The sequence below is a fragment of the Geotrypetes seraphini genome, chromosome 10 (genome assembly GCF_902459505.1).
Source record: "Geotrypetes seraphini chromosome 10, aGeoSer1.1, whole genome shotgun sequence".
Lineage (NCBI taxonomy): Eukaryota > Metazoa > Chordata > Amphibia > Gymnophiona > Dermophiidae > Geotrypetes > Geotrypetes seraphini.
In genome coordinates, this window is record NC_047093.1 from 143,612,600 (window position 1) to 143,879,338 (window position 266,739).

At 45.2% G+C, this 266,739-nt stretch overlaps 4 protein-coding genes across 6 annotated transcripts; 1 reads left to right on the forward strand and 3 right to left on the reverse strand.

Moving 5' to 3' along the window:
- Positions 1-5,142: 5,142 nt before the first annotated feature.
- Positions 5,143-99,233, reverse strand: PPFIA3 (PTPRF interacting protein alpha 3). 3 transcript variants are annotated; one of them, XM_033961621.1, is made up of 29 exons: positions 99,114-99,233; positions 58,111-59,533; positions 52,844-52,945; positions 52,309-52,473; positions 52,026-52,100; positions 51,684-51,770; positions 50,243-50,467; positions 38,307-38,453; positions 37,498-37,632; positions 36,796-36,879; positions 36,182-36,313; positions 35,777-35,839; positions 34,813-34,892; positions 31,540-31,687; positions 20,617-20,837; positions 20,039-20,261; positions 18,976-19,133; positions 18,683-18,843; positions 18,493-18,586; positions 18,134-18,215; positions 13,500-13,700; positions 13,002-13,064; positions 11,403-11,578; positions 10,997-11,094; positions 8,029-8,204; positions 7,827-7,895; positions 7,321-7,495; positions 6,973-7,050; positions 5,143-6,331 (listed from the first exon to the last, which is right to left on the reverse strand). In XM_033961621.1, the coding sequence occupies exons 2-28, from the start codon at positions 58,342-58,344 to the stop codon at positions 6,992-6,994; spliced, it is 3,633 nt and encodes a 1,210-aa protein (XP_033817512.1). In that variant the 5' UTR covers positions 58,345-59,533; positions 99,114-99,233; the 3' UTR covers positions 5,143-6,331; positions 6,973-6,991. The 3 variants fall into 3 exon arrangements, 2 of the variants coding, with proteins under 2 accessions (XP_033817512.1, XP_033817511.1); XM_033961620.1 differs by lacking the exon at positions 99,114-99,233 and adding an exon at positions 66,312-66,409; XR_004540924.1 differs by lacking the exons at positions 5,143-6,331; positions 6,973-7,050; positions 10,997-11,094; positions 99,114-99,233 and having other exon boundaries at positions 7,348-7,495; positions 58,111-58,344.
- A 1,941-nt stretch (positions 99,234-101,174) lies between these two features.
- Positions 101,175-127,820, reverse strand: LOC117368013 (protein lin-7 homolog B). Its single transcript, XM_033961227.1, has 6 exons — positions 126,568-127,820; positions 125,509-125,627; positions 124,949-125,020; positions 111,303-111,512; positions 102,224-102,387; positions 101,175-101,804 (listed from the first exon to the last, which is right to left on the reverse strand). The coding sequence occupies exons 1-6, from the start codon at positions 126,743-126,745 to the stop codon at positions 101,783-101,785; spliced, it is 765 nt and encodes a 254-aa protein (XP_033817118.1). The 5' UTR covers positions 126,746-127,820; the 3' UTR covers positions 101,175-101,782.
- A 46,941-nt stretch (positions 127,821-174,761) lies between these two features.
- On the reverse strand, positions 174,762-213,066 carry SNRNP70 (small nuclear ribonucleoprotein U1 subunit 70). The gene is made up of 10 exons (XM_033961940.1): positions 212,913-213,066; positions 196,658-196,813; positions 196,409-196,471; positions 195,875-195,929; positions 194,699-194,763; positions 194,385-194,447; positions 194,228-194,309; positions 176,672-176,773; positions 176,230-176,317; positions 174,762-175,840 (listed from the first exon to the last, which is right to left on the reverse strand). Exons 2-10 carry the CDS (start codon positions 196,802-196,804, stop codon positions 175,138-175,140), a joined length of 1,368 nt encoding a protein of 455 aa, XP_033817831.1. The 5' UTR covers positions 196,805-196,813; positions 212,913-213,066; the 3' UTR covers positions 174,762-175,137.
- Positions 213,067-247,689: 34,623 nt separating this feature from the next.
- KCNA7 (potassium voltage-gated channel subfamily A member 7) lies at positions 247,690-260,477 on the forward strand. The gene is made up of 2 exons (XM_033960669.1): positions 247,690-248,702; positions 257,636-260,477. Exons 1-2 carry the CDS (start codon positions 248,121-248,123, stop codon positions 258,518-258,520), a joined length of 1,467 nt encoding a protein of 488 aa, XP_033816560.1. The 5' UTR covers positions 247,690-248,120; the 3' UTR covers positions 258,521-260,477.
- The last annotated feature ends 6,262 nt before the right edge of the window (positions 260,478-266,739 follow it).

Genomic DNA, 266,739 nt, shown 5'->3' on the forward strand with positions numbered 1-266,739 from the left:
TTCAAGATGCTGAAGGGAATAGACTTAGTAGATAAAGACAGGTTGTTCACCCTCTCCAAGGTAGAGAGAACGAGAGGGCACTCTCTAAAGTTAAAAGGGGATAGATTCCATACAAACGTAAGGAAGTTCTTCTTCACATAGAGAGTGGTAGAAAACTGGAACACCCTCCATGGATTCAAGACAAAGTTAGACAAGTTCCTGCTGAACCAGAATTTATGCAGGTAAGGCTTGTCTCAGGGCACTGGTCTTTGACCTAAGGGCCGCTTCATGAGCAGATTACTGGGCACGATGGACCACTGGTCTGACCCAGCAGCGGCAATTCTTATGTTCTAGAAGTATCAATGTTCTCATTACAAAACTCCATTCCATTACTGGCCACCACAAAGACAGGTTCCTGATACTTATTATAGAAATAGCTCATTGCCTTCTCCAGGTCTGCCACAACTCTTTTCCATGTGTTGGGCATTACATTGACGTAGTCCCCCCTTTGCACATGAACCCCAATGAAGGTGGCATTCTTCCTGGTTCCTTTTACCACCGAGAGGTTAGGAAAGCAAAAAGAGAGCATGAGGAAAGATTGGCAGGGGAAGCAAAAAACTTCAAACCATTCTTCAGGTATGTGAAGGGGAAGCAACCAGCCAGGGAGGAAGTGGGACCATTGGACGACGGAGACAGGAAAGGAGTGGTAACGGAGGAAAAAGAGATAGCTGACAGATTAAACAAGTTCTTCTCGTCAGTCTTCACGAGAGAGGACATATCCAATATCCCAGAACCCGAGGAGATCATAAACGGAGACCACGATGAAAAGCTGGTCCAATTAGAGGCAAGCCGAGAGGATGTCCTCCGACAGATAGACAGACTGAAGAGCGACAAATCACCGGGCCCGGACGGCATCCACTGAGAAACTGAGAAACGAAATAGCGGAAACACTTTGTCAAATATGTAATCTATCCTTGAAAACTGGGGAGATCTCAGAGGACTGGAAAATAGCAAATGTCACGCCCATCTTTAAGAAGGGATCAAGGGGAGATCCAGGAAACTACAGGCCGGTGAGCTTGACCTCGGTCCCGGGAAAGATGATGGAAGCACTGGTCAAGGACACAATCTGCGAGCACATAGAAAAAAATGGACAACTGAAGGCGAGCCAACACGGCTTCTGCAAGGGTAGGTCGTGCCTCACGAACTTACGGTACTTCTTTGAGGGAATAAACAGCCAGATGGACAAGGGGGAAGCCATAGACATCATTTACCTTGACTTCCAAAAAGCCTTCGACAAGGTACCTCACGAAAGGCTGCTTAAGAAGCTGTGGAATCACGGGGTACAAGGGGATGTACATCGATGGATCAGACACTGGCTGGCGGGCAGAAAACAGAGGGTTGGAGTAAAAGGGCATTACTCAGACTGGCAATGAGTCACGAGCGGAGTTCCTCAGGGATCGGTGTTGGGGCCACTCCTGTTCAATATATTTATTATCAACGACCTGGAGACGGGGACGAAATGTGAGGTCATTAAATTTGCTGATGACACCAAACTCTGTAGCAGGGTCAAAACCAAGGAGGATTGTGAAGATCTGCAGAGGGACCTGACGAGACTAGAGGAGTGGGCAAAAAAATGGCAAATGAGTTTCAATGTGGACAAATGCAAGGTCATGCATGTAGGGAAAAAGAACCCGATGTTCAGCTATAAAATGGGGGGGAATATTGCTAGGGGTGAGCGACCTTGAAAAAGACCTGGGGGTGATGGTGGACGCAACATTGAAGCCATCGGCGCAGTGTGCGACAGCCTCAAAGAAAGCAAACAGAATGCTGGGCATCATCAAAAAGGGTATCACATGCTGCTGTATCGTGCAATGGTGCGCCCACACCTGGAGTACTGTGTCCAGTACTGGTTGCCGTACCTCAAGAAAGAGGGAGTCCAGAGAAGAGCGACTAAACTGATAAGAGGTATGGAAAATTTTTCATACGCTGACAGGTTAAAAATGCTGGGGTTGTTCTCCCTGGAGAAGAGGAGACTTAGAGGGGACATGATAGAAACCTTCAAAATCCTGAAGGGCATAGAGAAAGTGGATAAGGACAGATTCTTCAAACGGTGGGGAACCACAAGCACTAGGGGTCACTCGGAGAAATTGAAAGGGGACAGGTTTAGAACAAATGCTAGGAAGTTCTTTTTTACCCAGAGGGTGGTAGACGCATGGAACGCTCTTCCAGAGGTTGTGATAGGCCAGACCATAGTACAGGGGTTCAAGAAAGGTTTGGATAGGTTCCTAAAAGATAAAGGGATTGAGGGGTACCGACAGAAGCAGAGGTAGGATATAAAAATGGTCAAATCACTTCACAGGTCAAAGGACCTGGTGGGCCACCACGGGAGCGGACCGCTGTGTGGGATGGACCTCTGGTCTGACCCAGTGGAGGCAACTTCTTATGTTCTTACCTTTTCTAAATACTTGTTGGTCTCATCTCTGATGAAGTCATGGAAGGAGAACTCCCGGAAGATCTCCTCTCGGATGTGGTGGTAGAAGGTCAACGAGCAAGGGTAGCCTGTGAGTTTCACATATTCTCCTTCAATGTGCTTGTATTCCTCCGACATCCAGCAAACACAGAAATCTTCATTGTCCTGAGTGCACATGGTAAGCAGGTGCCGTGGGTTCTAGGATTGTGGTTACGGGGATTGCAGGTAGGAGATACTAGATGAATCCAGGCAATGGGCCACTCTGCTAACTGCCCCTTCTCCCTCTTTTTTTTCCTTTTCAACAGACTGCAGCTTCCTAGTGCTCCCCCCCTCTGTAATTGCTGGTGCCAGTGTATGTGCTGCCGTGACAGGGCTGCGCCTGGGGATCCCCTCTGCTGGTACTGATAGGACAATCACAGCTCTCCTGGCCAACACCATCCACCAACTTCTGGCTTTTCTGTCACATACCTGGGACTGAGTGCTGTTATGTATGAGAATACATTCTGCCCTGAGCTGAGTTCCTCGAAACCCCCGGCAGGCAGTGTTATTATTGTTTAGGAAAACTGTGACATGAACACATCCACTTTTCACACATATAATTGGAACGTGCATAGTCAAAATCTCACAACAGTTTAAAAAGAGATAAGTGTGTACTCGTGTGAACCAGCCCTAGTTCAGTAAACAGAGGCCCAGGAAGATAAAGTGACTCCCCCCCAAGACTACACACGCAGTCGGTCAGTGATGGAGCTGGGGCGTAGAGCCAAGGCACAGGAGATAAAGTGACTTTCCTCAGGGTAATACAAAAAGAGCCAGTGACAAAGCTGGAGATTGGAGCTAAGCTGAGTCTGTGGCAGTGTTGCCCTTACAGGATGATTTTTCTTTTATTGTCTTAAGTTATTATTATTTATGCTGGAATCATGTTGGTTGAATTTGACATGTATTCTTTTAAGATTGCCCCTGTGCTCACTATGTCCGTGATTCCGGGGGTGCGGGGGGAGGGTTTAAAAACTCCCCAGGCACCACAAGTGCATGAGTGAATGATTGGAAGGAAGAATGTGCAGGGGGCTGAGCCCATCCCTGCAGGAATCACCTGCTAGCCTTGTCCCTAGCTCCCCTTGAAAAGGGTACCTGTTACTTCTATGGAATTCTGTGCACTGTAGGCCTGATATTCAGTTTAGGAGCTTAGAAGTTAGGCCTACCATATTTTTCCTTCCTTTATGAGCCTAACCTCTTTTCCTATCCTAAATCTGCCTGTTACCACCTGCTTTTTATGCTCTTTAAGTTTAAGAATTTAGTGAAAGTTTCAACCTGAACTTATGCACTCAGCCCTTCCTAATTTTCAGAGGCCTATTTAGGAGCATAAATGCTTTGAATATCAGGGCCCTAAGGCTCCTACGCTAAGCTGAAAATAGGGCACAGGATTAGGAGCTCAGCTTTTCTTGAATATTGGCCCAGTACTTTCTTGGGGAGGGGTCCAACCAGCCAGCCCACCCATTTCAGAGTCAGTGACTATCGGATGAATTTTAGGGCACTTTGAAGCCTTTAACCTATTTATGGAATTTGGAGTTGCTTCTCTGATATAAAATGCACTTTATTTGTTAGGTCTGGGCAGGAGGGAGTGCATGGTGCCAATGTTTTATAATTAAATAAAAGCAAAATAATATATGAAAGAACCAACCTGTCTGTTTAACTGTGTGACATGAGTCTAAGGAGAAAGATTAAAAAAAGAAAAGAAAAGAAATAGAAGTCCAGAGAGAGTGGCACAATGGAAAGCAAGCAGGGTCAAAATAGGAGAGACATAATGCAGAGGAGCTGAAAATACCATAGAGGCAGCTGTAGCATAGGAAAGCCAAACTACCACAGATACAGTTGCACCAAAGAGGGCTTCATAATGCAGAGAGTACAAAAACTTAACTTACTGTACCAGAAACACAGCTGCATGATGAAGAGAAATGACTGATACTAAAGAATGGAGCACAATGCAGGGAGTATAGCAGACTAAATATATCAAACTGTAGTAAATCACAGAGTGTGCAGGAGACTGAAAACACTAAATACTGCAGAGAACTGAACATATCAGACTCTAGTACATTTGCAGAGAACACAGGAGATTGAAAATACCAAAGGCTAATGTGCAAGGCAGGAGACTGCACTCTCCTTCCAGGCCAGAATCTCGGTGATTTGGACTCCAGACAGATGACAGACACAGAAATGACACACCCCAGCACCAGTGAGGCCTGCTTTGTGATTTTCAGTCATCTTTTTTTTTCCCAGAAAACAATTTTCATGACATCATACACACAGCGTCTGACAAATGCCATGACATCACAGCAGGAAGAGAAAAATATATCTATACACAGGGAACCTCCCCACTCCACCAGCAACCCGGTGAGCTGCAGAGGTTTGGGGAGCAGGATACCCTCTTTCTTTGTACATGAGGGAGAGAGGTTTCGTATTTTCATCAGAGAGGAACTGGTTCCTCCTCCCCCAGATTTTCATAATGTCATGCCAAAAAATTAAAAAGTTTAACATTCAGAAATCATTTACACGTTTCCAACACAATATAACATTATACATATAAATTACAATTTATATTATACAAATGGCAACCTGTGCCCCCACCCCCTGCTCCCTCCTAAAAGAGGCAGCATTCCAGTAATGTAAACTGAGAACCCACCCACCCACCCCTTCCCCTTCCCTCTTCAGTCTTCTGCAGAGCTTTCCTGCAGCTGGTTTTACCCCATATCGGGGTGAGGTCAGCTCTACGATTCAGGTCTGCCACAGCTGGATGGAAGGCGATAGCTGGCAAAACAACTGTATTCAAGCCCCCAGGGCTCCCGTTCAGGGAGGGGCTGGACATGGAGGGGGAAAGTTTGGAGACATAGGGGCAGTGTCACCATCAGCACCAGCCACGAACAGCCTGGCTAGGGCCTCACATTTGCAGGAGGGTATACAATAGGAAGAACTGAAGCACCCAGTCAAGCTGCCCAGGACACTGGCCATGAAAAAAAAAACAACAGCATGTTTAGATGCAGAGGCTAAGGAACATCTGAGGTTTCAAGTCAAAGGATTTACCAGCAGTAAATGTTCCAGGATGGCAGACAGGGAACAAGGCCTGGGACCTATCCCAAGCCACTGGCCTTCCCAAAGTCACTGTATGATGTCCAGGGAACAACAGGGTCTACCCATAATCAATGTACCAATGTGACATACAGGACCTGGGGCCTTCCTACAATGAACATATACACACTCCTCACCGAGTCATTCTACTCCCCCATCCCAGTGTGTGTCTCTTAGGGCTTCCACCTCCCCCCACCCGGCGATTCATCTCTGGTGTTGCCTAGTCCCTTTTTTTAATAGGAAGATTAGAAGAACAAATGCATGCATGTAACGAAAGCAATGCCAGGACTGAATCAGACCCTATGATCCTTAGCAGCTTCAAGTACTCCAGACCAAGACCAGCACAGCCGGGGCAACAATACCCCTTGCCCAGCCTCATGGAGAAATTACCTTCACCAAAGAGCTGAGAAGGAGGCTGTTAAAACAGAGTGTTTTAGTCTTCAAACAATCTTTCTGCACTGCTTGTAATGTAAATATCCATCTCCCAGTTTCAAAACGGCACTTTTACCCCCCTCCCAGGGGCTTCCACAAATAAAAAATGTAAGACATTAACCAGGGACCACTTTGTATTACTACCAATACCCCTCATGAGGCTAGAATGGGTACAGAGAAGGAAGGAGACTGGGAAGGGAGGGGGGTTCTCACTGCTCCCTCTCCTTCCAGAGTGATGGTAAGCAGGTGCCCCCTCCAGCGAGGGCGGTGTCAGTCCTCCCATGGCATGAAAAAGTGCCTCCAGTGGTCTTATTGCCACAATAATTTCACCTGGAAGAGAGGGAGATGGGGAAAGCCATCACAACTTATCCTGTACTAGCAGTACTTCCTCTCCCCCTGCCTTGCCCATGGGTCTCACAACCTTAACTTCCTCTCCTCAAGGGCCCCAGAGTCCTTATGCCCTACATTCTACCTTCCCTTCCACCAACCAGGCTTCAAATTTCTCTCTTCATCCCTCCTTCCCCTTTCACCCTTTGAAACTCCCTAATCTCTGCCTTATTTTTTTTTCTCCATCCACTTGTCCTCCCCTTCCTCACTGGAATCCACCCCAAGCCCTCTCAGGCTTCCTTCATTGCCAGAGAATGTGGTAAAAGCAGTTAGCTTAACAGGATTTAAAAAAGGTTTGTCTAATTTCCTGAAACAAATGTCCATAGGCCATTATTGAGATGGCTTGAGGAAATCCACTGCTTATTCCTAGAATAAGCAGCATTGAATCTGTTTTACTACTTGGGATCTAACTGGGTACTTGAGACCTGAATTGGCCACTGTTGAAAGCAGAATAATGGGCTTGATGGACCTTCAGTCTGTCCAAGTATGGCAACTCTTATGTTCTTATGATCCCTCACTGGAAAACACCCTGAGCCCTCTCATGCTCCCTCCCTCCTTTTCTCTCTCTTTTCCAGGACACTCACCATGCCGGGCCCCCTATGATTAACATGAGTAGGTTCTCACTGACATGTTGTCTGTGCGCTGGTTTGCTGAAGAACTTCCTGCAAGAGACATGCAGAGTGTGAAGACCATAAAATCACCTGCTTCCTCCCTATATGCCCCTTACACACCTCCCAAACCCCATCCTACCCAAGCACATACTTCTACTTCACAGTATATCTGGCTGAGTGGGGTCTCAGGGCATGGGGGGGGGGGGGGCCGCAGGAGAACCACAGTCTGTCCCTACTGGGATTCCAATGGTATGAGCTTCCTCTCAGCAGTGTTTTGCCAGTACTGAGGGAGGGGCTTCTCAGCATTCACACCTCTGATACCTTCAGACTGGAACTTGCGCAGTTGTAGTCCCGGTGAGGTGATGGAGCAAACAGTAGCAGTGCGGAAGTTGACGGGCAGTGTCTCAGCAGAGTCGGGGCTTACTCCCCTCAAGTCTTTCTCTCGGAACATCTTCCTCCAGGATGGGGAGCGGCTGAAGGGCTTCGTGCTGTCGGGCTGCAAGGTGGGGGGGGAGGTTAGATTTATAAAGAACATGGACGGAGCAGTTCTTCACCACCCACTTCTCTCAACCCATATCCCTTCTTTCACTCCTTCCCTGCCCTCCCTTCCTGCCCCCCCCCAGTTCCTCTCCCTCTTTTCTCTCTCCTTTCCCCTTCCTGCCTTTCCCCTCCCTATTCCCTCCTTGCTCCTCCCTCCTTCTTTCATCTCTCTCCTCCTCCCTTTCCACTCCTCTCTCTCCCATCATCTCTGCTCCCTCCGTCCCTATCTCACCATTCAAAGTCCTCCTTCTTTCCTCCCCCCTCCCCCCCAATGCCCTGACACTTACCTCATCCAGCCTGCGGTCTGTGCCCACACTGATCAGGTTAGCAAATTCCTTTTCCAGGATTTGCCGTGCCTGTAAAAGCCAGAAAGAAAACTAAATGGTGGGTAGCTGAGGAGACAGAGAGAGCTCTGCATGAACCCTGCTCCCCACCCATCCCAGGCAAGAGTGAGATAAAAGCATCCCTGCCGACCCACCCCTCCCCCACCTGCGTGTTCTGTGTCGGGATCTGTAGCAGCAACGCCAAGTCGGTGAAGTCAAAGGTGTCGTCCAGTGCAATGAGTGCCCCATGGACCCCACTCTCCTGCAGGTTCCCAGCAAATTCCTTCAGCCCCAGAGACTGCAGCCAACACATCACCCGTTCGTTGGACCAAACCATCACATCTGGGGAACAGAAAGACAGATGGGTTATTAATTTCTGCACAATACTTCCACTGGCTCACCAAAGCACATGTGTCACCCAACTGCTGAACCAGGTCATCAAGTCTGTGGCAGAGAAAGACGGACAGAAACCCAGACAAAAGTATTGCAGAGCCAGAGAGAAACAAGAGATGTATTCCACAAAACTGACAGGCAGAACATTTCAAACCAATTGGAGAAAGTATATTTTCACCCATTGTGCAATTGAGCTGTGGAATTTGTTGCATGACAAAGTGTGGAAGAAGCAGCTAGCACGGCTGGCTTAAAAAGAGCTTGGACAAGTTAATATCTGGAATTCATTGCTGAAACACATGGTAAAAGTAGTTAGTGTAGCTGAGTTTAAAAAGGTTTGAACAAATTCCAGGAGGAAAAGTCTGAAAACCATTATTCTTGTATAATCCCACTTTATTCTAGGACCAGTGGGTTATTTCCATCTACCTGCCAGGACTTTGTAGGAAACCTCAAATTTCAGAGACTTAAACCCCTCCCCCTCATACCTCATCACTGTCACTGGTTCTGTAAACATCAGTCTTTATTCCTACAAGCCAGACTGTAGGAGCTTGTCTTTTTCTGCTCATGTTTTATTTTGTGTAATTTCAGTATTTGCATTCACAGTTTTTGCCCTTGTGCGGCGGAAGTTCCCTGCGGAGACAGCTCTGACTGCGGGAGATCTTTGGGAAAAGTCTGTTTCTGGAGGGTTCCCTACTTGTCAGTAAGCCCTGTGGACAGCGTGCACATCAGATCATGACTCAGTGAATATTTCCTTGGGAGCTAGCTCACCCCAGGTTCTTCTGTTAGTGGGTTGAACGCAGGCTGCGTGGTTCTGTGGAGGCATGCCCGGGATCGGAGCCAGATTATATTCCTCCGCCAGGCATGCTGCACAGCATGTTCAAGGGTGGCAGAGGTGACCGGCCATGGAAGTCAGGCCAGTGGGGATGTCAGAAGATTCAAAGTTCAGCTTTCCAGCAAGTTGAGGCAAGGGATCTCCCTGTGAGCTGTTTTAGCTTCATTTGCAGTATTTCCCTGTCAGTACATGTTTCTGTGACTACAAGCTAACAGCTTGAATCAGAGATTTTTTTGGGGGGGGGGATTCTTTCAAAAGGGTTTTTTAAGTGGTTTCCCTGCATGCCCTACTCCCACCCCTAAAATCTGTTTTTTGAGGGTTCTCTGTAGTTTTCCTGGGCTATTTTTAATCAAAATAGGCCTTCAGTGGCCATCTTGGATTTTTCCAGATTTGATTTTAAAGTTTTTTTTTATACTTGTCAGCTTCATTTTTGAAATAAAACCACAGATGTGCAGGTTTTTGTTGCGGTATTTGGAAGTCACCGAGTTTCTCCTTTCTGACCACCTATCTGTTCTAGCAAATCCTGCCTGCAAGGGTAGGCCTGCTTCTAAGGCCACCATTTCCAGGTGGATCCGTATGGCTGTTTCTGCGGCTTATGTGGTGGCAGGAAAGTAGCCCCTCCCCCTTGTGGTGCAGGCTCATTCTACCAGAGGTGTTTCGTATTTTTGGGTAGAGTCATTGTCGGTTCCTCTGAATGAGATTTGCAGGGCCACTATCTGGCTTCTTTGCATCTGTTCACCAAGTTTTACAGGATTGATTTGGTGACGAAGCAGGATGCTGCATTTGGTGCCTTTGTTTTGGCAGCAGGCTCATCAGTCCCACCCTGATTCTCTGGGACTGCTCTGTTACGTCCCACTGGTCCCGGAATAAAGTGGGACTGTAAAAGAATGAAAGATTAGGTTCTTACTTACCTTTGCAAATCTTTTTTCTCGTAAATCCACACTTTATTCTGGGCACCCGCTCTGTATTTTCCTGATTCGCCGATTGTCTGCCTTTCAAGCATTTCTATTTTCTGACCAGCCTTTATAGAGTGGCATCTAATTGGGTTTAGCACTCAGTTTGGGGGGGTCTCTAGTTAGGGTGCCCCCTTCTGTCAGTACATGCTGTTTCTACTTATAGCACTGTTATTATCGTTCAGGTTACTAATGTTTGATATTCTGATTCAATTATGTTTACTTGTTGCTGTTTTGCATTTCTAAATATTTCTAATTGTGAGCAGAATACACTTACTTGTCGAGGAGTGTCCCCGTTCTCCTCTCTCTCATTATTATCCTCTACAGATGTTTCTGGCTGCTTTACTACTGACTGATGTTTACAGAAACAGTGACAGTGACGAGGTATGAGGGGGAGGGGTTTAAGTCTCTGAAGTTTGAGGCTTCCTACAAAATCCTGGCGGGTAGATGGAAATAGCCCACTAGTCCTGGAATAAAGTGTGGATTTACAAGAAAGAAGGTTAGCAAAGGTAAGAACCTAATCTTTCGTTAAGGTTGACCTGGGGAAAGCCACTACTTGGCTCTGGGGTCATTAGTGTGGAATGTTGCTACTTTTTGGGATTCTGCCAGGTACTTGTGACCTGGATTGGCCACTGTTAGAAGCAGGAGACTGGGTCAGACCCAGTATGGAAATTCTTATATTCTAAGAGTCCACAATTCAGGTAGATTTTGGATCTCTGGCTGCTTTTGGTGACAGGATAGCTGATTTGAGGGACAACTGCTTTGAGCCAACCCGTTACATCCTGTGTTCTTATACAGAGGCAAAGGCAGACATACTCCATAAACCTGCTTCTCTGGTAAATGGATTTCTATGAGTCCAGGTGCTAAGAAGGGAACTTGGGCACTCAGAATACACTTTGATAAGATTCCTGCCATCCAGACAGACAGCAGCTGCTGCTGCATCAGGGAAGGGTCGGTACCTTTGAGCTGGTTCTGACTCTCCTCCCGTCTCCTCTCCAAATCCTTCCGGTCATAGTTCAGCCGTTTCAGACACATAATCCCATAGTGCAGGCTGACCCTGGGGGCAAAATCACAGGAGGGGGGCAGGAGTAAGAGGTAGGCTGCAATGGCCTTTTGCCTACCACTCCCCTCTTGTCCTCTTCCCACAGCTTCATTCCTCCCTAACCCCTCACCCACAGCCCCCTTTAACCCCCCTTCCTCCTCCTCTCTTATTTCCATATCTTCCTCTCTCCTCCCCACACTCCCACATCCATCCTTCCCTCCTGCCCACATTCCTATACCACTCACATCCTCTAATCCTCCTCCTGCTCTCTTCATCTCTCTACCCCTTTCACCACAACTCCCCATGTCTTCCATCCCCCTCACCTGTGGAAGCTGTCCACCATCTTCAGCTGCCCTCGGAGCTCCTTCTTGTTGAGGTGGTCCAACATCCGAGCGTCCACTAGGGACTCCATGAAATAACTTCGGTACTGGGGCAGACCCAAGCTAGGGAGCCACTCATTCCCCACCCACTCATGGTTCATGTCGCCATACGCTAAGATCTGAGAGAGGCACAGAAGTGGGGTACTGAGTAAATAAGTGACTGGGGAGGGAGCAACTGAAAGAGAGGCTCATGGAAAGAAGGGGTGCTAGATGGGGAGGTGGGAGGGAGGGGTCAGTTAATGAGAAGAAAGCTAAGGGAGAGGGACACTATAGAAGAGAGGAATTGGGGGAATGGAAACACCAGTTGAGAGGAGAACTAAAGGAGGGATGATACCAGGTAAGAGGAGAGCTGAAGGAAGGGGCACCAGCTGAGAGAAGAACTGGAGGATGGGAGACACTGGGATAGGTGAGATAAAGCATGAGCAAATCTCAGAACAGGGGATGTCAAGGGAGCCTGTGTCTGGGATTTATGGATTTATTTTAATCGGATGAGAGCTCTTAAGCGCAGGACTGGCTAGGAGGAAAAGTGAGAGGCTGCTGTGCTGGGGGGGCATAGTAACAACTCACTAATATCCTGGATGTAAGCCAAGGTTACAGAGAAAGATGCCCATACCTGTTCCCAGCTGATCTCCTTCGACTCCTGCCAGAGATTGGGGGGTTAGCCAGCAGGAGGAAAGAGAAGTAAGTGAGAGGACAGCGGTTAGCAGTGTTATGTGAACTTGTGCAGGCAAAGAGAGCGCACGGAAAAGCGAGAAGCCATAGGAACCAGGCAGAGCGCAAGAATCACTACAGGCTCACAAGGCATGCAAAGCGCAGGAACATGCAAAGAGCAGGAAAACGGACTCCCCTGCGGCACCAAGAGCCATGCAAAGATCAGGGACACCGAGACCTCGTGTGGTACCAGGACCTACTACTCCTTATCATTTCTATAATATTACTAAGATGTACACAGCGCTGTACACATTATGTGCGGGTACCTTCTCTGTCCCTAATGGGCTCAGAATCTAAATATTGTACCGGAGTCCCAAGGAGCCATAGTGGGACTTGAACCCAGTTCACCAGGATCTCGGCTCACTCCACATGCAGAAGAGAGCGGGAAAATTGAGATCTCACCCATAAACTATCATTAAGGCAGATCTGGGGAAAGCCATTGCTTATCTTTGGGATCAGCAGCTTGGACTCTGCCACTGCTTGTTCCTAGGAGAAGCAGCATAAAATCTGCTTTGCTCTTTGGGATCTTGCCAGGTACCTGTAACCTGGGTTGAACACTGTTAGAAACAAGATACTGTGCTACATGGACCCATTATGGCAATTCTTATGTTATTATTTTCTGTAGTAGCAAGATTCACATAGAGCACAAAACCACAAATCATACAGAGTGCGGTAACACTGAAACGCCTATGCTGCCGAGAGCCATACAAACTACAGGGACGTCGAGACATCTGTGGAACTGAAAGCCATACAAACTAGAGAGCTGCATGGGAATGGGGATTGCGGAAGCCTCTGCACGAAGAAGGAAGAAAGCTGAGCACCAAGACTCACTGGTTTGGTTGTGGCTGTCAAGGACTCCATCTCCTCATGAGTCATCCATACGTTGCCAGTAGACTGCTCACACGATCCAAATGAAAGGAGTCGCATCCATCAACCCCAGGAATTCAAGGAAAAGGAGAAAGAAATCGGGAATTCATATGTTAACAGACATCCTGGAACATACAAAACTAGATATGCCCTAAAGAACCATATGTACAAAGGAGGTTAAGTAGGGTCATGCCATAAGTGGAACAGGAATTATGAAAGGTTGGTCAATGTTGAGACCCATCTAAATAGACTTTCTTGACTAAATAATTTACATCAATTGATTATACAATAAGTGGAACAGGGACATATCATTCATGAGAACATAGCAGGTGGGGTAGGGTCATGCTAGGAAAAGGATGGTACAAGCTGGACAGACCCAGGACACAAACAATACAAGACAGGGTTGGGCAGAGTTACCCCAAGCACAGGAGGCTACAAGGCTGGGTAGTGGCATCCTCTTACCGTGCGGGATGTGGCTGGCGCAGATGGGCTAGTGAGAGACACCATTTCCTGGATGGCCAGACGCAGCTTCAGCCGATGCAGCGGGTTACTAATTCCAATCTCTCGCTGGATCTCTGGGTCTGATAGGTTGGCCATAATCGCACCACTCTTCACATTGGCTCGGCAAGCAGCCACGTACCAGGCTGGCATCCCTACCCAAAGCTGTGGAGTGAGACAGCGTGTCAGGCAACCAGGAGATAGGAACCTGAGACAGTGCACGGTCTTCATGGACCGGCAAATTCATCAGCCCTGTGGCGAACTGTGTCTTCAAAGACTTCAACAGATCCAGAATTCTGCAGCTAGGCTGATCTTTGCAAAAAGCAAATATGATCATGTTTCCCCGCTTTTGTTAAAACTTCACTGGCATCCAGTAATCTCTAGGGTTTACTTTAAATGTGCCTGCCTAACATTTAAGATCCTGTATGGCACTCTATCCTGGAACTCTATCCTGGAACTCTATCCTGGAACTCTGTCCTGGAACTCTATCCTGGAACTCTGTCCTCTATCCTGGAACTCTATCCTGGAACTCTGTCCTCTATCCTGGAACTCTGTCCTCTATCCTGGATCTCTATCCTGGAACTCTATCCTGGAACTCTGTCCTCTATCCTGGAACTCTGTCCTCTATCCTGGAACTCTGTCCTCTATCCTGGAACTCTATCCTCTATCCTGGAACTCTATCCTGGAACTCTGTCCTCTATCCTGGAACTCTATCCTGGAACTCTGTCCTCTATCCTGGAACTCTGTCCTCTATCCTGGAACTCTATCCTGGAACTCTATTCTGGAACTCTGTCCTCTATCCTGGAACTCTGTCCTCTATCCTGGAACTCTGTCCTCTATCCTGGAACTCTATCCTGAAACTCTGTCCTCTATCCTGAAACTCTGTCCTCTATCCTGGAACTCTATCCTGTAACTCTGTCCTCTATCCTGGAACTCTATCCTGGAACTCTGTCCTCTATCCTGGAACTCTGTCCTCTATCCTGGAACTCTATCCTGGAACTCTGTCCTCTATCCTGGAACTCTGTCCTCTATCCTGGAACTCTATCCTGAAACTCTGTCCTCTATCCTGAAACTCTGTCCTCTATCCTGGAACTCTATCCTGTAACTCTGTCCTCTATCCTGGAACTCTATCCTGGAACTCTGTCCTCTATCCTGGAACTCTGTCCTCTATCCTGGAACTCTATCCTGGAACTCTATCCTGTAACTCTGTCCTCTATCCTGGAACTCTATCCTGGAACTCTGTCCTCTATCCTGGAACTCTGTCCTCTATCCTGGAACTCTGTGAGACCTGATATTACCAGATCTATCCAAAAGCTTAAATTATCTTTCCCCTCGTTAAAAGGCGTTATCTATATCAGAAAATTAGGGAAATCTCTCTATTTTAAAATGACTGAGCTTTGGAATAACTTTCCTGTTCAGCTGCGTTATTTGGGCACTTTCCAATTATTTCAAAGACATCTGAAATCGTGGCTATTTTCAAAAATGTAATTTCCGCTGCTCTCTATATAATTATTAATTCTTATATTTTCCTTTCTTAAACTCTTATAAACCGTGTCGAGCTCTATCCTTATAGAGAAGATGCGGTATATAAGCTTAAGTTTTAGTTTAGTTTAGTGTTCAATTCCCTCTGCAGCAAGACTCTGGGCAAGTCACTAAACCATCTATTGCCCCGGGCACAAAATAAGGACCTGTTATATAATACGTAAACCGCTTCGATTGTAGCCACAGAAAGGCAGTATATCAAGTCTCATTTCCCTTCCCCTACTGCATTCAGGATCTTTGACCCTAACAGATAAGAACATAAGAACATAAGAAGTTGCCTCCACTGAGTCAGACCAGAGGTCCATCTCGCCCAGCGGTCCACTCCCGCGGTGGCCCACCAGGTCCGTGACCTGTGAAGTGGTTTTTGTACAAACAGATGTTTTGGGGCAGCCAATAATCAAATGCCAGCCCCAAAAGCTGTAACCTTGGTGGAGAGAATAAGAGAGGAGAACATGCGATATTCAGAAGCAGATACTTCTCATATGCTAATATGATCAGTACCCTCATCCTTCCCCCCACCCCATACCCCTCTCACATTCACATATATCTCTTCACACACATATTCCATATTAACCTTTTATCCCCACATTATATAACAGGGGTCTCAAAGTCCCTCCTTGAGGGCCGCAATCCAGTCAGGTTTTCAGGATTTCCCCAATGAATATGCTTGAGATCTATGTGCATGCACTGCTTTCAATGCGGAAGAACAAATGGCTTTTCAGGCGGAAGAACAAATGGCTAAAAATGTAAAAAAGGGAGATAAAAATTTTTTCAGATATATTAGTGAAAGGAGGAAGATAAAAAATGGAATTGCTAGGCTAAAAGATGCTGGGAACAAATATGTGGAGAGTGATGAGGAGAAAGCAAATGTGCTAAACAAATACTTCTGTTCTGTGTTCACAGAAGAAAATCCTGGAGAAGGACCGAGATTGTCTGGCAAAGTTACACGAGAAAATGGAGTAGATTCTGCGCCGTTCACGGAGGAGGGTGTTTATGAGCAACTTGAAAAACTGAAGGTGGACAAAGCGATGGGACCAGACGGGATCCATCCCAGGATACTAAGGGAGCTCAGAGAGGTTCTGGCGAGTCCTATTAAAGACTTGTTCAACAAATCTCTGGAGACGGGAGTGATTCCTGGGGATTGGAGGAGAGCGGATGTGGTCCCTATTCATAAAAGTGGTCACAGGGATGAAGCAGGAAACTACAGGCCGGTGAGCCTCACTTCAGTTGTTGGAAAAATAATGGAAGTGTTGCTGAAAGAAAGGATAGTGTACTTCCTTGAATCTAATGGGTTACAGGATCCGAGGCAAAAGGTAAATCGTGCCAAACGAACCTGATTGAATTTTTTGATTGGGTGACCAGAGAGCTGGATCGAGGACATATGCTAGATGTAATTTACTTGGATTTCAGCAAAGCCTTTGATACAGTTCCTCATAGGAGGCTGTTGAACAAACTTGAAGGGCTGAAGTTAGGACCCAAAGTGGTGAACTGGGTCAGAAACTGGCTGTCGGACAGACGCCAGAGGGTGGTGGTTAATGGAAGTCGCTCGAAGGAAGGAAAGGTGACTAGTGGAGTCCCTCAGGGTTCGGTGCTGGGGCCAATCCTGTTCAATATGTTTGTGAGTGACATTGCTGAAGGGTTAGAAGGAAAAGTGTGCCTTTTTGCAGATGATACCAAGATTTGTAACAGAGTAGACACCGAAGAGGGAGTGGAAAATTTGATAAAGGATCTGCAAAAGTTAGAGGAATGGTCTAATGCCTGGCAACTAAAATTCAATGCAAAGAAATGCAGAGTAATGCATTTGGGGATTAATAATAGGAAGGAACCATATATGCTGGGAGGAGAGAAGCTGATATGCATGAACGGGGAGAGGGACCTTGGGGTTATAGTGTCCGAAGATCTAAAGGCGAAAAAACAGTGTGACAAGGCAGTGGCTGCTGCCAGAAGGATGTTGGGCTGTATAAAGAGAGGCGTAGTCAGTAGAAGGAAGAAGGTGTTGATGCCCCTGTACAGGTCATTGGTGAGGCCCCACTTGGAGTATTGTGTTCAGTTTTGGAGACCGTATCTGGCAAAAGACGTAAGAAGACTTGAGGCGGTCCAGAGGAGGGCGACGAAAATGATAGGAGGCTTGCGCCAGAAGACGTATGAGGAGAGACTGGAAGCCCTGAATATGTATACCCTAGAAGAAAGGAGAGACAGGGGAGATATGATTCAGACGTTCAAATACTTGAAGGGTATTAACGTAGAACAAAATCTTTTCCAGAGAAAGGAAAACGGTAAAACCAGAGGACATAATTTGAGGTTGAGGGGTGGTAGATTCAGGGGCAATGTTAGGAAATTCTACTTTACGGAGAGGGTGGTGGATGCCTGGACTGCGCTCCCGAGAGAGGTGGTGGAGAGTAAAACTGTGACTGAGTTCAAAGAAGCGTGGGATGAACACAGAAGATTTAGAATCAGAAAATAATATTAAATATTGAACTAAGGCCAGTACTGGGCAGACTTGCACGGTCTGTGTCTGTGTATGGCCGTTTGGTGGAGGATGGGCAGGGGAGGGCTTCAATGGCTGGGAGGGTGTAGATGGGCTGGAGTAAGTCTTAACAGAGATTTCGGCAGTTGGAACCCAAGCACAGTACTGGGTAAAGCTTTGGATTCTTGCCCAGAAATAGCTAAGAAGAAAAAATAAAAAAATTAAAATTGAATCAGGTTGGGCAGACTGGATGGACCATTCGGGTCTTTATCTGCCGTCATCTACTATGTTACTATGTTACTATATATTTGAGATCCCTGTTATATAACATACATACACATGCATAATCATTCTGTCACACACACACACATATATATTCCACAGCACCCCTTATCCTCACATTCTGTCAATACTCACACACACATAATCATCCTGCTCCACCTTTTCACCTATGCAACCCAGTTCTACGCACTCACCCCACCCTCCTCTGGTATACCCCTTATGCACATGTACGTCAGCTCCCACATTTAGCAGCACATCCCCACTAACCCCCTTACTCTGCACACAGGCACAGAATCCTATAAATTACCTCCAGCCAGGACACGACGGTAGGCCCATCCCAGGCAGCGAAAGGCAACCCCTGCCTACAGGCATCTTCCAGCAGCTCATGCCTGCAAGATACAGAACAGGCCATACAAGCTGTGCCACAGCCATTCAACACCCCCCTCCCCCCACCCACCCATGTCCCATTTCTGACTCTGGGTTCTATGCCCCGTCTGCTAGACTAAATGCTTCAAACCCCACCTTGTACAAGCACCCCACTCTATGTAAGAACCCACCTCCAAGTTCTAAGCCCAACCCTATCCAGATATCCAACTCTGGGTTCTAAGCTCTGCCCTACACAGACACCTAGCTCTGAATTCTAATTGGCCTCAAGAACCCACTCACTTCTTCTTGTTTCGTCTATCTTTTTCCACAGACCCTGCAAGCTTGGCAAGACCCATGGGATCTGCAGGAGACATCTCCTCTGAGGGGGTCCCAGCTGTAGAAAGATGGAAAGAGAAATAAAACACCACAGCCCCCTCATGCAAGCTCCCGAGTCTTTTCTTCACCGAGGAACACAGCATATGGTCCTTACCCAGGGAAGGGGAATCCCGGCCACCCAGCTGCCCCATCCGGCCTTTCTCCTTCTTGCCAAAAAGGCGGCCGATGGAGGATTTGATGCTTTTTTTCTTGGTGACCTTGTGAAGTGAGTCCTGGCTGGTGCTGTTGACGCTGCTCAGACCCTCCTGACCAAGGCTGGAAGGACAAAGGGAAGGGAGGAAGATAACAGTTACCAATCCATGCCTCTGGGAACCCCATCCCCCTTCATAGTACTCAGTGGTCTTAGCCCTCCAGACCCAAACCTCATGCTGTCTCAGTATGGCCTACCTTCCCCGGAGCTCCCGGCCTTCCTCCAACGAGCTATTCTGCAGCGCTAGAGCTTGCGTCATCCTCTCCAGGCACACTGCCCGCGGTGTCATTGGTGGTGTGATCTCACTAGGGGCCTGCGACTTCTCCTCACGTACATCTTCCTTTGGCACATGGTTCTGGCCAGACCATGAAAGAAAAGGTCTGTGAGAGTTACAGCACATTGCGTATATCCAAAAGTAATACTGCAGAGGATAATCTCCAATAACCCAAAAAAACATCTCGAGCACATCTCCAGCACCCCTTAAAAGTAACATGGAAGAAACCCTCAGTACACACAGATAATAACCTCACCCCAGCCCCAAAAGAGTAACAGAAAGGAAACTCCTCAGCATCCAAAGATACACTCACAATAACCCCCAACACCCCAAAAAAGTGATATGGAAGAAACCACAGCACCCAAAGACAATACCCCCAACACCCCAAAAAGGTAACACTGAATAAACCCCCAAGATCCCAAAAAAGTAATACAAAAGAAACCCCCCAGCACCCACAAAAAGTAATGCAGAAGAAAGCCCCAATAACCACAGATAATAACACCCTGCACCCCAAAAAGATTGTGTGGAGGAAATTCCCAGCACCCACAGATAAAAACCCCCAGCACCTCAAAAAAGTAACACAGAAGAAAATCCGGCATCCCAAATTAGAAACACAGAAGATAACAGCTCCCCAAAACAACAAATTCAGAAGTGCATCCCAAAACAGTAACAGAAAAAAAAACCCTGGCTCCCCAAAACAGCAAAGAAAGAGGAAACCATCAGAACTCACAGACAATAACCCCCCCCCAGCATCTTCAAAAAGTAACACATAAGAAACACCCAGCACCCCAAAATAGCAAACATAGAGGATAATGTCCAGCAAGAATTACCTTTTCCCTTGAAAAGGAAGGCTGCCTCATAGCCCCGTAAGTACAGCTGTATTGCCGTGAAAGATACAAATGCCCTCTCATTTTGGGACCCTGCATGGATAGCTGGCATATCATGCTGCCTAAAGGGGCTTCAGGGTCAGCAGTGGGGATACTTACAAACTTTTCTCCCTCCCGAGCAGGGCTATGGGGAGTAACCCTGGGTGTGGAGTGCCCGCTGCTGGGTGGAGAGGGGCTGGCCAGGGTGGAGGTGGTGACAGAAGTGGGGATGGAAGCGGCGGAGCGATAACGGCCCAGAGAGCCATCCAGCGTGCTGCTGGTCACCCGGCTCTCAATCTCCTCTGCTCGAAGCTCTGTAGTCTCTTTTTCTTCCTGTATCAGCCTAAAAGGAGAGAGAATCAAAGGGAAGGACAGAAAGAGCTTATCAGCCCACTTTTACAGTGTTACATCCCCTAGGCAACAGAAACCTCTCCTTTGAGCTCCTTATAGATAAAATGTGGCAGAGCAAAGGCCCCATGGCACAGATAGACTTTATGATGCAGATAGAACTTATGGCTCAAATAGGACCTATGGTATGAATAAGTCCCACAGTGCAGACAGACCCTAAGGTACAACAGGACCTACTGCATGAATAGGCTCTATGGTGCAGACAGGACTAAGGCATGGAAAGAGAGGGCCCACAGTGCAGATAGGACTAATACCCCCTATTGCCCCTTCAGGCCGCAGTGACCCCTCACTTTATCTCCTTGTTGATGGCTTCCAGTTGTTCCTGAAGCATGATTGCCAATGTCTGAACATCTGTCTGGCCGCTGGGTGAGAGCAGGTCAGCTGAGTTGAACAGTGTGTCTCGATCATCTTCATCTGAGCCCTCCAGCTCCCCCTCAAAGGCCTGTGCCACGTTCGCTAGCACACTGGCCTGTTGTACGCGCTCCCATTCCTCCTCATCCAGGGTCAAGATCTGCTCATGACACAGGGAGGGACAGAAAGAGGGATGAGCAGAGAAAGAAAAAGGAATAAAGAAAACAAGGTGGAAGGAAAAAGAAAGAGATGAGAAAGTCATTAGGAGGAGGAAAGTGCCCGGGAGAGAAGGAAGAAAGAAGAGGGAGGGAAAGAGAAACAGGTGGTGGAGACAGGCAACCAACAGTGATGAATGATGAAGAGACAATGCAGAAAGGATGAAGAAACAGATTTAAACCTTTCCTTCCTAAAGGAATACTCAATCCAGTCCTCCCTCCCAGAAACCTTAGGTGACAGAAAAGCACTAAAGATACTTACATAAGCAGCATCCGGGGAAGGCAAGGGAAGACAGAAGGAACCACTTTATCAAGCAGTACAAGAGAGGGGAGGACAGCATTAACTTTAATATTATCACACGGGAAGAGATGGGAACTGACAACTTCATCAGGGTATTCAAGACATAGGAAAGTATTACATGTGACACAGTCCCACAGTGCAGAGATAGAAAGTGACAACTTTATCAAAGAATCCAGGACAAGGAAAAGTATTAGGTGTGACACAATCATAGCGGACAGATAACAGAAAAAAATCTCACTATCAGGACATACCAAGGTAGGGGGACAGTAAAGCACAGTTACTTACCGTAACAGGTGTTATCCAGGGACAGCAGGCAGGTATTCTCAACATATGGTGGACGTCAACCACGGACAGCTTCACGAGCAGACTTGCTTGAAAAACTTTTGGAGAGTTCGCGACTGCCGCATTGCGCATGCGCGAGTACCTTCCTGCCTGCCTCAGCGTCTCCTCAGTTCAGATAGCTAGCAAAGAAGCCAACCAGGCTAGGTGGGTGGCCTGCTGTCCCTGGATAACACCTGTTACGGTAAGTAACTGTTCTTTATCCCAGGTCAAGCAGGCAGCCTATTCTCACATATGGGTGACCTCCAAGCTAACCAGAATGGGATGGTGGGAGTGTTGGCAATTCAGGAGAATAAATTTTGTAATACTGCCTGGCCAAAGTGGCCCTCCCATCTGGAAAAAGAATCCAGACAATAATGTGAGGTGAATGTATGAACCGAGGACCAAGTGGCAGCTTTACAGATTTCCTCAATAGGAGTAGATCTAAGGTAAGCCACTGATACTGGCATGGCTCTGACTTTTTGGGCTGTGACTCGACCCTCTAGATGCAGTCCAGCCTGAGCATAACAGAATGAGATCAAAGCAGCCAACCAGTTGGAGATGGTTCGCTTTGACACTGGATGTCCCAACTTGTTTGGATCGAAAGAGATAAAAAGTTGAGGAGAAGATCTATGTGGCTTAGTCCTTTGTACGTAGAAAGCTAAAGCACACTTGCACTCGAAAATATGAAGAACTGTTTCTCCAGGGTGAGACTGAGGCTTTGGAAAACACTCTGGAAGTACAATGGATTGATTTAGATGAAATTCTGAAACAACTTTTGGTAAGAATTTAGGATGAGTACGGAGGACCACCTTGTCATGATGGAATACTGTGAAAGGAGGGTCCGCTACTAAAGCTTGTCGCTCACTGACTCTATGAGCAGATGTGAAAGCAATGAGAAAAACCACTTTCCAGGTGAGATATTTCAGATGAGCCATAGACATTGGTTCAAATGGAGGCTTCATCAATTTGGTAAGAACCACATTGAGGTCCCAAACCACTGGAGGCGGTTTGAGAGGTGGTTTGACATTGAAAAGTCCTTTCATAAATCTGGAAGCCACAAGATGAGCAGAAAGGGGTTTCCCTTCGAATGGCTGATGGAAAGCAGCAATTGCACTGAGATGTACTCGAATGTATGTTGATTTGAGGCCTGATTGAGATAAGTGAAACAGATAATCCAGAACTGAAGGCAAAGAGGTAGAATGAGATGAAGAGCGCACCAAGCAGAAAACCGAGTCCATTTCTAGTTGTAACATTGCCTGGTGGAAGGTTTTCTGGAAGCTTCTAAAATGTCTGTTACAGATTGAGAGAACTATAGGTGAGCAGTTACCTTGAAAGGTACCAAGCTGTCAGGTGCAGAGACTGCAGGTTAGGATGAAGCAGAGACCCCTGACTCTGTGTAAGCAGAGACGGAGAAACTGGTAGAAGTAGTAGCTCCCTGCTGCTGAGCTGAAGTAGAAGGGAGTACCAAGGTTGCCTGGGCCACCGAGGAGCTATCAGAATCATGGTGGCTTGTTCCTGTTTGAGTTTGACGAGTGTTAGAGAATTAGAGGGAATGGAGGAAATGCATACAGAAACTTGTTCATTCATTCCAGAAGAAAGGCATCTGCCTCCAGGCGGTGAGGAGAGTATATCCTAGAGCAAAACTGAGGCAGTTTGTTGTTGTGGGGAGAAGCAAAGAGATATACTTGAGGAGTCCCCCACTGAGAAAAAATGTGATGGAGAGGCGACAAATTGAGTGTCCATTCGTGAGGCTGTAGAAGACGACTCAATTTGTCCGCAAGAAGTTTTTCTCTCCTTTCAGAAAGATGTTGTGAAAAATTACCCAATGCCAAACCTTCTTCGCTTCTTCGCACAGAGGAAGATATCCTTTTCCTCCCTGCTTGTTGACATAGTATAGGGCTACTTGATTGTCTGTACGAATGAGGACTACTTGATCGTGAAGAAGATGTTGAAAAGCATTGAAAATCGCTCTGAGTTCCAACAGATTTATGTGACACCGACAATCTGTGATGGACCTTGAGTACGGAGACCATTAAGATGAGCCCCCCCAGAGCGTAAGTCGAGGAATCTGTCATGAGAACCTTCTGATGAGGAGGCATTTGAAAAAGTAAACCTCTGGAGAGATTGGAAGAAAGCATCCACCAGTGAAGAGACTGTTTGAACGAAGGAGTCAGTGCAATGTGTTGAGAGAGAGGATTGGAAGCCTGCGCCCATTGAGAAGCAAGGGTCCATTGAGGAATTCTGAGGTGAAGTCTGGCAAATGGAGTCACGTGAACTGTAGAGGCCATATGACCCAAAAGAACCATCATGTGTTTTGCTAATAGTGAGGTGAGAAGCAATACTTTGTGACAAAGATGTATGAGAGTATCCTGACGTTACATAGAAACATAGAAACATAGAAGATGATGGCAGAAATGGGCCACGGCCCAACAAGTCTGCCCACTCCACTAACTCACCCCCTAATTTCTTCCTTGAAGCGATCCCACATGCCTTTCTCATTTTCTCTTAAAATCCAGCACGCTGCTGGCCTCAATAACCTGAACTGGAAGACTATTCCAATTGTCGACCACCCTTTCGGTGAAGAAATACTTCCTGGTGTCACTATGAAATCTCCCACCCCTGAGTTTCAACGGATGACCTCTTGACGTTGTTGAGGAAGGAATACTCTGAATTGTACGATGTCCAATACAGCTCCAATGAACTGTAGATTTTGAGAGGGCTGTAGCTGAGATTTTGGAAAGTTTATTTCGAACCCCAAACTTTGGAGGAACCAAATAGTCCATTGGGTAGCTACAATAACCCCCTGAGATGTTGAGGCTTTGATGAGCCAGTCATCCAGGTACGGGAAAACCTGAAGACCATGGTTGCGCAGAGACACTGCTACTACTACTAGGCATTTGGTGAAAACTCTGGGAGATGATGCCAGGCTGAAAGGTAGCACTCTGTATTGAAAATGATGATTTCACACCCGAAATCTGAGGAACTTGCGGAAGGCTGGATGAATGGGAATGTGAGTGTAAGCCTCTTTGAGATCCAGGGCATAACCAATCGTTGTGATCCAGAAGGGGATATAAGGATGCTAAGAACATAAGAATTGCCACTGCTGGGTCAGACCAGTGGTCCATCAGTCCACTCACGTGGCAGCCCCCAGGTCAAAGACCAGTGCTCTAAATGAGTCCAGTCTCACCTGCGTACGTTCTAGTTTAGCAAGAACTTCTCCAATTTTGTCTTGAATCCCTGGAGTGTGTTTTCCCCTATAACAGACTCCGGAAGAGCGTTCCAGTTTTCTACCACTCTCTGGGTGAAGAAGAACTTCCTTACATTTGTACGTAATCTATCCCCTTTCAACTTTAAAGAGTGCCCTCTCGTTCTCCCTACCTTGGTGCTAAGTCTATTCCCTTCAGTATTTTGAATGTTTTGATCATGTCCCCTCTGCCTCCTCTTTTCAAGGGAGAAGAGGTCCAGTTTCTCCAATCTCTCACTCTACGGCAACTCCTCCAGCCCCTTAACCATTTTAGTCGCTTTTCTCTGGACCCTTTCGAGTAGTACCATGTTCTTCTTCATGTATGGCGACCAGTGCTGGACACAGTACTCCAAGTGAGGGCGCACCATGGCCCGGTATAGCGGCATGATAATCTTCTCTGATCTGTTCATGATCCCCTTCTTAATCATTCCTAGCATTCTGTTCGCCTTTTTCGCCGCCGCCACACATTGCGTGGACGGCTTCATCGACTTGTCGATCATAACTCCCAAGTCTCTTTCCAAGTACCGCCCCAGACATCCTGTATTCATGCATGAGATTTTTGTTACCAACATGCATCACTTTACACTTATCCACGTTGAACTTCATTTGCCATGTCGATGCCCATTTCTCGAGCTTGATTATGTCACATTGCAGATCTTCACAATCCCCCTGTGTCTTCACTACTCTGAATAACTTCGTATCATCTACAAATTTAATCACCTCACTCGTCGTACCAATGTCCAGATCGTTTATAAAGATGTTGAAGAGCACAGGTCCAAACACCGAGCCCTGTGGCACCCCACTGGTGATGCTCTTCCAGTCCGAGTATTGTCCATTTACCCCCACTCTCTGTTTCCTATGCTCCAGCCAGTTTTTAATCCACGTGAGTATTTCACCCTTGATTCCATGGCTCGCAATTTTCCGAAGTAGTCGTTCATGTGGAACCTTGTCGAATGCCTTCTGAAAATCCAGATATACAATGCCGACCGGGTCGCCCTTGTCTATCTGCCTGTTTACTCCCTCGAAGAAGTGCAGCAAGTTTGTCAAACAAGATCTGCATTTGCTGAAACCATGCTGGCTGGTCCTCATCAGACTGTGTCTGTCAAGGTGATCAATGATGTAGTCCTTTATCAGCGCCTCTACCATCTTTCCCGGTACCGAGGTCAGACTCACCGGTCTGTAGTTTCCCAGATAATAATAATAATAATAACAGTTTATATTCCCAATACCGTGAAGTTCTATGCAGTTTTCAAAAGATTAACGAAGGAACAAATTGATTGAACATAAGAGAGGTGGAAGAGAGTGGTTAATAGTACAAGATAACCATTATTGAGGAAAAAGTGATTAATAGGACAAGAAAACCATTATTGAGGAGAAAGAGATGAATGGGTCAGTTGTCTAGATACTTTAGGAACAGGTATGTTTTTAGACGCTTCCTGAATTCTTCATAAGTAGCGGGCAAAAGCAATTGTTCTAGATCTTTACCCCATAATGCTGCTTGAAGTGAGAGAAGATGTTCATGGTGTTTTTTCAGTTTACAACCTCTAACTGTGGGGGAAACGAAGTTGGAATGTGAGCTTCTCTTGTGTCTGTTGGCTGAGAAGGAGAAAAGGTCAGTTATGTATTTAGGGGCAAGTCCGTATAGTACTTTAAAGCAGAAGCAGGCGAACTTAAGCTTTACGCGTGCTTCTATCAGTAGCCAATGCAACTGCAGGTAGTAGGATGTCACGTGATCGAATTTCTTTAGCCCGAAGATTAGTCTGACTGCTGCATTTTGCATTAATTGTAAACGTCGCATATTCTTTTGGGAAATTGATAAATAGTCGATGTTACAGTAGTCAAGTTGGCTTAGTACGAGGGATTGAACCTGGGTTCTGAATGCCGATGTATCAAAATATGATTTAATGGATCTAAGTTTCCAGAGAGTGGAGAAACCCTTTCTGATTAAGGAGTCCACCTGGTTTTTCATGGTTAGGCATTGATCCAGAGTTACACCCAGTATCTTCATGGTGGGCTGAATAGGGTAACTAAGTTCATTGATAAATAGTGGTATTTTGGTGTCAAGCAGATGTGGTGAAGCAACGAAGAATTTAGTTTTTTCTGAATTAAGTTTGAACTTGAAGTCTGTCATCCATTGCTCCATCACTTTTATAGCTTCTGAAGTTTTGGGAATAATTTCCGAAATAGCGTCAGTAAATGGGATGATAATCGTAAAGTCATCTGCGTAACTGAATAGTTTTATCCCCAGCTGGGTTAATTGCACGCCCAGTGAGGACATGTTGACGTTGAAAAGCAATGGGGATAGTGGTGACCCTTGCGGCACACTGGATGGATTGCTCCAGGTATCGGAGAGCTCATAATTGAAACGTACCTGATAGGTGCGGGATATAAGGAAGCCACGAAACCAGTTCAACACCTCATCCTTGATACCAATAGCTTCTAGGCATTGTAGCATTTTCCTGTGGTCTACTAGATCAAAGGCAGAACTCATATCGAATTGCATAACCAGGGCATTGAGGCCCTTGCTAAACATTAGGCGCAGATTGTCTAAAATAGCCGCAATTACTGTCTCCGTACTGAATAACGGTCTAAAACCGGATTGAGTTTCATGTAGGAGAGAGAACTGATTAAGATAGTCCATCAGTTGGGTGTGTACCAATCCCTCCATGATTTTTACAATAAATGGAATGGATGCTACCGGTCTGTAGTTGGTTATTAGGGCTGAAGATTCTTTACTATTTTTTAGGATTGGGGTTATTATTATGTGACCATTATTAGTGAGGAACTTCCCATTTTTTAGGTTGTGGGCTAAGTATTGCAGCAACGATAGTTTAAATTCTGATGGCGCCACTTTCATAATTTCTGGGGGGCATGAGTCTAGAACGCAATAAGATTTAGAGTATTTGTTATATAGTTTGGTGTAATTATTCCATTCTAAGTCTTGAAAGGAACTCCAGATCATGTCTGCTGGTATATCATTTCCTTGTGTGTTAGCTATTTGATGATCACTAGGGTCGTTTGTTGAACAATTGTTTCTTAGGTTTTTAATTTTTGAATCGAAGTGCAGTGCTAAGTCATTCGCAGAGGGTAACTTGGTGTTGTGTACGGGTATGGTGTAACGAGTGGTGTCAAATAAATTCGTGATCAGGTTAAACAGCTCTTTAGTATTGATTCCTTGTGAACCATTGCAAGATAGGTTGATATTAGTAGAGTAGAATGCTTTACGTTTGTCTTTTATCAGTTGTTTGTAGATTTTTATGTTAGCTCTCCATTTGTTCCGGTCTGCTAATTCTCCTGTTTTTTTCCAAATTGTTTCCAGTCGTCTAGTTAGTTGTTTCGTTTTTAGAAGTTCGGTGTCGAACCATTTGTTATATTTATTTGCACTGCTTTTGCTATTACGTTTAGGGGCAATTTTATCTAAAATGGATGTGCTGGCTGTCATCCAGTGATCCCAGAAATCGATTCCTTCTTCTATCTCCATTTGCAGTTCATATTGTGACCAGTATTCTTCTGGATTAATATAACCTCTTGTAAGATGTTCTCTTTTTATCATTGGACATGTTTTAGATTTTCGGTGAGACCAGATTAACTTGAAATAATAAGTTAAATGGTCAGACCAGATATCGTGACACCAGATGCCTTTAGGTAAGGAGATGACAGGGTCTAAGACTTCCTTTGTGGACATGGCTACCACATCTAAATGATGGCCTTTTTCATGTGTTTGTGTGGGTAAAGGGAGTTTGCAGTTAAGTAGGGATAGAAATTTTTAAACTCTTTCGTGTTTGTGTTGTCCTCTTCATCTAGATGTATGTTTATGTCTCCTGCGATGATACTGTAAGAAGGACCACTTGAATTATGTAGGACAAATTCACAGAAGTCCTCTTTGGCTTTTGGCCAGCTTTTTGGTGGGACATAGAATAATATGCAGGATAGGGGTTCTTCTAGTTGACAGTTACTAATTTTACAGGCTAAAATTTCTAGTTGGTTGGTCACTTTGGAATCCAGTTATTCGAACTCAAATCCTTCTTTAAGAATAATTGCTAATCCTCCTATTTTTTTTCCTGCGCGTTTTAGCGTAAGGATTTTGAAATTGTCTGGTAGGAGATCAATTATTATTGGGTCATCTTCAGACAATAGCCATGTTTTGGTTAGAAAAAGGCAGGCTATTTGCTTGCTGATGATCCAATCATTAATTAGGAAGGCCTTATTCCTGACAGATCTAGTATTAAGATATGCACAGGGAATAGATGCGAATGTGAAAGGTTTGGTAGAGGTAGTGGTTCTGATGGGTTTTACTTGCCTTATTCTTTTTTTAAGGGTTCGTTGATGTTTTCTTTTATTTGAGATAACATTAATGTGATTTATTATGTCTTCTTGTGGGTTAATGATATGCATGATTGATAGATCTCCCCTCGAACCTTTTTTGAAGATCGATATAACATTTGCCACCTTCCAGTATTCCAGAATCTTTCCCGGTTTGATTGACAGTTTGGCTATTAGATGAAGCAGTTCAGCTAAAGTCCCTTTCAGTTCCCTGATGACCCTCGGATGGATGCCATCCGGTCCCGGGATCATTCTTAAGCCTATCGATCTGCCTGCATACCTCTTCTAGACTGACCGTCAACCCTGTCAGTTTCCTGTCTTCGTTTCCAGCATATAGCCTGATGGGTTCCGGCATACTGTGTATATTCTCTTTGGTAAATACAGACGCAAAAAATGTGTTCAGTTTGTCGGCGATTGCTTTGTCCTCCTTTAGCACTCCCTTTATTCCATGATCATCCAACGGTCCCACCGCTTCCTTTGCGAGTCGTTTCCCCTTAATATATTGAAAGACAGCTAGAGACAGCAACCGAAAACTTTCTTTGACAAGAAATTTGTTGAGAGTTCTGAGGTCTAATATAGGTCGTAGATTTCCCGTCTTCTTCAGGACAAGGAAGTAACGGGAGTAAAACCCTGTGCTCAGCTGTTCCAGAGGAACTTTCTCGATGGCATGGAGACGAAGCAGAGCTTGAGCTTCCTGAAGAAGGGTGAGCTGTGACGAATTGGAAGGACACTCTCTTGGAAGGAGATCTGGTGGAACCTGCAGAAATTGAAGAGAGTAACCTTCCCTGATGATGGTGAGGACCCAGAGGTCGGATGTAATCAGTTCCCATCGTTGATAAAAATGATGAAGATGACCTCCGATGGGAAGAGGGGAAGACAGAGGCAGAAAGATTGATGTTATGCTCTGTGTTAGATGGTCAAAAAGGCTGAGTGGACTTGGGTGCAGCAGGAGCCTGAGGTTTACGCTACCATTGTTGTTGCTGCTGTTTCTTGGGAGGCAGCCTTGAATAAGGTGCTGACTTCTGATGATAACGCCTCTGATAAGTTGGAGGACATCTATAACTCTTAGCGGTGGAAGGCTTTGGCTACAGCCGAACTATAGAGGCAAACGATTTCTCATGCTCAGATTAGCATTTTGTGGCTGCCTCAATGGAGTCATCAAACAACTCATTTCCCTGACATGGAATGTTGGCAAGTCGATCTTGTAAGTTTGGATCCATGTCCACAGTTCGTAACCAGGCTAGACAACGCGTGGCTACCGAGAATGCAGTGATCCTGGAGGACATTTCAAAAGCATCATATGCAGCTTGAACCATATGCGTGGGAAGCAGTCCGTATCGGGGCTATGTGGTTGACGTCACCCATATGTTGAGAATATGCTGCCTGCTTGTCCTGGGATAATAAGTGTGACACAATCACAGCACAGAGATAGAAAGCAATAACTTATCGGGGCATACAGAACATGGGAAAGTATTGAGTATGACACAATCACAGAGTATAGACAAGCGATGTAACTACGTTACCAAGACTTACTAGGGAGGGGGACAAAAATAACTGTGACACAATCACACAGCACAGATATGGGAAGTGATAACTTTATCAGGGCATATGGGACAAGGGAAAGTATTGAGTGTGACACAATCACAGTAGGCAGATAAGGGAAAGACCCTCACTATTAGGACATATGAGAGGGGAACAACAAACAGTATGATGCAGTTATAGAGACAGATAGGGAACTACGAGAGGGGAACAACAATAAGTGTGACACATTCACAGAGCTCAGAGAAGGAATCACATTAGAGAATGACACGGGGACAAATTTTTCCCTGCCCCGCAGGAACTCATTTTCCCATCCCATCCCGGTGAGTTCTTTTCCTGTCCCTGCCCCATTCCTGCAAGCTCCGTCCTTATCTGCACAAGCCTCAAACACTTTAAAATCACAAGTGTTTGAGGCTCGTGCAGTTAAGGCAGAGCTTACGGGACTGCGACAAAACTTATGGGGATGGGACGGGGAAAAATTTGTCCCCGTGTCATTCTCTAAATCACATTATCAGGGCATACAGGAAGCTACAATGATAAGAGTGTGCAGAAAAGAGAAAGAACCACGTTATAAGGGCATAGTGGAGAGGGAGACAGCAATAAGTGTAACTCTATCACACGGCATAGGTAAGGAGAGATGCTCCAGAGATAGCTAAGAGATATTTAGTGCACTAGACAACTACTCTAAGGGCTCCTTTTATCAAGGCACACTACGGGGGTTAGCGCGTCAGACATTTCATCATGCGCTAACCCCCACGGCAGCCTAAAAATCCTAACACCTCGTCAATGGAGGCGTTAGGTACTAGCGCGGTAGGCGGTTTAGCGCGCGGTATTCCGCGCCTTTGTAAAAGGACCCCTAAGTGAGCGTCTAGCCACTGAAGTCATGCAGAGAGACTTTAGACAGGCGCTTGCATCGTACCTTGGAAGGGTCATCTTTAAGTACAGCCCAGCGACCCCTCTTTGTCCTGCGCACAGCTGCATTGCTGCTGTAGTGTTCCCCGTGACTTCCCATGGGAAGCGTCGGGGCCTGAGAGTAACGGAGCTCCAATGCACTGCCTGGGAGGGACCTGGAGGAGGGCACAGCAGAGAGAGGGAGTGGTGGAGGGAAAAATGAAAAAAAAAAAAAAAAAAAAAGAGGACAAATTTGTTGGTATAGATGCTCTTCATAATCAGTAGCAACACAGGAAAGTGCAAAACGTGTCTGAGAACAGGGACATGGCAAGGGCATGTTTGTCTGTCTTGATTGATTAGACTGTGAACTCATTCAAGCAGGGACAACCACCTTCGTGACTCTGTACAGCGCTGCGTACGTCTGGTAGCGCTCTAGAAATAATGAATAGCAGTAGTAGAAAACAGAATTGAACAGGTTAAAGGGAAACATGAGCAACATGTATTGGGATAGCATACCAAGAGCAGATAGGGAAAGGCTACAAACTAGGGGAATGGGCGACGAGATGGCAGATGAAGTTCAACGTTGAGAAATGTAAAGTGTTACATGTGGGAATCAGAAACTTGAGGTACAACTATACGATGGGAGGGATGTTATTGAATGAGAGTACCCAAGAAAGGGACTTGGGGGTAATGGTGGACATGACAATGAAGCCGACAGCACAGTGCGCAGCGGCCACTAAGAGAGCAAATAGAATGCTAGGTATAATCAAGAAGGGTATTACAACCAGAATGAAAGAAGTTATCCCGCCGTTGTATCAGGCGATGGTGCATCCGCATCTGGAGTACTGCGTCCGATATTGGTCGCCGTACCTTAAGAAGGACATGGCGTTACTCGAGAGGGTTCAGAGGAGAGCGACACGTCTGATAAAAGGGATGGAAAACCTTTCATACGCTGAGAGATTGGAGAAACTGGGTCTCTTTTCCCTGGAGAAGAGGAGACTTAGAGGGGATATGATAGAGACTTATAAGATCATGAAGGGCAAAGAGAGAGTAGAGAGGGACAGATTCTTCAAACTTTCAAAAAATAAAAGAACAAGAGGGCATTCGGAAAAGTTGAAAGGGGACAGATTCAAAACGAATGCTAAGAAGTTCTTCTTTACCCAGGGTGTGGTGGACACCTGGAATGCGCTTCCAGAGGGAGTAATAGGGCAGAGTACAGTACAGGGGTTTAAGAAAGGATTGGACAATTTCCTGCTGGAAAAGGGGATAGAGGGGTATAGATAGAGGATTACTGCACAGGTCCTGGACCTATTGTGCCGCCACGTGAGCGGACTGCTGGGCACGATGGACCTCAGGTCTGACTCAGCGGAGGCATTGCTTATGTTCTTATGTTTTTATGTACATGAGCTGTAGTACACCTGGAGTAGATGGAAGAGGGATACTGAGAGTAATGATGTCTGAGAGTGTGGTGCAGGGGTTGGAACTGCAGCCGCGGCACCCTAGGGGATGTGTGTTCTGACACATGCTGCTCCTTGTGACCCTGGGCAGGTCACTCTGTCCCCCAATGCCCCAGGTATATTAGATAGATTGTGAGCCCACCAGGACAGACGGGGAAAACTGCTTGAGTGCCTGAATAAACTCATGCCAATTGTTCTGAGCTCCCCTGGGAGAATGGTATAGAAAACTAAATAAAGAAATAAAATACAATACACAAGCTGTAGTACACCTGGAAGAGGTGGAGGAGGGATACAAAGGTTGCAGTACACTTGGAGTAGGGATACACAGTTTGTGGTACACCTTGAGTTAAGTGGGGGAGGGATACACAGGCTGTAGTACACCTGGAGGAGGTGGAGGAGGGATACAAAGGCTGCAGTACACTTTGAGTAGGGATACACAGTTTGTAGTACACCTTGAGTTAAGAGGGGGAGGGATACACAGGCTGTAATACATCTGGAGGAGGTGGAGGAGGGATACAAAGGCTGCAGTACACTTGGAGTAGGGATACACAGTTTGTGGTACACCTTGAGTTAAGTGGGGGAGGGATACACAGGCTGTAGTACACCTGGAAGAGGTGGAGGAGGGATACAAAGGCTGCAGTACACTTTGAGTAGGGATACACAGTTTGTAGTACACCTTGAGTTAAGAGGGGGAGGGATACACAGGCTGTAATACATCTGGAGGAGGTGGAGGAGGGATACAAAGGCTGCAGTACACTTGGAGTAGGGATACACAGTTTGTGGTACACCTTGAGTTAAGTGGGGGAGGGATACACAGGCTGTAATACATCTGGAGGAGGTGGAGGAGGGATACAAAGGCTGCAGTACACTTGGAGTAGGGATACACAGTTTGTGGTACACCTTGAGTTAAGTGGGGGAGGGATACACAGGCTGTAGTACACCTGGAAGAGGTGGAGGAGGGATACAAAGGCTGCAGTACACTTTGAGTAGGGATACACAGTTTGTAGTACACCTTGAGTTAAGAGGGGGAGGGATACACAGGCTGTAATACATCTGGAGGAGGTGGAGGAGGGATACAAAGGCTGCAGTACACTTGGAGTAGGGATACACAGTTTGTGGTACACCTTGAGTTAAGTGGGGGAGGGATACACAGGCTGTAGTACACCTGGAGGAGGTGGAGGAGGGATACAAAGGCTGCAGTACACTTGGAATAGGGATACACAGTTTGTAGTACACCTTGAGTTAAGAGGGGGAGGGATATGCAGGTTGTAGTACACCTGGAGGGATACAAAGGCTGCAGTACACTTGGAATAGGGATACACAGTTTGTAGTACACCTTGAGTTAAGTGGGGGAGGGATACACAGGCTGTAGTACATCTGTAGGAGGGATACAAAGGCTGCAGTACACTTGGAGTAGGGATACACAGTTTGTGGTACACCTTGAGTTAAGTGGGGGAGGGATACACAGGCTGCAGTACACTTAGAGTAGGGATACACAGTTTGTAGTACACCTTGAGTTAAGTGGGGGCGGGATACACAGGCTGCAGTACACTTAGAGTAGGGATACACAGTTTGTGGTACACCTTGAGTTAAGTGGGGGAGGGATACACAGGCTGCAGTACACTTAGAGTAGTGATACACAGTTTGTAGTACACCTTGAGTTGAGTGGGGGAGGGATACACAGGCTGCAGTACACTTAGAGTAGTGATACACAGTTTGTAGTACACCTTGAGTTAAGTGGGGGAGGGATACACAGGCTGTAGTAGACCTGGAGAAAGGGAGGGATACAAAGGCTGTAGTATACATTAAGCTAGTGAAGGACGGATATACAGGTTGTAGTATACCTGGAATAGGTTGAGGTGGGGCGTCCTCTTAGCTGATCAATCTCAACTTGCATCCTTTCAATCTCAGTTAACAGCTGCTCCTAGAGAGGAAAAAAAGAAAGAAAGGGGGGATTATCACTTTGCATCATCAGTATTACCCCCTCGTGACAACTTGCTGGTGTTAGTGGGGATTAACTTTCTCTACAACAACTTAAAGATCCACAGGCTGCCACACAGAGTTGATAGTAACACTTAGGTTTCAGACCAGAAAATCAAGCTGTGCTAGATAGCATTTCCCAGGTAACTTCCTACTCTTCATCTCTAAGCTACCCCTACCCCTGCCCAAACCTGCTATCCACCATAACATCAGTGAAAAGTTTGCAATAAATCATGGTACAGTCTACAAGTATTATCTAATGCATCCTAACAGCTTCTTCAGTAATTTGGGACTGTTACAGCTCTGAGTAACTGTTCTAACAGTCACAGCTAGAGGGAGCATTAGGCTTGTAAACCAGATCTACTGAAGATGGTGGGAGCAGTGGGATTGGGTGTCACAGCTCCAACTGATTCTATGCTAAAGAGCAAACCATGAGATTATAAACCAGGCGTCATAGCCCTGATTCTGTAATGAAAGTCACATTGTGAGAATTTATGGAAGTTGTGGAATTGTAAACCAGATCCACAGGCATCACAGTTCTAAGAGATTTTTTTGCTGAAGGTCACAGAGTGAGAGATGGTGGGAAGAGTGGGATTGTAAACCAAGTCCACAAATGTCTGGTTCTGAGCTCTCATCCTGCGACTATAGTGGCCTAAACCTGGACCCACCAGGCATGCAGACTCACTCCCAAAAACAGGGGATGAATGAGCCCCCTTCCCCTTAACCCCCCCAAAAAAAATAAAATAAAATAAACCAGGGATCAGAGCTCCATATGACCCCATAAATGGCAGGCAGCCACATATAGCACACATGGAGCCCTTTACAAACCTTGTTGAGGAGAATATCGTGCTGTAGCTTTTTCAGATTGGCTATCTCCTCAGAGAGCGCGTTCTGACAGAAAGAGGGGAGAGAGAGAGTGAGATGAGACTTTTGTAGATAGACAGACCCTTTAGCAGGGGCTTAGAGAGGACAGTCGCAGAGAGAAAAGGTTGCAGACAATGATGGAGATTATGAATTACTGATGGGAGGACTGTGATGTAGCAGCAGGTGACTGAGAGATATGGGTAGCTTGAAGGGGAGGGGGCACCAGATATGAAACTCCTAATTATCAATTGGTTAGGAACATCAGGGTTGTAGGGTGGGAACATTTGGAAGATGGTGGGTGGTATGCCTTCTTGTTCAGTGCTCCCATTCTCTTGGTGTGGTTGTGGGGTGAGGGAATGGGTGGGGTACCTTTTCCTCCAAGGCTCCCATCCTCTCCTTCAGGTGCAGCTGCAGCCGTTCATTGGACTCTGAGAGGAGCTTGTCTACAGTCTCAGACAGACGCTTGTTGTGTTCATCATTCATCTTCTCTCTCTGACGAGCCTGTGAAGGATGAAAATATTCCATGCACTTATACCATCCTGCGGTCCTGAAGTTCTCAGACCACATCTCCCCCAACCAGGTCTTCTGTTCCAGGAGCCCTCCACCCCCTGGTTCTAGATCTCTCACCCCTGTGGTTCTGGACCCTGAATATCTTATCCCTCACCCTTTTTCCCTGTTCTTGGCTCCAGATCTCTCGCCCACTGTGATCCTTGGATCTCTTACCCCTCATCTCCTCCCTCAGCTCATGGTTCCAGATCTCTCACCCCCTGCCATGGATCTCTTACCCCTCACCCTTTTTCCCAGTTCTTGGTTCCAGATCTCTCACTCACTATGACCCCTGAATCTCTTACCCCTCACCTCCTCCCTCAGCTCATGGTTCCAGATCTATCACCCCCTGCCCTGGATCTTACTCCTAATCCCTTCCCTCAGCTTCTGGTTCCAGACCTCTCACCCCCTGTGTTTCTAGACTCTGGATCTCTCACCCTCTGCAATTCCTGATTTTTCTCCTCTAGCTGACCTTCTAGTTGTCGGAGCCTCTCCTCAAAGTTTCCATGTCTCTCTTCAGCCTGAGGATAGGAAGGCAGGGGACAAACAGAGAAAGACCTCCAATTAAAAGACCAAGAGACAGACAGAGATTTCTTAGTACCAAATACCTGTTTTACCAGAGATAAAATCTTCAGAACATGTTACCCAGAGCAAATGCCCCTCACATTGGAACATATGGTGGAGAAGAGGGGGAGGGGAACAGGGCTGGTTCTGAAGTGCCCGAGGAACTGGCACCATCAGGTTGTTCTCTTTTGCTAAAGGAGATTTAGGGCAGATTGGCAGAGGAAGCCATTTTTATTTTTGGAAAGAACACACACAATCTTTCTTCAGCTGATCAGCGCAAAAGACATGGGGGTGGAAAGTCGAGCACAGAAGGGACCTCCCCTTCCCCACACTCCATTTCTCTGACAGTGATCAAATGCCCCTGCACCCCAGTGCCACTGCCAGGCAATAGGATATGCGTATGATAGCACTGATACAGCAACAACTAAAACTCAGCCTGAGCTTTCTTGCCCGCAGTTACACTGCATTAATTCATAAAAATTAAAATTAAGGCATTGGAAAAGGCTCCGTCCCCACCTCAAACCATGACCCTCCCCGCTCGTAAATTGATCTGGCCCGTCCATGAAGGATGTTACCTTGTTGAGAGCGGCTACACGCTGGGCCAGCTGGGCCTCGATCTCTGGGAGTGTCTCAGCCTTTTGTAGTGTCTGTTGAAGTTTCTGTTTTGCATCCTCCAACCACTCTTGCAGCTGACGATTCTTCTCCTCACTCTGCAGAGAGATCCAGAGGTGAACAGAAGCCCAGTGGGCCTTTTGTCACTGGTCCATAGTAGAACCCAAAGCTGCTGGTCAGTGAACCACAGGGGTACCCTGGCAACAGTTCAACAATGTAAAGAGGAACCCAAGCCCATTGGTCATTTATCCAGAGAGGGTCTCGGGGCCACTGGCCTGTCAACCACAGTAAAACCCACAGCAGCATATTACAGAACAGAGGGGTGGCCTATTGGTTAGGGAATCGGGGAAGCCAAGGATCCAATCCCACCTCATGCAAGTCACTTAACCCTCCGTTGCCTCAAGTACAAAAATTAGATTTGAAGCCCACATGTAACTCTTTGTAAGCTAGACTGTGGAAAGCTGGGATGATAAACCCAAAACTTAAATCCACATTGTAATCCAGGGGCACAGATCAGAGACCCTCAGACCCTGGACCTGACTGAAGAGAACTGTGCCTTTGGAGGACCCTGAATTCATCTCAGTAGAAATACCCCTCTGTACCTATCTGAGAAGCTCCTCTGATACCTGTCTTAGGAGAATCACTCTCCTCCCCACACCAATCTAAGGAGAACTCCCTCCCTGGTATCTGTCTGAGGAAAGCCCCCTCCCTTGGTACTTGTCTGAGGAGAAACCCCCGTACCTGTCTAAGAAACCTCCCCCATGCCCCGCACCTGTCGGAGGAGTGAATCTTTGCTGGCCAGCTCATTCTCCAGCTTGTCATTGGCATCGTGGAGAGATGTGGCTTCTCTCTGGGCACTCAAATAGCGTTTCTCTAGCGTAGTGATCCGTTCCTCCATGTCCTCCCTCTGGGCTAGCGCCTGACAAGGCCAGACAGACACACAGACAGACAATATTTTTATTTTATATTCAAATTATTATTTTTTTTAAATATTTAAATATTTATTAAAGATTTTGTAAGATAAGAAATACATGCAATTCAACATTCAACAGAAACATCAAATGCAGATGAAACAGCAAATACAGAAAAAAAGGGCACACCAACCATACAATTTTCTCCCACATAACCCCCCTTCCCCCCTATCCCCCCACCCCCACGAACTCAATATCCCCTGCCCAATGCTCTCCAACGTACCCCCCACCTCCCCCCATTACCTAGCAGACCAACAAAGTAACAAGGCCTGAGGGACCCTTTATAGAGTAGCCACCAGGATGATCTCGGGGCTCAAGGGTCTCTCGTACGAAGAGAGACTGAACAAATTTCAGCTCTACACTCTTGAGGAACGTAGGAAGAGGGGAGACATGATCGAAACATTTAAGTACCTCACGGGACGTGTCGAAGTGGAAGATGATATTTTCTTTCTCAAGGGACCCTCGGCCACAAGAGGGCACCCGCTCAAACTCAGGGGCGGAAAATTTCATGGCGACACCAGAAAGTATTTCTTCACAGAGAGAGTGGTTGATCATTGGAACAAGCTTCCAGTGCAGGTGATCGAGGCAGACAGCGTGCCAGACTTTAAGAATAACTGGGATACCCATGTGGGTTCCCTACGAGGGTCAAGATAAGGAAATTGGGTCATTAGGGCATAGACAGGGGGTGGGTAAGCAGAGTGGGCAGACTTGATGGGCTGTAGCCCTTTTCTGCCATCATCTTCTATGTTTCTATGTTTCCAATTTGCTCCATGTTGAGGTCTGGAGTATATATACATAGCGACGTTTAGCCACCGCCAGCTCCATCCTCCCCAGAGATAACAATCGATTGATCCAGTCAAGATGTGTTGGGGCTACCCTATTTTTCCAATGATTGGCTATTAAACATTTCGCTGCCGCAAAACCCCATCAAAGTAGTTTGGTTTGCCAGAGATGCTCCCTATTATTATGTAAGCCTAGCAAGCAGCTCTTAGGGGTCGCTTCAACGCAGTCCCCCAGAAAAACAGACATAGTATGAACCACTGTTGTCCAAAAGGGGCCAATGATCACACAATCCCACCAAATATGTAGAAAAGACCCCACATGCATACCACATCTCCAACATTGATCAGACACTCCTGGGAATATTCTATGCAGTCGTTCCGGGGTATAATACCACCTAGTTAAGACCTTATAAGCATTCTCCTGAACCAATGCACACGAGGACGCTTTATACATCTCCCTACAAATAACCCCCCATTCTTTAGTGGTTAACTGCGACTCCAAATCCCCCTCCCAGTGCTTTTGAAAGGAGAAATGAGTGGGCGAATGACCTCTCCAATACTGGTACACCACTGAGAGAGGCCTAGGAACCTTCTGCAGAAGCAACCACAAATTCTCCAAGTGTTCCCATTCGAGTGGAGACTGGGAACCCCAGCCCTGAGTCTGCATAAAATGTCTAATCTGGAAATAGGCCAAATAGTCCCCATCAGGCAAATCAAATTTCCTCTGGAGCATGGCAAAAGAAAGAAACATAGAAACATAGAAATAGACAGCAGATAAGGGCCACGGCCCATCTAGTCTGCCCACCCTAATGACCCTCCCCTACCTTTGCCTAGTGAAAAGAGCCCACGTGTCGATCCCATTTGGCCTTAAAATCAGGCACGCTGCTGGCCTCAATCACCTGCAGTGGAAGACTATTCCAACGATCAACCACCCTTTCAGTGAAAAAGAATTTCCTGGTGTCACCTCGTAGTTTCCCGCCTCTGATTTTCCACGGAAGCCCTCTTGTTGCCGTGGGTCCCTTGAAAAAGAAGATATCTTCTTCCGCTTCGATGCGGCCCGTGAGATACTTGAACGTCTCGATCATGTCCTCCCTCTCTCTGCGCTCCTCGAGCGAGTATAGCTGCAGTTTGTCTAACCGTTCTTCGTACGGGAGATCTTTGAGTCCCGAGACCATCCGGGTGGCCATTCTCTGAATCGACTCCAATCTCAGAACATCTTTGCGATAATGTGGCCTCCAGAATTGCACACAGTATTCCAGGTGGGGCCTCACCATGGATCTATACAATGGCATAATGACTTCCGGCTTATGGCTGACGAAACCCCTGCGTATGCAACCTAGGATCTGTCTTGCCTTGGATGAGGCCTGCTCTACCTGACTGGCAGCCTTCATGTCCTCACTGATGATCACCCCCAAGTCCCGTTCTGCTACCGTTCTTGTTAGGATCTCACCATTAAGGGTATAAGTCTTGTATGGATTATGGTTGCCTAGGTGCATGACTTTGCATTTTTTGGCATTGAAGCTAAGTTGCCAGGTCCTAGACCAGCGCTCCAGTAGGAGTAGGTCGTGCATCATGTTGTCGGGCATTGAATCTTCGTCCATTGTGCATTTGCCCACTACATTACTTAGTTTGGCGTCATCGGCGAATAATGCTATTTTACCTCGAAGCCCTTCTGCCAAGTCTCTTATAAAGATGTTGAATAGGGTCAGTCCCAAGACCGAGCCCTGTGGCACTCCACTGATCACCTCCGTCATTTCTGAGGGGGTGCCGTTCACCACTACCCTTTGAAGCCTACCACCAAGCCAGTTCCTAACCCATTTCGTCAATGTGTCACCTAATCCTATAGAACTCATCTTGCTCAGCAACCTGCGGTGTGGTACGCTATCGAATGCTTTGCTAAAGTCCAGGTACACGATGTCCAGGGACTCCCCAATATCCAGCTTCCCCGTCACCCAGTCAAAGAAGCTGATCAGGTTGGATTGGCATGATCTCCCCTTAGTAAATCCATGTTGACGGGGGTCCCGTAGATTTTCCTCATCCAGGATCTTATCCAATTGGCGTTTGATCAGAGTTTCCATTAGTTTGCTCACTATTGATGTTAGACTCACTGGTCTGTAGTTTGCTGTCTTCATCTTTGAGCCTTTCTTGTGGAGTGGAATGACGTTAGCCGTCCTCCAGTCCAACGGGATGCTTCCTGTACTAAGGGAGAGGTTGAAGAGCGCCGACAGTGGCTCTGCCAAGACATCACTCAACTCCCTAAGCACCCTGGGTTGTAGGTTGTCAGGCCCCATTGCCTTATTAAAGGATCCCAGAAGTCCCCAACAAGTCTCTAAAAACATGCAACCCTTTCTGAGACCACCGATTAAAAACCCGATTGTCCCTGCCCACCGGGAATTGGGGCTCCACTTGTATATTAGCCAGGGATGACACTAAGGCTCCATTACCCAATTTAGTACATACTTGGGTCCATACCCTAGTCAGATGTCGTACAAAGGGGTTATTAATGGCGCTGTGAACCTGATACCCAAAGCCTCTTCTTCAACAACTCTTGGCCCCCATACTCCTGTTCCAGCTGTACCTGATCAAGGAGAAGAAAAAAGCATTCATCTCTTACAAACAATCGGGGAAGCAGGACTCTAGAGCAGACTACCTGGCCAAATCAAAAGCCGTCAAAACAGCAGTCAGGGAGGCTAAATTCCTCATGGAGGAGTCTCTAGCAAAGAACTTCCAGAAGGGAGATAAATCCTTCTTCAGGTATATCGGTGATAGAAGAAAAAACTCAGGCGGGATTGTACGTCTTAGGAAACCAGACGGAGACTATGTGGAAAAGGATTCGGAAAAAGCCCAACTATTAAATGAATACTTCTGCTCAGTCTTCACCCGAGAAGCGCCAGGGCTCGGCCCTCAGCTACAAACAAGGGTTGGCTCAGTTGACCCGTTTAGTAACTTTGAGTTTACGCCCAGCAGTGTCTACGGTGAGCTGTCAAAGCTCAAGGTTAACAAAGCAATGGGTGCTTAGGGAGCTGAGTGATGTCTTGGCGGAGCCACTGTCCGCGCTCTTCAACCTCTCTCTTAGTACAGGCAGCGTCCCGTTGGACTGGAGGACGGCTAACGTCATTCCACTCCACAAGAAAGGCTCCAAGATGGAGACAGCAAACTACAGACCAGTGAGTCTAACATCGATAGTGAGCAAACTAATGGAAACTCTAGTCAAACACCAATTAGATAAGATCCTGGATGAGGAGAATCTACGGGATCCCCGACAACATGGATTTACTAAGGGGAGATCCTGCCAATCCAACCTGATCAGCTTCTTTGACTGGGTGACGGGGAAGCTGGATATTGGGGAGTCCCTGGACATCATGTACCTGGACTTTAGCAAAGCATTCGATAGCGTACCGCACCGCAGGTTACTGAGCAAGATGAGTTCTATAGGATTAGGTAACACATTGACGAAATGGGTTGGGAGCTGGCTTGGAGGTAGGCTCCAAAGGGTGGTGGTGAATGGCACCCCCTCCGAAATGACGGAGGTGATTAGTGGAGTATCACAGGGCTCAGTCTTGGGCCCAATCCTATTCAACATCTTTATTGGCAGAAGGGCTTCGAGGTAAAATAACATTATTCGCCGATGACGCCAAACTGAGTAATGTAGTGGGCAAATGCACAACAGACGAAGATTCAGTGCCCGACAACATGATGCACGACCTACTCCTACTGGAGCGATGGTCTAGGACATGGCAACTCAACTTCAATGCCAAAAAATGCAAAGTTATGCACCTGGGCAGCCAGAATCCATGCAAGTCTTATACCCTTAATGGCGAGATCCTAGCAAAAACGGTAGCAGAACAAGACTTGGGGGTAATCGTCAGTGAGGATATGAAGTCTGCCAATCAAGTGGAGCAGGCTTCGTCCAAGGCAAGACAAATCATGGGCTGCATACGAAGGGGTTTCGTCAGTCGTAAGGCGGAAGTCATTATGCCATTGTATAGATCCATGGTGAGGCCCCACCTGGAATACTGTGTGCAATTCTGGAGGCCGCATTATCGCAAGGATGTGCTAAGACTGGAGTCGGTGCAAAGAATGGCCACCCGGATGGTCTCGGGACTCAAGGATCTACCATACGAAAAACGGCTTGACAAATTACAGCTATACTCGCTCGAGGAGCGCAGAGAGAGGGGGGACATGATCGAGACGTTCAAGTATCTTACGGGCCGCATCGAGGCGGAGGAAGATATCTTCTTTTTCAAGGGTCCCATGACAACAAGAGGGCATCCGTTGAAAATCAGGGGCGGGAAACTACGAGGTGACACCAGGAAATTCTTTTTCACTGAAAGAGTGGTTGATCGCTGGAATAGTCTTCCACTACAGGTGATTGAGGCCAGCAGCGTGCCTGATTTTAAGGCAAAATGGGATCGGCACATGGGATTTATTCACAGGGCAAAGGTAGGGGAGGGACATTAAGGTGGGCAGACTAGATGGGCCGTGGGCCCTTATCTGCCGTCTATTTCTATGTTTCTATGTTTCTACCCCACTTTTGAGTTCCCCTAATTCCCAATCAAGCACCAGTTTAATCTGTGCTGAGTGATAATACCACTCAAGATTAGGAAGCCCCCTACCCCCTACTTCTCTAGCTGCCCATAGTAAAGATTGAGACAATCTGGGAGGCTTTCGCTGCCAGATAAAACTGTGTATTTCCTTTCCCAGCCCCCGCAGCTCCCCTGGAGGCACTGGCACAGGCAGCATTTGAAAGAGGAATAGCAACCGGGGAAGCACATTCATCTTTACAATGGCAATCCTACCCCACCAGGACAGCCATAAACCGTCAGATCTTATGCGGCGAGAAATGGGCAGGTAATTCATCTCATATAGCCGAGTAAGATCCTTGGAGATATAAATGCCCAGGTACTTGATCCCATGGGCTGCCCATCGAAAAGGAAAACGCCCCCTAAGCCCATCCACCTCCATTTGCATCAGGGTCAAATTCAAAATTTCCGTCTTATCCAAATTTATTTTAAACCCCGAGACTCTCCCATAAGTTTCGAAAAGCTGTAAGAGATGTGGTATTGTAACCTCAGGTTGTCCCACATATAATAGAATATCATCTTCAAAGAGCGCTACACGATGTTCCTCCCCATTCCGCAAGAACCCAACCAGGTCAGGGTGATTTCGAATACCCAAAGCCAGAGGTTCTATAGACATAGCAAATAATAGAGGCAAGAGCAGGCAATCCTGTCTAGTCCCACGATAAATGGAAAAGAAATCCGTATATGATTGATTAATCCGCAGGCAAGCCAATAGTGTCATACAGGGCTCGAACCCATGCACTGAAGGTGCCCCCCAAACCCATACGACCCATCACGTCCCAGAGAAACCCCCACAAAACCCGATCAAAGGCCTTTTCAGCGTCTACAGAGATCAGGACCGTTTTGTCCAGATGGGAACCAACCTCCCATAGCAAATTTAGGGTTCGCCTAATGTTATCACTCACTTGTCTACGCTGTATAAACCCAGCTTGATCTTGATGGATCAAGTTTCAAGTTTTCAAGTTTATTAAAAGATTTTTTAGACCGCCTATTCAAATTTCTAAGCGGTTTACAGTATAAAATTACGTAAAAACAGATTATAAAATTACATAAAAACACGTAAAATGGGGGGGGTACTAAATAACAACCAAACGTAACAAACAATTTTGATCTGAACATGGTAACTTAAACAAGGATAGTGGGGAAGAACTACAATAATTATAGAAAAGATAAAACATAAAAGGGTAAAACAATAGGTTAGGATTAAAACGGCAGTAGTTTAAGTTATAAGATTTAGATTTAGCCCTTAGAAGGACAATTGTTAACAAAAGGCGTCTTGAAATAAAAATGTCTTTAGTTTTGCTTTAAATTGTTTTATATCGGATTCATAGCGCAAGTAATTAGGCAACGAGTTCCATAGAGTGGGGGCAGTAACGGCAAAGTTATTAGAACGTAATGTATTAATCGATTTTAAAGAGGGTACAACTAAGAGATTCTGAGAAGTTGAACGAAGAGTTTTTGATGTGTTGTACGGAATTAGGAGTCTGTTGATAAAATCTGGTTAGTTATTTAGTTTCGTTGTGAGTGTTAGAAGTAAAATTTTGTAGCTAATTCTGTGTTCTACTGGTAACCAAAAGGGGAGAAACGGGATCATATTTTTTTGCACCGCAAATGATCTTAATAGCTGTGTTTTGCACGATCTAAAGCCGTTTATTTCTTTTTTGGTGATGCCCTTGTAGAGGGCGTTACAGTAATCTATGCAGGAAATTACCAAGGAATGAATGAATGTATTAAGGGAGGCGGGTTCGAGTAGCTTGGCGAGAGAACGTATCATTCTTAGTCGATAGAAGCATTTCTGAACAACTGTACTAATATGAGGATGATAAGAAAATTTATTGTCACGAGTGACTCCTAATAGTTTTAAAGTTGGAACAATTTTGATAGGAAGTGATTCAAGCGTCAAAGGAGGTTGAAGTGTTGTTCCTTCTTTAAACGGGAAGACCAAGAGTTTTGATTTATTAATATTGAGAGACAATTTGTTCAAGTCTAGCCAAGATTTGATTTCCCTTAATTTGTGGTTAATAGAGACTACTTCCTCCTTATTGTTAAGATTGATAGAATGGAGAAGTTGAACATCGTCCGCACAAGCAAATGCGGTAAAACCAATGGACGGCAATACCTTTCCCAGTCGCATGGCAAGAACCTTAGCTAGAATCTTAGCATCCAAATTTAACAATGAAATGGGACGATAGGACCCACAAAATATGGGGTCCCTCCCCGGTTTCAAAAGTATGGCCACTCCAGCTTCTCCCATCGTTTGCGGTAGACGGCCCCCTTGTGGAATTCCATTTGCCACCCGGACCAGGAGGGGCCCCAATTGTGCCGAAAATTGTTTATAATATAGACTAGTGTACCCATCCAACCCCAGGGATTTGCCATTTTTCAATGCCCTGATCACCCCCAGAACCTCAGACAACTGAATGGGTTCCTGTAAGTACTCCTGATCCGAGACCGACAGCTACGGTATCTGTATCGAGTCAAGGAATCTAGTTTGAGCCTCCTCATCCAGGGGCCCAGGAGGACCATAGAGCTGAGAATAGAAGTTCAAAAACTCCTGCTGAATTGCCGAGTCTGTGATCTTCGATTCTCCTCCCGCAGCACCCTTTATACGAACTATAGTGGCCCGATTCTGTTTGATCTGAATGTATCTAGCAAATTGTGCACTAGACTTATTACTATGTTCATAGATGTTAAGTTGGAACGTTCGCGTATCCGGTCTGTTTCTGCTACTTGAAGTTGATAAAGTTCATCTCTCACCCGCTGCAATTGGGCCAGTGTCTGAGCATCTCGCTGAGCCTGGTGAGCCGTTTCCAGCTGGAACAAATGTTTGCATAACTGGAGGAAATTTTGGGTTTGCTGGCGCTTATATCTAGCCCCCCATTTAATAAGCTCTCCTCGAACTACCACTTTGAGTGCATCCCACAAAGTAGCATCAGAAACCTCCTCAGTGTCATTCATATCCAAATAATCCCTCATAGTTCTTTCTACAGCTGCAACTACCTGTGGGGAACTCAAGAGAGACTCATTAAGTCTCCAATACCTGCGACATACCGGTACAGGCCACCCAAACAGGAGCATGGTCCGAAATATGCATCGTCTCAATTTCTGCCCGTTGGAGCCCTCCCACCTGGTTCCTATGAATCCACAACCCATCCAATCTAGTATATGTATTCTGAGCATGGGAGTATAAGGTGAATGTCTTCTGGGAGCCATGAAACAAGCGCCAACTATCCACTAAGCCAAGCAAGAGCATCACTTTGCGAAGCGCTTTAGCAGAGCTCTGTAATGATCTACGCCCTCCTCCCGAATGATCTACAGCAGGATCTGGAGGGACATTGAAATCCCCTCCTAGGTATACTGCTCCATGTACAAAAGTACCCAATTCCGACTGTAGACCCCTAAAGAAAGCAGTCTGGGCAGAATTAGGGCCATAAATATTGATAATGGTCAATGGACGACCTTGCAATATACCCTTCAAGGCCAGACATCTGCCCGCTCTGTCCCTGTAAATCTGTTCCACCTGCAGCCCCAGACCTTTGCGCACCAAAATGGCCAACCCATCAGCTCTTTTTGTGGCCCCCCCTCCCCCTGATGTGTCCATATCAAATCAAATTGTGGTCTTTGAAGAAGAGACACATCTCTGGGCCTCAAATGGGTCTCTTGTAACAGACAAATATCCCAGTTCATGCGTTTGAGGTCTCTAAAAACCATGCTCCGCTTGCCAGGACTATTTAGCCCATTTACGTTCCAAGACCCAATGATAACCTCTGGATCCTCCACAAGTGGCCTCCCTCAGCCCAAATCCTGTCGTCTGCTAGTACCCATCCCAACAGTACCCCACCTCCAAGTAGCTGATCCTCCAAGCCTCAAATCAGCCATGGTGAGAAAAATGAGTCATTTTGAAGAGGCTCATACACATCTTACTGCCTTTCCCTGCATTTATTCATTCCTCCCAATCCCCTCTGCAATCCAAACCACACACTCTCTATACTACAATCGCAAAAACAACCAATCACTCATTCACCTCTCAATCTACAACTGCTCAGGCAACTAGGTTGCCCAACCCTTAAACTGCTTCCAATATGAGACAATTGACAAACCACAACAGAAAATACACCAGTTCAAAAACTGGAAAACATTGCAATGTGAATGGGATCATAACTTTCACTAAAAAAGTCAGGGAACAGAAAACCATACAAAAAAGAGATTTAGAACAGTTCAAGTAGTCGATGTTGAAGACCGGCTAACTTCAGCAGAGACCCGAGGTTCCCGATCACCAATCTCCACATTCGTGCCAGGCAAGCTTCGCTCTTGCTGATCCGCTGGCATACGAAATCCCATGTCTTTCAGGGCCATCCAGGCATCAGCCACATTATCCACCTTCCGATGTTTCCCATTAATAGTAAAATGCAATCCAAAGGGAAAAAGCCATCTATAGCGGTAGCCCTCAGAGCGCAACAATTGAGTGACTTCCCGAAAGGATCTCCGTTTTTGGAGGGTAGCAATTGCCGAGTCTTGATAGACTCCCACCGTTATCCCCTGCCAGGTAAAAGTGGGACGACGGCATGCTGCCTGGAGGATCTTTTCTTTCACTAAGAAATCCCCAAAACAGGCGACTATATCACGATAACCAGGCCCCCGCGTCTGGCCCAAACTTCTATGGGCCCGTTGCAAGTCGATGGTAAACTTTGCCGCCCGATCCTCCTCTGCAAGCAAGTTTTTACAGAATTCCAACACCACTTCTCTGGCATCTCTATAATGTTCAGTTTTGGGGATACCTTTAAACCGCAAATTTATGCGTCTCGATCTATTTTCCAAGTCCTCAACTTGCCGTTTCAGATCATCCAACTATGTAACAGCCGTGTCCATCGTGGCAGAGGTCTCCTGCAAAAATATCTCCACATGGCCTAGCCTATCCTCAGAGGCTGAAACTTGGCCACCCAAATCTCCCACCTCCGCCCGGATCTCCGCCAGCGCTGCCTTAACATCAGAGCGCAGACCCACCATTTCGGCTTTAAGATCTCGAAACCACAGCTCAATTTTCCCTTCCGCTAGCCACTCACTCGGCAAAGAGTTAACCTTAGATGATTCAGTCTGCATGGCTGCGATCGGCTGCGCCATCTTGAGCGGATTCGTCAGGGAGCTGTTACCATGCAATCTTGTTTTTACGCTCGTAGCGCCAGGATAGTGGAATTTTTCCAACTTTTTCTTACTCGCCATACATTCAGCAAGCGTACTCTCCAAAGTAAAGCACGCGCTCCGCAGTAGAAAGTGAATATAAAACTAAAAATCTCGAGCCCCAACGGAACTCTAGAATTAAGCTGCCATACTTTTCGATGACATCACTTCCTCCATATTCAAAATTTTTTTTTTGTCTGACAACAATATATAATCTTCATACAAGAAGGGATCATTACCTGCGAATATCAAGCTTTCCTAGCTACAAAACAGGCCCCCTTTCCCAGAAACAGCCCAGTGCCCAGCAGATATATGGAGTCTGCATTTCCTCAGAGATATAGTATACTGACTGCCCTCAGGTTGGAGAGGAAATGTGCATCCCAGGCTCTCCTCAGACAGCCTCAGCTATTCCTGATCAAGCTACAAGAATACACTGCACAAATAACCCTTTCACTGCCCCTCACAACTCCTGGGCAATGAAGAAGAAACACCCTCAATTCAAGTGGGACGCCCACCCGTGCAACCTCTGACCCACACCAAATGTGAAAAAAGTCCCTTCCCAATTTCACGGTCTCCAGCTCATCTTACAAGCCAAATCTGATGCACTCTGTGCAACCAGATACCACCTGTATATTTTAATTCCATTTCCAAAAGCATTGTAGGTACTACAAACCTGCTTCCCACTCTTCCATCTCTCCAAGTTCCCCTCCCAGATCCTGTACCAAACCCTCTATATATCCTGTTTTTTCTTTCTTAGATACATTTGACAAGCCAAAGACCTTAGAGATCGTTCTGTTCAGGGAAGACAATTTAGCAAAATCCAAAAAGAGAAGAGACACATTTCCCAAAGAGAAGAAAGAATAACATATGAGAATAAGAGACCACAAACTAGACATAGAAATGTGCAGAGACAAACTGAGCTGGAAACCCCAAGATGTCAGAGTCTGTCTGCAGTGCAAGAGCAGAGAAAAAGAAGTAGAAATACATTTCCTCCTGAACCGAGAAAAATCTTAAAAAGAGAGATACATTTCCCAAAGAGAACAGAGAAAACCAACATAAGAAATCACAAATTAGAAATAAAAATGTACAGATATAAATTGAAAAGCAAAAATTACAGGATACTGGGCTTGTTCCAGTATGGCAACTCTTAGGTAATCTTAGAAGATTCAGGGGTTCTCCCCCCCACCACCTTACCTCCTTCAAGTCTCTTTGGAGTTTGGCATTCACCTCTTCCGATTTGATAAGGTCCTTTTGTGCCGTATTGAGTTCCTCCTCCAGTTCGGCCATCTGGCGACACATCATGGTAAGCCGTTCCTTAAGCTGGGACAGCTCCATCCTCTGCTTTTCCAGGACATCCTCCATCTCTGACTCCCGGCCCCCCCTTGGCTCCAAGTGTGAAGAGGCACCATTCAACAAGGCCTGAACAAGAGGGGGCAGAGGTGGGCAAGAGAATTATAGGTGACCTTTCACATCTGGTAAGGTCTGTCTTTATGCACACTGCCTCCTATTTCCAATGGGAAGAGAGGACACAGCCTCATCAAACTGCAAAGTCTTCCCATCACTCCCACCACCAGTAAGGACCAGACCCTCCAGTGACAGAGGGATTACTGTTATGCAGACACAAGCCGCTTCCATACAGATAAAGGTCTTTAGCTGGATTTTCAATGCCACCATTTGGATAGTGCTGGGTGATCCAGGGACAGGTGCCTGTCGGTTCACTAGCCGGGTTACCCGGATAAAGCTAGGATAGCAGAAAGATACTAGTCTGACTGCCGACACCTGGATAACTGAACGTCCAGGTATAAAAAAACTGCGGTAGTCGCATTTATTTATTTTGAAATAATTTTTATTGAGAACAGAATATTACAAGTAGTTGTATGACCACTGTTAGTTCTAATGCGTAGTCTCAAAATTGCGTCTTTAAATGTGGATGGCATTCATTCTCCTGTGAAGAGAACGAAAATCCTAGCTTATTGTAAGAGATTAAAAATCCTAGCTTATTGTAAGAGATGTGTTGTTCATGTAATCTCATTTAATTCAAGTCGGGGGATGGTGCAAACTTCAGGCCCTTTCAGGCTGCCCACACTGCCCCCAGCTATCAACCAGCACTCTTTATGGGGTCCAACCCTCCCTTCTCTTCCAGTTACTAAATCTAATGTGGCTCTTTCCTGAACTTCTGAGCAACCAGTTTCTTGAGAGTTGGAGCCTACTGGTACCAGCCCAACTCTATTATCTCCCCCCCACCCCCCCACCCTTGTCTCTGCACTTCAGAGATCACTAAATGGGGATAGGGGGAAGAAGAGGTATCTTGGTAATAAAGAGGCCTCCCAAAGCAGTTCCTACCACTGTCACAGAACATGAGACAAGGCGGGGAGCTTCAGGCCCACCCAGTACAACCAACACATCCCTATCCACCTCATATCCCCCCACCCCAATATATCTTCTCCAATCAGCGATTCTAGGTTTCACTCTCACACCTAAGAAAAAGACCCCTCCCCCCTGTCTACAAAGTTCCCTCCCAGCAGGTGACCCTTCCCTTCTCCTCTCATACAGCTCCCTCCCAGTAGAAGACCCTGCCCCTCCGCACTGATACAGTTCTCTCCCAGTAGGAGGACCCCCTCGCTCCTCCTCTTACACTGCTTTGGCTATTTCCATCTTTATCTTTACAGGTGTCCTCGATTCCGGAACGTCTCCGGGCCAGCTGCTCCCGCAGAGTGAGAGACTAAAGGGAGAAAGAGATTCACAGGTCACAGGCCTGATCTGAGCCCCCAGGACCCCCTCCTATTCTCCAACCTCTTCCCAGTAGCTACAACACTCTCTAAAGCCTCCAGGACACTGCTCACACCAGAAGTGCATGGCTGGGGCCCTCCACACCTCCAAACCCCCTGGGCAGGCTGTGAGGTGACCTGAGGGACAGCAGAGGCATCAGTAGCATGAAGTGGGGTGAATTCTCTAAGCAGGGTTCAGGTCACGATACCTCCTGGCTGGAGATTTCCAGCTCTTCCTCCAAGACAGCTACTCTCTCCAATGCCACCCGTAGACGCTCACGGACCTATGGACAGAGAATGACAAGTTATGAGGGTTTGGTGGAGGGGACTCTATGAACTGCTCATTCCCTAAACTTCCCACACATCCCACTAGTTCTGCACCCAGAAGAGAAGGGGACAAGACTGAGGTGCTGTATCCAAAATCTACCCTTCCCCCAACCTTAGCCAGAAAGGGAGAGAGCAGCCACACTAGCTGCAGGGGTATGCATTCACCTTCTCATCAAGAGCCTTGTGGTGTTCAAATAAAGATTTCAGAGCCTTCAACACTTCCACCTCGCTGGAGACGCCAGCTGGGGACTGGGCCTGCCGTTTCACCACCGTCATCCTGAGGGAGCGCTCATGCCGGGACACCAAGCATTCCAAATGCTCCAGGAGGAGCTGGAAAGGGAGGGAGAGAGGGAGACATAAGGAAGGAGACAAGAGAAAGAGGAGAGAGGGAAGAAATATTAGAGGCTGATCTATTTTATTTGGCTTCTACCCTGATAAGCAATTCATACACCAGCACCCCTCCCTCAAACACAGCATTACTCCAACTACCCCCTCCCCCGCCTAAATTTCACGCACCAGCATCTTCCCAGACATCGCTTTAACTTAAACACTTACAACTTTACCACCGTCACCCAGACATTGGTCTCTCCTTACTTCATTCTTGAGGAGTATAAACTCTCTCCTCAGTCCTTTCACATTCTTTGGGATCCCTTGAATCTCCCCCAAGTTCCCTCCCGATTTTCACCAGGGCCAGACTTACCCTGGTGTTATTCCTTTCTGCTTTTAACTCTGAAATCTCCTCCTCCCGTTCCAGGAGCTGCTCCCGACACATATTCAGTTCCTTGGTCAGGGCTGCAAACTCCTGCAGAGAAAGACATTCTTAGAGACCACAAAAGCAAAGGACCTTCTACAGACAAGGTAAAATACAAAAGAGAAATTTAAGTCCTAGAAACAAAGAGAAATGAAGGCAGATAAGAACCATATGGCCTATCTAGTCTGCCCAACCATGTCATCCACTATCCCCTCCTCTCCCTTTGAGATTCAACGTACTTGTCCCAAGTTGTCTTGAATTCAGATATACTCTTCGTCTCTACCTCCACTGGGAGGCCAATCCAAGCGTTCACCACCTTTTCCATGAAAAAGTTTTTTCTGAGGCTACTTCTGAAACAATGCCCTTACATCTTCATCCTATGCCCCCTCATTCCAAAGTTTCTTTTCAATTGAAAGAGACTCACCTCATGTGCAGGTATGCCACATAGGTAATGAAGTATCTCCATCATATGTCTCCTCTCCCCCCTTTCTCCCAAAGTATACATATTGAGATCTTTAAGTCTATCCCCATACGCCTTTTTTTTATATCTTTTATTAAGTTTCAAAAAAAATGTAACAGTGCAATGTATAAGTTAATAACAGACAATAAAAGCGTAAAAGCACATACAACTTACAAGTATTTATACACAATCATTTTACCCCACCCTCCCTTCCAATAAATAATCATTATAAATAACAAACATTTTCACCCTACCCACCCTCCCACCCTGGATGTGCATAGCAATAACCAAATTAAAACTATCCTGATAAAATATAAGATGCACCATGCACCATTTTAGTAGCCTTCCCTGGACCGACTCCATCCTGTTTATATCTCCAGAATTGTACACAATATTCTAAATGAGGGCTCACCAGAGTCTTATACCTCTTTTTTCCTACTCTCCCTGTGCACCCTACCATCCTCCTAGCTTTCACTATCGTCTTTTCAACCCGTTTAGCCATCTTTAGATAATCACTTCTTAAAAACATCAAGATTATCCTGCTGTCGTATATACATAGGCACACGATTCCATTCCTGTGGGCCGATGCACGAAAGCGTGCTTGTTCATGTAATGTTCAATCTCAGACACCTAACGGAGAGAACAAACAAGTATGTGCGATGGACAGAGCGCAGCTTTTGTAATGGAACATAAAACTGAATAGTGCTCATCAGGGTTGCAGGTGCTTGGCCATGCATAAGTACACAAATAACCCAACACAAGCAATCTGTAACGTATACGGTCCTCCAGTTTTAACCAGTATAACTTCATGTAATATTCTGTCACATGCTCGTTCGCAAAGAAGCAAATATTACCAGTCAGCCCTTCAGCAATATTGCTTACAAAAATGTTAAAAAGAACAGGCCCAAAAACTGAACCTTGAGGCATACCATTCCTCTACCCTCTGTCACCTTCCACTCAACCTTTCAGTTTTACCCACTGCTTTCCTACTTCTTCCAGATGTTCCCATCCAGACAATTCCTCGACGTAATCTCCCATCTGAACAAAGTTAGTTTTTGTAGCTTTTTATTTGGCATTGTTGCTCAGAAGCAACATGTGTCTTCTATAGCTCTTATGGGAGATCCGCAACTCCAAATGCCTATTACTTGGCACTGTTGCTCTTGTTTAACATCAAGTTATGTAAAGCAGCTGTTTCACCATCTGCCAATTAAATAGTTAAAATCTAGAACCTTTACCTTTGAATGAGCCCTCTCTACACCTGTCTTAATAGTAAACCACATCATGCCAGATGATCACACACCATAACATCAGAAACACGTACTAAGTCCAGTATGACCTCATCCCGCATGGGTTCCATTACCAACTGCTGGAACAATTCTCCTTGTAGAAAATCCAGGATCTCCCTACTTCTAGAAGACCCCGCTATAGGGATACCCCAATCAACATCTGGCATGTTAAAATCACCTATTAGTAATACTTCCCCTTTTACAGCTCTATTCTGAATGTCTACTATTAAATCTCCGTCCATGTTTTCTATCTGTGAAGGTAGTCCGAATATCACACCAATGTAAATTCATTTTCCATTCTCTCTTTCCAGATTGACTCATAATGCCTCTTCCTTACCTTGCAGATCCTGCAATTGTGTGGCTTTAATATGATCTTTAACATATAATGCCACTCTCCCTCTTTTTCTTCCTACCCTGTCTTTCCTGAACAGATTACAGCCCAGTATAATTATATCCCAGTCATGGTTCTCCATGAACCACGTCTCTGTAAACTCCACTAACTCCAACTCAGCCTCAAGATCCAGAACCTTGTTTCCTATACTTTGAGCATAAATATATACTGCTTTCCAGACATTGCCCCTTTTTCTCATTTCTATAAAGGTATTTAGTGATTCACTTACCTGAGGACTTATACTTACCTGGGGGCTTTGATCACCCTGCTCCAATGATTCTAGTTTAAAGACTTCTTCAGTGAGTTAGCAATCTGCTGCTGAAGACACTTCTTCCCTTCTTTGGTAGATGCACATCATCCCTGCTCAGCAGCCCTTGGAAAATCATCCCATAGTCCAGGAAGCCAAAATGCTCACGATGACACCATGCATTCATCTCCAGATTGGGAGCTTCTCTGCCTTGGCCTTTACCCTTGACAGGAAAGATCAACGAGAACACCACCGGCATACCTAACTGCTTCATCTTTTCTCTCAGAGCCACAAAGTCAATTTTGAATAGTTTCTGAGGGGTACCTTGAAGTTTCATTAGTGTCAACATGGATGAGCAGCATGAGCTTATAGTCATCACTGAGTCTTGGCAAGCTCTCCATAACATCTTGAATTTTGGAACCAGACAGACAGCACACCTCCTGGGATATCATGTCTGGTCTGCAGATGGATGCCTCTGTACCCCTCAGAAGGGAATCATCAACTATCACTACCTTTTGTCTCCTATTGATCAAGGTCCAGCAACTTTGGGGAATTCAAGCTTTGGTCCTTCCTTTCCCAGGGATGCTCTCATCTCCTTCACTCCCAGGGTTGCATATTGGTTCTTCAGTTCAAGGGTACGTGGAATCATAGTATTGATCCTGCAGGGTCTCATAACCTGAGTCCAGCTGTCCTCCATGGCCTTTTCCTCCCCAGTGCTGGAAATCTTTGATGCCCCATGAAGCATTTCATCGATGCATCTCTCATTCTCATAGATGCTTTTCAGCCTTGCCACCTCCTCTCTCAGTTCCTTCATGAGGGATTCAAGCTGAAGACAGCTTGCACATGGAACCACCCCCTCTGCTTGGGTAACATTTTCTGTCTGCACAGAGACAGAATCTATAACTTGGGTAACAGGTTTAGTGACATGATGCTTCCCGGCCATACTGTGGTTGCAGAAGTACTTGAACCTGATGAAAGAAGAAAAAAAAAAAAGCAGAAAAAAATCCTACAACAGCAATGTCCTCTTCCTGATTGGCTGAAAAGCCTATAAATCAAAAGATCAGCCTTGGTTGAGTGGGAGGGAGGGAGGGAATTAAACACTAGACAAAGACTTTCCTCAACTGCAACCTAAAATACTAACCTAGACTAAAACACTTTTTATTTAAAGCTACATTATTGTCTAAACTGACTTTTCTAAAAACCCAGAGTACTGACCTAAAAAGTTAAAATGAAAGACTGGCCATTCCTCTCCCTATGCACCCTAGCATCCTTCTAGCTTTTGCCATTGACTTTTCAACCTGTTTAGCCACTTTAAGATCATCACATATGATCACACTCCTCTTTCGTGCCCTAAACTGTAATGTTACCTCAGATTTCTGCAGCCCGAATGCATGACTTTGCATTTCTTAGCATTAAATCTTAGCTGCTAAATTCCGGACCATTCCTCAAGCTTCACTAGATCTTTCTTCATGTTTTCCACACCATCAGGGGTGTCTACTTTACTGCTGATTTTGGTATCATCCACAAAGAAACAAATCTTACCAGAGTGTTCTTCAGCAATATCACTTACTAAAATGTTAAAAAGAACAGGCCCAAGAACCGAACATTGAGGCACACCACTGGTAACATTTCTTTCCTCACAGCATTCTCCATTGACTACTACCCTCTGTCACCTTCCACTCAACCAGTTCCTCTGTGGTATAAATGTGCAGGAGGCGGGAGAGGGGAGATATGTGAGAGATATTTAAATACTGTACCTGGAAAGAAAGGAGAGAGACTAATCTAAGGTGTGGATAAGTAGCTGAATAGTTATAGGATCCAGATACAGACTAGGGAAAGTGGGAGTATAACTTTTTCAAGGTTGGATCATGAATTCACGTGTGGTTTAGCTTTTCTTTCCCTCTCTGTATGCAGGGGATTAATATAATTAGTTAGGGGTATCTACTATGCTGTGTGCTAAAAAGTAATTAAAAAATGAAGTAACAATAAATCTCATTAACCATCTAGTGACCTGGTCATTTCCTCAGGTACAAATTTAATCCTGTAAAGTTCCAGGGGCAGGAGGTACCTACAGGCCTTAATTCATCTGTCACATCACTGGTCCCATGTTTAGAAAATACTCTTTCAGTATCTCTTTGGCTGGAAACAAATTTGTAGACATTTCAAGGAGGAATTATTATTTTATTAATTGACAGTTGAATTGGTAATGTTTAGTTTGATCTTTCATCAATGTTGTGTAATACCTTGTCTCTAATGAATAACCGGTTCTCTGCATAGACTGTTGTGATAAGTAGGTCATGAATAATTTTAAATAAACCAATAAATAAACAAAAAGCTCTGAGCTTAATCCAAACAAAATATTTTTCTTTCTGGAACAAGTGGTGGATAATGAAACAGCCGCCCTGTGGAGGAGGTGGAAACAAGGACTGTAGAATGGAAGAAACAAACGAGATCTCTTAGGGAGAGGAAGAGATCATAAAGAGTAGTAGTTGGTGTGGATGTACAGACTGGAGAGGCCGTTTGGTCTTTATCTGGGTCATTTTCTCTGTTTCTATGGACAGAGGATCTCTGAGGGAGAGGAAGGGATTTTAGAGATTGGTAGTTGGTGTGGATGGACAGACTGGAGAGGCCGTTTGGTCTTTATCTGATGTCATTTTTCTACAATTCTATATTATATACAGGAGAAAGAACACACTGGAAAGAATATGGGGTGTGCAATGTGCGGGGGTGACAACGTAGGATACAAAGAAGGAAAGGGAATAAGGGGAAGACTTGTAGTATTTGTTGGGGAAGAGAGAGAGACACGTAGGTCTCTAGGCATTGTCTCTTTACCTGAGGAAGTGCAATGCTGAGCTGCCGCTGCAGAGATTCCTTCTCGTGGCTGAGCTCACGGAGACGTAGCTGTGCTGTGGCCAGTCCCTCTTGTGTTTCCCGCAGTGTCTCTAACAAGCGCTCTCGCTCATTCAACATGTTCACCATCAATTGCTCAAAGTTGGCATCGTCGGCACTGTACGTGGAGCCCCGCCGGTTGTCTTCACTGATGGTTGGCATCACTTCACACATCATCCTGACGGCTCGCCGCAAGAGCGGGGGGTCAACTTAGAACAGGAAGCCAAGGGGAGGGAGGGTCACCTCAGGACAGGAAGGCAAGGAGGAAGCAAAGTCGCCTCAGGAAAGGAAACCAAGGGGAGGAGTGGGGGGTACCTTCAGAACAGGAGATCAAAGGGGGGTAGTGAAGGGGTTCAATTCAGGACAAGGAAGAAAGGGGGGCTCATCCACTTCAAAACAAGGATCCAAGAGGGAAAGGATCAGTATAGGACAAGAATCTATTGGGTGGGGTGGGGTGGGGAGGGAGAACTGCTTCACCTCTAGACACCAAACTGGGAAAAGAGTGGGGTCACCTCTCCTATGGACAGATAACCAGGAAGAGGAGGTCACCTCAAAATTGTAAACTGGGCAGAAGGGATCATCTCAAAATAGTAAACTGGAGGAGACTTAGGTCATGTTGCCCACGATAGGGAAGGAGGAGAAGAGGGTTACCTCAGGACAGGAAGCTTGGGATGGAGGCTTAATAAATAAGATTGGGGGGGAGTGCTGAGGTCTCCTCACCTCAGCACAGGAAACTTGGGGGGAGGTAGAGGTCTTTCCCATCAACACACAGGGTGAGTCTGATCAATCTAGGACAAAAGACCCTGTGGTGGGAGGGATCACATTAGGACAGAAGACCCTCTGGGGGGTCACTCCAGGACATGCAACTAAAGAAAAGGTGCCACTGGAACACAGAAGAGTCAATGTCAACCCACCTCAGAACAGGACACTATGGGGAGGTCTGAGGGGTCCCCTTAAGGAAAAGGAAACTGGGGATGCAGCTCATCTCTAGCCATGAGGCGTACAGATCACCTCAGGAAAGGAAAGCAGGAAGAGGGGGCACAGAGAGGGAGTTAGAGGGGAAATGAGGCTCAAATAAGCAGGTACAGGATTTGTTGTGAGGGGGAAGAAAAAGGGAAACCAGGGTTCACAGGGAAAGGCGCAGAATTGGAGATCAGAGGGTGAATGCAGAGGAATGAAAGGGCTCAGAGAGGGGGAGCCAGAATTAGGGAAGAATCGGGGAGGGCCTGGGTTTCAAAGAAAATGAAGGGTCAGAGTATAAAGGGGTGTGTCTGGCAGGTGAGGTAGATAACGCACCGATGACCAGAGGTGCCTTGGAGGGGGGGCATTCCCTGAGCCACAAGCCCCACGGACATCAGCTGGGAATCTGTGGGGAGACAGGAAAGAGAAGGATATTGGAATCCCACATAGACCCAACAAAGCACACATTTTCTCCACCCACCCCCACCCCCCAAAAAAAGACATCACAGTAGTCATTTAGCCCAATTGGCCACTAGATAAAACATCATGGGAGTTTCTAAGATGTTCTACCCTTCAAGAAGGCAGCCTCTCTCAAGCATTAGTAGCATCCCAAGTGTGATCTCTTCTGGGAGTCGTAAATCCCCTAAAACAAAGCAGCCCCTCCTGACTCTTTATTTATTTAAAAATTATTTGTAACCTGCCTATCTACAAATCTAGGCGAGGAACAATAAAACATACAACATCAATGAAAGACAAACAAAAATCCAAACAACCAAACAAAAAATATAACAAACACGATACAACACTTGGGCACAGTCTTTCTTCAGTGTAAATACAACCAGTAGGCTAAAGCAAAGTTGTAGGAACTCATACTGACACACAGATGCAGTTTCCTAAATTGACAAAGCATTGTCATTGGCGCAGTGACAACGACAAGGCATTCCACCATGCCGGGCCCTGAACAGAAAGCATTGATTTACGATCGCTGGTGAGTTTCACAGTGACCAAAGATGGAATTTCCAATCTCAAGCTGCCAGCGGACCATAACGCCCGTGAAGGGGAATGCCACCAGAAGGAACGAACCACGGAAGGACAGTAACTATCGAGAACTTTAAGCATCAAACAAAAAATCTTGAATTCTGCCTGCATCGCAACAGGCAACCAGAGTGATATGATCGAATTTCGAAGCATGAACAATAAGGCGTGCAGTGGCATTCTGCACGCAAAACACATTTAGGCAAACCTAAATATATGGAATTGCAATAATCAAGCAGTGGTGTTATCATTAACGTGACAACTGTAAGAAAATTATCTTCCGATAGATAATCACGTAATCTTCTCAATAACCGCAATTTGAAAAACACGCTGGAAATGGGCCTTAAATGAGTCAAGCGCAACTCCCAGGTACCTATATTGATTTCACACTGAGACAACCTCACCAGCTAGGGGGATCTCAGAAGGACACAAAACCAGGTTCTTTTCATGAGCCAAAAATAAGACTTTAGTTTTTGCAACATTCAGTTTTAGATAGTTCTGTGTCATCGAAGCCTAATCTCCCTGTGAAGCTTCAGCACCACAGGGTGCTGAAGTCCTGTCACATGTAAAGGTCCCTCCTCAACTTTCCTCAGCACCAAAACCCCAGGGCCTGTAAGATTTCCCCACGCAACAAGAGAGCCTGGTCAGTCTTCACAATGAAGACCTGAAATTCTCATGCGCTACTGCTGTAGACAAGGAAAATATGAAAACTTTTCTCCACCACAATTACCTCCTCCAAACACAGCCTCCTTCATTACTCTAATTGGTAATTAAAGCCATTTCAAGTGCTGTCACCGAGACTAACTCTACGCCCAGATGTGAAGTGAGGCTGCCACAAAAAGCCTGTGTATTACTGTTTGTCCCTAGCTCATGACTCAAGCATTGGCAAATTCTTAAATCAGTTCTTCTAGTCAGCTTAGCTGGAACAAGCTTCTGTCATGGATGAGGGTGAGGGAATGACCTTGCCTCATGAACATGAGATGTTCTACACTAGTCCTGGGTAGATGTGGGGATGACCCTCTGTCACATGTGTGAAATATTCTAGACTAGTCCTGGGTTAAAATGTGGGATAAACGTGTGTCAGGGACATGAGGGGGTTGAAATTCAGCCTGTCCGTGCTTTGGCATTGGCTAGCTAGTTAAGTCTGATAGACAGCAGATAGCTGGCCAAGCAATACTACATACAGTTAGGACAGACGGTCCATTTATGCGGTTAACCAGTCAAGTGCCGACTCCACCCTGGAACACCCCTAAAATAGCGCTAACCAGTCAAGTACCAATGAAAATAACCTGCTGATCCTTTGTGGCTGCATTCGTAATCTTGTATCATGGACGTGAAATGTTCTAGCTGATTCTGCATGGCTGTGGAAATTACCCTATACCGTGGACATGAAATAGTCTAGCCTGGTCCAAGCTGGGTTTGAGAATAACCCCATGTTATGAACACGAACTGTTCTAGGTTAGTCCAAGATTGGTGTGAGAATGATTTCGAGTCATGGATGTGAAGTTTTAGGCTAGTCCTAGGCCAGTGAGTGTGGGATGACCCTGTATTATAGACATGAAATATTCCAGCTTGGTGCTCAGTGGATGTGGGAAGACCTTGTGTCACAGACATGAAATGTTCTAGGCCGGTACTGGGGGTGGGTGGGAATGACCCTGTATTAGGGGCATATTCTAGGTAGGCACTGGGTGTGTGTGTGAATGACCTTATATTAGGGGCATGTTCTAGGCCGGTACTGGGTGTGTGAGGGAATGACCCTGTATTAGGGGCATGAGGTGTTCTAGGCTGATCCTGTGTGGTTGTGTAACTGGCCCTACATCACAGAGTATATCAGACATATTCTTCACGGTCTTCCTTTATAAACACCACTCAGATGTAATTGCCTCTCATTCCATCATCTTCCGTCACCTGCTTACCTGAATGCTCCAGATACTTCCCTTTCTCCTCTTGACAGAACCCACCAGATGCTTGCTTACAAACATCCCAAAGCTCCACTTCAAGTAATTTTTCTCCATAAGACACCCCCCCAACTTCATGCACTCTGAATCTCTTAAAATTTTTCTGGGGCCGCACAAACATGCAAATGCTGCAGCAAGACAGAGGAGGGAGCTGGCAAGACGATAAACACCCGGGGGCAGCAGAGGAAAACACTGCATCGCCCTCGACCGGGGCCGCACAAAATACTTCATGGGGCTGCATGCGGCCCTCGGGCCACAGGTTGGACACCCCTGTCTTAAATCAAACCCTATCTCTAGCAAAACACCCCCAAACAAACCTAAGGCCTCACTTTACTGGCAACCTTCCCTCGAAGCCTGTCACCCTCTATCTGTAGCTCAAAGACACCCCCCCCCCCACCCCCACTGCTCAGAATAGGTCACACACAGTCACAGACACCGCTGCCTACTCTTTCTCCCTTCATTTGTGTACTTGCCCCTAGGAATCCAAGAGGAAATCAGGGAGAAGTCTTTAATAGCTCCCCAACCCCCCCCCCCCTCTGGGCACCATGTTAACAAACCAGTGTCTCTATAGGCATTACTAAAAATCCAACAATGGATCCACCATCATGAGGGAAAGAGGAAGAGAAAACGCCTCAGAGCATAGGAAGTGAGGAGAGACACACTGCAAAAATCAGCTAGGGCCCAAATCTGAGGACATCCCAGTACAGGGATTCACGTGTCCTCATGCTGCAGATGCCCAAAGATGCAGGAAACACCCAGAGTAATCCAATGGAAAGGTGAGAAAACTAATCTCGATAACACAGTACAAATCCCTTCAGAAATATTACACCAACACACACAAGACAGCACACCGAAGGCTTTCCCACCATGCTAATCGTCTGCAGAGGGGAAGCCACAAACAGCAGGCACTCAAACTCAGGAAAGCTCCCTTCTCTTCCCCTTCCCTTCCTTGGTAATGATCAGTGCAGGACTCTAACAGAGAAGAAGTGATGGAAGGGTATGCAAATACCAGGAGATTCTCAAATCTACCAATATAGAGACATGGTAGGGCGGGGGGATTGACCTGGCATGATGGTGGGACAGAGGAGAAGCAACTCGAGTCAGATTTGGAAGGGACAGACGTTGACAGGCAGAAGAGGGCCACATCCAGGTCATAAAGAGGAGGGAGCTGGCATGGACACATGAGGGGGAACCTTCACCTTCTACGAGACACCAGAGCAGGCCTGGCCTAGGGTCAGAGAGAAAGGGGAAGATGGAAATAAATCAGAGGCCAGACCTCAGAATGGAAGAAAAGTGAGACTTAGACCGGCCGGGAGACCCTATTACGTCTCTAATTCAGTTTCCTTTCCAAAGAGTGAGGGGCCCTGCAGCAGCATGGACTTGTGGATGGTCCACATCATCTTTCAGCTGACATGTACAATGAGACCTTTACAAGCAGGAAGGAGGCTGAGGGTATAGAGGAAGGATGGAGTGAGAAATACATAGAGGCATCGTGGCTCAGGGTGATCATGCTGGGGTATTTTCAGAAGAGAGCAGAAGACTGATGTTGGGGGACACATGACAAGAATGGTAGTGAAACTTTATATGCTGATGTTGGGAGGATATGGATACTGTGATTGGTAGTGTAGGAAATGCTGATGTTGGGGATGCTGGTGCTTTGGAAGCTGCTGTTGGGGTAGGGGTAGGAGATGCTGGTACTTTAAGTGCCGATGTTGGGGTTGGGGATACTGGGGCTGGGGATGCTGATATTGGGATTAGGAGATGCTGGTGCTTTGGATGCCGTGGTCGGAGTTAGGAGTGGGGGATTCTAGTGCTTTTTGGATGCAGATGTTGGGATTAGGGGATGCTGGTGGTTTGGATGCTGAGATTAGGAGTAGGAGATGCTGGTGCTTTGGATGCTGAGGATGGGGGTAGGAAATGCTGGTGCTTTGGATGCTGAGGATGAGGGTAGGAAATGCTGGTGCTTTGGATGCTGAGGTTGGGGGTAGGAGATGCTGGTGCTTTGGATGCTGAGGTTGGGGGTAGGAAATGCTGGTGCTTTGGATGCTGAGATTAGGAGTAGGAGATGCTGGTGCTTTGGATGCTGAGGATGGGGGTAGGAAATGCTGGTGTTTTGGATGCTGAGGTTGGGAGTAGGAGATGCTGGTGCTTTGGATGCTGAGGATGAGGGTAGGAAATGCTGGTGCTTTGGATGCTGAGGTTGGGGGTAGGAGATGCTGGTGCTTTGGATGCTGAGGTTGGGGGTAGGGGATGCTGGTGTTTTGGATGCTGAAGTTGGGGGTAGGAGATGCTGGTGTTTTGGATGCTGAGGTTGGGAGTAGGAGATGCTGGTGCTTTGGATGCTGAGGATGGGGGTAGGAAATGCTGGTGCTTTGGATGCTGAGGTTGGGGGTAGGGGATGCTGGTGTTTTGGATGCTGAGGTTGGGGGTAGGAGATGCTGGTGTTTTGGATGCTGAGGTTGGGGGTAGGAGATGCTGGTGTTTTGGATGCTGAGGTTGAGGGTAGGAGAAGCTGGTGCTTTGGATGCTGAGGTTGGGGGTAGGAGATGCTGGTGCTTTGGATGTTGAGGTTGGGGGTAGGAGAAGCTGGTGCTTTGGATGCTGAGGTTGGGGGTAGGAGATGCTGGTGCTTTGGATGCTGAGGTTGGGGGTAGGAGATGCTGGTGCTTTGGATGCTGAGGTTGGGGGTAGGAAATGCTGGTGCTTTGGATGCTGAGATTAGGAGTAGGAGATGCTGGTGCTTTGGATGCTGAGGATGGGGGTAGGAAATGCTGGTGTTTTGGATGCTGAGGTTGGGAGTAGGAGATGCTGGTGCTTTGGATGCTGAGGATGAGGGTAGGAAATGCTGGTGCTTTGGATGCTGAGGTTGGGGGTAGGAGATGCTGGTGCTTTGGATGCTGAGGTTGGGGGTAGGGGATGCTGGTGTTTTGGATGCTGAGGTTGGGGGTAGGAGATGCTGGTGTTTTGGATGCTGAGGTTAGGAGTAGGAGATGCTGGTGCTTTGGATGCTGAGGATGGGGGTAGGAAATGCTGGTGCTTTGGATGCTGAGGTTGGGGGTAGGGGATGCTGGTGTTTTGGATGCTGAGGTTGGGGGTAGGAGATGCTGGTGTTTTGGATGCTGAGGTTGGGGGTAGGAGATGCTGGTGTTTTGGATGCTGAGGTTGAGGGTAGGAGAAGCTGGTGCTTTGGATGCTGAGGTTGGGGGTAGGAGATGCTGGTGCTTTGGATGTTGAGGTTGGGGGTAGGAGAAGCTGGTGCTTTGGATGCTGAGGTTGGGGGTAGGAGATGCTGATGCTTTGAATGCTGAGGTTGGGGGTAGGAGATGCTGGTGCTTTGGATGCTGAGGTTGGGGGTAGGAGATGCTGGTGCTTTGGATGCTGAAGTTGGGTTTGAGGGATACTGGTGCTTTGGATGCCGAGATTGGGGTTGGGATTGGGGGATGATGGTGCTCTGGATGCTGAGGTTGGGGGTAGGAGATGCTGGTGCTTTGGATGACGTGGTCGGGGTTAGGAGTGAGGGATTCTAGTGCTTTGGATGCAGATGTTAGGATTAGGGGATGCTGGTGTTTTGGATGCTGAGGTTGGGGGTAGGAGATGCTGGTACTTTGGATTCTGAGGTTGGGGTTGGGGATAGGAGGTACTGATACTTTGAATGCCGATGTTGGGGATGCTGATATTGGGGTTAGGAGATGCTGGTGCTTTGGATGCTGATGTTGAGATTGGGTTTGGGGGATGCTGGTACTTTGGATTCTGAGGTTGGGGTTGGGGGTAGGAGATGCTGATGCTTGAATGCCATGGTTGGGGTTAGGAGTGGGGGATTCTGGTGTTTTGGATGCTGAAGTTGGGGTTGTGGGATGCTAGTGGTTTGGATGATGATGCTGGGGTTGAGGGTAGGAAATGCTGGTGCTTTGGATGCTGATGTTGATGCTGGGATTGGAGGATGCTGGTGGTATGGATGCTGATGCTGGTGCTTTGGATGCTAATGGTTTAAATGCTCAGATTGGGGATGGGAGGGTGCTGGTGCTGGGGTGGGATTGGGGTAGGAGATGCCAGGAGTGGGGAATGCTGATGTTTCAGATGCTGGTGCAGGGACTGGGGGGGATGCTTGTCCTTTGGATGCTGATGTTGGGGTTGGGGGGTGCTGCTGTTTTGGATGCTGATCCTGGTGCCTCCCTCCCTCCCTTCTCTTACCTGTGTCCGGGCCTCCCCCTCCTGCGTCCCCGGGGCCGGGCGGCCGCGCTCTCTCCCCGCAGCAGCAGCTGCCGATCCCCGCCGGCGCACCTCCCCTTTAACGCCTCCACCGACAGGCACCCCCCAGCTCCAATCAGCGGCCGCCTTCCGGCCAATAGCCGAGTGCCCCGCCTTTCTCGATGGTTCCCGATCAATCAGCTGCCAGCAGGGGCGGGCAGATTAAAGGGATGATGTCATCCGGTCTGTGGCTGCCATGACTTAAAGGGGAGGTGTGATCCAGGCGGGGAGGGACGCAGGTAGAGCACGCGCCAGCTGTGTGCAGATGTGCTGCAGGGCCGGGGCTTGATGAGACAGCCCTTGAGGAAGAGTTAGTGCACGAGGGATACGCGAATATTGCGTTCCTCCCCCCCCCCCCACACCAGATTACATCGGCGGTATTCCCGATCTATTAAAATTACACGTCCTCCCCCCCCAAAAAAAAAAAAAACACCCTTGATTATACCCAGCATATCCCCGATCTATTAATATTACCCCTCACAAAAAAAGCACTAGATGACACGCAGACAGCCCCACTCTAGTAATATTACATATACATGCTAGATTATACCCCCGGCAGCCTCAGTGTATTATTATTACTCCTCACCCCATTCTACATTATAACTGAGATATCCACGATCTAATAAAATTACACCTTTCCCCCCCCCCTCCCAATGCTAGATTATACCCAAGATATCTCTGATCTATTACTATTACTCTCTCCCCACAAAACACTAGATTACACCTGAGACATCCCCATCTATTCATATTACACCTTCCTCCCACAAAACTAGATTATACCCAAAATATATCTGATCTATTAATATTACCCCTCACAAAAAAAGCACTAGATGACACGCAGACAGCCCCACTCTAGTAATATTACATATACATGCTAGATTATACCCCCGGCAGCCTCAGTGTATTATTATTACTCCTCACCCCATTCTACATTATAACTGAGATATCCACGATCTAATAAAATTACACCTTTCCCCCCCCCCTCCCAATGCTAGATTATACCCAAGATATCTCTGATCTATTACTATTACTCTCTCCCCACAAAACACTAGATTACACCTGAGACATCCCCATCTATTCATATTACACCTTCCTCCCACAAAGCTAGATTATACCCAAAATATATCTGATCTATTAATATTACACACCCATGCTAGATTATTTTACTCCTTGGTATGGGAACTGGGTTGGCCACTGTTGGAAACAGGATGATGGGCTTCATGGACCTTCAGTCTAGCCCAGTAAGGCAATTCTTATGTTCTTATACCCTAGACAGCCTCAGGGTATTATTATACATACACGCTATTCTTTATTACACCCAAGCCATCCCCAAAATATTAAAGTTACATCTTCCACAAAACTAGATTATACCCAAAATATCATTGATCAATTAATATTACACCCTTCCCCCCCCCCCTCCACAACACTAGATTACACCTGATATCCCCAATCTATTAAAATTACATTCCACCAAAGCTAGATTATACCCAAGATATCTTTGATCTATTACTCTCCCCTCAGACAGTAAAATACATCCATGATATTCCCAATCTATTAATATTACACCCTTCCCCCCATTTCAGATTACACCCGAGATAACCCCATTCAATTAATATTACACCCCTATGATAGATTATACCCCAGATAGCCTCAGTGTAGTGCTAATACACTCCTTATTCTTCGTTACAACCACAACCCCGATCATAGTAAATGACAGAAAATAAAGATCAGAATGGCCCATCCAGTCTGCCCAAAAGTTAAAATGTATTATAAATTCATGATTAAATTGTCTTTTTGCTTTCACCGTTCTGGGCGACAGGCCATAAAGTGCACCCAGTACTGTCCTTGGGTTCTAACTGAAGGAGTCTGGGACTGGTTTTCCTACGTGTTGAACTAAGTTTTCTTTTTAATAAAATGCTGAATTATGTTTCATTGCCGACCTAACTTATCTCATGTTCTAGCCTGCCTGCACTGGGTGTTTTAGCTTGGGCATTCTAGCTTCTTATGGCTATCTCAGCATACAGGATATTGTATTCCACCCTCCTGCAGAAAGACTGCAGGGCTTAGATAAGTGACCAGCTCGTGTGAGCTTAGGACCAATGATTGTTAAGAAAAGTTAACACGTGAAAAGTTTTTTCTAGAATTCAGTTGCATAGCCAGAAGAATGTATAAATATCTCTGTAACTTCCTGGTTTCAGGACTTCTGAAGCCAGCTTGGGGCTCAGGGGTCCGCCTATGCTGAATAAACATCTGTGCTGTCTTCAAGTCTCTAAGTTTTGTGATTGGCCAAAGTGATCTTTCACAACTACTGGAATTGCCATTGAAGCTTATCCAAACCCTCATGTCATTTGTAGGATATAGACTATAAAGTCTGTGCTGCACTGTCTTTATGATCCAGGTTACTAGAATTCTGTCAAAGCCTTCCCCAGCCTATCCTAAACCAAATTACCATATACGGGACACAGACGGGATTAACGGGTAGGCACGTGCCTAGGGCCCAAACGTGTCAGGGGGACCCGCTGAAGAAACAAGTAATAGATGACTGAATATTTTTTTTTGTTTTCAAACAGCGACAGGCCCCCGGAAAAATTGGCAAGGCGCCCCACCCCCAATCCTTCTGTTGCAAGCGGTGCTCAGCCAAAAGCTTCCCCTCTGATGCAGCTTCCCGTTTCCACCTAGGCAGTTTGCATCAGAGGGAAGCTTTGGCCGAGCAGCAGCACCGCTTGGAATAGAACAGTTGCCGCAGAATCAGGAATCCCAGCAACGCTGCCTCGTGCTCTCCTGGCTGCACGTGCACAGAACGCTGGCCCAGACCATCCGGCTGGGGGCAGCGCATGCATGGCAGTAGCAGCTGTTGCTGCAGCCCCCTGACCTAGCAATAGCGCAGCAGCTCCTCACTCATTTTCTGCTTAGCCTCGTCCATCCTGGAGAGCCCTTAAACCGAGGGCACAATCAGCAGGGTTGTCGTGGCAACAGAGGAGTTGAGAGACTAGATCAGCCAGGTGGGAGAGGAAGAGACTACATTGCCTGTGGGGTGGGGTTCTTATGCCCATCCACTTGGATTTCTGGCTACCCAAAATTGGGTGGCAGGGAGAGGATGAAAGAGAGGTGGGAAAGATGCTAGGTGGGGTAAAGAGAGAGAAATGGGGAGAAGGGGGAAATTATGCATTTGGGTAGGAGGACAGGGAGAAGGGAAACGCACATGTAAGGAAAGGAGAAAGTCTGCATGTAGAGGGGAGGAGAGAGGGAGCAAGGAAGAGGGGAGATGTGCTGCACATGAAGGAAAGAGAAGAAAAGGTAAACAGATTTGAAAAGGAGGCATCTGGAGTACTGTGTCCAATATTGGTCGCCGTACCTCAAAAAGGACATGGCGGTACTTGAGGGAGTCCAGAGAAGAGCAACTAAACTGATAAGAGGTATGGAAAACCTCTCATATACTGACAGACTGAAAAAGCTGGGGCTGTTCTCCCTGGAAAAGCGGAGACTTAGAGGAGACATGATAGAAACCTTCAAGATCCTGAAGGGTATAGAAAAGGTAGACAGGGACAGATTTTTCAGATTACGGGGAACCACAAGCACAAGGGGGCACTCGGAAAAATTAAAAGGAGACAGGTTTAAAACAAATGCCAGAAAGTTCTTTTTCACCCAGAGGGTGGTGGACACATGGAACGCGCTTCCGGAGGCTGTGATAGGCCGGAGCACGTTACAAGGCTTCAAAGAAGGTTTGGATAGGTTCCTAGAGGATAAAGGAATTGAAGGGTACAGATAAGAGTAGCGGTAGGTTATAGGGATAGTCTGGGACCATTGCTCAGGCAATGGGCCTGATGGGCCGCCGCGGGAGCGGACCGCTGGGCGAGATGGACCTCTGGTCTGCCTCAGCGGAGGCAACTTCTTATGTTCTTAAAAATTGAAGAAAGCTGAATGTGAAAGATCCATTCCCACCTTTTGTCTGTCTGTTTAGCATGGAAGAAGGAGGCCTGGGGGAAGAGAGATGCCAAACCATGGGAGGGAGGGAAAGGAGATATCAGACCATGGAAGGAGAGGCAGAGATAGAAGAGAATTAGAGGAGAGAGATGCTAGGGCATGGGGGGGAGGGAAGGAAAGGAGATAGAGATGCCAGACCAGAAAAATTGAGAGGGGGTGAAGCTCAGATAAATCATGCACAAAGGAGAGACAGTTTATTGAAGGGGAATAGAAAAAAGGAAGATGCCATATGGACACTGGATGGAGAGGGTAGACAATGGATGGAAGTAAGAGAATGATGAGAAGCTAAGGAAAGCAGAAACCAGACAAAGGCAGAAAAAAATTTCTATTTGTTTCATTTATTTATTTTTGCTTTAGGATAAAGTATTATTGTAGCTGTGTTGATAATTATTTATTAATAGAAAATGGAAATAAGGTGATCCTGTTTATTGGACTAATTTTAATACTTTTTTTTTTTTTTTTACTAATTCAGAGACCATAACTCCTTTCCTCAGGTCAGGACAGGGATACTGTAACAGCAGTATAGTTTACTGACCTGAAGAAAGATGTTTTAACCTCTGAAAGCTAATTGAGAAATGTATTAGTCCAATAAAATGGCAGAGACTAAATTTTCTTCCCACCATGCCCCATGCCTTCTACCGAAATGCAAAATATAAATTGGTGGGCTTCCCAAAGCCCTGCCAGCTGAAGATCTCTAACTCTAGGAAGAGGGGATTTGGTTAGAAAAATTGCACTGGTATGGTCATTTTTGTTGTTTGTTTTGAAGTATTAAATAAGAAAATGGGTAAATAAATGGGGGCGTGGAAGGGGGCAGGGCAGGGGGGCCCAGTGGACTTGTGTGCCTAAGGGCCCTCAACAAATTAATTCTGCCCTGAGGTTACACATTCCAGAAGGGAGACTTTTTGGCCACACCTGGATTTCTGCCAACCTCATCCTGGTACTTTATGGTATCTGTAGCACTGATTTCAATGGATAGAATCATGGACTACACATAGTATACTGTTTTGGGATGTAATTTTAAATCCAGGACTGGCCAAAAAAAAATCTCCCTTCTGGAATGGGTAACCTAGTCACCCTAGAGCCTAGTACTGGCCGATCTGTGTTCATCTCATGCTTTTTTGAATTCCGTCACCATCTTCCTTTCCACCACCTCTCTCGTGAGGGCATTCCGGCCATCAACCACCCTGTGAAAAAAGATTTTCCTAGCACTCCTCCTAAGTCTACCACTCCGCAACCTTAATTTATGCCCTCTAGTTTTACAATTTTCCCTTCTCTGGAAAAAAATTTTTTTTTTTTTAAATTCTTTATTGATTTTTAAATAATAACAGTGCACTACAATGAATTATCAAGAGCAAATCAGAAAAAGCACTTTACATATACAAACATTTTTTTCTGGAAAAGTTTTGATTCTGTATTAATACCTTTCAAGTATTTAAATATCTGTATCTTATCGCCCCTGTTCCTCCTCTAGAACAGTGATTCCCAACCCTGTCCTGGAGGAACACCAGGCCAATCGGGTTTTCAGGCTAGCCCTAATGAATATGCATGAGAGAGATTTGCATATGATGGAAGTGATAGGCATGCAAATTTGCTTCATGCATATTCATTAGGGCTAGCCTGAAAACCCGATTGGCCTGGTGTTCCTCCAGGACAGGGTTGGGAACCACTGCTCTAGAGTATACATATTCAGGTCTTCCAGTCTCTTCTTAAGAATATAAGAATTACCTTACTAGAACAGACTGAAGGTCCATCAAGGCCAGTATCCTGTTTCCAGAGAAAACCAAAAAAACTCTGTGGAGTGACGATGTTCCTAAATGGACTTTATTTGAAAGTATCAAAGTTCCAAAGGTACACTGAAATCATCCACATAAAATAATTCCATCCACATAAAATAAATCATCCACATAAGAGCCTTAAAGGACCTAGTCCGCTAGGGATACAGGACCCAACACGGTCCGCGTTTCGATAAAAAGTCTTCTTCAGGGGTCCCTGGGGGGTCCTATAAAGGTGTGTACGTGGGAAACAATTGTGTGGTGAGCAGGAAGTGAGACACCGCTTGCGTTTGCAATGGAAAGGATCCTGTTTCCAACAATAGCCAACCCAGGTCACAGGTACCTGGCAAGATCCTAAGGGGTAAAACAGATTTTATGCACAAACCCCCTACCATTTTTGTCAACTTAAGAACATAAGAGCTGCCATATTGGGATAGCCCAAAGGTCCATCAAGCCCAGTATCCTCTTCCCAAAAGTGGCCAACCCAGGTCCCAAGTACCTAACTAGATCCCAAGTAGTAAAACAGATGTTATGCTGCTTATCCTAGGAAGAAGCAGTGGGAGAACGAGAGGGCACTCTCTAAAGCTGAAAGGGGATAGATTCCGTACAAACGTAAGAAAGTTCTTCTTCACCCAGAGAGTGGTAGACAACTGGAATGCTCTTCCGGAGTCTGTTTTAGGGGATAAACACCCTTCATGGATTCAAAACTAAGTTAGACAGGATCCTGCTAAACTGGAACGTACGCAGGTGAGGCTGGACTCATTTAGAGCACTGGTCTTTGACCTAAGGGTTGCCGCATGAGCAGACTGCTGGGCAGGATGGACCACTGGTCTGACCCAGCAGCGGCAATTCTTAGGTGCTTATGATTTCCCCAAGCCATCTCAACAATAGCCCATGGACTTCTCTTTTAGGAAATTATGCATTTTTTTAAACCCCGCTAAGCTAACTGATTTCACCATATTCTCCAGCAATACAAGGGCATTAGTGGATTTTCATCTTTGTTTTCCGTTCCTTTCCTGATAATTTCTAACATTCTATTTCCTTTCTTTACAGCTGCCGCACATTGAGCTGAGGGTAGAGAATGACAGGCGGAAAAACTTTGTCCCCATCCCCGCGAGTTTAGTCCCCGTCCCCGCAAACTATCTGATCCCATCCACAAAAGCCTTGAATAGTTTTATACTGAACTTATTTTATTAAATTATAAAAAGAAACAATATTCTGTACAATTGTCATTTTATAAATCAAAGTTCTGGCTGCTGAACTAGAGAAAGAGATGTTCAGCTGGCAGGGCTTTGTTTATAAATGTTTTTCAACACAACTAATATACTACTTTATCCTAAAGCAAAAAATAGAAAAATATAAATTTTTTTCTACCTTTGTTGTCTGGTTTCTGCTTTCCTCATCTTCTCCGCATTCATTTCTTTCCATCCACTGTCTGCCTTCTCTCTGCCTCTTCCATATGCTGTTATTGTGCCTCTCCCTCCCCCCCCCAATTGGTCTAGCACCCATCTTCTTCCCTCCGTTCCCCCATAATTTGGAATCTCTCCCTTCCCCAGTTCCCTTCAGCATCTGTTCCTCTCCACCTCACCTTCCCTCCCTACCTCTCTCCCTTCCCCACTTCCCTTCAGTGTCTGTTCCTCTCCACCCCACCCCACCTTCCCTCCCTCTCTCCCTTCCCCAGTTCCCTTCAGCATCTGTTCCTCTCCACCCCACCTTTCCTCCCTTTCTCCCTCCCTTCCCCTTACCTTTGTGGCGGGCAATTTCTAAATTTCCTTTCTATGAGCAGCTGGAGCATTGAAGTCGCATATGGCTGCTGTAAAGGTCGTCTCTGATGCAACTTCTTGCTGCTTGTAGAAAGGAAATTTAGAAATCACCCGCCATGAAGATAAGGGGAAGGGAGGGAGAAAGGGAGATGCTCAGATGGTGTGGCGGTAGCGGCAGCGGCGATTGGACAGTGGTGGCAGTGATCGTTAGTAAGGAGGGAGGGAAAAAATTTGGTGACCATGCATGTTCCCTCCCTTAACTGCGAAGACAAGGCCATTCACCGCTCCATGAGGCGGTGAATGGTCTTGTCCCCGTAGCTGCGGTGAACACTTTTCCCTCACCGTTTTGGCAGGTTACCCGTGCCTAACAGCCACCGTGTCATTCTCTAGCTGAGAGTTTAAACATATCCTAAACCATGACACCTAGATCCTTTTCCTGGGCAATGACTCTTAACATAGAACCCAGCATCACGTAGCAATAGTTTGGGTTTCTCTTTCCCACATGCATCACTTTGCACTTGCTCACATTAAATGCCATCTGCTATTTTGACACCCAGTCTTCCAGTCTCACAAGGTCCTCTTGCAATTTTTCACAATCCTCTTGCGATTTAACAATTTTGAACTGGATTAGAAACTGGTTGACGGACAGACGCCAGAGGGTGGTGGTTAATGGAAGTCGCTCGGAGGAAGGAAGGTGAGTAGTGGAGTCCCTCAGGGTTCGGTGCTTGGGCCGATCCTGTTCGATAAGTTTGGTGAGTGACACTGCTGAAGGGTTAGAAGAAAAGGTTTGCCTTTTTGTGGATGATACCAAGATTTGTAACAGAGTAGACACCGAGGAGGGAGTGGAAAACATGAAAAAAGATCTACAAAAGTTAGAGGAATGGTGTAATATCTGGCAACTAAAATTCAATGCAAAGAAATGCAGAGTAATGCATTTGGGTATTAATAATCGGAAGGAGCCATATATGCTGGGAGGTGAGAGGCTGATATTCACGGATGGGGAGAGGGACCTTGGGGTGATAGTATCCGAAGATCTTAAGGCCAAAAAACACTGTAAAACAGTGCAATAAGGCGGTGGCTGCTGTCAGAAGGATGCTGGGCTGTATAAAGAGAGGCATAATCAGTAGAGGAAAGAAGGTGTTGATGCCCCTGTACAGGTCGTTGGTGAGGCCCGACTTGGAGTATTGTGTTCAGTTTTGGAAACTGTATCTGGCGAAGAACAGAGGACTTGAAGCGGTCCAGAGGAGGGCGATGAAAATGATAGGTTTGTGCCAAAAGATGTATGAGGAGAAACTGGAAGCCCTGAATATGTATACCTCAGAAGAAAGGAGGGACAGGGGAGATATGATTCAGACGTTCAAATACTTGAAAGGTATTAATGTAGAACAAAATATTTTTCAGAAAGAAGAAAATGGTAAAACCAGATGGCTTAATTTGAGATTGAGGGGTGGTAGGCTCAAGAGCAATGTAAGGAAATTCTTCTTTACGGAGAGGGTGGTGGATGCCTGGAATGCACTCCCGAGAGAGAGGTGGAGATGAAGATGGTAACGGAGTTCAAAAAAGCATGGGATGAACACAGAGGATCTAGAATCAAAATAGTAAATATTGAAGAACTAAGGCCAGTACTGGGCAGATTTGCACGGTCTGTGTCTGTATATGGCCGTTTGGTGAAGGATGGGCTGTGGAGGGCTTCAATGGCTGGGAGGGTGTAGATGGGTTGGAGTGAGCTTTGACGAAGACTTCAAGTAATTGGAACCTAAGAAAAGTACAGGCAGAACTTTGGATTCTTGCCCAGAAATAGCCAAGAAGAAAAAAAAAACAACAAAAAATTTTTTGATTGAATCATTTTGGGCTGACTGGATGGATCATTTGGGTCTTTATCTGCCGTCATCTACTATGTTACTATGTAAGTTTATCTTTATCCACACATTCATTCACCCCTTCAAAGAAATGCAGTAGATTGGCGAGACCAGAATTCCCTTGACTAAAACCATGTTAGCTTTCTCTCATTAATCCATGGCACCATGAGATTCACCATTCTACAATTTACCGGATCACCCCAGAAACGCTTTTTAAAAATCAACATCATATTGGCCACCCTCCAGTTTTCTGGTAGTATGCTGGTTTTTAAAGAAAAATTACTAATTACTAATAATAGCTCTGTAAGTTCATTTTTCAATTCTATAAGCACTCTAGAATGTATACCATCCGGTCCAGGTAATTTGCTACTGTTCAATTTGTCAAATTGACCCATTACATCATCCAGTGCTACGGAGATTTGTATGAGTTTCTCTCTTTCATCAGATTTGAATACAATTTCTGGTACTGGTAACAACTCTACATCTTCCTTGGTGAAGACCAAGGCAAAGAATTAATTTAATCTTTCCACTATGTCCTTGTCTTCCCTGAGAGCCCCTTTTATCCCTCGGCCATCTAGCAGTCCAACTGATTCTCTTCCCATCTTCTTGCTTTTAATATACCTAAAAAAGTTTTTACTGTGTGTTTTTGCTTCTAGCGCAATCCTCTTTTCAAGATCTCTTATTAGCAAGATCTTCCTTATTAGCACCTTGCATTTGACTTGACATTCCTTGTGTTTACAATTATTTTCAGTTGGATCCTTCTTCCAGTTTTAAAGGATTCTCTTTTCACTCTAATAGCTTCCTTCACCTCACTCGTTAACCACGCTGGCTGCTGTTTGGTCTTCCTTCCTCGTTTTTGAAATAACATCCACACCTGATATATATATTTTTTACCTTTGCAGCTGCACCTTTAAGTTTCTTTTTTTTCACCATTCTCCTCATGTTATCATAGTCTCCTTTTTTAAAGTTAAGTGCTGTTATATTGGATTTCCTGTGTAAATTTATTCCAGGGATTATATCAATATTTCCAAAGCATGCCCTAATGATACATTTACCCAGTCAATATTGGGGTAGTTGAAATCAGCCATTATTACCGTGTTACCCAGTTTGTTAGCCTCCCTAATTTCTGATAACATTTCAGCATCTGTCTGTTCAGCCTGGTCAGGCGGACCAGTTCCTTCCCAAACTCCACCTACCACAATCTCTACCCCTTTCAAATCTAAAATGTTTTTAATTACCCAACATGCATCACCTCAAGTCCCGACAATTGTTATGTAATTCCTATGACAATTCTTATGTAAAGTTACAATTCTTGTAACCTCCTGGTAAATCTTATGTAATCTGCCTTGAATCACAAGGTAATGGCGGAATAGAAATCACGTAATGTAATGTAGTACACTTCTATCACTATCCTTTTCCCCCTTACACATGGAATTTCTATCCATAGGGATCTCAAGGTGCGTTTCTGCTCCTGTACAATTTTTAGTCCATTCAATTCATGGACTAATGCTATGCCTCCTCCGATTCTATCTATGATATAACTTGTACCCAGAATGACAGTGGCCCATTTGTTATATTCCTTCTACCAGGTCTCAGAGATGCCTATTATATCTATCTCTTCATTTAGTGCAATATATTCTAACTCTCCCATCTTGTTTCATAGGCTTCTGGTATTTGCATACAGCCATTTCAAACAGTGTTTGTCATATCTATTTACAGTTTGCTTAGTAGTTGGCATAGATAATTTGCAATCTTTAAAATCAGCCTGCTCTGCATTTAAGGAAACTGTATCTATTGTGGCCTGTATTGCAATCTCACTATCAGACCACTTCAAATCTTCATATATCCTTCATATAGGGCCTCCAAAACTGAACACAATACTCCAAGAATGGCTTCACTGACTTGTACACGATCTGTGTTGAGGAAGTGGAGGGTGGGTATGGATTTGAAGTATGGATTTGAATGAAGGAGTATGGATTTGAAGTAACTTATTTTTTATATTTTTTGATTTTTGGACTGTTTATTTTGTACACTTTTTGTGGTTTTGGGTATTTGGGAGCACACAGATTTTGGATGCCAGCTGATTAAGAACGCCATTGCACTTCCTGCATCAGTGCCCCCCGGATTGGAAATTTCAAGAACCTCTATGAATTTACAAGATCTATTGAGCTAAGTAATTTATTTTTTTTTTTTACTACATATGTATATTGTCCAAGTTATGTTCTCATAATGGCATATTCGGATGTTCACATCACTGAGCACATAATTATTTATTTCAATTATGTTATTTCATAAGATATTTATTTACATTCTCTTTGTTTAGAAACATAGAAACATAGAAAAGTGACGGCAGAAAAGGGCCAAGGCCCATCAAGTCTGCCCACTCCATTGACCCTCCCTCCCAGTTACCCTTTGAGATATTGTGCTCTGATGACCCATCTCCTTAACTCTACCCTCCTAGAGATCCGACCTGGGCATCCCATCTGTTCTTTTGAGAATTTATTTGTTTGATGTTTTTGTCTCTCATTTATATTTGCTTTTTGTGTTCTAACTTCAGGCTGTCAAGTTTATTCAAGAGCCTCCTATGAGAAGCTCTAACCTCCCATGGCTTGAGTCTCAGCCTGCCTGTCTGACATTGCTACATAGATGTCTCACTATCTAAAGTTAAACATGGCTAAGACGGAACTCTTTATTTTTCCTCCTAAACCTACCTCTCCTCCCCCTACGTTCTCTATTTCAGTGGATAATGCTCTCATCCTGCTTGCAACCTCTGGGTCATCTTTGACTCATCTCTGTCCTTCTCTTTGCATATTCAACAAACCGCCAAAACTTGTCGCTTCTTTATACAATGTCTCTAAAATCTGAGCACGCTACCAAGACCATTATCCATGCCCTTGTCCCTCTCGCCTGGATTACTGCAACATGCTTCTCGTGGGTCTCCCGCTAACTCATCTCTCCCTCCTTCAATCTGTTCAGAATTCTGCTGCCCATCTCATATTCCGCCAGAGTCATTATGCTCAAGTTACCCCTCTCCTTAAGTTGCTTCATTGGCTCCTGGTCTGCTTCCATATACAGTTCAAACTCCTCTTACTGACCTACAAGTGTACTCTGCAGCTCCTCAATATCTCTCCCTACACCCTGCCCCAGGAACTCCGTTCTTTGGGAAAGCCTCTCTTGTCTTTACCATTCTTCTCTACCATTGCCAACTCCCGACTCCGCCCCTTCTATCTTACTGCGCTGTATACCTCAAACAACCTGCTTGAATCAGTATTCCAGGCTCCATTTCTGGCAGTATTCAAATCCAGGCTCAAAGCCCACTTTTTCAAAGCTGTGTTTAGGTCCTAAGTAACACTTCCAACATGTAATACACTATTTCTGTTTCTCATTCCTTCTGTAGTAGTAGTAGTATCCTCGATCTGTTCTTATTAGACTCCTCTCCCATCATGCTAGATTACACCAAAGAGACATCCCCAGTCTATTATTATACCCCCAAGCTATGTTATACCCAAGATGTCATGATTTATTATTACTATCCTCCCCCATCCTAGGGTTAAGTCAGGACATCCCCAATCTGTCTTTATCAACATGCCCCCCAACTATGTTACACATTATGACTTCAGGCTTTCGGCTGACGAAACTTCTATTGATACAACCCAATATCTGCCTTGCCTTAGATGAAGCCTTCTCCACTTGATTGGCAGTTTTCATGTCTGCACTGAGGAGTAATCATCAGTGCAGACATGAAAACTGCCAATCAAGTGGAGAAGGCTTCATCTAAGGCAAGGCAGATATTGGGTTGTATCAATAGAAGTTTCGTCAGCCGAAAGCCTGAAGTCATAATGCCGTTGTACAGGGCCATGGTGAGACCTCATCTGGAGTACTGTGTGCAATTCTGGAGGCCACATTACAGTAAAGATGTGCGCAGAATTGAATCGGTTCAACGGACGGCCACCAGGATGATCTCGGGGATCAAGGGTCTCTCGTACGAAGAGAGACTGAACAAATTGCAGCTCTACACTCTTGAGGAACGTAGGAAGAGGGGAGACATGATCGAAACATTTAAGTACCTCACGGGACGTGTCGAAGTGGAAGATGATATTTTCTTTCTCAAGGGACCCTCGGCCACAAGAGGGCACCCGCTCAAACTCAGGGGCGGAAAATTTCATGGCGACACCAGAAAGTATTTCTTCACAGAGAGAGTGGTTGATCATTGGAACAAGCTTCCAGTGCAGGTGATCGAGGCAGACAGCGTGCCAGACTTTAAGAATAAATGGGATACCCATGTGGGATCCCTACGAGGGTCAAGATAAGGAAATTGGGTCATTAGGGCATAGACAGGGGGTGGGTAAGCAGAGTGGGCAGACTTGATGGGCTGTAGCCCTTTTCTGCCGTCATCTTCTATGTTTCTATGTTTCTTCTATATGGAATCCCTGTCCTATCACTATTACTCCCCTCCCCCCCCAATTTGGATATGAGATATAATCACCCACCTTTTCCAGCATTGTGCAGAAGGTGAGGTAGTTCAGATTCACAAGCTCAGATGACAAATAAGAATGCCCCCTTCCTCCTCCTGGCTAATGCCGTTAACCAATGTCACTAACATAAAATGGGACCTGTGGTAATGCAAGTTCCTCATCCTAGCTTTACATTGGTTCTTAGGAAGTGGAGAGCAAAATTGGTCTGTCCAGGGTGACAAGGAGCATTTGTAGCAGGAATGTGATTTGAACCCAAGTCTCTGATTACAACTCCCTGCTCTAATTCCTCCATTACTTATTTGTTGTTGTTACCAACCAACCAACTAACCCCCCCCCCCCTCACACACACACACATATACATCCTCCATACCCTAATTATCATTGTTGTCTTCCTTGGGGGTAGAATTAGGATTTAGAAGGCTTATTTTGAGCACATCCCTCTATATATACAGAATAATCTTACTAATTATCTGCATCCAAGGTAGTAAGGTCACAGCTGAACTTGACAGCAAAACGCTCTCAGACAACTTTGTTGACAAAGCAGACAAAATACAATCTCGCCTCAACTCGACTGCCATTGTCCCCCTATGACTTGAACAAGGATAATTAAACTACAACTGGGAATCTAAATCACTTCACCAAGATACTAGATGCTATTCGCCCTTCCGGCTCAAATCTAGGCTCCTGTCAACCACGCTTCCTAGTGGCTGTGAAAGATGCCTTTGTAGACTCCATCCTTCCTCTCATCAACACTTATCTACAAATGACCAATCTTGAAAAAACCCACACTTGAACCTAATGTGCCTGGCAACTTTAGACTTCTTTAGACTCTTCATCTCCAAGATCCTGGAAAAATTTGTGTTAAACCAATTACACTCTTTCATCAACATACAAGAATCCCTATCCACCTTCCAATCAGGATTCAGAAAATTCCACAGCACTGAAACCATCCTCGACATCATCGATGACTGCTGGAAACTCATGGATAAGGGTAACAATGTCCTTCTGGTGCTACTGGATCTTGACACTATCGACCCACCTCTCCTCATTGCTTGGCTTTCTGAAATTGGTATTGGAGACACTGCATTACGATGATTCATCTCCTTCCCAAATAATAGATCCCAAAGCGTACTGCTCAAGATGCACTATCAAAACCGAAACAGATCAAATATGGTGTTCCACGGGTGGCTCTACTATCCCCCCTATTATTCAATCTCTACATTACAGATTAATTCCTTCACTGATGACATTTAACTATACCCACTGCTAGGAGAAACCTGTGATGCCCAGATCACAAAACTCCTAAACTGCCTCTCAGAAATTAAAAACTGGATTTCTGTCAACAAATTTCAACTAAATGCTTCCAAAACAGAACTCCTTTGGATCCACAAAGAACACTGCAATTTCACCCGTCCCTTGCTATGCTAGGACTCAACTACCATAACTGCAAATGACCAAGCAAGCAGCCTAGGAATACTCCTTGACTCCAACCTATCGCTTTCCAACCATATCTCTCAGGTCGTATCTTCTTCATTTTACTACCTGCAACAACTCCCAAAAATAAGAAACTATTTTTCTGAATCTGACTTCATCCAGCTACTATATGCCTTAGTCCTCTCCCGAATGGACTACAGCAATGCGCTATTCAATGGTCTCAAGGTGATAAACAAACTTCTCCAGCATGTACAGAATGCAACAATCAGACTTCTAAAGAAACCCTCCGTGCCTGTGACCCTGTCTCCCAGACTCTCTCATTGGCTCACTGGCTGCCCATAGCCAAATGTTAAGTCTTCAAGTGCCTGATGCTAGCATTCAAATCCTTATATGACATGGCGTCAACCTATATGATGACCAAGCTTCCTCCATATGTGTTTAACAGGTCCCTCCGCTTCCAGGATGAAATACGCTTCAAAACACCCCCTGGTCGTGCCTTCTACTGCCAAAGTTCCTACTCCCACTTCGTACCAACCCACAGATTAGATCCGTTGAAGGACTCCAACTTTAGGAAAGCAATAAAAACATACCTCTTCACCTAACCCTCCACCTACACGACTGATAGATTACAAAGAAATGTATATTGATACAAGATCCTTGGTATATGTTGCATTAGGATAAAAACTTGTATTGAAAAAACTTGCAGTAACTATGGCAAATTGCAACCTGTAAACTGGATATTATGTATGTTATAGAGCAGGGGTCAGGAACCTATGGCTCGCGAGCCAGATGTGGCTCTTTTGATGGCTGCATCTGGCTCTCTGCCAACGTGACATTCTGACTTCCGGGGGCGGAGCCAAGGAGAGCGGCCGCACACACTATGAGCTCCTCTGCTGCAGCGGAGAAAAATCTTCTCCCTGACGTGCACTGCAGCACGTTTAACGGATGGAAGTCTCAATGCCTGCATGAAACTTAACCTCACCACGTATCAACCAGACTACAAAGCCATCAGCAAAACCATGCAGCACCAGAACTACTTTATTCATCATTGGTTAGCAACAGCATAACAATGTTATTAAAAAGAATTCAGAGACTTATTGTACTTTAAAAGTACACATTTACTTGTATTTAGTTTTAAACATATTGTATGGCTCTCACGGAATTACATTTTAAAATATGTCGTGTTTATGGCTCTCAGCCAAAAAGGTTCCTGACCCCTGTTATAGAGTATAGACTGTAACCTGTTCTAAGCTCTTTGGGGATGACGGGATAGAAAACAAAATAATAATCATATCCATGCCCTCTAAACACAGCCGAGACCCACTAATACACAGCAACCACTATCCTGCAAGTTCCTGTACAATACTCCTCTACCATCCAGCCCGGGAGCTGCCACCAGGTATTACAGCTCCCAGCTGAGCTGAGTTCTGGACTGGCCAGCAGAAGCCCTGCCACAGAGATGCATGCTCTCTTCGCTGCTAGCACTTCCCGGCAGTCCTCAGATCTGGAAGATCACAGGAGTACACGATCTCTGGCCTTTCATCTCCCGGATGTTATAGTCCCTGCCTGGGAAGCCAGACCTGCTGCTGAGCAGATGTGGGAAATACAGACCCCGTGCCTTGGCTAAATGAGGTTATTGAATTTTTTACATCAATATGAACCAGCAGTTTTCCCTTCAGTTGACTTGATGAATGCCTGCAGTGTCATCTGTGAGTGTTCACACCTACTAAACGGAAGTACACCAGGCTAGAATCAGAGCCTCTGCATTCGCTCAGTGTTACTGCAGGGCTAAGTGCACCAGCCTGATTACACAATCCTCATAGAAGCCAGGAAACCAAAAAAATTGATTCAACAGCTGGAATAGCACATTAGACATCCAAAAGTGAAGAGCGGCCAGCACCAGAAAGAGATATTTTGGCATGCAGAGTAAGCAGCGTATTGTATATGTCCTCTGAACATGACCACTCTGATCTCACTCCCCCCTCCCCCAAATACACACACACAAAGCGCTGCTAAAAGCAACCTCTAAATATGGGGCCCTTGTCTCTCTACCTGAATTCCATCCCTGGGTCAGAAGAGAAATGTCGACATATCTGAAGATATATCCTCATGACAAAACAAGTAATCAGTGACTGACCAGGAAATGTGGAAGGCTGGAATTAGGATTGGGACCAGATCATCTGAGCAGATTCCTACAAGGCTGCAAGAAAAACAGACCCCCTTTGAAGTCCATTTTTAACCCAAGAGCCAGCACGACACAAGTTTTCCTTCCTATACCAGTTCAGGCCTATGATGGTGTCGAGAGGCAGAACATGTCTCAATTTTGTGTCTGCCCATTATGGAAAGCGGCAGGCTCTTACCTGTTGGGTTTTTTTTTTATTGCGAATAAAACGCCACTTTTAATTCATCCATCTCGACCAGAGACTTTTATATTGTGGATCGACGTGTTCTGTTTTAGACATGTCTCACTGTTTTTTCTTGGCTCTAGTTCAGGGGTGTCCAATGTCGGTCCTCGAGGGCCGCAGTCCAGTCGGATTTTCAGGATTTCCCCAATGAATATACATGAGGTCTATTTGCATGCACTGCTTTCATTGTATGCTAATAGATCGCATGCATATTCATTGGGGAAATCCTGAAAACCCGACTGGATTGCGGCCCTCGAGGACCGACATTGGACACCCCTGCTCTAGTTTGTAGGATCTCAGATCTGTTCCTTTTTGATTAGGCTCTTATGGAGGCCAAATCATCAAGCACTGATATTAAGTTCTGAAGGAGGGATGAGGCTAATCTCTGTAAAGGAAGACAGTGTTCTTTATGTAAGATCTAGAGCAGAGATCTCAAAGTCCCTCCTTGAGGGCCGCAATCCAGTCAGGTTTTCAGGATTTCCCCAACGAATATGCATGAGATCTATGTGCATGCACTGCTTTCAATGCATATTCATTGGGGAAATCCTGAAAACCCGACTGGATTGCGCACCTCAAGGAGGGACTTTGAGATCCCTTATCTAGAGCATCTATGCTTTCTATAGCTAGGGTAAAGCTCTGGAACTCTTTCCCTGGAATCCTGAGGATTTGTATGGATTGTGTGCAATTTTTAAAAATGCTGAATTATTTATGATATAGCATGGCAGAATGATCTAGTAATAGTATATACTGAACAGAAATCTGATTTTACTCTCGCCCTTACCCAGAATGTTATGATTAGGTCAGGGATATAAAGGGATTTTAAGTTTGAATTGATATTGAGCATATTTTATTAGATTGTAAATGTAACAGAAATTGGTCGTAATGGTTATAACATGTGTAATGTGTTGCCTGACTGAATATTATGTATGTTTTGTATGGAAATCTCTTAGACTTAAGTGGTCTCTACATTTTAAAAATAAATAAATAAGGAAATAGGACTACTGGATGTACTTGAAAAGTAACATCATTGTATGTTTTACTCTAATCTGCTTTGAATAAAAGCAGAATATAAATAAACGATTGTAGACCCCTGTGCTTACCAGCAAGAGACTCTGGGACAGAAAGGGGGAACTATATTCAGGTTTATTGATGCTTCTTACTCATTCCTTTACAGGCTAAAGGACAGCAAAGGAAAATACCTTGGTGTATAGGAACCAGCTCTGTTGATGCTTGAGCACCCTTCTACTACTCATCATTTCTATAGCGCTACTAGACGTTCACAGCACTGTACATTAAACATTCAAGAAACAGTCCCTGCTCAGTAGACCTTACAAACTAATTAAGCAGACAAGTAGGGGGTCAGAGAGTTTCACAGAGAGGGAATGATAAAACATGTATGGGTGCTTTACAAATAAGTGGGGGTTGGGAGTTAAAAGCAATCTCAAAAAAAGTGGGCTTTTAGCCTAGATTTGAATACTATCGGAGATGGAGCTTGACATATGGACTCAGGCAGTCTGTTCCAGGCATAAGGTACAGCAAGAGAGAAGGGACACAGCCTGGAATTGGCAGTAGAGGAGAAGGGTGCAGACAGGAGAGGCTTACCCGATAAGCAGAGTTCCTGAGGAGGAGTATAAGGGGAGAAGAGAGGAGAGATATTGCGGAGTTATAAGTCAATAAGTGGAGTATGAACTGTATGCAGAAATGGATAAGGAGCCAATTAGGTGATTTTAGGAGAGGGGTGATGTGAGTATAGATACTGTGGCAGAATATAAATCATGCAGCTGAATTTTGAATGGATTGAAGGGGAAAGAGTATTTTACATGGAAGACCTAGGAGAAGCAAATTGCAGTAGTCTACTCGAGAGGTAAAAAGGATTTTGGTAGTATGCTCAGACGAAGGATTGGATTTTGGAGATATTACAAAGAAAAAAATGACAGGTTTAGGCGGTCTGTTGGGTTTGTGCAGAAAGAGAGAGAGAGAGGAGTCAAATATGACCCCGAGGTTGCAAGCTGATGATACAGGGAGAATGAGAGTGTTATCCACTGAGATAGAGTGGGGGGAGAGCAGAGGTGGGTTTAAGTGGAAGGATAAGTAGGCTCAAGTCAGTCATGTTCAGTTTTAAGTGGCAGTGGCTTTTCAGACAGCAATGTTGGACATGCAGGCCGAGACAGTTCAAACTACTGACTTACAAGTGTATTTGCTCCGCAGGTCCTCGTTATCTCTCCTCTCTCCCCTCCCCAGCACTCCGCTTATCAGATAGGTCTCTCTTATCTGTACCCTTCTCCTCTACAGCCAGTTCGTCTCCATCCCATCTACCTTGCTGCATTGTATGCCCGGAACAAATTGCCTGACTCGGTATATCAAGTTCCATCTCTGGCAGTATTCAAATCAAGACTCAAGTCCATAGTCCATTATTGAGAAAGACATGGGGGAAGCCACTACTTGCCCTGGAATGGTAGCATGAAATGTTGCTACTCTTTGGGGTTTTGCCAGGTACTAGTGGACCTGGATTGGTCACCATGAGGATGGGCTACTGGGCTTGATAGACCATTGGTCTGACCCAGTAAGGCTATTCTTTTTTGTAATCATTTTTATTAGAAAGGGTACAACAACAGGGCAACATGAAGAACAGAAAAGCCAGAGGCTCAAATACATATAAGCAGTAAAAATAAAATAAAAAATACACTCTCTGCTGTTAGTACCGGAGTAAGACAGGTAGCACGGATCAACAAAGCAACAAAAGAGACCAACACCCCCCCAGTGAACTAAGGCGCGAAGAGAGCCAGAACAAAGAGGTAATAGAGGAGCGTCCACGGTACCACATAAAAGGTAGAAAGAAAGACAGCAAGCCCCACAATCCCTCTACGGGGGAAAGTGGAGATGAAAAGGACATTCCCTGTCACCCAGCCGACCCTTTACATTTTTGGTTGTATAAAGCACACAAACATCCCAATCGACCCTCCAGCCAAACATACAAACACCCCACAATCAGAAACACACACCCCATTCACTCACCCCCGATCCCACCCCTGTTACGTGCGACCAAAGGTAACTGCAGAAACACCTTCCATAGCGTCAGATATGCCAACACCTCAGGATTAAACGAGTGCTTGTAATAGCAGAGCTCAAAGCGGGCCAGTTCAGACATCTGTCCCAGCTCTGCTGGGGGATGTCCCCAGCCTGTGTCCAGTGATGCAATATAGTTCTTTTGACAGTCAAAAAGGTCAAGTAGATAATGGACCATTGGTCTGACCCAGTAAGGCTATTCTTATGTTCTTTGAAAATGCTTTCAATTCTAAACTCCAATCCACCTGCTAAGCACCAATATCTGTCTTCTCATTCCCTCTAATTCCCCCAACTGAGCCCTGTGTAGTGATGCACCTTCTTGTCCAGTTTGAAATGTCTTGACTAGCTTGTAAGCTCTTTTGAGAAGGGACTGTCTTTTCTGTGTTTTGATGTAAGATCCACCACTGCATACACTAAAGGAGCGATGTGAGATCCAAGAATCCAAGCGAGGAAAAGGTGGTGGTCTACAGTGTCAAAAGCAGCAGATAGATGGAGAAGGATGAGGATAGAATCAAAGCTTTTGGATCTGGCCAAGAGCAGGTCATTGGAGAATTTAGCAAAGGCAGTTTCCGTAGATTACAGTGGGCAAAAGCCACCCCGCCCCCAATATTGAGCAAAATCCTTGAGATTGCCTGGGGAGGGGTATTTTCCACTTGGTAAAGCACCCTCATTCTCTTTTGAAAATGTCTATACTGTAAATGTCAAAATGTATAGCACTGCATATGCCTTTCAGTGCTATATACAATAACAGGCCGGTCAGTCTTACATCAATAGTGTGTAAACTTATGGAAACGTTGATTAAACACAAATTAGATACGGTTCTGGACGATGAGAGCCTGAGGGACCCCCATCAGCATGGATTTACAAAGGGAAGGTCCTGCCAATCCAATCTAATCAGCTTCTTTGACTGGGTAACGAAAAAACTAGATAGGGGAGAGTCCCTGGATGTAGTGTATCTGGACTTCAGTAAGGCTTTTGATAGTGTCCTACACCATAGATTGAACAAGATGAGCTCGCTGGGACTAGGAGAAACATTAACTGCATGGGTTAAAGACTGGCTCAGTGGCAGACTTCAAAGGGTAGTGGTAAACGTTACTCCCTCCGAAACGTCGGAGGTGTTTAGTGGAGTACCGCAGGGATCGGTCCTGGGTCCAATCCTATTTAATATCTTCGTACGGGATCTGCCTCAGGGACTTCAGGGTAAAACTGCATTATTTGCCGATGATGCTAAACTAAACTAAACCTTAGGTTTGTATACCGCGCCATCTCCACAAGCGTAGAGCTCGGCACGGTTTACAGGGTTAGGTTGCTAAGTTATGCAATGTAGTGGGCAGAGGTACCGTGCCCGACACTATGACACAGGACCTACTTTTACTGGAGCAATGGTCTACTATTTGGCAACTGAGTTTTAATGCCAAGAAGTGTAAAGTTATGGCACCTTGGTAGCGGAAACCCATGCAGAACCTACACTCTGAATGGTGAGACTTTAACTAGAACTGTTACAGAATGGGACCTGGGAGTAATCATTAGTGAAGATATGAAGACGGCCAATCAAGTGGAGAAAGCTTCATCCAAGGCTAGACAAATGCTGGGTTGCATCCGGAGAAGTTTCGTCAGCCGAAAGCCTGAAGTGGTAATGCTGCTGTACAGGTCCATGGTGAGACCACATCTGGAATATTGTGTTCAATTTTGGAGGCCACATTATCAAAAGGATGTGCTGAGAATGGAATCGGTTCAGCGAATGGCCACTAGGATGGTCTCAGGACTCAAGGATCTCCCATGTGAAGAACGCCTAGGTAAGTTGCAGCTATACACTTTTGAGGAACGCAGAGAGAAGGGAGACATGATAGAGACGTTCAAATATGTTACTGGCCGTATTGAGGTGGAAGAAGACATTTTTTCCTCACAGGACCTATGGCAACAAGAGGGCATCCACTAAAAATCAGGGATGGGAGATTTCATTGTGACCTTAGGAATTATTTCTTCATCGAAAGGGTGGTTGATTGATGGAATGATCTTCCACTTCAGGTAGTAGAGGCCAACAACGTGCTCGATTTTAAGAATAAATGGGATAAACATGTGGGTTCACTTCGAGGAAGTGCTTAGGGGGGTGGGTATTCGAGTGGGCAGACTTGTTGGGCCGACGGCCCTTTTCTGCCGTCATACTCTATGTTTCTATATAAGTGATCAGTAGTAATAGTAGTAGTAGGATGACAAGTGATTTTTACATACTACTGGCACAGCAGGAGGATCCTGAAAAGGATACAAGAGATATTCAGGACTGATGGTGGATGCACAGTGCCAAAGGTTGAGTGGTGTTAGAGAGGGGATGCCGAAGTACTAAATAAGCTAGAGACTACAGCACAATACAGAGAGCACAGGGATTGAAAATTCCAGAGACTAAACTAAAACTTAGCTTTATATACCTGGTCTTCAGCCAGAAAAGAGCTCGACTTGGTTAATAGTAACTAAAAAAATACTTTAAAAAATAACAATCAGAAAATATTAATATGACTAGTTTCCAAAGTGTTTGGCAAACAAAATAGTTTTTAAAGATTTACGAAGAAGTTGAATAGGACCAGGACCTCTTAAAATAAGAGGAAGTTTGTTCCATAGTTGAGAAAATTTGAAAACCAAGGATTGACTGAAATTCTTGACTCCTTTGATTCCTTTCACTGAAGAGAAGGAGAGTTTGAATTGTTGGGTGCCTCTTCCATAGGAGAATCTATAAGCATCCTATATAATAAAACCCTAGCCGCGCATGCGCACTCAACTGCGTGCTTCCGTGATCTCTGATCTGTGAGATGTGGGTCTGTGGCCGCAGGAGTGCGCATGCGCGAGTCCCCAGCCTTACTGCTTCCCAGCCGCCAGCGTTGGACTCCCTGCTATCCAGATCGCGGTGTCGGCTCCTCTCATGAGCCGTACCAGCGTCGGAGAACGGTTCCGACGCTGGCGGGGATCGAGAGGAGCCGCTGTGACACTCGCCCGGAGCATGCCAGACCGCGGGCCGGGCAGGAAAGCGCCGAAAGAGACTCCAGCTGCGAGCCGCTCAGTGGGACCAGGCAGGCAGCCACGCAAGGGAGGGAAACAGAAACAAAAAAGGGTACATGCAGGGAGAAGCTGGGCCTGCCTGCGGGAAACACGATAAGGGAAGGCTACACTGTGGGAGGGGAAGGGGGAGGGGCCAAAAGGAGCAGGCCACATCATGCTAACAGTAGGGAAGGGGGGTGGGGGAAAATGCTGATACTGCTGCACAGGGACTTGGAGGGGAAGGGAAATACCTGCTGCTGCACAGGGAAATGGAGGGGGAGGGAATGCTGTTGCAGCTGCACAGGGAAATGCAGGGAATGAATGAAGGACAGACAGACAGCAGGAGGGAGGGAGACAGAAAGAAAGGAGGAAAGACACAGGGGCAGGGAGAGGGACAGAAAGACAGAGAAAGGGGACGAGGGAGAGAGAGAGACAGTGGGAGGGAGAGAGACAGAAAGACAGACATACATATATTCTAGCACCCGTTTATGTAATGGGCTTAATGACTAGTTCCATAATAAAGGGACAAGAGGGATGAAGATACCATATAAAATTTTAAAAGTAATACATGCCCATTTATAGTGAATCCTGAGATAGACCAGAAGCCAATGAAGGTTTAAAAGCAAACGAGAACATGGTCAAATTTACTTTTTCCAAAAATTAATTTTGCAGCGGTATTTTGTATCAGTTGAGTCTTTGAAGGCAGGCCTTTGGGTTAGATTTACTAAGCAAACTGATCGTGTACCGATCAGTTTGTGAGCCCTTTGCGACCAGGTTTCCCTCCTGCAGTATTAACTAACCTGTGTAACGATCCAATTCCGGTGCGCGCATGCAAATGAGGGGAACAGCATGCAAAGTAGGCAGGGACGCGATTCACTAAACTTTTTTTCGATCCGACTGGACTCGCAAAAAGCAACTGCTGAGGACCAGTCGCTGACTGCTATGCCTTCTGCTGCCCTGCTTTCTAACCTGTCAGCCCCATCTCCTGCAGCCCCAAACATGCCTGCCTGCCCCGAACCCGAACCCCCTGCCTGCCTGCCCCAATCTCCAGCTTGCCAGCTTGCCTGAGTTCAGGGCAGGCAGGTGAAGTCAAGCAGAGGAGGGAGAGAGGAGAAAATCCACCGAAGAAGGCACGAGGGAGCAGAGAGAAGGCAGAGGGTGAGGGGCTGAGGCAGAGGTAGCTCCGCCCACTCCCCAACATCACCCGAAGCAGACTCGAAGCTCCCCCCTTAAAAGGGGAGGAGCCAATGGCGTGCTGATGTTCGGCGCTCGCCTTAGCGAGAGCGCCTTTGCGAAAGGCCTCAAGAAGGGCCAAGTCACTACACCCAAGGACACCAGGGAAGGACAGCAAGGGATAGAGAGAGGAGACCAGCAGCAGGCAGAGAGAGAGAGAGAGAGAGAGAGGACACCAGCAGCAGGCAGAGAGAGAGAGAGAGAGAGAGAGAGAGAGAGAGGACACCAGCAGCAGGCAGAGAGAGAGAGGACACCAGCAGCAGGCAGAGAGAGAGAGAGGACACCAGCAGCAGACAGAGAGAGAGAGGACACCAGCAGTAGGCAGAGAGAGAGAGAGAGAGAACACCAGCAGCAGGCAGAGAGAGAGAGAGGACACCAGCAGCAGGCAGAGAGGCAGAGAGAGAGAGAGAGAGAGGACACCAGCAGCAGGCAGAGAGGCAGAGAGAGAGAGGACACCAGCAACAGGCAGAGAGAGAGAGGACACCAGCAGCAGGCAGAGAGAGAGAGGACACCAGCAGCAGGCAGAGAGAGAGAGAATGACAATGGAAGCAGAGAGAAACCAGAAGATGAGCTTTCCAGTGTTCTGCACAGACTGTCATATGTATGACTACCTCCCCTCAGGGAGACAGTCATATGTATGCGGTCGGTGCCAGGAGCTGGAAAGCTTGAAGAAGGAAGTAAAGCGACTAAAGGACAAGATACAGGAGCTAGAAGGACTTCACACTACAGAGGACCCAATCAGGACAGCTATAGACTTCATGAATGAGAGACACATTGAGGAGGAGGTCAGGGAACTCGAGAAATTCATTGAGGAAGCCTACAGGAGGAGAGTGGAAGAAAATAAACTTCAAATGAATGATGAAGTTACACCAACACCAACATGGAAGGGCGAACAAGAAGCAGATGACCTCATAGAAGACACCCACAGAGGAATATCGCACGAGGGGGAGAAAATGGCTAGTCGATGCCCAGGAGAGGAACCAGCGAAGCACACCGAAGACATTGACCTGAGACCAAAGTGAAACCTAAAGAAGGGAAAGTCAGCGATCCTAGTGGGAGACTCAATCCTGAGGCATGTGGACAGCCACATAGCAGGAGGGAGAGAGGATCGACTGGTGACCTGCCTCCCAGGAGCGAGAACCAAGGACATCATGGACAAAATTGGAAAGATCCTGGAAGGATCTAAGATGGAAGAGACCACAGTAATGATCCACATCAGGGCGAACGATGTCAGCAGGAGAGACTACAGAAAAAGCACGCTGATAGAACAGTTCAAGATTCTGAGAAGGAAGCTGAAGATGAGGACCCAGAAGATAGCGTTCTCAGAGATCCTACCAGTACCAGAGAGGGGGCAGAGAGGGGGCGAAAGAGGACTATCTATACATAACCAAAGCTGTCAAAACAGCAGTCAGAGAGGCCAAACTCCGAATGGAGGAAGAGCTAGCACGGAAAATTAAGAAAGGGGATAAATCTTTCTTCAGCTATATTAGTGACAGGAAAAGAAACAAAGATGGGATAGTATGCCTGAAGCAATCGGACGGTAACTTTGCAGAATCAGACTCTGTGAAGGCAGAATTATTAAACCAATACTTCTGTTCAGTGTTCACCCGCGAAGCGCCGGGAGCTGGTCCACAGCTGCAGACGGGAGATAACCGAATAGACCCGTTTCAAGATTTCGAATTTACGCCCAGTAGTGTCTACGGCGAACTTTCAAGACTCAAAGTAAACAAAGCCATGGGGCCGGATAACCTACACCCCTAGAATGCTCAGGGAGTTAAGGGAAGTCCTGGCAGAACCGTTATCTGTTCTTTTCAATCTTTCCCTAAGCACAGGAAGGGTCCCCTTAGACTGGAAAACAGCCAACGTAATCCCACTCCACAAAAAGGGCTGCAGGACAGAGACAGCAAACTACAGACCAGTGAGTCTCACGTCTATAGTGTGTAAACTCATGGAAACACTGATCAAACAGAATATTGACACAATCCTAGACAAAGAAAAACTGCGTGATCCACACCAACACGGGTTCACCCGAAGTAGATCCTGCCAATCTAATCTGATTAGCTTTTTTGACTGGGTTACCAGACAACTGGACGCCGGAGAGTCACTGGACGTGGTATACTTGGACTTCAGTAAAGCATTTGATAGCGTCCCTCATCGAAGATTACTGAACAAACTGAAATCGATGGGATTAGGAGACAATCTAACTACATGGGTTGGGGATTGGCTGAGCGGTAGACTTCAGAAGGTGGTGGTAAACGGTACCCCATCCAAAAGCATCGGACGTGATCAGTGGAGTGCCGCAGGGATCGGTCCTGGGTCCGATTCTATTCAATTTATTCATAAGAGATATGACGAAAGGACTTAGAGGAAGGGTATCACTGTTCGCCGACGATGCCAAACTTTGTAACATAGTAGGCAGTGGCTTATCACCTGATAATATGACACACGACCTACAGCTGCTGGAACAATGGTCAAAAACTTGGCAGCTAGGCTTCAATGCTAAAAAATGCAAGATAATGCACTTGGGCAGGAGAAACCCACGGAGAACTTATGTACTAAATGGTGAGACCTTGGTTAGAACTACGGCGGAACGCGATCTAGGAGTAATCATTAGCGAGGATATGAAGGTTGCCAATCAAGTGGAGAAGGCTTCCTCCAGGGCAAGACAAATGATGGGGTGTATCCGTAGAGGTTTCGTCAGCAGGAGACCTGAGGTTATGATGCCGTTGTACAGAGCCATGGTGAGGCCTCACTTGGAGTACTGTGTTCAGTTTTGGAGCCCACACTACCGAAAGGACGTGCTGAGGATCGAGTCGGTTCAGCGAACGGCCACCAGGATGGTCATGGGGCTCAAGGATCTCACGTATGAAGAAAGACTAAAGAAGTTACGGCTGTACTCACTTGAGGAAAGAAGAGAATGGGGAGATATGATTGAAACGTATAAGTACATCACGGGACGCATCGAGTCAGAAGATGATATCTTCTGGCTCATGGGACCCTCAACCACCAGAGGGCATCCGCTGAAAATCAGGGGAGGGAAGTTTCATGGCGATCCCAGGAAGTACTTCTTCACCGAAAGAGTGGTGGATCATTGGAACAGACTCCCACCATAGGTGATAAAGGCCAGCAGCGTAACGGATTTTAAGAAAAAATGGGATACTAACGTGGGATCTTTAAGGGAGTAAATTCAGGGGGGGGATACTTGGAATGGGCAGACTTGGTGGGCTATAGCCCTTTTCTGCCGCTTTTTCTATGTTTCTATGTTTCTACCAAGGGCAGATGTGAAAAGGCAGGAGGAACTACAATCAATAAATGTGTGGATGAGGAGATGGTGAGGAAGAAGGGTTCCACTTCGTGAGGAACTGGACAACATTCTGGGGCGAGAGCAAGCTCTACAGGAGAGATGGACTGCATCTGAGTGCAGCAGGAACAAGACTTCTAGCAAACAACGTCAGGAGAGGAATAGAACAGGCTTTAAACAAACGAAGACACATCCAATATACCGGAACCTGAGCAATTCTTCAATGGAAATCAAGCAGAAAAATTAACATCCATGGAAGTGAGCCTTGAAGATGTACGCAGGCAGATAGAAAAACTAAAAACTGACAAATCCCCGGGTCCGGACTGAATCCATCCAAGGGTTCTGAAGGAATTAAAGGAGGAGATAGCAGAACTACTGCAGCAAATTTGCAATCTATCCCTGAAAACAGGTGTGATCCCGGAGGACTGGAAGATAGCCAACGTTACATCCATCTTTAAAAAGGGATCAAGAGGTGACCCGGGAAACTACAGACCGGTGAGTTCCGGGGAAAATGGCAGAAGAAAACATCGATGAACATTTTGAAAGAAACGAACTTCTGATTACCAGCCAACATGATTTCTGCAAAGGGAGATTGTGCCTAACAAACTTATTGCACTTCTTTGAAGGAATTAACAAACGGATGGACAAAGGAGACCCCATAGACATCATATATCTAGATTTCCAAAAAGCCTTTGACAAGGTACCCCATGAACGCCTACACCGGAAACTGAAGAACCATGGGGTAGAAGGAGACGTACATAGATGGATCAGAAACTGGTTGGCGGGTAGGAAACAGAGGGTAGGAGTAAAGGGCCACTACTCAGACTGGAGGAGGGTCACGAGTGGGGTCCCGCAGAGCTCGGTGCTCGGGCCGCTGCTATTTAATATATTCATAAATGATCTAGAAACAGGGACGAAGTGCAAAATAATAAAATTTGCAGACACCAAACTATTTAGTGGAGCTCGGACTAAAGAGAACTGCGAAGAATTGCAAAGGGACTTGAACAAACTAGGGGAATGGGCGACGAGATGGCAGATGAAGTTCAACGTTGAGAAATGTAAAGCATTACATGTGGGAAACAGAAACCCGAGGTACAACTATACGATGGGAGGGATGTTATTAAATGAGAGTACCCAAGAAAGGGACTTGGGGGTAATGGTGGACATGACAATGAAGCCGACGGCACAATGCGCAGCGGCCGCTAAGAAGGCAAACAGAATGCTAAGCATAATCAAGAAGGGTATTACAACCAAAACGAAATAAATTATCCTGCCATTGTATCGGGTGATGGTGCGTCCGCATCTGGAGTACTGCATCCAATATTGGTCGCCGTACCTTAAGGACATGGCGTTACTCGAGAGGGTTCAGAGGAGGGTGACGCGTCTGATAAAGGGGATGGAAAACCTTTCATACACTGAGAGATTGGAGAAACTGGGTCTCTTTTCCCTGGAGAAGAGGAGACTTAGAGGGGATATGATAGAGATTTACAAGATCATGAAGGGCATAGAGAGAGTAGAGAGGGACAGATTCTTCAAACTTTCGAAAAATAAAAGAACAAGAGGGCATTCAGAAAAGTTGAAAGGGGACAGATTCAAAACGAATGCTAGGAAGTTCTTCTTTACCCAACGTGTGGTGGACACCTGGAATGCGGACTGCTGAGCACGATGGACCTCAGGTCTGACCCAGCAGAGGCATTGCTTATGTTCTTATGTTCTCCTGCCTACTCGCCCCGACTCTCCTGCTCTCTGCCACCCTTCCCCACAGTACATGCCCGTGGTTTTAAAGCGCGGCTGCACGCCGCAGTGCAGCACCAGCTTTAAACCCGTGGGCTCGCACTGAAGGGAAGGAGGGAAGAGGCTGCTGCCACCACAGCATAGAAGCAGTAGAGTCAGGCCCCAAACATGCCTGCCCCGACTGCCTGTGCAAGCCTGTGGTTTTAACCCGAAACGGGTTAAACGCACGGGCTCGCAAAAGATTAAAGTTAAAAAAAAGTTGCGGCTCGGATGGGTCTGCACATGCACATGTTCCTCTAAGCGCCCCCATCTGCATATTTTAGGTTAGTGAATTTGTTGGACCTGCCCGAATCTGAAATGGATCGTTCCGATTCGGGCAGGTTAGTGAATCTAGCCCTTTGTTATGCTGAGATAGATAGCATTACAGTAATCTAGCCAGGATAATATGATAGATTGGACCAGAACAGGGAAGTGTTGTTGGTGGAAAAGGTTTCTGACCTTTCTCAACATTCGAAGGCTGAAAAAGCATTTCTTGAGAAGAGAGTTTATTTGATCCTTAAAGGTAAGAGAAGAGTCTATGAGAACTCCCAATATCTTGGAAGAGAACTCGATCTGCAGGGAGACCCCGGAATCCAAAATTACGGTTGGAGGAAGACAGTTCAATTATGGGCCTAGCCATAAAAGTTTTGTTTTTGCAGCATTTAGCTTCATCTGGACAGACATAGCCCAGGCTTGGAGTTTGAAGATACAATGATTTATTTTAAAGGCTGGGTTGGCGAGATCTGACTCAATCTCAATCAATATAAAGATGTCATCTTCACAATGGACTGAAAATACTAGAAACTGCAGCACAATAAAGAGATTTTCGCTTAGCAAATTGTATTTCTATACTATTGCCTCCTGAGGTCTCTGATCTCTGTATTTCCTCTGAATATCTACTTATTGTATTTCGCTGAATGTCCAGCACTCTTGATTGTAAACCGCCTAGAAGTCGCAAGATTGTGGCGGTATAGAAGAATAAAGTTATTATTATTATTATTATTATTACTGTGGGAACGAATGGACTGAAAAAAAATCCCAAAACACAGATTCCCAGCAAAGGGAAATGAAAATAATAGATTCCCATCAAAAGCAGAGAATACAGGGAACTGAAAATATTAGAGAATCCAGCACAATCTAAGGAAGGCAAAGAGGCTAAAAATACCAGAGGCATCAGAGCACTGCAGAAAGCAGAGGGGACTGAAAATATCAGAGCTGTCAGCATAATGCAGAGCAAAGGGAGCTGAAAATACCAGAGATCCAGTATAATGCAGGAGGTACAGGGAGATTGACAATATCAGAGACTATAGGACAATGCACAAAGCAGAGGACTAAAAATACATGTAAATGATCCCAGTGCAGAGAGCATAAGAATTGAAAATACTATATAAGAGACCACAGCAGAAGTCTGCTTTGCACAAGGAACCAAAAATATCAGGGACCTCAGCATAAGAGGAAAAGCAGAGAAGCTGAAAATACCAGAAACACAAGCAGATTGCCAAGAGCATAGGGAACTGAAGATACCAGAGCATACTGCATAATACAGAGAGCTCATGGGACTGAAAATACCAGAAACCCCAGAACAATGGAAGGAGTATAGGTAAGCTGAAAGGCAGGCAAGAGAGAGCATTAATGCAGGAGATCTAGAAATACCAGGAGTCCCTACCATTGTGCAGAAAACGCAAGGGCTAAAATACCAGAGATACAAGCACAGTGAAGAGGACAGGTGGAATTAAAAATGTCAGTGGCACCAGCTCAATGCAGAGAGTGCATGGAGCTGAAAATACCAGAAAAATGTAACGCAATGCTGAGAGCTCAGAAGTTTAAACTACCAGAAACGCAATCACATTGTAGAACACCGGGAAGTGAAAATATCAAAAGACCTCCTCACAATTCAAAGAGCACAGTGGACTGTAAATACCAGATTGCAACACAACACGGAATGCCCTGGAGCTGAAAATTCTGGAGGTGACCCCGGCAAAATGTTCAGTGCCCAGGAGTTAAAAAATGCTAGAACTACAGCATATTAGACTGCATGAGAGCTGAACACTGCATCATCATGCAGGCAGAACAGGAGCTGAAAATACCACAGAGAAGGCAGTGCTGGCAGAGAGCAGTGCAGCTGAAAATATGTCAAGATTATTATTTGAGTGTGACAGAAGCTGGGCAGTGTTTGTCCATCTCAAGGCAATTCTAAAAATCCCTTATTGCTCATCTCTTTCTTGCTATTTTTATTTATAAACATACCCATCAACCTGGAGCATACCTGTACCCAGCCGTGTGCCTCTTATACCACTCCTTTGGAAGGTTTCCTGATAGGATGCAAATAATATTCCAGGTTTCTGGATGCTTCTGGAAATGGGGGTGGGGTGGGGCAAATCTAGCACATCTATTTTCAGTCTTCAGAAGAGGGAGTGGGCATCCATTGCCCCAGGTCACTTGGGCAATCAGAGATAGCTGAGGTGCCCCCAACCCCACCATCTGATATCATCCCTGGGCAGGAGCCTCAGTAGATCACCCCCACCTCCTGGCCTACACAGACCCCCCCCACCCCTCACCACCACCACTTCTGGCTCCCAACCCTCCCACCTGCCAGAGTATAGCTGCCTGTGGGTCATAACACTACAGAAGGAATTAACAGCAGCCCTACCTCGCTGTAACATCCCAGCCTCATGAATTCATTTCTAGGGCTTGCTGCCTGCGCAAAGTTAGCTCGGGACTAGTCCTTGCAGAGTTTCCCCGGGCTCCTGAAGGAAATCAGAGAAAATGGAAGGGAGGGAACTGGGAAAGGGCGAGGATCCAGGAAGATCTTTTCTTGCTCTGCTCTGGCCAGTCCCATCTCTTCTGTGTAAGAAAAAAAAAATTAATTAGTCTATGACACCACCTTTCCAACTGGTTCCCAGTGTCGCTAATACCCCCCCGGCATTATTAACCGGGAAGTTTTGGGGCGAAGGATGAGGAAGGGCGGGAGAGGCAGGTTGGAACTTGATGGCTTACCTGTGTGTGGGTGTGAGTTCACCCACAGCGGAGAACAACAGAGAGAGACAGAAGTAAAACAGATGTCTCAAATCTGAGAGCCACAGAAAATCAGCTTTCCCAGCAAAGAAGGAGCAAGAAAAATTGTGTCTGACCCTGGGAAGGAAGGAGAGAGCCAGAGCCACAGATTCTGTGAGGGTTCTGCCACTGGGCCAGAAACCAGACAATCCAGACTGGCACCAGAACCCAGGAACAGTCCCTCTTACTGTCCTTCCTGGGCTTTGTCACTATTTGATGTATATTGCTTTTCTCATTTTAACACCTACAGTCTCCAAACATTTGCCAAATCGGATTCTAATCTAAGATTTGTGGATCACTCTGTGCATATAAAGGATCAAAGCGATTTACAAAGTTAAATCACGGGGAGCTTACAAAGAACAAAAGTAAGCAGAAGACATTCAATTAAACAAAAAACTCAGATGATTCTACAGAGCTGGCTAAAGCATACTTAGTATACAATACCATTTGCAGAATGCTAGGAGATTATGCCACAGCTAGTGAATGGAAACACTTCTATATAATCTGTTTTGAGGGTCTGAAGCTGTTGTTACTAAATTAAAGAAGGAGGGGGAGACAGACAGATTGCCATTCTGCTGGTTCCGAAACGTAGTGCTCTATAGACGTGAGCGCACCTGCCACTGATGCATCCATTTTCTGCACCCTTCCCACGCTCCCACACCTGCTTCTCACACTTCCGGAGTCGACACAGGCCTGTGTCTGCATCCCAGGCTCCCTCCCCCGGCAGATCGTGCTCCTGGATGCTGGGAGAGTGCAGGGGAGGGATGAGCAGCAGATGGGAGTGACTGACATTGTGCCTTATGAACAGCACATTCCTTTATGTCAGCATCAGTGAGAGAGAAGCCCCCCACCCCCTGCTCCAGCACCACACATCACCCTTTCTCTTGCTGCAGTGCCACGTAACAGCAGCCAGACACTGACAATGTGCCCCCCCCCCCCACACACACACGTTTCAGACATAAATTAGTCAGAAGAGTGCCCTCTCCATATAGTGATCTTTCTCTCACCCCCATTAATGGGTCTTGCTTTCCTTTGCTAATAATTGTCACTTATTACCCTCCCTCCAGCTGAAGCAGAGCTCCCTCTGCTGTCCACAAGCTGAGCTGCAGGTCAGGTGCACAAGGAACCTATCTCAATGTCTCCCCCCCCCCCCCCCCCCCCGGCCACCAAGTAGCTCAGAGAAAGTCAGGACCCACTGATTCCTCCACCCACCCTGCACAATGCATTTCAGCATCTGGACCACATGGCTCCCACTAGGTTTCCTGAACAGGAAAAACCAGATTAAAGTAAACATAAATCAGGTAGCATAACGACCAAATGGTGCCAGAGACACAAGACAAATTGGTCAGGACCATAGAGAGCAAGGAGCAGACAGAAGGCCTGAGCTAAGGGCCCAGAACATCTCGTGAATTATAGTCAGGTGCCGCAGCAGCTAGGAACAGGTCTGCACTTCTATTCCAGGACAACAGAGAAAGCTCAGGGGCTGAAAATACCAGAGGAAACAGAGGGCTCTTGCAAAGATGTGTCCCTCTTTCCAAAGTGATCAAACACTTGCACACAGCTGCCCAGATGTGCATACTCACTGCAGACCTGTTGCACCTGAGGGGCACCTCCTCCCCACCCTTCCCTGGAGTACAGAGAATATAAGGCAGTGCTGTACAGTCTGAACAGTTTATTGGGGGACATATTTAACAGAGATACATCACTCTATGCAGACACTAGCCCTAGAAAGGAACTTCCTTTAACACCCAGACACTGGTTCCAGCTGTTAATCATTGCCCTGGATCAGAGGGTTTCCGCATTCTGGGCTGCAGGAAACCCAGGCCTAACTCCATTATCTTCTCGTATCTCGAAGCTTTAGATGACTTTTCCTCCCCCACCAAAAACCAAACTGAGGGTCACCATAACCTAGTGGTGCCAGTGAGGTGGCACAGATCCCCGAGTGGCCAAACTTCAGCACTATGCCCAATGGGCAGACTGGGAGTGCGCCAGTTGGATGAGAAAGATGATATGTGTACACAGAATCTTTGGGGTGTTCAGTAGGACAGATGTGCACACATATGAGATCAATTACAAAACACAGAAATATATAATGTTCACAAGAGAAGGGGAGTGTCCTCAGGCTGCAAGCATGTGTGAGCATATCTCTCCATAGGACACAGTGAAGGAGAGTTGGCGTGCCGACCGGAGGGTGACAGTTCATAAATAAATACATATCCATCTATTCAGATCGCAGGAGCTGTTGGAGGTGATGGATGCAAGTAGTTAACCTCTGGACTCCAGCGACCTATAGGAGAGAGAAAGTGAAACTTGTCAGAGTGATAGAGCAATATGAATACGGGGATGAAAATCAAAGCCAGACAGCATGATCTACGGATAAGGAACTGGTATAAAGTTGGGTTTGAAGAGGTCCGACAGGTAAGGAGAGAGAAAAACCAGGCCTTGCAGTTCAAACCTATACAAGGACTCTGTTTTGTCAAAAGAACCCCAAAACACAACACTTCAAGTCCCAGGAAAATGACAATCAGGTGACAGCAAGGGGTTCTACATTAATACTATGAATCGAGTGTGAAGTAGATGACACAGTAAGGAGTGACAAGACCACAGGGAAGAACTTGGGACGCTGAGGGGTACAGACTGTGGTTAACTAGCAGTTTGCTAATCTGCAATCTTGAACAAGGGATAAGAGACATGTGCACCCCTTACGAGTAGCTGTTCTGTTGCTGCCGGCGTCTAGCTGTCCGCATCTTCTCAAATCTGGCTTCCATCTCTTCCAGAACCTTTGGCGTGTAGCGTACCACCAGCTTTACTGTACCCTGAGCTGCTTTGAGGAGCTCCACTGCTTTCTCGTGCTGTTCTCCTTCCACACTCTGTACAGGAGGGAGAAGGAACAAGACTACAGCATGAAAGTATTTAGGGGGACCATAAAAGTAAAGGGGTTGGGACTGGTATACCGCTTTTTCTGAATGGTTTAGACAGGGATTTATTTTATACCTGGGTCAATGAAGTGTTAAATGACTTGCCCAACGTCACAAGGAGGGAGCTGTAGTGGGAACTGAATTCAGAACCTCAGGGTACTGAGGCAGCTGCTTTGACCACTAGGCCACTCCTGCACTAACATCCTCCTCAGTTTGATACAGAAATTTGGATCGAGGCCCCCACCACAACACCAGTCATCAAGACTCAAACGCCAAGCGTCCCTTCCAAAGGATGTGGTAAGAGCGGATAGCGTAGCTGGTTTTAAGAAAGGTTTGGACAAGTTCCTGGAGGAAAAGTTCATAGTCTGTTATTGAGAAAGACATGGGGGAAGCAACTGCTTGCCCTGGACCAGTAGCATGTAATATTGCTACTCCTTGGATTTTGACCAGGTACTAATGACCTGGATTGGGCTCTGTGAAGATGGGATAGTAGGCTAGATGGACCATTTGGTCTGACCCAGTAAGGCTCTTCTTGTGTTCTTATGTTTTGCCATGTCTTAAGACTAGAAACATATAGAAACATAGAAAGATGACGGCAGAAAAGGGCTAAAGCCCATCAAGTCTGCCCACTCTACTGACCCACCCCATTAAGTCTGAGTGCTAATGACCCTGATCCTTAACTCGACCTCCGTAGGGATCCCACATGGAGGTCCCATTTATTCTTAAAGTCAAGCACGCTGGTGGCTTCGATCACCTGCACTGGAAGCTTGTTCCAGTGATCCGCCACTCTTTCCGTGAAGAAATACTTTCTGGTGTCACCCTTAAATTTCCCTCCTCTGAGTTTGAGCGGATGCCCTCTTGTGACCGAGGGTCCTTTGAGAAAGAAGATGTTGTCTTCCACCTCGACACGTCCTGTGATGTATTTAAATGTCTCAATCATGTCTCCCCTTTCCCTGCGTTCTTCCAGAGTGTAGAGCTGCAATTTGTCTTTCTCTTTGCAATATTTTCCCATAATTCTGACTAGGTAGTTAATTTCCTTGTAACTTTTTCATATTACTAGTGATCAGGTAGTCACTAACTTACGCTTATCTTTTCCTTATCCTTTTTGTATCCTACCCTCTTGTTCCTATTCTGCTTGTTTTTTTTCCTTAAGCTATTGTAAACCTTTCCTACCCTTTTGTGTCTCGTTTGGTTAATTTGTGTGTGCACTTTCCCCCTTGTTATGTTTTTATTTTAAACATTGCCCACTGTTTTTATTTACTTTATACCGCTTTGATTGCCCATTGTTTTTAGTAATTGTATACCGCTTTGATTTGACGGGGTCAGGTCAAAAGCGCGCCGGGACAAAGGCACGCGCAGACAATTGAGCGCAGCGCGGAGGCGCATGCCGCAGAAAATTACAGTTTTTACAGCTCCGACGGGGGTGGGGGGGGGTTGTAACCCCCCACATTTTACTGAAAACTTCACTTTTTCCCTGTTTTTAAGGAAAAAGTTAAGTTTACAGTAAAATATGGAGGGTTACAACCCCCCAAATCCCCCACAATGCCGGCGCGATCTCTATTAAGTAAACTGGGGGGGGCTCCCCAACAAACCCCCCTTCGGAGCCCCTAAAAACTATAATTTTCTTCGGCGCACGCCTTTGTCTTTTGCCGAGTTGTCTATGAACCGATTTGACTTTTTGTTAAAAATGGCGGTATATCAAATAAAATAACTAACTGTATAACTGTCAAGCTCACTGGCGAGACCCTCACTGCATCTTCATTAAAAGAAGCACTGCCATACTGGAACACACTGAAGGTCCGTCAAGCTCAGTATCCTGTTTCCAACAGTGATCAACCCAGATCACAATTACCTGATAAGATCCCCAAGGAGTAAAACTTATTTTATGCTGCTTATCCTAGGAATAAGCAGTGGATTTTCCCAAGTCCATCTTAAAAATAACATAACATAAATCTTTATTTATATACTGCAAAAGTCTTTAGATTCGAGGCGGTTTACAGGAAAAATGGCTGAGGAGAATCAGCGAGCTACAACAATGGAAAGAGGACTGAAATTTGTATAGATTGCATAGAGGGAGATAAATAAATAGGTAGGCATGTTCATAGTCTTAGAGCAACAACGTGGAATAGAGAGGCAGTGGGTCGGGAGTCTTTTCATGGAAAATTTAAGGTGAGTCGTCTTGTTTGGGGAAAAGGAGCGTTTTTAGGAGCTTTTCTGAAGTGCATGTAAGGAGGTTGATGTTCTGGCCAGTTGGCTCCATTCAGGATTTTTGGAGGCTGCTTGGTAGGATAGGAGTCTGTTGATGAATCTCTTATGGGTGCATCCTTTAACTGACAATTTTTTAAGCAGTACAGTGGTACCTCGGTTTACGAGTGCACCAGTTTGCGAGTGTTTTGCAAGACGAGCAAAACATTCGCAAACTTGGTGCCTTGTAAACCGAGCTTGCCTTATTGTATGAGCGCCCCCCCACCCCGCTATCCGACATCCCCCCCAGCAATCCGGCATCCCCCCCCCACTCGCGTTGCCCCCCTCCACTGCGATCCTACTTCCCCCCCCCCGAGCAGTCAATGACACCCTTTACCCGACTTGGCACCAGTGCCGGTGTCCGAAGATCCTCCCTGTTCTGGCGCGGCCTGGCGTGGGCGGTGCGTCGGAGATCCTCCTTCTTCTGGGCTGGGCTGGGCTGGGCTGGCTTTGAGCATTTGCGCATGCTCAAAGCCTTCTGGTCTCACTCTCAATCTCGGAGAGAGCGAGACCAGAAGGCTTTGAGCATGCGCAAATGCTCAAAGCCAGTCCAGCCTAGCCCAGCCCAGACCAGAAGAAGGAGAATCTCCGATGCACCGCCCAGCCGCGCCAGAAGAGGGAGGATCTTCGGGCACCGGCACTAGTGCCAAGTCGGGTAAAGGGTGTCATTGACTGCTCGGGAGGGGGGAAAGTAGGATCGCAGTGGAGGGGGGACAATGCGAGCGGGGTGGGGGAATGCCGGTTCGCAGGGGGGGGGAAGCTGGATAGCTGGATCGCGGGGAGGGGGTTTGGAACAGCGTCAGATTCCTCAAGGGGGGGGGAGAATGGAGCAGCGCCGGTAGTCTCATGGGTGGGGGGAGGAGGTGGAACCAATCAAAGCAGTTTCCCTTACTTCCTATGGGGAAACTTGCTTTGATATACGAGCAATTTGGTTTACCAGCATGCTTCTGGAACGAATTATGCTCGTAAACCAAGGTTCCACTGTATATCAAATTTTAAATAAACTTGAAAAACCTGGAAGGCGAAGAGCGATTGAGGTCGAGTGGATCTGGCGAATGTGAACTGACTGGTGAGATAGTTGACGGTACAGAGCTTTGTAGAAGAGACATCTGAATTTGAAAAGTACTCGGCTCTCAATTTTCAGCCAATGAAGTTTTTGGTAGAAAGGTGCGATGTGATTGAATTTTTTCAGGTTGAATATGAGCCTCACTGCAGTGTTTTGGATGACGCTTAGTTTCCAGAAGTATTTACGTAGTCCTGCTAGGTAGATTATGTTAAAGTAATATAGGATGCTTAGAACTAGTGTTTGGGCTAGGAGTTTGAAAGGCGCCTGGTCAAAGTATTTTCTGATGAATCTGACTTTCCAGAGTATGCTGAATCCTTTGCGTGTGACATGGTTGACTTGGGCAGACAGGACAGTCGTCTATCTAGATGCAGGCCCAGGATTCTGATTATGGAAGAGATGGGGAAGTTGGTGCCCCTTAGAGTTATGGAATTTATTGAAGAATTGGTGGTTGTGGCTAAGAAGAATTTTGTTTTCTCGGTGTTCATTTTTAATTTACATAGTAACATAGTAGATGACGGCAGATAAAGACCCGAATGGTCCATCCAGTCTGCCCAACCTGATTCAATTTAAATTTTTTAAATTTTTTCTTCTTAGCTATTTCTGGGCAAGAATCCAAAGCTCTACCTGGTACTGTGCTTGGGTTCCAACTGCTGAAATCTCCGTTAAAACCTACTCCAGCCCATCTACACCCTCCCAGCCATTGAAGCCCTCTCCAGCCCATCCTCCCCCAAACGGCCATATACAGACACAGACCGTGCAAGTCTACCCAGTACTGGCCTTAGTTCAATATTTAATATTATTTTCTGATTCTAGATCCTCTGTGTTCATCCCACGCTTCTTTGAACTCAGTCACCGTTTTCCTCTCCACCACCTCTCTCGGGAGCGCATTCCAGCCATCCACCACACTCTCCGTAAAGTAGAATTTCCTAACATTGCCTTTGAACCTACCACCCCTCAACCTCAAATTATGTCCTCTGGTTTTACCATTTTCCTTTCTCTGGAAAAGATTTTGTTCTACGTTAATACCCTTCAAGTATTTGAACGTCTGAATCATATCTACCCTGTCCCTCCTTTCCTCTAGGGCAGTAGTTCCCAACCCTGTCCTGGAGGACCCCCAGGCCAGTCGGGTTTTCAGGATAGCTCTAATGAATATGCATGAGAGAGATCTGCATATAATGGAGGTGCCTGGCATGCAAATCTTCTCCATGCATATTCATTAAGGCTATTCTGAAAACCCAACTGGCCTGGGGGTCCTCCAGGACAGGGTTGGGAACCACTGCTCTAGGGTATACATATTCAGGGCTTCCAGTCTTTCCTCATACGTCTTCTGGGGCAAGCCTCCTATCATTTTTGTCGCCCTCCTCTGGACCGCTTCAAGTCTTCTTACGTCCTTCGCCAGATACAGTCTCCAAAACTGAACACAATACTCCAAGTGAATTTGAAGTGGGTCATCCAATTTTCTATTGTAGACAGGATGGTGTCTATTCTGTGTAATTCTGTGGGCATCAGGCATGTGACAGGGAGGACAATTGTAATGTCATCAGTGTAGCTGTAATGGGAGAAGTTTAGACTACTGAGTTCTCCTAGGGAAGCAAGGCTTATGGATTTTTATTTTAGGAAATTATCCAAACCATTTTTAAACCCTGCTAAGCTAACTGCTTTCTTCACATTCTATGGCAATGAATTCCAGAGCTTCATTATATGTTGTGTGAAGAAATATTGTCTCCAAGTTGTTTTAAATGTACTACTTAATAGCTTCATTGCATGCCCTCTAGTCCTTTTATTTTTGGAAAGGGTAAACAAGCGATTCATGGTCTACCTATTCCACTCCACTCAGTATCAAGCTTTTAGAAGGTCAGTAAAAGCTTACTTATTTAATAAATTTGTTTAATTACATAATCTTAATGGTGTTTTTATCAGAACATGTTTCATGTAACTTCACTGTGTTTGTGCAATCTTCTCTTATTGTGAACCGCTTTGAACTGTTAAGGTACTGCGGTATACAAAAAAATAAAGTTATTATTAGTTATTATTTTATAGACCTCTTATTATGTCTCCCCTCAGCTGTCTCTTCTCTAGACTGAAGAGCCCTAGCTGCTTTAGCCTTTCCTCATAGGAAAGTCATCTCACCCCCTTTATTTTATTTTATTTTTCTGTACCTTTTCTAATTCCGTTTTTTGAGACATGGTGACAAGAACTGCACACAGTATTTGACATGCGGCCGTACCTTAGAGCAATACAAGGGCATTATAATCTAATCTAATCTAATCTAATACTTGGTTTTTTATACTGAGACTTCAATCTAAGAGAGCTTGACTCAGTTTCCAAAAGTTAGATTAAGCTGAAAGAAACATAGTGAATGGATCTCAAAAAGGATTAATTACCAAAGTGTTTAGTAAACAGAATAGTTTTCAAAAAGAAGAAAGGGAACCAGAACTTCTCAGGAAAAGTGGAAGATCATTCCAAAGTTGTGTGAACTTGAAGGACAGAGAGAGGCCAAAACTCTTGGTTCTTTTGATACCTTTACTAGATGGGCAGGAAAGCTTAAGTTGTTGATCGCCTCTTGCAAAAGAGAATCTATAAAGATTCCAAGATAAAGGAACTAGGGGAGTAAAAATACCAAGAAGAATTTAAAAAATTAACCCAGGCACACTTGAACTGGACTCTAAAATACACTGGGAGCCAGTGAAGGTTGAAGAGCAGTGGCGTCACATAATCAAACTTACACTTCCCAAAAATCAGCCTGGCAGCAGTATTCTGGACCAATTGTAATCTGGAGGGACAGGTTTTTGTGATACCGAGGTAAAGGGCATTACAATAATCGAGAAGATATAGAATCATTTATTGAACCAAAATGGAAAAGTGGTGTTGATGAAAAAGGTGTCTAACTTTTCTCAGCATGCGTAGATTGAAAAAACATTTCTTAATCACAGAGCTGATCTGGTCCTTAAAAGAAAGCGAGGAGTCAAAAAGAACTCCCAGGATCTTAGCAGAAAAGTCGATTTGCAGGAGAGAGCCAGATATCAATGCTACAGAGCTAGGAAGACAATCAAGTTTAGGGCCTAGCCATAGTAATTTTGTCTTAGACGCATTAAGTTTCATCTGAACGGATTGGGCCCACATTTGAATTTTGGAGATGCTAAGATTTACTTTAGAGGCTAAGTCAGTAATATCCGGCTCTATCTCTATCAAAATAAAGATATCATCTGCATAAGTAAGTGAAGTTTCATGAGTGGACAGCTCGAAGCTATTAAGAGTAGTCATGTAGAGATGGAATAATATTGGTGAAAGCAGGGAGCCCTGAGGGACTCCACAGGAAGATTGCCAGGAGGTAGATGTACTGAATAATAACGGTATCGAAGAAATTTGGAAAACCAATCGAAAACGATTTGGTGAAGACCAATATCAGAAAGCAACTGAAGAAGGATATCGTGATGAACAACATCAAATGCTGCAGATAAGTCAGACTGAAGTAGGATAAAATATTTATTTTGGGATTAGATTTGTTGAATTTTAGAGAGAAGAGAAATCAACAAAGTTTCAGTACTAACATTGGAGCGGAAGCCATGTTGAAATGGCTGGAGAAGGGAGAATTTGTCAAGACAATTGGTAAGTTGACTAGCTACAATAGATTCTAATATTTTTGTCAGTAGGGGTATATATTAGCAATTGGAAGAGACAGTAGGATCTAGATCTTCTTTTTTTTTAGAAGCGGGGAAAGCGTTATTTGGCCCATAGAATGTGAAAAGTGACCTGTTTCTAAAGAGAAATTTAAGTAAGGCAGTCAACCACATAATAGCTGGAGAGGATATATTAATGAAGTTCAAGTTCAAGTTTATTGATTTTGATATACCAACCATCAAATTAATATCTAGCTGGTTAACAATCGAATTAAAAAAGATAGGGAAAACTGAGAAAAAAAAAATAATAAAAAAAAAAAAAAATGTGTGAACATATAATAAAACAAACAAACAAACGAACAAACAATTACCAGACGTACTAGAATGTGAGGGTAGAATAATGGGATGGGAAAAGTTACATATTAAAGAAGAAGAAAGGAGATAGTAGGGGTTGGGTAGTACATAAAGGGAGGGGTTGCTTTGTCAAGGAAATTGTTGTGAAAAGGAAGAAAAAAAAAAAAATAGTTCTAATGATTATTAAATGCATCACCGAATAGGAGAGTTTTAAGACCAGTCTTAAATTTGTCAAGTCGAAGTTCATCATGGAGATGCTGTGGTAGGGAGTTCCAAAGAGTAGGTGCAGTTACTGCGAAGTTTACTTTCCGTGTATAGTAGAAATCTTTTAAGGAGGGGATGAAAAGAAGTTTTTGGTCGGTTGATCTTAGTGTGCGTGGAGAACTTTGAGGAATAAGAAGTTTATCTAGGAACGAGGGCAGATGATAGAGTTTTATTTTAAAGGAAAGTAAGATGATTTTATAGGTGATGCGATGAGTGACAGGGAGCCAATGTTCTTTTTTTAAAAGAGGAGTGACATGGTCATATTTACCTATTTTATATATAAGTTTTATGGCAGTATTTTGTATTAGTTGTAGGCGTCTGATTTCTTTTTGAGGGATAAGATGGAAAAGGGTCTAGCAGGCATTTAAATTTACTCATCCTTTCACATAATCTTGAAACTTGAGATTCAGAGACTGACGCAAATGAATGCCAAAAGCGATCAGATGGAATTTCCTCTGTAGAATTTAAGATAACAAGAATGATCGATTTTGACTGCAGAAAAAGATTGTCTAATAGTAGCAATTTTCATCTTTGCTTTCCATTCCTTTCCTGATAATTCCTAACATTCTATTTGCTTTCTTAGCCGCTGCACAATGAGCTGAGGGTTTCAACGTATCCTCAACAATGACACCTAGATCCTTTTCCTGGGCAGTGACTCCTACTACAGAACCCAGCATCACGTAGCTATAGTTCGGGTTCCTTTTTCCCACATGCATCTCTTTGCATTTGCTCACATTAAACGTCATCTGCCATTTTGACACCCTGTCTTCCAGTCTCACAAGGTCCTCTTGAAATTTTTCATAAACCTCTTGAACTTTTCATAAACTTTGAACAACTTTGTGTCATAAGCAAATTTAATTATCTCACTAGTTATTTCCATGTCTAGACCATTGATAAATATGTTAAAAAGCAGCAGTCCCAGCATAGACCCTGAGGAACCCCACTATTTAGCCTTTTCCATTGAGAATAATGACCATTTATCCCTACTCTGTTTTCTATCTTTTAACCAATTGTTAATCCACAATCGGACACTGGTTAAAAGATAGAAAACAGTGAGACCCTGATCATATTTTCATCCATTAAGGCTCATTAATGAGGCCCTCAAGATATCAGAGCTCATCAAGGATCGCATCACATCACCTCCCATTCATCATCGCTCATCAAGGCTTACCACAGAGACTCCTATCACGACAACAGCCCATCAATGATCATGACTGGGGCCCCCAACAAATCACTATCCACCAACAACATTAGCTGTATCACAAAAAAACTACCACACATCTCTCCATCCCTGATACCATAAGGATTCTGGTACTTACCACTCCATTGACAGACAAGAGCTGGTCTCCTCGTTTCAGGCCTCCATGGCGGTCTGCTACACCACCGGGAATGATGCGGGAAATGTAGATAGGGGAGTTCTGTTCCTTGCCCCCCATGATGTTGAAACCAAGTCCCTCATCCGTCTTGGGGAGCTCCACAACTCTGGGGTGGGCATGACCTTCACTAGCTGCAAACGCTGCGACTGTGGCCTAAAGGAAGATCAAGTTAACTTAATTATAATGGAACAGAGCCTCTACTTCAAAGATTTATTAATCACTAATGGGAAAAGCTGCTGGATGTACACTTAGTCAAGGGTACTGAGCATTTCAACACAAAAATGGAAAGCATTTTAATTCAACAGTTCTGACAGCAGTAGAGACAACAAAGAAGATAGGCCCCAGACAATGGAAGCAAAACTCCTCAAGCATTTACTGACAAAAGTGCAGGCCAGAGGAAAGTTCTGTCACATGTGGTGGATATATGGCATGCGAGGGGATTCTGCGAGTTTGCTGCAAAACTGGAATTTCATCATCTAATGACTTAGTGAAACTCTGACAACTGGGCTAAGCAACTGAACCACCTTTCAATCACTTCAAAATTCTGCTGCATGATTTATCTTTTGCCAGTGTAACTACATTCATATAACACCCTCCTCATTTTGTTGGATTCTTATCCATAGTCTGCTATTGAGACAGACATAGGGGAAACCACTGCTTGCCCTGGGATCCGTAGCATGGAATGTTGCTACTCTTCGGGTTTCTGCCAAGTACTTGAACCTGGATTGGCCACTTTTGGAAACAGGAAACTGGGTTAGATGGACCATAGGTCTGACCCAGTAAGGCTATTCTTAAGTTTCATATAAACTCCTCTTACTGATTTACAAGTCCAATCATTCTACAGCTCCTCAATACCTCTTCTCTCTTATCTCTCCCTAAACCCCTCCCTGAGAATTCCATTCATCAGATAAATATCTTATATGTACTCTTAAGAAAATAGGAACATAAGCATTGCTATACTGGGATAGACCAAAGGTCCATCAAGCCCAGTATTCCATTTCCAACAATAACCAATCCAGGTCACAAGCATCTGGCAAGATCCCAAAAGAGTAAAACAGATTTTACGCTGCTTATCCTAGGAATAAGCAGTGGATTTCTCCAAGTCCATCTTAATAATGGGTTTTGGACTTTTCTTTTAGGAAAAATATCCAAACCTTTTTTTAAACCCTGCTATACTAACTGCTTCCAAACAACCTTCAAACAGTAGTATATCCAATACAAAATCACCACAATATAGAAACTCCTTTGTTTTCAGAGTACACAAGTAAATACACCCATAAAGATACCCAGTCTCAAGCGTCTGCAGTCAGACCTCGGAACGAATCTTTGAGGACGGGCTTCAATGCAGACTATCGTTGACCGTTATGATCTTTTTGGGGGGAATGAATTTCAATATCATTTTGTGAATGCTGAATACTGATGTCAGTAGTACAAGTGAGATAGTACTTAACTTGACGGAAGATCTCCGTTTCGCCCGAGTCAAGAAATAGCGTCGGGCTTCTTCACGAAGTTAATCACTTTTCGTGCAGCAAACACTAGCACCAGGAACTCAATGCCGGTGGCAAACCGCCCCGGAGCACACAGCAATAGTGCTGGAACAACTGCTTATACCACATTTTCTAGCAACAAATTCCAGAGTTTAATTAAATGTTGAGTGAAGAAATATTTTCTTCAATTTGTTTCAAATTTACTACTTAGTAGTTTCAATTTACTACTTCCTTACTTGCAACTCCAGGGTACTAAAAGAACTCAAAACATGAAATTGCTGACCTGCTGTTAGTGATTTGTAACCTGTTGCTAAAATCGTCTGTAGTACCTGAAGATTGGAGAGTGGCCATTTTTAAAAAGGGCTCCAGGGGAGATCCGGGAAATTACAGACTGGTAAGCCTCACTTTTGTGCCGGGCAAAATGGTAGAAACAATTATGTTTAAATCATGTTTATTCAACACCACAAGAATCAATACAACTCACAGGTATAACAGATTTTGCATAATACAAAGCCAATCCCCAAACCCCCCCCCCCCCCCCAAAGGCAGCAGCAGCGGTAATCATCCCAAAAGTGAAAATCAGTAATAAAGTAGAAAGATAGTAACATAGTAACATAGTAGATGACGGCAGATAAAGATCCGAATGGTCCATCCAGTCTGCCCAACCTGATTCAATTTAAATTTTTTTTTTTTTTTCTTCTTAGCTATTTCTGGGCGAGAATCCAAAGCTTTACCCGGTACTATGCTTGGGTTCCAACTGCCGAAATCTCTGTTAAGACTTACTCCAGCCCATCTACACCCTCCCAGCCATTGAAGCCCTCCCCTGCCCATCCTCCACCAAACGGCCATACACAGACACAGACCATGCAAGTCTGCCCAGTAACTGGCCTAGTTCAATATTTAATATTATTTTTTGATTCTAAATTGAACTAGGCCAGAAAGATACAAGTTATGTATTCCATACTTGGTTTTGAATATAAGGAGTAAAAGTTAGACTGTGGTAGAAACAATTATAAAAAATAAAAATGTGGAACACATAGACAAACATGATTTAATGAAACGGAGTCAGCATGGGTTCAGCTGAAGGAGATCTTGCCTCACAAATCTGTTTGACTTCTTTGAAGGTGTGAATAAAGGTAAGTCAGTTGATATAGTGTATCTAGATATTCAAAAAGCTTTTGATAAAGTTCCTCATGAGAAGCTCCTGAGAAAATTAAAGTGTTATAGGATAGGTGGCAAATTTCAGTTGTGTATTAGGAATTGGTTATCGGATAGAAAATAGATGATAGGTCAGGGGTCTCAAAGTCCCTCCCTGAGGGCTGCAATCCAGTCGGATTTTCAGGATTTCCCCAATGAATATGCATGAGATCTATGTGCACGCACTGCTTTTTAAACAAAAGAACTGTCTTCTCATTCAAATTGGTAACCAAACTTCAGGATTGCAACCGTCACGTTTGAAAGTCACTCAGAGGTATAGAGTTCTTCAAGAAGAGAGTTGCGCCCTCTAGTGATGAACCAAAGTATACTTTTCAGTCGTTGCAACTTTATTAGTGCTTGTTACGCTCCAAGTTTGATTACAAAAATAAATAAATGTCTTTACAGTCTTTCAAACACTTGTATGAAAATACTTTGTTTTTTCTTATCTTTACAAATCTTTTCAAATGAACATCGCTCTGTGAGAAAATTGAGAGCAGCTAATAAAGTTGCAACGACTGAAAAGTATACTTTGGTTCATCACTAGAGGGCGCAACTCTCTTCTTGAAGAACTCTATACCTCTGAGTGACTTTCAAACGTGACGGTTGCAATCCTGAAGTTTGGTTACCAATTTGAATGAGAAGACAGTTCTTTTGTTTGAACTCTAATATTTTTCTGACTTCCACTAGTATTTAACTATTAGTACCCCAGTGACATTATAAAGAAATTATATTCGCACTGCTTTTTATGCATATTCATTGGGGAAATCCTGAAAACCCGACTGGATTGCGGCCCTCGAGGAGGGACTTTGAGATCCCAGGGTTAAATGATCATTTTTCTTAATGGAGGAGAGAAAACATTGGAGTGCCACAGGGATCTGTACTGGGACCGGTGCTATTTAAATTTATTTATAAATTATCTGGAAATTGGAACGATGAGTGAGGTGATTAAATTTGCAGATGACACTAAACTGTTCAAAGTTGTTAAAAAGCATACAGATTTTGAAAAATTGCAGGCGGACCTTAAGAAATTAGAAGACTGGGCATCCAAATGGCAGATGAAATTTAATGTAGACAAATACAAAGTGATGCACATTGGGAAAAATAACCTGAATCACAGTTACTGGTTGCTAGGGTCCACCTTGGATTAGCGCCCAAGAAAAGGATCTGGGTATCATCGTAGATAATACGATGAAACCTTCTGCTCAATGTGCGGCAGTAGCCAAAAAAACAAACAGGATGCTAGGAATTATTTAAAAAGGGATGGTTAACAAGACTAAGAATGTTATAATGCCCCTCTATCGCTCCATGATGCGACCTCATCTGGAGTATTGCGTTCAGTTCTGGTCTCCTTATCTCAAGAAAGATATAGTGGAGCTAGAAAAGATTCAAAGAAGAGCGACCAAGATGATAAAGGGGATGGAACTCCTCTCGTATGAGGAAAGACTAAAACGGTTAGGGCTCTTCAGCTTGGATAAGAGACGGCTGAGGGGAGATATGATTGAAGTCTACAAAATCCTGAGTGGAGCAGAACGGGTACAAGTGGATTGATTTTTCACTCCGTCAAAAATTACAAAGACTAGGGGACACTCGAAGTTACAGGGAAATACTTTTAAATCCAATAGGAAGAAATTTTTTTTCACTCAGAGAATAGTTAAGCTCTGGAATGCGTTGCCAGAGGATGTGGTAAGAGCGGATAGCGTAGCTGGTTTTAAGAAAGGTTTGGACAAGTTCCTGGAGGAAAAGTCCATAGTCTGTTATTGAGAAAGACATGGGGGAAGCCACTGCTTGCCCTGTATCGGTAGCATGGAATATTGCTACTCCTTGGGTTTTGACCAGGTTCTAGTGACCTGGATTGGCCACCGTGAGAATGGGCAACTGGGCTTGATGGACCATTGGTCTGACCCAGTAAAGCTATTCTTATGTTCTTTATCCCATTAAGCTCCATCTCTGGACCTCTTCAAATCCAGGCTAAAAGCCTACCTTTTTTGAGGCTGTTTTAAACTTGGAGCTAGATGCACTAAACAGGATCAGTAGGACCATGTGGGTCTGCTCTGATCTGATTTTGGGCTGATTCTAAAAGAGCTATTGATGCACTAAAAAATTTTGCATGCAAATGATTCATACAGAGGTTCGTCGTAATCCTCGTCTCTCCTGATCACTGTGAGAGCAACTCTCACACATGTGCAGAGCCGGCAGGGGAAGCCCAAACAGCTGAGAGGCAGGAAAAGCATCTTGCCACTCAGCTGTTCGAGGGCAGGAAACCTTTATTTTTTGTTTTTTTAAATGGGCACAGATGCTGTGTGTGTGTGTGTGCGTTACATATGCAGAATATCTGCCCCATTTAAAAAAAAAATAAAAAAAACCCTCCCTGATGAACCGGCACCAGGGATCGACACATCCCCCCCCCCGTGCCAGCAAAAATTGCAAGAGTGATGCCCACTCCCCTCCTGCCATCAGATATTCCTCTGAATCTCCCACCACCCCAAATACCTTTGTGTGAAGAGAGCAGGAGGGAGGCTCAGTCCCTCCAGCCCTGAGGCCTGCCGATCTAAAATAGAAACATGATGGCAGATAAAGGCCAAATGGCCCATCTAGTCTGCCCATCCGCAGTAACCATTATCTCTTTCTCTCTCTGAGAGATCCCACATGCCTATCCCAGGCCCTCGTGAATTCAGACAGTCTCTGTTTTTACCACCTCTTCCGGGAGAGTGTTCCATGCATCTACCACTCTTTCTGTAAAAAAAAGTATTTCCTTAGATTACTCCGGAGCCTATCACCTCTTAATTTCATCCTATGCCCTCTCACTGCAGAGTTTCCTTTCAAATGAAACAGACTCGACTCATGCACATTTATATTACGTAAGTATTTAAACGTCTCTATCACATATCCCCTCTCCCGCCTTTCTTCCAAAGTATACAGATTGAGATATTTAAGTCTGTCCCTATATGTCTTATCACAAAGACCACATACCATTTTAGTAGCCTTCCTCTGGACCGGCTCCATCATTTTTATATCTTTTTGAAGGTGCGGCCTCCAGAATTGTACACAATATTCTAAATGAGGTCTCACCAGAGTCTTATACAGAGGCATCGATACCACCTTTTTTTTTGCCGTCGCCTTTTCAACCTGTTTGGCCACCTTAAGATCATCACATGTTATCACACCCTAGTCCCACTCTTCTGTCGTGCACTTAAGCTCTTCACTCCCTTGGGTTTTTGCAACCCAAATGCATGACCTTGCATTTCTTAGCATTAAATTGTAGCTGCCAAATTTCAGACCATTCTTCAAGCTTCGTCAGGCTTTTCTACATGTTATTCACACCATCCGGCATATTGCAGATTTTGGCATCATCCGCAAAGAGGCAAATCTTACCCAACAACCCTTCAGCAATATCGTTTATAAAAATGTTAAAAAGAACAGGCCCAAGAACAGAACCGTGAGGCACAGCACTGGTAATATCCCTTTCCTCCGAGCGATCTCCATTGATCACTACCCTCTTTCACCTTCCACTCAAGCAGTTCCCGACACATCCTGTCACTTTGGGACCCATCTCGAGGGCACTCAGTTTATTTATTAGATGTCTGTGTGGAACACTGTCAAATGCTTTGCTAAAATTTAAATACACCACATCTAGCGCACATCCTCTATCCAATTCGCTGGTCACCCAGTCAAAGAAATTGATCAGAAGACAGAGCGGTGGTCGCGGATGGCAGGATTGATTCCTTGGAGACCCGAGTGTGTCAATTGCTCGAGAGAGTGGAGGATCAGGAGAACAGGGCCCGCAGAAAGAACCTCCGTCTGATAGGGCTCCCGGAGTCAGTGAAAGATTCTGACCTTCTCCACGTGGTGGAAAGATGGCTGCCGAAGGAGCTGGGTCTGGCGGAGCAGGCTGGCCCTGTAGTGGTAGAGCGGGTCCATCGTGTTGGCCAACGTCGCGATGGAGACGTGCCGGGCCGCCCGAGGCCGGTGCTGGCCAGATTCCATAATTACGCAATATTGCTCGCAGTTGGTCACGAGGGGAATAAGATTTGCATTTCTTTACCCTGCTAAGGTGCGACTAACTCATGAAAATCGGACTGTCACTCTGAGCAAGGCGGACGATTTGAAAAAGTTCCTCGAGAAGCTGCCGGCACCTTAGGAGTGCTGCTGGGCGCCTGTCGTGAGATTTCTGGTGGTTTTTCTTCTATCAAGCTGTTTTGGTCATCCGACAGTGTGGTGTTGATCCTGTTCTACCCGGGGACGCTGGGGGCATTTGCTTTGCCTCCGCCTGCGTGCACTGTTTGCGTGGCACGACTCCAGTCTATGTAGTCTCCTTGAGTTACAAGAAGCCATGCTGCCTTGACTTCCATCGGGAGTGGGGGACCTGCACGGCAGGGATTTCTGGCCTCTGGACACTTGGTTTGAGAGTATGCTGAACGCCTGTCTGAGAGTTTTGCCAGTTTGATGTTTATGCAGTATTTTTTGCACTGTTTTACTGTTTTGCTGTGTTTTACATATACCTGGGCGTTGTAACCCTTTAGAGTTTTTGTGAGGGTTCATACTCTAGCTTTCAGATGGGAAGCTGGGTGGTGGATGGGGGGACGAGAGTGTTCGTGTGAGGAGGGAGAGAGTGGGATGGAGGTAGTGCTGGGGTGTTGGATGTGTGTGTGGGGATTGATTGGTTTGAAACTGGTTGAGATGCGAGGGGAAACTGGGGGTAGGGTTGGGGGGACAAAAGAAGTTGGGATCGGGGTGGGGGGAGGGTTTTGGTGGGGCGGGGTGGGGGTGGAATGCACCTGGGGTCTCTGATCGGTAAAGTAATGATAATTCAGTGGGTGGCGAGCTGGTTTGGCTGGGAGACCGGCGCTGCTGCCCCACAGGCTGGTTGTCTTTGGGAAGACTCACTTCTTACCAACTGCGCTTGTGAGTTCTGTTAAGAATGCCAGCTTCAATATTGATGGCTTGCACTCCCCGGTGAAGCGCAGCAAATTACTTCAATACTGTAAGAAATTAAAAGTAGATGTGTTAATGCTGCAGGAGACTCACCTCAGCGTGTCAGAACATATTAAACTAAAGAGAGACTGGGTAGGGGAGGTCGCTTTTGCTTCCTATAACTCCAGACAGCGAAGTGTTGCTCTCCTCTTCCATAAAAAGAATTCCTGTAGTATGCACAAAGTGAACCAGGACCCCGAGGGGCGATATGTATATTTTCTTCAAACCGCTTAGAACCTAACGGATGTAGCGGTATATAAGAAATAAATTACATTACATTACATTTTCCTGGGGAAGAAATATGTGTTTTGTTCTCTTTATGCACCTAATGTATACTCCCATAGATTTTTTTCTGTATTAGTAGCGGCTCTGATGCCTTTTTCTGAATACCAATTGGTCTTAGGTGGGGATTTTAACATTACTGCAGACCCACTTGTTGATTGCAGGCCGCCTAAGCCTCGATTGAAAGGGGGTGACCACAAGGGGGTGAATTTTGTGATGCAACAACTGGGTCTGATTGATGCATGGCGCACATTGCATCCAACTGAATCTGACTTCACTTTTCACTCTCAAGTCCATGATGTTCACAGTCGCTTGGACTATCTGCTGGTGGCTCCTTCTCTGCTGGCGGGTATTCCACGAGTGGTGATTGAAGATGGTGTTTTGTCAGATCACCACTTGGTTTGGCTGGAGTTTATTGATAGGCCGGGGTCACAGGGGTCGACTATTAGTTGGCGTATGAATCCCACGCTCTATGAAGATGCTGAGTTTAAGGATTTCCTGGAACAACAATGGGATTTCTTTGTGAACGAAAACCCTGCTTCTGATGTATCTGAAGTGGTGTTTTGGGAGGCAAGCAAGGCGGTCTTGCGTGGTAAAATTATTGAGTACACTACCCGCAAGCGCAGAGCCCAAGATAAGACACTGTTGGACTTGGTACAAAATTTGGCCGCGCTGCGTGGGAGTTTACATGCTCCGGGTGCCACGACAGCTCGATCTCAATATTTTGACCTAAGTAGACAAATTAATGATTTGTTGGCAGATAGAGCCCTTAGAGATATCAAAATGTATAAATATCGCCTACATCGCTGGGGCAACAAAGCGGGAAAACTGCTTGCTTCTTTGGTAACCTCAAGGGCTCCGAAGCGTATTATTTCAAAGATTCGGGCGCCTGATGGTAGAGAGGTAACTGCCCAAGCGGGGATACAGCAGAGTTTTGTTAATTACTATAGGGCTCTATATGACCGGGGGACTTGTGACACTGCACAGAGGACGACTTTCTTTCAGGACCTACAGATTCCATCCTTGGGACATGAGCAGCGAGAGTTGTTAAATGCCCCGGTGCGAGGGTTGGAAATCCAACAAGCTATTCGGGCCCTAAAATTGGCTAAAGCCCCTGGGCCTGACGGGCTGGGTTCTGAATATTATAAGTTGTTGGGGGCACGTGTGGTGGGCCCATTTCAAGCCCTATGTGGGGCTCTTTGTGGAGGTGACCTGCCTCCACATAGACTAACTCACGCTAATATTGTGGTTCTACCGAAACCGGGTCGGGAGGAAGATCAGCTGGGATCCTATAGACCTATTTCTCTGCTCAATCAAGATATCAAGTTGTTTGCTGCTATTATGGCAGCTCGCCTGGGTCGGGTTTTGCCCAGCTTGGTTCATTCGGACCAGGCAGGTTTTGTGCTGGGCCGCTATTCATCTGCTAATGTGTTGAGGCGCTTTCGGTGCTGCAGAATCCTGGACTTGTTGGGCAGCACCCGGGACAGAAGAACGCTCTCATAGTTAGCCTAGACGCGGAAAAGGCGTTCGATAAAGTGTTATGGGATTATCTTTTTTGGGTTCTTCCTCAGTTCAGCATTCTGGGGAGCTTTCTGACTGGGATTCGATCATTATACGCCCATCCTACGGCCCAGATCCTGATCAACGGGGAGCTTACCTCCTCTTTTGACCTCGAGAGGGGGACGCGCCAGGGTTGTCCCCTCTCCCCGATGCTCTTTGTCTTGGCGCTAGAGCCACTTGCGGCTAAGTTACGTCAGAGTCCCGATGTGCGTGGTATTCGGTTGGGTTCCCAGGAATTTAAAATTAATTTGTTTGCGGATGATATGCTCATCTTTCTGGGAGACGCTGAGGTGGGGGTTCCTCGCTTAATAGATCTTATACAGAGATTTGGAGCTTTTTCTGGGTTGCGCATTAACTTTGATAAGTCGGAGGCTCTGGCGATCCGCCCCCCATGTACTCTGTGGCATGATCCTTCCTTTCCCCTGCAATGGTCTAAGGGTACGCTCAAATATCTGGGAATATATCTGCATGCGGACCCGGGGGAATTGGTGGGCAACCCTAAGTTTCCTGCTGGATCGTTACATGCATTTTTTGCTTCGGTTCGGACGTCTGGGTGTCGTTTTGTGGGGCAGGTTGCTGAAGTTGTGTCGGGATCGGTTCCCTCTTTTCTGGCGTGCCAGGACCGCTGGGGTTGGACCGCAGGGTCTCTGTTTGCATACTTGCAGCTGCGTAGCTATTGTTTGGCGCTTCGTTCACCAGAGGGTAACTTGCCCACTTTCACTTCCCTGGATCAACAGTTTTTGTCCGCCCCATCTGAATTCAACACGCTCTCGGAGTGGTATAAAGTGGGGAGGGAAAGACGGTCTAGTAGGTTTCTTGATGCTATGGCTACGGATTGGACTCTAGCTTTGGGAGAGCAGGTTACTGCCACTGAATTAGTTCTGTGTTTTCAGGAATGTGCCTCTGCCTCCCCTAATGTGAGTCTCTGGGAAGTGCATCTGCAGATTCTGCACCAATCTTATTTAACGAGATGTAAGGGGCGACAGATGGTGTTATGGCTTGATGACTGCTGCCCCCGTTGCCCGGCTCGCCGGGACACCTTGGTACATCACTTTTTGGAATGTTCACATGTAGGGCTCTTGTGGATATTTGTGCTTCGGGAACTGGAGAAAGTTATAGGATTATCTATAGACTGGTCTTATAAGACGTTGCTGTTGGGTGTCACAAGTCCCCTGGTGGAAGCGAGTGTTGGCGAGCCTGGAAGGCGCTTTCTTTTAGTGGCCTTAGGAATCACAAAGAAACTAATTCTTCGCTACTGGACTGGCACCACGCGGCCAACAGTCCAACAGTGGCGGGCCAATATGTCTTTTATGGCTGGTTGGGAGCGACAGCACCGCCGGGGTGTTACGAGCTGGAAATCTAGGACCTATTTGGATTATTGGAGTTCCTTTTAGTGCTGGTTAGAGATCATGGGTGCTGGGGGTGGGGGGGGGTTGGAAGGGGTGGGTTTCACTTAAAATTGGATCTGCATGGGAGCTGATATGTTGTGGATTTGTCTATGTTTATTTCCTTTTTACATGTACCTTTGACTTTGTACATGATGTCTTACTTGGATGGTTGCATCTTGTATTTTCTCGTATGCATTGATCCTTTAATAAACACATTTTCAAAAAAAAAAAAAGAAACGTACTTGATAGGTACGGAACATAAGGAAGTCTCAAAACCAGTCCAACACCTCTTCCCTAATACCAATTGCATCTAGGCATTGTAGCATTTTCCCATGGTCCACTAGGTCAAAGGCAGAGCTCATATCAAATTGCATGATCAGGGCATTAAGGCCCTTGCTGAACAAGAGACGCAGATTATCTAAGGTAGCCGCAATTACTGTCTCAGTACTGAACAAAGGTCTAAAACCGGATTGAGTTTCATGCAAGAGAGAGAACTGATCAAGATATTCCATCAATTGGGTATGTAACAATCCTTCCATGATTTTTATAATAAATGGAATGGATGCTACTGGTCTATAGTTGGCTACCAGTGATGATGATTTTTTTGGAAGTGGCCGTTATTAGTGAGGAACTTTCCACTTTTTAGGTTATGGGCTAAGTAATGCAGCAAAGATAGTTTAAATTCTAATGGAGCCGCTTTCATAATTTCCGGGGGACATGAGTCCAGAACGCAGTATGATTTAGAGTATTTGTTATATAGTTTGATATAATTATTCCATTCTAAATCTTGAAAGGAACTCCAGATCATGTCTGCTGGTATTTCAGATGTAGTGATGTGGCATGGCATAAAAACGCAGTTAGTATGTTTGTATGCAAGCCTACTCGCTTCTTCTACTCCCTTCAATACACATGAACCTCCACCTTCCCCTCCTACTGTACCCTCCAAACCAATTAACTTCACTGACCGGTACTTTTTCCCTGTAAATAATTTAAAAAAATAAATAAATAAATACTTTTTCCCTGTAAATAATAATAATAAAAAAAAAAAAAAAAAAAAGTTACCCTCCTATTGTACACTATTGTATATTCTGTCAATTTCAATGACATGTACATTCCAAAAATTGTTAATTCCAATGCTATCTTCGTTTGTAATCTTATTAATTGTTGTGAACCGCCTAGAACTCTCTGGGTATGGCGGTATACAAAATAAAGTTATTATTATTATTCGTAGAGCAGGAATGGGTAACTTCGGTCCTCAAGGGCCACTATTCAGTTGGGTTTTCAAGATTTCCACAATGAATATTCATAAGATCTATTTGCATACAGTGGAAACGGTGCTTGCAAATAGTTCTCAAGCACATTATATTGGGGGAAATCCTGAAAACCCGACTCTCAGCCTAGCATTGCTAGCAGTCAGCATTTTTGGTTGGCCTAACCAATGTCAGCAGAGGCCTATGGGACATTATATCAATCTGACTCTGGAATGTTGATGCAGATAGACCCTAAATGCTCCTGCACAGAATTCACATACATTAAGCATCCAGCCAGACTGGATTGTTTATTAAGAAGATAGGCTACTTGAATGGGACAAAGAAGTCAGAGACTAATCCCATCTACCATTCCTGTAAGCGTTACACCTTCCTTATCAATTAAACTAACCATTGTTTCAAACAGTTTACAAATTATAAACAGAAAGATACTGGGACATACAATAGTTTCTATATTTAAAATAAGATTCTAACTTATAAAAGCCTCCTCTCTGCAACACCCCTCTCTCTCGCTCTCTGGAACCTGAAGCCCTTTCTTTCTCTCTCTGGAACTTGTACCCTGGCTTACTTTCCCTGTCTTCTTAGACGGCCTCTCACCTATCCAAACACACATTAATGCAGGTAAACTGTCCTCTCTCTCTCTCACACACACACACAAGCAGTCTCCGAATCCACTCTGTATTTGTAAAGCTTATGTCTATTTCTTTCTGTACATTTGTAACCTAGTATATTCTGAATGTATAACTAACATTGCCTTTCTGTAATATTAAGCCTATTTCTGCACAATATATAATTTCTTTATGCAATCACTCTTAGTTGTCATTATCAGTAATTTCACTTACCATGGAATCTTCTACAAGGGTATCGAACCCGGGACCAGGTGGAGTGTAAGGCCGCCACAGTATATAATTGGGGCTTATTTGCTTCAACATTACCCCTCCAAAACCTTACATTTTGGGGGCTAATCCTTACACCAACTAGGCTGTGGCCCTCGAAGATCGAGGTTGTTCATCTCTGCCCTAGAGACAGGGGCCTTGCAGGGAACAGAATCTTAGAACTAGTAGGTGGATAGCAGGTACAGTCCAAGCAATGTCAAAACCTTGCTACCACACAATCCAGTGTGATAAGAGACATTTAAATACCTATGTTGCATAATGTGAATGAGGTGAATCTGCAAGAAATGAGGAGATGGAGAGACAGCCCTATACCCTACCACATGGGCTTCTGATGGAATTTAAACTTTCACTAAGTGAGAAACAGTACAGTGTGAAAAGTTAGGCAGAGGACCAACCTTCCATCATGCAAAAGAACCCCGGGTTCTTAGGATCCTGGGCAGGCATGGGCCTTGTGGTCCTCCCTCCAAGATGCTGCCCCACCACCCCATGTGGCACTTTCCTGAGTGTGCCTCCCTGTCCCTGAGAACATTAGAGCTGTACCTTGGCGGTAGCATGGGCCCTGATCTCTGCACTGCCTGCGATGTCCAAGGTGTCATAGAGCTGTTCATAGACCTGTGGAGAGAGAGAGAGAGAAAGGGAGAGATGGAGGAGGTGCAGAGAGAGGACTGTGGCCATCATCCCATGAGGGGTGCACCCGGTCCCCCCTAGCAAGATATCTCAAACCCAGGAGGGCTGAGGAGAGGGGGGTTTGTAACACATGGATTCAGTGCTTCACACCAGGCACTTGTATTTCATAAGTGGGCAAGGTAGATCACCCTTTATCACCTCAAGAAGCAAGCTGCAGACTTAAAAAAGGTAAAGGGGATGAGACTTGATATACCACTTTTTCTGTGTTGCTACAACCAAAGCACTTTACAGAGTTTATACAGTTTTCTTATTTTGTACCTAGGGTAATGAAGTGTTAAGTGACTTGTCTAGAGTCAAGAGGAGCTGCAGTGGGAAAAGGAGGACAAGGAAAGAAATAAGAAGGGGGGGGGGAGATGAGGGTCATAGCACAGAAGCTTGTGGGTACATGAGTTGGGGGTTGCCCCCTCCCTTACCTCACGTATGGCTGAGCAGAACTTGCTTTGCAGGACACGCTGCAGGGCCTGGAGTTTTTGAGGGGGAAGCTCTCCACTCCGCTGCAGTCTCTCCAGAAGTTCAATCGCCCGGGATACATCTGCAAACACAAATAAGAGAGTGCTCTAGGAAAACCCAAATACCCAAGGAAGAGATACCACTCAGGGTCGAGAGGCAGAGGTTTTCTCTCTAGATTCATAAGCGGCGTGTCTGGCAAGCAGGCAGCCTGGGAAATCATGCAACAGTCTGGGTTGACAGTACTGGGACAGAGCTGCAGGTCAGATGCACTGGGAACCTGTCTCAATGACCGACAGATGACCTGGAGAAAGTTAGGACCCACTGCTTCTTCCACCCACCCCACACAACTCAATTGGGCCACATGGCTCCCACCAGATCTTCTTTGGGTGGTACATTGTTGAATGGCAAACAGAAATTAACTAGCTTAACAGTCGACAAGGTGACTTGGTCAGGTCCACAGAGAGCCAGGGACAGGAACAGAAGAGGCCTGAGTTAGGGGCCCAAAACATCTCCTGAGTTATAGTCTGGTGTTGCAGCAGTTAGGAACAACTCTACTTTTACTCCAGAACAAAAATAATGAAAGTGCATGGCTGAAAATGTCAGAGAAGACGCCAGCAAAATGCAGAGAGCAAAGAGGATTGAAAATGCCAAAGAGAACCGACTCCAGCAAAATGCAGAATGCACTGAGGTTGAAAATACCAGAAGGAAACTCCAAGAAACTGCAGAGAGCACAGGGGTTAAAAGTACCAAAACGCAGAGAATGCTGCACATCAAAGCGTACATGCACTGAAAATGCACAGGAGAATATCATACGGGCTTGAGTTGTTTGCAGGAGGAGAGGGAAGAGGAATTTTCAGCTGTATCCCTGTCACTGAAGAAGCACTTCTCCTGGGGGTGCCCCATCGCTAAGCACCTGTGAGGAAGAAGCAGAGCCTGCACTGCACACGCTCACCCTCCTCCCTCCCCCAACCAACCTTCAACCTCACAGCATCAGCAGGTGCCCTTCAGAGGGCATCTCTTACCTCGCTCCAGACCCAGAGGCTCAGTCAAAGCTGCCATTTTCATTCCAGCAATCACGTGATCCCCCTTCCAGCTGGGGAGGGGGGCAGAGGGCGGGATTAGCAGGGGCAAATCAGCAGAAAGGCAAGGAGGGATGGAGGACCGCTCTATCCTGCCCATCCTCCTGTAGCATCCTTGCATCCACTGTTCCTCTGCAAACACACACCCTGTGCTTGAAAGAATTGCACATAGGCCTCTGTCCCTTTCTCCAGGCTCTCAGCTGCTTGTTCCAGAGACATATTTAAAACAAAATTAAAGGCAGAAAACATCTCAGAGTCCTGCTTACTGAGACCCTCAGACACTGCACCCCAGAAGCCTCGTATGACTCCTCAGCTCCGAGATGTGTTCAGTTAAATAAAGTGCCACAACTTTATAGAGATATTTTTTCTTGACATTCTCTTGCATTCAAGTGGACCAATGCCACAAACCACTTTACTTAGCTAGTGTTAACCTGAGAAAAGGTCCCTTCACTTACTGCTCCCCCCTCCCCCAAGAAATCCTCATCAACTTTCCCTGGCATCCAAAATTCTATGATGGTGGGAACATCTATTCATAGTCCAGCAGACTCCTCTGGCTGGCTGGTGAAACCCAGGCTCAGATTACTTCTGGGGCTCCCATGCTGGAGGCAGAAAAAGGGTTTGTCAGGGTCTCAGGCAAGATTCAGCTGGATAGTGCTATAGATCAACCAAGATTAGGGTCTCCAGGATTCCAGCCCCATGGCCTAATTCTAGGAGAATATTTCAGAGATCATGCAGACTCAGGTGGTCAGGCATCCAGTGTTTCAAGCAATCCCATACACTCTGAGGGAAGAGTGAGGCTGCCCCCTCTAGAATACCCTGTTCAAGGACACCGGCTCAGAACAGGAGCAGTTATCTTTAGGCATGTAACTGAAGCCAGTAACACAGGAATACACCTGCCAGTGACATCAGCCACGACTCTATGTCAGATGCCTGTGTGCAGTCACTCAAACCCTGCAAAAGAGGGGGGGGGGGAGGAGGAGAGATTCCAATTGGATTTTCAGGTTCAGAAGCGCCCACTAAGCAGAACTCCTGTAATAAGATCAAGCCACAATACCCACCTCACAGTGAAAGCAAGCATTACGAGAACAGCACAGGTCTTCTTACATGGGATTTAGAATCAGATTCTTACATGGGATTTAGAATCAGAAAATAATATTAAATATTGAACTAAGGCCAGTACTGGGCAGACTTGCACGGTCTGTGTCTGTGTATGGCCGTTTGGTGGAGGATGGGCAGGGGAGGGCTTCAATGGCTGGGAGGGTGTAGATGGGCTGGAGTAAGTCTTAACAGAGATTTCGGCAGTTGGAACCCAAGCACAGTACCGGGTAAAGCTTTGGATTCTTGCCCAGAAATAGCTAAGAAGAAAAAATTTAAAAAAAAAATTTTTTTAATTGAATCAGGTTGGGCAGACTGGATGGACCATTCGGGTCTTTATCTGCCGTCATCTACTATGTTACTATGGGCTCTTTATGCTTCCTTTATGAGCCGTCCCTGCAGGACAAGCATTTCCATCTGTTCTCCTAAGGGAGGAATGATGAATTGCTGTCCTGAGTTCTCTCTTCAATTGTCCATGCCATAATTATGCTTTCCATGCATCAATGCGATACCTACATGGGGTTCTAAGGATCTGTGCTGTATTCACACTTTGCGTGGATCAGTGTGATGCCTGTGTAGGGCTCTGATAAAAATCTGTTCTTCAGCTGTCCATGCTGAATTCACACTGTGTGCATCAGTGTGACCCCTGCATGGGAATCTGTTTGTCCTGCATCTATGCTTCTTATCTCTTAATATGACACTTTTGCTTGGAGATCCATGAAGATCTGTTCTTCTGCAGTCTGTGCTGTCATCACACTTTACCCTTTTCAGTAGGACAGCTGCAAGACGCACTGAAAATCTGTTCTTTGGCCATGTCCTATATTCACTCTTAATTTGTAACAGGGTGACATCTGCACAAGAGCTTAGATAAATAAAGTAATGAGCTCAGAACTAGGGAAACCAGGGTTCAAGTTTCACTTCTCAGATGCTCCTTGTGACTCTGTGCAAGTCACTTTCTCTCTTTTCCTCAGGTACCCTGTTACCTTGTATGTTTTGGGGGGCAGGGACTTAGTTCTGAATGTGAATAATATGACATGACACTTGAGTATGATTTTGAAAAAAAAATAGGTTTAAGAATAGCCCTGTGTCAGACCAATGGTCCATCCAGCCCGGTAGCCAGTCCTCACAGTGGCCAATCCAGGTCACAAGCCCCTGGCAAAAACTCAAATAGTAGCAACATTCCTTGCTACCGATCCAGGGCAAGCAGTAGCTTCCCCCATGTCTTTCTCAATAACAGACCATGGACTTTTCCTCCAGGATATTGTCCAAGCCTTTCTTAAAACCAGCTATGCAATCCGCTCTTACCACAACCTCTGGCAATGCGTTCCAGAGTTTAACTATTCTCTCAGTGAAAAAATATTTCCTCCTATTAGTTTTAAAAGTATTTTCCTGTAACTTCATCGAGTGTCCCCTAGTCTTTGTATTTTTTGACAGAGTGAAAAATCGATCCACTTGTACCCATTCTATTCCACGCAGGATTTTGTAGACTTCAATCATATCTCCCCTCAGCTGTCTCTTTTCCAAGCTGAAGAGCCCTAACCATTTTAGTCTTTCCTCATACAAGAGCAGTTCCATCCCCTTTACCATCTTGGTCGCTCTTCTTTTAACTTTTTCTAGCTCCACTATATCTTTCTTGAGATAAGGAGACCAGAATTGAACGCAATACTCCAGATGAGGTCGCATCATGGAGCGATAGAGGGGCATTATAACATTCTTAGTCTTGTTAACCATCCCTTTTTAAATAATTCCTAGCATCCTGTTTGTTTGTTTTTTTGGCTACTGCCGCACATTGGGCAGAAGGTTTCATTGTATTATCTACGATGATACCCAGATGCTTTTCTTGGGCGCTAATCCAAGGTGGACCCTAGCAACCAGTAACTGTGATTCAGGTTATTCTTCCCCATATGCATCACTTTGCATTTGTCCACATTAAATTTCATCTGCCATTTGGATGCCTAGTATTCCAATTCCCTAAGGTCCGCCTGCAATTTTTCATAATCCGCATGTGTTTTAACAACTTTGAACAGTTTTGTGTCATCTGCAAATTTAATCACCTCACTTGTCGTTCCAATTTCCAGATCATTTATAAATAAGTTAAATAAATAGCACCGATCCTAGTACAGACCCCTGTGGCACTCCACTGTTTACTCTCCTCCATTGAGAACAATGACCCTCTGTTTTCTATCCAATAACCAATTCCTAATCCACAACTGAACTTTGCCACCTAACTTTAACAAAAATCTACTCCTTCCCTCCCTCAGCAATTTGTGCTGTATGCATGCTTTACAGTTGCAGTGTAAGCAGAACAAATGGCAATATTTTGAATATCTCAATCAGGAGCTGTATCAAAATGTCTGTCTCTAACTCGAAGCTCCAAATGTAATCTTATCACCACTAGTAGTATCCAATATCTCACTATGATGAGACCTCAGCCCCACCACTCCACCGCTGTAGATCATTCAAAAGCAGGAAGAATCACATGGTGCCTTTCATCATTGGTCTCAACATGTAAATATAGCTTTGTTGTTTAGGTCATTTATAGAGTATAAATAGCATAAAATAGTATAACAAAATATACTTATATTGATAAATATTAATATAAAGCACTTAGCACATTTGCAGTGTGACACACCCATGGGGTTCTGCTGGAGATTTGTTCATCAGCTGTCTGTGCTGTATGCATGATTTGCAGAGACAGGCATGATTAAGGTAACCATACATTCCATTTTCAACGGGACAGTCCCATTTTTCGATTCCCTGTCCCGTTGTTCCCATACACAGCTTCGGGACGCCGAAATATCCCGTTTTCAGGGACAGTGTCCTGAAGCTGTTCTCGGGGACAACAGGACAGGCGATTGCTTCCCCCTCCCTGCCACGCCCGATTCAACCCACCCTCGGTCCACTGCTGCCGCTACTTGCCAGCCTCTCTCCAGCGCCGATTCAAAACACCCCCACCCGGTCTGCTGCCGCTACTTGCCGTCCAGAATCCTTCTTCCCAACATCAATTCTGATGTCGGAGAGGAAGTTCTGGGCCAGCCAGGCAGTGATTGGATGGCCTGGAACTTCCTCTCTGACGTCAGAATTGACATCGGGAAGAAGGATTCTGCCTAATCTTCCGAACTGCTTCCTTAATTTGCCCCTTGACTCCGGCCACCTCTTGCTTAATGTCACTGGCCCACAGCTGCAGATCGGCTTTCGTTATTGCAGCCGAGTTAGGAGATGGGGAGGCAGCCCGTGGTTCATCCTGACCCGACTCAAGCTCGGAATCGCTATCACCTGAGCCATTTTAGATACTGCTCCCATGTGGTGCAGGGCTCCATGTTCCGATCCTTCCAGCAGCAGCTTGTCAATCACCGGTTTCCTTTTTTTGCGACATCACTCTGCTCCTCCACTCTTCCGATTGCAGGAACGCACTGGTAAGGGCTGGGAAAACGGGTGCTAGCGCTAAATCGGGAGGTTTTAAGTCTCAAACAGGTCGGAGCTCCAGCTCTAACCGGCCATACTGTTGGTTGACATCACCAGAAGCCAGGGAAGAAGGATTTTGGACAGCAAGCAGGATCGGGGGTGGTGGAATCGGGCACGGTAGGGAGGAAGGTAGGCAGGTTGGCTTTGGGGGAGGTAGGCCGGCAGGCAGGGTGGGGTGGGACAAAGGCTGGAAGGCAGTGAGGGGGGACATAGGAAGGAGGGAGGAAGGAGAGAAAGAGGCAGAGGGGGGGGGGGGTTGTAAGTAGAAGAAAGACTAGAGCGATAAAGGCCTGGACAAAAGGGGAAAAACAGGAGGCAGAAGCAGGACTATGGGAGGTGCAGAGGGGGAGAGATCCTGAGGAAGAGCAGAGAGAGGCAAGATCATAACAGAGGAGGGAGATCTGGTACAAAGGGGAACTGACACTGGATCTGGGGGCACTAAGGACATAGGAAGGAGGCACTAAGAACATAGGAAGGAGGCACTGGGGGCACTAAGGACTTAGGAAGGAAGGAGGGAGGGAATAGAAAGGGACAATTGTTGGGCCTGAGTGCAGAAAGAAAGAAATTAAAGAATGCACAGTCAGAAGGAAACGCAACCAGAGACTCATGAAATCACCAGACAGCAAAGGTAGGAAAAATGATTTTATTTTAAATTTAGTAAACAAAATGTGTCAGTTTTAAGAATTTATATCTGCTGTCTATATTTTGCACTATATTTGTCTATTTTTCTATAGTTACTGAGGTGACATCTTTGAAAACCCCCCAAATATAAATGATAATTAACATTTTCTCTGCGTATAGGGTGCTTTGTGGGTTTTTATTTTATTTTATGGTTACCATTATGAAATAATAAGATATTGTGTGTACATGAAAAAAATGAATGGAAGAAATTGGGGGCGGGGCTAGGGCAGGATTGGGGCAGGACTGCATAATAATAGATGTCCCGTTTTGATGAAAAAAATAAATGGTCACGTCAGGCATGATGCCTGCAGGGAATTCTGATAAGGGTCAGCATAGCAGTGATGCCTGAAGTAAGATTCCTAAGCAGCTCTCTTGAATTGAAAAGCATCATGCCTTCAGACTTATAATAAATGAACAGATAAAGGGAAATATATATGTCCATTTTAATTGGCAGCCAGAGAGAGACCAGGTAAATTCTACACTGAGCAGCAGCCCCTGAGAAGAAGAGAGGCAGATAAGCTAGGATTTGAGGATTTCTTCAAACATGATTTTGATGTCATTCAGAGAATAACATCAAAATTTATTTACAATTCATATAGACTACTGTAACATTATCCATCTATGAGGTTTAACAAAAAAAAGTCTCCAAAGACTCCAGCTTATTCAGAACACGGCAGCCAAGCTGATTTTTGCAAAACGTAAATCTGACCACGTCTCCCCACTCCTGGCCAATCTTCATTGGCTCCCAGTGATTTCCAGAGTCCAATTCAAATGCTTTTGCCTGGCTTTTAAGATTATTCACGGCATCCTTCCTTCCCTAATCCCACTTTCTTTCAACTCCTCGTGCCCTGACTCCACCAGGACCGCCCATAAATTAAAACTATCCTTCCCCTCCCTACATGGTATTCTCCACGCAGGTAGACTGGGAAAATCACTTCTTTTCAAAATCACAGGTCTCTGGAATGACCTTACTATCCCGCTGCAGAACCTGAGCTCCCTCCATTTATTCCGCAAGCAACTAAAAACCTGGCTCTTCTCTAACATGTAATTTCTTTTCCCTTACTTTTCCACTCGATTTATAAACTTATGTAAACCTTTTCCTACCCTTTCTCATTTTTAAGTTCTTGTAAACCGTGCCGAGCTCTACTTCCGTGGAGATGATGCGGTATTTAAACTTAAGGTTTAGTTTAGTTTATGCAAAATATTGATCGTCTACGTTTAGTTCAAAATACAGCAGTTCGCCTGATCTTCAGATTAAACAAATCAGATCATATTACGCCTTATTATAGAATCTTGCATTGGCTTTCCTTCAAGGCCAGTGTTAAGCTGGGTTGTTTATGTTTTCAAGTCTTGCATGGCATGGCTCCCTGTTATTTAGTGGAACATTTTATTTTTCCTACCTCAAGACGCTCAGCACGAATTTCAACCTTATTTGAATTTCCTTCTGTTAGAGGCTGTCACTACAAAAGACATCCCAATCGATTGCTCGCTTATCAATCAGCCCTCTGGGATCCGATTTTTTTGCAAACTTCTCATCACTTCAGCATCTTATATGAATTTTAGGAAATCATTAAAGTCTTATTTATTTAGCAAGTTTTTATGACACCTTGTATGAATGATGTTTTGTAAAGATTTCTATATCCAGCCTAATGGTAGTTCGCTGTTACTGTTCAGCTTTTCTTTAATTTTCAAAGGCATGGATCGGCAAGGTTTCACGGGATATAAATGCCAAGTTATGTTACCTTCCAGAAGCACAAGCATCATCCAAAAGCATTTGTAATTTTAAACCCAACTGTTGCCACATCTACAGAAATCCACCTTCAGCTACTTCCCTATTTCTCCTTTCTGCAATAAGCAATGTTACATCTGCTCATGTTGTTTTTCACATCCTTCTCATGCCTCTCTCTGCTGCTACTCCACAAATTCTCATCTCTACAAGATTTAAGTTGCAAAATGCCAAGGCAATTCTTCACCAACAAAAGATCTGCTTAAACCAATTGTTCAAAATGCCACAGATCTCCATCATAAAAGCTATGGTAAAGGAACTAAAACTAAAAAAAAAATGTGTTTCACTATGATCAGTGCATAAAGCTAGAAAAGTTCTGAGATTTGCTGGAAAAGACACTTGAGCATGTTGATGGATTGGATGCTCTTCAGGCAAAAAGCAACCGGGTATAAAGTTGTTTTTTCTGCAGCCCAAAAATCTGCTTTGGAAGGATCGTGCAACGTGGTCAACTTATAATTGTTGAGCTGGTATGGGACAAAGAAAACCCCCCCCCAAAATTGAAGAAATCGCGTATCAAATAATGTGATTTCCTTATGAGCTCAAGATAACTCTTTGCATGCTCTTGATCAAGTGATGGGCGATTGGAAAGGTAGACATCTACAGCCCAACCAGCAGCTGGCTGAAGACATGTGACCAGGTATAGTTTGATGCTGGTTTCTAGGCTTTAGTAGCTAAATGAAGGAGGAATTACTTTCTCACAAACTAGCTGAAGCAACCACAGTTAGCACAAGTGTATGTTTGACAGTCAAAGAATTTGTATAGAAATCATCACAGCTGGCCGAAATTTGGTTTCACAAGTTCCCTGACAGGGCCAAATGTACAGCTGTTTACCTTCCCCTGGCAGAATTTGTCCAAGATGTGGACCATGTGTGGAAAAGTGATCAGGCAAAACACATTTATTTATAACATGTTTCAAATTAAACTATTATGCACCACAGAATAGCACAATCATTAAACAAACCATAGCAATAAAGGAAATAATAAAATCGTCCTGTTCAAAAGGTTGCAAACCCTTAGTTCTTCATATCGTGTATTACCTTCTTTTGCATCAGTGATGGTTTGCAGTCTTTTCTGATAGTTGTGAACGAGGCCCTTCATTTTCTCAAGTGGTAAAGTTGCCCATTCTTGGCAAAATGCTTTCTGATCCTGTAAATTCTTTGGTTGTCTAGCATGCACTGCAAGTTTGAGCTCTCCACAAAGTGGCTCAATGATACTGAGGTCAGGAGATGGCTTCTCTAGACCCTTCATTTTTTTCTGCTGCAGCCACTGAAGTGTTGATTTGGCCTTGTTTCAGCTCATTGTCATGTTGATAAGTCCAAGTGCACCTCACGTGCAGCTGATGAATGCAAATTCTCCTCCAATAATCTATCCATCTAAAATCAGATGTATCTGTGTGTGTGTGTATATGTATGTATGTTTCCAAGTTTTATTTAAAATTTGATTAAACGCTTAAACAAATTTCTAAGCGATTTAAAGCATAACTCTGAAACGCATGGAGAGATTTCAACCACACTTGGTATACATATGACTTACTATCTGGGAAAAAATATTATTGAGGTGGGAAGGGGGGTGACATGTAAAAATTATTGAAAACAACAGATATTAGTGTCTAATCCAGTTTTCGGGCTCACTGAAATGAATACTGACACTCCCAATGCCATTTTAGTCCAAGTTCAGCCCCATACAAAGGGCCATTCTTGCTGCTAAAAATGAAGATGTCCACAAAATAAACAGTCAAATACTGTACTTCCCGTTTTACCAGACATAATCACTGAATACAAGTCTATCGATACCAGAAGATTGGGATAAATAAATATCCGGGCAACGCCGGGTGATCAGCCAGTTTCTGATAAAATCCTGCCATCAATTTTGACTAAACTCCTTATGCCGTTGTAGCTCAAACCCAAATATAGCAGAAATCTGTTTCCATACTTCACAGTAGGGATGGTGTGCTTCTCTTCATAAGCCTTGTTGACACCTCTCCAAACACATCTATGATTGTGACCATAACGTTCAATTTTAATTTCATCACTCCAAATTATTTTGTTCTAGAAGATTTGAGGCTTCTATAGGTGCTGTCTGGCATACGGTAAGAAGGCTGTTTTGTGGCACTAGTGCCTTTTTTTCTGGCAGCTCTTCATGAAGCCCATTTTTTTTCAAGTCATCTCCTTGTGCATGCTGAAATAAGCCACACCACTTTGTTTCAGAGAAGTCTGTATTTTTTTTTTATAATTCTTTATTTTAATATTTTTAACAAACAAAAAAAAAATATGGTACAATAATCTCAATACAAGATATAAATTACAATTAACATGATTCATAATCTTTGATAAAATGGTGAAATAACACATCTTATCATACAAACACTTAAAACAATCCCACTTCCCCCCCCCCCAACCAGGCCTGGATTCTCTTTTCATAAGGACAGGATAATATATAATTTAAAACTTTCAAAAATCCTCTTTTTCCAATTCATATATCTCCCATATATCTTTAAACTTCGCCCATTGATTTGTTAAAAGGGCCAATAATTACATTACATTGCATTAGTGATTTCTATTCTGCCATTACCTTGCAGTTCAAGGCAGATTACATCCAAACTAAAACAAGAATTACAACAAGTAATAGATTAAACGACGAGATAAAATTTTAAGGGAGAATTATGGGTTTTAGATAATGTTTGGTAACTAGAAAAATTAGAGAGTACTAAGGGTTTATAGAGTGTTGGATGTTGGGTTAAGATTGTTGTGCTGGATAGGTTTAACATGTTTTTTTGAAGAGTATGGTTTTAATTTCTTTTATTCTGTATGCATGTATTTGATGATTTTACATTGTGACTATTTCTTTGATTGTCCAGCACTCCAGGGATTCAAGACAAAGTTGGACAGGTTCCTGCTAAACTGGAATGTACGCAGGTGAGGCTGGACTTATTTAGAGCACTGGTCTTTGACCTAAGGGCTACCGCGTGAGCGGACTTCTGGGCAGGATGGACCACTGGTCTGACCCAGCAGCGGCAATTCTTTTATGTTCTTATTGTAAACCGCCTCAAACTATTATGGCTTTGGCAGTATATAAGAATAAATTATTTTTATTATTATTATTATTATGTAAGGAGGGTCTGATGGAATTGATTGGGCCGGCTACTGGTTCAACAGCATTACAGAAATTGGAAAAGTATTGTTGGTAGGAGTCTACTGCTAGATCTAAGAAAAGGCAACAGGAAGAACAGCAATTGGAGCCGGGCCAGGAATCTAAGGGTGCGATAGCCTCTGCTTGATGGATAAACTGATGCAAGATTAATTAATGACTATGATATAAAGTAGTAACTGAAAATAAGTTAAGTCCTTTAGTCAAATAACCTAGATGAAGTAATAAATATAACTAGGCATAATTGTGAAGAAAGTGATTGGGATGTCTGATTGTTGAGAGGGAGGGGGAGAAGCTTGTAGTTTGTAAGTTATATTGAGGTGAGTGAGAGAATCAAACGAAGTCTTGGAGGAAGAGAAGAAAGGGGGTAAGGGGAAATGGGGGAGGGGGAGGGGATTGGGTGGAGGGGAGGGGTTGGGGAATTAAGAAGGACCTGGGAAAAAATTATAAGATCTTTAAGGATAGGAAGGTTGAAGAGAATAAAATGAAAAGATTATTGAAATGATGAATGGAAGAAAGATAAGATTGGGAAGTTTAAATGTGAATGGACTTAATATACCCTGAAAACGCCAATTGATTTTAAAGGAGATGAAAAGGTTGAATTATGATATTTGCTATGTACAAGGAACACTTTTACAAAAAAATGGGAGAAAGGATGATCCATTTTAAAGAGTATCCGGTGCAAATTTGGGCTTCTAATAAGGAGAAAAAGAAAGCAGGGGTAGGGATATTTGATAAAAAATTGAAAGTACTTACAAAAATTGAAAGTACTTACTTACAAAGGCTGAATGGAAGGATAATGAAGGGAGATGGATAATATGGGTAGGGGAGTTGAATGGGGAAAAGGTGACTTTGGTGAATTTGTATGCACCCAATATTAACCAAGGGAAATTCTTTGAAAAACTTTTGAGTATAATTCTGAAAAACCAAGAAGGATTATTATTGGTGGAGAGGATTTTAATTTGGTCTTGGATCCTCGTTGGAATTCTACAAGTAATGAAGGTGATAGAACTAAAAAAGATAGGTTTAATATTTCTTTAAAAATTTTTTAAAGTTGTTTCCTATCAGATGGGTGGCGATCTGCAAGACTACACCCTTAATGGCGAGATCCTAACAAGAACTGAAGCAGAACTAGACTTAGGGGTGATCGTCAGTGAGAACATGAAGACTGCCAATCAAGTGGAGCAAGCTTCATCCAAGGCAAGGCAAGGCAAATCATAGGTTGCATACGCAGGAGTTTCGTCAGCCGTAAGCCTAAAGTCATTATGCCATTGTATAGATCCATGGTGAGGCCCCACCTGGAATACTGTGTGCATTTCTGGAGGCCGCATTACCGTAAGGATGTGCTGAGACTGGAGTCGGTCCAGAGAATGACCACCCGGATGGTCTCGGGACTCAAGGATCTCCCGTACGAGGAACGGCTGGATAAATTGCAGCTGTACTCACTCGAGGAACGCAGAGAGAGGGGAGACATGATCGAGACATTTAATTATTTCATGGGCCGCATCGAGGTGGTAGAAGATATCTTCTTTTTCAAGGGTCCCACGGCAACAAGAGGGCATCCGTGGAAAATCAGGGGCGGGAAACTGCACGGGGACACCAGGAAATTCTTTTTCACTGAAAGGGTGGTTGATCGCTGGAATAGTCTTCCACTTCAGGTTATTGAGGCCAGCAACGTGCCTGATTTTAAGGCCAAATGGGATAGACACGTGGGATCTATTCACAGAGAAAGGTAGGGGCAAATAAGGTTCAACATGGTTAAGTGTAAAGTGATGCATGTCAGTAACAAAAATCTCATGCACGAATACAGGATGTCCAGGGCGGTACTTGGAGAGACCTCCCAGGAAAAATGCTTGGGAGTTCTAATCGACAAGTCGATGAAGCTGTCTGCGCAATGTACAGCGGCGGCAAAAAACGAGAACAGAATGCTAGGAATGATTAAGAAGGGGATCACAAACAGATCGGAGAAGGTTATCATGCCACTGTACTGGGCCATGGTGTGCCCTCACCTGGAGTACTGCGTCCAGCACTGGTCGCTGTACATGAAGAAAGACACGATACTATTCGAAAGGGTCCAGAGAAGAGCAACTGAAATGGTTAAGGGGCTGGAGGAGTTGCCGTATAGTGAGAGATTGGAGAAACTGGGCCTTTTCTCCCTTGAAAAGAGACTGAGAGGGTACAGGATTGAAACATTCAAAATACTGAAGGGAATAGACTTAGCAGATAAAGACAGATTGTTTACCCTCTCCAAGGTAGGGAGAACAAAAGGGCACTCTCTAAAGTTGAAAGGGGATAGATTCCGTACAAACATAAGGAAGTTCTTCTTCACCCAGAGAGTGGTAGAAAACTGGAACGCTCTTCTGGAGACTGTTATAGGGGAAAACACCCTCCAGGGATTCAAGGCAAAGTTAGACAAGTTTCTGCTGAACCAGAACGTATGCAGGAAAGCACTGGGATGCACTTTTTATGCACTTATATATAAAAAGGATTTAAATTAAATTATTGGATACAGTGAAGAACAGACACATAGCGTAGGGCTATGAATGAGCCCGGAGTGGTGTTCTGAGGTTCCAGAAAAATTGATTGGCTTGGAAAATAGGGTTCACTAAAAGGTGATACGCTGTAGTTTAAAGTGTACTCTAGATACTCTACATGCTGTAATTATGCCAATTTTTTTTTTTTAAATAATCACTGGACCCTACCTGCCCCTCTATCGCCTTGTCTCCCTCCTCCTCTTCCTAAGCTACTTGAACACTGTTGCCTCTCATTTCAAACTATCCTCAACCTGCTTCAATCAGATTTTCACCCTCTGCATTCTACAGAAACTGTCTTAGTAGGGTCTCCAGTGACCTGCTTCTGGCCAAATCCAAAGGTCTCTATTCCATCCTCCTTGATCTATATGCGGCCTTTGACACTGTTGATCACCACCTACTCATCGATATGTTGTCTTTGCTTGGGTTTTAGAGCTCTTGTTATTTCTTGGTTTTCCTCCTACCTTTCCTATCGCCTTTAGCATATAGCTCTGGTGAATCCTCCTCTGCCACCTATCCGCTATTACTTGATGTATCTCAGGGTTATATAGCTCCATTCACTCATTGTTTCAGTAGGTATTTCATTTGATCTAATATACACTTCTTGTCTCTTTTGGTAATATACTCTGTGCCTAATTGCATTTGAAATTCTGTCTCTTTCTTATAAAACTGCTTCTGCACCTTAAAATAGCATTTGAAATTTTGACTATTTTTGTTAATGCTGTATTTTGAAATGCATATGAAAATCCCTTCTCTTCTGTGATTATCTTCAATCTTAGCTTTTCTTCTAATTGATTAATCCAAGACATGCCCCATCTCCACAGATTCACTGACCGACAAGATTTTCACCTAATTAGGCATTACACAACCCTGTGACCAACTCATTCCCTGCCAAATTCCCTCCCTCCAGGCACAATGAGCAGTACTTTTAATATAGCTCCATTCATTCATTCTGTTTCAGTGGGGATGGAGCAGAAAATTTTTACCTTTTCTTATTCTTACTTTTCTGTGGCACTCATATGGCTATTGCCTTTGCACGTGGACTCTCCCTGGTGAGTTTACTTTTAAAATGTACTCTCTTTTCCTCAAGAGACTTGGCACCACTGTTTTCAGACCTCACTCATCTGTCTTGCCATCACATCCAGGACAATTCTCACTGTCCAATTAGGAGGCAGGTACTACTCACTCCCTCTCCTCCCCAATGTTTACCAATTCCTCTTGCTTCTACTGACTTTCCCAATCTCCTCCCCCCATCTCAAGTCACTTAACCTGCCACCACACCACTCACTTTTCAACTTCACCACCTCACCCTCCCTCTTCTCAGCCCTACAGCTACTATACTTTCTCCCTTTCATTCTCGACCATGGTGTAGACCCCATGCCTCTCCCACACTCACTCGTATTCTCCTACTCCTTCTGTTACTTTCGGCTGGGGACATCAATCCTAACCCTGATCCTCCCAATCATCTCTCAGGCTACTCATGGGGATCACAATACAATCTAACCAATCTTATTTCTGTTCCTCTCCTCCTCCATTCCTCCCTGCATTTCTCATGTATCCTGTGGAATGCCTGCTCCGTTTCCAACAAACTTATCTTCATCCGTGACCTCTTTATCTCTAGACAGCTCCACCTGCTAGCACTAATTGAAACCTGGATCTGCTGTGAAAATGCTTTAGCTGCTGCCCTGTGTCATGAACGGTACCTGTTCTCACACACACCTCAAAAGATGGTCATGGAGGTGGTGTTGGACTCTTACTCTCACAATCTTGTAAATATCAACCCCTTCTTGCCTCAATCTCACTGTTCGCCTTCCTTTGAAGTTCACTCCATCTGTCTATTCGCTTCCGTTTCTCAGAGTAGCAGTCATTTACCGACACCCTGATAAGTCCTTCTCTTCCTTCCTGAGACTCCTGGCTCTCCTTCCTTGAACCCTCATCTCCCTCCCTTATCCTCAGCAACTTCAACATCCATTCTGATGACCCCTCCGACTCCTATACATTCAGGTTTCTTGTTCTAACATCCTCATACAATCTCCACCTGTGCTTCACCACCCCTACTCATCAGAAAGGTCACTGCCTTGACCTCTACTGCTTACCTCTCCTCCAACTGCTCTATCACTGAATTCTGCACCTCAAATCTTACCATCTCTGACCACCAACTGTTAACCTTCACAACTCATCACCCTGCCCCCCCCCCCAACCCAACCAATCACTACCCAGTCAGGAACCTTCAGGCTATTGATTCTGACATGCTCTCTACCACTGTCTCATCCCTCCTTTCTACTATGTCAAACAAGTCTGTCAATGAAGCTGTCCTATAACTCGTCTCTCTTTTTCTATTGACACCTTTGCCCCTCCCATTTTCCCATTGGAGATGCATATAAAACTACTTTTGTCCTTTATGTCTGTAATATTTAGACTGTAAGGTCTTTGAGCACGGACTGTCTCTTACATGTTTGTTGTACAGTGCTGCGTGTGCGTGTATCTGGTAGCGCTTTAGAAATAATAAATAGTAGTAGTAGGATCAGGGGAGATACGATACAGATGTAGAAACAAATCTTTTCCAGAGAAGAATAAATGGTAAAACTAGAGGGCATGAATTGAGGTTGCAGGGTGGTAGATTAGGAGTAATGATAAGAAATTCATTTTCACGGAGAGGGTGGTAGATGCCTGGAACACTTTCCTAAGGGAGGTGGTGGAGATGAAGACAGAATTCAAAAAAGTGTGAGATGAACACAGAGGATCTCTAAATGAATGGTATTAACATGAACTAAGGCCGGTACTGGGCAGACTTGTACGGTCTGTGTCCCATATATGGCAATTTGGTTTAAGATGAGCTGGGGAGGGCTTCGACAGAACCTCTAGTAGTAATTAGAAACATGAGGATAGCATTGGGCAGACTTTTATGATCTGTATCTCGCAAATGACAAGATGGTTTGGATAGGCTGGAGTGACCTTCAACTCCAGTAGTTGGAACCTAAGCACAGTACCAACTGGACCTCTATGATCTATGTCCCAAAATTATTAAAGACAATTTAATCATTAATTTATAAGATGTTTAACTATTGGACAGACTGGATGGACCATTCAGGTCATTTACTATGACCTCCGAGAAAAACTTTGAGAATTCAAATTTTTGGCTTCTCGAGTTGGTTGGGATTTTACTTTTCTTGCAGTTAGTTGGTGCAAAATGTGGCTGCCCACCTCTAGACAGTTCCTCCATGGTTTGCTCATATCACTCCTTAAGAGGCTATCGATGGTACCACAGTATTTTTAATAAAGTTCTGCAAATTTAGATGTGCATGATTGATGCGGGCACACAGTTGCTTCTTAACCAATCAGACAGCATTATCAGGAACAAGAAATTTAGAATATAACAATTGCTGGAACAACAGAGAAAATGGGTTGCATAAAGATGTTACAGTAAAAATGTGATAATATTGCCTTTCAAATAAAATCAAAGCAGCTCACAATTAAAATAACCGAGAACAATTTGAAAAGAACTACAAAGTCAACAGGAAAGGTAGGAAGCCAAACATTCATAAGATGAAAAAAAAGCATAAAAGCATGAAGTACATACAGAGGAGATCTTGCAAAATAAAAGTTGGAGTGAAATTTTGACTGATAGCTATATTTCAAAATTTATATGGCTCCAAAGAGTTAAGGCCCATAAAGCACTGGTTCAATATTTCTTTCCTTGAACCAATAAATAATATAAAAGCTTGATGCATGGATCTATAATGCATCCCTCAATTACCTAGACTATATTAACAAAGCCACCATGGCAAAGAATGGGCATGGTTAAAGAAAAAAAAAAAATCATGTGCCAACTAAAACATTGAGCAGACTTCAGGTGTTCAAGAATGGAGGGACATTCTATTCATGCCACACATTTGTACTCCATTCTTGCCTCATTGTTCTAAATCTTAAACCAGTTGGATTATGATATGCACATTGCAACTTCCACATCCTGGATGAAGCAGACACATACAGCTCATTCAAATCTGTGTTAGTCTTTTATGCAAAATGTTTGTTGCACTGCATTTGCCTTGCTTCTTACTGAACTGCAAAAATAATCAGAAGCAGGCCAACACTTTTCCTTTCCATGCTTTATGTTCTATTGCAGGCCCCTATTACCACAGGAAAATTTACTAGTGATTTGACAAACATATGGTACTAGTTTGTTAAAGCCAGTCATTTCATTTAATCATTTTATAAACAGCTTATATATTATTAAGTGGTTAACAGCATATGGAGAAATTAGGTTCATATCTGCTAATTTTCTTTGTTAGCCTGTAGACTGGTATAGTCCTTACGAATTGGTTATATACTAGAGAATAACATGGTGGTTGTTACCTGCAGCTAGCCGTGGGTAACCCGCCGAAACAGGGGAGAAAAAAGAAATGGTCGCTGCGGGTACCATGGAGCGGTGAATGGCTTTGTCTCCACAGTGAAGGGAAGGAACGTGCGCGGTCACCGATCGTGCTCCTTCCCTCCATACTGATAGCCGCCACCCAAGCATCTCCCTCCCTCCCTCCATCATGATCACCGCCTGACCACCTCCCTCCCTGCCTTGCCTTCGTGGCAGGGAATTTCTCTAAATGTGCTTCTTACCAGAAGCTGGAGCATTGAAATCAATTGTGGCTGCTGTAAAGGTAAATTCTAACGCAACCGGAAGTTGCATCAGAAACGACCTTTTCTGCAGCCACACGCATTTTTAATGCTCTGGCTGCTGGTAAGAAGCACATTTAGAGAAATTCCCTGCTGCGAAAGTAAGGGGCAGGGAGGGAGAAAGGGAGGAAGGTAAAATTATGTTCTTACCTGTTAATTTTCTTTCCTTTAGAAGCAGCAGATGAATCCAGAGACCAATGGGATAGCTCACATCTACCAGCAGGTGGAGATAGAGAAACTGATTAACAGGTGTACTTATTTGCTGGCACTCCTCCTGTCTCATCAGTATAGCTCCTTGCCCAAGCACATTTAACCATCAATAGGTATAGCATGTAAAAAACTTCTTTCCCAGAACACATCGCGAACAGCAACGATACAGAATACAATCATTAACAACACCCAATCACTAAAAGTCGCACACGAAAAAACCAACAACCAAATACCAGAAAGGGTGGGGCTCTGGATTCATCTGCTGCTTCTAAAGGAAAGAAAATTAACAGGTAAGAACATAATTTTACCTTCCTTAGCAAAGCAGCAGATGAATCCAGAGACCAATGGGATGTAGCAAAGCAATCCTTAATCTGGGTGGGAAGCAAACGCCGCCTTCGCAACGACCGAAGCATCAAAAAACCCCTATCGCATGTGCCCGCACATCCGTGCAGAGATGCGGAGAGAAGGTACTCTCGGAAGACCAGTTAGCCGTGAGACAAATCTCCTCCAAGGCAAAAACCCTCTGGGCCGAGCCCAAGAAGCAGCCATCGCTCCAGCGGAATGGTCATGAAGTTCAATCGCCACCCGCTCCCCCGCCAGTAGGCAAGCATAAAGAATGTCCTCCTGGACCTAATGAGCGAAGTAGGCATCGGACACCGCCATATGCCTGAGGCGTCCCTTGAAGAATATCAAAAGGAGATATAAACAACTAACAGTTGATAGAACCGAGCTCGCGGAGAACTCGACATACGTATCAAAAATTGCAGTGAATAAAAGCACTGCTCCCAATATCCCCTCCCAGGAAGAAGGAAGGAAAAAGCGAGCCTGACGGAAAAGAAAGGATGACACCCTCCTAGAAAGAAATAGTGGTACCAGCCGAACTGATACCCCATATTTTGGAAATCAGAAATAGGAATACTCACAACCTTGTAAGGAGAGCCAGTTGCTCAGCACTAGTAGGGCAGAAATACTCTATGGGGAACCACCAGCGTTCATACCGGCACAAAACAGCCCTGCAGTTCCAATACAAAGTGAAATAAACATATACTCACCACCTTGTTAGTAGTGCTGGCAAATGCTTAGTACTAGCAGGGCAAAACATTAGCTGGAAGTCCCTTTTTTTTTTTTTTTTTTAAGGGAAAGAAGAAAAATTAGGGACAAAGGCAGACCCTCTATCATCGGAGGGAGGGTGAGGCAGGGACAAGGGGGGGCCCAAGTGTAACCTCTAAAGCCGGCACCATTTAGCCAGACACCCCTGTCTCACTGAAGAGAAAAATTCTCAACAGGAGAAACAGAATGGCAGTCTCACTGAAGAGAAAACCTCAACAGGAGGTAATAAAGTTCCAGTCACAGCCAGAATCCAGGAGCTAGTTGAATAGCAACTTCAACCTGCTGGGAGATAGAGAATACTGATGAGACAGGAGGAGTGCCAGCAAATAAGTACACCTGTTAATCAGTTTCTCTATCTCCACCTGCTGGTAGATGTGAGCTATCCCATTGGTCTCTGGATTCATCTGCTGCTTTGCTAAGGAAAAGTTGGTTCTTCTACCATGCTCTCTGGGCTCTGCTGCTTCTGGTCCTCTCTGCGGTTCCAATTATTCTTGCCAAGTCCCGGTTGCCAGCAAAGAAGCAGCAGTGAGAACGGGTTTTTATCAGAGGAGTCGGGTTTACCTCCAGAAACTCTGCCGTAAGTGCCATGTCCCATCAGGAAACTAGGTCTCAGAAGCAAAAGGACTGAGGTCAGATTATATTTTTTGAGTGGAATGAAACCTATTTATATAAACAAATATATAAGTTTACATTCTGTCACTCTGTCCTGTCTGCTGTAGCCAGAACCTTTTGACTGCAGGGAGAAGATGCTGGGAAATGGGGAAGACAGAGTGGGGAGAAGTCGCTGAAGGGAATGGGGGAAGAAGACAGAGATGCCAGACTATGGGGGAGCGGAGGGAAGAAGATGGGTGTCAGACCAATTATGTGTGTGTGTGAGGGGGGGGGTGAAGGGAGAGGCACAGTAAAAGAGCAAATGGAAGGCGGATGGAAGACAGTGGATGGAAGGAATTGAATGAGATGAGGGAAGCAGAAACCAGACAACAAAGGTAGAAATTTTATTTATTTAGCTTTAGGATGAAGTAGTATATTAATTGTGTTTATAAAAATTTATAAACAAAGCCCTGCCAGCTAAACATCTCTTTCTCTAGTTCAGCAGCCAGAACTTTGATTTATAAGGAATAAGCTAAATATTGCAGTACTGAGGCTTGTATGGATGCTGCAGGGATGGGGCAGTGAAAGGGACTGCGGGGACGGGGCAGTGAAGGGGACGGGGCAGTGATGGGTACAGAATTTTTCCCCGTGTCATTCTTTATTATATACCTCACTGCTACCAGCAGGTGGAAACCGAGAACAAACTTGTATATCAGGATAGTTTCCCTTCTTGCAATCCAGTCTGCCGAATAGCCAAGCAGAACCTAAGAAAGACCAACTGAAAACAGTAAAACACACTCTGAACAGGAGTGTAAAAACAACAAACACTGGTAAACAACTGTTGGAACATGTGTAGAACTAAATCCTGGTATAGAAAATATCCCCACAGCTCACCAGCTAAGCCAGCTGAGCCATAGCTGCTGTTGAATATGATTGCTACAGAAATCGGTAGTGTGGACCCAGAGATCTTTTAGCATTCATATGCATCTTTAAAGAGGAAACTTTTAAGGTTTCCCTTAATTTATCCAAGAAAAAGAACTGGATTCTGACGAAGCTGGATATTAAAAAGAGTGCTTCTCCAATAGCCTGAACTCATTAGTAACCTCAAGATATCTGACCATCTTTTTGTGCTTACAAATCCAGCTAGATGCAGTGTGTCTGCTTCCAAGGCCACAATTTCCAGATGGATCCGTAGTGCCATTTTGTCAGCATATATTGTTTGTGGAAATTATCCCCCGTTTCTGTAAAGGCACATTCGACAAGAAAAGTAGCTTCGTTGTGAGCAGAAGCTAGGGCAGTCTCTCCCCCTCAGGAGATTTGTAGGGAGGCGACTTGGTACACTCTACATATATTTGTCAAATTTTACAGAAGTATATATAGTAGCAAGGGAGAATTCCAACTTTGGGTCCTCAGTATTGAGAGCTGGAGCATTGGTCCCACCCTAGATTCTGGGACTGCTTTTGTATGTCCTGTCCATCCAGACTGACACACCTATTTCACTAGATAGTTTATTACCTTGCTAATATGTTTTCTAGTAGATAGGTGACATTCTAGACCAGGGGTGGGAGACTTCGGTCCTCGAGGGCTGGAATCCAGTCGGGATCCAGTCGGGTTAATGGCGAGATCCTAGCAAAAACGGTAGCAGAATGAGACTTGGGGGTAATCGTCAGTGAGGACATGAAGTCTGCCAATCAAGTGGAGCAGGCTTCGTCCAAGGCAAGACAAATCATGGGCTGCATACGAAGGGGTTTCGTCAGTCGTAAGGCGGAAGTCATTATGCCATTGTATAGATCCATGGTGAGGCCCCACCTGGAATACTGTGTGCAATTCTGGAGGCCGCATTATCGCAAGGATGTGCTGAGACTGGAGTCGGTGCAAAGAATGGCCACCCGGATGGTCTCGGGACTCAAGGATCTACCATACGAAAAACGGCTTGACAAATTACAGCTATACTCGCTCGAGGAGCGCAGAGAGAGGGGGGACATGATCGAGACGTTCAAGTATCTTACGGGCCGCATCGAGGCGGAGGAGGATATCTTCTTTTTCAAGGGTCCCACGACAACAAGAGGGCATCCGTTGAAAATCAGGGGCGGGAAACTACGAGGTGACACCAGGAAATTCTTTTTCACTGAAAGAGTGGTTGATCGCTGGAATAGTCTTCCACTACAGGTGATTGAGGCCAGCAGCGTGCATGATTTTAAGGCCAAATGGGATCGGCACATGGGATCTATTCACAGGGCAAAGATAGGGGAGGGACATTAAGGTGGGCAGACTAGATGGGCCGTGGGCCCTTATCTGCCGTCTATTTCTATGTTTCTATGTTTCTTTCTTAATTCTCCCAAGCCCTAGCAAATTCTAGAACCCGCAAAAAAACCAAAATCTTCACATAAGTAAAACAAAAACCCGCAATCACTACACAAAGACAGACAGGATGGGGACTACACCAGTCTACAGACTAACAGAAAGAAAATTAGCAGGAAAGAATCTAATTTCTCCTTCTATAGTGCCTGGTAGACTAGTATAGTCCTTACGAATGGGACGTACCAAACCAGTACCCTGAAGGGCCAACACCAGAACATGTTCACCGAACACCACGTCCCGACGCGCTTAAACATCCACACGGTAGTGTCTGACAAAGGAATGCAGAGAAGACCAAACTGCAGCCTTGCAAATATCCACTGGAGGCACTAGAGAAGACTCAGCCCAAGAAGCTGCCCGACCCCTAGTGGAATGAGCCTTAAGAAATTCTGGAACAGACTTTTTCTTCAGAAGGTAAGCAGAAGTAATAATCTTCTTAATCCAGCGCGCAATAGTAGCCCTTAGAAGTATCATCCCCCTTACGAGGACCCACTAGAAGGACAAAGAGATGATCTGATTTACTGGGTCCTCTGCACATAAGAGCAAAGGACCCGACTGACATCCAACTTGTGCAGCTGTCTCTGCTCGGAAGAGCCCTCCCGACTACCCAACACCGGGAGGACCACTGCCAGATTGACATGAAAAGGAGAAACTACCTTTGGCAGAAAGGAAGGAACAGGCCTCAAGACAACCCGCTCCTTAGAAAACTCCAAGAAGGAGCCCTACAAGAGAAAGCCTGCAGCTCAGAAACACATCTAGCTGAAGTAATGGCCACCAAGAAGACCGCTTTAAGAGTAAGGTCCTTCAAAGAGCAGTTGCCCAACGGTTCAAAAAGAGGGCACACTAGAACTGACAGAACAAGATTCAGATCCTGATTCAGATCCCAAGATGGAACAGAGTGTCGCACGGGAGGCCTGAACAACTTGGCCGCCCGCAAGAAGCAAATCACATCAGGAATGGCAGTCAAATACTGACCTTTCAACAACCCACGAAAGGCTGACAAGGCCACAAGCTGAACCCGGAGAGAAGACCAAGCCAGTCCCCTATCCAGGCCATCCTGCAAGAACTCTCAAGATGTTAGGCAGGGAAGCGCGAAAAGAGACCACAAGCGCACCCTAAGTACAAATAAAAAAGCCAAAAACAGAAAACTATTACTGTTGGGGGATTCCATCATCAGAGGCATTAACCTTGGAACACAGGGCGAGGAGACCAAAATAGTGAAATGTCTTCCAGGATCCTCAGCTACCAGGAGTTCCAGGCAAATACTGACTATAATTAAGGAAGAAACTAAGGATTTTAACACTGATGTTGTTATCCATCTGGGAACAAATGACCTGGCCAACAACTCCACACTTGCAGCACAGAAAGCTTTTCGGGAGCTTGGTGAGGGCGTGAAACCTTTTGTAAAGACTTTAGCTTTTTCTGAAATACTGCCTGCATATGGAAAGGGAGAGCAAAGAGTGAAAAACACAGAGGACTTTAATAGATGGCTCAGAGCCTGGTGTCATCAAGAAGGCTTCAGGTACATAGGAGGATGGGGAAATACATGGAAGGACAAGAAGCTATATTGCACTGATGGGCTACATATTACTACAGCAGGAAAAAGAAACCTTGCAGAGAAATTTAGACAATATTTTTCTAGGCATTTAAACTAGAAGGTGGGGGTGGTGTATGTACGAAGGACAATTATAGAGACCACCCCCGGCAAAAGAAAAGATGTGATAGTAGTAAAGGCTGCAACATAAGCAATATCAGCAACTCATTTCTTAGTATTGCAACGGAAAGTGAAACGACACAAAAATCCATACAAAAAAGGAGATTATCGCTAAAAAATAGCTGGAAAGCGATGACCACAAATGCTCGCAGTCTAAGCAACAAAGTTCATGATCTGCAAGCCCTGATATTAGAGGCAGATCTAGATATTGTTGCTATCACAGAGACATGGTTCAGTGAATCACATGGATGGGATGCAAACATAACGGGATATAATCTTTTTAGGAAGGACAGAGATGGTCATAAAGGAGGAGGAGTAGCTCTCTATGTAAAGATCAATATCCAAGCGACCGAAATGCAAGGGACCTGGGGAGAGGAAGAAGCGATATGGATTGCTCTGAAAAGAGAAGATGGAACTTCTATCTACGTGGGTGTAGTCTACAGACCTCCGACTCAATCGCAGCAAATTGATAAGGATCTGATTGTGGATATCCAAAAGTTTGGAAGGAAAGAGGAGGTTCTGCTGTTGGGAGATTTCAACCTGCCGGATGCGGACTGGAATGTTCCGTCTGCGGAATCGGAAAGAAGTAGGGAGATTGTGGATGCCTTTCAAGAGGCTCTGCTCAGACAAATGGTGACGGAACCCACAAGGGAAAAAGCGATATTGGATCTGGTCCTCACAAATGGAGAGAGTATCTCTAATGTTCGAGTGGGTGCTCACCTGGGAAATAGCGATCATCAAACGGTTTGGTTTGATATAACGGCTAAAGTGGAGAGCGGCCGCACGATACTTAAAGTCCTAGATTTCAAACGTACGGACTTTAATGCAATGGGGAAGTACCTGAAGAAAGAGCTGTTAGGATGGGAGGACATAAGAGAAGTGGAAAGACAGTGGTCTAAGCTGAAAGGAGCGATAAAAATGGCTACGGACCTTTATGTGAAGAAAATCAATAAAAACAAGAGAAAAAGGAAGCCGATATGGTTCTCCAACCTAGTGGCTGAGAAAATAAAGGCGAAAGAGTTGGCGTTCATGAAATATAAAAAAACCCAAGAAGAGGAGAGCAGAAAGGACTACAGGGTGAAACTGAAAGAAGCCAAGAGAGAGATACGTTTGGCGAAGGCACAGGCGGAAGAACAAATGGCTAAAAATGTAAAAAAGGGAGATAAAATTTTTTTCAGATATATTAGTGAAAGGAGGAAGATAAAAAATGGAATTGCTAGGCTAAAAGATGCTGGGAACAAATATGTGGAGAGTGATGAGGAGAAAGCAAATGTGCTAAACAAATACTTCTGTTCTGTGTTCACAGAAGAAAATCCTGGAGAAGGACCAAGATTGTCTGGCAAAGTTACACGAGAAAATGGAGTAGATTCTGCGCCGTTCACGGAGGAGGGTGTTTATGAGCAACTTGAAAAACTGAAGGTGGACAAAGCGATGGGACCAGATGGGATCCATCCCAGGATACTAAGGGAGCTCAGAGAGGTTCTGGCGAGTCCTATTAAAGACTTGTTCAACAAATCTCTGGAGACGGGAGTGATTCCTGGGGATTGGAGGAGAGCGGATGTGGTCCCTATTCATAAAAGTGGTCACAGGGATGAAGCAGGAAACTACAGGCCGGTGAGCCTCACTTCAGTTGTTGGAAAAATAATGGAAGTGTTGCTGAAAGAAAGGATAGTGTATTTCCTTGAATCTAATGGGTTACAGGATCCGAGGCAACATGGCTTTACAAAAGGTAAATCGTGCCAAACGAACCTGATTGAATTTTTTGATTGGGTGACCAGAGAGCTGGATCGAGGACATATGCTAGATGTAATTTACTTGGATTTCAGCAAAGCCTTTGATACAGTTCCTCATAGGAGGCCGTTGAACAAACTTGAAGGGCTGAAGTTAGGACCCAAAGTGGTGAACTGGGTCAGAAACTGGCTGTCAGACAGACGCCAGAGGGTGGTGGTTAATGGAAGTCGCTCGAAGGAAGGCAAGGTGACTAGTGGAGTCCCTCAGGGTTCGGTGCTGGGGCCAATCCTGTTCAATATGTATGTAAGTGACATTGCTGAAGGGTTAGAAGGAAAAGTGTTCCTTTTTGCAGATGATACCAAGATTTGTAACAGAGTAGACACCGAAGAGGGAGTGGAGAATATGAAAAAGGATCTGCAAAAGTTAGAGGAATGGTCTAATGCCTGGCAACTAAAATTCAATGCAAAGAAATGCAGAGTAATGCATTTGGGGATTAATAATAGGAAGGAACCGTATATGCTGGGAGGAGAGAAGCTGATATGCACGGACGGGGAGAGGGACCTTGGGGTGATAGTGTCCGAAGATCTAAAGGCGAAAAAACAGTGTGACAAGGTAGTGGCTGCTGCCAGAAGGATTCTGGGCTGTATAAAGAGAGGCGTAGTCAGTAGAAGGAAGAAGGTGTTGATGCCCCTGTACAGGTCATTGGTGAGGCCCCACTTGGAGTATTGTGTTCAGTTTTGGAGACCGTATCTGGCGAAAGACGTAAGAAGACTTGAGGCGGTCCAGAGGAGGGCGACGAAAATGATAGGAGGCTTGCGCCAGAAGACGTATGAGGAGAGACTGGAAGCCCTGAATATGTATACCCTAGAGGAATGGAGAGACAGGGGAGATATGATTCAGATGTTCAAATACTTAAAGGGTATTAACGTAGAACAAAATCTTTTCCAGAGAAAGGAAAATGGTAAAACCAGAGGACATAATTTGAGGTTGAGGGGTGGTAGATTCAGGGGCAATGTTAGGAAATTCTACTTTACGGAGAGGGTGGTGGATGCCTTGAATGCGCTCCCGAGAGAGGTGGTGGAGAGTAAAACTGTGACTGAGTTCAAAGAAGCGTGGGATGAACACAGAAGATTTAGAATCAGAAAATAATATTAAATATTGAACTAAGGCCAGTTACTGGGCAGACTTGCACGGTCTGTGTCTGTGTATGGCCGTTTGGTAGAGGATGGGCAGGGGAGGGCTTCAATGGCTGGGAGGGTGTAGATGGGCTGGAGTAAGTCTTAACAGAGATTTCGGCAGGTGGAACCCAAGCATAGTACCGGGTAAAGCTTTGGATTCTTGCTCAGAAATAACTAAGAAGAAAAAAAAAAAAAAAAAAATTTTTAAATTGAATCAGGATGGGCAGACTGGATGGACCATTCGGGTCTTTATCTGCCGTCATCTACTATGTTATTATGTTACTATGCGCATCACACCACTCCTCAAAAGAAACACCAAACCCTCACAGTAGCCAGAGAGGTGGAAAGCCTCCGGGATCCCAAGAGAGTGGAGATCACTTTATCTGAATACCCCTTTTTACCTAGGCAACACCTTTTAAGAGCCAAGCCGTAAGACAGAAGCGACCCAGACTGAACATTGGCATGGGACCCAGAGGCAGAAGGTCATCCAAGAGAGGCAGAGGATCCCCCACCAGAGGCCTCACCAGATTCGCGTACCACAGTCATCGAGGCAAATCTAGAGGCACAAGAACCATGAGGCCTGGATGGCGAATTATGTGGGAAGAATTTTGCCCACTAATGGCCATGGAGGGAACACATACAACAGTCTCTCCGTTGGCCATGATTGAACCAGAGCATCCAGGCCCTCACCCTGACCGTCTCTGCGACGACTGAAGAAGTAGGGTGTTTTGGCGTTGACCCTTGTGGCTGACCATGAGGGGCTGACCCCAAAACTGCACTATCAACTGAAAAGCCACTGGGCTGAGACACCACTCTTCGGTATCTAGCACGTGACGACTTAGAAGTCTGTGCTTGAACGTTCTCCACTCCGGCTATGTGGGATGCTGATATTTCCTGAAGGTGCAACTCAAACCAGAATATGAGCAGAGTTGCCTCCTGTGCCACCAAAGTGCTCCTGGTGCCCCCCTGATGATTGATAATAGGCCTCCGCCATGGCATTGTCCGACAGAATCCTAACTGACTTGCCCATCAGAAAGGACTGGAAGGCTAACAACGCCAAACGGATGGCTCTGTCTCCAAGACATTGATCAACCAAGAAGCCTCCGTGGACCAGGTGCCCTGAGCTGAGTGACCTAGACACTGAGCTCCCCAACCGAGAAGCCTGGCATCCGTGGGCAGCACCGTTCACTGCGGCTGATCCAGACTTGCCCCTTGTACCAGATGTGGGGTCTGCAGCCACCAACGAAGACTGCCCCAAGCTAAGTCCAGAAGCGGAACAAGGTGATCCAGACTGTTCCACTGAGACAACCACCTCCAAAGAGCATACTGAAAAGGACGCCGAGGACATCGAGGGAGTCTGCCATCGACCCCAAAACTTGGAGGAAATCCTGCACCCAAGGACACCGGGATGCCATAAGCAGGCAAATCTGAGATTGTAATTTGCTTCCCCGGGCATCCGGAAGACCTTCCCCAAGGAGGTGTCAAAGAGCACTCCTAGATACTCCAGGCGATGAGATGGAGACAGCCGGCTCTTGACAAGGTTAACTATCATCCCAGCGACTGCAGAAATTCCACCACTAGAGCCGTGACATGGTTGCTCCCCTGGAACAACTTTGTTCGAATCAACCAGTCGTCCAGGTAGGGATGAACTAGAATGCCCTCTTTGCACATTGCTGCCGTGACGACCACCATCACCTTGGTGAACATCCGCGGAGCTGTGGCTAGACCAAAGGTAAATGCACAGAACTAATAATGTTGCCCCAAGATCGCAAAGCGCAGGTAGCGATGATAGGAGGTCCGAATAAAAATGTGTAAGTAGGCCTCTGTCATCACAGAACGCAGAGTTTCCATGCAGAAGGAAGACATGTGAAGAGCCCTGTTGACCCCCCTTCAATTCCAGGATGGGCCGAAAGGTCCCTTCTTTCTTTGGCACCACAAAGTAAATCGAGTACCAATCTGTGCCCCACTCCTGCGGGTGAACTGGAACCACTGCGTGGAGATCCAACAATCTTTGAAGGGTCTGGTGAAAGGCCTGCTGCTTCCACGCCACCTGCAAGGGAGAAGTGAGAAAACGATATGGCAAGGAACGGGCAAACTCCAGAGCATAACCGCCCTGAATCACCTCCAGATCCAATGATCGGACATGTCATCTGCCCACTTTGGATAAAAATCCCTCAGCCAGGTGCCCTCCAGAACCAAGACCAGAACCAAGAGTCATTCGGTATGATGGGCGGCAGGGGACCCGGCGGGCCCTACGAAAGGACTGCATGCGCTGGAAGAACCTGCCTCTAGAGAACCCAGGGGACTGAAAAGAGGCAGCCCCTCGACCAGGGCAGAAATCATGCCTGTGCCCACGAGCAGTGCTACCTTGAGTCAGCACCCTAGGCCTATCCTCAGGCAAATGAAGCACTTTAGAATCAGTGAGAGTCTGAACCAACCTGTCCAGGTCCTCACTAAAAAAGAAAGATCCCTTAAAAGGAAACTTTGTCAACTGAGCTTTGGACGCCGAGTCTGCCAACCACGAGCGAAGCCACAAGGTGCGGTGAGTTGCCACTGAGGTCATACAGGGCATCTGAAAGATAAGAAGCAGCCAATTCAATCTTTGCTATCTTGCACTTGAGCAATTCCCAATCCACAGATTTACTGTCAAGCACATATTCAGCCCAGCAAAAACATGCCCGAGCCACCAGCCTGCCACACATCGCCGCTTGGACCGCCAGAGCTGTCACATCAAAACTGTTTAAGGAGGGACTCTAAGTTACCCTCCTCCAGGTCCTGCAAGGCCACACCGCCCTCAACAAACACGGTATGCCTCTTAGAGATGGCCGAGACCACCGCATTCACTACAGGCGACTTCAGTGTCCCTATCCCCTTTAGGAATGGGATATAGGCGGGCCATGAAACGCACAAAACGAAAGGGAGCTTCCGGCACCTGCCACTGTGCAAGCATATCCCGAATATCCTGATGCTTAGGAAAAGAGCGGGAAGCAGAGGCGATCCCCTTAAGCAAGGAGTCCACTGTATGCGGGGGCTCCAACACGGTGTCCTCAAAGTGCAAAATGAAGGAGACCTGAAGAATTAACTCATGAAGCTCTTCCCGCTGAAAAATGCGCACCACAGACACATCTTCACCAGCTGGGGAGTGCTCGAACCCCTCACTGGCAGAATCCGACCCCCCAAGAGGATCCTGAAAATTTCCCCAAGGGTTCAGGTCCTCATCAATAACATCTTGCTCCTCTGGGCAAAAATCCTCATCCCAAGAGACCCTTGTGCGTTTGGATAAGAGAGGAGCAGAGGGGGGCAAAACTGCCGCTGTGTGGGGCCACACCAGGGAAGATGTCAAAGGCAAACACCTCCCCCCACCCCCCCTGAGACTCCCGGAGTTGACATGGGACATCCAGTGCCAGCACATAAGCTTTACAAAGAGCTAACAAATTCAGGGGGAAAACCCCCCGATGGCCCCCAAAGGAATCCTGTCATACCTTGACCCTGTATTTCCAGAAGAGGGGGAAGGTCACCTGAGGTAACAGAAATGAAGGAGGTTCCCATCGAAATTGGACCTGAAACCGCCAAAATCGGAGCTCCTACGGCCTGTTGTGTCTGAAAAGCCTGGGACTTTCCCGACGCTGAGGCCGAGGAACCGACTGACACAAAAAGGGAATCCCCAGCCCCTCTGGCAGTAAGGGAATCCTTCGCGAGGTACATGTGGTGGGGTGTCCAGGCTACTGGCATCTGCTGCCGACGAGGCGACCCCACTGCTCTGGCCTGCATGCTTGCACAGGCCAGCCACAAGTACCTCGCGTCTGGAGCACAATGAGCATTTTATTTCCTTTAAAAGTGCTCATTGTGCTGAAAAACCACCCTAGCTGAAAGTGCCAGTTAGATGAGAAAATACAGTAAAAAGGCAGTTTTAAAGGGAAATGAGCCCTTTAGACCGGCACACCTCAGGATTTTGTCTTTTGTGGGGGGGGGGGGGGGTTTACAGAACGGAGTCCACAGCTCTCAAAGCTGGAGGGCTGACCAACCAGGGGGCCAAGCCGCTGGCTGAGGCACCTCTACAAAAGTATAGGGAGGTGGAAGGTGGGAGGAGGGACCCAGCATGAGACCCGCCGAGTTTAACACCCCCAAGGTCAGATGGATCCCTAAACAGGACCCGTCCAAGCTCTATCCGGCACAAAAGGGGAACCCAGGAGCCCAAAACATGACTTCAACAGTACTAAGAGGGGAGCCGATTTAGTCTTACCACCTGCTAATGGAGACTGAGGAAGACTGAGTTGCTAGGGAGATTCTAGCTTGATATACAAGTTTGTGGTCAGTCTCCACCTGCTGGTAGCAGTGAAGCATATAACCTATTCATAAGGACTATACCAGTCTACCAAGCGATACAGAAACACAATTCTTTAGCACTCTCCAGACCAGTAGAGGTTAACTTTACGAGTGGGTATATATCTGATCATGACCAGCAGGTGGAGACTGAAAACAAAACTTTGGGACAGTATATCCTAGCCCCTCCTCTCTATTTCCCTCAGTCTTCTTTCAGTCTCCAGCAGGTGTGAGTGATCTGTGCCCATCTCCCTTGGTAGGGCTGTTGGAATTTGTTTAGGGGTTTATTGTCCCTGTTTTTGGCCGGACGGAGCTTGGTCGGGCCCTGTTTGGGGGTCCGTCCGACCTCGGGGGTGTCAAACCCGGCGGGTCTCGAGCGGGGTCCCTCCCCCCACTTCCTCCACCTCCCCACATTTTTTTAGAGGAGCCTCAGCAGTAAGCCTTGCCCCCTAAGTCAAGCAAGGCATATTGCTTCGAGAGCCTGTGGAGTCTGTTCTGTCTGTTCTCTATTTTTAAATGCCTGCAAATAGAAGTGTGCATTGTCGGCTACAGAAACCTAGAATATTGGGCCCCAATGAGAGCTACCTTTCTTTGAAATGGACCAGTAAAGTCTTCCAAAAATATTCTCCCTCTCATTAGAAATGGTCCACCCTCTCCTATACATTTTTTTAACCAAGGTATGCAGAAAAGGGGAGGGGTGATTTATGGATCTATTCATGCATTAGAGGGGTAGTGTTCCCAGTTGAAATTGTGCTGTGGTTGCTTAAAAAAAAAAAGCAAGCAGAAATTTAAGGGATTACATGAAAAGAACAAAACTGAGAACATTATGATGCCTCTGTAGAGGTCTGTGACCACACTTCAAGTAATGTGTGCTGTTCTGGTCACCACACCACAAAAAGGATATAGTGCAACCCTTGGCATTCTTGCTTCTGTTAGAAACTACCCCCCTCCCCCCCCCCCCCCGGGAGAGCCTCCTACCCACTTCAGCTTTGAATTATCCCACCACCACCACGAGTCATGTGACCCAAGATGTTCTTTCTGTTGTTAGACCCTGAGAAGTTCCTACCTGCTTCAGCTTCAACTTTGCCACCCCTGACATGACCCTGTGATATAAGCCACATCATCTTGAAAGTGGTCATTAACTTGATGGTCCTGATCTCCATGATAACCAGTGCTGTCTAGATTCAGCATCTGACTAGCTTACTTCTCTTTGCCTTGTTTTAAATGCTTCTAAATGTGTAGCCTTTGGGCTTTCTGGTCACCTCCCTTGCTTTGAATTGATCCAGAACACTTCAATAAAACTGCTCATGGGAGCAAAAATGTTTGCTTATGTCACTCCTGTCCTTAAATAAGCTCACTGGTTACTGATAAATAACAATCTCTTATAAAATCTTGTTGCTGATCTTTAAAATTCATCAAAACCGTACCTCATCCTTTCTTGATCATCTCCTGATTCCATATACACCTACTAATATCCTACATTCCCCACAGCAGAACTATTAGTTATTCCATCCCGTAGACAAATTACCTATTACGCCACCTGTCAGTAAATTTTTTCCATTACAGTTCCACTCTTTGGAATGCTCTACCCACTTATCTCAGACTGGAAACCTCTCTGGACAGGTTTAAATCTGCATTTAAAACCTTCCTGTTGAAGGATGCCTATGACTTACACACTTACCTTTTCATTAACTGATGGAGACGCCCTTTGGCTCTAGCCTGCAGTCTTCCTTTTCTTCCCTCAACTTCTACACCCCTTTTCTGTTAATCGTTTCCTTTTCTCCCCTCTTACCCTATATTTATAATCCACATATGTATTGTTAGTCTTGCTGTACCTTATTTCATTTTGTAAACCGCTCAGATGCTATTCAATGGGCAGTATATCAAGAACTTATTAAATTTGAAACTCATCCCTCTATAATTCCTGTCATTCTGGGCCTGTCAGAGTCTACTGGACTCATCAAATATTTTTGGCGTCCATTTGGACTATTGCCTGTCGTTTGATCTTCAGTTGTCCTCTGTAGCAAAACCTCTCCCCTTCAATCTATTCAGAACTCTGCTGCACACCTCATATTCCATCAGTATCACTATACCCACATTACCCCTCTCCTCAAATCACTTCATTGGCTCCCTGTTTCTGCATACAGTTCAATCTCCTCTTAATGATCTAGAAGTGTATTTGCTCTGCAGCTCCTCAGTATCTCTCCTCTCATCTTTCCCCACACTCCCCCCCCCCCAGGCACTCCGCTCATCGGATAAGTCTCTCTTATGTATACCCTTCTCCTCTACGGCCAACTCGACTTTGTCCTTTCTACTTTGCTGCACTAACAAACTGCATGACTTGATACATCAAGCTCCATCTCTGGCAGTATTCTAATCCAGACTCAAAGCCCATTTCTTTGAAGATACCTTAAATTTCTAACTCCAACCCACCTTCTAAGCACCCGTACCTGTCTTATCATTCCTTCTGTAATTTCCCCAAGTACAATATATTGATGTTTATTAGTATTTATAGACCACTATTCGATACATCATCATAGTGGTTTACATAGCACTAAACAAAAAAAGAAAAGAACTCCATAATAAATCGGAAAGTAAAATACAAAGGACAGTACTAGTAGCTCCGTATCAGCACGGTTTTGATATTGTTCTTTGATATTGTTCATTCATGTATTTGTATCTACAGGCATCGGGCCGCTGTATTTGGTGTTGTTACTGCTGGCTCTCCTGCTGGTTTATTTATTGACCTGGATGCTACTTCTGTTTTGATTTGGATATGCTTTGTGTATGGTTATCATTTGTCTTAATAAACATGGTATTACAAAAAAAATACAAAGAAAATAATAAATTACAAAGTAAACTAATTAAAATAGAAATAAAAAAGATTATAAAAACTTAAAATACAATTGTGAAAAGCAGCAACTACAAATCTCTCCCCCAACGTTTGTACCAATATGATACTAAATATCCCGATTGAAAAAGCAATTAATAATGTCAATCCGAAAAGATAAGTTTTTAACTGACTTCTAAATTTAATATATGAGAGTTCACTACGTAATTCTAATGGCAACAAATTCCATAGATAACTTAAAGAAGCAAAAAAAGCAGAATTAAATGTAGAGGTTGATCTCACTAAGTGGCCTGTAGGTAAGGATAATTGATGACCATTAGTGGAACGTAAATTTCTAGCTGGTCTATATGGGATAAAAAGATTGGCTAAATATTTTGGTTGTCCTGTCCGTAATGCTTTGAAAGTTAGAGTCAAAGCTTTATGCATTAGTCTTGACATATCAGAAGCCAATGAAAATCTTTCAGAAGCTGAGTGACATGGTCATAGCTACGGGCGTTTGTTAATTCTCTAATGGCAGTATTTCGGATAGTCTGCAATTTTTTAATAGCTATTTTCGGAAGACCAGTGTAAATAATATTGCAGTAATCTAATTTTGAGATAACGAAAGTGTGTATCAAAGACTCACAACAAGTTTTGTCTATGTAAGGATGTATCAATCGAATTTGACGTAACGATGCAAAGCAAGACACAACCAACATAATGATGCAAAGCAAGACCGCCTCTAGATTGTAAGCTCTTTTGAGCAGGGATCATCTTCTGTTTTCTTATGTACAGTGCTGAGTATGTCTAGTAATGCTATAGAAATGATTAGTAATAAAATCTTTTTTTTTTCTCTAGCTCTCTGGCAATGGGACATTGTTTTGATGATGTGTCCTTTATTTCCCTCCTCTATGCTTATCTCTTGTTTGGACTACTGTAACAGTTTATGCTGGTCTTTGTGCAAGCCTTCTCAAATTCAGACTATTCAAAACATGTCTTTTGACAACTGTACAGAAGTATGATAGCATAACTCTTCCAATCTGTCACCACTGGCTCCGTTTCATTTCAAATTCAGTTCAAGATTCTGATTTTGACTCACATGGTGTTTGAATGAAGAGCAAGTTACATACCGTAACAGTTGTTATCTATGGACAGCAGACACATATTCTCAACAGGTGGGTGACGTCAAAGACGGAGCCCCGCAGCGGACAGCCTCGCAAGCAGACTTGCTTGAAGATCTTTGTAAGAGCTTACGAGTGCTGTACTGCGCATGCGCAAGTGCCTTCCCACCCGAGTCAGGGTGCGCGTCTCCTGTGAGGTACCCCCAGTTCAGATAACTAGCTAAGAAGCCAACCAGGGAAGGAGGGTGGGTTGTGAGAATATGCGCCTGCTGTCCCTGGTTAACAACTGTTACGGTAAGTAACTGTGCTTTATCCCAGGACAAGCAGGCAGCATATTCTCAATAGGTAGGTGACCGCCAAACTAAGCATAATGGGATGGAGGGAGAGTTGGCAAGTTAAGAAAAGAGATTTTGTAAAACAGACTGGCCACAATGGCCATCCCTTCTGGAGAAAGTATCCAGACAGTAATGAGAGGTGAATGTATGAACTGAGGACCAAGTGGCAGCCTTGCAGATTTCCTCAATAGGAGTTGATCTGAGGAAAGCTACAGACACTGCCATTTCTCTAACTCTGTGGCTCATGACTCGACCCTGCAGAGGGAGACCAGCCTGAGCATAGCAGAAAGAGATGCAAGCAGCCATCCAGTTGGATATGGTTCGCTTTGAGACAGATGCCCCAACTTATTTGGATCGAAGGAGATGAAAAGTTGTGGGGCTGTTCTGTGATGTTGAGTGCGTTGCAAATAGAAAGCCAAGTCACACTTACAGTCCAAAGTATGGAGTGCCACTTCTCCAGGGTGAGAATGAGGCTATGGAAAAAATACTGGAAGAACAATAGGATTGATGTGAAATTCTGAAACAACTTTAGGCAAGAATTTTGGATGAGTATGGTGGACCACTTTGTCATGGTGGAAAACTGTGAAAGGTGGATCCGCAACCAAGGCTTGTAACTCACTGACTCTTAGAGCAGAGTGAGGGTAATCAGAAAAACCACTTTCCAAGTAAGATACTTCAGATGAGCCTTATCAATTGGTTCAAATGGAGGCTTCATCAATTGAGCCAGGACAACATTGAGATCCCAGACCACTGGAGGTAGTTTGAGCGGTGGATTTACATTAAAATGTCCTTTCATGAAGCAGGAAACCACAGGATGTGCAGACAGGGGTTTCCCATCAAGAGGCTGATGGAAAGCAGCAATCGCACTGAGATGGACTCGGAAAGATGTAGACTAGAGGCCAGATTGTGATAAGTGAAGTAAATAATCCAAAACAGAAGCCAAGGAGGTATACACCGCAGGAGGGAGAGAGGATAGAATCGTCACCTGCCTGCCTGGAGCAAGAGTGAAGGATGTGGCCAACAGGATCTCCAGGATCATAGACAGTGCATGGGGAGAGGATACTGCTGTGCTTAGCCACATGGGAACCAATGATGTGAGCGGACGGAAGTATGACAGTGAAGAGATGAAGGGCTAGCTTCGCTCACTTGGAAGAAAACTGAAGATCCTCCAGGTACCAAGAGCAAATGGAAAGAGACAAGGGGAATTGCAAGCGATCAACGCCTGGATGAGACGATGGTGCGCAGAGGAAGGCTTTGACTTCGGCGCAACTGGACGGCGTTCTGGGGAAAAAGCAAGTACTACAGAAAGGACGGACTACACTTCAACAAGGAAGGAGCAAGAGTTTTGGCAGGCAACATGAAGAGGGCCATCGAGAAGGCTTTAAACTAAAGGACAGGGGAAAGCCGACAATCGACCACCAGTCGATGGCCCGGGCGACAGGATACCCCGAAGGAACTACAGACAACTACTCAGACACGGGAGGGGACGACCACAAAGCAAATAAGGGAGACAACGCAGGAGCAGAAAAGGATACCGTGAAAGAAACAGTAGACTACTAAACTTAGAAAGTCCAAGAAGGTAACACAAAGGGAACTCAAATTTATGTATACGAATGCTAGAAGTCTGAGAAACAAAATGGGAGAATTAGAGACAATAGCAAGACACGATGAACTGGAAATCATTGGCATAATAGAAACATGGTGGAATGATGAAAACAAATGGGACACAGTACTACAGGGATACAAACTATACAAAAGAGATAGAGTAGGGAAGAAAGGTGGAGGTATTGCCTTATATGTTCAGGATGGAGTAGAAACTGTTAGAGAGGCTACGAGAGTCCCTCTGGATCAAGATTCCTAGACACAATGGTGCAGACACAAAAATTGGCCTTTACTATCAACCCCCAGGACAGACAGAGGAGACAGACTCAGAAATGATAAGAGGAAATTAAACAAGAATGTAAGACAGGTAATGTAATAATCATGGGAGACTTAAATTTCCAGGGAATGGACTGGAACCTGGGAATCTTGAACTGCGGCAAGGAGGCCAAGTTCCTGGAAGCACTAGGGGACTGCTTCCTGGAACAAAAGCACAGAACCTGTACGTCCCCAGGTTCAGAAAAGAGTGCAAGAAAAATCGAATAAAGAACCCAGCATGGATAACGGCTGCTGTAAAAAAGGCGATCAGTGACAAGAAAGCATCGTTCAAAAAATGGAAACAGGATCAAACGCAGGCCAACCAAAAGGATCACAAGGAAAGACAGAAGGAGTGCCACCGGGTGGTTAGGAGAGCAAAGAGGGAATATGAAGAGAGACTAGCGGGAGAGGCAAAAAATTTCAAATCATTCTTCAGGTATGTAAAGGGAAAACAACCAGCGAGGGAGGAAGTGGGGCCCTTGGATGATGGGGATAGAAAGGGAGTAGTGAGGGAGGAAAAAGAAATAGCTGACAAGTTAAACGACTTCTTTACGTCGGTCTTCACGAGGGAGGACACATCCAACATTCCGGAACCAGAGGAAACAGAAAATGGAGATCAAGATAGCAAGCTGGTCCAACTAGAGGTGAGCCAGGAGGATGTCCTCAGGCAGATAGACAAGCTAAAGAGCGACAAGTCGCCAGGTCCAGACAGCATTCACCCAAGGGTGCTCAAGGAATTAAGGAATGAAATAGCAGAGACACTTCAGCAAATATGCAACCTATCCCTAAAAACTGGAGAGATCCCGGAGGACTGGAAAATAGCTAATGTCACGCCCATCTTCAAGAAGGGTTCAAGGGGCGACCCGGGAAACTATAGGCCGGTGAGCCTCACATCGGTCCCGGGAAAGATGATGGAGGCGCTGATTAAGGACGGCATCTGTGATCATATCGAAAAAAATGGACAGCTAAGGTCGAGCCAGCATGGGTTCTGCAAGGGTAGATCGTGCCTCACAAACTTGTTGTACTTCTTTGAGGGGGTAAATAGCCAGGTGGACAAAGGTGAACCCATAGACATAATTTACCTAGACTTCCAGAAAGCCTTCGATAAGGTACCACATGAGCGGTTGCTCAGGAAACTATGGAATCACGGGGTGCGAGGGGAGGTCCACCGATGGATCAAAAACTGGCTGGCAGACAGGAAGCAGAGGGTTGGTGTAAAGGGCCACTACTCGGACTGGCAAGGGGTCACGAGTGGGGTCCCTCAAGGGTCAGTGCTGGGACCGCTCCTGTTTAACATATTTATTGACGACCTGGAGGCGGGAACAAAATGTGAGGTCATCAAATTCGCAGATGACACCAAACTATTCAGCAAGGTTGAAACCACGGCAGATTGCGAGGATCTCCAAAGGGATCTTACGACACTGGAAGAATGGGCGAAAAAGTGGCAAATGAGCTTCAACGTGGGGAAATGCAAGGTCATGCATATAGGGAGAAGGAACCCGATGTTCACTTACAAAATGGGGGGATCAATGCTAGGGGTCAGTAAGCTGGAAAGAGACCTGGGAGTGATGGTAGACACGACATTGAAGGCGTCGGCACAGTGCGCCACAGCCTCGAGGAAAGCAAACCAAATGTTAGGTATCATTAAGAAGGGTATCTCGACCAGAACGAAGGAAGTCATCCTGCCACTGTACCGGGCTATGGTGCGCCCGCATCTGGAATACTGTGTACAGTACTGGTCACCGTACCTCAAAAAGGACATGGCAATGCTTGAGAGAGTCCAGAGAAGAGCAACTAAACTGATTAAGGGTATGGAAAACCTTACATACACTGACAGACTGAAGAAGCTGGGGCTGTTCTTCCTGGAAAAGCGGAGACTCAGAGGAGATATGATAGAGACCTTCAAGATCCTGAGGGGCATCGAAAAGGTTGACAAGGACAGATTTTTCAATTTGAAAGAAACCACAAGAACAAGGGGTCACTCGATGAAATTGAAGGGGGACAGATTTAGAACAAACGCAAGGAAATTCTTTTTCACACAGAGGGTGGTAGACACATGGAACACCCTTCCGGAGGCCGTGATAGGAAATAGCACAGTACAGGGTTTCAAGGAAGACCTGGATAGGTTCCTGGAGGACAAAGGGATTGAGGGGTACAGATAAGAGTAGTGGAAGGTTTAGAGATAAGTGTAGAGGTAGGTATAAAATTAGTCAGGGACCGCTGCTCAGGCAATATGCCTGATGGGCCGCCGCGTGAGCGGACCGCTGGGCGGGTTGGACCTCTGGTCTGCCCCGGCGGAGGCGACTACTTATGTACTTATGTTCTTATGAGAGCCGACGAGAGGAAACGCCACCTTGGACTTGGTCCTAAATGGCATTACGGGACCGATAAAAGAAGCAGAAGTCGCGGTCCCGCTGGGGACAAGCGATCACAACATGATCAACTTTAAACTTGACATCGGGAAGGGAAACGTACCAAAACCTTAACCACGACCTTAAACTTTAAAAAGGAAGATACAATAGCATGAGAGCCATGGTGAAACAACAGCTCAAGAAAAAGATGGACAAAGTTAAAACAGTAGATCAGGCATGGTCCCTACTGAAAAATACTATCACGGAAGCACAAAATCTCTACATTCCGCAGATTTCCAAAGAAAGGAAAACTAAAGGCAAAAGAGAACCGGCATGGCTTACTAGAGAGGTGAAGGAAGCCATAAAAGAAAAGGACTCCTTTAAAAAATGGAAACACACGAAAACAACCGAAGCTTGGAACAAACACAAAGATGATCAGAAGAAATGTCACAAGGCAGTGAGGGATGCCAAAAAGGACTATGAGCAGAAAATAGCGCAAGAGGCCAAAAATTTCAAGCCCTTCTTTAGATACGTAAAAGGAAAAAAAACCTGCAAAAGAGGCGGTGGGACCGCTGGATGACCAGGGAAGAAAATGGTACATCAAGGAGGACAAACAAATTGTAGACAGACTAAATTCCTTCTTTGCGTCTGTCTTTACGAAGGAACAATACCAGAAGCAACAATACCAGAAGCAGTGAAAGTGTTCAAAGGAGTAACACAGGACAGCCTCACCACAGTAGAAGTGGACTTGGACCAGATATACTACCAGATCGACAATCTTAAAAGTGACAAATCCCCTGGACCTGATGGAATTCACCCGAGAGTCTTACAAGAACTGAAGGTTGAAATCGGAGAGCTTTTGCAAAAACTTGCCAACCTGTCAATTAGAACTGGACAGATACCAGTCGATTGGAAGATGGCGAACGTCACGCCAATTTTCAAAAAAGGATCAAGAGGAGAACCGGGCAACTAAAGACCTGCGCGTCTTACGTCTGTCCCTGGAAAGATGGTTGAAGCACTGAAGATAGCATAGTCTGGCACTTGGATACACACGACCTGATGAGATCCAATCAACATGGCTTCAGGAAAGGAAAATCATGTTTGATGAATTTACTTAAATTTTTTTAGACCGTAAACAAACAAATTGATAGTGGAGAACCGGTGGACATAATATACTTGGACTTCCAGAAAGCGTTCGACAAGGTTCCACATGAAAGACTTCTCAGGAAACTACAAAGCCATGGAATAGAGGGTGATATACTAAGATGGATAGGCAAATGGCTGGAGAACAGAAAGCAGAGAGTGGGCATAAATGGGAAGTTCTCAGACTGGGAGAAAGTGACTAGCGGTGTGCCCTAGGGCTCGGTACTTGGGCCCATCTTATTTAATATTTTCATCAATGACCTAGAAGAAGGAACATCCAGTGAGATCATCAAGTTTGCAGACGACACAAAGCTATGCTGGGCAATCAGATCGCAGAAGGATAGCAAGGAACTCCAGAGTGACTTGTGTCAGTTAGAGAAATGGGCGGAGAAATGGCAGATGAAGTTTAATGTGGAAAAGTGAAAAGTAATGCATTTAGGCAGAAAGAACATGAAACACGAGTATAGAATGTCAGGTGCAACTCTGGGTAAGAGCGAACAAGGAAAGGACCTGAGTGTACTGATAGATAGGACCCTGAAACAGTCAGCACAATGCGCAGCAGCAGCAAAGAAAGCAAATAGAATGTTAGGCATGATAAAGAAAGGAATCACGAGTACCGTATTTTCACGCAAATAACACGCACCCGTATAAAACGCGCACACGTGTATAGCGCGCAGAAATCACGATGATAAGCACAAAAACTTTGGTATAACGCGCTCACGATTATACCGCGCATGCTGCCCGACTCTCCGTTCACCCCCTGACTTCCGTGCACTGCCCCGCCTCTCCGTGCGCTGTCCCGACTCTCCGTTCACCCCCCCCTGACTTCCGTGCACTGCCCCGACTTTCCGTGCGCTGTCCCGACTCTCCGTTCACCCCCCCCCTGACTTCCGTGCACTGCCCTGAATTTCCGTGCGCTGTCCCGACTCTCCGTTCACCCCCCCTGACTTCCGTGCACTGCCCCGCCTCTCCGTGCGCTGTCCCGACTCTCCGTTCACCCCCCCTGACTTCCGTGCACTGCCCCGCCTCTCCGTGCGCTGTCCCGACTCTCCGTTCACCCCCCCCTGACTTCCGTGCACTGTCCCCCCTTGAAGGTCTGTCCCCATCCTGAAAGCCTGATGCCCCCCCCCGACGTCCGATACATCCCTCCCCCCGAAGGACCGCCGACTCCCCAACAATATCGGGCCAGGAGGGAGCCCAAATACTCCTGGCCACGGCGACCCCCTAACCCCACCCCGCACTACATTACGGGCAGGAGGGATCCCAGGCCCTCCTGCCCTCGACGCAAACCCCCCTCCCCCCAACGACCGCCCCCCCCCAAGAACCTCCGACCGCCCCCCCCAGCCGACCCGCGACCCCCCCTGGCGACCCCCACGACCCCCCCACCCCCCTTCCCCGTACCTTTGGTAGTTGGGCCAGAAGGGAGCCCAAACCCTCCTGGCCACGGCGACCCCCTAACCCCACCCCGCACTACATTACGGGCAGGAGGGATCCCAGGCCCTCCTGCCCTCGACGCAAACCCCCCTCCCCCCCAACGACCGCCCCCCCTAAGAACCTCCGACCGCTCCCCCAGCCGACCCGCGACCCCCCTGGCGACCCCCACGACCCCCCCACCCCCCTTCCCCGTACCTTTGGTAGTTGGCCGGACAGACGGGAGCCAAACCCGCCTGTCCGGCAGGCAGCCAACGAAGGAATGAGGCCGGATTGGCCCATCCGTCCTAAAGCTCCGCCTACTGGTGGGGCCTAAGGCGCGTGGGCCAATCAGAATAGGCCCTGGAGCCTTAGGTCCCACCTGGGGGCGCGGCCTGAGGCACATGGTCGGGTTGGGCCTGGGATCCCTCCTGCCCGTAATGTAGTGCGGGGTGGGGTTAGGGGGTCGCCGTGGCCAGGAGGGTTTGGGCTCCCTTCTGGCCCGATATTGTCGGGAAGTCGGCGGTCCTTCGGGGTGGGGGTGCGAGTGGTCCTGCCGGGGGGGGGGGGATGTATCGGACGTCGGGGAGTCGGCCGGGCAAGAGGGCTTGGGCTCCCTCTTGCTCCGATCGTGGATGCGGGTGCGGGTGGGAGCGCGTGCGAGTGGTCGTTCGGGGTGGGGGTGCGAGTGGTCCTGCTGGGGGGGTGAATCGGGCGTCGGGCGGGGTGGGAACTATGTTTGAAAACTTTCGTATACCGCGCTCACGCATATAACGCGCGAGGGGTATGCGCGGTAGGTAAAAACGCGTATAACGCGCGCGTTATATGCGTGAAAATACGGTAGATCGGAGAAACTTATAATGCCACTTTATAGGGCAATGGTCAGATCACACTTGGAATACTGTGTCTGACATCGGTCTCCCAACCTAATGAAGGATATAAAACTGCTGGAGAAAGTGCAGAAACGAGCAACAAAGCTAATAAAAGGTATGGAGAACTTGGAATATGATGAACGACTTAAGACACTGGGATTATTCTCCCTTAAGAAAAGGGGACTGCGAGGGGATATGATCGAGACTTTCAAAATACTGAAAGGAATTGACAAAATAGAGCAGGAAAAAAAATTATTTACAATGTCCAATGTGACACAGACAAGAGGACATGGACTGAAGCTAAGGGGGGACAAGTCCAGGACAAATATCAAGAAGTTCTGCTTCACGCAACGAGTGGTGGACACCTGGAATGCTCTCCCAGAGGAGGTTATTGCGGAATCCACCATTCCAGGATTTAAAAGCAAACTAGATGCACATCTCCTTACAAGAGGCACAATATGAGTGACTAAAATTAAGCCAGGTGTACACCTGGCTGGGCCTCCGCGTGTGCGGATCGCCGGACTTGATGGACCGAAGGTCTTATCCGGAGATGGCAATTCTTATGTTCTTATGACATTGGCTCCATTTGGCGAGTAGAACACCAAGCAGAAAATCTAGTCCATTTCAGGCCGTAACACTGCTTAGAGGATGGCTTTCTGGAAGCCACCAAATGTCCTGTACAGATTGAGAAAATTGCAGAGTCAGATAGGTTGAAAGGTACCAAGCTGTTAAGTGTAGAGACTACAAATTGGGATGAAGTAAGGATCCTTGACTCTGAGTAAGCAGAGAGGGAAAAACTGGTAGAAGCAGAGGCGCCCTGGTGCTGAGTTGAAGTAGAAGGGAGTACCACGGTTGTCTGGGGCACTGAGGAGCTATCAGAATCATGGTGGCAGGTTGCGACTTGAGCTTGACAAGAGTCTTGAGAATCAGAGGGAATGGAGGGAAGGCATAGAGAAACTGACCCATCCAGTCCAGGAGGAAAGCATCTGCCTCGAGACACTGGGGAGAGTATATCCGGGAGCAGAACTGAGGCAGCTTGCTGTTGAGGAGAGACGCAAAGAGGTCTATCAGAGGGGTCTCCCATTAAGCAAACACCTTACGGAGAGGCGAGGAATTGAGTGTCCATTCGTGAGGTTATAGAAGACGACTCAATTTGTCCACCAGGCAGTTGTGCCGACCTTGAATGTATACAGCTCTGAGAAAGATGTTTTGATGGATTGCTCAATCCCACAGCTTCAGAGCCTCTTGACAAAAGGAGTGAGATCCCGTACCTCCCTGTTTGTTGACATAGTACATGGCGACTTGGTTGTCCGTCCGGACAAGGACTACGTTGTCGTGAAGGTGTTGAAAAGCTTTGAGAGCATTAAAAATCGCTCCAAGTTCCAACAGATTGATGTGACAGAGACGGTCTGCGGGAGACCAATGGTCTTGGGTACGGAGACCGTCTAGATGGGTTCCCCATGCATAGGTTGATGAGTCTGTTGTGAGAACCTTCTGATGAGGGAGAGTGTGGAACAGCAAACCTCTGGAAAGATTGGAAGAGAGCATCCACCAGTGGAGAGACTGTCTCAACAAAGGAGTTACCGTAATCTGTTGAGAAAGTGGGTCGGTAGCTTGTTGCCACTGAGATGCCAGGGTCCACTGAGGTATGGAAAGGTGAAGTCTGGCAAAAGGAGTCACGTGAACTGTAGAAACCATGTGACCGAGTAGAATCATCATTTGTCTCGCTGAAATTGATGCGAGATAAGACACTTGATGGCAAAGGCGAATGAGGGCATCCTGACGTGTTCAAGGCAGGAACACTGAGCTGGACAGTGTCCAGAGTGGCCCCGATGAACTGAAGAGACTGAGATGGGTTCAACTGGGATTTTGGAAAGTTGATTTCGAACCCCAGACATTGGAGGAACATAATAATCTGTCGGGTCGCCGCAATAACCCCTTGTTGAGAGAGAGCTTTGATGAGCCAGTCGTCCAGGTATGGAAAAACTTGAAGACCCTGGGTATGGAGAGCTGCAGCAACCACTATCAGACACTTCGTGAAGACTCTGGGGGATGAGGCGAGTCCGAAAGGAAGAACTCTGTATTGTAGATGAAGATTCTCCACCCGAAATCTTAAATACTTGCGAGAGGCTGGATGAATCGGGATATGAGTGTAAGCCTCTTTGAGATCCAGAGAGCATAGCCAATCTCCCTGATTCATCAGGGAATACAAAGTTGGTAAAGAAAGCATCTGAAACTTCTCTTTGACTAGAAATTGGTTGAGGGCTCTGAGGTTCAGAATGGGTCGAAAGTCTCCCGTCTTCTTTGGGACTAGAAAATAACAGGAATAAAAGCCCATGTCCCATTGGCTCTAGGGAACCTTCTCGACAGCTCAAAGGCGAAGAAGAGCCTGAGCTTCCTGAAGAAGAGGAAGTTGCGACGAATTGGAAAGACACTCTCTTGGAGGGCGATCTGGAGGCACCTGAAGGATGGTGAGAACCCAGAGATCTGAGGTGATCATCTCCCACTGGTGATAAAAATGGTGAAGACGACCTCCTATGGGCAGAAGAGAAGTCTGATGGAGGGAGGTTGGTATGCTCAGACTAGGAATGTCAAAAAGACTGAGCTGGTTTAGCCGCAGCAGGAGTCTGAGCTTTCTGCTGTCGTTGTGGCGGTCATCTAGGCGAAGGCCTGGAGAAAGCTGGCGTCATTTTTTTGGGATAACGGCATGGTGGAGGCTTGTATGGCCGAGCAGGAGTCTTAGGCTTCGGCCAAATCAAGGAAGCAAAAGAGCGCTCATGTTCAGAGAGGTGCTTTATAGCAGCTTCAATGGAATCATCAAAAAGTTCATTTCCCTGGCAAGGCAAGTTCGCTAGATGGTCCTGCAAATTGGGATCCATATTAATAATGCGGAGCCAAGCAAGGCGAAGCATGGCTACTGCAAAAGCAGAAACTCTAGAAGAGAGCTCAAAGGCATCGTATGTGGCTTGCAGCATGAAGAGTCGAAGTTGAGATAGAGTTCGAATAATCTGTTTGAATTTTGGAAGACACTGTTCCTCAAGAGCCGGATAAAACTTAGGCATTATTTTGAGGAAGTGATTAAAATAAGCAGTGAAAGTGTAATTGAGAATTCTGTTAGCCATCATGGAATTCCGATGCAGTCTATGGCCAAACTTGTCCATGGTACGGCCCTCCCAGCCTGAAGGGACCGCAGCATACTGCTTAGATGTTCGAGCTTTCTTTAATGAAGATTCCACAACCAAGGACTGGTGAGACAATTGATATTTCTCAAATCTCTTACAAGGTACGGTGCGATACCTGGATTCCAGCTTAGAAAGAATGGCTGTAATGAAATAAGGAATTTCCATATTCCTGAAGAAAGCTTGCTTTACAACAGGAGTCATAGGGAGCCTCAAGGTCTGCTTGGGCGGATGAGGCAACTCCATGTCGGCCAAGTACTCAGGAGTGTACTTGGAATCAGAGTGGAGATCCAGCTGAAGAGCTTTCCCCATGTCAAAGACAAATCTCGCAAATGAGGCAGACTTCAAGGCAGAAGAACCCTCAGGAGAAGAGCAAGACTTAGGAGTAACCGAATAGGAAGAAGCTTCTCTGGAATATTGAGAAAGAGGCTCAGAATCCAGCCACACAGTCACTGAAGAAGATCCACTACCAATGACAGGAGGAGTCAGAGAATGTTTGCGCTTAAGAAGCCTCGATGGCAAAGTCTCTAGGGTCTGAGGAACAGAGTGGGTCAAGGCAGGAGGAGAAGGCTCCCTCGGAAGTGGTCTCGATGGAGGAGTCTTTGACCTGGATGGACTTCGAGGAGAAGCAGCCGGTGAGTTTTACAAGACCTATGTTTAGGTTTTGAAGAAGTCTCAACAGCCTTTGATAAACGAGGCATAGAAGACTCAGTATCTGGGGGAGAGGTTTTCTGCTTGAGAAAACTCTTGACTGCGCTTAGAAGCAAGATGCCTCGATCAAGTTTCAGGAGAGCATGTCCCAGGAGGAGGCGAAGAGTCACTGGATGATAAGCGACAAGACTTCTGAGGCTTACCTCGAGGTGCCTCAACAGGAGGCTCAGGCTGGCTCGTAGGAAGCAGGGTGGAGGCCGGGAGGAGCTGAGCCATGATCAAGGAAATCTGAGTGGTCAGAATGGCTTTCAACATATCCTCAAACATAGGCACCAAGACGAAGGGATCATGTCTCGAAGGTGCAGCAGTGTGCTCCAAAGAGGGCGACTTCGAGGATGAGTATTCCCTATGTTTGGAGGCACGCTTAGCTGGAGGTCTCGAAGAGGCTGGCAGGACTGTAGGCACAGCCTGAGATGCCTGAGACTCTGGAGGCTTCTTAGGAAGGGTACCTGAAGGAGAAACAGGAGACTTACCCACAGATGAAGACTTAGAAGGGACTGCAGGTGAGGCCTTTGAGACTGAAGGTGTTGAGGTCGAGGCCTTGGTCGAGGCAGCCTCGGGTGTCGGGGTTGAGGTCTTGGATGTCGAGGCTGTCCCCGAAGCCGAGGTCGAGACCCTCTCAGCAGACTGCTCCATAGTGCCAAATAATTGAAGAATTTTGGCACAGCGTCTGCAAAGGGCTCGCGGTTGAAGGGTAGCACAGCGCGAACAAGTGTCGGGGCAATGTTTGGGACCCAGGCAAGCAATACACCAACGATGAGGGTCGGTGAGTGAAATTACCTTGCCGCATTGGCTACACTTTTGAAACAGGTAAGAGGCCGGGACATAGAAAAAAGAAAGGCCGACGAAAGAATGAGGTTCAGCAGCCAGGCCTAGGCCGAAAGGCTGCCGACCAAAAAGAAAAAAAAAAATTATTATTATTATTATTTTTTTTTAAAGAAAAGGAGAAAAAGATGTGTGGGCACAGTGACTGAGAAAAACAACAAAGCCGCGGTGCGAGAAGGCAACAAAGTAGCTGCAGAGCTGAAGTGAAGAGGACTTCTCGGCTCCGCGGAAAATGTTGAACTGAGGTACCTCACAGGAGACATGCGCCTTGACTCGGGCGGGAAGGCACTCGCGCATGCGCAGTGCAGCACTCGTAAGCTCTTACAAAGATCTTCAAGCAAGTCTGCTTGCGAGGCTGTCCGCTGCGGGGCTCCATTGGTGACGTCACCACCTGTTGAGAATATGCTGCCTGCTTGTCCTGGGATAACCTTGGTACCCGATTCCCTGATTATGGGTTACATTTCTACTCATTCTCTTTGCTCCTCTCAGGCTTCTTACCTAACCATTCCATCTACCTGCCATGCTCATTTGGAGTTGACCAGGTAAATGAGAACAGTCAGGAACAACCTAAAGAAATATCTATTTATGGAAAGGGTGGTGGGTATAGGTGATGGAGACTAAGAGTATCTGAATTAAAGAGGGGAAGAGAGAGTGGATAGCATGCATGGGCAGCCTGAATTATCTGCTATAATTTTCTCTGTTTCTGTATTCTAATCCTTCTAGAAGGCTTCCCAAGTATCTTAGTACATGTAAATTCATAAGCCCTTCCCTCAACAACCCACCTATGGTCAGTGACTTTTTTATATTTAAAAAAAACCCTCTTAGATGTCAAAGCAGAAATTGAGGCAGTAATGCATTAAAATTCAATTTTCCATTTTATTCTTTTGGACACAATTAAAAAATAAAGTTCTACAGCAATGCAAACCTTGCACAAGTTCCTAGGAGGATATAACACTACATAAACTCAGGTAACATACCCACCTACTGAAAAAAAAATTACTAAAAAAAAAAATAAAATAAAGAAAAATATGTATAAACAGGCGCCTGTCTGAGTTTCACTGGGAAAGTTCAGGGAGGCTTTTGATTGCTCCCTTTGGTTATGAAAGTTCCTAGCCTGCACACACCAGTGAGCAACAATGGCAAGGGTAGAGCCAGGTGTTTACGAGCACTCTGATAAATTGGTCCAACAGAGGAAGAGTTCACAGATGGGAAAGGATGACAGAGGTGTTCACTCCATGGGTGGCTCCATAAGGTAGCCATTTTCTGCAGACATGTAGCCATCGCCAGAATGCATGGAGGACTCCTGATCCAAATACATGTCCTGACTGGTTTCTTCCAACTGCTCTGGCATCATGCCGTTATCTGGCCCTCTCTCTTCCCTCTTATCTCCACGATCACCCCTATCCCGCTCTCTCTTATGCTCTCGATCCCTGTCCCTATCCCTGTCTCTGTCCCTATCCCGTCTCCTCTCTCGGTCTCTATCCCCCCTATGACTGCGTCTCCTGTCCCTGTCCCGCTCACGGTCCTTCTCTCTGTCCCTGTCTCTATCCCGCTCCCTGCTCTTATCCTCTGGCTCTGTTTTCAATTCCATGCCATCTATGCCCAGATCTCCAATCTGTACATCTTCCATAAGGCCTTCACCACCTTCCAGCATATCACCCTCCCCCCTTTCTTCTTTCTTGTCTCGTTCACGCTCTCTCTCACGCTTGCGGTCCCGGCTTCGACTCCTACGTTTCCGGTCTCGGTCTTTGTCCTTGTCCTTCTCTTTCTCCTTTTCCTTACTCCTCTCACGGCTGCGCTTCCTTTCCTCCTTCTCACGGCTACGAGTCCGGCGTCTGCGCTCCCGTGAGCGGCTCCTGCGACGCTCTCTTTCTTTATCCCGATCCCGGCTGCGCTCCCGTCGGTCACGCTCTCTCTCTCTATCACGATCTCTGGAAAATAGAAAACCAACAAAAAACACACATCAGGCAGGTTAACTACATGCTTTGCCCTTCTCATTCCTGGGACATTCCATTTTCAATGGCAAAGAGTTTATCGGAAGCTCAAGGCCCACATAACCTATAATGGTGGAGACAGAAAAGGCTAGAATGTGAAAGTCCCAGGCTGACCACAGTTTCTATGGTTTATATAATGAAAACTCAAGAGTTGCAGTTATTCATCCTATAATTAAGGAAGCAAGAGAGACAGACATTAACAGACCTATACCACAAAGACAAAGGGTGTACATGTTCCTCAAACAGCAAAGGAAGTCTAGTTCGCACAATTTCCCCCTCTTCAAGACTTACCACCAAGTAATATCCCCAGCAAAGAAGAAACTCACCTCTCATCATATCTGGAGGTATCATCTCGGCCAGAGTGCCTGATGTTGACATCAGCCCCACCCCTGCGTGTGCCACCAAGACCACCTCCTGCAAAAGAAACAAAGATTGTCCATCCTATCCTGAATGTACAAGGGCACAAAAGGGAACCATCACACATGATATCACTGGCACATCTCAAAGGGTTGTATAACAAGTTACTCCTAGAAACAAAGAATAATGTAAAAATCAGCATAGAACTCCTGGGGGGCCTCACTGAGGTTCAAAAAGTGCACAAGGATTTTTATACTTTATTTTATTGCAATCCTTAAGGACTGATTGCCAAAAGCAAAATGTCAACACTTTTTTTTCTGAAAGGAAAAGTATCTGCCTTAGTATGGTGTATATACCTGAAAGCTCACATTCCATGGTGTCTACACGAGATTAAAATGGAGACATTCTTACCAAGCCTGCGTGGGCGCCAGCCTTTCACCGTACGTCCTCGCTCTACATCAACCAACACTCTTCTCCCGTCTATTTTCTTGCCGTCTGCATGCTTGTATGCCGCTGCAATAGATTGTGTCCAGAAGGGCAGAGGAGCTCCAGTTAGCCATGTCTTCCCAGGTCTGGCCCCCCTCCCAGCTTCCAAATGCCCATCTTTAGCATACACAGAAGTCAGTCACTGGTCTTCTCTGGAGCACCATCAAGAGATGTCATTTGGACATTCCCAGAACATGAACCAGTCAGACTGAATGTGCCTTCACCCACAAAGTTGTGTTTGAAGCTACTCAGCCCCATATAGAAAGAAGGATGGGAATAGGGACACAAAAGACTTTTTGGATCTAGCATTAGAAAATAATAAAACCCACATCCACACAAATGACACTTACTCCTTTCCAAATTACAATAGGGATATTTCCCAAAAATATCTTGTGTATGGGGTGGATCAATGTCCTCTGCAAAGTACAGGAAGCCCTTCGCTAAGAGAATTATCATATGAAAAGACCTAAATGGGAGCCCAGGAAAAAAGGCCTGCCCCATCTCTCACTACCAGTAATGGCAATATGTTTCCCAGAAACAGAAGCCATTCAGGGTGGTGATAATCTTGGTGTTTATCATATGCAACTGAACACCCCCCCCCCTCCCACACACATCAACACAAGTATATAGAGAAAAGGGCTTGCTGGAATCCCTCCATGTTAAAGCTGCAAAAAAAGCAAAGGTTACAATCAACAATGACCTCCCTGTGTCTAAAACTGATGTCTGTTCCCAGTCCAGACTCACAGCACTCAGACCACACAGGCATGGGGAAGGGGGGGGGAGGTAAGTTAGAGTGCAAAACATCAGCATACACTGCAGCTCTCTGATTTATGATACCCATTAGGAAATCAGATGGGCAGATTCTGAGCTGCAAGTGCAAGCTAGAGCACAGGAAGCAGCAGTATAAGTGCTAAGTCAGAACACAAATATTAATTCTCACGTTAGCTAGCAGCCACCTCCCCTCACTCCTTCACCATTTGCATCTCTCCTAGGAACCAAGTAGCATATGGTACCTCCAAACATACAGTTTGAACTGAAGAAGCCTTGGATCCTATGATCTTTTACCTAGACAGGACTACTCATGCCATCTGCTGCTGCCATACATAGAGGGAAAACCAAAACCTCTGTGTCATCTTATGAAGGCCACCACAGCACACCCACTCCCACTACGCATACACACACACACATAACACACTTCATAACCATCCTCACCCAGCCACAGTTAAAGGAGAGCATCAAGAGCTCAGAAAGCTACAAAACACGAACAACGCATACAAGACTACCACGACAAAATGGGAATAAAAGGTGTTTACCTGGAGAAACTACTTACAAAACCTTTCAATTTACGGCCACAAACTCAACGAAACTCGGATGCTATCTTGCCAAAGATGAGGTTCTCTCTGAACCTTTGCTGCTGCAGTTTGTTGATTTTATGAAGGGATTTTGATTAATGTCTTTTTGGGGAGGGGAGAATTTGGACAATCTTGTTTCCTTGTTATCTGCTGCTGAGCGAAGTCTCACTAAAGCCTTACCTGTCCCAGCAGCTGGTGGCCAGCATTGAGTGGAAAAATAGTCTGTCGTCTTATTTTCCTTTCTTTATTGGACATTATTTATGACGGATACAGATGCCGTGATGTTGTGGCCTGCTGCTCCCAGAGGGAGGCCTCAGACTCTGACGGTCCTCTCGATTCCAAGTGGCAGCGATGATGGGCCACACTTGACTTTTGAATGGGGCCCGTGATTCCCTGGGTCAGCACATTCCCATGCTCAGGATATCCAAGATAGGAAACGTAAGCCCCCCTGAGAAGGCTTTTACTAACTTTTCTTTAGGGGTAGGAGGAAAATTTAACACCTCTAGACTTTCTATGGTGTCAAAGGACACCTATTAATAAAACCACCTTGTGCACAAGATGGATAATCTTAATAACCAAGCGTCCTTTCAAATGTTATCAGATGGATTTCTCTAAGGAAAGATTAGGTTCTTACCTCCATTCCTGAACCTGTGGGTAGTCAATCTCTTCTCATGAGAATTCTTGTAGGGAGTTTCATTAGCATTCTTTTACTCCGCCTCCCATCCTTCTGGGCTGTTCTCCAATTCCTCAGTTTGTATCAAAAGAAATGGTTATCCCTGGAGAGGAAAAAGAGTAGAGAGGGGTACGGAGACACTCCCCAAGAAACAAGTCCTTGGTATCCTTAAATACCATGCCACTTATAATGGGAAGGGAGGTACGCTTGGTAACCTGCACCACCAGGGAATCCACTTTCAATGATATAAAGAGCTGGTTAAATTCAGCATCCACCCGATAGAGGCTTGTCAGGGCTTTGGTCACCCGAAGTGGCCCCTCCGGGGACCTCCCAATGGTCGGTGAGCATATTTATAATGTTTTGATGAGAGGGAAACAGGTTGTCTGTGCTTTTGTGCTGCTTGTAATAGAGGACTGCGGAGTCTATCTTTAATTTCTGGGGGAATTCCATGATCACGTGAAAAAGAGCTGAAGGCTTGAACAGCCTGCACACAGTCGGGTCCTCCACCAGATCCAGATTCAGCCCCTCTAGATCTGAAGCAGCATCTTTTGCTAGAGGACCCTGACTGGTAAAGCAAAGGCATTAAAGAGTCCTCTCCAGTCCAATCATCCTCAGACTGGACCTCTCTGATTTGCTCATGGTAGATACTGGGGAATTGTGTTCATGGTGGTGGTAACCCCTGTTGCCAGCATGACCTCGATCCCCAAGGGTTTCATGTGGCCCTTACTAATCCTGTAAGCTTCAAACATCATTATTGATTAATTCAGGGGGATATCCCCTGTTCAGGACGTCCAGATGGCCACTGTGGATGCTCATGAGCCCCTTTCTGGGATTTTGCAGCAGCATCATGCTGTGCTTCACCATGGACGTACTTGCGCTGCTCTCCAGCTCAAACCTGATCTGTTTTATTGGCCCTTGCATCATCTGGGCATTAACACTCCGCAGAACTAAGGAGGATGGCTAAGCCAGCGGCTCCTGCCCGCCCACCCCCCTCCCTCCCATATGCCACACAGCATGTGGGCACAGACAATTCTCAGCTGGCCATCCACTGCAAACTTGGCATGAATCCAAGGTATCATGGCCTGAGGATTCCATCACACCTATTTTTAAGCAAAATTGAAGTGTTTTGATGCAGGCTTTTATTTTCAAATTAGGAAATCCAAGATGCCTGCCTTAGCAGCAATTTTAGCAACTAAAACAACCTGGGAAAGCTACTGAGGCTAAAAATTAGCGATTTTAAAGGTGGGAGAACCTAACCCCAGAACCTTCCCCAAAAAAGGAGAAATTAGGTTCTTACCTGCTAATTTTGTTTTTTTAGTCCCTCCAGAATGGATGAGTTTACGCTCCTCTACCAGCAGGTAGAGACTGAGACATTGACTGTGCAGTCCCATGAATAGTCAAGCAGCAACTAAGAACTTAATAACTATGAACTATAAACACCGTCACTCCCAGAAGAAGAATATCAAGTAATTGTCCAGAATGGACAGGGAAACACTGTTTGATATTGATTAGAATAAGAACCTTCAAAAATATTTCCCCCACAGCTCGCCAGTCGAACCAAACGCTGCTGCTCTTATTGAACTCTCCAACAACCCAGTCAAAAAGATACTGCAGAAAAAAACATACTCTTCGAGAAAAGACACCGAATAAAAACGACAGGACAGGGTCTATGCTGGTCTGGAGGGACTATAAGAAAGAAAATTAGCAGGTAAGAACCTCATTTTTCCTTTAGCGTCCCTCCAGAATGGCACAGAAATGGATGGGACATACCAAAGCAGTACCCATCATGGGTGTGACCACCCAGCCAAAAGAACACGCTCACTGAACATTACATCTGACGCACCTGAATGTCCACACAATAGAGTCAAACAAAGGAAAGGAGAGAAGACCAAACCACAGCTTTACAGATGCCTGCCCCCAAGTGGAAGGAGCTTTGAGAAAATCCAAAACAGGCTTATCATCTTTTTGTAATTCTAGCGAGTCACAATCATAGCCTTGGAAGCACCATCATCCTTACGAGGACTCGCTAGAATTACAAAAAGATGATCTGACTGCTGGAACTGCTGCGTCCGCTGAACATAAGCGTGAGGACTTTGGACATCCAATTTGTGCAACTGTCTCTGCTCCAAAGAGCCCTCCCAGCTATCTAAGACTGGAAGGACAATGGACTGGTTGACATAAAAAGGCAAAACCACCTTCGACAGAAACGAGGGAACCAGCTTTAACACGACCCACTCCTTGGAAAACTCCAGGAAGGGAGGTCTTACATGAAGCCGGGGCACCTTAAAGTCACTCAAGGCCTCAACAAGCTTATTCAAATCCTTCCCAAAAAGGAAAATTTATTAAGCTTAGCCTTAGAGACCGCATCTGCCGACCAATCCCGAAGCCACAGTGTTTGGCGAGTGGCCGTTCCGAGAGCCATGGACTTGGCAGATCCCCGCAACAGATCATACACGGCATCCGAGAGATAAGAAGCGCCGAGCTGAATCTTAGCTACCTCCTGATCCACCAAGGACCAGTTATCAGATTCCCAGTCAAGGACCTGCTCAGACCACTGGAAACAAGACCGGGCTACCACACCGCTACAAATCGCCACCTGGACAGCCAAAGCAGCCACGTCAAAACTCTGCTTAAGAAGAGAATATCTTACGAACCTGAGAGTCTCTCAAGGCTGAACCGCCTTCAACCGGCACCATACGTCTACATGCAAAAGCTGAGACCACCACATCAACTACAGGAGACTAAAAGTTATCCCTATCACAATCAGAAACGGGAGCCTGGACATGGACTGCACCAAAAGAAAAGGCGCTTCTGGAGTATTCCACTGTGCGTGCACTGCATACCAAATATCCTGATGCATAGGAAAAGAACGGGAGGCCGACTGGATCCCCTGAAGCAGTGGTTCCACAAGGGGAGTCCTTAGCTTCCTCCTCAAAGCGCAAAACCAAAGAAATCTGGAGAATATGCTCCTGGAGCTCTTCCAGTGAAAAATGCACATGACCAACATATCCTTGATAACCAGCATCTTTGAAAAACAACTGTCTGCATCCTCCTCCCCCGAGAGGATCTTGTGGATCAACCATCAACCAAAAGGTCCAAATGGCAGATGAAATTTAATGTGGACAAATACAAAGTAATGTACATTGGGAAGAATAACCTGAATCACAGTTACCGAATGCTAAGGTCCACCGTGGGGATTAGCGCCCAAGAAAAGCATATGGGTATCATTGTAGACAATATGATGAAACCTTCTGCCCAATGTGCGGCGGCAGCCAAAAAAGCAAACAGGATGCTAGGAATTATTAAAAAAGGGATGGTTAACAAGACTAAGAATTTTATAATGCCACTATCACTCCATGGTGCGATCTCATCTGGAGTATTGCATTCAACTCTGGTCTCCTTATCTCAAGAAAGATGTAATGGCGCTAGAAAAGATTCAAAGAGCGACCAAGATCGTAAAAGGCATGGAACTCCTCTCATATGAGGAAAGACTAACGGTTAGGGCTCTTCAGCTTGGAAAAGAGACGGCTAAGGGGAGATATGATTGAAGACTACAAAATCCTGAGTGGATTAGAACGGGTACAAGTGGATTGATTTTTCACTCCGTCAATTACAAAGACTAGGGGGACACTCGAAGTTACAGGGAAATACTTTTAAAACCAATAGGAAATTTTTTTTCACTTAGAGAATAGTTAGGTTCTGGAACACGTTGCCAGTGGATATGGTAAGAGCGGATAGCGTAACTGGTTTTAAGAAAGGTTTGGACAAGTTCCTGGAAGAAAAGTCCATGGTCTATTATTGAGAAAGACATGGGGGAAAGCCACTGCTTGCCCTGTATTGGTAGCATGGAATATTACTACTGCTTGGGTTTTGGCCAGGTAGTAGTGACCTGGATTGGCCACCATGAGAACAGGCTACTGGGCTTGATGAACCATTGGTCTGACCCAGTAAGGCTATTCTTATGTTCTTCATCAGGCGAAAACGTGTCCGCAAACAAAAAATCATTGTCCCAAGAAACTCATGGCTGCTTGGACAAAGACAAGGTGGGGGGGAGGAGGAGGGGGAATGGGACTGGTCAGAAGCAGACACAGAAGTGAGCTGAATGAGGGCAGATGTGGAAGGCAAAGGCCCCCCAAAAAACCCCAAGGATGACGTAGGACCCCCTGTCGCTTGTAAGTAAGCTTTGTACATGGCTAAAACAAAATCAGGGGCAACCCTACCCCACACATTCCCGGCGGCAAGAAGCACTCACTGCAGAAGCAGGAGAATCATTTAAAACCTGTTCCTGTCTCTCTAAAACAAGAGGGAGGTCACCTCAGGAAACAGGCAAAATGGTGGAGCTTCCTGCCAAAACTGAGGAAAAGCTCACCTAAAAACTCCCCCGAGGCCTGAACAGAACTAGCCGCTAAAACAGAACTCAGGTAGCAGCTGCTGTAGTGGTTAGGGAGTCCTTAGCACTTTTGGTGGTAAGGAAAACCTTATTTCCCTGACTGTCAGCAGCTGGAGAAATCCCTGTGTGGGCAGTAGGGGAAGCATAGGCTTCCCCACTACCTGAAATCGATAAGTGGTGCAGCACCCGAAGATGATGAGGATTCCCCCTTTGCGATGGCCGGAGCACTTCATGCACATGCTGGCCGCGTCCACTGCTTGTCAGGCACAGAATGAGCACTTTTACTGCTTCTTAAAAGTATTCACTGTGAACCGCAACAAAGGAAAATCAAAACTGCCAGTTAAAGTCAATTGAAGCTAATTTAAAGCTTCCTTTCAGACCGGCACTGCCTCAGGATATTTTTTTTTTTTTTACAATACAACTTTGAGTTACAAATGAGCAGACTCTATTGGCTCTCGAAGCTATATGTCTTGCCTAAACGGTGGCAAGGCTTACAGCTGAGGCACCTCTATGCCAAAAATTTTGGGGGAGGTGGGGGAAATGGAGGGACTTGACCAGTTGAGTGAGGCACCCCTTAGGTTAGACGAACCCCCGAAAGGGTACCCCAAGCTCAATTTGGCACCCACAACAGGGACAAGAAGGCCATTAAGTAAATTCAACAGGCCCTGCACTAACCAAAGGAAAAACTGTACAGGCTTACCACCTCCACCTTCTGGAGACTGAGCACAAACTGATTGTAGATGGGACTGCACAGCCCATTTATACCACAGCCGAAAGTCAATGTCTCAGTCTCCACTTGCTGGCAGAGGAGCGTAAACCCATCTGTTTCTGTTCCGGTCTGGAGGGACGCTAAAGAGAAATTGATTTTAACGGAACTACCCCACCCCAATATTTTTTTTTCTAGGCTGTCAGCCTGTTGCTCACTGTGCTATGTGTGCTGGGAACTTTAAGTGTGGAAGCTAAAAACAGCTTACAGGGAAAACATCTGCCTCAAAAAGTCTGGAATCCGAACTGCTTGTGTCTTCTGACTACCTCTTGGGCTCAACGAACCAGCCGGAGACCTCAATCCTCACCAGATCATGCGCATGCAAATAGCAGTGAGTCCCAATCTTGGAAACACCGTCACTTGCGCTCAAGTCCACTGCAGACAAATCTGGGGCAAGCCTTGCTCCCAAGGGAATGGTCCCTGAGCCTCCAAACTTTTAGTGCAGGCTGTCCAAGTGAGTGAACTACAAAGCAATCTGGCCCTTGGAAGCAGACTCTCGACAGAGTCTGTGCTCTCCCATAGCAAAAGTGGGATCCTCTGCAGCACCAAAAAGCCTCAGAAACATTCCAAAACCCCCCCAATATAATTGAAAAATAAATAGGAGCAGAAAAGGTCAGCTCCTACCATTTCACTTGTAGAGAGACAACTGAGGAATGAATTGGAGGACAGCCCAGAATGATGGAAGATGGAGCAAAAGAATGCTAATGAAGCTCTCTACAAGAATTCTCATGAGAAGGGATTGATTACCCACAGGTTCAGGAATGATGCGTTTGTCGCACTAGAAACTTATCTGAGAACTTTGAAACTGCTCAGAAAACTGCACCACTAGCCTGATGCAAAGAACAAATTGTCGTATGTTGAGTCTTACCTGAAAATCAATGCAAAAACTTAAAAAAAAAAAAAAAAAAATAACTAAAAAAATAACTAACAACAACTTCATCCAGTAGTTCAGTTTTAGGAGCAGATTTTACTACTATAGGAAAAGTCCTTTGACTATGTGTGATGTGTAGACCCCAGATGCAGGCACAGCTTACGCTTAATGCCAAAGCACACAAAATGAAAATAAGCTGGAATGTCCCAATTTGGGATCATGAAAAATCCAGAGGCAGTGGAAAAGCAGCGAATGCAGGAAAACAAAGTTGCTTATCTGTAACAGGTGTTCTCCGTAGACAGCAGGGGAATGTAGCCACACTGCTGGTGAAGTCCTCTGACTGAGCCTGTGTGCGGTGCTCTCCTTTAGAGCTTTTGGCTTACTAGGCATGTGCAGGAGTCCCTATACCTAGAGCCCCTCCCCTCTCCTGTCAATAAGTCTCTAGCTTTAAACAAGAATGAGACGAGAAGATGGAGGGCAAGCAAGTGTGGCTACATTCTCCTGCTGTTTATGGAGAACACCTGTTACAGGTAAGCAATTCTGCTTTCTCCAGCGACAAGCAGGGGATGTGCACACTTGTTGGTGAGTCCCAAGCTGAAAATATGAAGATGGGTGGTGGAACACTAATTACAGTGCAAATAGGTTCCATAGAACTGTCTGACCAAAATGCAGATCTTGTGCAAAGCTCTGCTCCAGACAGTAATGCTTTGTATAAGTATGCACTGAGGACCAAGTTGAAGCCTTGCAGATAGCTTGAATGGGAATGTTTCTTAAATTCACAACTGAAGATGCAGTAGCTCGTACTTTATGGGCTCCAATTGAACCTAGTGGTTAAATCTGTGCACTTGTGTAGAAAAAAATTGATGCAGTGTACTATCCAAGAGGAGAGAGTTCTTTTTTATACCAGCTTCCCCCGAGTAGCCGGATTGTAGGAGATGAAGAGTTGAGATGTTTGACGTAGCTGATCATTTGCTTTGAGGTAAAGAAAAGTAATGCTCTTCTGCAGTCTAACATGTGGAGATTGCTCTGCTGTAGAGGAATGTGGAGGAGGAAAAAACGATGGCAAAGTTATAGTTTGGTTCAGATGAAAGTTCGTGACCACTTTAGGGAGGAATTTGAGATGAGTTCGTAGTTGCACTCTATACAGAAAAAAATTGTAGGTAAGGATAATAGGTAACAAGTGCTTGACGTTCACTAACTCGTCTGGCTGAAGTCAAAGCTGTAAGATTGTCTTCCATGTAAGAAAGGTAAGGGAAGAAGACCCTAAAGGTTTGAAGGGGGGCTGCATTAACTGGTCTACAACCAAATTCAGATCCCATACTAGGGAAGGGTCTCAAAGTGGAGGCTTAAGATTAGAAAGACCTCTCATAAAACAGGAAACTAGAGGATGATGAAATATTGGTTTACCTTGTACCAAGGAATGGTAGGCTGAGACAGCTGCTAAATGATATCTGACAGAGCTAGATTTGGAGGCCAGAATCAGACAAGTGCAATAGATATGATAAAATATAGTCAATTGGACAATGAAGAGATTTCTGGAGATTTTTTGCCCAGATGAAAAAACGTGTCCATTTTGATTGGCAAGACTTCAAAGTAGAAGGGCAACTCGCTGCTAGAAGGACCATCTTCTCCTGTTGAGAAAGTGGTAGAGGTGTTAGGACTGAAGTTTCAATTTCCAAGCTGTCAGACTGAGACTGTAGAGATTAGGATGTAACAACTGCCTGTTCTGCTGAGAGAGAAGATCTGGATGCTTCCCTAGTGGAAAGGTGGGAGCATCCAGAAGATCCAGCAAGAGTAGATACCATATTTGTCTGGGCCAATGAGTATGATGTGAGCATTGTCTGTAGCTACTCTGAGGAACCCCGGAAATCAGTGGGAATAGTAGAAAGGCATAAAGAAGGTTCTGATCCCAGTGTATGGAGAAAGCATCCATTGCTATTGCTTGAGGAGCTGGTAGAAAAAAGCAAAATTTGCTGCATTTGGCATTCTCCATAGAAACGAAGAGATCCATTGTGGGAGTCCCCCAACGGTGGAATATTTGTTGCAGGATGGCAGGGTTGAGAGTCTACTCATGAGGATCATGTTTCCTGCTCAAAAGAGTCTACTAGAATATTGTGTTCTCCCGGAATATATACTGCCTGCATTTGAACCTGTAATGTCAGAGAATAGGTCCACAGGCAAAATGCTTCTCTGCAGAGAGGAAGAGAACCCAAACCTCCCTTGCTTGTTGACGTAAAACATGGTCATTTGATTGTCTGTTTGAATGAGTATGTGTTTGTTGGGGATCCAAGGCTGGAAGGCTTGAAGAGCATAGTACACTGCACGAAGTTCTAAGTGGTTGACGTGCAGGGATCTTTTGGTTAATGACCACTGTCGTGCCAAATTGGTCGAGGTTCACTCCCCAGCCCTGATTGGACCCATCCGTAATTATAGTGAGAAGAGGAGGTGGAGACTGAAATGGATAACCTTCTTGTAGGAACAGAGAGTGAATCCACCAAAGGAGGGAAGCCTGAACCTTTGCAGGAAGTAGAATCATCTTGGCGAGAGACTGATGCTGCTGATCCCAGTGCAACTTTAGGTGCCACTGTAAAGGTCTCATGTGGAGCCTTGCATTTGGTACCAGAGAGATTGATGCTGCCATGTGTCCAAGAGACATAGAATGGTGCGAGCTGGCACAGCAGACGACTGCATGACATGGTCCACTAGAGTGATGAAGGATTGATGTCTGTCCTGAGAAAGATACGCCCTTGCAGTATCTGTGTCCAGAAGAGTTCCGATGAATGTGAGGGAGCGAGTTGGAGTTAAGATTGGACTTTTGAAAGTTGATGATGAATCCTAGAGACTGTAGTGTTCGAACTGTGGTCTGAATAGAAAGTAGTAACTGGTCCTTTGAGTGAGCTACTAGGAGCCAATCGTCCAAGTAAGGAAATACTATGTGGTGGTGCTTGTGCAGATGAGCTGCTACCACCACTAGGCACTTTGTGAATACTCTCGGTGCTGATGAGAGGCCAAAGGGCAGAACTTTGTATTGGAAAGGAAGGAAATACCAGTGGGATGGATAAATTGGGATGCAACTGTATGCATCCTTGAGGTCTAGGGTAGCTAACCAGTCGTATTGCTTCAATAGAGAAAGAATTGCTGAAGAGGAATCATCCTGAACTTTTCTTTCTTGAGGCAGGCATTGAGAGATCTGAAGTTGAGAATGGGGCAAAGACCCTGCGTCATTTTGGGGATGAGAAAAAAAAATGGGAATAGAAACCCTGGTTGGCTTGAGTACAGGGAACCTGTTAAATGGCATTGTTGAGGAGCAAAAGGGAAATGTCCACTGCAAGCTATGAAATGTAATGGTGTGGAATCTTGAAAGGGTCTGGAGGTTGCGAAAGAAATTGAGGAAGTATCGCTGGAAAACTATGCTGAGGACCCATTGATCTATTGTGATGGTCTGCAAGGCTGAAAGGAAGTGTGCTACAGGCCCCCTCCACTGGTAGATGGTCAAAAACTGGGACTGGGTTTAAGTGCAGGCAGCTGAGGTGTAGATGACTGTTTCCTGTCCCTCGAGCGCTGCTTCTGGGAGTAAGGAGAAGGACAGGACAGTTTTATGGAGTAAATCTGCACCAAGGATAGTACTGCTGAAAAAACTGCTGATGAAATGCTCTTTGATAGGAAAAAGAAGAAGGGCATCTAAACTGTTGGAAAAGATCTGAAGAATATACTGAGAGCTCTCTACTAGTTGAGGAATCCTCTAAGTTGAGAAACAGCCAAAAAGACTCTCTCCTAAGCAAGGAGCGTCTGCCAACCTATCATGGAAATCCTTTCTAAGATCAGATGTTCATAGCCATGCTGAGCGCCTGGCCGCTATAGCCACTACCACTGTATGAGATGTCATGTTGTAAGCACTGGCTGTTTAAATTACCGGCGCTCTTTTTGAAATAGTGAAAGCTATTAAAGTTCTTTCTTCCATTGTCCTATTGATTTAATGGAGTTCTCCCCCTTAACCTCTTGTTTCCTGTATTTCAGTTAAGTCTCTTATATGTCCAACTAATTACAAATATTTTATGGATGAAGTCTGTACACCACTTAGAATTATGATAAGTGGTATAACACATTTTAAATAAACTTGGAAACTTCTTGTTTTTATATGAAAATTTGATGTTGAAAACTCCCTCCCCCCAGTTCTAACGACTAAGGGCTTGATTTCTAAATAAGCAAATATTTTTTTAAAAAAATTTCCTAAGGAGAAGAGGGGAGCAGTCAAAGAAAAAAACTGACAGAAGAAAAGGGGGGGGGAAAGAAAGGAGGGGCTCTAGGTGTAGGGACTCCTGCACATGCCCAGTAAGCCAAAAGCTTACCTAGCTAGGGGAAAGCACCAGCACACCGGCTCAGTCAGAGGACTTCAGCAACAAGTGTGCCTGCATATCCCCTGCTTGTCTTCAAAGAAAGGCCTCAATCACTTAATGCCTCCTGCTCAGTATTGGCACATCTTCACAAAGCTTGGAAAAGGTGCCTATGCTGTAGAAAAGCTCATCGCCCCATGCCACCCATCAAAATCAGATGAGTCAATGGAAAGGAAGGAATTAACTAGGGGAGGCTTCTACAAACCAAGCAAGAAATTGAAACAAGGAGCAGGGGCCCAAAGAGAACCCAAGGTGATGCAAGATCTTAAAAATAACATGCTAAAGCTGCATTTACACATGACCCCCCCACCCAAAGTGCACTTGGAAAGCATGAGTCCTATGAACAGAATTTAGTTCACTCCCAGAAATTCACATTTCCCCATCCGCTTTTCACTCTTTAGTTTCCACCCCTGTTTCTCTTCTCCCATCTTTTCAATTACTATCCACCCCTCCTCCACTTACCAGATTCAATACCTGTATCAGCCCTTCAGATACCAGATCCCAACCTCCATTTACCAAATCCAAAATCTATACCAGATCCCAACCTCCACTTACCAAATCCAAAACCTGTTATCAGTCCTTCAGATACCAGATCCCAACCTCCACTTACCAAATCCGAAACCTGTTATCAGCCCTTCAGAAACCAGATCCCAACCTCCACTTACCAAATCCGAAACCTGTACCAGCCCTTCAGAAACCAGATCCCAACCTCCACTTACCAAATCCAAAACCTGTACCAGCCCTTCAGATACCAGATCCCAATCTCCCTCTTCCACTTACCAATCCAATGCTACTACTGTTTACTCTCATCCTTTTAGGCACCAGATTCCCAACCACCTATCTTCACTTACCAACTCCCCAGACCAACAACCCCTTCTTCAGTCTCAAGCTCTCCTTATTTCAACCTTTTACCCTTGCTTCCTTCCGTTTCCGACTTGGACAGGCTGGCACCTGTGGTTCTTAAACCTCCCTTTGCTTGCAGTTTCAGAGACCATGGCAAGGCGACAGTGCTTCCTTGATGGCTTACCTGAATCTGTTTACCTTACCTTCACCTTTATCTTAGCACGAGATAACAAAATGTGTATTTTCTTGTGTGTGAGTGAAAGACCCTAAACTGCTCTTCATTCTCAGGGTTTGCAGACTAGTTTTAAGTCAGTGAGCCAAACCACATTTTACCCGTTAATTCTCTCTAAAATAATTGAAATGGAAATGTAACATGTATAAAAGGGAAAGGGGATGGGACTTGTATCCTGCCTTTTTGTGATTACACATTCAAAGCAGTTTACATATATACAGGTATTTATTTTATACACGAGGCAATGGAGGATTAAGTGACTTGCCCAGGGTCACAAGGAGCAGCACTGGGATTTGATCCCACAACCTCAGGGTGCTGAGGCAGCAGCTATGCCACTAGGCCACTCCTCACTGATCCTCTTCAGAACCTTTACTGACCAGAGCCAGTCCTGGATTAAACCCTTAGAGCAGTATACCCTGGGAACTGCAGAGCCAGTCCTGGATTAAGCCCTTAGAGCAGTGTACCCTGGGAACTGCAGTCTCTTTTAGCACCCTGTCTCTCTCAAAAGCTAGTTGATATTAAAATTCTACTGACAACCCCTTAAATAGAGCTATAATTACAGTTGCCAGGGCACAATGAGTTGAGACTTTTAAATCCTGAGACTTAATCCCACTTCAGTAAGCTGAACCCTTTTTTTTTTTTTTTTTTTTTTTTAATTAGTTTGGGTGTATTGAAGTATGGTGTGATTTCTTAAGAAATTCTTTGTATGTATGGAATTCATGATACCCCTGGGCTCACACAACTACTATCAATTCCTAGTAACTGAATCTGAGAGATTTACTAAGGTCCCAAGCTCTGCTCTTTTTACAATTTCAAAGATTCGCAAATAGTCTTGAGCATGTATTCTGTATATAGAAACTTTTCTCCAAAAGACTGGTCCGGGGAGGGGGGGGGGTGGTTAGCTGCAGCTCAGCATATAAATGCTTCATACATTTAAAGCAGACTATTATTAACCACCTTCTTCATGTGCTTCTTTTGAGATCCAGTACCCCTAACTTCCTCCTTATTATCTTCAGAATTATTCTATCACCATCCCACAGCAGATACAGTAAGCGGAAGAGCAGGAAGAGGGAGTGCGGCAAATGGGCCAGTCAGGAGCTTACGCGGGTCCATAATGCTGGGTTGGTCCTGGCTCAGAATAGAGGAAACTACAAGGCCAAGCTGAGGCAGTGTATCTCTTCTCTACAGGAAGGAATGCTGGATCTCAAAATGCATCTTTTTAGACAAAAGTGGAGATCAGAAATTGTAAAATGGCCCAGTGTGTTACACAAATTGAAGGAACAAAATTTGTGTGTCTTCACACAACTTCCAACTGACAAGAAGTTTTCCCCTCCTGCCCTAAAAGGTGTCAATTTCTAAAGATATACCAAAGGGAGCAGGATGAAGATGGGGCAGAGGGAAGTAAAACCTTAAAGTGGAAAAATGCAGAAGTGGGGAGTGAGTGCAATCAATGTAATTAATACGTGTGAACATTTCTAAATGTTGTCTAGGTACAATGAGTGATACCAACTGCAGTTAAATTTCTCTATCACTCGTCATGGCTTGCAAATGTGTGCCTACAGAACCTATCACTGTCCCTCTGCCTCCTACACAGTCACAACAGCCTTAAACAGGTGCTCGAGTCCCAGTGGGGAGCAGCAACCCCAAATAAAATGACTAAAGAAGGGCTCAAAGGGTATACCGGCCAATAGAGGCCCAGAGAACCCACCTTACCCTACGGGGAAAGAGGAGAGGGGAAAGAGAGAAGAGGGCGCTGGCTAAGATGCCATTTTGGGACATTACATGAACTTATTTGCCCAGTTTTAAGGTAATTACAGGGCTCAAGTATCTTTGGCACTGGCTGCCTACTTGACCTTGCCAGGCTTTTGCATGGTTAAGGTAAAAAAATTTGAGTACAAAAGTGGAGTCACTGAAACCAAGATTCATGAAGAGAGTCTGCCATAGTAGTGCCCCACTTAAGTGAAACAGACAAAAAAATGGCATGATTACAAAATAAATAAATAAATAAATCGGTAGAATGCTATCTGTTGACTTTTCAGACCGAACAAATGATAGGAAAACTTTGAGATATTATGCTTTATAATGAAGCATGACCTTAGGCCACCCCTTCTTCTTCTTATCAAGGAATGCACACAGGCAGTCTTTCCTCCTCGAGCCTGAGACCTATGAGAAGTCAGTGAGCACAGTAAAAAGCAGGCTAAGTGCTAGGGCTCACCTTACGGAGTAGGTGAGATCCACCTGATATTTGAGCCCTGCAATTCGGCACTAAGGGTTGAACAGACATAAGAGCTAGACCTCTTAAAAGGGGAGGATGTTAACAAATCCTCAGCCACTTTTCCAACCTGCCCCATCCCGCTCAGTTCAGCACTTAAGCAGGATTACTCCTCTCAGAATATCACCCCCGTCTCCCCCTCCCCCACTAGAGAGCAGCACAAGGGCAAGACGGGTAAGAAAAGAACCCTCCCCCTTAACATGTATGCTAACACTCTCCACTGGGCTTATGTACACATGAAATCTGTATCTTTGTAAAGAGAGAAGATGTGCGTGGGCATGTGTATATAGCGGTACTACGAAGGCTTACCCATCATACAAACCCTTATACCAACCATACAATGAGATGTTGTAAAGGGGAGCATTAGCATCAGCTGCAAGCCAGCAGTGGCAATTGCCATCACAAAGGTGGCTGCAGTGACAATAAGAACACACAATTAATATACCCCGTTCACAATACACTTTCAGCAAAAGAGATTACAACAATTTCTGAGACAGGCAAAGCCCACCCACCCCTATTATTCCCACAACACCCCACCCAAGACACACATTCATGCTTCCTAAAGATGCTTTATCCGTTGCCCCTCTGCCAAATGTCCAGTGGGGCCCCAATCACAGTAACTGCCAGTTGCCCAGAAACACTGCCACTGCAAACTCAATGGCTGATGTCTTACCATATCATTCACAGATCTACTCAGCCATTTGCTCATCAAACCATTCCCACCTGTCCAGGAGTCTCTTACATTTACCTCTCTCCCCACATAGTCCCAAATACTGAACCATTCATCCCCAAAAGTGATGGAGTTCAAAATCAAAACAAGCCCCAATTCCTCTCTCCCCTGCAGAAAAACCTACTCTGTAGTAGCAATAGAGAAATCACAGGATGGTTTGCACAGCTACAATCAGCGCAAGACTGAATTTTGTGTAAACATATTCTGGGCACACAGCTCCCTGGAAATTAACCAAAACACATTTCCTCCCACAGAAAACAGCTCTGCTTCCCTCCCCAGGATATAAGAATTGTCATACTGGGACAGACCAAAAGTTCCATCAAGCCCAGTATCCAGTTTCCGACAGTGGCCAACCCAGGTCAAGTACCTAGCTAGATCCCAAGCAGTAAAACAGATTTTATGCTTGTCCTAGGAATAAGTAGCGGATTTCACCAAGCCATCTCAATAATACTACTACTATTTATCATTTCTATAGTGCTGAAAGGCGTATGCAGCAATAACAGCCTATAGACTTCTCTTTTAGGAAATTATCCAAACCTCTTTTAAACCCTGCTTAGCTAACTGATTTCATCATATTCTCCGGTAACAAATTCCAGAGTTTAATTACACATTGTGGGAAGAAATATTTTCTCTGGTTTGTTTTAAATCTACTACTTAGTAGCTTCATTGCATGCCCCCTAGTCCTAGTATTTTTGGACCATGCTGGCCTGTGCCTGAATTAATGCAATCAGGATCCCACTGGACATGCTAGAAACATTTAAATGACTTACCTGATGGGAAAGGAGGAAAACAAAACAAAACAAAAAAAAAGACAAAACACCACCCCCAGACTAACCCAGGTGCATGACGCTACTAATTAGCAGAAATAAACAAAGGTTTGGGGTTTTTGTTTCCCCTCTTTGAAAATTTTTCAATCAGATAAATGTAATGGCCTGAAGGAAGCGGAAGGGGTACTCACAGTGCATGTCTCTTTCATGTTCATATTCAATGAAAGCATAGCCACGGGGCTTCCCTGAACGCCGGTTGTACACTATGTGAATCTGAAAGAGGAACACTGTCAGACATTCCCTGAAATCTGGCCTCTCCATCCCACCCTGCAGCCACAGCGCACTTACCCGTTTGATAGGACCATACACTTCAAATTCTCTGCGCAGCTTGGATTCTGTTGTGTCGTAGTTCTGCAAGGTGAGAAGAGCATTTACTGAGCATCATACACATTCCATCAATCTTTGTGTCTCTTTGGGGTAAGTTAATCCAATGCTTAAAGTGAAATCTAGTTAATCCCACTGCCAAGTGATAGGGTCTCCCTGGGCTTACAAGTCTAATGAATTCACAGGGAAACGTTGATAAAGCTGTCTAAGCACCTGCCAACACCAGTATCCCTCCTGAATCAACAACAGTAGGGACCAACAACCCTCCCACATCTTACCACTCTGGCGACAAAAAGGGTTTTGAAGGCATCTCCTTGTGCATTTGGGTCATTGTGAGGATCCCCTAGAGAGAGAAAACAATGCAGATAAGAAAACAGTAAGCATAAGAGCTCTTATCTTACTAATTGCAAACCGCAACAGGATCACAGTGGTTTTACTAGGGTGTGCTGCAAGATCTTACAGCTACATAAATCTTACCCCATGAAGAGACAACTTGTTTTGAGCTCATTGGGGAGAATGGGATAGAAAACAAATTAATTTAAAACAATGTGAGCTTCTGGCCTACACATCTAGACTTTCTTGAGCTCTTATATTTTCTCCCTTTTTTTCTTGTCTCCTTGCTTGATATTTGCATTTTCATAAAGATGGACTATTATGCTCATACCTGATCTGGGTGAAGGGGTATGGTTTAGATAAAGGTGGGAGGGTGGGAAGGGGAATCTCTGAAGAGGTTGTGGTTATGTGGGGTATTTTATTATGTAATGGCAACATACGGAAGAGTCATAGTTAAAGAATGACACGGTGACAAAATTCATCACCGTTCCAGTCCCCGCGGATAACCGCGGGAAATAATTCCATATCATTTTCTAATGTCTATTTCAACCTCGGTCCTTCTACACCAGCATTCTTCAAAGCAAAGCTTGTGGGTCAGTGGTTGTGCCCAATTATACTCTGATTCTTTCCTCTCTCCTTAAAGAATGACATGAAGATGGTTTCCCGCGGTTATCCGCGGGGACGGGAACGGTGATGAATTTTGTCACCGTGTCATTCTCTAGTCATAGTGTGTTATATGTTCTCATGGAGTTTCTGTATTTGTGCATAATTTTCAATAAATAAATATAATTTAAAAAAAAAAAAAAAAAGTGAGCTTCTTGAGAAATACAAATGGGCCACCACATGAAGCCCTGACAAGGGAAAGGAAATGGGACCCAGTATACCATTTTTCTGTGGTTCAAATTAAAGTAGTCTACACAGGTACTTCTTCTGCACCTGTTGTTACAAAGGGTTAAGTGACTTACTCAGAATCACAGGGAGCTGCAAATGCTCTGGTTCTCAGGTCACAGAACTAACCATTAGGCTACTAGGCGACACGAACAACTGAAAAGCCCAAGCCTCCCCCTACCCACATCATTTCCCCTTCCAGTGGAAGCTGCAGTGCCCCAGTAAATACTTACAGATCTTCAGTTCATTCTCCACATCATTCTGCCTTCTCTCAATCTTTTCTCGTCTCTGAATGAAGAGAAACAAATGCCATATGTGAACCGCAGCAAGAAACCGTTTCGCTCAACTTCTCCCTTACTTTATAAAAACATAAGAACCACCTTACTGGGTCAGATCAATGGTCTAACTAGTCTAGTCTCCCATCTTCACGCTGACCAATCCAGGTCACAAGTACATGGCAAAAAAACAAATAGTAGCAACATTCCATGCTACAGATTCAGGGCAAGCAGAGGCTTCCCCCATATCTGTCTTAATGTAGACTATGGACTTTTCTTCCAGGAACTTGTCCAAACCTTGTCTTAAAACCAGCTATGTTAACCCTCTGGCAATGCATTCCAGAACTTTATTCTATGAGTTTAAAAATATTTCCTCCTATTGTTTTTAAAAGTTATTTCGATATGTGTCACCTAGTCTTTGTAATTTTTATACTTTAACAATCAAACGTCCATACCAAAGTGCACCATGCACACAGTTATCCTCTTTCTTACCTTCCTCTCCATACGCTCTTCCCGGGTCTCAGCCCTGGTTGGAGGAGGGGCATCGCGAGGATCCTGTAAAATAGACATTTGCACAATAGATCACTCAAAAGGAAATGGAATACAACTACTAAAGACAGAAGAAGACTGTCCAAACCAAGTCAATAAAAAAGCCCACCCTTCTACTCACTACACAGCTAAACCATAAAGCTAAATTAAGGGCTCGGAACTTTAAAGCTGGCCAGAATAACAGCTTCTCACCTCAAACTCCCGGATATATGGGGCAATGCCACAGTAAGGCTGGTTGTGATGCTTTTCATGTGGTAGTTTTTCCAGTGGGGGCAAGTATGGAATCGGGTCTCGGGGGGCAAAGAGAGCCAACAAATTAGGTGGCAGGAACTGAGTCATTTTGAACACCTGTAAAGAAAATAAAACAAATTTTTAGATAACCCTCCAGGTCAATAACCAACAGTTCAACAAAGAGAATTGTCTCAACAAATATTTGAATTGCTGAACAGATATGACAGTCCAGCACTTGTGAAAAAGGGACATAAACACCTGCACAGTTACATTCCTAGTGGGAGCAACCTTCCAAAAATGGAGAAAGGCTCTGGCATAACTTAGGGACAAAACAAAAAAATTGACCCAATAGCTCCACAGTAGAGAGATGTAAAACCAAAACAAAAGACTCCGTGGAGAGTTGATGTCCAACTCAGGAACTTTATTAAAAGTTATCTTGATAATCCACATAAAAACCTAAAGACATATAGGACCCAATCTACTGGGTCCCACGTTTCTATGGATTGGGTCCTATATGTCTTTAGGTTTTTATATAGATTATCAAGATAACTTAATAAAGTCCAACTCAGGAACATCAACTCTCCAAGGAGTCTTTTTGTTTTGGTTTTACATAACTTAGGGACAAACATGGAGATAGCAAAGTTGCTTACCTGTAATACGGGCTCTCCATAGACAGCAGGGGATTGCAATCACACTTGCTGGTGAAGTCCTCTGACTGAGCCTGCATGCCAGTGCTCTCCCCTGAGTATAGTAAGATTTTTTTTTTTTAAACTTACTGAGCATGTGCAGACACCTTGCCCCCTCCTCCCCCTGCCTAGTCAGTTTTGTTACTAGCTTAGAAAAAAAGGTTTCATCGTGTGAGGATTGAGTGGGCAAGTGTAGCTGCATTCCCCTGCTGTCTATGGAGAACTCCTGTTACAGGTAAGCAACTCTGCTTTCTCCGGAGAAACAAGCAGGGAAAATGTAGGCACATTTGCTGGTGAGTCCTTAGCTTCAAGCAGAAAATGGGAGGAGGAATAAATTATAGCGCAAATAAACTGCAGAGGACTGATTGTTCAAACTGATTATCTTGCGCTGAACTCTGGTCTAAACTATAGTGCTTAGTAAGTATGAACTGAGGACCAAGTTGTTGCTTTGCAGATATCTTGAATTGGAATGGATTTCAAATTTGCAATTGAGGAAGCTGTGCTTGATGTGCTCCAATCTTTCTAGGAAGAGACCAATGAGCTTAAGTATAGCAAAACGAGATGCAATGGGCAATTCACGAGGATATAGTTTGTTTAGATATCAAGTTGCCTTGAGTAGCCGAATTGAAGGAGACAAAGAGCTGATTAGTGTTGCGGATAGCTGCAGTTCTTTCCAGGTAGAAAAGTAATGCTCTTCTGCAGTCCAGACTATGCTCTCCTGAAGAAGAGTGCGGAAGAGAAAAGGAAAAATTATGTTTCTTACCTGTTAATTTTCTTTCCTTTAGATGCAGCAGATAAATTCAGAGACCAATGGGATAGCACAAATCTACCAGCAGGTAGAGATAGAGAAACTGATTAACAGGTGGTCCTATTGGCTGGCACACCTCCTGCATCTTCAGTATTGCTCCTTGCCCAAGCATCCGTAACCACCAATATGCTTAGCATGTAAAAAACTTCTTTCCCACAACAAATTTTGAAAAGGTAATAATACAGAACACAATTATCAATAATAACAGACTTCGAAAGTTCCAAAAGAAAAAAAACGACAGTCAATATCCAGAAAGGGTGGGGCTCTGGATTAATCTGCTGCGTCTAAAGGAAAGAAAATTAACAGGTAAATTTTTCCTTCCTTAGCAACAGCAGCAGATGAATCCAGAGACCAATGGGATGTAGCAAAGCAATCCTCAATCTGGGTGGGAAGAAAACGCTGCCTCTGGAACAACCGAAGGACTAAACGCTGCCTCCACATGCTCCCCCACATCCAACCGGTAATGCTGAGATAAAGTATTTTTGGAAGACCAAGTAGCCGCATCCAAGTTTCCAAGTTTATTAAATAGTTTGATTAATCGCCATATCAAAATTCAAGGCGATGTACAAAATAAAACACGTAGTTATAAAACATAGGTAAAATATTATATAAATAAATACTGTTACAAACACAAATCACAATATTAAAATAAACATAGATTATTGGACATTGTTTAGAAACAAAAGGAAAGTTCATTAATGGTTACAATGCATATTAAAAAAAAAAAAAAAAAAGGTAATAACATAGGGGGGGGAAATTACTAAAAATATGATAATAAAAGATCGTTAATCGCTAAAAGCATCATTAAAAAGGAAACTTTTAAGCTTACTCTTAAATTTATCTAGATTCTTTTCTTCTCTTATATATGTTGGAAGATCATTCCAGGATTGAGGAGCTGTCACCGAGAAGATAGTAAGACGTCTAGTATTGATGATTTTTAAAGAAGGAATGGTTAATAAATGTTGGTCCTGTGATCTCAAAGTTCTAATAGTGGAATATGGAATTAAGACTCTATGGATAAAAGCAGGAGTTTGAAAAATGAGAGTTTTAAATGTGAGTAGACATATCTTGAATAGAATACGGTGTGCTATAGGAAGCCAATGTGATTCTTTAAGTAAGGGAGTGACGTGGTCAAATTTTTTTGCTTTATGAATTAATTTAATAGCGGCATTCTGAACAATTTGTAGACGTCTAATTTCTTTTTGAGGTAAACCTTTGAATAAGGCATTGCAGTAGTCGAGTTTAGAGATGACAAAAGAATGAATCAAGATATTAAGTGATTTTGCACATAAAAATTTAGAAACTGAACGAATTTGTCGTAATCTGAAGAAAGTGGATTTAACGACATTGCTTATGTGGTCGTGGTATGATAATTTATTGTCAAATATAATACCTAATATCTTTATGTTGTGTTGAATCTGTAATGAATTGCCATTGATAGAGATTGGAGTAGTAAATGAACTGCTATCCTTCCATGGGAAAAGCATCACATTGGTTTTTTTGAATATTTAATGATAATTTGTTAGTATCCAGCCAATGATGAATCTGATCCAGTTTGTTATTTATTGCTGTTATTTCTTGTGCATTCTTGGGGTCAATTGGATGTAATAACTGAATATCATCGGCATAAGCGAATACCGAGAAACCAATGGATTGACATAGTGTCATAAGTGGAGCCAGAAAAATATTAAATAAAATAGGAGAAAGTATTGATCCTTGTGGAATACCAAAAGGTAATGTGAAATTGTTAGAATTTGTATTGTTAAAGATAACTGTAGAGGAACGGTTTTCAAAGTAGGATTTAAACCAGCTAAGAACTTGATCGGTCACACCTATGGAGTATAGTCTGTGTATTAAGAGGGTATGATCAATGGTATCAAAGGCCGAAGATAAATCAAGAGAAATCAAAACAACCGAGGAGTGGTGATCCAGATGATAGAGTATCGTTGTTGTCATCCCTATCAGAGAGTGTTCTGTGGAGTGATTATGTCTAAATCCGGTTTGATTTGGGTGCAGTATATTGGTTTTTTCTATGTATTCTGACAGTTGATTGTATACAATTTTTTCTGTTATTTTTGCCAAATATGGGATGTTGGCAATTGGCCTATAGTTGGATTTTATATCAGGACCGACTTTATGATCCTTTAGGACAGGGCGAATAGTCGATTTTTTCCAAGCTTTTGGAACTTTACTTTGCTGTAAACACATATTGATTAAGGTGTGTATAAAGGGACCAAAAATAGGAAAATATTTTTTAATGGTGATTGGGGGGATGGTTTCCATAGGGGATCCTTTGAGATTAACAGATTTAATGATTAATTCTAAATCTTTAAGACTAGGAAGTTTGAAATAGGAACATTTTGAAGATAAAAGGGAAGGCCTATCAAGATCCAATGTTGATATGGATTGTTGTTTTTGTATGAAATTTTTTCTGATATTATTTACTTTTTCAACAAAATAATCTGCATGATAAAACTCCTCCAAGGAAAAAAACCTGTGGACTATGTCCAAGTAGCCGCCATTGCCCTGGCTGAATGGTCATGAAGTTCTTCCGCCAACCGCTTCCCTGCCATCAAGTAAGCGTAAAGAATGTCCTCCTGGACCCTTCGAGCGATGGAGGCTTTGGACGCTGCTATATATTTGTCGTATCCCTTGAAGAATAAATACAAAGAGGTGATCTAAATGACTAAAAGTCATTAGAAACCTACAGATTGCGGAGAATGCTACGCATTTTTAAAAAAATGCAGTGATGAAAAGCTCGCCTCCCCATTCCTCCTCCAGGGAAGAAGGAAGGAAACGTGAGAGCGGCATAAAAGAAAGGATGATACCACCTTAGAAACAAATTATGGTACTGTCCGAACTGACACCCCAGAATTTGTAAGAATCCCCGCTGTACAAGACCTGCAACTGAGAAAACCGCCGAGCTGAAGCCATGGCCACAAGAAATACCGTGTTCAACATCACAGCCTTTTAGAGTCTCAAAAGACAAGGTTGAAACAAAGTCTTCTGTAAACTGTGAAGAAGACCTTAAAACTGTACTCCGGACAGGGCTTCTTAAGAGGTGTACGAATATACTGTACTCCTTTTAAGAACTGAACTACATGAAGCTGAGAAATAAGCGAAGAGCAAGATACCTAGCCCTTATAAGAAGCTAAGATTGTCACTTGAAGCTGAAGGGAATTGAACGCTAAGCCCTTGGCAATACATTTGTGCTAAAAAAGAAAGATTATAAAACATAGAACTCTGGAAGGGTGCCAATGTTGAGAAGTATCCAAGAAAGGAAAAGCATCCAAACGGAAGCATAAGCCACAGTGAAGACGTCTGTATCGCCTGGAGAAGAGAAGAAATAACCTGCTTCATATAACCCTTACACGTCAGCCATGACTTTTCAAAAGCTAGGTCTTAATACCAAAATAGGACAAATATCCATGTTGATCGGACCCTAGGTAAGTAAATCCGAAGATACCAGGAATCTCAACAGTTCGGCTATCAGATCCGCATAGAAAGGATGGGCAAGCCAATTCAGAAATTCTCTAATTACTGTGCCCTGAAAGTGAGCTTGAGATGGCAAATCCATCCAATCATCAGCCAGGGGAAAAACACTTAAAAAGAGAAACCAGTGGCGAGAAAGAAGCAACGCTGCTACCCCCTCTGACTGCCACTCCCTGCGTCTACTGAAGAAGCTAGGAGCTTTGAATTTCGAGACGAGGCCATGAGGTCTAGGTGATCTCACCTTTATACAAAGAGATAAAACGCCTGAGCAAATAGTTCCCAATTTCCAGGATGTAGAAGATTTTACTACTACTACTATTTATTATTTCTAAAGCGCTGAAAGGCGTACACAGCGCTATATATTTTAACATACAATCGACAGTCCATGCTCAGATTTTGTGGTGAGAAAGTCTATCTAAATCCTTTTCCTGTCCTGTAAAATGATGCGCTGACAGAAGAGGAAGATGAGATTCCACCCACTGAAGTACAACCATTACTTTACTCGCCAACTAAGTACATCACGTACTTTCCTGGCTGTAGAGAAATACCACTGTCATAACACTGTCCTAAAAGACCTTATCGTCATTCCGGAAGAATGGTCTGAAACTCCTAAAACGGTAGCCTGACCATGCTTCAGTCCAGAAGAATGAATGAGTAATGAGTCTCCTCTTAATACCAGACTCCTTGCGCTGAGGACTGAAGGCACTGAGCCCCCCAACCCGACAGCCTGGGATGTTTGGTGACTTTGAGCCAGTCCAGCAAAGACCGAGGCATGCCTTTGAAAAGATTAACCTCGCTGAGCCACCAAATTATATTGAGCGATGCTTGAGGAGCCTACTAGATACTACAATTGGAGCCTTGAGATACCGGGAACCACTGGAACAAAAACGACTGCTGTAGCGTTCTCATGTGAAAGCAAGCCGAAGTTCCCAGTGGAGTCACCACCATAGATCCTAGAACCTGTACAGAATCCCATACTCTTGTTCTTGATGATTGAAGAAGGCAAACCTGAGGCTGTAACCTGGGAAGAAACACATTCCTCTCCTATGTGAACAACATCCCCTGATATTCCTTTTTTCATCAAGTGTACAAATAATCATAATAAACACAATTAATCTGAGCATTTGAACAACTTATCATTATAATCTATAAGTAGAAATGTAACCCTCTCCCCACCCTCCCTCAAATCCCCTATTCATAAGATCATATACTTGAAACCCTCCCCCCACCCAATACCAAATGGTGCATAATCAATAGAAAAATGGCATTTAATCATGACAAAAAGATGTTAACGGCTCCCATATTCTAATAAAATTTTTATAATTTCCATTCTGTACCGCTATTGATCTTTCCATTCTATATGTGACATACTGAATTCCACCCAAAATTAAAATTAAGCCTACTATGATCCTTCCAGTTATTAGTAATATGTTGGATGGCAATTCCAGTCAAAATCAATAAAAGTTTGTTATTACACGCTGATATCTGACTCTTTTTTTCTCATAGACATTCCAGATATCACAGTATCATAAGATAACGCTACATGGTTTTCCAATAAACAATTTATTTGATCCCAGATTGAATTCCAAAAGGCTAAGATATGGGGACAGTAAAACAAAAGATGATCCAAAGTCCCTACATCCAGATTACAATGCCAGCATCTATTAGACAAAGAACTATTTAACTTTTGTAATCTAACTGGGGTCCTAAAAGCTCTATATCACAGTTCTTCAACCGCCGGTCCGCGGACCAGTGCCGGTCCGCAAAAAAATCTTGCCGGTCCGCAAAGGATTCAGGACCCCGCCGCAGCAAAAAGTGCTGGCGTCAGCTGACGTGCAACTTCCTGTTGCCGTCGCTATGCCGGCACTCCTGCCTGCCACCACCAACTCCTGCCGCGTATGTCTCCGCACCCCCAGAAAAGCAGCAACAGGTCTGTGTGCTTTTAACTTCGGCACACAGCTGCCCCTAGGCAGTATTTTAGTACGGTTTCATGAGGCAGCCTCGGGGCATTTGGTAGGCCGGCCCACATCGCATCATCGAAGCGGGCCAGCCTACCAAAGGCCCCGAGGCTGCCTCATGAAACAGTGCTAAAATACTGCCTAGGGGCAGCTGTGTGCCGAAGTTAAAAGCACACAGAGCTGCCGCTAGCCTACATAGAGGAAACATTTGCTGAAGAGGGAAGGGAGAAGGAGTACTCCTGGACAAGGGAGGGGAAGGGGCTACTTCTGACAGGGGAGAAGGGGAAGGGAAGGGACGAGAATTACTGTTGGATAAAGGGAGGAGGAAAGGGAGAAGGGGTACTCCTGGACAAGTGAGGGGAAGGGGCTATTGCTGACAGGGGAGAAGGGGAAGGGATGAGAATTATTGTTGGATAAGGGGAGGAGGAAAGGGAGAAGGGGTACTCCTGGACAAGGGAGGGGAAGGGGCTACTGCTGACAGGGGAGAAGGGGAAGGGAAGAGAGTTACTGTTGGATAAGGGGAGGAAGAAAGGGAGAAGGTACTGCTGGACAGGGGAGGAGAAACATTGGAAGGAAACAGCTGGCAGGGAGATTAGAGGAGGGGAAGGAGTCAGGATGGAATGGAGAGATCAGATGAGGGAAAGGGGAGAGACAGAGGAATGACAAGGTAGAGAGAGATTGATGCTGGGAAGGGGGGTCAGATGAAAAATAAGGAAAGAGGGACAAAGATGCTAGATCTGGTGTAGGAGAGAGGGGCATAGAAAGAATGCAGATACCATATGGGAGGGGGAGGGGTAGAGGGCAGACAGTGGATGGAAGAGGCAGATGCTGGATTGAAGAAACAGAGGGCAGACGCTGGATGGAAGAGAGTGAAAAGACAATGAAAGCAAAAACCAGAGACGACAAAAGGTAGAAAAAAATAATTTTATTTCTATCTTGTGATTAGAATATATCAGATTTAAAATATGTATCCTGCTAGAGCTGATGTTAGACATAACTGGGGAGTGCAAAGCCCAGGCAGTGCTTCTTTAGCTTCCAGCTGGCTTAGGGCTCTCTCTGACCAGGAGGCAGTTGCCCTAGTTGCACTCCCCCTAACACCATTCCTGCCATGTGTGACTGCGGTATTCTGTTAGCATGATATTTGTGTAGCATTCTGTAATAATTTGGCTTATTCAGTTTTCTTGATAGTAGAGGGGATATATGTGAAGGGGAGGGGAGACGGGGGTTTTGTTGATCCTTGCCCTGTATTATTTATATTTATAAAATGACAATTGTACAGATACATTAATACTTTAATAAAATATAATTGTACATTAATACTTTAATAAAATATGTTCAATATAAAATCATAACTATTTGAGGCTTGTGCGGATGGGATCAGATGGTTAACGGGACCGAGCTCGCGGGGACAGGGCGGCAATGGGGGTTTTTAAAAATTTCAGTCTTATTAGTTTGCCGGTCCACATAATAATTATTTTATTTCCGCCGGTCCTTAGGTGTAAAAAGGTTGAAGAACACTGCTCTATGTAACAAAAAAACCCAAGTTTGTCTCATAGACGCTGATATTGTATATCTCATTCTCCAAGACCAAATTTGTGGCCATTGAGAAGCTAAAATCTGATGCTTAATCTCAATGCTCCAAATATCCTTAAGACCATTTTTAGGTTTTCTTTTAACCAAATCACTAATAGTTTTATACCACGGTGCGGCCTGGTGACCCAGAAAGTCCGCCTGAAAACATAGAAATTCCATACTGAACTGAGTATTAAGAGTTTTCCATTCAGGGAACCCTGCCTGAATGGCCTGCTTCAGTTGCAACCAACGAAAACATTGTGATTTATGAAGCCCAAATTGGGCTTCATCCCCTGATATTCCAATAATTAGTACAAGAGAAAAGAGCTCTTTGGAAATTTGAAGATTCACATCCAAAGAATTGAAGAAAAGAAGTTCAAATAAAAGAAATCACCTGTTTGTGTCTGACAAATTGACCTGGCTGGAAGACATCCGAATAAAGCAGCTGTCTAAGAAAGAAAGTACCTGAATCTTCTGTTTGCGCCAAAAGGCCACTACTGCCCTCATTTTCAAAAATGTTCATGGAGCCATGGCTAGGCCAAATGGCATCTGCCAAAACTGATAGCGCTGCTCGATGAGAGCCAAGCGAAGATAGTGTAAATTTGGTGTCCATAGGGAAATTGTAAATATTCTCACAGTTTTTCTCCGGAAATGTCTAACTCTGAGAAACTAATTTACCAGAATGAGATCCAGCCCCTGTCTGACCAATTCCCCCGTCTTAGGCACTATGAAGTAAATGGAATAACTTCCCTTAGTTATGGAAGAACTAAAATTACTGCCCCGAGTACCACTAACACTTAAAAGGGGTCTCACACAAATGTAACCTTAGAAAGCTCAATACATGGTCACTCTAAGAAGAATCTGAAAAGGGAGGATTCAAAGTTGCAAGCATCCTGAAAAATGCCCAAAGCCCCCTGACCTGACATCATAGTGTCTCCCCCCTCACGAGAAAGCATGAAGAGTTACCAGAGGAAATGAAGACCCCTTCAGAATGAAGAGCAGACAGTCAGGACAAGAGCTGTAAATTCTGGAAGAAGGAATTTTCCCAGAAAAAAATCCAGCTTTGCGATTTAAGTTGGAGTATGTTGGAATTCTGAAAACAGTACTAACTCCATGTAATGTTAGCCAAAAACTTACTGCCTTTAAAGTGAAGACGTACTAGACGTAATCTAGAAGCTGCATTGACCGCCCCATGGGAAACAATTTGCACCCTAATTGTTATCAGATAAAGCTCACATCCCTAAAGAGAGCTTCAGGGATGATTCCAACAACCAAATAGTATTTGCTACTCTGTGGGTTTGGGAAAATAGGTAACTTGTCCCTGGTTAGAAGGAGCCACACAGCTCTTCCTGCCAGTTTGAGGGACTATCTAGCAGGTGCCATGAGAAGATGGCAACCTGAGAAATCTGTGCGAGAAGCTCTGAAACTTGCAGTCTCTGGCACACTAGAAATAGAAAAAGACAGTTCAGGAATCAATTCTATAGTGCTACCACTGCGTTTTAGTGCTACCAGACACACACAGTGCTGCATAGAGACACAAAGAAGAAGAAAACCTCTAAACTTCTTAGACTCACTCTTCAGGGACACGGAGAGAGACAAGAAGATACCCGTATGAAACACAGGGTACTCTCATGCCGCTGACATCACTGTGCAGCAATTTGCCTTCTGCCGACCCACAACGGCAAAAAACCAAGATTGGGCGGCTGAGCACAGGGCAGAATATCTTTCTTAAGCACCGTGAGGCATAACAGTACAGTCGCAATTAAAGTAGTTAAGTCTTTTCAAGCAGAGAGAGTGGGGAAACACACACACAAGGTATATCACTGCAACAGTGACAAAAGCTGTTGAAACACTCCTGATGCGTAGAACCCTGAAAACAGGGAAGCCGCAGGATAGTGACCTAAGTCAGCTGCAAAACAAACTCTGAACGCTGCGGTGCTCCTGCTAGCGCAGGAGACCCAAGCACGTGTCTGTTTCATACTGAAATGAGCTGGCTCTATCAACAATGCATTAAAAACCACCAGAAGACAACCATTAAAATATTTTTCTCACTATCATGGTATAAAATGCTTAAAATAAATATTGGATAGAAATAAAGGAATGCTAATCAAAACTGGACTTAGAGATATTTGGAGCATTGAGATTAAGCATCAAATTAATGCATCTCAGTGGCCACGTATTTGGTCCTAGAGGTTGAAGTGTACAATGTCTGCTTCTATGAGGCAAACATGGTTTATCCTGTTGCATAGAGCAGTGTTTTTCAACCTTTTTTGGGCAAAGGCACACTTGTTTCATGAAAAAAATCACGAGGCACACCACCATTAGAAAATGTTAAAAAATTTAACTCTGTGCCTATATTGACTATATATAAAGTAATTCTCTTGAATAGGAATCAAATAAACACAAAGAAAGTATTTTATAATGCTGCCACCGCCAACAACACCGTTGGCGGCGGTGGCACTCAAGTGGCTAAAGAGCCGCAGTTTGCCGGCCTAGGGACAACACTGGAGGGTGGCCAGCTGTGCACCCCCTTGGGACGTAAACCCGGGGTGGGGCAGACAGCCCCCCCCCACCCTGGTATGCCACTATCTATACCTCACTCCCTCCCTATGACCAAAAATTCTCCTTTCTTCTATTCCCCGTGTACACAACCATCTCTTTCCCTCCCTTCCTCTCTCCAAAGTCCATGCCTTCTATGTCCAAACACTCATTCCCTCCCTTCCTCTCTCCCAAGTCCATTTCTTCTGTGTCCAAAAACGCATTCCCTCCCCCACCTCAGCATCTCTTTCCCTCCCTTCCTCTCTCCCAAGTCCATTTCTTCTGTGTCCAAAAACGCAATCCCTCCCCCACCTCAGCATCTCTTTCCCTCCCTTCCTCTCTCCCAAGTTCATGCCTTGTGTCCAAAACGCACTCCCTCCCCCCTTTTGTGTTCCGTGTTTGCCTCCCAGCCCATCTTTGCAACTTTCTCAGCAAAACGAAGCTCAAGCCGCAAGGCTTGTCTTCTGCTTCCTGCCTGCCCTGCCGCGCACAAATAGCCGAATGGAAGTATTCTCCGACGTCAGCGCTGACGTCGGAGGGCAGGCTTTGCTTAAGCCCTCCCTCCGACGTCAGCGCTGACATCGGGGAACGCTTGCGATCGGTTATATGTTAGCTGCAGGGCAGGCAGGAACAGAAGACGAGACTCGCGGCTCGAGATGCATTGAACTCCGCGGGTCCCCCGTCCAGCTCTCTCATGTCCACGTGGGGCGGACCGCCCCTCTCCCTAGACTGGTGGTACTGCCCTGATGGCGGCCCTGACCGTACGGCACACCAGGCAACATCTCGCGGCACACTAGTGTGCCGCGGAACAGCGGTTGAAAAACACTGGCATAGAGCACTCTGGACCCCTGTTCGTTTACAAAAGTTGGATTGCTCTAGTCTAATAGATGTTGGCATTGTAACCTTGATGCTGGAACTTTAGATCACTTGTTTTATTGTCCATTCATTAAAAATTTTTGGATCTCTATCTGGGATCAAATAAATCATTTAATGGAAAATTATGTAGCATTATCATACAACACAATTTTATTTGGCATGTGATGAGAGCTAAGCCTCAAATATCTGCTAATAATAATAAGCTTTTGATGATATTGACAGGAGTTGCCATTCAACAAATAACGTATAACTGGAAAGATTGTACAAGGCTGAATTATTGTTTCTGGTGGAATTCAGTATGTCATGTGTTTAAAATGGAAAGAGCGTTGGCAGTTCAAAAATTATTCTAATGAATAATTTACACTTTTCCCAATTTTAATTCTTACATGTGGATCGGGGGGTGTTGGATTTCTATTAATAATATATATGAATGATAAGATGTTATATTCATGTGGTATATTTTTTGTTATATATGGAAGTGGGAGTTATATCTTTTTGTTGTATGATATGGTAGATTTTCAAGTGATATTGTATTCTAATTGTTTGATATTTACTGTACACTTGTGAATTATAAAATGAATAAAGAATTAAAAAAAAAAAAAGGAATGCTACTTCGTTCTCAACTTAGGAAAATAAGCACACGCCTCTTGCGCTCAGTCAGGAACTGGCTATGGGAAGAACACACCTGGAGCCATCCAAATATTTACCTCCACCCAGCCGCGGGAACTGCCAAGCAGAGTCCACCTCGGGGAGAAATCCCACTACCGCTATGGCGCTGCTGCCAGAGTATGAAAACAAGCGCGCACCTACAACACGCGGGAAGGCACTAGTTCTGTCAACAGAGCTCTATCCATACACCCATAGCCCTTAACTGAATAAACTTCATACAAATGTAAATTTACTTGTCAGTCACTAAACCATTTCCACAACTCTGCAAAATATAGTGTTTGATAAAAAACATATTCCTTCTTTAGACTTACACCGAACCCGCAGCTCCACCACAACCAGAAACCAGAAAAGAAGTTCAAATAAAACATATACTCACAACTTTATTAGTTATAGTGCCGGGAGATGCCAGTTGCTCAGCACTATAAGGGCAGAATTGTTTAATAGTCACTGTGGTCTCTTTTTTTTTTTACAGTGAAGGGAAAGAAGAAGAAGAATTAAAAAAAAAAAAAAGAGACCAAGTCAGACCCTCTATCATTGGAGGGAGGGTGAAGAGGGACCTAGGGGGTACCCAGGTGTAACCCCTAAAGCCGGCACCGTTCAGCCGGACACCCCTGTCTCACTGAAAAGACACCTCAACAGGAGAAAATAATTTTCCAGTCACAGCCAGAATCCAGGAGCTAGTTGAATAGCGACCATCACCTGCTGGGTGATAGAGCATACTGAAGATGCAGGAGGTGTGTCAGCCAATAGGGCCACCTGTTAATCAGTTTCTCCATCTCCACCTGCTGGTAGATGTGCGCTATCCCATTGGTCTCTGGATTCATCTGCTGCTGTTGCTAAGGAAAAATGATTTTAAGGTTATTGATCGATTGAGATGGAAATCTGTAACAACCTGGAAATTTGTAACAACCTTTGGAAGAAATTTTGGGTGAGTCCACATGAGCACCTTATCGGGGAAAAATTGGAGGCATGGATAATAGATGATTAGTGCTTGCATTTCACTAACTTTGGATTATTTTTAGATGGTTGTTGGGGAAGTTGCTTTGATCAGGTAAGGATGTGATAACAGCAGTTAGTGTATCTGTGTTTAAAAAGTTTAGGACAGGGTGGGGACTTTTGAACTAATTGTCAAACTTGTGTGCAGTTTTTCTGGTTGTATTTATCTGTTGCACTTTACTTTAAATAAACAATTTAAAAAAGTTTTGGACACGTTCCTGGAGGAAAGTCCATAGACTGCTATTGAGAAAAACATAGAGGGAAGTCCTTGCTTGCCCTGGGATCAGTAGCATGGAATTTGGGTTTCTGCCAGGTAATTGTAACCTGGATTAGCCACTGTTGGAAACATGCATACTGGGCTAAAAGGACCATTGGTCTGACCCAGTATGGTTATTCTTAATGTTCTTTTCCAGTGCAATAGGTGAGACATTCTAGAAAAGTGGATAGTGTCCCCATGGCTGTGTGCCATCTGTAGAAGGAATTCAGTTTGGATTTTTCTCTGTGCCTCTTCTGTACTTCACAGAGCTCCTTAGCTCCACCTACAGTTTTTTTTTCTTCTGCATGCATGCCTACAGGAGCGTGTTCGTTCTGCTCACCACATTTTATTATTTTATTCAGTGTTTAGTTCCTTTTTTTTTTCAGGATTCTTGTATCACTTTATCACATCCTTACCTGATCAAAGCAACTTCCCCAACAACCATCTAAAAATAATCCAATGGCTCAACTAATACCTAAAAACTGGCCTTTTCCCCAGATCAGGAGGAGGAATTATCTTAAACGCCCATTCCCAAGAACCCAAAACTTAGCCTCTCTGATGTGACCAATTATCGGTCAGTAGCTTCCATTCTCGTATTCATCAAAATGATGGAGGGATGTGTAACAGAACAACTTGAACACTACTTCAATATCCTCCACCTTTCACAATCAGGATTCAGGAAAAATCACAGCACCAAGACAGTGGTCATAGCACTGGTAACATACAGCAAAGAACTACTAAGAAAGGGTCACAGCACAATCATAATCCAATTTGACCTAAGCAGCGCATTTGACCTAGTAGACTTTGATCAAATGTCCAAAGATCTTCAGTGATTTTGGATTTAGCATCCCAGCCCTCTCCTGGTTCCAAGGCTTCCTAACCACTCAGCACTATGATGTACGTAAGGATGGTTAACTTTTTTATAGCCAACACCCTCCCAGCAGGGTTCCACATGGATCCCCACTTTCACCATCAGTGATCAACCTCCTAATGAAATCCTTGGGAATCAACCTAAATCATGCATGAATAAAACATTTCACCTATGCAGATGACATAACCTGTAACAGCTGCATTAGTCAATACCCTTGCTACAGTCAAAAAATGTGTACACATCATAGAAAACTGGACCTCAACTCACTGCTTCAAAAATAAATTAGAACAAAAACAAATTCCTTTGGATAGGATCCTCAACCGGCACATGCTATACATTCCAAGGATGACACAGTACATTAGATAACACAGACTTTCCATTAGAACTACAATCCTGAACCTTACGTGGTTATCAATTTCTATTCCCTATCGATGAAAAACCACATACAAATCAATAATAAAACACTATTTCCTTGTGATGAGAAAGCTAAGATTCATCAAAAAATCTTTGAAAAGGGCTGTCTGAATTTTAGTACAATCCCTAATCCCATCTTGACCAGACTACTGTAATGTAAACATTTTTTCATTTGCTCTAAAATGTTGCTAACATGTTTACAACTAGTTCAAAATGCAGCAGTAAGATTCATATACAGACTATGGAAATCATTCCGAACTCCTGCAGCCCTATAACTAAATGAAACTACATCGGCTGCCCACAACCAAAAGGATCAAGTTTAAATTAGACATCACTGCCTTTAAGATCCTAAGAGGAAATTCCCCAACAGAGACCTAAATTCTAAAAAAAAAACCTGCAGCCTTCCCCTCCCCGGTGCATCCTGGGATGCACAAGGGAGGTGCCCAACGCTCTGATTGGTCCAAGTTAAGGCCCCTCTCTACGCATCTGGGGCCAGTAAGACCCTCAGGCACCTCCCTGGACGTACCACGAAAGGGTCTTAAACAACCTGGGCCTCAGACATCATCTCTGTTATTTGAATGTTCAGATTTGCGCTTATTAGATGATTCATAAGTATTAAGTCTCCCTTTTAGTATGTATTATACATCTCTCTTATTTACAGCATTTTTGAAACTGATTCAAGGTCTCAATTTGCCTCGTTCACTGTATTCATATTTGGTCTTTTCACCACTGTCAATAAAGTTGGCCGAATATCTGCATAAAGGCCCACCGATCCCTGGGCGTCAGCCCTCCTGAATATGCATGAGAGAGATTTGCATGGCCTCGAGGCAGACACACGTAGGCCCGTCTCGCGCACGATCACGAGGCTACCCCCTGGAAGCCGAGTCAGGCGCTCTGCGGCTTCTCACTGCCGGGCTCGCCGTTGCCGAGACCAGACTCCCGACTCCCCTACACCACAGGGCCCGAGCGCTGAAACCCATCACAGGCCGCACCGCCCTTTCCCCCACCGCATTTTACTGCTCAACACCGACCGACCGGCCTCGCTCCCTCCCTCTCTCTCCTCTACCACCTCCTCCTCACCTGCCGCTGCCGCCGCCTCGCCCTCGCTCCCTCTTCCGCCTCTCGGGCTCCCTCAGCGTGCGAGCAGGCCGCGACCCGTGTCCAGCGGCTGCTGTCGACGCCGCCTCACTGCGCAGACGCACTCGCTCAGTTCCTTCCGCCGCCGCCGGCCGGATCTTCACGCGCCGCAGCGAGGCGCAGAAAAACCGTCGCTTTCCGCCAAGCGGCAGCAGGAAAGGGCGGGAAAAAGAAGACCAGGTAACAAAAGAGTCCCTGCAAGAAGCCCCGCCCCCCCTCCTCTCAGCTCCATCAGCACCTTCGTACTCCCTGGACCTAGCCCACACCTCAGGTGAATACAGCACAGAGAGCTGAGAGTTCCGTGCAAGCCTGGAAAGCAGAGTGTTGAACAGAAGTGATGGCATGGCAAGGACAAACCAAGTCTGCTCTCATCTAATGTGCCATGCATTCATAAACTTAAAGCAAAAACATTTCAAGACTGGATCTCTCATACACCCCATACAAATGTCACGCAAAATGTAAATAGAGCACAGACAGCTGTTGCGCAAGTGCCTTCCTGACCGATGCTGGCTTGCAAAGTCGTTGGTTCTATGCCCAAGTGAAGAAGCCAACCAGGGTGGTGAGATCTGCCTGCTGCCCCCAGATAACACCTAGGCCCAGATTCACTAAGGCCACGGATCGGATCTGTGAACGATCCGATCTGTGGCCAGGGGGCTGATTCATGAATCAGAGCGATCAGAATCATGCCCTCAACTGACCGCCCGGATTGCTCTACAGGGATCCTGATGCACTCTTCCATGCCGACAACATCCTCCTCCTCATTCCCATAACATAACCAACCAAATATCGCTGAAAAAAATCTCAAACAATATAGACAAAATCCAAACCTGGGCAACTATCAACAAATTGAAACTGAATACCATCAAGACCAAAGCCATTGGTTTCCGCACTGCACAACAGAACAGCATGTCCAATCTCATTCTTCTATCAGGCATCACCCTCACAATGGAAAAATCCACCAAAGTACTCGGCTGCATCTTAGACGACACTCTCACAATGGAACCACAAATCTCTAACCTTCGGAAAAAGACCATCTACACCAGGGGTGCCCAATACGTCGATCACGATCATAGAAACATAGAAACATAGAAACATAGAAAAAGCGGCAGAAAAGGGCTATTGCCCACCAAGTCTGCCCATTCCAAGTATCCCCCCCCTGAGTTTACTCCCTTAAAGATCCCACGTGAGTATCCCATTTTTTCTTAAAATCTGTTACGCTACTGGCCTTTATCACCTGGGGTGGGAGTCTGTTCCAATGGTCCACCACTCTCTCGGTGAAGAAGTACTTCCTGGGATCGCCATGAAACTTCCCTCCCCTGATTTTCAGCGGATGCCCTCTGGTGGTTGAGGGTCCCATGAGCCAGAAGATATCATCTTCTGACTCGATGCGTCCCGTGATGTACTTATACGTTTCAATCATATCTCCCCGTTCTCTTCTTTCCTCAAGTGAGTACAGCCGCAACTTCTTTAGTCTTTCTTCATACGTGAGATCCTTGAGCCCCATGACCATCCTGGTGGCCGTTCGCTGAACCGACTCGATCCTCAGCACGTCCTTTCGGTAGTGTGGGCTCCAAAACTGCACACAGTACTCTAAATGAGGCCTTACCATGGCTCTGTACAACGGCATCATAACCTCAGGTCTCCTGCTGACGAAACCTCTACGGATACACCCCATCATTTGTCTTGCCCTGGAGGAAGCCTTCTCCACTTGATTGGCAACCTTCATATCCTCGCTAATGATCACTCCTAGATCGCGTTCCGCCGTAGTTCTAACCAAGGTCTCACCATTTAGTACATAAGTTCTACAGGGGTTTCTCCTGCCCAAGTGCATTATCTTGCATTTTTTAGCATTGAAGCTTAGCTGCCAAGTTTTTGACCATTTTTCCAGCAGTAGTAGGTCGTGTGTCATATTATCAGGTAATAAGCATCTGCCTACTATGTTACAAAGTTTGGCATCGTCGGCGAACAGTGATACCCTTCCTCTAAGTCCTTTCGTCATATCTCTTATGAATAAATTGAATAGGATCGGACCCAGGACCGATCCCTGCGGCACTCCACTGATCACGTCCGATGCTTTGGATGGGGTACCGTTTACCACCACCCTCTGAAGTCTACCGCTCAGCCAATCCCCAACCCATGTAGTTAGAATGTCTCCTAATCCCATCGATTTCAGCTTGTTCAGTAATCTTCGATGAGGGACGCTATCAAATGCTTTACTGAAGTCCAAATATACCACGTCCAGTGACTCTCCGGCGTCCAGTTGTCTGGTAACCCAGTCAAAAAAGCTAATCAGATTAGATTGGCAGGATCTACCCCGGGTGAACCCGTGTTGGTGTGGATCACGCAGTTTTTCTTCATCTAGGATTGTGTCAAGATTCTGTTTAATCAGTGTTTCCATGAGTTTACACACTATAGACGTGAGACTCACTGGTCTGTAGTTTGCTGTCTCTGTCCTGCAGCCCTTTTTGTGGAGTGGGATTACGTTGGCGGTTTTCCAGTCCAAGGGGACCCTTCCTGTACTTAGGGAAAGATTGAAAAGAACAGATAATGGTTCTGCCAGGACTTCCCTTAACTCCCTGAGCACTCTGGGGTGTAGGTTATCCGGTCCCATGGCTTTGTTTACTTTGAGTCTTGAAAGTTCGCCGTAGACACTACTGGGCGTAAATTCGAAATCCTGAAACGGGTCTTTCCGGTTATCTCCCGTCTGCAGCTGTGGACCAGCTCCCGGCTCTTCGCGGGTGAACACTGAACAGAAGTATTGGTTTAGTAATTCTGCCTTCACAGAGTCTGATTCTGCAAAGTTACCATCCGATTGCTTCAGGCGAACTATCCCATCTTTGTTTCTTTTTCTGTCGCTAATATAGCTGAAGAAAGATTTATCCCCTTTCTTAATTTTCCGTGCTAGCTCTTCCTCCATTCGGAGTTTGGCCTCTCTGACTGCTGTTTTGACAGCTTTAGATCTGTCTAGATAGTCCTCTTTTGCCCCCTCTCTGCCTAAATGTTTGTAGTCGATAAAAGCGTCTCTTTTCTGTTTAACTAGGTCTGAAATTTCTTTACTGAACCATTGGGGTCTTTTGTTTCTCCTGCGTTTACTTACAGTCTTTATGTATTGGTCTGTTGCTTCGTGTAGTATGGACTTCAGAGTCAACCACATATCCTCCACATTATCAGTTTTTGCTTGTTTATGTAGCTCCTCATGGACGAACTCTCCCATGCGGTTGAAGTCTGTGCCTCTAAAGTTGAGAACCCTTGTTGCTGTGTTTGTTTTCGGGAATCCTTTCTTGAGGTTGAGCCAAACCATATTATGGTCGCTGGAGGCCAGTGTTTCTCCTACTGAGACTTCCGTGACGCTATCTCCGTTGGTGAGAACCAGGTCTAGCAACGCCTTGTCCCTGGTGGGTTCCAATACCAATTGCTTGAGGCGTGCGCCCTTTATGGAGTTTAATATTCTTCTGGTGCTACCCGTAGTCGCGGAGAGTGTGTCCCAATCTGCATCTGGCATGTTGAAGTCTCCTAGCATTACAGAGTCCCCGCGCAGTGTGATATTCTCTATGTCCTCGATTAATTCCATGTCTTTGTCCTCTTGTTGCCTGGGAGGTCTATATATCACACCAAGGTATAGGCATCTTTCATTTCCTCTGGCCAGGTTCACCCAGAGGGATTCCCCAGTGTATCTAACATCTGTGATTCTGGTGGTTTTGATGCTTTCCTTAGTGTATAGCGCTACTCCTCCTCCCAATTTACCCACTCGGTCGCAGCGAAGTAGGTTGTACCCTGGTATAACCATATCCCACCCATGTGATTCCGTGAACCAGGTTTCAGATATCGCTATCACGTCAAGATCAGCATTTGTTATTTCAGTCTCTAATTCTAGAATCTTATTGCCCAAGCTGTGCGCATTAACATACATGGCCCTCCATTTCTGTGAAGAGTTTACTTTATGAGTTAGTGTGGCTCCTAAATTATCAGTGATATTGCTCCCTGAATTAATGTGGATGTCATTGGTACTTACCTTAGACTTGGTAGTGTGAGTGCGACTTGCCTCCTCAGGGTGGTTTCTTACTGCTCTGGGATATAAGTATGTACCCTCCCCCAACTTACCTAGTTTAAAGCCCTATGGAGTAGGCGGGCCAATCGATGTCCAAATACGTTTCTACCTCTTCTGGTTAGGTGGAGTCCATCTGGTCCTTGTAGTCCCTGGAGCGTCTCGCCGTGGTTTAGAAATCCAAAGTTCATTTCTCTGCACCATTCTCGGAGCCATTCGTTAGTTCGTTGAATACGCTCTTCTCTAGCTCTGCCTTTGTTTCTTACTGGAAGAATTGATGAAAAGACCACCTGTGCTCCTATCTGCTTCAACTTCTTTCCCAGCGCTCCAAAATCTCTGGGTATGTTCTCTGTGGTATTTCTCGCAGTGTCGTTTGTGCCTACATGGATGAGAAACATGGGAAAATGATCATTAGGTTTTAGAATTTTGTCTAGGTTAGTGGTAATATCCTGGATCTTGGCTCCAGGGAGACAGCAGACCTCTCTTGACTGCAAATTAGGCCTGCATATTGGTCCCTCAGTGCCCCTTAGCATGGAGTCACCAATGACTACCACTCTTCGTTCCTTCCGACGGGGCTGGTCCGCGTGCTCTGGAAATGATGTTGTGAGCTGGGCATCCTCTTGAGCCTCTTCTGATATTTCCTCGGTGGCTCCTTCCTGTAGGATCTGAAATCTATTTCTCAGAGTTAGCTGTGGTAATGATGAACTTCTATCCTGTTGAAGAGAAAAAGAAGAAGAGAGTGAGAATGAGGTGGATTTATTTCGCTTGCCTGTAGAGGAGGTTACTAACTGCCAGGGGCCTGCTTCTCCAATCATCTCCTGTATTCCAATCGTTGTGTTTAGCTCTGTAGGTTTGGGCGTGTCGAGGATGGACCTGTTGTGGGCTCTCTCTGTGAGGTGCGATAGTTCCAGGATGGCGTCGTCGATGAAGGCCTCGTCATCCTTTATGCTCCTCAGGCGCTTTACCTCCTCCCTGAGGCTCAGTAGTTCCTGTAAGATATCCTCGCCTAAGCTTCCCAGCTCCTCTGTCTGTGTTGAGACTGTAGTGCACTTTGAGAGGGGGGGGGGGAAGGTCTCGGTCTGCACTGAGACCTCTGCCCTCTGATCCATGTCGCTCACTGCCTTCTGTGTACAGACCTCGACCATCCCCAGGGTCTCTCCGGATGCTGGAGTGTCGATCTTGATTGTAGCTTTGGTACTCCGTGTCCTTCCTGCCATTTCCAAGATTTATTTCTGTAAAGAGAAAGGTTGAGATGTCAGAGGGTATGTGAGGAGAAGGATGAAGATAGAGAGAGAAAGCGAGAGAGAGAGAGAGGGTTTTTTTTTTTTTTTTTTTTTTTTTCCGTGATAGACTTGTGTTGCCGTCCTGATCGACCAGCCGATCAGCCTTCTTCTCCCCGAGGTTCCCCACCGGTCATCACTTCACCCACACCCATTCTCGCTACGCCCTTCCTTGCCCGACTGCCAGAACCCCTCTTTCCTCTCTTGCTTTCTCCCGTAGACAATCTTTGATAGACTGCGGGATAATGTCACTTCCTTCGGGAGAAGACGAGAGGGAGGTCTAGGGAAGTCACGACTCTGGAGAGCTGAGCGTCGGCTGCCCCTGGCGGAATCGACAGAGCCGCCAGACTAGAGAAAGGCGGTCGGGAGCAGGAAGTGCTCTGGCCAAAAATGCAAGAACTGCTGCTGCTCTGACATCTTGAGCCTGAAAATGGGAAGTTGAGGGGGGGGACTACGCATTCTTGTAAGTGCCGTGCTGAAAGGAGACTGGAACGGCTCTCATGGAAGGATTTATAGACTGGCTTTTTCTTTTGTTTGGCCCTGGGCGTCCGGAGATTTGGGCCTGCAGAAGCCTCGCGCTGACCAGTATTCCTCTCCCCGCCGTCAATTCTGACATCGGAGAGGAATTTCTGGGCCAGCTAATCGCTGCCTGGCTGGCCCAGAACTTCCTTTCCAACATCAGAATTGAAGGGGAGCGGAACACTGGTCAGCGCAAGGCTTCTGCTGGGAGAGCTTGGGGCGGCGGTGGCTTGGAGGCCTGTTCCCCGGTGGCGGCGGCAAACCTAGTGGCTTGTGGGAGGGCAGGAAGAAAAAAACAAAGGGGGCAGGGAGACAGAAAGAAGGGGGGACAGGGAGACAAAGAAAGAAGGGAAACAGAAAGAAAGAGGGAACAGGGAGATAGAAAGAAAGTGGGCATGGAGAGAAAGAAAAAACAGGAGGCAGGGAGAAAGAAAGAAGGGGGCAGGGAGAAAGAAAGAAAAAGTTGGGGAGAGAATGAGGTCTGGAGGAGAGAAAGCATATAGGAGGCTGAAAGAAGGGAAGAAATATTGGATGCAGGAGTGGGCTGAAGTCAGAAGATGTCAGAAGAAGTGCAGCCAGAGTGAAATGAGAAGAAGTCAGAAGAAGAAAGTACAACCAGACTCATGAAATCACCAGACAACAAAAGTAGGAAAAATGATTTTATTTTCAATTTAGTGATCAAAATGTGTCCGTTTTGAGAATTTATATCTGCTGTCTATATTTTGCACTATGGCTCCCTTTTACTAAACCGCAATAGCGTTTTTTAGCGCAGGGAGCCTATGAGCGTCGAGAGTAGCATGGGGCATTCAGCGCAGCTCCCTGCGCTAAAAACTGCTATGTGGTTTAGTAAAAAGGGAGGGGGTATGTTTGTCTATTTTTGTATGGTTGTTATTGAGGTGACATTGCCTTGACCTCTTTGAAAAAAAAACAGGAATATGAATGATAATTAACATTTTCTCTGCCTTTCAGTGTGCTTTGTGGGGTTTTTAAAAATTATTTTATTTTTGGTAGATCATTTTGACTTGGTCATTTTAAAAGTTGCTCGCAAGCCCAAAAAGTGTGGGCACCCCTGATCTACACTATGCATCAGCTGCTACTCACGAGACCATACTTCCACCCACATCACTTTGCTCTGATCGTTCAGATGATGGTCTTACCTCAACTGGAATATTGCAACTCCGTTTACCTAAGCATCAGCACCACTCTTATCCACAAACTGCAACTCATCCAGAACACAGCTGTTAGACTAATCTACAAATTAAAGAAATATGATTCGATCACAACCTTCATCAGGCAACTACACGGCTCCCAATACAATCCTGAAAAATCTTCAAAATTTCATGCATCCTACACCAGATTTTGTATGGAAACTCAGCTCCACCCCTCATCCAACTATTCGCTACTGCTTGGTCGACATCGAGAAGAATCCTTAACAGAATTCATCTAAACTTGCCATCCACAAAATACCTCCACTACAAGCGAATTTTACACTTTATGCTAACTTATCTGGGTGTAAAAACCTGGAATGGCCTCCCAGAAGCAATCAGGAAGGAGACAAACTATACTGCATTCAGGAAAAACCTGAAGACTCACCTCTTTGACAACTAACTGTTTCAGCTTCTGTATCTCACCCCCTCCTCCTAGCCCCCTTCTATTCTCATTTTTCCTCTTTGATCCGTCTGAGCTTGTATAGGTTTGTGTGACTCACAAATGGAAGATTAGATTAGATGGTCTGTGCATGTGCTGCCCCTCCATGCCCAGCAGAGCAGGAAACTTGACTTTTCTTGCTTTTTTTTTTCTTCGCAAGCCCTTGGTTTTAACCCGCTGGTTAAAACCACAGGCTTGCACTGCGGGGAGGGCAGGAGATCGGGGCAGAGAACAGAGAAGCAGGGCAGTCAGAATGGACCTGAGCGACTGGTCCTCAGCAGTCGCTTATTTTTGGATCGGTCAGCCAAGTCAGTGTCCTTCATATTTTTTAGTGAATCGCTGCCTGCCTACATTTGAATGCCGTTCCCCCTCATTTGCATGTGCGGATCGGAGAATGATCGGAACAGAGGTTAATGAATCGGGTCGGAGGGAAATCGGGTCGCAAAGGGGTCGCTAAGTGGTTGGAACTTGATTGGTGGGCTTAGTGAATTTAGTTCCTATTACGGTAAGTAACTGGATAAGCAGGCAGCATATTCTCACATGTGGGCCTCCCTAGCTTATGAAATGGGATGGAGGGAGTGTTGACCTATAAACAAAACACCAATAGGAAGGTCTCTGTTCTATTGTCTTTATTATTTTTGAGGGAAGTATAGAAACCTCAATAAGTATGAAGAACATCCCGTTGGTGTTTGATAAGGATAGTAACATTGTTGGTACAGTGGTGAATCAATACTGAAGAGAGAAGAAATTGTCAGTGGAGGCATGGCGATGGGGAGAGATATTTTCCGGCTGTAAAAGATAACATATGTGACAGATTGTGAAGAGGCAATGAATACTTCTGCTCAGTCTTCACCTGCGAGGCGCCATGATCCGGCCCTCACCTGCAGACAAGGGATAGCTCAGTAGACCTGTTTCGTAATTTCTAGTTTACGTCCAGCAGTGTCTACTGTGAGCTGTCTAAACTCAAGGTCAACAAAGCGATGGGGCCAGACAACCTACACCCCAGGGTACTCAGGGAGTTAAGTGACGTCTTGGCGGAACCGCTATCCACGCTCTTCAATCTCTCCCTTAGTATAGGTAGAGTCCCGTTGGACTGGAAAACGGCTAACGTCATTCCACTCCACAAAAAAGGATGCAGGACGGAGACTGCAAACTACAGACCGGTGAGTCTGACATCAATAGTGAGCAAACTAATGGAAACTCTAATCAAACGCCAAATGGATATGATCCTGAACGAGGAGAATCTACGAGATCCCCGTCAACATGGATTTACAAAGGGGAGGTCCTGCCAATCCAACCTGTACAGCTTCTTTGACTGGGTGACGGGGAAGCTGGATGTTGGGGAGTCCCTGGACATCGTATACTTGGACTTCAGCAAAGCACTCGATAGCGTACCACACCACAGATTGTTGAGCAAGATGAGTTCTATAGGATTGGGTGACACATTGACTGCATGGGGGTAGACTTCAGAGGGTGGTGGTGAACGGGACACCCTCCGAAACGGCGGAGGTGATCAGTGGAGTGCTGCAGAGCTCGGTCATGGGCCCGAACCTGTTCAACATCTTCATAAGGAACTTAGCTGAGGGGCTTCGATGTAAAATAACGTTATTCGCCGATGACGCCAAACTTTGCAATATAATAGGCAATACAATAGGCAAGAGCACAATGCCTGACAAAAACTCAATGCCCGACAGTATGATGCATGACCTACTCCTACTGGAGCATTGGTCAAGGACCTGGCAACTAAGTTTCAATGCCAAAAAATGCAAAGTCATGCACCTTGGCAGACAAAATCTATGCAAGACTTACACCCTTAATGGTGAGATCCTAGCGAGGACTGTAGCAGAACGAGACTTAGGGGTGATCATCATGACACCCCTAAGTGAAGACATGAAGACTGCCAATCAAGTGGAGAAAGCTTAATCTAAGGCTAGACAAATCATAGGTTGTATACGTAGGAGTTTTGTCAGCCATAAGCCCGAAGTCATAATGCCATTGTATAGATCCATAGTGAGACCCCATCTGGAATACTGTGTACAATTCTGGAGGCCACATTACCGCAAAGATGTGCTGAGACTTGAGTCGGTCCAGCGAATGGCCACCCGGATAGTCTCAGGACTCAAGGATCTCCCATATGAGGACCAGCTGGATTAATTGCAGCTATACTCACTCGAGGAATGCAGAGAGAGGGGAGACATGATCGAGATGTTCAAATATCTTACGGGCTGTATCAAGGTGGAAGAGGATATCTTCTTTTTCAAAGGTCCCACGGCAACAAGAGGGCATCCGTGGACAATCAGGGGTGGGAAATTGCATGGTGACACCAGGAAATACTTCTTCACCGAAAGGGTGGTTGATCACTGGAATAGTCTTCCACTACAGGTAATTGAGGCCAGCAGCGTGCCTGCTTTTAAGACAAAATGGGATCGTCACATGGGATCTCTTCACAGAGAAAGGTAGGGGAGGATCATCGGCGAGGGCAGACTGGATGGGCTGTGGCCCTTATCTGCCATCAGTTTCTATGTTTCTAAATTCAGTGGTTGAATGAGGTGTGCTGTAGGCGCAATAGAAGACTCCAATGAAAAAATCTGTGATGTGGAACAATTGGAGAGTTTGAGCTGTCGTAGCAGAGAATAACTGCAAAAAACAAATTAATCCACTTATAGGTGCTACAACCAGAGTGGAGACTATTTCCAAATAAACGAGGAGATCCAAGCTTAAAAGACTCTATACCCAGAGTGAATCCCTCTGTACAGAAGCTTGTCATGGTGAGGAACTGAGTTGTTATGAACCATCTTTACGAGTTCTACACCTCTCATGGATTCTTGTTGGAAGTAGAGAGACAGAAAGAAGCAGCAGAGGTGTTCTATGATTAGTAGGCTCTACACTCATGAAGGAACACCTCCAATGTACAGGATTGTTCAACTCTGAAAAAGTCTATAGCCATAGAGGACTCTTCCCAGCTTCTTTGACTGGGTGACAGGAAAACTAGACTCGGGAGAGTCTCTGGACATAGTGTACTTGGATTTCAGTAAAGCTTTTGACAGTGTCCTGCACCGTAGACTATTAAACAAGATGAAATCGATAGGGTTGGGTGAGAAACTAACTGCATGGGTCAATGATTGGCTGAGTGGAAGACTTCAGAGGGTGGTGGTCAATGGCACCCTCTTTGAGACATCGGAGGTGACTAGCGGAGTGCCGCAGGGATCAGTCCTGGAACCATCCCTTTTCAACATATTCATAAGGGACTTGACTCGGGGGCTTCAGGGTAAAGTAGCACTGTTCGCCGACGCCGCCAAACTGTGTAACATAGTAAGTGAAAGCAATCTCAAGGATAGTATGACGCAGGATCTGATCACATTGGAAAACTGGTCCTCGACATGGCAGCTGGGCTTCAACGCTAAGAAGTGTAAGGTCATGCATCTCGGCAGCAGAAATCCATGCAGAACATACACCTTGAATGGAGAAGCACTAGCTAGGACTTCAGAAGAACGGGACTTGGGAGTAATCATCAGTGCAGACATGAAGGCTGCCAAACAAGTAGAGAAGGCCTCATCCAAGGCAAAGCAAATGATGGGATGTATCAAGAGAAGCTTTGTCAGCCGCAAACTTGAAGTCATAATGCCACTTTACAGAGCCATGGTGAGACCTCATCTGGAATACTGTGTGCAATTCTGGAGGCCACATTACCGTAAAGATGTGCTTCGAGCTGAGTCGGTCCAGCTGATGGCCACTAGAATGGTCTCCGGACTCAAGGGTCTCTCATATGAAGAAAGACTGGGCAAATTGCAGCTCTATACTCTAGAGCAGGGGTGTCAAAGTCCCTCCTTGAGGGCCGGAATCCAGTCGGGTTTTCTGGATTTCCCCAATGAATATGCATTGAAAGCAGTGCATGCAAATAGATCTCATGCAGATTCATTGGGGAAATCCTGAAAACCCGACTGGATTCCGGCCCTCGAGGACCGACTTCGACACCTGTGCTCTAGAGGAACGCAGGGAAAGGGGTGACATGATTGAGACATTTAAATACGTCACAGGTCGTGTAGAGCTGGAAGACGACATATTCGTTCCCAAGGGACCCTCGGTCACAAGGGGGCACCCGCTTAAACTTAGAGGAGGGAAATTTAGTGGTGACACCAGGAAGTACTTCTTCACAGAAAGGGTGGTGGATCATTGGAACAAACTTCCGGTGCAGGTGATCAAGGCCACCAGCGTGCTCGACTTTAAGAATAAATGGGACATCCACGTGGGATCCCTACGAAGGTCGAGCTAAGGAACTAAGTCATATGCACTCAGACTTAATGGGGTGGGTCAGTAGAGTGGGCAGACTTGATGGGCTGTAGCCCTTTTCTGCCGTCATCTTTCTATGTTTCTATGAAGTTTGGAAATTTTGGCAGGTGGTGAAATGGAATATACTGTTCAAAACCAGCCAAATTTTGTTCGAGCTGTCTGAGATAAAATGACATAGAGTAGTTGAAATTGAGAACTTTGGTAGCCAACATATAGGTCTGGCAAAAATGGCATCCAAACTTCTCCATAATCCGGCCATTACATCCTGGTAGTGCACTGGCATAGACTCTGAAGCTGGAAGCTTTCAAGTGGATTTAACCAGCGAGACTAATGTGATCATTGCAGTTTATCAAGTCAAAGATAAGACTGTATGTATTATGCTGAGGTTAGGCCAGTACTGAGGGAGACAATGGAAGCACTAGTACCAATCATTGAAGGTACAGGAGGAGCAATGGTACGAAGAGAAACATAGCGTCAGTACCAAGTCTCGATGCAGATAAATAACACAGAGTAGGATGGATTGGTACCGAGCAGAGTCCGATGTTAAAGCTGTGTCTGTATCAAAGGTAAAATAGGGGCAGAGAGGCCAAAAATATTGTAAGCTGATAGCCAGCCATTCACCATACAGATACTCTGCATACAGTGAGAGATTGCACCAGCACTAAGGACTATGAAGCTGGTACCATAGGTGCCACAGGTCTCAAAGTGTTGAAAACCCCAGTGGGCAAAGCGCTTCATAATTGACAGTCTGCATCTGATTGATAGCATCGATGATAGGCATGCATCGAGTGACTCAATGCTGAAAATGCCAGTGACACTGGTGATGAGGCTTCGGTATGACAGCCTGCATCCATGGTATTGAGGAGAGGCATCATGAGACTCGATGTGAGATATGCCCATGATGTTCGATGTCAATGGAAGAAGTCGATGTCGATGCATTGGTACCGCTAGGAAACGGTACCACAGAAGAAGTCCAACTTGCCGGGTGCTTGACTCTAATATCTTATTATAGAAAAAATGCAGGAACAAAAAGAATAAAAACATTTGTTTGGTAAGGCATTTATTCTTCTTCTTGTTCGGTTGTTCTTTTGTTTGTTTTTTAGTCCTGGAAAATCAGGAAGAGATCCAGCAGGAAAGACCAACAGCATGGGTTGCGTAATAAGAAGATTGAAAAGCTGTCGACGCTATCGGCGAGGACAAAGGCTACAAAAATGTCTACAGGCCCTAAAAATTAAAATAAATAAATTTACTTGAAATTGTAAAGGATGTAAAAGAAAAATAAGTAACAAGAAAGAAAGAATGAAATTAAGGACAAATACAAAGCGGGAAGGCAAACTCAACTAGACAAAGTTTAGAAACGTGTTCTTCACTCCATGGAAAATGAAAAACATGACTGTGAGACGGAGTCAGGCAGGAAGGCACACATGCATATGTACTGTGGGCAGTCTTAAAGCTTAATGTGACATAAGAACATAAGCAGTGCCTCTGCTGGGTCAGACCAGGGGTCCATTCTGCCCAGCAGTCCGCTCACGCGGTGGCCCATCAGGTCCAGGACCTGTATAATGATCTCTATCTATACCCTTCTATCCCTTTTTTCTACTATCTATTTATAGCCTTCTATCCCTTTTTTCTTCAGGAATTCATCCAATCCCTTCTTGAACCCTGATACTGTACCCTGTCCTATCACACCCTCTGGAAGCGCATTCCAGACATCTACCACCCTTTGGGTGAAGAAGAACTTCCTAGCATTGGTTCTGAATCTGTCCCCTCTTAATTTTTCTGAATGCCCTCTCGTTCTTGTAGTTTCTGACAGTTTGAAGAATCTGTCCCTCTCCGCTTTCTCTATGCCCTTCATGATCTTGTAAGTCTGTATCATGTCCCCTCTGAGTCTCCGCTTTTCCAGGGAAAAGAGCCCCAGTTTCTCTAATCTTTCAGCATATGAAAGGTTTTCCATACCTCTTATCAATCGCGTTGCTCTTTTCTGAACCCTCTCAAGTATCGGCATATCCTTCTTTAGGTACGGCGACCAATATTGGATGCAGTACTCCAGATGCGGGCGCACCATCATCCGATAAACGGCAGGATGACCTCTTTCGTTCTGGTTGTAATACCTTTTTTAATAATACCCAGCATTCTATTCGCCTTCTTAGAGGCCGCTGCGCATTGAGCCAACAGCTTCATTGTCTTGTACACTATTACCCCAAGTCCTTTTCTTGAGTACTTTCACCCATTACCAGCCCTCCCATCGTATAGCTGTACTTCGGTTTCTTTTCCCTACATGCAAGACTTTACATTTCTCTACATTAAACTTCATCTGCCATCTCGTCGCCCACTCTTCTAGTTGGTTCAGGTCCCTTTGTAAATCCTCACAGTCCCCTTTAGTTCCAACTCCACTAAATAGTCTGGTGTCATCTGCAAATTTTATTACTTTGCACTTCGTCCCTGTTTTTAGATTGTTTATAAATATATTAAACAGCAGTGGTCTGAGTACCGACCCCTGCGGAACACCGCTCGTGACCCTCCTCCAGTCAGAGTAGTGGCCTTTCACTCCTACCCTTTGCTTCCTACCTGCCAACCAGTTTTTGATCCATCTATGAACGTCTCCTTCCACCCCATGGTTCTTCAGTTTCCGTAGTAGGCGTTCATGGGGTACCTTGTCAAAGGCCTTTTGGAAATCCAAGTATACGATGTCTGTGGGGTCCCCTTTGTCCATTTGTTTGTTAATTCCTTCGAAGAAGTGCAATAAGTTCGTTAGGCAAGATCTTCCCTTGCAGAAGCCGTGCTGGCTTGTTTTCATCAGTTTGTTTCTATCTAGATGTTCATCAATGCTTTCTTTTATCAGTGCTTCCGCCATCTTCCCCGGAACCGAGGTCAGATTTACCGGTCTGTAGTTCCCCGGGTCACCTCTTGATCCTTTTTTAAAGATGGGCGTAACATTAGCTATCCTCCGGGATCACGCCTGTTTTCAGAGATAGGTTACAAACCCGCTGTAGTAGTTCTGCTATTTCCTCCTTTAGTTCCTTCAAATCCCTAGGGTGGATTCCGTCCGGGCCCGGAGATTTGTCACTTTTTAATCTATCTATCTGCTTATGTACGTCCTCGAGGCTTACCTCCATTGATGTTAATTTTTCTACTTGATCTCCTGTGAATATTTTTTCAGGTTCCGGCACGTTGGATGTATCCTCTTTTGTAAATACTGACGAAAAGAACATGTTTAGTCTATCCGCCACTTCTTTTTCTTCCTTCACCACTCCTTTCCTATCTCCATCATCCAGCGGTCCCACCTCCTCCCTTGCCGGCTGCTTCCCTTTAACATATCTGAAGAACGGTTTGAAATCTCGTGCTTTCCTGGCTAGCTTCTCTTCATATTCTCTTTTTACTCTTCTGACTATGAGGTGACATTCTTTTTGATGCTTCCTCTGCTCTTTCCAGTTCTCCCCGGTTTTGTCCTTTTTCCATATCCGGAATGAATATTTCTTGTCTCTTATTACTTTCTTCACTTCTTTAGTTATCCACGCCGGGTCTTTTGTTCGGTTCTCTTTGCATCCTTTTCTAAATCTGGGGATATACAGGTTTTGCGCCTCGTTCACCGTGTCCTTGAATAATGACCAGGCTTGCTCTACAGTCTGTGATTTCTTTGAGCTGTTCCTAAGTTTCTTTCTTACCATTACTTTCATCGCCTCGTAGTTTCCTTTCTTGAAGTTCAAAGTTGTCGTTGTGGTTCTCTTCCCCTTCGATATTCCTACTTCAACCTTGAACTTGATCATATTATGATCGCTGTTTCCCAACGGTCCCACTACCTCCACTTCTTTTGCAGGTTCTCTTAGCCCATTAAGGATTAGGTCCAGAGTGGCATTCCCTCTCCTTGGTTCTCTGACAAGCTGTTCCATGAATCAGTCCTGTATAGCTTCCAGGAATCTGGTCTCCCTAGCACATTTTGAGTTTCCAAGACTCCAGTCTATCCTGGGATAGTTGAAGTCTCCCATAACAATCGTGTTACCACTTTTGCATTCTCGCCTCATCTTGGCTTTCATATCTTCATCGTTTGCTTCGGATTGCCCAGGTGGACGATAGTACAGGCCCATCTTTATCTCGGGCCCATTTCTTCCCAGTATTTTAACCCATAGTGATTCCAATTTGTTGGTTGTCGCCACTGTGTCTACTCTGGTCGAGTGTATGTTATCCTTTATGTATAGGGCTATTCCTCCTCCTTTTTGACCTGACCTGTCTTCACGATAGAGTTTGTACCCCGGCCGTACTATATCCCATTTGTTTTCCTCATTCCACCATGTTTCAGAGACCCCAGTGATGTCTAGGTTCTCTTTTTTGGCCATGACTTCTTTTTAGTTCAATGTTTTTTATTAATGTTTGTGAAAAGTTACAGTCCAAGTACAGGTCCAAATACACGTTGAAATACATGTTCAATATCAGGACATCAAGTCTAAAGCGCTTAATATAGTACAACTTCAATTGCAATTAACTATAATCGTGTCAAAACTTTTAAGAAGTTCATGATACTTGGACCGCCAATAAGAGAACAAGAAGGAAAGAGAGAAAAGGAGGGAAGAAAAAAGGAAAGAAAAGAATGGAGGAAGGAAGACAAGAAGAAGAAGAAGGAGACAGGAGTGTCTATGAAACAGAACGAACATAAAAATCTAAGAATTTCCAGGGAGAATTACATCGTACCATGTTCATGGAAAGACGAGCAATGTTTTTCTTCTCATATGCATATGATTCATATTTATGGTACATGCTCAAAGAATTCCACCAAAAAGTATAGTCCAATAAGGAAGAGGATTTCCAGTTTTTTAAGATATGCATAATGGCAGTCACAAACATAGTATCTATGAGTTTGGGAGGACAGTTTGACAAGGTGAAACATGGATGTTGAGAACGAAGAATAATAGTGTCTAAGGAAATTTCATCCGAGCAGTTGGTGATACGTTTTATAGTGTCCCAAATGCGAGCCCAAAAGGATCGAACTGGAGTACAGTGGAAAAGCATATGATCCAAGGTTCCGATCTCTTTCATACAGTTCCAGCATACAGAGTCTTGTTTGAGGTTAGCCTTCCACATCCTAAAAGGAGTCCATACTGCATTCCACATGACGAAGAACATTGACTGTGAAACTCTGGAGGACAGGAGAGGACGGTTTGTCGAAGACCAAAAGAGATCCCAGTCAACATCCGTAAGAGGGGTCGTTAGCATGGATTCCCAGTGTTTCATAGAATTGGAGGAAAAAGTAAAGGAATTGTCTCTTAGTATGCTGTAAAATAAGGAGATTGCTTTACCGTTTAGTATAGCCAGTGAAGACCAGTGGCGTATAGTGTGGATAGATGATTCAAAGTCAAATCGTAGAGACAAAGAAGATAACGCTCCAGTGAGAATAAGCCATTGAGAAGCTGTAGAGTGGGGTAGCGAGTAAGTAGAGCAGAGTGTGTTAAAGGGAACAATGGAGGATTGAGTAGTTATTTGGTGAGGAAACCACAACCCAGACCGCTGCCAACGTTTTCATGAGATTGACTTTCCATTATGTTGGAGTTTGGGATTATTCCAGATAGACATGAATGGACTGTCTTTAATTGAAATTTCTGCAATTGCATCTAATAGATGAAGAGCATGCTGCGTTGCACTCAACAGAGAGTATCCCCTCAAATTTCGAGGAACAGGTATAGTTACCAAACAGGAGACATGTAATGGTGTACAGAGAAAGCGCTCCATTTCAAACCAGGTTGGAGGATCTTGGGGACAAGGGTCAGTGATCCAATATGCTCCGTATTTGGCCAATGATGCAACATAATAAAAATAAAAATCAGGTAGGTTTAAACCGCCATGTATTCTGGAGGCTTTTAATTTAGTGAGAGCGATACGGGGCTTTTTCTTATTCCAAACAAATTCAGAAATTTTTTTATCTAGCCATTGAAAAAATGTCTTCTTACATAAAGATGGGAGCATTGAAAGAGTGTAATTTATCTGTGGGGCGAGAGTCATTTTGATGGAAGCAATCCTGCCCCACCAAGACAAATAGAGTGGAGACCATCGGGATGTCGTGTTCAAAACTAAATTTTTAATTTTAGTCAGGTTAAGATCTTGAGCATAAATTGGATCTTTATGTATTAAGACACCCAGGAACTTCACAGCCCCACGCGACCAAGGGAAGGGGAATTGAGTGAGATCCGATGGAGAGATATGATCGTTAAGAGGGAAGATTTCTGATTTTTCCCAATTAACTGAGTATCCAGAGAGCAGGGAGTATTGAGAGACAATGTCAACAAGAGCAGGAAGGGAATTAGTAGGGTCTCGGATAAAGAGGAGAACATCATCGGCATAGGCCGCTAACTTGACGTGACGAGAGGAAGTGGAAATGCCTTTAATTAAGGGACATTGACGAATGGCCGAAAGGAGTGGTTCCAGAGCTAAATTAAATAATAAGGGAGAAAGTGGGCATCCTTGACGAGTACCTCTATGAAGTGGAAACTTATTAGAAAGAGAATTGTTGATTAGAATGCGAGCTGTGGGTTGTCGGTACAAGGTTTCAACCCATGTCGTAAAGGAGGTGCCAAAATTGTACCACTTCATGATTCGAAAGAGAAAAGGCCATTCGACGCGGTCGAAGGCCTTTTCAGCATCAATAGCTAGGCCAATTACAGGATCTGGGAGGGTTTTAGCGTGGGCATTAATGTGGTGAAAAAGACGTAAATTATCACCAATAAATCTCTGCTTAATAAATCCTACTTGATCCTTATGAATTAGAGAAGGGATCGCTTTATTAAGTCTCAGGGAAAGGAGTTTTGCCATAATTTTATAATCTAAGTTAAGAAGAGAGATGGGGCGAAAGTTTTTAACCAAAGTGGGATCTCTGTCAGGTTTGGGAATAACTACAATAGTGGCCTCGGTAAAATTAAATTGTTTTTCTGGGGTAGAATGAAGAAATTCGTAATAAGTATGCAGATAAGGGGCCAGGAGAGTCCGAAATTGTTTAAAGAATTCATTAGTGAAACCATCTGGACTTGGTGCTTTGCCGTTAGGCAGGGATAAAATTGCTGCTTCTATTTCAGGTACAGTAATAGGAGAGTCTAATTCCAATTTTACAGATTCTGATAAAGATGGGTGAACCAAGGGAGCTAGGAAAGAATCTATCTCAGAGTCAGAGACTAAGTGTTCGGATTTATACAAAGTGGTATAGAATTGTTCAAATTGAGAGGAAATCAGAGATTTAGTCTTAACCATCAGCCCCGATGAATCTTGAACAGCTGTAATATGCAAGCGTTTAGATTTAGTTTTAAGATATCTGGCCAGTGGACGACCCATTAAATTGTCACCTAAGTAGTGACCCGAGGTTGAAATAAAAATGTCTCTCCTAGCGTTATGGGACATCAAGGTGTTATATTCGTATTTAAGGTTTTGGATACGCTGATGCATGGCCGGATCATATAAGTGATCAGACATATGTTGTAATTCTAACATTTTAATAGAGGATTCCAATTCCTTCTCTTTCTGCATGGATTTTTTCTTTTTCCAGGATGAAATCTTAATTAATTCACCTCTAAGGGTAGCTTTGTACGCCTCCCAAACAATGGCAGGACAAACCTCAGGATCTTTAGAGTTAAGTTCAAAGAATTCGGTGGTAATTGATTTTATTTTTTCAGCTATTTCCGTATCTAAAAGTAAAGTGTTATTCAGTCTCCAAGAAGGAGAATCTTTGCGGGGTGCCGAGAGAAATAGATGTAGAGAAATGGGTGCATGATCTGTGAGAGAGATCGGGTGAATAATGGTGTTTGTGAGGTCATGAGTTAGAGAGGAGGATAGAAGAAAGAAGTCTATTCTTGTATATGTATTATGCGGCGGTGAAAAATGAGAATACTCCCTACCCTTCGGATTGAGCAATCGCCAGGGGTCCACTAGCGAATAAGTGTCTTTAAGGGCTCGTAGGGCTGCGAAGGACCTGGATTTTGAAGGTTTACAGGTCGAAGATCTATCAGTATAAACATCCTGAACTTGATTAAAATCGCCCCCTAGTATTAAGGAGCAGGATGCATGTCCCATCAACTCCATCTGAAGATCTTGAAAAAATTCCGGATGATCTAAAACTGGAGCATAAATGTTAAGAAATACAAAATCCACTGAGTGCAACGCAGCATGAATCAAACATCATCTGCCCTCTGTATCAGTTTTAGAGGAGTGAATAGTAGGAGAAAGATTATCATTAAGAAATATAGACACTCCATTTTTTTTACGCTGAGTGGCAGGTGAGTATATATGAGTGGAGTATCCTTTAATTTGGAATTTCATAGCGGCAGCAGGTGTGAGGTGGGTCTCCTGTAGAAATACAACATCAGGGTGTTTACTGGAAACGTAGTTGGTTATCTTTTTTCTTTTAATAGGGTGGTTCAAACCATTCACATTAAAAGAAAAAACATGTAGGTCAGTCATAGGTCACAAAATGTAATATTATAATACAGAAGAGACTATCCATGCTCAGTAGAAGCATAAATTCAGCATAATAATGAAAAAAATAAAGGACACTCCTGTCAGAAAATAGAAGAGGGAAAAACAGAGAAAGAAAAGAGAAAAAAGAGAGACAGCTAGAAATATCAGCATGTAATGCAGTCAAAATGGACTCCATTGCCATGCATACAGTATAACAATTCAAGGGTGCACCTATGGGCACAGGGAACTAGCACAGATGAGACAACTAGCAAACCTCCCACCCGTACATTATCAGAAACATGAAAAAGATGTGCCTGTCAAAGAAACAGGTAAATACATTTGTAACTGTGAAGGGGAAAAAACAGATTAACCAACAGCAGCCTTCCTCTTCAGCGCATTTTCAAAGAATCAAGGAAAGCAACTAAATCATCCGGCTCAGTGTATGAAGTGGTGTGATTGTTGTAGGTGACTTTCATTCTGGCCGGGTACATCAGTCCATACTTGGCACCTATGTCTTTAAGCTCCTGGCGGTGTGATAAAAAAGCCTTTCTTTTTAATGCTGTAGTTTTAGCCAGATCAGGCACAATGAAGAGCTTCTTGCCCTGGTAAAGCAGCTGGGGTTTGGCTTTTGCAGCTGTGAGGATCTGTAAAGTATGTTGAAATCTAAGCAGTTTGGCCACTATGGGACGAGGAGCAGTAGCATGTGCAGAGAGATGAGAGGGCACGCGGTGAGCACGTTCGATTTCCAGTGCTGGAGAGAAGGTTAGACCTAGCATTTTAGGCAGGAAATCAGACAGGAAGATAATCATATCAGAGCCCTCTGTCGATTCCGGTAGTCCAATAATCCTCAGATTAGATCTCCTGCTGCGATTAGAAAGGTCCTCAATGTCTCTTTGCAGGTTGGTGATCAGTTTTGCATGTGTATGTACCAGTGCTTGTGTAGACTGCAAATTCGCCGTTTTTTCTTCCAGGGCATCAAGACGGTGTCGCGCATCTACAAATTGTGAGTTTAGCGCTTCTATCTCCCCTCTGATCAATTTAGTTTCTTCGACCTGCTCCTGCACTATCGATCGGATCGATCGCATTTCCTTAAGGAGCAGGTCCAGTGTAGCCTCCTCTCCCTTGGGCGCCATTTTCTCCGGCGTGCTCGGCGTGCTCGGATCAGGCTTAGGCCTCTTCCCCCCGAGGGGCGCGGGTGCGGCAGACTCCGATTTCGATGGTTTCGGAGGCGACATTATGTTCCCAGGTGAAGGCAGTGCTGGTATTCGCGGCGGTTTTGATTTTTTATTTCCCCAAAAAGGCACTTTTTTAATATAATCAGGTGCGGTGTGGAGGAGCCGTTAACACATGCGTGCTCTCCCCGTGGAAGTTAGGCTCCGCCCCCCTTGGCCATGACTTCTAATTCTCCCATTTTGTTCCTTAGGCTCCTTGCATTAGTATACATGCAGTTTAAGTCCTGGTATTTTTTTGTCTTCATTTTCATTTCCTGCGCTATGTTCTTCTTATCATCCTCTTGATCTGTCAACTCTTGTTTTTTGCCGGTTGTGTCTTCCCTGCATTTTATACCTTTTTCTGAAACATCGACACTTGGTCGACTGTCGGCTTTCCCCTTCTTCTTAGTTTAAAACCTGCTCTATTCCTCTCCTGATGTTGTTTGCTAGAAGTCTTGTTCCCGCCGCACTCAGGTGTAGTCCATTTCTCCTGAAGAGCTTGTTCTTGCCCCAAAACATTGTCCAGTTCCTCACGAAGTGGAACTCCTCTTCTTCGCACCATCTCCTCATCCATGCATTTATTGATTGCAGGTCCGTCTACCTCTTCACATCTGCCCTTGGTACTGGTAGGATATCTGAAAACGCTATCTTCTGAGTCCTTATCTTCAGCTTCCTTCCCAGAATTTTGAACTGTTCAATCAGTGGATTCCTGCTGTAGTCTCTCCTGCTGACAGTACACTTTTACATTGTCCATACCGGGCTCCATGGATGACGTCACCAGTGTTCCCGCTAAGCTGCGTTGACGTGCGCACGCGCACAAAATATTACCTCGCAGCGCACAAGTTTCTCGTCGCAGCGCACACAGTGTAGAGCACAGTTCTTCAACCGCCGGTCCGCAAACAAAATCTTGCCGGTCCACGAAGGATTCGGTCCCCGCCGCAACGAAAGGCCGGCGTCAGCTGACTTGCAACTTCCTGTTGCAGTCGCTGTGCCGGGACTCCTGCCTTCGCCGGGACTCCTGCCTTCCACCGCGTTTGCCTCCTGCCTTGTCTCCGCACCTCCAGACCAGCAGCGGCAGCTGTGTATGCTTTTAACTTCGGCACAGAGCTGCCCCTAATCAATAGTTTAGCGCGGTTTCATAAGGCAGCCTCGGGGCCTTTGCTAGGCCGGCCCACATCGCATCATCGAAGCGGGCCGGCTATCAAAGGCCCCGAGGCTGCCTCATGAAACCGCGCTAAACTATTGATTAGGGGCAGCTCTGTGCCGAAGTTAAAAGCATACAGAGCTGCCGCTGCTGGTCTGAACTCTTGGGCCGCTGAAGGAGGGCAAAAAGCAGCTGTCCTGGAGGTTTCCCTTCCTCTCGCCTTTACAGGTTCCTTTTTTCCACCTTTTTTTTTTTCCTTCAAACGGCAACGGGCCCCAGCATCGACATCAATCAAGTAAGTTCCACTGTCAATCAAGCGGTTCTGCTCGGCCAAAGCTTCCCCTGTGACATGAGCCACCCTCAGGGGAAAGAAAGTGACCCACAAAGGTGAGGGGAAGGGGGGCAGATGATGGAAGTTGGGGGGGGGGGGGGAGAGAGAGAGAGAAGGGGCAGATGATGGAATGGAGGAGATGAGAGAGAGAGAGAAGGGGACAGATGATGGAAGTGAGAAGAAGGGAGAGAGAGCAGAAGGCAGATGGATGTCAGTTGAGAAGGGAGAGCAGATGCTGAATGGAAGTGGGGAAAGAACACATACTGGATGGAAGGAGGAGATAAATAAAGGGGGAAGAAAATAGTAAGATAATGGAGGGGTGAGGGAAAGGGGTGACAAGCTGTGTGTAGACACAGTGAAAAGAGGGAAACGGGACTAAATAGTAAGAAAGAATTTAATTTAGATGGAGGCAGAAAATAGAGAAGGAAGACCAGAGAAGAAAAGGGAAGAGAGAGCAGAGAATGATCAGATCTGAGTGGAGGAAATGAGAAGAGAGATATGCTAAAAACCACAGGGGGGAGGGAAGGATAGAGATGCCAGACCATGAGGGGAACAGAAGGAAGATGATGGATGCTAGACCAAATTGGGGGGTGGGGGGGGGGCAGGAGGAGAGATGGCAGGGAAAGACAGACAGTGAATGGAAGGGGCAGATGCTGGACTGAAGAGACAGAGAAGGTTATCATGCTGCTGTACCGGGCCATGGTACGCCCTCACCTGGAGTACTGCGTCCAGCACTGGTACTTTAAGAAGGACACGGTACTACTCGAAAGGATCCAGAGAAGAGCAACTAAAATGGTTAAGGGGCTGGAGGAGTTGCCGTACAGCGAAAGATTAGAGAAACTGGGCCTCTTCTCCCTTGAGCAGAGGAGATTGAGAGGGGACATGATAGAAACATTCAAGGTACTGAAGGGAATAGACTTAGTAGCTAAGGCAGGGAGAACGAGAGGGCACTCTCTAAAGTTGAAAGGGGATAGATTCCATACAAACGTAAGGAAGTTCTGTGGTAGAAAGCAACATATTTATTTGGCTCATAACTTGCTGGCGCCCGATATTTTTAGCTCACAGTGAAAAAAGTTTGCTCACAACACCCGCCCGCTTAGAGGGAACACTGGACGTCACCCACATGTGAGAATATGCTGCCTACTTCTCCTGGGATAAAGTTCACATATGGAGAGAAAGGATACTGAGAATGCAGCCAGAGCCATTATAAAGGTGCATGTATTAGGGTTCTAGGCAAACTTTCAGCCCTGTGGCATCCCTTCAAATTTCAAAGTAAAAGATCAATGAGATATGGTTGCAGTAACAGGATGTTGGTGAGAAGAGATAAGTAACTCAATGAGTACTCTCTATGAGAAATTTTTATATACGGTTTGGTGAATGAATTAGACACAGACTATATTTATACATTTATTTTTCACAGAAACATATTGGAAGGTGAAAGTTTATATGCCCTAAAGAAACGGTTTTTACCGTGAAACGTCGGCTTCTACTTATATATCACAGTGTTCTCCCTAGCGCCTTTCAGCCGGGCGCCCCGCCCGGCTAGATTAGGTGAGCGCCCGGCTGTCATCTTGGCTGCAAATTCGCCTCCGCCTGACTTTTTTTTTTGTTATGTTTAAGCGCCAGAAAAAGGGTTTTCAACTTTATTTTTTAAAACAATTTTCCTACTGCTGGTCGATTTTTACAGTCGCAGTTGGAGGCAGGGGCTGCAGGCTCATTATGACTCAGTGCACAAACAGGAAGAACCCCGACGTCGTGTTTACTTTTGTTCTGCAGCTTATCGCACAAGACGCTCCTGCACAAAGCGAAACCAATCGGAAAGAGGAGAGGCGGAAGCTCGCAGCTGCGTGCTTCAGTAACTGCTGCTGGCTAACGGAGGGAGAATTTACCTAAGAGAAATGAAGTAGGTCCGAGAAATAGATTCGCTACAGGCTAAGGCGGGAGATAGGGCAGGGAGGAAAGCTTACAACTTGGTGTTCTTGCTTGCTTCGGGTCTTCCTCGCTGCCGGGTCCTGCCTACTTTCTGTTTCCATGAAGGCAGGACCCAGCAGCGAGGAAGGCCCGAAGCAAGGAAGAGCTCCAAGTTGTAAGCTTACCTCCATCGCTGACCTATCTCCTGCCTTAGCCTGTAGCGAATTTGCCGACCGAGGGGGGGGAGAAATGCTGTTATTGCTGCACCCAATTAGGGGGGAGAGAAATGCTGCTGCTGCACCCAATGGGGGGGGGGGGGAGGAAGACCAGGGAAAGGAGAAGAGAGGAAAGAGATGCCAAGACCATAGGAGGGAGGGAAAAGAAAGGAGATACCAGACTATGGGTGGGGAGAAGGAGACAGATGCCAGACCAGGGGAAAGGAAGGAAGGAGGGAGAGAAAGGAAGGAGTGGAGATGCAAGATAATGGAGGGGGTAGGGGAGAGGAGTGAGATGCCAGGGCATGGGGGAGGGGAGGGAAGGGAAACTAAGGAGACAAATGCCAGACCAGAGGGAAAGGAAAGAAAGGTGCCAGAGCAAGGAAGCAGAGGGAGACCTAGGAGAGGAGAGAGATTCCAGGGCATAAGGGGAGGGATGGGAAGAGAAATGCTGCTGCAACATCCAATTGGGGAGGGGGAGAGGAAGAGAAGTGCTGCTGCTGCACACAATTGGGGAGAGAGAGGGGAGAAGGAAGACCAGGGAAGGGAGAGGATAGGAAAGAGATGCCAAGACCATAGGAGGGAGGGAAAGGAAAGGAGCTACCAGACCATGGAGGGGGGAGAGATGTCAGGGCATATGGGGGGAGGGGGAGGAGACAGATGCCAGACCAGGTGAAAGGAAGGAAGGAGAGAAAGGAAGGAGAAGAGATGCCAGATAATGGAGTGGAAGGGGGAGATGGAAGGAGAGGAGAGAGAGATGCCAGGGCATGGGGGGAGAGAAGGGGATAGAGGTGCCAGAGCATAGGGGAAGTGGTGGAGACAAAAAAAAAATGGAGAGGGGGTGAAGCTGAAATGGAGAGAAAGGGCACAGGAGTACAAAGGCACAAAGGTCACAGAGTACAAAGGAGAGAAAGGGCAAAGGAAATACAGTTTATTGAAGGGACATAGAAAGAGGGAAGATGCCATATGGAACAGAGAGAGGGCGGACACTGGATGGAAAGGGCAGAGAGGGTGGACAGTGGATGCAAGGGGGAGAGAGAGAGAGGGCAGAGGCTGGGTGGAAGGGGCAAAGAGAGAGGACAGATGTTGCATGGAAGGGAGCGAGGACAAATGCTGAATAGAAAGAAGAGAGTGAAGAGAAGATGATTAAAGCAGAAACGACAAAAGGTGGAAAAAAAATTTTGTTGTTGTTTTACGTAGAATCAAGTAGTATTGTAATTGTATTGATTAAAGTTTATCAATAGAAAATGGAAATAAGGCAGTTTTTTGGGGACTAAACCCCTTTCCTCAGGTCAGGACAGGATACCATAACAGCAGTATACTGTACTGTCTTGAAGAAAGATTTGGCCTCTGAAAGCTAATTACTACTAATTGAAAAATGGATTAGTCCAATAAAATGGTATTTTCTTATTTCTCTCTTCCCTGTTTTATATATATTTGTTAATTTGTAAAGTGGTGATTGTTATGTAGCAGTTTTTTCAAATTTACATCTACTGTCTTTATATTTTGCACAGTATTAGGGTACGTGTCACTGTTTCTGTGGTGTTGCATTGTATGCAGAGTCTGGTTTATTGGCGTTTCAGTTTAACTTTTGTCTACATATTTCTATTTTTAGTTTGTGATTATTCCATATTAGGCGAGGGTGTATCTCTGTTCTGTGTGTATGAAAAGGACATGGCTTTCTGTTAGCAATGACTGTACAGGATCAATTGACTGTGCAGGATCTGGCTTGTTTAGTTTTACAATGCATGTGTTGGTGTTCTAGTGCTCACTGCAGTGTTTAAGATGCTGCCTTTTCCTAGGTGCACCCTTGTTGTGTAACTCATGGATTATTACTAAAAATAACTTTTTTTATATAAAGGAGGGGGTTATTAAAAATGATCAGCACTGGCTGTCATATATACTAGGTACGCCACTGGATTTAATGACCCTATGCTAACTTTACTGTTGATGTAGGTGTTGTCCCCCCCACACACACACTATAATGAATTAAATTAAGCTGTATTAACATCAAACAGCTTTCAAATGACATTATAAGCAAATAAAAATAAAATATTTTTAATACTTTGCTAATTATTACCTGCATTTTTACCTAAACTGTTTTGCCTAGCTCTCACTTTGATTTTTATCTGCTACTTTTTTATTTTGCTGTAGTGCGATCACACAGGTCTCCTTCAAATTATGTGGAAGAGGTTTGGAAGTGGGGATCGCATCTATTTCATATCCTCAGTGAGACCTTAGGAAGGAATATAGTGATCAAAATATTATTAGAGGTGCTTTAGAGATGTTTATTGTATGACTGGATGAGCTATATTTATCTTTTTTTTTTTTAGTTGTTTAAATTCATGCAGAAATAAATGGCTAGATTGAACCTAATGATTTCATTAACACATTTCCCTTTTTTAAATCTCTATACCAGCGGTCTGAAATACGCGGCTGCGGGCCACATGCGGCCCCCAGGGACTATTTTGCGGCTCGCGATCTGTCCTTGCCTAAAGCAGGGGTCCCCAATCTGCTTCCCTTCCCCCTGCACTCCCCCAAGCCACCGCAATCGGGGAACAGGTCAGCGCCCGAGGTCTTAGCTCTCCCTACATATCTTCCCCAGCTCGGAGCCGACCAATTCTCGCCACCCAACGTTCAATTCTAATGTCGGGGAGGAAGTTCTGGGCCAGCCAATTGCTGCCTGGCTGGCCCGGAAGTTCCTCCCCGACGTTAGAATTGACATCGGGTGGCGTGAATTGGTTGGCCCGCGCTGGAGAAGATATGAAGGGAGAGTTAAGACCTCGGCACTGGCCTGTTCCCCGATTGTGGCGGCGGCAACTTGTTCCCCGATTGCGGCAGCGGCAGCCTGTTCCCCGATTGTGGTGGCGGCAGCTTGTTCCCCGATTGCGGTGGTGGCGGCGGCAGCTTGTTCCCCGATTGCGGCGGTGGCGGCCTGTTCCCCAATGGTGGTGACTTGGGGGAGGGCAGGGAGAAGTAAAGAAAGGGGGGGGACAGAGAGACAGAAAGAAAGAAGGGAAATGGGACACAGACAGAAATAGAGAGTTGCGCGGGGACAGAAATCCCACCCGTCCCCACCCGTCCCCGCCAAAGTCCCACCCGTCCCCGTGAGGAATCCCTCCGTCCCCACCCGTCCCCGTGAGGAATCCCTCCGTCCCCACCCGTCCCCGCGAGGAATCCCCTCCGTCCCCACCCGTCCCCGCGAGGAATCCCCTCTGTCCCCGCCCGTCCATATAAACTTCAGAAATAGTTATTTCATTTAATTATGCTACTGAATTAAAGGCTCTGGTAGAAACCCATTTACAAATAAGCAAAAAGACTTTATTAATTTGAAAATATTAATTGGGAAGAATACATACTTTGCAAATGGGTTTCTACCAGAGCCTCTAATGTTTATAAATTTTTATCAACACAACTAATATACTACTTTATCCTGAAGCAAAATAAAAAAAAAAAGAAATATAATTCTTTTCCTACCTTTGTTGCCTGGTTTCTGCTTTCCTCATGTTCTCATTCAATTCCTTCCATCCACTGTCTCTCTTCCTTCTGCATCTTCCATTTGCTCTGTTACTGTGCCTCTCCCTTTCTTCCCCCTTCCAAATTGGTCTGGCACCCATCTTCTTCTCTCCGCTCCCCCATAGTCTGGCATCTGTCTTCTTCCCTGCCAGTGTCTTCTCCCTACTCTCTCTTCCCCATTTCCTTTCAGCGTCCTTCTCCCCCCCATCTTCCCCATGTCCTGTCAGCGTCCTTCTCCCCCCTCTGTCTTCCACATGTGCTTTCAGTGTCCTTCTCCCCCCTCTGCTTCCCCATGTCCTTTCAGCGTCCTTCTCCCTCTCTGTCTTCCCCATGGCCTTTCAGCGTCCTTCTCCACCCACCCCCCCGTCTTCCCCATGTCCTTTCAGCGTCCTTCTCCACCCCTTTGTCTTCCCCATGTGCTTTCAGCATCCTTCTCCCCCCTCTGTCTTCCACAAGTGCTTTCAGAGTCCTTCCCCCCCCCGCCCTTCCCATGGCCTTTCAGCGTCCTTCTCCACCCCTTTGTCTTCCCCATGTCCTTTCAGCGTCCTTCTCCACCCCTTTGTCTTCCCCATGTGCTTTCAGCATCCTTCTCCCCCCTCTGTCTTCCACAAGTGCTTTCAGATTCATTCACCCCCCCCCGCCCTTCCCATGGCCTTTCAGCGTCCTTCTCCACCCCTTTGTATTCCCCATGTGCTTTCAGCGTCCTTCTCCCTCCTCTGTCTTCAAGTGCTTTCAGAGTCCTTCCCCCCCTCCTCCCATCTTCCCCATGGCCTTTCAGCGTCCTTCTCCCCACTCCTTCTCTACCGCCCCGGGTGCAGTCCAGCCGGCCAGGTCCCCTTACTTTTGTGGCACTTCCCCGACCGACTGACAACAGCCCCGGTCCGACAAACCTCCCTGCCCTTAACTGCGAATCTAAATTACCTTATTACAGCTGCTGTAAGAAGATAATTTAGATTCGCGGCTACAGGGCAGGGAGGATTGTCGGACCGGGGCTGTTGTCGGTCGGTCGGTCGGGGAAGTGCCACAAAAGTAAGGGGACCTGGCCGGCTGTGCTGCAACCGGGGCGGGGTGTGGCGGGGCGGACCGCCCCCTCCCTTGGTAGCCACTCGAACCGCGAGGCTACTCTCCTCCTTACCTGCACTGCCTGCAGCACAGAGCCAAACGGAAGTCTTCCCGACGTCAGCGCTGACGTCGGAGGGAGGGAGGGCTTTGTTTAAGCCCTCCCTCCCCTCCGACGTCAGCGCTGACGTCGGGAAGACTTCCGTTCGGCTCTGTGCTGCAAGCAGAGAAGGTAGGGAGAAGAGCCGCGCGACTGAGTACATCCAGCTTTGTTTAAGCCCTCCCTCCCCTCCGACGTCAGCGCTGACGTCGGGAAGACTTCCGTTCGGCTCTGTGCTGCAAGCAGAGAAGGTAGGGAGAAGAGCCGCGCGACTGAGTACATCCAGCCCCGCAGGAACCCCGCGACCCTCGGAGGCGTCCCCACGGGATCCCCGCGACCCTAGGGGGCGTCCCCACGGGATCCCCGCGACCCTAGGGGCGTCCCCACGGGATCCCCGTGACCCAAAGGGGGAACCCGCGGGATGCCCGCGGGTCCCGCGGGATTCCCGTCGTCCCCGTTCCCGTGCAGCTCTCTAGCAGGAACCCCGCGACCCTCGGAGGCGTCCCCACGGGATCCCCGCGACCCTAGGGGGCGTCCCCACGGGATCCCCGCGACCCTAGGGGCGTCCCCACGGGATCCCCGTGACCCAAAGGGGGAACCCGCGGGATGCCCGCGGGATTCCCGTCGTCCCCGTTCCTGTGCAGCTCTCTAGACAGAAAGGGGCATGGAGAGAGACAGGGCGGGCATGGAGAAAGAAAAAAAGAAAGAAAGGGGGCACGGAGAGAGAGAGAGAAAGACAGACATATAAAAAGAATGGGGGCATGGATAGAGAGAGAAAGAAAGAAGGGGGCAGGGTGAAAGAAATAAAAAGTTGGGGGAGGGAAGGAGACAGATGCCAGACCAGGGGAAAGGAAGGAAGGAGGGATGGAGAGAAAGGAAAGAAAGAGATGCAGACCATGGAAATAGGGACAGAAGAAGAGAGAGATAGAAGGGAAGGGAAGACATGGAAACATAGATTTTGAAAAGAAAGCAGAAAAATTGAATATTAAGTTAATGCCAAAGATGGATGCAAGGCAGAAAGTGAAGACGGAGAGAAAAACAGTCAAAGGACAAGAAGACCCTGGAAACATAGTTAAATGCACAGAAAAATAAAGTCGATGCACAAAAGGGAGAAAGAAAGTCCAACGTAGTCTGCAGTAAACAACAGCAACCAGAAAACAACGAACAGACTGCAGATAATGTACAAGATGCAGGCGTTGTTTATTAGTAAATGCAGTAACATATACAACCTTATAGCCAACCAAGGGACCCGACACGGTCCGTGTTTCGGATAACACGCCTTCCTCAGGGTAACAAACACACGCCAATCATGATCAAATGGGGTCAAGCAAGTCTTACACAATGCCATTTGATCGTGATTGGCGTGTGTTTGTTATCTTTTATGCAGTTTGCTTTATACCTTAACCACCATGGACCCCTGAGGAAGGCGTGTTATCCGAAACACGGACCGTGTCGGGTCCCTTGGTTGGCTATAAGGTTGTATATGTTACTGCATTTACTAATAAACAATGCCTGCATCTTGTACATTATCTGCAGTCTGTTCGTTGTTTTCAGAAAAATAAAGTCACCAGACAACAAAGGTAGGGAAAATGATTTTATTTTCAATATAGTGATTGAAATGTGTCAGTTTTGAGAAAGGAAAGATATTAAACTTTAAATGTGAGGGCTGCAGAAAAAATAGGGTACTTGGAGGGCCGCAGAAAAAATAATTAATGACAGTTTTGCATAAGGTAAAACTTTATAGTTTATAAATCTTTCCTTTAACTGTTAAAGGAAAGATTTATAAACTATAAAGAGTTTTACCTCATGCAAAGTTGTAATTTCTTTAATAAGACATTAACTATTTTTTCTGTGGCCCTCCAAGTACCTACAAATCCAAAATGTGGCCCCACTAAGGGTTTGAGTTTGAGACCACTGCTCTATACCATTTGAAAGAGGGTGAGTATCTAATTATTCACTTCTAGAATTGGATACTTCTTAAATTTAGTAAAAATATTCTGGTACAAGTGTCAAACCTTAAAAAAAAGGAAGCAATAGTGAACATTGGAAAATAATAATTAATAAAAATAGTACACATTTAGGGCTCCTTTTACAAAGGTGCGCTAGTGTTTTTAGCGCACACACCGGATTAGCGTATGCTATCTGAAAAACTACCGCCTGCTTAAGAGGAGGCGGTAGCGGCTACATGCGCGGCAATTTAGCGCACGCTATTCCGCGCATTAAGGTGCTAACGCATCTTTGTAAAAGGAGCCCTTAATTTTCCCCACCATCAGATTTCCCTGTCTCGCCCACCCCACCCAGCTACTTTTTCATGCCACCCGGCTGGAAAAAATTTCTGGGGAGAACACTGTATCACTTTGATTCCTTATGACTTAGAGATTATAGCTGTTTCGTCCTGCACTAACTGCGGCACTTGCACATCCCCTCCAGAAGTTTTTTAAGCCAATGATGTGGGTGGAGGAGGTTTGAGGTTTGAGCTTTCAGCTCTGCCTAAAAAGAAAACCTGAGGCTTTTTTCTCCCGGGGGTTAGTGCTCTCAGCTTAAAGAGTGGAGTTTGTATTAAGTTAAAGTAATAGTAAAGCACAGTAAATGATGACAGAAAATACCCTCATGGCCCATCCAGACTGCCCCACAGGCCACTAGGGCCACATCCCCCTGAAATGTTACTAATTATCCCAGGACAAGCAGGCAGCATATTTTCAAATGTGGGTGACGTCATCCACGGAGCCCCGGTACTGTCAGCTGCAAAAGTACACCAGCACTTTAAGAACTTTAGAAAGTTTGTGACTGACCGCATCGCGCATGCACAAGTGCCTTCCCGCCCGACGTTCTTAGTTTTCCACGGAGCTAAAAAGTCGTGCCTTTCAACATTCTTCATTTTAGCCTTTGCCTTCCCACTCGTGCAACAAATTTTTTTCTTCCTTTTTATTTCTCCTTTTAAAAGAAAAAAAAAAAGATTTTTTTTCTTCCCAGTTTTCGCCTTCAGACATTTCAACAGCTGGGCCTCCCTTCCTGCCTCAGCCCCCAGGTCCCTTTTGTCTTACGGCTTGGCTTTTGAAAGGGCATGCCTAGGTAAGAAGGGTTATTCAAATAAAGTTATCTCCACTTCTCGGACTTATGCACGGCTTTCCACTTCTCGGACTTATGCACGGGTTTGGCATCTCGAGGAGTGGTGTGCCATGTGTGGAGTGGTCCCTTTTTGTGCTTCATTGCCTAGCATCTTGGAGTTCTTGCAAGATGGCCTGGCCAGGGGCCTGGCATGGTCTTCTCTCTGGCTCCAGCTTGCGGCCTTGTCTGCTTTTCATGGGTTGCTGCGAGGTCAGCGTTTGACTGCCATTCCTGATGTCATTCGCTTTTAGCGGGCTGCCAAGTTGCTCAGGCCTCCTGTTCAACCGTCTGTTCCTTCTTGGGATCTTCATCTGTCCATGCTGGTGTGCCCACCTTTTGAGCCTTTGGATGCCTGCTCATTGAAGGATCTTACCCTTAAGGCGGTCTTCTTGGTGGCTATTACTTCTGCTAGACATGTTTCTGAGCTGCAGGCTTTCTCTTGTAGGTCTCCCTTCCTGGAGTTTTCTAGGAAGCGGGTCGTGTTGCAGCCTGTTGCTTGCTTTCTGCCAAAGATAGTTTCTCATTTTCATGTCAATCAGGCAGTGGTCTTCCCGGTGTTGGGTAGTTAAATGTATGTACTATTGGAGTCAGTTCTGAGAGCCTATTTTAGAAGGCAGAATAGAAATCTCTAATCTAATGTAATAAAATAAGTGTGATTTTGGACATTGTTCTCGGTGCCCTATTCTAAACTTATCACCAGAGAGGATAGTTTCCAGAAAGCTATTTGAACCCCACCTGCCTTCCCAACTAGTTAAAGCACACACTTAGAGAATGACACAGGGACAAATATGTCCTTATCCCCGCAGGAACTCAATCTCCCCGTCCCGTGAGTTTTGTTGCTGTCCCTATCCCTGCCCCATTCCTATAAGCTCTGCCTTAACCACACAAGCCTCGAACACTTATGATTTTAAAGTGTTTGAGGCTTTTGCAGATGAGGATGGAGATTGCAGGAATGGGGCAGGGATAGGAAAAGAATTCGCGGAGACGAAACACACTGATAGTTCCTTGGGTTGTCTAAAACTGCTCTCTGTCGCCCCCCTAGAGCTGCTGCCTAGGCAACAGCCTACTTTGTGTGATGGTTAAGCAGACCCTGCTTGCAGCTCATCTGCTTAGGTTTAGTAGAGACCTTTATGTGATTGCTTTGAATAGTTTTGTGTTCCTAAATTTCCTCAGAAATAGGGATACAGTGGGCTGTACAGTGTTTAGTGCATGCTAAATCCATGAGGGCACCTTAGCAAAAGACCCCATTCAAATTGTGAATGCAAGATGATAGATTTAGGGCGGGGGTTAGTGATCTAGAGGCTTCTTCATAAAGGAGTTGGTTGAAGACTCCTCATTTCACCCCGATCTCCTAACAGGTATTGAGATAGTATGGATTGTCCAGTCACTTCCAACCTTTACTGGAATGGAGGGGAAAGTGGTGCGGGGGAGGTTTCCCAGATCTGTATCTTTCCAGCAATTGTTCTGCCTTTAGGCAGGATCATTATCAAGCCCAAATTGATAAAGCAGACTAGCTTTGGTTATTACACCAATGCACTTAGATTTGGATTCAGTGGATGCAAAAGTTAGATATTCATAGACTGGGGGGGGGGTGTCAACTTTAGCAAGGTGACAGCAGTACCTCAGAGCCATCAAAAAGACCTAAGCTGAGCGCATAGTGTCCATGCACTCCTCTCCGCCTCCTGTGAGCAGGGCTGTATGAGTGCATCTGTTATTTATAGAGGTTCTGCTCTGTCGGATTCTGGAGCATGGCTGGACTGCAGCTTCAGTACTTTACAAGCACTGGGAGCTGGGGGGAGGTAAGGGGAGGAGCTAGGGATGTATATTTTTATTTTGCCTGCAACTTGGAGCTAGTGTCCTTTGGAGAACTTGATACTTGTGAAGTCTGTAAATCTGTTTACACCAGAGAGACTCCCTGAGGGTGGCATTGGGTCCACGGGCTGGGCACAGAGGACAAGAGGAGCAGGAAAAGAAGAAGAAAGAGAAACATAGGGAAAAAGCAAACAGTAGAGGAGGGGATGGGGGAAAGCAATAGCAACAGCGGTGGAGACAAGAAAAAAGAGGATGTGACAGCAAATAGAATGTGAAGTGCCGGAAAAGTTCAGAGAGAAGTGGAAATACCGAGTGAGATGGAGTCAGTTTCTTCATAGACTTGATCTATATGTACATTTGGAGAGGAGCAAAGAGGCAAAGTGAAACCACAGAAGGAGGCAGATGAGGGGTTAAGCCTGAGACAAGGGCCGCTACGGCTGTCTCCCCACATGTCTTTCGAGTGGAGGTTGGCTTTGCTCTGTTGAGGACTATGGATTCCCCATTGGTGCTAGGACGGTCCTGAGCTGCCAACCATGGAACCTGGCACTATGCGTGAAAGGGTGTCGGACGTTTCCCTGCTGCCCACCGTGAGAAACTTCTGTCATCAGAAAAATTGCTGTGAGCGAGTAGTCATCAATGTGTCCGGCTTGCGCTTTGAGACTCAGGTCAGGACACTTGGCCGCTATCCCAGCACTCTCCTCGGAGACCCCTGTAAGCGAATCCAGTTCTTTGACCCTTTGAGAAATGAGTACTTCTTTGACAGGAACCGGCCTTGCTTCGATGCCATCCTGTATTACTATCAGTCAGGGGGTCGCCTTCGCCGTCCAGCTAATGTACCACTGGATGTCTTCTTGGAGGAATTAAAGTTTTATGAACTGGGAGATGAAGTGCTGTCTAAGTTCAGGGAAGATGAGGGCTTCATTAAGGAGGAGGAGACTCCATTACCCAAGCATGAATTTATGAAGCAGGTGTGGCTGTTGTTTGAGCACCCGGACAGCTCCTCTGCCGCCCGCATCATTGCTATCATCTCTGTCATGGTCATCCTCATCTCCATTGTCATTTTCTGCTTGGAGACCTTGCCAGAGTTCAGGGATGAACGGGACATCTCCTTACCTGTAAGTCCCCTCTCACTTCCTTTCTTTTCCTACCACTGCTTAGATCTTGGATTTCATGGGAGGGCAGGGAGGTGGAATTGGACTTTGGTTGGGGCATGGATTTGTGGTTTTGTTCTATAAAGGATTTCAAAGGGAGTTTAAGAGATGACATCTCTCTACATAGCTTTTAAAACTCAGACTTTGTACTTGTAGGTTTAGCACTGCCGGGATATAGCATGTCTGTGAGACCAGCAATTAGGGCCAGGGTGGTATTTCCCTATCTTGTGCAGTAAATCACCTTTCACCACCTGTTATGGCCATAATTCATGACAATACACAAGAGGTGCTTGTCTGACTTGGGGATGGGGTGCTTACTGTTCCAGATCATGAAAGTTGGTTTTTCTCTAGTCCTGGGTTCCAGTCTTACTTTGGAATCTGTGGTTTGGCTTCTGCATCTTGGAAAACAAGATGGCTGAGTCTTTCATGACAGGAGAGTATTTTCAGAAGCATGAATTCAGGAGGGTGCTGGTGGCTGGCTGTATCTTCAGATGCCACTCATGGAAGGCAAGCTCTTTTCTCTCCAGAAAGGTGGCTGAGGAAGAAGAGGGGAAGAAATGAACTAGCTAGGTTTTATTTTATTTTCAGAGAAAAGGTAATGAGTCACGTAAGGCCTGGAGTTGGCAGCAGGACTAAGCATAAGTTTGCTTATGGTAAAGAAAGGGCCTATAGGGACAGTTTTCCAAAACAGTTCCTTGCTTCAGTTAAGTGCTTATGCTTTCAGCTGAAAATTTCCCCTAAATGCTCTTGAAATGTAGGTGCCTGAATTTAGGCCAATGAAGCAAGGGAAAGCCAGGGCTAGGCCCCATATGATATTCCGCCCCTTTATCATTTTTCATAAGGGGCAATGAAAGCTTTAGGTATCTAAATACCTCAGGTAGCTGCTTAAGAGACAGTAGGATGAATCAGCCACATGTGGGTGATGTCATCTGACTGCACCACATATGAGTGGAGGAATGGCCTGTGGTTAGTGTTGGTGCCCTGTGGTTGGGGGCTCTAACCTCAGTACCACTCTCTGTGACCCTAGGCAAGTTATGTAACCTGTTGTCCCAGGTACCATAGTTAGATTGTGAGCCTGCCAGGACAGATAGGGAAAAATACTTGATTACTATTCAATGTAAACCACTTAGGATATAAGTAGTATATACAAAATATATACATATGTGTGGCTGACTTATCCAGCTGTCCACAGAGAACCCCTGTTAAAGGTAAGTAACCTCACTTTCGCAACCTTTCTCCTTCATTCCCCCTGCTTGCCCCTATTTGTCTTTTCTTTTCCATCTCCCAATTTATCCCTCTCTGTCCAATCTCTCAGACTTACTATTCCCCAGCCCGCCTGCCCACCCACCCCGTGCTTCCTGGCCCTGCTGCTCTCTGCATTCATCCTGCTCCACCACTCTTACTTCTTCAGATCATGTAACATCCTACCCCCACCCGTCAAGCTGGGTGGCCTCTGTGGTTCTCTCATTGTTACGCTGCTTCAGATCCCTGAGCCACACAGGCGCCTTCTGTTTCTGACCACAGTATTGCCAGTGATCCTGCTGCTGCTGCTGCTGCTGCTTTTGGCCAGCAAGTTGTAGTTTCTGAGAGAAAATTGGAGGGTTTCTCCTACTTTTTTTTTTTTTTTTGGGGGGGGGGTTCTGCATAGGGTTACCATATGGCTCCAGAAAAAGGAGGACAGATTAAGACATCCAGGCTTTACTTCCACTGAAAGCAATGGAATTAAAATCCATCCTCCTTTTTCTGGAGCCATATGGTAACTCTAGTTTCTGCAGACCCTCAGTATTAGGTTTAGAAAACAGGTCACAGGCTGCAAACCAGTTTCTTAACCACTGAGCAAAGAGATTTCAGTGATCTTTGGTCTTCTGAGGATTTTCTCTAGCAGTGATTCTCAAATGTGCTTAGAAATCTCCAGGTTCAAGAAGCTGTGTGGCAGAATGATATGCAAAGCTGGCTTTTGCATATTTACTTTGGGGTCCATCCCGAGGACACTCAGTTTATTCATTAGACGTCTATGTGGAACACTGTCAAAGGCTTTGCTAAAATCTAAATACACCACATTTATCGCACTCCCTCTATACAATTCTCTGGTCATCCAGTCAAAGGTGATGGCGAAAGCTAGAAGGATGCTAGGGTGCATAGGAAGAGGTATGGCCAGTAGGAAAAAGGAGGTATTGATGCCCCTGTATAAGACTCTGGTGAGACCTTATTTAAAATATTGTGTACAATTCTGGAGGCCGCACCTTAAAAAAGATATAAAAAGGATGGAGTCGGTCCAGAGGAAGGCTACTAAAATGGTGTGTGGTCTTCGTGATAAGACATATGGGGACAGACTTAAAGATCTCAATCTGTATACTTTGGAGGAAAGGCAGGAGAGGGGATATGTGATAGAGACATTTAAATACCTTCATAATGTGAATGCGCATGAGTCGTGTCTCTTTCATTTGAAAAGAAATTGGAATGAGAGGGCATAGGAAGAAATTAAGAGGTGATAGGCTCCGGAGTAATCTAAAGAAATACTTTTTTTTACAAAAAGAGTGGTAGATGGGTGGAACAGTCTCCCGGAAGAGGTGGTGGAGACAGACTGTGTATGAATTCAAGAAAGCCTGGGATAGGCAAGTGGGATCTCTTAGAGAGAGAAAGAGATAATTGTTACTGCAGATGGGCAGACTGGATGGGCCATTTGGCCTTTATCTGCCATCATGTTTCTATGTTATTGTAGATATCCTGAAAACCCTCCATCTAGGGAATCCCTGCTCTGGAGCCTCCCAATGCAGACCCATCACTGTGGAAAACAGCACTTCAAGCAAAGGTTGCAGCTCCCTCCCCTTCCTCTGCATCACTTGCCTTCCCCAACTGGCTCTGTAGCCCCCCCCCCATCCTCTGGCCATCTGCATTTTGGAGCAGGCTGAGCAAATATTGATCTTCTTGGGGAGATCATGCAAGCATGTCTGGGGAGAGAATTATATAGATGGGGATTGAGTTTGGTTGCACCTCAGCCTGCATGCTTCTGTCTCCATTCCTTTCTTTGGAGTCCTTTGTCCTCTCCTGTATGGACCACTGCAGCGTGCTCCTAAATGAGCTCACTGCAAAAAACCTCCATTGATTCAAGAGTACAAAATGCTGCCATCTGACTCCTGAAGAACCTCCACCTGCAAGACCCGATCGCCCTGGCATTGTGCACTGCCCATTGGCTGACGATCGGCAAATGATGTATATTTAAAGGCCTAGTAATGGCCTACAAACTCTTCCGCAACATGGTACCAGCCTATATGGCCTACAAACTGTCGCCCTACACTCCGAATTGACTAATCTGCTAACAAGATGAAAAGCGATTACTCGTGCCCTCGGGATGCGCCCTTCACCTTGAGGACACCTGGAAAAGATCTTACTTGCACTCCATACCGTGCCTCTGGAATAAACTATCTACCCACATTAGATCATTGGAAGGTCTACTGAGCTTCAGGAAGGCAGTAAAAACTCACCTCTTCCCCTGACCCTCTATGAGAGTGTGCCAATCTAAATTCCCGTAACCTTATGACGAAGTACCCCAACCCTCAAGTCTCAAACGCTATGTGATTCATCCTATGACAGACCATACCATGTTTTTTCATTCAGTGTTCTTCCACACCTTGTCATACTGTTCACCATCTTTGTCCTAATATACTAGACTATACTTTACACCATATTTACCATATGTTTGCCATGCCACAATCTCTCTTTACCATGTCTTCCAAGCTATGCACACTTGCCTTACTATTTTTGCCAAGTTATGTCTCACTTTGTCAGCCATGCTTGTAATACTCTGACTGCCGTGCTATGCTCCGCCATTCTGTGCTCACCAGGCTATGTCTCATCATACCATGTTTTGTCAATTTGTTTTACCATGCTTTGTTAACTGTTTCCCATCTCTATCAGACAATGGTTGCCTTGCTATTTTCTACCATACAATGTCTGAGAGTGTGGTGCATGGGTTATAACTACAGCCTTGGCACCCTGAGATTGTGGGTTCAAGACCATCTTGGCCACTGTGACCCTGAGCAGGTCACCTGGTCCCCCATTGCTCCTGGTACATCAGATAGATTGTGAGCCTGTCAGGACAGATAGGGAAAAATGCTTGAGTACCTGAAAAAATTCATGTAAACCATTCTGAGCTCCCCTGGGAGAACAGTATAGAAAATTGAATAAATAAATACAAGTACCAGTAATATGCTGCACCACTTCCTCCTTGTCCATCCATCATTGACACATTGCCTGCTCCTGAGGGCACCTCATATCTAAAGTTGCTAGCAAACTGTGGAAAGGTGGTTCCCCCTTCCCCTGTAACTCCTCAGTTGGATGGTCTACTGAATTAACTCATAACGTTCCAGTCTGTCTGCTTTTTGTGGCCTCACCAGCCAATCAGCCCTGAGGAATATCCTTAGCGGCAGAAGTGATCACATGGTCATTGGGAGCCATTCAAAGCCACCCAGGATTTGTCTTCTGTCCTTGCTGCATTGCATCTGTGAACTCAGTTCCACTCGCTCTAAGAAATACAGGAAGAGAAATTAAACCAGGTGAGACCTAGATAGGCTCAGTGTGTCTCTGTAAACCCCTATCCGTCAAAGCCTGCCTGTGGTTAATGCTTTATTTCCATAGCACTGTTGTGTGTACGTTGTCAGAGTGGAGCCTTGTGAAGTCAGGACACAGAATGAAATAATTATAGAAACTGATTTGCTACTCACTTTCTGTTTCTGCAGGGCTAATAAGAGAAGTTAAGAGAAGGAAGCTGGTTAGACTCAAAATTGCCACTGGGCTGAGACTAGTCTAAAAATGCCCAGCTTATGGGGGTCTCTTGAATCTCTTTCACAAGCATTTTCAGGGGGCGGTAGCCCAAATCTCTGGTCACTCTTATCTCACTGTTTTGTGTACCTAGAACCCTGCAGAACACACTGACTTTCCAACCCCCGAAGGGTGGTAAGAGCCTCTGAGTCCCTCCTATAGTGAATGAATATATAGCACACAGCAATGCTTGATGACAGACAGCATCCCCAGGGTGACAAGCAGATGGACTGTATGTTATTGTTAGACAGAAAAAAACACAGGCATATCTTGTGTCCTGTTTTACAACACACAGACACAGATTAACACAAACTTGTAATGCACAGAGCTAGACACATGCCCTCTTGCATCACTTTGGTCTCATATCCCTCTCATAGGACCATAACACTCACATGCTCTCTTTTCATAGAAACATAGTAGATGACGGCAGATAAGACCCGAATGGTCCATCCAGTCTGCCCAACCTGATTCAATTTAAATTTTTAAATTTTTTTCTTCTTAGCTATTTCTGGGAAAGAATCCAAAGCTCTACCCGGTACTGTGCTTGGGTTCCAACTGCCGAAATCTCTGTTAAGACTTACTCCAGCCCATCTACACCCTCCCAGCCATTGAAGCCCTCCCCAGCCCATCCTCCACCAAACGGTCATATACAGACACAGACCATGCAAGTCTGCCCAGTACTGGCCTTAGTTCAATATTTAATCTTATTTTCTGATTCTAGGCCCTTTGTGTTCATCCCACGCTTCTTTGAACTCAGTCACAGTTTTACTCTCCACCAACTCTCTTTGGAGCGCATTCCAGGCATTCTCCGTAAAGTAGAATTTCCTAACATTGCTCTTGAATCTACCACCCCTCAACCTCAAATTATGTCCTCTGGTTTTACCATTTTCCTTTCTCTGAAAAAGATTTTGTTCTACGTTAATACCCTTCAAGTATTTGAACGTCTGAATCATATCTCCCCTGTCTCTCCTTTCCTCTAGGGTATACATATTCAGGGCTCCCAATCTCTCCTCATACGTCTTCTGGCGCAAGCCTCCTATCATTTTCGTCGCCCTCCTCTGGACCGCCTCAAGTCTTCTTACGTTCTTCGCCAGATACGGTCTCCAAAATTGAACACAATACTCCAAGTGGGGCCTTACCAATGACATGTACAGGGGCATCAACACCTTCTTCCTTCTACTGACTACGCCTCTCTTTATACAGCCCAGCATCCTTCTGGCAGCAGCCACTGCCTTGTCACACTGTTTTTCACCTTTAGATCTTCGGACACTATAACCCGAAGGTCCCTCTCCCCGTCCGTGCATATCAGCTTCTCACCTACCAGCATATACAATTCCTTCTGATTATTAATCCCCAAATGCATTACTCTGCATTTCTTTGCATTGAATTTTAGTTGCCAGGCATTAGACCATTCCTCTAACTTTTGCAGATCCTTTTTCATATTTTCCACTCCCTCTTCAGTGTCTATTCTGTTACAAATCTTGGTATCATCTGCAAAAAGGCACACTTTTCCTTCTAACCCTTCAGCAATGTCACTCACAAACATATTGAACAGGATTGGCCCCAGCACTGATCCCTGAGGGACTCCACTACTCACCTTTCCTTCCTTCCATTAACCACCACCCTCTGGCGTCTGTCCGACAGCCAGTTTCTGACCCAGTTCACCACTTTGGGTCCTAACTTCAGCCCTTCAAGTTTGTTCAACAGCCTCCTATGAGGAACTGTATCAAAGGCTTTGCTGAAATCCAAGTAAATTACATCTAGCATATGTCCTCGATCCAGCTCTCTGGTCACCCAATCAAAAAATTCAATCAGGTTCGTTTGGCACGATTTACCTTTTGTAAAGCCATGTTGCCTCGGATCCTGTAACCCATTAGATTCAAGGAAGTACACTATCCTTTCTTTCAGCAAAACTTCCATTATTTTTCCAACAACTGAAGTGAGGCTCACCAGCCTGTAGTTTCCTGCTTCATCCCTGTGACCATTTTTATGAATAGGGACCACATCCGCTCTCCTCCAATCCCCAGGAATCACTCCCATCTCCAGAGATTTGTTGAACAAGTCTTTAATAGGACTCGCCAGAACCTCTCTGAGCTCCCTTAGTATCCTGGGATGGATCCCGTCTGGTCCCATCGCTTTGTCCACCTTCAGTTTTTCAAGTTGCTCATAAACACCCTCCTCCGTGAACGGCGCAGAATCTACTCCATTTTCTCGTGTAACTTTGCTAGACAATCTCGGTCCTTCTCCAGGATTTTCTTCTGTGAACACAAAACAGAAGTATTTGTTTAGCATATTCGCTTTCTCCTCATCACTTTCCACATATTGGTTCCCAGCATCTTTTAGCCTAGCAATTCCATTTTTCATCTTCCTCCTGTCACTAATATACCTGAAAAAATTTTTGTCTCCCTTTTTTACATTTTTAGCCATTTGTTCTTCCGCCAGACGTATCTCTCTCTTGGCTTCTTTCAGTTTCACCCTGTAGTCCTTTCTGCTCTCCTCTTCTTGGGTTTTTTTATATTTCACGAACGCCAACTCTTTCACCTTTATTTTCTCAGTCACTAGGTTGGAGAACCATATCGGCTTCCTTTTTCTCTTGTTTTTATTGATTTTCTTCACATAAAGATCCGTAGCCATTTTTATCGCTCCTTTCAGCTTAGACCACTGTCTTTCCACTTCTCTTATGTCCTCCCATCCTAACAGCTATTTCTTCAGGTACTCTCCCATAGCATTAAAGTCCGTACGTTTGAAATCTAGGACTTTAAGTATCGTGCGGCCGCTCTCCACTTTAGCCGTTATATCAAACCAAACCGTTTGATGATCGCTACTTCCCAGGTGAGCACCCACTCGAACATTAGAGATACTCTCTCCATTTGTGAGGACCAGATCCATTATCGCTTTTTCCCTTGTGGGTTCCGTCACCATTTATCTGAGAGAGCCTCTTGAAAGGCATCCACAATCTCCCTACTTCTTTCCGATTCTGCAAACAGAACATTCCAGTCTGCATCCGGCAGGTTGAAATCTCCCAACAGCAGAACCTCCTCTTTCCTTCCAAACGTTTGGATATCCACAATCAGATCCTTATCAATTTTCCTTCTTTATCGGCTGTGCATTTCTATAGCTATCTCATCTTCAGACTCAAGTTTCCCCTTTCTGAACTTACTGGCCATTCTCTGCACACATCACCACTATTTCACCCCACAGAGAACCTCATGGCACTCCATCATAGGCACACACACACTCCTCCCATCTCTTTCTGTTGTGCATTTCGATCTCTATCTCACTCAAGGATCCCACTGGCCATTCTGCACATCACCTCTGTTTTGTCTCACAGAGAAATTCATAGCACTCCATCACAGTGCACGCATTCTCTCTCTTCTCCCATTTTCCTCTGCTGTACATTTCTATCTGTCTCACTCTGGGATCCATGCTTCACATTTCTGGATCCACTGGCCCTTTTGCACACGTATGGCCACTCTTTCATCCTATGGAGAACCTCATGTCACTTCTTTTACAAAGTCCAGTGCAGCATGCACATCAGAGGGAGACAGCACAGATAGGAATATTACCACTTTCCTGCCTCTGAGAAGGTCTCCTTAAGTGACAGGATTGAGTCAAATTAGTTGTTATCTGAAAATGTAAAATCCCAAAATGTTGTGTCTTTCTTGCAATAAACAAGCTGAGGCAGATTCCTTCCTTAATTGAGGCTCTGGTCCTCTGACACTATTCCACCTCAACACTCCCACAAATGTTTATCTAGGCCTTGTTTTTCACAGAATTAGGAAGTCAATTAAAGGAATTTGCCACATAACGCCTTCCAGCTGGTACAACCTTAGAATCCATGACATTTATCAGATCTCATTTGTTACAAGGATGGCTCAGAGCATCCTAGAGAGGTACTTTAGAGCAGTCCTTTGTTGTGTGACAAGGGTCTGAATATTGGAATATCAGAAGATGCTACACGGCAGGAGTGAGGTACACTGGCAGCACTTTGAGTGGGAGGGTCTCAGTACTGAAATAGCAAGCAGAGCTGCAGGTGCATGGCGAGCCAACCCTATTTACTGTTTTCTTTTTTCCAGATCCCACCCCATCACAACAGAGGAAACACCACACATATTCTGGTCCAGAGAAGTCCTTTTGAAGACCCTTTCTTTATTGTGGAAACTATTTGCATCTGTTGGTTCTCCTTTGAGCTTCTGGTTCGCTTCGCCACCTGCCCCAGCAAGCCAGCCTTTTTCAAGGACATCATGAACATGATTGACTTTGTGGCCATCATCCCTTACTTTGTGGCCCTGGGGACTGAACTGGCACGCCATAAGGGAGTCGGCCAGCCAGCCATGTCACTGGCCATCCTCAGGGTCATCCGTTTAGTGAGAGTTTTCCGTATCTTTAAGCTCTCCCGACACTCCAAGGGGCTGCAAATCCTTGGCCAGACGCTGAAGGCCAGCATGAGAGAGCTGGGCCTGCTGATTTTCTTTCTCTTTATTGGGGTCATCCTCTTCTCCAGCTCTGTCTACTTTGCTGAGGCTGACCATGAGGACACAAACTTCACAAGCATCCCAGAGGCCTTCTGGTGGGCTGTTGTGACCATGACCACAGTGGGCTATGGGGATATGTCTCCTGTGACAGTAGCTGGAAAATTGGTGGGTTCGCTGTGTGCCATCGCTGGTGTCCTGACCATTTCCCTGCCTGTACCAGTCATTGTGTCCAACTTCAGCTACTTTTACCACCGGGAAACTGAGTGCTCAGACACGGGCCAGTATGACCATATCAGTAGCTGCCCCAATGTGTCCTGTTGCACATCCAATTCATTGGAAAAGGAACCTTTGGAGGCTGGCAACAATGTGAAGCTCTTGTACACCAACCCCAACTCAGACCTTCTGGATGGAGTTTGCCTTATAGACAGAGGACAGCTAGAGCCTTTGAATCTTGCTCAACCTACCCACCTGATCACTCAGGTGTGACTTGCAGACTTTGCTTTCCTCCCTCTCCCCCTTCCTGTTGAAGTGTCTTACTAATAACCAGGGATCCTTGAAGATCATGCCAGTGATAAAGGGGAGAAAAGTCAAAGCAATAAACTCAAGGAGGATTCCCATGCCACAATGTGCTCTGCAAAACAAGGGTGTCATTTTTTGGTGAACACTGCAGAGCACTGACATGGGCAAGACTGATTTTTTTTTTTGTGAGGTCTGAGGGTAACATGGGTGGGCACCAGGCAGTGATGATGTGGTCACTGGCTTCAGGTTCCTCTCATTCGCCTATGCTGCTGCCACTGACTGGATGGACCTGACTCCAAAGTGGAGGGACCATGGCTCACTCATAGCTATAGCCCAGATGCAGAGTTGGGGGTTAGGAGTTTCTTTTCCAGTGTTTGCAGCCTACAGAAATCTAGAAGTGTTTCTGAGCTGAATATCCTCCTTCTTTCTGTTTTCCTCTTCTCTCCCTTCATGAGTCACAGGTTTAAGCAATAAACTTACTGCCTGGTAGTATTAGCCCTGTTCAGCAAGAATGGTAAGGTCTTAAGGTTGCCAACAGATTCATCTGATAAGGTTGATCCAATCTCGGGTTTACCCTATTGCATGTTGGGATTAGTAGTCTTGTTTTTCTTAGGGAATGTAATGGGAACATCAGACTACAAGTCCCTGCATGCAGCAAGGTAAACCCAGGACTGAATCAACCCAGTCAGGAGAGTCCTTATGTGAGTCATACATCCAGATTGTGAAAGATTCCCTGAGAAAGGCTGGGGTTCCCCACTGGCCCTTCAACTTGACCAGTTCAGAAAACTCTAGATTCAAGTTGTGCAGAGGGCATAACCTCTCCTTCTCTCCTTGACCAGCAGATTGCCATGAAACTTCAGAAATGCATTTTTGATTTACATGTGCCAAAGTCAGAGATCTGGAGCCTCAGCTAAAGGAGAAAAACAGATTCACCAGTTACAAGAGTGCTGGAGAATGGATTGAGTGGGATCTACCAGAGAGGCAAAAAGAGTCTTTTCTCCAAGGAAAGTCAAAGAAATATTACAAAAAGAATCTGTTTGTGTGACCTGTTGCTCTTTATAGGACTCTATGAGAATGGTTATCATACAGTCAGGAAACTCTCAAAAGATTAATAGCATGAGATGCCAAGGAGAGCCTTGGAGACGGAGTGTCATCTCAGTGCTACAACGAGGCTCTTTGTGCTATATATATCATTTTGTATATTGGGCAACTGTCACACTTCATAGGAAGGAGATGTTTCACACTAGAGACACTGACCTCAGAAGCTAGTTTCACAGTCACAGGGTTTCTTTCTTTTCCCTATTAACATCCAGCAGCAGTTGAAGAGAAACACTCCATTCCCACACAACTTTACTAGGACATAGTGCAGTGTCCTTTAAGGAAACTGCCACCATGTTATGACGATAAGTTCTTGATTCCACCCATGAGGTTCTCAGCATTCACCACTTACTCCAGAGGTCAAGCCTGAGACTGCAGTCCTTCCCAGAGGAAGAACTGACAGGTGCTAAAGGTAGGCAATAGCAAAATCACTCCCAACTAATAGTACAGCCTCCAGCTTACCTTTGAGAGAGAGAGTTTAAGGGCTAGATCCACAAAGTAAATCGATCGTGTACCGATTGGTTTACGAGCCCTTTGCGACCTGATTTCCCTCCGACCCAATTCACTAACCTAGTGATCCCATCCCGATCCGTTCATGCAAATGAGGAGAATTGGCATGCAAAGCAGGAAGGAAGTGATTCACTAAAATAAAAAAAAGCAACACCAACTGGGCTGGCCAATCCAAAGTAAGCGACCAGGACCAGTCACTGAGGTCCTTTCCGACTGCCCTGCCTTCTGCTGCCCTGCTTCTCTGCCCTGATCTGCTCTCTGCCCCAACTCAGCCCTGATCTCCTGCCTCACCAAATCTCTCCTGCCGCCCCGACTCAGCCCAGATCTCCTGCCTGCCCCGAATCTCTCCTGCCGCCTGACTCAGCCCTGATCTCCTGCCCTTCCCCGCACTGCGAGCCCGTTAAAAGCAGGTTAAAACCACGGGCTCACTGGGCTGTTTAAAAAAGTAAAAGTTTTTTTAAAAAGTTGCAGCTCTTAGACCATCTACAGATGGTCTGCGCATGTGTCGGGATTGCTCTCTAGCGATCCGTGCTTGGGTGGGGGGTGTGTCAACAATCATCCCCATTTGCATGCAGGCCTTTTATGAATTCATCGGCCTGCATGCAATCGGGCATGGATTAGACACGGAATTGGGGGTTAGTGAAGAAAAATTTGCGACAAGCTTTACTGAATTGATCGGCCAGAATGACTCAGAAATGGATAGGACACGAATAGGATAGATTTGTGGACTTTAGTGAATCTAGCACAAAAACTTTAAATCGATAAATGTAAAAAACTCACATCATTAGCCACCTTCCTAAATTTCAATAGCACCAACCTCTTTTCTTCCTCAGATCATTTACCTCCATAGTCTTCAAAGGCTTCACCCTCTTACTAAATATCTCTTCCCCAAGTCATTCACACCCATAGATATCAATGGCGTCGCATCTTAAAAATCTCTTTCCACATCATTCACCCGAATAAACTTCAAAGGCTTCACCCTCTTAATATCTCTCTCTCCCCCCCACATCATTCACTCCCATAGACTTCAATGAAGTCATCCTTTTAAATATCTCTTCCCTACATCATTCAAACCTCAGACTTCATTGGTATCACCCTTTTAAATATTTCTCCCAACATCATTCACTTCTGTTAACATTGATAGCATCAATCTGTCTCTTCTACACGTCATAGGCTTCAGAAATGCCATTATTATAATCATAAAAGGAAGTGCTTTTTCTGACTCACAGCATTATAGTATCATTGTCCCTGCTGAAGTTATAACATTATTATAATCATGGCAGCCATTTATGAAGACCTCAGTAGTATCCACCTCTTGAATACCTTTGGGTTAGTGAAAAATCACAAAACATCCCAGCCAGTCATAATTTATCAGAGGGAGAAGCATATTGTTGGCTCAAACTTTATTTAGTTAGTTATCCTTACATTTCAGTGCTGTTTATTTTAGACTTGAAAAGAAGGCAAGATAGAGGGATGCAAGAGGAGTACGGTAATTCCTGCAGTGTTGCATAAACTTCAAAGTAGAGAATGACACGGGGACAAATTTGCATCCCCGCAGGAATTCAATTTCCCTGTCCCGTCCCCAAGAGTTTTGTCGCTGTCCCTGTCCCATTCCTGTAAGCTCTGCCTCAACCGCACAAGCCTCAAACACTTATGATTTTAAAGTGTTTGAGGCTTGTGCAGATGAGGACGGAGCTTGCAAGGATGGGGCAGGGACAAGAAAAGAACTTACGGGGACAGGATGGGAAAATTTGTCTGTGTCATTCTCTACTTCAAAGCATATATCAGCCCTTTGACTGGAACGGACATGGTCTTGTTCCAATGATATTTAGAAGTAAGCTGGATTGACTGAATAGGTTATCACTGGTTGGCCAACATGAGACACCTTCCTTCTTCTAAAAGTACCTGGAATAACTCTGCTACCTGGCTAGCAGTCAACTCCAGACCATCATTCAAGAGAAAGATATTAAGGGAATGTATACTGCCTTTTTGTGGCTTTGGCATTTCAAAGCTGACATTCAAGGTGGTGGGCATTGGAGGATTAAGTGACTTGCCTAAGGTCACAAGGAACAGCAGTACTGGGATTTCATCTCACAACCTCTGTGGCAGAGGCTACCATTGAGCCACACCTTCCCTCCATAAGTTAAGTGTTGTGGTTTCTGTGCCAGTTAGATACCCATCGGTGTCCAAGCTCCTGGAACTTCATGTGGCTGGCATTTATTAGTTCAGTTGAAAATCATTCAGGAGAATGCTAGATAGAAAGAGTATGGTGTGACCAGGGCTTTGATTACTAGGAACTTTTTAAGCAAAGATCTCTTACCCTCTTCCAGTGTGAGCTTGGGTTTAGGCCTCTAATCATTGGCCAACAAGGTTTTCCCATCTGGTTATTTTGCCAGTTTTGGATATTTTTTATAGTTCTGAACTTTTCCAAACCCTTCAAAGAGAAATCCCCATACAAAAGAAAAAGATGATTTCTACAGTATTGAAAAGGTGCATGAGACTAAGGTGAAATTTACAAAAGCTTGTTGGAACCCGGAATGTTTACAGTGACTTTTTGTGCACCCCTTTCCCTGCTTTTCATCAAGTTAAAGGTTCCTCGATGCAGAAATCTTGAGCGAGACCACAGGAAGAAAAAAAATCCACAGAGAATTCCAGGTGACTGCACGTTTTATCTCTGGACAATAAAAAGTGTTTTATGACAAGGGGGCCTCATCTTTTTCTTGAGTGTCATTTTTAATTCCCCTGAGAATATGACAACTCTGGCAGATATGAGTGGCCTTTACTGCTGCATCACTGAATCTCCAGGAAATCCTCTTATAGTGGATAAAAGTGGTCTTGTGTCTGTTCTGAAATTGGAGGAAAACAAGCAAGCCATTTCTTAGTTGTGAAATTGGAGAAAAGCAAACAGGCCACATTCCTTAGTTGATCAAATTCACCTGACAGGGTTGATCCAGTCCTGGGTTTACCCCATTGCATGCAGGGACTTGTAATTCTGATTTTTCTCATTTCATTCTCTAGATCAGGGGTGTCAAAGTCCCTCCTCGAGGGCCGCAATCCAGTTGGGTTTTCAGGATTTCCCCAATGAATATGCATGAGATCTATTAGCATACAATGAAAGCTGTGCATGCAAATAGATCTCATGCATATTCATTGGGGAAATCCTGAAACCCGACTGGATTGCGGTCCTCGAGGAGGGACTTTAACACCCCTGATCTAGATCCAGTTGTCAATAGTGCTGCCCGATTCGCGATTCGAATCAATTCTCCGATTCACTTTGGTGAATCAATTTGAATCGGTTTACTATTAAAGAAAATCGGACTTACCAATTCGTTGGCCCTGTTGCTACTGCCACTTTTGCCTCTCCTCTCCTCCCTGGCCAGGCAAAAGCAGTGGTAGCGAATTCAATTCACTATCCTGCTGCTACTCTGGGTGTCTTCTCTCCATTTGGCCGCCCAAGCAGAAACAGGAAGTTTTCACTGAGGGTAGGCCACAGTGGAGAGAAGACGCTAGGAGTAGTGGCAGGAGTGGATTGCTACCGCCTCCGGCAGACCTCTTCCGGACTCTCTTTGAGAAAAGTGTGGGGGTGTGATGGTGGTGGGGGCTTAGGAGTGCCATAAAAAAAATTAAAAATGGTAGATGGAGGGAGAGGTGAGATGGGGAGTTGGTGGTCTGGAGGAGAGATGGGGAGAAGATAGATGGGAGAAATGAAATTGGTGGAGGGGGGAGAGTCCATCTCCCCCCTCCACCAATTTCATTTCTCCCATCTATCTTCTCCCCATCTCTCCTCCAGACCACCAACTCCCCATCTCACCTCTCCCTCCATCTACCATTGGGGAAAATCATGGAGAGGGGAGATGGGGGAAGGATAGAAGAAATAAGGATCTAAAAACAGGAGAGGGAGATAGATGGTGGACAATGGGATTTAGGGAGGGAAGGAACAAAAAGGGAGAGAAGTTGGACACAAGGGATGGTGTGGAGGGGGGGATAGAGATACTGGATAGGAGGGTAGTTGGGAAGAGAAAGGGAGACATGGTGGACCCTGGGGTGGTAGGAAAGGAGAGAGAGATGAAGGATGAAAGGGTAATTCAGGTGGATCTGTGGATGGAGACGAAAAAAAGGAAAGATACCAGACCTCCGGGGGAGGGAAGGGAAACGGAAGGGGAGGACAGAGACAGAAGATAGATGGTTAGCACAGAGAAAGAAGAAAGAAGGAGACCCTGGCAAGCAAGTTATCAGAAGACAACCGGAGCCTGGGACCGATAAGATCTTAATAATGATCAGACAACAAAAGCTAGAAAAAATAATTTTATTTTCTATTTTATGGTGTTAGACCACAAATGTGAGCTTGGATTTAAAAGAGAGAGGAAAAGTGTTTTTTGTTTGTTTATTTTGTTTTCACCACAGCGCCAGGAGAGGGCAAAGTGGGCGAAGAGGCTATAAAAGGGGTGAAGAGGCTATAAAATAAACCCACCAGGATATTTGAAAAAAACATCCACTTGGGCAGGAAAATCAAATTGAATCGAAAAATCAATTCAATAGGCTGAATTCAATCGAATCAAATTTTTTTTCCTGAATCGGGCAGCACTAGTTGTCAACCCTAGCCCAAATAGCAGACATGGGCAACTCCGGTCCTCGACCGGAATCCACTCGGGTTTTCAGGATTTCTCCAATGAATATGCATGAGATCTGTTTGCGCACTGCTTCAATGCATATTCATTGAGGAAATCCTGAAAACCCGAGTGGATTCCGGCTCTCGAGGACCGGAATTGCCCATGTCTGCCAAAGAGTCTTAATAGTCAATCAATTACCACAGATGGATACATGTTTTTCTCTTCTTGTGTCATAAGGAACAACTAGTCCACCCCTGGTTTTATCCCGACTGCATAGTTATAATAGGACTAGTATGGTAATTCTGATATCCTCAAGAAAAGCAGGAGCTACAAGTCCATGTTTTCACGGCTGAACTGGCAGTGCTGAAAAACAAAAATATAGCTATTGAGTTGGAGAAACCTTCATCACACATATCAGTGGTTCCTAAACCTGTCCTGGGGGACCCCAACCAGCTGGGTTTTCAAGATATCTTTAATGAATATGCATGAGGGCAGATTTGCATGCCTGTCACCTCTATTATATGCAAATATGCTTCATTAGGGATATATTTAAAACCCGACTGGCTGGGTTTAAGAATCACTGGCACATATGGTTGCTGCTTGGTTCCATGCCACCGGGAGACGACAGATCCAATCCTAGTTTTACCTTAGGGCAAGCCTGAACTTGTAATTGGCACAGGCATAGCACAGAGTAAAACCAGCATTGGATCAGTCTGATCCATTAGACATGACCTAATGTTCAATCTAAAGAAGCTGAAAGGGTCACCGAAAACCAACCGCTCTCTGAAATATGAATCTTTCTCAAAGACAGTCAAAATTAGAGATGCCAGGTTATCCAGTTCCAAGCTGGAAATTTGGGATAATCCTGAATTTCTCACCATCCCCCTCCTGGTGCATGATGGGACTTGTAGCACTGATTTCAGTGGGCAAGATGAGGCACTACAAATCCCACACTGCAAATTTAAAACTAGGACTGTCCCAAAAGTCTCCAGCCTGGAACTGGGTAACTTTGTGTTTGAAAATTGATTCCTTCCTTCCCCCTATGGCATGTGCTTCTGGTTCGTTGAGTTTGTGTCTCTGTCAGAATGTAATGTTTTTCTTTGACAGCAGCTCCTCCTTGCCACCCCTGAAAGCTACTGCCCTAGGCAAGCGCCTAGTCTGCGTAATGATTGAGGTGACCTTGATCGAGGTATTCCAACTAACTTATAAATATATACTAATATAACAGATTTAAATTTCTTCCTTCCAAAAACATACAAACCAGTTTATATGTGATGAGCCAAAAAATAAAACAAGGCTGACCTAAAATCTCATCTTCCAAGTGCAAAACCGTAAAAGAATAGGACAAAGAGATCTCAGCCAACAGCCACTATTCCAGCATTCAGGGACTCATCTCATCCTAACACAGAGCAAAGAAGTAAACGACAGCAAATAAAGAGAAAAATGGTCCATCCAGTCTGCCCAGTAGAAACTGAACCAATCAGATATAAATCCCATATATAACCCAGCACCAATTTCTTTCTCCTATATCTCAGGTAGGTTAATAGATAAAAACAATAAAACAAAACAACAATAAGGTTTCCTCCTTAGATACAAGTAAAAGATGACAATATCCACATCTATAAGTTAAACATCAAAGCAGTCCAAGAAACAGGGAGAGATGGATAGGTGTTTGGTGGAGGATGGGCAGGGGAGGTTAAAAAAAAAAAAAAATTTTAATTGAATCAGGTTGGGCAGACTGGATGGACCATTCGGGTCTTTATCTGCCGTCATCTACTATGTTACTATGATCAGAGGGTGGCAAAGCATTAGAAAATAATGGTTTATAATTTGAGAGGAAGCCCAGATTTCATTTATTTTTTTTCTTGCTGCCATCAAAGTATCTTATTTTAGCTTTCTGGATTGATTTAAAATTTCTTCTAAATATTTTGACCATAAGGTCACTGATGCAGTGCTCTCCCAATGAGG

Excerpts from the sequence above, each read along its gene's own strand:
- PPFIA3 (XM_033961621.1), bottom strand. The coding sequence starts at position 58,344 with ATGATGTGTGAAGTGATGCCAACCATCAGTGAAGACAACCGGCGGGGC. Across the intron at positions 37,633-38,306 it reads AAGATTCACTCCTCCGACAG|AGTGAGGAGAAGAATCGTCA; the intron begins GTGCGGGGCATG and ends ATCTCTCTGCAG. Across the intron at positions 13,701-18,133 it reads CCGTCGTGTCCTGGCTGGAG|CTTTGGGTAGGGATGCCAGC; the intron begins GTAATTTATAGG and ends CTCACTCCACAG.
- LOC117368013 (XM_033961227.1), bottom strand. The coding sequence starts at position 126,745 with ATGCAAGGATGCTACAGGAGGATGGGCAGGATAGAGCGGTCCTCCATC. Across the intron at positions 111,513-124,948 it reads GGGCCCATGCTACCGCCAAG|GCCACAGTCGCAGCGTTTGC; the intron begins GTACAGCTCTAA and ends ATCTTCCTTTAG. Across the intron at positions 102,388-111,302 it reads TCTTGTCTGTCAATGGAGTG|AGTGTGGAAGGAGAACAGCA; the intron begins GTAAGTACCAGA and ends CCTCCTGTACAG.
- SNRNP70 (XM_033961940.1), bottom strand. The coding sequence starts at position 196,804 with ATGACTCAGTTCCTGCCACCTAATTTGTTGGCTCTCTTTGCCCCCCGA. Across the intron at positions 196,472-196,657 it reads CATATATCCGGGAGTTTGAG|GATCCTCGCGATGCCCCTCC; the intron begins GTGAGAAGCTGT and ends TCTATTTTACAG. Across the intron at positions 194,448-194,698 it reads CCCTTTTTGTCGCCAGAGTG|AACTACGACACAACAGAATC; the intron begins GTAAGATGTGGG and ends CTCACCTTGCAG.
- KCNA7 (XM_033960669.1), top strand. The coding sequence starts at position 248,121 with ATGGAACCTGGCACTATGCGTGAAAGGGTGTCGGACGTTTCCCTGCTG. Across the intron at positions 248,703-257,635 it reads AACGGGACATCTCCTTACCT|ATCCCACCCCATCACAACAG; the intron begins GTAAGTCCCCTC and ends TCTTTTTTCCAG.